At 38.6% G+C, this 264,351-nt stretch overlaps 1 protein-coding gene across 3 annotated transcripts; it reads left to right on the forward strand.

The window, feature by feature from the left end:
• The first annotated feature begins 24,822 nt into the window (after positions 1-24,822).
• Exo84 (exocyst complex component Exo84) lies at positions 24,823-235,575 on the forward strand. Of its 3 annotated transcripts, XM_090373093.1 has the most exons (16): positions 24,823-24,941; positions 27,908-28,063; positions 47,917-48,012; positions 67,491-67,582; positions 75,281-75,423; positions 99,687-99,766; positions 122,758-122,834; positions 135,446-135,533; positions 137,924-138,064; positions 169,469-169,520; positions 171,592-171,736; positions 180,382-180,562; positions 194,221-194,354; positions 203,655-203,883; positions 215,510-215,700; positions 235,302-235,575. In XM_090373093.1, the coding sequence occupies exons 1-16, from the start codon at positions 24,887-24,889 to the stop codon at positions 235,494-235,496; spliced, it is 2,055 nt and encodes a 684-aa protein (XP_090229219.1). In that variant the 5' UTR covers positions 24,823-24,886; the 3' UTR covers positions 235,497-235,575. The 3 variants fall into 3 exon arrangements, with proteins under 3 accessions (XP_090229219.1, XP_090229220.1, XP_090229221.1); XM_090373094.1 differs by lacking the exon at positions 24,823-24,941 and having other exon boundaries at positions 27,973-28,063; positions 47,927-48,012; XM_090373095.1 differs by lacking the exons at positions 24,823-24,941; positions 27,908-28,063 and having other exon boundaries at positions 67,472-67,582.
• The last annotated feature ends 28,776 nt before the right edge of the window (positions 235,576-264,351 follow it).

The raw sequence follows: 264,351 nt of genomic DNA on the forward strand, positions 1-264,351 counted from the left end.
TTTTACCTTTTACCATGTTTATCGCCAGTTTCCTTTGTTCGCCACCATATTGTTTCACTTAGCGAACCTACGTTTTTCAAGTTGGCATTAAGAAGCTTCCTGCTAATTGGCTATAAATTCTAGCTGTTTTGAACAACTTCAAAAAAAAAAAATAATAATAAAAATTAATAATAATAAATAAATGAGTAATAATTATAATACATGGATAAATAATAATAGGTGAATAATAATAAATAAATGATAATAAATAAAAAATAGTAATAATAACAATAAAATTAAATAAAATATGTCAAAAATCGAATCTCAAACGGGAAACAGTACTCCCGTAGTTGTGCTATTGCGCCCTTCATGCAGAGCACGGCACACCTCAAGCAACGAGGAACTACTTGAAAACACCTACCCAAACTCAGCTCAACAAACAACCAGCTAAGTTAGGCACTGATTTTCCTTGCAACGGGATCCAAATAATAGCAATATTATTATTGATGAGGAGATCGCGAATGTGGGCACCAATAGGAATAACTCCAACCCTCCAGCTGAGTGAAAACGGCTAAAACCCAAAAAAAGTCAAGAAATCCACTAAAACCTGTTCTCCTTCAGCTGCTCTCTGGGAGAACCTAGAAGAAGAACTGAACTCCATGCAGTCCTCACTAGATAAGGATTGCTCTCACTTGGAGAAAATTATGATCCTCAGGTCCATGATGGAATGCTGCCTTCCCTTTGAAGGAAGTAGAGTAACCAAGCCAGCTGCCCAAAAAGTTACAGGCTGCTGGGGTACCCTCAAGAAAATGTTACATGACCTAATACTAGAGAATGAACAACTAATTGCAATCAATGAACAACTGAGGGAAACAAATTATACTTTGACAAAGGCCCTCAACAGTCCAGCCATAGCACTCAGAACTCTTTCCTCCCAGATCTGACAGCACAATCAAACCGCCAGACACGACCAGCACTTCTCCCTACAGCGGCCAAAAATTAATGCCCATCCTCCCAATCACACTGACTGCCACCTTATGGACAGTGAACCGAATATCACAGTTAATGATTATCACCAGACCAAGAACCGGGAACCAAGTGAAATGCCACAGCGCCCCCGGTCCTATTCAGATGCGCTGAGGACCCAACCAATGGCAGATAAGCTATTTGCCCCTCCCAACACTAGACAGAATAGAGAACAAAACCTAGTCATCCTTCGTGCAACCCAAGAGGGTTGCTTTACTTCAAGCGAGGCTGTCAAGGAGGTTGTTACTACCAACTTGAAACCACAAATGAAAACCATAAAAATTAAAGGCCTCAGAAAAATCCGTAATTCTGGAATCATCATTGAGACTGCTTCCAAAAAAGATGCAGAAAATATTATTCAAATCCCACAGATAAATGAACTGGGTCTTAGCGCTGAGATACCCAAACTAAAAGGCCCATCTATTGTAATCTTCGATGTCGAAAAAGGAATTTCCAAAGATGACCTCCTTGAGGAAATGTATGACAGGAACCTTGCTGATCATATCACTAGACATGAAATTCAAAGTGAACCTAAAGTCAAGTACTCCACCAAATCCAGATCGGGTACTTGTTGCAACTGGGTAGTCGAACTCTCCCCGAAGATATGGCAAATATTATCCCAACAACAACGAACATTTATTGGCTAGAGCTCTGGCTGGTTCAAGGAGCACATACCTACCATCAAGTGCTTTAAATGTCTCCGATTTGGACACACATCCCATGTCTGTGCCCGACAAGATTTCACCTGTGGCCACTGTGCTGAACGCGAATACACCTACAACAATTGTCCAAACGAACATCGAGCCCCCAAACTGCGCCAACTGCAAAGCAGCAAAAATGGATCCCAATCACTCCGTCCGGGATGTCAAATGTCCAATCTATTTAAGGGTATTGAGAACCATCCATAACAAAACCGACTATGGCTGTACACCATAATCGCCATTCCACCAACGTCCTCGAAATTCTCCAACTGAATGCCCAAAGAGCCAGAAATGTGGTCGAACAAATTAGAATGAAAATGGATGAAGAAGAAATTGATATCCTCTGTGTTTAAGAGCCCTACACCCACAAGGGACGGGTACAGGGCTACCCTCGCGCTTATAGGATCATTGAGACAACCACAGATACTCCATGGGCAGCCATCATTATTAGGAATACTACAATTACAGTCACAAAGATCGACTCCTTATGCACCCCCTTTGGTGTTTGTGCACACATTATCTGCCAACAGGGCTCTCTGCACGTAGTCTCATTGTACTGCCGACCACGAACTGATATCGCACCATATATTGAATATCTCCAGTCAGTCATAACTCTCTTACATTCTAGCAAAATCTTAGTAACGATGGATGCCAATTGTAGATCTCGCTTGAGGCATAGCCGTGTGGATGGCCACATAGTTTCGCAGAATGGACAGCAATTAGAAGATTTCCTTTCGTCTTCTCCATTTGAAGTCCTTAACAAACCACATCACCTTTCTACCTTCAGCAATACCCTGTGGGAAAGCAACATTGACGTTACGCTCGCCACACGATCCATAGCACAAAAGTTCTCATCATGGATGGTTCATGAGGCCTGGACCACCTCAGACCACAGGGCCATCTCCTTCCATCTATCTAGACAACTTGATAGTACTCCTCCCATCTACCACGATATCATCAGATACTCCACCAAAACAGCTGACTGGAATGCCTTCAAGGACAATATAAAATCAAAGCTACAAACGGATACATCCCAACTAAACCATCTTGATCCACAGGAGCACCTCTCCCTCCTAACAAGCACACTCCAACAAGCATGTGAGAGAACTATGAAAAAACGTCAGAAGCACCTAAAAGCTGTCCCTTGGTGGTGCAGGGAACTAGAAAACCTAAGGCGGCAAGTCCACACTGCCCGAAAAGCCTTCCAGAGAGCGAGGCACTCCTGGCCTCCTGCTGAGGTCCAGGCTCTACGGGAAGCATATGTAGACATGTATAGTATTTTATGTAGGACGGCACCTGAACGAAAGTTCATCTCCGTCTTTGTACACTGTGATGGTTACAGAGCACTGTAACAGGCCAGAAATGTGTGTAACGTTATGTTGTTTAGTTGTTTCTGGCCGTTTTGTCACCAGGCAGGCGATCACCTGGAAAGCATATAGAAGATATCGTAACGACTACACAAGCCTCATTCGGCAGAAAAAGAAAGTGTCTTGGCAGAACCTTGTGACAACCACTGGTAACGCAGATCCTTGGGGGGGTCGTTTATTGCATTGTTATGAACAAGCTGCCCAGGGGAGAGATGTTAAATGCAACCCTGATTCCTGATGGCAATCCCACACACACACATGGGCTGAATCCATGACTAATATTCTGAATGCCCTACTTCAGACTGACGAGAGTCCCCTCAATGATGAACAAAAGCAAATTAAACAAGACAACCAGGCCTTCTCCAACAATAAAATAGAACCTCCTTTCACCTCTGAGGAAATGAACAAAGCACTTGACAGAACAAAAATGAATAAATGCCCTGGTCATGATAATATGGAGGTTGAGGTCATCAAGAAAGCAGCAACACATCTCCCAAACCACCTATTAGCACTGTTCAACAAATGCCTTGCGAAAGGAATTTTCCCTGATTCTTGGAAACAGGCAGTGCTTCGACTCATCCTAAAAGGTCCAGATAAAGATCCCACTCTATCCAAATCTTACCGCCCCATTGCTCTTCTCCCGGTCTTGGGAAAGGTAATGGAGCGGCTGCTTCAATCCAGATTATCCACCTACTACCAGACAGCCAACTTAGACTCTCCAAAGCAGTATGGCTTTAAGCCAGGATGCTCCACTGAAGATGCTATAAACAATCTCCTCAACACAGCAAACTCAACCACAGAAAAATATCTACTGGCTATCTCCATTGACTTTGCTGGTGCCTTCGATTCCATCTGGTGGCCCAGCATTGTCAGGAGATTACGTCAAATCAATATTCCACTCAACCTCTACCGCTGTCTCCAGAACTACCTCTTCAACCGCTCAGTAACTGTTCAAACAAATTTTCAGAAAACCTCCCGACCAGTTGTTAGAGGGTGTCCACAGGGCTCGGTTCTTGGGCCCTACTTCTGGAACTTGATACTAGATGAATTTCTTCTTATGGATTTGGGTCCTGTAGACTGCATGGCCTATGCAGATGACCTCATCCTCCTTATCAAAGCTGATTCTAGAACTCAGCTTGAGCAAATTGCCTCCCCTGCCTTAACGACCCTCCAAAATTGGGCAAACAACCACAAGTTAGTCATCTCTGGGGAAAAAACGAAGACTATCCTCCTCAAAGGATCCTTGGACACAAGAAGACCACCCCAAATTAAAATCTCTGGGCAGTCATTGCAACTCAAAACAGAACTAAAATATCTAGGAGTAACCTTCGACTCCCGATTAACATTCTTACCTCATCTTAATTACCTCTCCAATAAAATACGTCGTTATACTGCCATGATCGTAAGAATTAGCAGAGCAGACTCGGGTTTGAAGAGGAGGACTCTCATGCTACTTTATAAAACCATCTTCTTACCAGCTGTGTGCTATGGTGCAGCCATATGGTTCCCTCGTGCCATCATTGCACGTAATAAAGCAAAGCTACATACAATTCAACGCAATATCCTACTCACTGTGACTAGAGCATGCCGCACAGTCAGTAATCCTGCCCTGCAGGTCTTAGCAGGCACTCTTCCTCTGGACCTGGAGGTTATTCGTCGCGGTCTTGCGTACCGCATAAAGAGAGGAATTCCCACCACCATTCTGGATATAACACTCGATCTAGCTAACGATCCAAAAAGCGAAATGAAACAGATTTACTCTAAGCTCTTCCAGCATTGGCAAAGATCTTGGGAGCAAACAACCAAAGGTGAAACAACTAAAAGATTTCTTCCACAAGTTATGATAACTGCACCAAAACCTCCTCCGTGGTACTCACCAGGCCTTCACGTCTCGTTCTTCCTCACTGGTCATGGATCGTTTCGGGCCAAGCTGCATGCCCTGGGTCTCACCGATTCTCCTCTCAGCACATGCGGTGACAATGAAGACTGGATTCACCTCATGTATAATTGCCCTCTTTATGATTTACCCAGAAGTCTCCTAATTACCAAAACTGGAAATATACACAGTGGGCAGGAACACCTCTACATAATTGACGAAACCAACTACAAAGCCTTCATTACTTTTGCCCAGACTGTATTTGAAATGCGTCAAATTCACCTACAGCAAACTGTTCAACGCACCCCCATCTTATAATGAACCCAAAACTCAATTCACAGAACATATCCTGAATAGAATCAAAGAAAACACAAACAGGATATTGATCTTTGTCATGACCTAACAGGAATCTCTCGACGTTCACAATGGAAGCTATCTGACAAACCCACGGACCCAAAAAGGACTTTTCTACAATAGACACAAGAACTCCAAGCAATCCTTGAGCTTCATGAATCCATGTGCCTCCTCTCATCCCCTAAGAGAAGATTATCCAAGTCCCAGTGTGGGACACTGCTCATTGCCTACAAGTCACCCTTGGATGAAGAAGATTAAATCGCTTGACACTGGGCCCCTTGCCCTTTATGGGACCCACTCACTTGCTGGCACCTCTTCTCTTCAAGGTGTATGACAATATCTGATTTTCCTACTTGTGCAGGAACTCATATAAATACTCCTCTGGGAGGGGGACTGGCATTTGACTTATCAAATGCAGGATCATGCTATTAGGCAATCTGACTTTGTGGGTCACTTGACCTCACAACCTTTTCTCTTCTTCCTGAGGTAGGGTGGGCTCCCCCCTGGGGGGAGCCCACCCTACCTCACCCTCTTTCTTCTGCTTACTTCTTCTCCTCAATCTCTCACTCCTTCTCCTATTTCCAAAAAAAAAAAAAAAAAAAATTATTTATTTATTTATTTTTATATATATATATTTTTTATTTATTTATTATTATTTTTTTATTATTAATTTCTTTATTTATTTATTTATTTATTTTATATTATTTATTATTTATTTTTTTAATTATTTATTTATTTTCTTTTTTATTTATTTATTTATTTTATTTTATATTATTATTTTTTTTAATTATTTGTATTTATTTATTTTTATTATTAATTTTTTTATTTATTTATTTATTTTATTTTATTTTATATTATTTATTTATTTATATATTTTTTTATTTTATTTTTTATTTTATTTTTTATTTTATTATTATGATTATTTTATTTTTTTTTTTTTTCGGCCCTCCCTGGGAAGCTCAGTCTAACCCCAGGGTCGGCCAGCCAGAGTTCTCTTTCCACATACCTGGTCCAGCTCCCAGTGCCAGTGACGGTAACTAGCAGTCTGTGGTGTTCCACAGACCCTAGGCTAAGCGGCCAGATGAACAAAATAACCTACACTAAGCAAACATGAACATACACTAACATATGATATCTGGCCTTGACAGTACTGTACTGTCTTACTTCACAAGAGATTCAAATGCGGAGTTGTGCGAAAGCACCAGTGCCGCATGTCAAAAAACACTATGTCCACTGGGAGAGCTATATATCATCTCTCTGTACTGCCGCCCAGGAGCAGACATCCAACCAGCCATCCAATACCTAAATCAAGTACAAACAGAACTTGTGGGTTCTAGGATCCTCGTATCTGCGGACCTAAACTGTCGATCTCCATTGTGGCATAGTGAGACTCCTGAACGTCGAGGAACTAGGAATGGCCAATATATGGAGGAATTCCTGGCTAACAGCAGCTTCGTTGTCCTAAATCGTTGTCCTTGACCTACTTAGGAGAGATATGAACAGGAAAAGACCAAACAAGCTCCCCACATTTAGTTCCACTCTCTGGGTGGTGCAATAGATGCAACAATGGCTACCAGATCCCTTGCTGGGCACCTAAATGATTGGAAGGTACAGGAAGACTGGACCTCCTCAGACCATAGGGCTATCACCTTCACGATGCACAGATCGCTTCACCGGGCTCCAACAAACAGCTACAAACTCAACAGATATGCCGTTGATAAGGCCAACTGGAACAACTTTAAAGAAGCCATAATTAGGAACACAGAGAACCTGTCTTCCAATAACCTCCACAACCAAACCCCCGATCAACACCAGCGTGCTGTCACTAATGCCATCCTTCAAGCAGCGGACCAATCAATTGGGAGAAGGGCCCCCGGCCAGGCGCTGTGCCGTGGTGGTCGCAGGAACTTGACCTACTTAGGAGAGATATGAACAGGAAAAGACGTGCCTTCCAAAGAGCCAGACGATCCTGGCCTCCTCCTGAGGTTGAACCCCTCAGACAACAATACAGGGAAGCCAGGAATAACTACACTGCGTTGATCAGGCAGCGGAAGAAACTGTCCTGGGAGCATCTGGTTTCTACAGTCGGCAATACAGACCCATGGAGCATCATATATAGAATAACCACAAACAAGTTACCAAGGGGAGAGGTCACGCCCTCCACCATGACAAAAAACTGGCACGACACCGTCAACAACATTCTCAATGCCACCTTCAAACCCATCGAAGAGGACAACACACCTCAACAGCATCAGCTGTGCCACGCCAACAAAACCTACCAATCGACCCGAGTGGAACAACCATTCACCCTGCAAGATTTACAAACTGCCATACAAAAAATAAAAAACAAAAGAACCCCAGGACTGGACATGCTTGAACCAGAACTGGTAAAAAAGGTGGCCGAGTATGTCCCGAACTTCCTGTTAGACTTATATAACCACTGTCTTCGTCAAGGCTGGTTCCCCTCGGACTGGAAGGTAGCCAGCATAAAATTAATCATAAAAAACCCATCAAAGCAGCAACATATACCGGAGTCCTACCGACCTATATCCCTCCTGTCTGTACTCAGCAAAGTCCTGGAACAACTTCTTAGATAGAGGCTTGAAGTACATTACACCGCAGCAAATTTAACAACAGACAAACAATTCGGATTCAAAACGGGGAAATCCACTCTGGATGCACTGGAATATATCATGAATGCCGCGTCAAACTGCCAACGAAAGTACCTTCTTCTCATCTCTGTGGACTTTGCAGGGGTGTTCGACGTCCTCTGGTGGCAGAGCATCCTCGCAAGACTAAGAGCTGCCAACCTGCCATCAAACCTATATGGATGCATTCAGAGCTACCTGAACAATAGGAAGGTCCTAGTGGAGGCTGCCTACTGCAAGGTTGAACGTCAGGTACACAGGGGCTACCCTCAGGGCTCTGTACTGGGTCCCCTCCTTTGGAACTACGTGCTGGATGAGTTCCTCTCCCTGGAACTGGGGGGTGTGCAAGCGCTCGCATACGCAGATGACCTCTCCCTAATCCTCTCTGCTGATTCAAGAGCACAACTGGAAACGCTTGCCAACTCAGCACTTTCTACACTAAGAGAGTGGACCGAAACTCATCACCTTAATATCTCTGCCACCAAAACCCAATCTATCCTACTAAAGGGATATCTAACTCCTACCAGACCACCGCAGATAAAAATCTACAACAGAACGATCAAGTTGGCCACAGAACTCAAGTACCTAGGAGTGATCCTGGACCGAAATTTATCATTTACACCCCACTTAAAATACATCCAGAAGAAAATGAAAAACTATGCTGCCATGCTTGCCAGGATTACCCGCCGCGACTGGGGGCTGAAAAGAAGAACCCTTGCAATACTTTACAAAGCAGCCATTATCCCTGCAATTGCATATGCTTCTGGCGTCTGGCACCATAAGGCCTCTACGGCGGTAAATCGTCGGCTACTCAACATCATTCACCGACCGATTTTATTAACCCTCACCAGAGCATGCCGCACTGTATCTACTCATGCGCTGCAAGTACTCACTGGGACCTTCCCTCTTGATCTTGAAGTGATTCGCCTAGGCATGTTACAACAGCTTAGACGCGGAAATCCAACTACCTTCCAGGATCACACCACAGACCCAACTGCAAATCGGACAGTGGAGAAGAAAAGACTCCAGATCTATTTGCGATTGATATGGCAGCAGCGCTGGACGACCTCCACAAAAGGGGAAGTCACGCGGAGGTTCCTCCCCGATCTACAACAAATATACCCACAGTATCCGGTATGGCTTTGCCCTGGATTGTACAGCACGTATCTCCTAACAGGACATGGGGCGATCCGCCACAAATTACACCTTCTCGGACTCGAAAACAACCCAATGTGTGCATGTGGCTCTGTGGAGACCTGGGGACACCAGATGTATGACTGCGAATTTTATGAAGCTCTTCGTGTTGAATTAATCATCCAAGTACGCCTCAATCCCAAAAACCGGGAACACTACTTACTGGAAGATGAAGCCTCATATATAGCGTTCACCAAGTTTGCCCAGAACCTGTATGCTAGACGCTTGACCATTCCTCTGCCTGCAAACTTCGAATAGATGTGTCAAACAAAGCTTCTCAGAGACCCCCCAACCAGATGTCAGGTTTGACTGCTTGATCCTTCATGCAAGACAAAACTGGAACTCTTATGAGAAGTGAGAAAACTCCACTTCCCAGAACATTGACTACCGGACGGGACAACAGTCCCATGAATGACTCCCAACTGTGACATTTTGCACAACCTGTTCAGCCAAGCCAACATTGGATCGTCTCTGCTGGGCCTCAAGTTTTTCTGGATGGTGCGAACCTGACCCTGCAGTCTGGTTTGCTCCCACCCATGCACATAGGCCACATTGGCAACCTGAGCCAGCTCTCTTGTCTGGCTCACTGTCTCACCTCTTCCTGGCAGGTGGGGAGGGGACAGTACACTGTCCCCTCCCGACCCTGCCACCCTATTTCTTCCCTCTGGTGGGACATGGGCATGCCCCACTGTAAACTGGAGTTGCCTTCCCTTTCGGCTGCATATTTCTGTCTATTTGCCCCCAGTCTTCAGCCTTCACCCCGCTCTATCCCCAGGGGCTCACATCTGGTGAGTATGGGCTTGGCACACCCAGGGTCCTGAGCTGGATATCACCATTCTTCTCTTTCTTGGTGATTCCCTTCTACCTCTCTCTCTTTGGGTAATTCAGAATTTTTTTTTTTTTTGCCTGGTGCAGCATAAGCCTCAGGCTTCCTTGCACCATATGGCTAATAATAATAATAATAATAATAATATCAACGTGAACACGCCCCACACAATCTAAAATCACCAATCTATAATAATTTTGCCCAACATTTTGGACTTCTAGTGCTCCCCGCGACGCGTACGCGATTTTTTTTTTTTTTTTTTAAGGTCCTAGCCACTGAAATCTTAGGAAATTAGGTGGCAGGACCTGCCAGAGTGAACTATATACTAGTGAGTACCTGGTCTGCCTCCATGGGGCTAAAGAGGGACAACGTCGGGCCTTAGTAGGGGTCTGGCGGCTAAATGACCAGATGAACAACGGTACAAGGCATCAAATATATACAAAGTCCATACACTTTTAAATCTCTGGCTTTTCCAGTCAACTGGGTCACCCACAATGTAAACTACGCGGAGATGGGGGAAACCCCTGGTGCCGCTTGACCCTAAACACACTTTACACTTTACATATGGTTCTCCCCAGGGCTCCATGCCACCTTACTTCTTGCAGGGCATGGGTCTTTCAAAGCTAAATTGCTTGGGTTTAGGATTGTGGAAGACCCAAACTGCCGTTGTGGCTTCCCAGAGACCTGGAAGCATCTCCTCTACCACTGTGACATTTACGATGACCTTAGGCGCTCTCTTATGACGAGAATTCCCTACATCCCCATGAAAATTGACACAGATGAAGAATACATAGCCTACACTATGTAAGAGATCTGAGAATTGGAATGTATTCTGCCATCGAAATCGACTGGCAGCCACCACTCGTTTGAAGACTGCCCTGGTCATTAACCTATCTCGGACGGAACGTTTGTCCCATGAATGATGCCAAATCGGACCAGATACCCATATTGGACTCTTTACCAACAGTGACAACATGCTCTCTACTGCCAATTCCTGAAGGCGATTTATAGTGTAGAATGTGTTTAGGGTCAAACGGCACGAGGGGTTACCCCATCTTCGCGTAGTATACATTGTGGGTGTGTAATAGAACATTGTCAATGCCAGAGGTTTAAAAGTGTATGGATTTTTCATATGTGTAGTGTCGTGTACCGTTGTTCCTCTGGTCATTTAGCCGCTCGGTCCCTAATGGGACCCAACGTCGGCCACACTCCGTGGAGACAGACCAGGTACCCAATAGTTTAGATATTATTTACTCTGGCAGGTCCTGCCACCTAGGACCTTTAAAAAATAATGATAATAAGAATAAAAATAAAATAAAATAAAAAATAATTAAATAAAATAAAAATGGGGTAAACACTAGAATTGGTAGCCAAAAGTTGTTGTGCGAGGTTCAAATTTGCTTGATTCAATTTTGATGTGTGGGGTGTACTCTGGAGTGGAGGAGGGAGACTGAAAATAGAAGGAAAAGACAGAAGAATAGGGAAGATAGAGAAGATGACCCCAGTGGTCAGTGGGGTCTGCCCAGGCCCCACCAGAGGAAAGGAGGGGTGCCAGAGCTGCACTGTCAGGTCCGGTGGTACCCGTCTAGCTTCCATAGAGGTCCAATCAGGTAGTTGTCATTCACGAGACTCAGGTCCTGTCCATGCTGTCTTGAGTGTAGCCTTTGCAAGTGGGAGTCAGGTCCAGTGTTTGTCACGTTTTCATCACTCTTGTCCTGGAAGTGGAGTTTACTGGCCGAGTCTGTTGGGCATTCAGTAGTCGTGTTTCAGTTAGTCACGTTTCATGATGACTTGTTGGGGAAGTGGAATTCACTCCAGACTTCGTTGCGTTCTGTGGCCGTCGCCTCCGATTCTGAATCACATCCAGCGATGGGTATGTCATAATCTGGTTTGCTCAGATTTTCGTGAGGGCATCATCCTAACCTACTGTGGTCAGATGCCTCCATCCAGGCAACAAGCGGTTGCTGCTTGGGTTTGTTGCACTGTAGTATTGATGGCAGCAGGTTGCTGTCTATTCAGGTGGGTTTGGTGGTTGCAGCAGGGTCAGTCTCCTTGTGAAGAGATTTTGGGCATATTTGGTGAATGCTTTATAGGTGATGTCTCTCTCTAGGATGTGATGCTCTCTGTCTTTAGGGACATTCACTCCCTGGATGAGTTAATGGTCTCAGGCGTAGATAGCAATGTTTTTCCTCCAGAAACTGGATTTTTTTGTCCAGTAAAACAGGCAAATCGACCAGAGAACACATGCAATTTACAGACACGAATACTTGTTAATGTAGTCGTTTACGGGTAACCCTAATATACGTATTAATTTGATTTTTTTGTTTGTTTTTAGGGGTAAACTGTAGCTCAGTGATGAATACACCCCGGAGGTCCTCATAGAGTCGGCAGTCATACATCAGGTGGTCCCAGCTCTCCTGTGAACCACATGCACAAAATGGATTATTGGCTGTTCCCAGTGTTGTTAGCTTGCTGCATATGGCACCGTGCCGTGTCCAGTTAATAAGTAAGTGCAATAGAATCCCAGGGAGAACCACGAAGGCGATTTTGGATACGTTGTTTTTACGGCTGGAATGAACTTGCGAGTTATCCCCCCTCTTTTGGACTTCATCCAACATTGTTGGATGGCGATATATACCGGGTTCCCTTTCCTGATACCTTTTTCTCCCTTTTCCTCGGCGGGAGGGGGAGGAAGCAGTCCGGTCTCCTTCCCTCCCCCCTGCCAACCCTTATCCTTCTCCTGGTGGGACATGGACCTGCGAGACTGAACATCATGGGGTCTCCTTTTCTATCGTCCCCATAATTCAGTCTTCCACCCCCCGACTTTTCCTAATACGCCAACGTATACCCCACACAAACTACAAAAACTTAATTTCTTCCAAATTAAACCGCATAAACCTCATTTGGCTTTTTTAATTCCCGCGCTCATTCTTACGGAGTTTTTTTTTTTTTTTTTAAGGCTCTAGCCACCGAAATCTCAGGAAACTATGTAGCAGGACCTGGCAGATTATATATAATCTGGCAGGTTTATGGTCCGCCTCCACTAAGCGTAAGTGGGACATCGTTGGGCCCCAACTGAGGTTCAGCAGCTAAACGACCAGAAGAACAACGGTACACGACACTAACCGATCCAAGACCCACACACTTTTAAATCTCTGGCATTTACAGCATACCGTAACACACCATAACGTAAACTACGTGGAGATGGGAGAAACCCCTGGTGCCGCTTGACCCCAAATACACTTACACTTACTTGGTTTGCCACTCCTGCTGCAGATGGGCACGGGCGCGATGTTTTTCAGCTGTCTTGCCATTTGCTGGAATAATTGTAAAGTTGAGGAAGGCTTGTGGGTTTCTCTTAGAAAGGTGATACAGTAGACAAGTTCTAATGACCTCGAGGTCGAAAGGTAAGGCACCAGCCAGAACCTGGAGGGCGTGAGTGCTCACTGTGGGGCAGGCACGGGAGGTGACGAGAAGTATGGAGCGTTGGATGGCATTCAGTGTCCTTCTCTTGGTGGCAGTGTTAGCTTTGGTATATCCGATTCCAGACGGATATGTTATTATCCGTGTGAAAGCAGTTTTGAAGAATAAAGAAAAGGTCTCCCGGTTGAGTCCCCAGTCACGATGTGAGACCCTGGCAACCAGGGCTGCCTAATTTCCTACCTTTTTCCTGAGGTATTTCAGATGAGGGAATGAGCATTTTGTGACATAACTAACAGGGATTAATTCTGTTGTAAACTTGACGATTGTTCCATTGAATCTGATCAGCGGGGGTTTTCTGATATCCAGCTTGCCTTTCAGAAGGGGAGAATTGGTTTTAGTTGGGGATAGATGGAGATTGTTATCTGAGGCCCATTCTTGGAGAGTATGGAGGGCTTGGTTTACCATGGCCTCGAAGTATGCTCTGCTGTCAGCAGCCACAGTGATGATGAGATCATCGGCATAAGCTTGGGCATTTACCTCTCCAGGTCCTTGTTGAAGAAACCATCCATGACAAAGTTCCAAAGCAGGGGACCCAACACCGAGCACTGTGGACAGCCCCGGAGAACTGTTCTAGTAACACTCTGATATGGTGCGTTAACTACTACTTTCCTATTTGAGACGTATGTTTTGATAGTTTCATACTGAAAGAGCAACTTGGCTTTAGGTCAGGATTCTGAACTATGGATAACCTTGATAGTGTGACATAGTGACATAGTGTTTTTTGACAAGCGGCACCAGTGCTTTCGCACAACTCCGCATTTGAATCTCTTGTGAAGTAAGACAGTACTGTCAAGGCCAGATATCATATGTTAGTGTGTGTTCATGTTTGCTTAGTGCGGGTTATGTTGTTCATCTGGCCGCTTAGCCTAGGGTCTGTGGAACACCACAGACTGCTAGTTACCGTCACTGGCACTGGGAGCCGGACCAGGTATGTGGAAAGAGAACTCTGGCTGGCCGACCCTGGGGTTAGCCTGAGCTTCCCAGGGAGGGCCGAAAAAAAAAAAAATAAATAAAATAAAATAAATAAATAAATAAAAATAAAATAAAAAAAATAATAATAAATAAATAATTAATAAATAATATAAAATAAATAAAAAAAATAAATAAATAAATAAAAATAAAATAAAAAAAATAATAATAAATAAATAATTAATAAATAATATAAAATACATAAAAAAAAATAAAATAAAATAAATAAATAAATAAATAAATAAATAATTAATAAATAATATAAAAAAATTAATAAATAAAAAATAAATAAATAAATAAATAAATAAAATACAAAAAAAAAATAAATAAATAAATAAATAAAAAAATAAAATAAATAAAAAAAAATATATAAAAAATAAAATAAAAAAATAAATAATAAATAAATAAAAAAAAATTAAAATAAAAAAAATAAATAAATAAAAAATTAATTAATAAATAAATGAAAAAAAATTTTTTTTTTTTTTTGAAATAGGAGAAGGGGTGAGAGATTGAGAAGAAAGAAGGTAAGCAGAAGAGAGAGGGTGAGGTAGGGTGGGCTCCCCCCAGGGGGGAGCCCACCCTGCCTCAGGAAGAAGAGAAAAGGTTGTGAGGTCAAGTGACCCACAAATTCAGATTGCCTAATAGCATGATCCTGCATTTGAAAAGTCAAATGCCAGTCCCACTCCCAGAGGAGTATTTATATGAGTTCCTGCACAAGTAGGAAAATCAGATATTGTCATACACCTTGAAGAGAAGAGGTGCCAGCAAGTGAGTGGGTCCCACAATGGGCAAGGGGCCCAGTGTCAAGCGATTTAATCTTCTTCATCCAAGGGTGACTTGTAGGCAATGAGCAGTGTCCCACACTGGGACTTGGATAATCTTCTCTTAGGGGATGAGAGGAGGAACACGGATTCATGAAGCTCAAGGATTGCTTGGAGTTCTTGGGGCTATTGTAGAAAAGTCCTTTTTGGGTTCGTGGGTTTGTCAGATAGCTACCTTTGTGAACGTCGAGAGATTCCTGTTAGGTCATGACAAAGATCAATATTCTGTTTGTGTTTTCTGTGATTCCATTCAGGATATGTTCTGTGAATTGAGTTTTGTGTTCATTATAAGATGGGGGTGCGTTGAACAGTTTGCTGTAGGTGAATTTGACGCATTTCAAATACAGTCTGGGCAAAAGTAATGAAGGCTTTGTAGTTGGTTTCGTCAATTATGTAGAGGTGTTCCTGCCCACTGGGTATATTTCCAGTTTTGGTGTTTAGGAGACTTCTGGGTAAATCATAAAGAGGGCAATTATACATGAGGTGAATCCAGTCTTCATTGTCACCGCATGTGCAGAGAGGAGAATCAGTGAGACCCAGGGCATGCAGCTTGGCCCGAAACGATCCATGACCAGTGAGAAAGAAGGAGACGTGAAGGCCTGGTGAGTACCATGGAGGAGGTTTTGGTGCAGTTATCATAACTTGTGGAAGAAATCTTTTAGTTGTTTCACCTTTGGTTGTTTGCTCCCAAGATCTTTGCCAATGCTGGAAGAGCTTAGAGTAAATCTGTTTCATTTCTTTTTTTGGATCGTTAGCTAGATCGAGTGTTATATCCAGAATGGTGGTGGGAATTCCTCTCTTTATGCGGTATGCAAGGCCGCGACGAATAACCTCCAGGTCCAGAGGAAGAGTGCCTGCTAAGACCTGCAGGGCAGGATTACTGACTGTGCGGCATGCTCTAGTCACAGTGAGTAGGATATTGCGTTGAATTGTATGTAGCTTTGCTTTATTACGTGCAATGATGGCACGAGGGAACCATATGGCTGCACCATAGCACACAGCTGGTAAGAAGATGGTTTTATAAAGTAGCATGAGAGTCCTCCTCTTCAAACCCGAGTCTGCTCTGCTAATTCTTACGATCATGGCAGTATAACGACGTATTTTATTTGAGAGGTAATTAAGATGAGGTAAGAATGTTAATCGGGAGTCGAAGGTTACTCCTAGATATTTTAGTTCTGTTTTGAGTTGCAATGTCTGCCCAGAGATTTTAATTTGGGGTGGTCTTCTTGTGTCCAAGGATCCTTTGAGGAGGATAGTCGTCGTTTTTTCCCCAGAGATGACTAACTTGTGGTTGTTTGCCCAATTTTGGAGGGTCGTTAAGGCAGGGGAGGCAATTTGCTCAAGCTGAGTTCTAGAATCAGCTTTGATAAGGAGGATGAGGTCATCTGCATAGGCCATGCAGTCCACAGGACCCAAATCCATAAGAAGAAATTCATCTAGTATCAAGTTCCAGAAGTAGGGCCCAAGAACCGAGCCCTGTGGGCACCCTCTAACAACTGGTCGGGAGGTTTTTCTGAAAATTTGTTTGAACAGTGACTGAGCGGTTGAAAAGGTAGTTCTGGAGACAGCGGTAGAGGTTGAGTGGAATATTGATTTGACGTAATCTCCTGACAATGCTGGGCCATCAGATGGAATCGAAGGCACCAGCAAAGTCAATGGAAATAGCCAGTAGATATTTTTCTGTGGTTGAGTTTGCTGTGTTGAGCAGATTGTTCATAGCATATTCAGGAGCATCCTGGCTTAAAGCCATACTGCTTTGAAGAGTCTAAGTTGGCTGTCTGGTAGTAGGTGGATAATCTGGATTGAAGCAGCCGCTCCATTACCTTTCCCAAGACTGGGAGAAGAGCAATGGGGCGGTAAGATTTGGGTAGAGTAGGATCTTTATCTGGAGCTTTTAGGATGAGTCGAAGCACTGCCTGTTTCCAAGAATCAGGGAAAATTCCTTTCGCAAGCATTTGTTGAATAGTGCTAATAGGTGGTTTGGGAGATGTGTTGCTGCTTTCTTGATGACCTCAACCTCAATATTATAATGACCAGGGCATTTATTCATTTTTGTTCTGTCAAGTGCTTTGTTCATTTCCTCAGAGGTGAAAGGAGGTTCTATTTTATTGTTGGAGAAGGCCTGGTTGTCTTGTTTAATTTGCTTTTGTTCATCATTGAGGGGACTCTCATCATTCTGAAGTAGGGCATTCAGAATATTATTCATGGATTCAGCCCATGTGTGTGTTGGATTGCCATCAGGAGTCAGGGTTGCATTTAACATCTCTCCCCTGGGCAGCTTGTTCATAACAATGCGATAAACGACCCCCCAAGGATCTGCGTTACCAGTGGTTGTCACAAGGTTCTGCCAAGACACTTTCTTTTTCTGCCGAATGAGGCTTGTGTAGTCGTTACGATATCTTCTATATGCTTCCCGTAGAGCCTGGACCTCAGCAGGAGGCCAGGAGTGCCTCGCTCTCTGGAAGGCTTTTCGGGCAGTGTGGACTTGCCGCCTTAGGTTTTCTAGTTCCCTGCACCACCAAGGGACAGCTTTTAGGTGCTTCTGACGTTTTTTCATAGTTCTCTCACATGCTTGTTGGAGTGTGCTTGTTAGGAGGGAGAGGTGCTCCTGTGGATCAAGATGGTTTAGTTGGGATGTATCCATTTGTAGCTTTGATTTTATATTGTCCTTGAAGGCATTCCAGTCAGCTGTTTTGGTGGAGTATCTGATGATATCATGGTAGGTGGGAGGAGTACTATCAAGTTGTCTAGATAGATGGAAGGAGATGACCCTGTGGTCTGAGGTGGTCCAGGCCTCATGAACCATCCATGATGAGAACGTTTGTGCTATGGACCGTGTGGCGAGCGTAACGTCAATGTTGCTTTCCCACAGGGTATTGCTGAAGGTAGAAAGGTGATGTGGTTTGTTAAGGACTTCAAATGGGGAAGATGAAAGGAAATCTTCTAATTGCTGTCCATTCTGGGAAACTATGTGGCCATCCACACGGCTATGCCACAAGCGAGATCTACAATTGGCATCCATCGTTACTAGGATTTTGCTGGAAGGTAAGAGGGTTATGACTGACTGGAGATATTCAATATATGGTGCGATATCAGTTCGTGGTCGGCAGTACAACGAGACTACATGCAGAGAGCCTTGTTGGCAGATAATGTGTGCACAAACACCAAAGGGGGTGCATAAGGAGTCGATCTTTGTGACTGTAATTGTAGTATTCCTAATAATGATGGCTGCCCATGGAGTATCTGTGGTTGTCTCAATGATCCTATAAGCGCGAGGGTAGCCCTATACCCGTCCCTTGTGGGTGTAGGGCTCTTGAACGCAAAGGATATCAATTTCTTCCTCATCCATTTTCATTCTAATTTGTTCGACCACATTTCTGGCTCTTTGGGCATTCATTCAGTTGGAGAATTTTGAGGACGTTGGTGGAATGGCGATTATGGTGTACAGCCATAGTCGGTTTTGTTATGGATGGTTCTCAATACCCTTAAATAGATTGGACATTTGACATCCCGGACGGAGTGATTGGGATCCATTTTTGCTGCTTTGCAGTTGGCGCAGTTAGGGGCTCGATGTTTGTTTGGACAATTGTTGTAGGTGTGTCCGCGTTCAGCACAGTGGCCACAGGTGAAGTCTTGTCGGGCACAGACATGGGATGTGTGTCCAAATCGGAGACATTTAAAGCACTTGATGGTAGGTATGTGCTCCTTGAACCGGCAAGAGCTCCAGCCAATAAATATTCGTTGTTGTTGGGATAATATTTGCCATATCTTCGGGGAGAGTTCGACTACCCAGTTGCAACAAGTACCCGATCTGGATTTGGTGGAGTACTTGACTTTAAGTTCACTTTGAATTTCATGTCTAGTGATATGATCAGCAAGGTTCCTGTCATATATTTCCTCAAGGAGGTCATCTTTGGAAATTCCTTTTTCGACATCGAAGATTACAATAGATGGGCCTTTTGGTTTGGGTATCTCAGCGCTAAGAACCAGTTCATTTATCTGTGGGATTTGAATAGTGTTTTCTGCATCTTTTTTGGAAGCAGTCTCAATGATGATTCCAGAATTACGGATTTTTCTGAGGCTTTTAATTTTTATGGTTTTCATTTGAGGTTTCAAGTTGGTAGTAACCACCTCCTTGACAGCCTCGCTTGAAGTAAAGCAACCCTCTTGGGTCGCACGAAGGATGACTAGGTTTTGTTCTCTATTCTGTCTGGTGTTGGGAGGGGCAAATAGCTTATCTGCCATTGGTTGGATCCTCAGTGCATCTGAATAGGACCGGGGGCGCTGTGGCATTTCACTTGGTTTCCGGTTCTTGGTCTGGTGATAATCTTTAACTGTGATATTCAGTTCACTGTCCATAAGGTGGCAGTCAGTGTGATTGGGAGGATGGGCATTAATTTTTGGCCGCTGTACCATAGCAGCATAGGTTGATTTTGGGACAGGTGTAGGGAGAAGTGCTGGTCGTGTCTGGCGGTTTGATTGTGCTGTCAGATCTGGGAGGAAAGAGTTCTGAGTGCTATGGCTGGTCCAAGCTGGACTGCTGAGGGCCTTTGTCAAAGTATAATTTGTTTCCCTCAGTTGTTCATTGATTGCAATTAGTTGTTCATTCTGTAGTATTAGGTCATGTAACATTTTCTCAAGGGTACCCCAGCAGCCTGTAACTTTTTGGGCAGCTGGCTTGGTTACTCTACTTCCTTCAAAGCGAACGGATAACCTTCACGTAATATCACAGCTATTAGAGAAAGCAAATGAATATAAAACGCCATTATGGTGGCATTTGTGGATTATGAAAAGGCCTTTGACGCCATACAGCATAAGGCAATGTTTCGGGCTTTGGAAGGACAAGGCTTAGACATCCCATACAGCATTATTTTGAAGAAAATATATGAGAACGCAACGCCTTTATTAGACTAGACAAAGACAGTAGAAATTTTAAAATTGAGAAAGGAGTTCGACAAGGAGACAAAATATCTCCGAAGTCGTTTACTGCTGCCCTTGAAGAAGTTTTCAGAAACTTGGGCTGGTCGCAGAAAGGGGAAAAAAAAAAGAATGAAAATTGAGAGTACTTAAACCATTTACAATTTACAGATTACATTTTGATCATAAGCCATGATCCCAAAGAGTTAGAGGAAAATTTTAATCAGTTATGCAGAGTTAGTAAGGATTTCGGAATAAAGATGAATATGGTTAAACAAAAGTAATGATGAACAAGTATTCCACGGGAAGAGATATAATCATTGAAGGAGCAGAAATTGAATCGGTGGATTCTTATACTTATCTTGGACATATCATTAGCTGTAATATTGATAAATGGCTGGAAGGCAAGAGAAGAATAAATTTCGGATGGACAGCATTCAGGAAATATAGCCACTGAGGAGCAATATCCCAATTTGTCTGGAACGTAAAATAGTGAACCAATGTATACTGCCCACCGTCACTTATGGAAGTAAAATTTGGGCACTCACCAAAAGAATGGATGAGAAGCTGAAACTACACACGAAAGAATTATATTAGGAATCAGACTATTGGATAAGAAGAGAAACACTTGGAATACGATTGCCGACCGGGCTAGCCAGCTGGGTAAAGTGCCTGTCTGGCAACCCAAAGGTTGCGGGTTCAAATCCCGCTCAGGCTTGGATCAGAGTAAAATGCTAAAACTTTGGGAGGTGCATTATGGCCACAGAAGCTGTTGCGCCAACAACTAACAAAAAAAAAAAAAAAAAAAAACATGGATTAGGGAGCAAACACGAATAAAGGACATTCTTATCAAAACTAAAGAACTAAAATGGACTTGGGCAGGACACAGCCTGGAGACATGATGACAGATGGACTTAGAAAATAATAGAATGGTACCCAAGAGAGTTTCCGTAGCCTAGTGTCCAGGAGCGGGAGTGCAATAGCTTTTGACACTGTTGCGCATGGAAGACTATTGTACAAATTGGAGCAGAATGGTATTAAGGGTAAGTTGCTACAATGGATAACAGGATGGTTAAGTGGGAGAAGACAGAGGGTGGTAATCAATTGGTGCTGCTCTTCGTGGACTAATGTTATTAGTGGAGTCCCACAGGGTTCGATGTTGGGTCCACTGTTTTGTATATTTATCAATGATATTGATGAAGGTATATCAGGCTTAGTGTCGAAGTTTGCAGATGATACAAAGGTTGGCAGGATTGTTATTGACAGTAATGGCAGTGTGCTACTGGAACAGGATCTAGATAATTTGGTCAGATGGGCTAAGAAGTGGCAACTGAAGTTTAACCTTGACAAATGCGAAGTACTGCATATGGGTAGAAGTAACCCGAGAGAAAAGTACCAACTGTGTGGTACTACACTTAAGGTGGTAGAAAATGAAAAATACCTGGGAGTAATTGTGCAGTCAGATATGAAGTTTTCTGAGCAATGCAGACAGGCTGTCAGGGCAGATCATGGGGTTTTGTCAATGATATATGGGAATTTTGCTAGCAGGGAAAAGGAGGTGATTGTCCCTCTGTATAAGGCAATGGTCAGGCTACGCCTTGAGTACTGCGTACAGATCTTTACGCCTCATTTTAGGAAGGATGTAGATTTGCTTGAGGATGTACAGAGAATAGCAACAAGATTGGTGATGGGAATGAAGGGTTCCTCTTACCAAGAGAGGCTTAAGTTCTGCAAATTGCAGTGGCTGGAGACTAGGCACCTGCGAGGTGATCTGATTGAGGTATATAAGGCCTTGAATGGGTTGAGCACGCTGAATTCTGATGGGATCCTTCCACTTGTTCAGATTACGAACCTAAGGGGGCATAAAGTCAAATTAAGAAAAGACAGATGTGGAATAAATGTGCGGTAATTTGCCTTTAGCCAGCGGGTGGTTAATTGCTGGAACAAACTTCCATCTGTCGTTGTAGAAACTGACAGGTTAAATAAATTTAAGGAGGAACTGGACAGGCATTTGGAGGGAATGGTGTGATTTTTTTTTGGCTGATGCTGCATAAGCTCATACACTTGCTTTCTTGCATCACATGCCACTACTACTACTACTACTACTACACGCTCTTTGAATAGACCGGGATTCAAACCCCTGACTACTAAGTGCAGTCAATCTGCCAACTTGCACTGGAGCAGCGTGACAGATTATGTTCCATTTCTCTCAACATGAATCATTGAGAAGGCTTTCATCCTGCTGTGGATTGATAATGGCAGCAATTTTACCCAAGAGGAGCTAAAAGAAAACGTGGAAGACAACAACGAAGATGGACAGGTCGTGGGCAATAAATGGACGTCCATTGCACAAAACAGAAGGTACTGGAAAGTTGCTGGAGATGCCTACATCCTGCAGTGGATTGAACATGACTGATGATGACGATGGACAGGAGATTTTATTTTATTTCATGAAATGAAAATTTTCTATTTCAATTTTTTAAAATTTTTAAGTAAAAATATTTGGAATGGTCAACAAAAAAGGAGGCAGCAAATTTTTTTTTTTTTTTTTTTTGCTTGGAGCGCCATAAGAACTACAGCCGTCGCTGGGACATTAACAAATTCGAGGCATGAACTCTTATAGAAAAAGTCAACATTTTTTTAACAGAATATACTTACGGATTTCAGATATGAGATTTTGAGTAGTTTTCCGTCAAAAGTGACGCAAAATTCTGTTTTTGAACATTAGCATTAGTAGAGGCATATGATGCAAGAAAGCAAGCTTATATATCATCAGTGAAAAAAAAAACTTCCGTTTCACCCATTCATTCACTCCAAACGTTTATCTAGTTCACCCTTCAATTTATTTAAGCCATCAACTTCCACAACATCAGATGGCAGTTTGTTGCAGCAATCAACTACACGCTGGCTAAAGGCAAATTTCCGCACATCTTTTTTACAACTGTATTTCCTCAATTTGAAGTTATGCCCCCTTAGGTGCGGAATCTGAGCAAGAGAACGAATCCTGTTATCATTCAGCTTTCCCAAACCATTCAAGGCCTTATTCCCCTCAATCAGATCACCTCGCACGTGCCTAGTTTCCAGACACTGCAATTTGCAGAAATTAAACCTTTCTTGGGAACAGCATCTCTGTGTTTCACTCACTAATCTCGTTGCCCTTCTCTATGCTCATTCCAGCAGCTTCACATCTTTCCTAAAATGAGGCCTACAGACGTGTATGCAGTACTCAAGGTGTGGCCTGCCCATTGCCTTATATAAAGGGATGATCACCTCCTTATCCCTGCTAGCAAAATTCCTATATATGATTGACAAGACCCCATGAGCTACTGTTGCAAGCTGTATGCGCTTCTCAGAAAACTTCATGATTGTTCATGAAGTTCAAGACTGAACAATTATCCCCAGGTGTTTTTCATTCTCCACTACCCTGAGTGTAGTACCACAGAATCGGTACATTTCTCTGGGGTTGCTGCTATCCATATACAGTTGAATTTGCATTTGTGAATGTTAAATTTCAGTTGCCAACTCTCAGCACATCAGCTCAACTTGTCTAGATCCTGTTGCAGTATCATACCTTCGTTTCTGTCATTAACAACCCTGCCAACCTTCGTATCATCTGCAAACTCAGAAATTAAGCTACTGATATACAGTAAATAACATATAATGGGGTATACAATGATGCACAAAACTGATATACAACGGGCCCAACACCGAAACCTGGGGGACTACACTAATAGCATTAACCCACAAAAAGCAGTGTTCATTGATTACCATTCTTTGTCCTCGACCACTCAACCACCCCTTTAGTCATAGCAGCAACTTTCCTTTAATGCCATACTGCTCCAACTTGTACAATAATCTTCCATGAGCATCAGTATCAAAAGCGTTCCTAAAATCCAATTATATGATATCAAAATTATTTTTCTCGTCCAGCTCCTTTGTGGCCACATAGTGTGCAATCAAATTGGTCAGACAAGACTTCCCCTTAACAGACCCATAACTGCAGCCTTGGCTAGATGATCGTGCAGTGTTCGTTTAACCAGTGACTCCGTTATTTTTTTCCCGGAATAGTAGTTAAACTAACAGGTGTGTAATTAATCGTGTCACCTGTCGATCCTCCTTTGTGAATGGGGATACATTTGCATATCTCCAGTCCGTGAGGACCTCCCCTGAGTCCAAGGATGCTCTCATAATTATGGCTAAGGGTTTGCTTAGTTGCTTTGCCGCCTCCTTTAATATAACTGGATAGATCCCATCCACCCCAGGTGCCTTTCTTATGTTTAACTTCAACAATTTCTCCTCCACTTTGCTCTCAGTTATTACAAAATAATTTAACTCCCTGCTAGAGCTTGATAAGCTTATTGCCTCCACTTCCCTACATTAGTGTATATTTCATAGTTTACTTTTATTTTATCAAATTGATACAGTACTGTCTAGATTTTTGATTTTTGAAATGATAGAAAACAGTTTCAGTCAATGGCCGTGTGATGCGCTGTGTGGTTTTTGTTGATGTCTTATCATATGCTGTATGCGCTGAAGTTTAGAGGCGGATGTGATGTAATCTGGTCTGAAATTTTATTATTAGTTTTTTTATGATATGCATATTTGCAATTGGAAGAAACTACATGAAAAATGTAGATAATTATATGAAATTAAATAATTGAAAATTTAAGTTTAGTCATCAGAAACTACTGCTACTAATATCGCGTGGTTAGTTTTTATACAAGGATGGCAGATGCCTTAGCAAATAAATTGGCATCCTCATCTTTTAATTCCGATAATTGTAAGTGGTTGATATCAATATTGTTTTGGATTTATCCGTTCTGAATTATTTTGCATGAGTACTCATAATTTTAACCATATTTCAATATAATTTCTAATGTTTTTCGTTTGTAGTTAATTTAATAGAAATGAAACGTGATCGACAAGCATGATGCCCCCCTCCCATCCATTATAAGCAACTTTTTTTTTTTTTGCGGAGAAACTTAATTGTCACTAAGCTAACAATTATATAGTTACAATTTTTATACAACACTTCATAAACAGAGCTGTTTTTACTACGTGTGGGGGAAACCCGCCTCGTGCTCCAAGTGTAAATATTTTCCTTAATACGGTATGTTATCATTTTAGTGATCGTCCAAAGGGTATTTGTTTTCAGCAGTCACTTAGCTGGAAAATATACATTTCATTTTAAAGTTTTCAAAATCATAATAAAAAATATTATTTACAAAAAAACGCTAACCTAACATGGCATATCTCTGGGTAAAAATATACTACTTTGCATATGGATTTTTTAAAAGAGAATACTAAATTTATAATTATGGTACTAACACCTAATACTTATCAGTGTGCATTCTCAAATATCTTTTAAAACTGTAGAATTTTTAATAATATTTTATTAACCAAATTAAAGATATGAGTGATATAAAGGCCGACCGGGCTAGCCGGGTGGGCAAAGTGCCTACCTGGCAACCCAAAGGTCGCATGTTCGAATTCCGCCTCGGGCTTGGATCAAAGTACTGTGGAAACTTTGGGAGGTGCTTTATGGCCACAGAAGCCGATGCGCCAATAACTACCAAAAAAAAAAAAAAAAGATATAAAGGTCAAGAACAAGGTTCCAGTTTAATGTGCAATGATTTGTTTAATCAGCAAATCCCTTTTTATTTATATCACATTATTCAGTTTTTCTATTGTTACAAAGCCATTATATTCATTATACCTCTGGTTCAACATTTGTTATGATTCTTATTAATAACCGATTTACAATGTCAGTTAGAAATTGATGCATTACCTAATTTTACTTAATTAAATTTAGTAATTAAGTGAAATTTAGTAATTTGTACATTTTTTTTTTTCAAATGCATCAAATACTTAATTCTGGACTTAAAAATTAACTCATGAAATTCTGGTTAATGTCATAAACTTGATTCATGGTTGAGACTTTTTGACTGATATATGATTTATCTTTCCAGATGCAAAACTTGTGTCCAGTATCATGATCAAACATGTATTCAAGAATAGTTTTGATAATGTATAATACACAATGCTTGTTCTGTTTCCCCTTGGTTCTCTTTCCCCCCTCTCTCCTGGGTGAAATTGTTCAGACGTTTTATTGACACTCTAAAGTCACACATGCATGCCCAAGTTTTAATGTGAAATGATAATAATAATTTATTGGAAATCTTTTAAAAATACATGCATGTTAATATAATAGGGCAGTTAAAAATATTAATTAAAAAAGGGGGGGGGGGTAGCTCTCCCAAATGTTTTAGGTGCTGGAGACCTCCAATGAAATAAAGGAATTATTTATTTTATTATCTTCTTCTGAGACTAACCGAGTTGGTTGGTATCAGGCAAGTATTGCATGGCTTTTCTCTTGGAAACAATATTTTATACAGCAAGATAGTCAAACTGACCATAGAATATACATAATTTACAGATAAAATACACTGATGCCTTACAGTCTTAATTGTTTTGTTGCAAATTCAGAAGAGCCATGAGATTGATATTAGAAGATGTATAAGGCAGAAGAGGAAGCCCATAAATTCATAACTTTGTATGGCATATGTAAAAAAAAAAATATATATTTATATACTTTGATCAATGTGGATTTAAGTAGGAGTGGGTTAGTGGTCCAAGAATTTTCGGAGTAAAGCCAAAATCACTGCTTTTAAGGTACTCTAAATGTATTAAGATTTTCATTAAATTTGTTAAAAAATGCTCATTCAACATTTTTTTTTGTTTGTAATTTTAAATATTTGTATAGTTTGTAAATATTATAGTTAAATATTTTAGTCCTGCTCTTTCGGATGCAACAATATTCCTCATGCATTATGGTACCTGAAGCAAAAGGCCTTTTCCTAAGTGACCTATGTAAACCCAGATAAAAATTACATAGTGACATCTATTCGACCTTGAGAATGCCGCACACAAAAAATGCATCGATAAATAATTATGTAGGCCATTTCCTGATTAGATATCAAGCAGTGCATTTCGATAGGTGTGTCTTTTACGTAGAAAAGATTTGACTTATTCCGTATACCCCTACATTTTATGTAAAAAAGTGTGCGCAGGGGTGGAGGAAGCCCTTAGTAAATATTTTTAAAAAACTGTATGTCATGTACTATTTGTTACTTCTATTTTCAAGTTTATAAAATCATTTAAAGCAAAAATTTCAAAATTTAGAGCAACACCTAGGAAGTTTTGCATAAGAATTGTGAGGAAAAGAGCCGCTTGGAACTTGACTAGTTTACTCAGAATTATACACTTTCTATGTATAATTCTGAGTAAACAGTAACTGTTCATGCCCAAAATTACTCAAGTGAAACTGTGTGTATATCTAGAATGGTTCAGAAAGTTGCACCGTGAATCAACAATTTTTTTTTGGTAGTTGTTGGCGCATCGGCTTCTGTGGCCATAATGCACCTCCCAAGGTTTTTGCAGTACTTTGATCCAAGCCCGAGGCGGGATTCGAACCCGCGACCTTTGGGTTGCCAGGCAGGCACTTTACCCACCCGGCTAGCCCGGTCGGCGAATCAACAATTAATGTTCAATTGAAGTGTGTGTGGGGGGGAGGGACAAGCTGTCAGGTTCTACAAAACCACCACTGGGTTAATAGTATAGATTATAATTTTGTGATAACAATAAACTAATATGTAAGCTAAATACACTACACTGCATGTATTAATGGTGTCCTTCAACTGCTTTATGTTGAATAATAAAATAATTTGTATTTATTTTTTTGAATAGATGTACAAGATCTAACTTTGAAGGCAGTCAAAGTTAATGATCTTTTAGCATCTCGGCAAAGAGTTCAGAGTTTGGCGGAAGAAACTAATGGCTTATTGAAAAAAAATGTATATAAAAATTATGCACAGTTCATTGAGACAGCAAAGGAAATATCTTGTATCCCTTTTTATATTGTTTATATTATGATTAGCATTACTAGTATATAACCTGTTATAAAATGATGAAGAAGATATTATAATTGAAAAATAAATGGAATTTAAAAAAATTTATTTTAGCTTGTATTAAATATGTTGTATATAGGCTGGGCAATATGCCAGTTTACCAAGAGGTAAATTATTGAAAACATTTTGAACAATTCATTTAAATGCAATAAATAATATCATGGAAATGTAAAGTTAATATTTTTAAAGTAATATGAATGTGAAATTGGCTTCAAAATTCAAATTATACAAATTATTTCTTAGTAAGCTGATATATGACCCTTCCTGGATTTTAAATTTTATGTCTGCATTTGTAATATATATATACCATATTACATGTTTTACAAGAATAGCATGATAATTTGATTGGTTACTAGTCTTGCATGCATGTTTATGTGGAAAAGCTTGGTTTGTCTGTATTTAATATGTTATATCTTACATTGTTCTTTTTAAATTGATAGCACTTGTGTCCATATTTTATTCATGAAACAGCAAACAAAAGTATAAGTATTAGAATTAAAATGGAGAGAAAGGTGCAAAGACATGTAGCATTTGCCATAAAATAGTTTTCTACCTAGTTTCATAATTTATCTATTTGTTCTAATAATTTACATAAGTTTTCTGACTGTGCAAGACTAGATGGTAACTTGTTCCAGTAGTTGATTACTCTTTAAATAAAGAAATTTTCTTATATACATTTTAATTATCTTTAATTAATTTAAATTTGTATCATCCTAAAAAGAAAAAATATGTCTCAAACGTTAAGTTTGTACTCTGTACAAATCGCAAATATGCCCTACCATGGAATATTGTTCCCACATCTGGGGCAGTGCCCCGAGAACCTCTCTCAGGATTCTATATTCCATTCAGAAGAGGGCAGTTAGGTTAATTAATGACTCATCTCTAACAGAGTCTCTCCACTCTGTCTCATAGACATACTGTTTCTGCTGCATGCCCCTTCTACAGATACTTCCATGGGCACTGTTCTTCTGAATTGGCTTCTATAATTCCTGCTCTCACTTTCAAAACAGTTCGAACATGTGCCACCACCAGCCGACATCCATTTACTGTCCAACTTCAAACTCACAGGACCAACTTTTCATCTTCCTCGTTTATTCATTCAACTGCCGTTTTCTGGAACAACCTTCCTTCATACATATTTCCTGAAAATTACAGTCTGCAGAAGTTTAAATCTAATGTTAACAAATGTCTTCTTTCATTTTCTCAACTTCCAACCCATGCACGGTACTAAGTACTATAAGTTCTAATACTTCTCGTGTTTGGGGTTTTCATAAAACAAAAACCCTTTTTCGCCCTTGAACATCTTAATCAGATCTTCAAACAGATGCTTAGTTTTCAAATTTGTAGATTACAGAATTGGTGTCTCTTCCTATAAGAAAATCACTTTTCATCCAAGTATATCATAGCATGTATATCGTATTGAATGCTATAGCATGTAACTAGTACTGCAGTGGAATTGAAGCTTTTTAATTTTGAAAAATAAGTAGCTCGAAAGTTCTAATCGCATAGCTTGGCATTTTTTTTTTGTTTTTAGTTCAGAAATTTTACTTTTAGTAAAGATATAACTAGTTTAGAACTTTGCAACCATAATGGTATAGCATAATATATGATTACTTGAACTTGATAGCATAATACATATCATAGCATTTAGGAAGCTATTATTTTAGTTTAGCATTGTGAATTAATTTATTAATTTTCATTGTTAATTGATTAAATTGTATTTAAATGGAAATCACATCCCAGATTAGAGCAGCAAACTAGTGAGAGTGCTATGGCTCAGGGAGAACCGTAAAGGGAGATTCTCCTATAAATTATGTTCTAATGAAATATGCAACTTGTGCAATGTTTGTGGATCTATCTGGAACAGGATATGGCAGCCAAGGGAGATATTTTTGTGTGCATTTCGTGCAGAGAGTGTGAAGAAATTGGGTGCCAACACAGTGTTCTGATGAGCTTGAAGAGTGGGATGGATGCCCTTGAAGGAATTAATCAGGCAACACTGGACAAGCTAGAATGCGCTGGTACCACAGGAGTTGAATATTCTTGGTGACTATCAGGGAAAATGGGAAATATATTGTGCAAAAAGGATAGGGGATGTGTGAGCCAGGGGAAAAATCAGATGATGTTGTAAGGCATAAAAAGTGAAACTGTTGTACATGTTGTGCAACAATAATACCTTTGTTGTACATATTTTAAGGGCACAAAAGGTGATATTTTATATACGTTGTCACTAATGATATTAGAATTAGCATTAGTAGAGACATATGATGCAAGAGAGCATGCTCATACAGCATCAGCCAAAAAAAAAGAAAGAAAAAAAAACCCTTCCCATTTCATCCATCCATTCGCTTCAAAAGTTTGTCTAGTTCTTCTGTGAATTTATTTAAGCTAACAACTTCTACAACAACAGATGACATTTTTTTCCGGGCAATCACCTACCCATTGGCTAAAGGCAAATTTCTGCATTCTGCAATTGTCTTTCCTCAGTTTGAACTTATTTCCCCTCAGGTTCATAATCCGAGTAAGAGGAAGAATCCCATCAGCATTGAGTGTGCTCGAACTATTCAAAGCCTTATACACCTCAATCAGATCACCTTGGGAAATTCAAAGACCAGGCAAAGATCACTTTGCCTAGCCTCCTGCAAGGTGATCTTTGCTGCAATTTGCAGAACTTAAGCGTGGTAAGAGCAACCTCTTGTTCCTCTCAACAATCTCATTGCCCTTCTCTGTACTCATTCCAGCAGTTCTACATCATTCCTAAAATGAGGCCTCCAAACCTGTGTGCAGTACTCAAGATGTGGTATCATCATTGCCTTATAAAAAGGGATAATCACCTCCATATCCCTGCTAGCAAAATTACTGTATATCATTGACAAGACCCCTTGGGCTGTTCAGCAAATTTCATATCTGGTTACACAATAACCTCCAGGTCTTTTTCATTCTCCACTATCCTGAGCGTAGTGGAGAATGTGGTAGGGTAGTGGAGTACCTCCACTACCCTACCACAAGTTGGTATGTTACTCTGGGATTATTGCTGCCCATATGCAGTACTTTTGCATTTGTCAATGTTAAACTTCAGTTTCCTCCTCTCAGCCCATCTGGCCAACATTTCTAGTTCCTGTTGCAATAGCATGCTGTCATTACTGTCATTAACAATGCTGCGAACCTTCAAATTGTCTGCAAACCTTCATATCAAGCCTGATATATCTTCATCAGTATCATTGATAAATACAGAAAACAACAATGGGCCCAACATGAAACCCTGAGGGACTCTACTAATAACATTAATCTACAAAGAGCAGTGTCCATTGATTACCACTCAGTCTTCTCCCACTCAGCCATCCCTTTATCCAGAGCAAGAACTTGCCTTTAATGCCATACTGCTCTAATTTGTACTGCAGTGTTTTATGTGCAACAGTATCAAAAGCTTTCCTGAAATCCAAGTATATGATATCAAAATTATTTTTTGCAACCAGTTCCTTGTATCCAATCCAATTGGTCAGATAAGACTTCCCCTTACCAAGTCCATGCTGTGTCTGAACTATAACTGCAGTATTGTCTACATCAGTGGTTCTCAACTTTTTTTTTGTTTGTCGCCCACTTTTGAGTTTCATTCACCTCTGTGGCCCTACCCCTCATATTGTTTAATTATAATAAATGCATTATTTGTTTATAATATAAGGAATATCTACAATCTTTATTTATAATAAATTAACTACAATCTTTATTTATAATAGAATTTTTACTCATGTAATATTTTGTTTATTCACAATATACAATTATGTTCCTAACAAAAAATATTACAATAATATTATTGTCCCTTAATTTAGTGAGATCCACAAGGATCTCACTAATTTCTTTTTTATATTAGTAATAATTTTATTTTATAAGTGAACTTTTCATGGTCCCTTAGCAGTTTCCATGGCCGCCAATTTTATGACTTTTACCTGTGGACCCTCAGAAATACGGCATGGCCTCTATTGAGAACCACTGGTCTAGATGATCCTGGAATGCTTCATTAACTGAGGACTCCATTATTTCCCCCTGAACAGAAGTTATATTAACAAGTCTATAATTACTTATGTCACCCTTTGAACCCCATTTGTGAATTGTGGATACATTTGCACATCTCCAGTCCATGGGGACCTCCCCCTGAATCCAGGGGTGTTCTCATAATAATGGCTAATGCTTTTCTTACTTCCTTTGTTGCCTCCTTTAATATAACTGGATAGATTCCATCCACCCCAGGTGCCTTTCTTATGTTTAATTTCAACAATTTCTCTTCCACTTTGCTCTCAGTTATTGTAAAGTCCTTTAGCTCCCTGTTAGAGTTTGATAAACATCTGGCATTCTCCTCCCTAAATAACTCATGTGTGAATGTAGATGCAAAATACCCATTCAGTTTGTCAGCTACCTGAATAGGATCATCAACAGTTGAACTATTGATATCAAGTGGATCAATTTTATTCATCCCTTTCATTGTAGAGTTTACTTAAGTATAGAAATCTTTGCTGTTCCTCTTTGCATCCTTTGCCAAAGATTTCTCATAATTTGCCTTCACCTGATTAACCTCCTTTGTGACTTGATTACAGACTAGCTTATATCTACTACCATGAGCTTCTGTGTCACCTGATAATTTATATTTATCCCATGCATTTTTCTTCTCTGCCACACATGCCATTATTTCATCTGCTCATCAGTTCATCTGACATGCATTTAAACCTAAATCTTGAACAGTATTTTTTAGTTGGAACAAAAAGCCTAGTAGCATCCATGATTACTTCCCTGAATGTTTCTCATTTAGAATTTGCTGATGGTAACATCATCAGTTGGTTCCACTGTATAGAATTTAAAAACTGTTTGAGACCACTTTAGTCACTTTTACAAATGCAAAAACCCTTTCCTTTACCCTTGATGGTAATTACATTGTTAAATAAATCCTTTTAAATCCTTTTAATCCATTGTTAAATACTTCATGCATTAAGAATCTACAGATGAAAGACTCACAGTATTGCAGTCTTCACAGTGTAATAATGTGGAATTTAATTAAAGACATAACTACTCTCCAGGGGTGCCTCCATAGCCTGGTGGGCAGGAGCAGCAGTGCGTAGCACACACTTCTTGATTAGACTGGGGTTTGAGTCCATGACTACTAAATACGGAGGATGCGGAAAGGTCAGGGAATGACCACCGCATATCCCCGGAGCAATATGGCCTTAGTTGCTAATGCTCCTAAAAACCAAATAAATAACAAACATAACAAACTCTCAAGAGTAAAGGGAAAGGCTTTTGCTTTCTTAAGGATGGCTACAGTGCTCTTGTCTCAGACAGTTTTTAAATTCTACGCAGTGGGACCAACCGAGGGCATTACTAACAGAAATTCTAAGTGGCAAACGTTCAGGGAAGTAATCATAGAGGCTACTAGGCTTTTCATACCAACTAAGAAATATTGTTAAGGTTTAGACCTAATGGATGTGAGATGAACTGATGAGACTTGTGGAAGAGAAGAAAAATGCATGGAGACATATAAATTATCAGATAATACTGAAGCCTATGGTGTATATATAAAAATTAGCTTGTAATTAAGTCACAAAGTTAGTTAGTGAAGCTAAGACAGTTTATGAGACATCTCTGGCAAAGAATGCAAAGGACAGCAGCAAACACTTCTATGCTTATATTAACAGTAAAAAGAAGGGGTTGAGTCACATTGGGCCACTTGATGTCAATGGGTTCTCTTGATTACCCTGATCAGGTTGCTGATGAACTGAATAGGCATTTTGTAACTACATTCACACTTGAGGAATTCTTTAGGGAAGGGGATTTCAAAAGTTTATCAAACTGTAATGGGGAGATAAATGAATTTGTGATAACTGAAAGGAAAGTGAAAAAGAAATTATTTGAAGCTAAAAATAAAAATAATGCGTGGGATGGATGGAATGTATCCAATTATATTAAGGGAGGCAGCAAAGGAGGTAAGCAGACCGTTAGCCATAATTATGAGGGCATCTTTTGATGCAGGGGTGGTTCCTACGACTGGAGATCTATGAATGTATCTCCAGTTCACAAAGTAGGATCAAATGGTGACATGAGTAATTACAGATCTGTTAGTTTAATATCACTGTTACTGGCATTTCAGCATGCCCCTCCCAAAGAATCAGCCACCAGGAGCAAACTAGACACTGCGCTCAACTTAGTAGGTTTGGTGTGATGTAAACACAAATAGCGATGGACCCAACAAGGCAAAATCAGACACACATCGTAATTTATCACAGCCTTCCAATAATTATAGACATGCCTGTTATTAGCATTAGTGAGGAATACGATGCAAGAAAGCAAGCTTATGCAGCATCAGCCAAACAAAAAAAAAAAAAAAAAAAAACCCCTTCTATTTCACCCCTCCATTCATTCAAAATGCCTGTCCAGCTCTGCCTTAAATTTATTTAAGCTATCAACTTCCACAACAAGAGATGGAAGTCTGTTCCGCTAATCAACTACCCTCTGGCTAAAGGCCAATTTCCACACATCTATTCTACAGTTGTCTTTCCTCAGTTTGAATCTGTGCCCCCTCAGGTTCTTAAACTAAGCAAGAGGAAGAATCCCATGCATTCAGCTTGCTTGACCCATTCAAGGCTTTTTATGCCTCAATCAGATCCCCTTGCATGTGCCTACTCTCCAGGTGCTGCAATTTGCAGAAATTAAGCCTTTCTTGGTAATAGCACCTCTTTGTTCCCCTCACTAATCTTGTTGCCCTTCTTTGTACTCATTCTAGCAACTCTACATCCTTCCTAAAATGAGAAATCCAGACCTGTACACAGTACTCAAGGTGTGCCATGACCATTGCCTTGTACAATGGGATAATCACCTCCCTGTCCCTGCTAGCAAAATTTCTATATGTCATTGACAAGACTCCATGACCTGTCCCGGCATCCCATCTGCACTGCTCAGCGAACTTTATATCTGATGGCACAATTACCCTCAGGTATTTTTTGCTTTCCACTTCCCTGAGTGTATTACCACATGGTTGGTACGTTTCTCTTGTGTTATTGCTACCCATATGCAGTAATTTACATTTGTGAATGTTAAAGTTCATTTGCCACTTCTCAGCCCATTTGTTCAACTTATCTAGATCCAGTTGGAGTAGCATACTGTCTTCACTGTCATTATCAACCATACCAACCTTTGTATCACCTGCAAACTTTGACATTAAGCCTTCATCAATATCATTGATGAATTCACAAAACAACAATGGGCCCAGCACTGAACCCTGGGGAACTCCACTAATAACACTCTTCCAATAAGTGCAGTGTCCATTGATTAACACTCCGTGTCGTCTCCCACTCAATCATCTGTTTATCCATTGTAGCAACTTACCCATAATGCCATACCGCTCCATTTTGTACAGCAGTCTTCCATGTGCAATAGTATCAAAAGCTTTCCTGAAATCCAAATATAAGATATCAAAATTATTTTTTGGATCCAGTTCCTTTGTGACCATATTGTAGTATCCAATCAAATTGTTCAGACAAGACCTCCTTTTAACAAACACATTCTGCCTTAACTATTACTGCAGTCTTGTCTAGATGATCATGCACTGCTTCTTTAACCAGTGACTCCATTATTTTCCCTGAACACAAGTTAAACTAACAGGTCTTTAGCCACTTGTGTCACCTTTTGAACCCCCTTTGTGAACTGGTAACACATTTGCACACCTCCAGTCCATAGGGACCTCCCCTGAGTCCAAGGAAGCTCTCATAATTATGGCTAAGGGTTTGCTTACTTCCTTTGCTGCCTCCTTTAATATAACTGGATAGATCCCCTCCTTCATCCAGTTGCCTTTCTTATGTTTAACTTCAACAATTTCTCCTCCACTTTGCTCTGAGTTATTACAAAATCATTTAACTCCCTGTTTAGATTTTGCTACACATCTGGCCTTCTCGTCCTTGAATAACTCCTCATGTGCGAATGTAGATGCAAAATGCTCATTTAGTTTGGCAGCTATCTGAGAATGATCATCTACAGTCAACCCATTGATATCAAGTGGACCAATCTGATTTATCGCCTTCCTTTGAGTTTATATAAGTAAAGAAGTCTTTGCTGTTTTTCTTTGCATCCTTTGTCAAAGATTTCTCATAATGTGCCTTCACTTGCCTAACCTCCTTTGTAACTAGCTTATACAGACTAGCTGATATCTACCATATACTTCTGTGTCACCTGATAATTTTTATGTGTCCCATACATTTTTCTTCTCTGCCATGAGCCTCATTAATTCATCTGACATCCATTTAGGCCTAAACCTTGAACAGTATTTCTTAGTTGGTATGAAAAGCCTAGTAGCCTCTAATATTAAGTTCCTGAAAGTTTCTTATTTAGAATTCAATGTTGGTAACATCATCAGTTGATCCCACTGTATAGAATTTAAAAACTGTCTGAGACCCCTGTAGTCACCTTTACGAAAGCAAAAGCCTTTCCCATTTCCCTTGTTGGTAGTTACAATTTTAAGTAAATCAGTACATTATGATCACTGTCAGCCAGTGGTTCTTTTATCTACAAATTCTTAATGCTTGAATAATCACTGCTAATTATAAAATCAAGAGTATTATTCCCTCTGGTTGCCTCTCAAACATGCTGCTTTAGAAAACAGTCATCCAATAAATCCAAAAAAGTCTTGCTAGTGTGCGAGTGAACAATCCACAATTTCCAGTCAATATCTGGAAAGTTAAAATCCCCCATTATAACACATTCTGATTTATTGTCCCACTCTATTTCTCTGCACAATTGCTCATTATACTCATCAGATTCATTAGGCCTATAACACACACCTACTTTCATTTTTCCTTTCCCAGTGCTTATGTCACATCAAACTGACTCAACATTGCATTGTCCACCAATGTCAATTGGATGCATTTCCTTAGATTTTGTGTTTCTTAACTAATAGCATAACCCCTCCTCCCTTCTTGTCCTGTCTATCCTTTCTGTACACATTGTACTCCCAAAATTCCAATTCTGCACTGCTTATATCTGTGTCACAACCCCTGTCTGTTATCCCAACGATATCCGCCTTTGATGTCTTGACCAGCACTTCAAACTCATCAAATTTATTAACTATACTCCTAGCTCCTTAAGTCTGTTCCCAATAAAATAATGGACTCACTGGTTAAAAAACTAATGCAGGACCATCTAGATAGGAATGCAGTTATACTGCAATTATTAATGAAATTCAGAATCTGCATAAAACTTGCAATGAAATAAAAATATACAAATAATAATAACCTAACTCGACATTTTATTACAGCACTTTTATTACATTTTAGTGATCATTATTTATTCAAGACTTTTCATCTCTCTCTCTCTCTCTCTCTCTCTCTCTCTCTCTCTCTCTCTCTCTCTGTATTTGGTTTTAAGTTATTTTATCTATGTTGTCACTGAGGAAGGAAGGCTCCATAGCTTATATTGCTGAAATGGTCAGCGGTATGAGCATTAGTTATTAAAGCATTCCAAATTAATATGAAATTACATAAGGAACGAAAAGATCAAAGTACTTGATTCTTTTGTTGCAGAACAGTTTGCAAATTACATACACCCTATCATCTGTATTTGCAAGGGATACCACCAAATATGGAGGATGCGGAAAGGTCAGGGAATGACCACCGCATATTCCTGGAGCAATATGGCCTTAGTTGCTAATGCTCCTAAAAAAAAACCAAACAACAACAACAGCAAGGGATACATTCCTTGGATGATTGCTGACAAGTTCATTGACTCAAATGTATCCTTATAATGAATTACATATACATTGCACAGTGGTGACAAACCTTTAATTAAATGTGTTTTAAAAATAAAATGCAACTTTCAAGACAATCTTTGTTTGCCAGTAATGTATAGCACTCCTACTGATATTTGGGCCTCAGTTGTCCTTCATTAAGTGTGGACTCTAACTTCTTTTCAGTGTCATTGGTTTGTCATCATTGCATTATAATTATTAATACATAATTAAACACATAATTAAATCCATACTTTAAAAAAAAAAAAAAAAAAAAGATTATAACCCAAAAATGAAAATTGAAGTATTATTTAATTTTGAATAATAATGCAGTAAAATCTGATAATGTACATCTAATTTTCAGAAAATTAGTAAACCTATAGTGCTCAAGTTAGTGTTATTTATAAAAGTCGGACAATCTGGTAACCATAAGAACTGTTGGATTATTTATCTCCCCTTCCCCAATTTGAATATTTCTGGCAAGGTTTCACTCAGAGCCATAAATTTTCTTAGTGCTCTATAAAATTAACACATGGTAACCTACAACACAAAAAATAACCCTTGGGGAAGTGAATAGTGCCAAGTACAATGCACTTAAGCCTTGGACCAGAAAAGGGCTTCAATTTCCAACAAATGGCCCTCCTTCTCAATCCAGGCAAACAGAACTCTTTCTTGCTATCCATTTCCTCAATATTAATTCTCATATCATTCCCACTGAGCACCAGGACTACCCTGCAATAACCTACAGTGTAATTATGGCATGGGGAAGAAAGTCATGAGATTCTCTTGCTGTTTATATACAAAATTAGTGATTAATTGATAATTAGCAATAGAAAAAGCGTGTTTTGATGCCCAAAGTTCATAGTGTCAGGCTGACATACAGTTGCAAAACTACCATATTGTCGCACTGCAGGGGGAAGGGGACAAAGAGTCATGGGACTGGGAAACTAGTATTGTACAGATTTTGATGAAATTTTTATAAAAATTCAGTCCCTCCCACAAATTTTAATGAAATTTTTACAGTTTAAGCCCCTCCCACACTAATGAGATTTGCAAACAGGTCCCCTGTTTGTAAATCTCATTAGGGTGGGAGGGGCTTAAACTTTGTAGTTTTACTACTACTGACATTTCCAGAAAAACCAAACTAGTCCTTAGTGAGAGTATATGGTGGTTTTACTTGTCATTTATTTGAAGAGGCCTTGGTTTGATTTTTGTTGACAACTGGAGGAATTTTTAATGTCATCTTCAATTGAGGCAATATTTAGCTGATCTCAGTCAGAGGTAGTATATGTGAGAGTATGTATGGTGTCATTTATTTGAAGAGGCCTTAGTTTGATTTTTGTTCACAACTGGAGGAATTTTTAAATTTTTAATGTCATCTTCAATTGAAGCAATATTTAGCTGATCTCAATCAGAGGTAGTAGGGCTTTCCTTGTGAGTTATTCTGGGTTTTTCTGCCCTGTGAACACATGCATGTATAGATGTAATGCAAAAATGGTGCAACATGGTCTAGATCAATGGTGCGGAAACTGTGGGGCACGACCCCCAGAGGGGTCATGGGATAAATTAAAGAGGTTGCGGCAAATTTTAAATGAATTTATTTTTGGTGTACATAAAAGCTAAAAACCTATTGTTAAAATTACTTTTTCAATACTGTAGGTGTAGAAAACTTACTACTCAAACTAATTCTGAGATACAAATGAACCCTACTGCTTACTGCGTTGGGAATATGCCTTAATTTGCTCACTGGCTATGGACCCGTAGTGTTATAGACCCATGTTATGGACAGTATGGACTCATATTGTTAATACTAGCAGACCCCAGTGCCTGAGGACAGGAATCAATTGACCCAAATCTATCACTGAATTTATACACACTCTGCTTAGATATTGACCATATGAGATACTTGTAATAATTTGAAACATAACGAAGAAATTGTGCTGCAATAGAAGTGTGTTGCACGCACACTTTATTCTGCTTCATAATTCGGTGCTTTCATATAAACTTGGATGTGTTTTTCATTCTTCTGCTACTTTTTATATTGTATGTTTCATTGTTTTTATTGTTGTTTTTAAGAAGGAAAAAACAATATTTTACCATGGGCAATTGGGTAATTGGAACAAAATGGCTGAGGAGTGATGACAGTAATGTTGCCACGGGTAGTTCAGAAGCTAATAAAGTAAGAAATATATCATGTGAAAATTTGGACATTTCAAAGTGCAACCACCAGTTTCTGGTAGAGAGCCATCATCAGAGCCATGGCAACCCGGTGGTGCAAGTGGTGTACTGCACCACGGCGGCAGAGACCAAGAGGCGGTAAAGACCAATGTTCTGTAAACACTAAAAGAGACGGCAAAGACTAAGGAGACTAAAAGTTCAATGTATTGAAGAATGTGTTTTGTGGTATTTTATATTAACAAATAATTATATAATATTGGTGTAAATACACCATAGTTTACCCATAAGTTTAACTACTTACGTGTAACAGCATCGTTTAGATTTTATCTCATATTGTGGCTACGTTCACAACAAGATACCAGGTATTGCACTACTTCAAATAAATAACACTTCTCTAGTAGAGGAGACTACTGTTATATATTCTCTGTGGGCATCACCACTCAGACGCGTTTCGTAGCTTGTTGGCTCACTCATCAGTGGGCAGGCAGGTAATGCAGACATGCCATCACGGTTGCGAAGTTAATTCCGATATTATATAGTTAATTTCAACCCATAACATATTATGTCTTGAGCATTTAGTCTTCAAAATATTATCATTGTCTTTACCATTTGGCATCTCTCATATTGTGGAATTAACTTCACAACAGTGATTGCATGTCTGCATTACCAGCATACCTTCCCGCCCACTGATGAGTGAGCCAACAAGCTCCGAAACGCTTCTGGGTGGTAGTGCCCACAGAGAATAAATAACAGTAGTCTCCTCTACTAGAGAAGTGTTATTTATTGGAAGTAGTGCAATACCTGGTATCTTGTTGTGAAGGTAGCCACAATATGAGATAACATCTAAACTATGCCATAAATTTAACTACTTACACCTATGTAAGTAGTTAAATTTATGGTGTAGTTAAAAACTATGGTGTATTTACACCGATATTATATAGTTAATTTCAACCCATAACATATTATGCCTTGAGCGTATTGTCTTCAAAATATTAACAAATAATGCATTTTAACTTTAAAACTTTTTTTTTTTTTCAATATTTCTCAGATGTCTGATGGAAGGAGACAAGTCTCTGGTTATGAATACAGAAAGGGGAAAAAAAATTAAGTGACTAAATAAAAAAGCAACCAGTTTGATTACTGGGTTTCTGGACATCCAGCCACAGCCAGGTCGATCGACTTCCTCTAGCTTTACTACTATTGATGAAGAAAAGTTCAGTGTATTGAAGAATATTTTGTGGTATTCTATATTAACAAATAATAAATTTTAACTTTAAAACTTTGTTTTTTTTTTTTTTTTTTCAATATTTCTCAGATATTAGCATTAGTAGAGGTATACGATGCAAAAAAGCAAGCTTATGCAGCATCAGCCAAAAAAAAAAACGCTCCCATTTCACCCCTTCATTCGTTTCAAATGCCTGTCCAGCTCAGCCTTAAATTTATTTAGGCTATTAGCTTCCACAACAAAAGATGGAAGCCTGTTCCACCAATCAACTATCCTCTGGCTAAAGGCAAATTTCCGTACATCTATTCTATAACTATCTTTCCTCAATTTGGAACTGTGCCCTCTCAGGTTCTTAGTCTGAGCAAGAGGAAGAATCCCATCAGCATTCAGCTTGCTCAACCCATTCAAGGCCTTATACACGCCAATCAGATCACCTTGCAGGTGCCTACTCTCCAGGTGCTGCAATTTGCAGAACTTAAGCCTTTCTTGGTAAGAGCATCCCTTTCTGATGGAAGGAAACCCATATCTGATGGAAGGAAATGATTCTCCGATTATGAATACAGAAAAAGGGAAAAAAATGAAAAGCGACCAAATAAAAAAACACAAGTTCAATAAAAATAAAACCAAATAAAAAAACACAAGTTCTGGACATCCAGCCACAGCCAGGTCAATCGACTTCCTCTATCTTTACTACTATTGATGAAGGAACTTAAGCATGTGAATTATCACCTGTCCAAGACATTGATATTTCAATTCAGCTTGAGACACTAGGTGCAAGTGAAGCAAATTTGGTTAAAAATATATATTATTTTGGAAATTTTTTTTTTTAAATTCCACCAAAAAAAAATTATATAAGAAAAATTATCATGGGGGCGGCAATAAGAAATTTGCATCAGGGCGGCTGTATAGCCTGGTGCAGTCCTGGCCATCATATTCCAAATCAAGAGGAATAAAAAAGAATAGAAAATATCAAGAGGAATTTATGAAGTATGGCTTCACTTATAGTGTTGTTGATGATGAGCAATGTCCTGTGTGTGTAATACGTTACAAAAAACTGGCTAACAAAAGCATGAAGCCTGTTAAATTAAAAAGACACTTACATATGAAACATCCAGAGCTAATGAAAAAAACTGAATCCTTTTTCAAAAGACACGTCAACACCACACAAGGTCAGAAATGTTTCAGGAAGAAACATACAGCAGTTCCTTGCAAAGCTTTAAGAGCATTGTTGGAAGTTTCATATTTAATAGGAAAAAAATTGATATCACATACTATTGCTGAATCTCTTGTTTTCCCTGCTGCAACAAAAATTATTTAAATTATGCATGGAGAAAAGTACAGCAACATTTAAAAAACATTCCTCTGTCCAGAGACACAGTCTCGTGGTGTATTACAGTTATCGTGGACAACATAAAATTCAATTTATTAAATCGATTGAAAGTCCAATTTTTGTAATACTGTTAGATGAATCCACAGATATTTCCAGCCTTGCTCAAGTTATTGTTTATGTCAGATACTGCTAACAAGGGAGATATTTTGGAGGATTTTTCTATTTTGCAAAGCTTTGGATGGAAGAACAACGGTGAGAAGATTTTTGATGTTATAAATATTTTGTTTCAAACAAATATTGCCCAAAGTGGAACAAATGTGTTGCGATTTGTACTGATGGTGTGGCTGCATTAATGGGAGAAAATAAAGGTTTAAAAGGCAAAAAAAGGTAATTTCTCCAAATAGCTTTTAATCACTGCATTATATATAGGGAAGCATAATAGTGAAGGAAATGCAAACTGATTTGCATGAAGGTTTGAAAGATGCAGTAAGTGCAATCAATTTTGTTAAAAGTGGAAGCTTAAATAGCAGATGAATCTGCTTATGAAACACTTCTTTTATATATGAAAGTAGGATGGTTGTCCATTGGTAAAGTGTTGCAACATCTTTTTGACTTAAAACATGAAGATTTATTAATTTTATTGAATCGAAATCAGAACCATGCTCAATTGTTTATAAATTAAAAATGGCTTGGAAGACTTAGTTACTTTGTTGATATATTTGAAAAACTTAATGATTTAAATTTAAGTCTTCAAGGACAGGGAACTAATAAAATAGAAGCTTTCAAAAAGAAGCTTAATCTTTGGAAAACTGAATTGGAGAGTAATAATATTGACATGTTCCCTTGTTTTTCTGATTTTGTTAATAGCAATAATATTGACATTTTACAATTTAGGATATCATTACCACCCACCTAACAATGCTAATTAAGAATTTTTCCAAACAATTTAATGTATCTCCAGAAAAAAACTTGCACTGGATTCATGATCCCTTTACTTTTGAAATTTCTTCGTGTCCCGAAATTACTATTGAGCAAAAGGAAGATCTTATTGACCCGTCGTCTGATGAATCATTACGTGCTCGTTTCAAGGCTACGACTTGTGAAAAATTTTGGCGTTCTCTTCGAGACGAGTATCCAGAATTATTGAAAATGGTGATACAAACTTGCTATCTTTCTGGTCTACATATTTATGTGAGGTTGGCTTCTCAAAATTAACAGTTATAAAAGCAAAACAACGCTCTAGACTTGATCAGAAGATGACATGAGATTGACAATTTCAAATATTGAGCCAGATATTATCGATTAATCAGGCTCATCCTTCTAATTGTTTTGTTTTGTAATTGTTCATTTTTTATTGTTTTGTAATTTTAATTGAAGAATAAGAATTTGATTTTTTGTCTTTGCTGTATGTATTCAATTAAAATATTAAACAATTATTTTAATGTGTAAATTAAAAAGGAGGCAATTTTTTTATTCCTTTCTCAGTACTCGAATATAATTTTCTACTACATAATTTATAAAATGCCATTTTTGTTCTCTAAAAATCTGGTCATCCTACCTCGGGTTTACATTGAGGAGTTGCGTCCATTTTATATTTAATAAAGGGGGTTGTGAGCGAATTAAGTTTGCACACCACTGGTCTAGGTCGCTGATTTGCCTAAAACTGAACAACTGCCACCTAAAAAAACAACTTTTGCAGTTTTCTCTGTTTGACAGTATTAATTTATCCAGTTATATGCAGGATGGATTTTCTTGTAATTTCATGAGAATTTCATGTACTTTTGTGGGCAGCAGGACTTAAACTGCTTAGTTCATGCAGCGATATTGCAAACAGTAGAACAAACTTGCCCTAGTATATTGCACTGTTTTAAAATAAATGATATTGTGTAAGGGGGTTAGCCCCCATCCCCAGGAACATTTTGTTTTATATTATATAATTGTATTGCCACGAAATCTACCAATGTGGAATATATTAACCCCCCCCCCCCCGATCAAAACAGAATTTTTGGATGTGACTGAAAGAGAATGCCTAATATCCAATAAGGGACCAATAAGTCCTCAAAGAAGCTGTTATGGCATTGTCTCATCTGTTAAAAAAAGGCACATTAATCTTTTGTGCAATGCCATTTGTTTGAAAGTAGTGCAGTATCAGGCAACATTGTGAAGGCAAATTTGTTCTACTGTGAGTGATAATTGCATTAACTAGACAGTTCAAATTCTGCTTGCTACAATAACACATGAAAGGATAAGACAGTCCTCCTGACTTCATATAATTTCAACGAGACTAAATAGCATTAGATATTTTATAATTTTATAATTTCTCTAACTATGTATTAAGTTTCATTCAAATAAAAATCCAAAAATAAAATTTACACTTGTTCATGTAATACTATTACATGTAGTTGGTCCTACTGCATAGAATTTAAAAACTGCTTAAGACCACTGTATTCACCCTTAAAAAAGTAAAAGCCTTTCCCTTCACCCTTGAGAGTAGTTATGTCTTTAATTAAATTCCACATTAGTACACTGTGATCATTGCCACCAGTCGGTCTTTTACTTGCAGATTCTTAATGCTTGAAGAATTGCTGCTGATAACAAGGTCAAGGTATTGCTTCCTCTTGTTACCTCTCTAACATGCTGCTGTAGAAAACAAGTCATCCAATAAATCCACAAAAGTTTTTGCTATACTGTGAGTGACCAACCCACAAGTTCCAGTCAATATCTGGAAAGATAAAATCCCCCATTATAAGATATTCTGATTTACTTTTCCATCCTATTTTTCTGTATAGCTGTTTATTGTACTCACCACAGTTGTTAGACTATTGAACACCCCTACTTTCATTTTTGTTTACACAGTGCTTATGCTATGCTAAACTGACTTAACATTGCACTGATCACCCATGTCAACTGGATTCACTGCCTTAGATTTTATGTGCTTTGTAACTAAGAACATAACTGCTCCACAACTTCCTGTCCTGTCTGTATACATTTGTACTTTCCATATTTAAATTCTCATCACTTATGTCTGAGTGACACCATGTCTCTGCCCTCCTTACAATGTTATTTGATGACTTAATCAGTACTTCACCTTCATCGAATTTATTTACAGTGCTCCTTGCATTAATGTATATGCAAGTAAACACACATTCTTACCCTTAGTTACCCTAAAACAGCCCATGCATTTATTTGTTCCTTGACGACCCACAACAGGGCTTTAAATCCTCACCACCTTGCTTTCCAGGTTTCTGCATGTTCCAATAGAAGCAGTACAAGAATCACTTTCACCTATGTCTGTGGCTCTAGTTTATCTCTTAGTCTGTGTATTCTCCCCAAACTAGCTTTTTTCTGACCCACCTATATTCTTGCATCCCTTGTATTTAAGTGTATCCCATCCCTGTACAAACAGTTTCTCCTGTTAACAAGCACAGACCACACCTGCAAATTCTCTCCAGGGCTGAATTAATTGACATGGCTCTCAACATTTACTCCCTCCCATTGTATCTTGGCAGAATTGCTGACATTTAAATTCAAAAGTGTAGATACCACATTGAGCCTCATGAAAGAGCTGGGCAACCCACTTGATGATATCCACAAAAAAGCACCTGTGTGAGGAAACTGAATATGTGGGCTACAGAACAACTGCCACTCTAGAGGAGACCACATTGAGGTGTATAAGGCTCTGAGAGGGAACATTAAAATGAATGAGGGCCAAATTTTCACTGTTATAAATAATTCCAGAACCAGAAGCCATAAATTCAAATTACAGGAAATGAGATTTATACTAAATTGTAGGAAGGTTTCTTTCAACCAGTGGTTAATTATTGGAATAAGTTACCTCTGTGGGGGAGTTGAGGCTGAAGCTTGAGGAAATTTGAAGGTTAAATGAAAAGTTATATAGGTGGGAGAAATTTTTTAAAACAACATAGGTTATTTATTTTCTTTTCTTATTTTTATATATTAGGTTTCATTAGTTTTGATATATTTATTTTTTTGGTTAGTGTAGTAAAAGCATGTTGCTTGTACTACTACTAATAATAATCATAATGGTAAACAAATGGATTTGTTTGGATTGTTTTTTAATTGGATAAACAAATGACCAAGATGGGGTGTCCAAATACATGGCAATGATGGATTTGTTGTAGCCGTAAGGAACCAAGTCTGTACTGTGCCTGAAATAATGGGTATTTCTTAATAGTGAGAAGTAATTTCAGCAACAGAAATAATGACAGAAGTAACAACAGAAGCAGTTTCAGCAACAGAAATAATAACAGAAGCAATTTCAGCAACAGAAGTAATGACATTAGTAATTTCAGCAAAAGAAGTAATGAAAAAATTTATACAGTGCAGTATTGTCATTGTATATTTGCATTTGGAACATGGTCAGTAAGACAGTTTAATTGTTGTAATTACTAATTTCATTTTTAGATGTGTTCATATGTCAAAAGTAATTACCTTAGGGCTCTGAAACATAAGGTATAGGGCTCTGAAACATAAGGTATTTTTATGTAATTAGCCATTTTCTATTAAATTATCTAAATTGTGCTATGTGCAGTTGTCATTACTAAAGTTCAAGTAGAAGAAAGGATGGAGGGCTGTAAACAACAAGGCTGACAGTGCTCCACTTTGTGGATGGTCCAGACTGACTGTTTTTAATAACAGTGGACAAATTTCAAAAATGCCTGTTGCCCCTCTGTAAAGTGTTGTAGGATTTTTGCACTGGACATCCCTCTCTACTGGTTGCACAGATTTAGATTTTGTGCTTTTTAACTAAGATCTTTTTTGCTCCTTTCTTATCTGTCCTTTCTGTGCAAATTTAACCCCCCCCCCCAATATTCAAATTCTGATTCTGATTCCTTATATCGAATGATGGATTATCGAAGGCAATGATTGGTATACTAATGAATGCTGAAGAACTGGTACAAATATATATGCATTTGATTTAAATGTATTATATAGATAAAAATGTCAATAGGTTAGGAAGAATTAACTAGAATTAGAAATATATGTAACTACTTGTTATTAATCAAATTAATTTTATATTGTAATTCTGATGAAAATTTCAAGATGGCAGCATTCAGAAATTCAGACGTGCATATATGTTTATATTGTACCTGTTATATTGTATTTATATTATTAAATAAAGTTTTTTGGACTGCTGCTGGTCACCATTAAGAATATCTAATCTGTGTTCAAAGTAGATATTGCAAACCAAAAATTTACATAAGGATCTTTAATAAAAGTAGGAATTTGTGTTATGTATTGGTATTAGTTTGCAGTTATTAACTTGACTTTCAGATCTTGAAAGTGAAATGTATCTACTGAGTCACCTGCTTACTGAGCAGCAGAGTGTCTTAAATTCCCTTTTGGAAATTTCTATTGCTGGAGATAAAAGTAAGTATTTTTAATATAAACTACATGTAACTTGTTTCACTGTTTCAGCAAGATCCTTTGATTATTTATAAATTACTTACCAGCAGGATTAAATCATTCTTGAGTTTAATTTGATTTTAGAATTTAAGATATTAGAGATGTTAATGAAGCATAAAGCTTGATATATATTTCATATATTTCAAAATATAAATCTCATGAAATATATGAAAAGGCTTTAAAAATGCTGTCCGGAAAACTGTGCATTAAGCAAAAATCTAGCTATATTAGCATTAGTAGAAGCATATGATGCAAGAAAGCAAGCTTATTTAGCATCATCCAAAAAAAAAAAAAAAAAAAACCCTTCCCTTTTCCCCCAACCATTCACTCCAAAATTTGTCTAGTTCAGCCTTGAATTTATTTAAGCTGTTAACTTCCACAACGACAGATGGAAGTTTGTTCCAGCAGACAACCACCTGCTGGCTAAAGGCAAATCCACTCATCTATTCTATAACCAACTTTCCTCAATTTGAATTTATGCCCCCTCAGGTGCGGAATCTGAGCAGAAGGAAGAATCCCATCAGCATTGAGCTGGCTCAAACCATTCAAGGCCTTATACACCCCAATGAGATCACCTCACAGGTGCCTAGTCTCCAGACATTGCAATTTGATAACTTAAGCCCATCATCATAAGAGTAACCCTTTGTTGCATTCACTAATCTCATTACCCTTCTCTGTACTCATTCTAGTTGCTCAGTGTCTTTCCTAAGTAAGGTCTCCAGACCTTTATGCAGTACTTAAGTTGTGGCCTGATCATTGCCTTATACATGGGGATAATCGCCTCCTTATTCCTGTTGGAAAAATTCATGTATATCATTGACAAAACACCATGAGCTACTCTTGCAGCCTGTGTGCATTATTCAGTAAACTTCATATCTGACTGAACAATTACCTTCAGGTCTTTTTCATTCTCCACTAACCTGAGTGTAGTACTGCACAGTTTTATATAAGCTTTGCATCAGTTAGCATTAGCATTAACATTAGCATTAGTAGAGGCATTTGATGCAAGAAAGCACTTATGCAGCATCAGCCAAAAAAAAAAACCCACTTCCACTTCACCCCTCTGTTCGTTCAAAATACCTGTCCAGCTGAGCCTTAAACTTATTTAGGCTATCAACCTCCACAACAAGAGATGGAAGTCTGTTTTGGAAGTCTCTTTTTTTTTTTTTTTTTTTGGGCTGATGCTGAATAAGCTTGCTTTCTTGCATCGTATGCCTCTACTAATGCTAATGCTAATGCTAACCAACCACCCGCTGGCTAAAGGCAAATTTCCGCACGTCTATCCTACATCTGTCTTTCCTCAATTTGAATTTATGCCCTCTCAGGTGATTATTCTGAGCTAGAGGAAGAATCCCATCAGCATTGAGCATGCTCAAACCATTCAAGGCTTTATACACCTCTATCAGATCACCTCGCTGGTGCCTAGTCTCCAGACACTGTAATTTGCAAAACTTAAGCCTTTCTTCGTAAAAGCACCCCTTTGTTCCATTCACTAATCTTGTTGCCCTTCTCTGTACTCGTTCCAGCAGCTCTACATCCTCCTTGAAATGAGGCCTCCAGACCTGTATACAGTACTCTAGGTGTGGCCTGACCATTGCCTTATACAAGGGAATAATCACCTCCTTATCCCTGCTAGAAAAATTCCTGTATATCATTGACAATACTCCATGAGATACTCTTGCAGCCCGTCTGCACTGCTCAGAGAACTTCATATCTGCCTGCACAACAACCCCCAAGTCCCTTTCATTCTCTACCACTGTCAGTGTAGTACCACAGAGTTGATACGTTGCTCTGGGGTTGCTGTTTCCCATGTGTAGTACTTTACATTTGTCAATGTTAAACTTCATTTGCCACCTCTCAGCCCATCTGCTCATCCTTTCCAGATCCTGTTGCAGCAGCATAGTGTCAGTAGTGTCCTTGACAACCCTGCCAGCCTTTGTATCGTCTGCAAACGTGGACATTAAGCTTGATATACCATCATCAATATCATTTATAAATACAGAAAACAATAATGGACCCAACACTGAGCCCTGAGGGACTCCACTAATAACATTTGTCCACGATGAGCGGTGTCCATTGATTACCACTCTCTGTCTTCTCCCCCTCAACCACCCCTTTATCCATAGCAGCAATTTGCCTCCAATGTCACACTGCTCCAATTTGTGTAGCAGTCTTCCATGTGCAACAGTATCAAAAGCCTTTCTAAGATCCAAGTATATAATATCAAAGCTATTCCCTGCATCCAGTTCTTTTGTGACTGCATCATAATATCCAATCAAATTGGTCAGGCAAGACTTCCCTTAACAAAACCATGCTGTGTCTGAGCTATAACTGAAGTCTTGTCTAAATGATCCTGCAGTGCTTCTTTAACCAGTGCCTCCATTAATTTTCCTGAAATTAATGGAGGCACTGAAATTAATTAAGCTCACAGGTCTATAATTACTTGTGTCAGCCTTTGATCCTCCTTTGTGAATTGGGGTCACATTTGCACATTTCCAGTCTATGGGTACCTCCCCTGAGTCCAAGGAAGCTCTCATAATTATGGCTAAGGGTTTGCTTACTTCCTTTGCTGCCTCCTTTAATATAACTGGATAGATCCCATCCACCCCGGGTGCCTTTCTTGTGTTTATCTTCAACAGTTTCTCCTCCACTTTACTCCCAGTTATTTCAAGATTCTGTAGCTTACTGCTAGAGCTGAATACACCTCTGGCATTCCCCTTGCTGAATAACTCCTCATGTGTGAATGTCGATGCAAAATATTCATTTAGTTTGTTAGCTACCTGAGCAGGGTCAACAACAGTTGACCCATCAATATCAAGTGGACCAATCTGATTCATCCCCTTCCTTCTAGAGTTTACATAAGTAAAGAACTCTTTGCTGTGTTTCTTTGCATCCCTTGCCAAGGATTTCTCGTAATCTGCCTTCGCCTGCCTAACCTCCTTTGTAACTTGGTTGCATATCAACTTGTATCTATCATAGGCTTCTGTGTCATGTGTTAATTTGTAAGTATCCCATGCATTTTTCTTCTCTGCCATATGCCTCATTAGTTCATCTGACATCCATTTTGGCCTAAACCTTGAACAATATTTCTTAGTTGGTATGTAAAGCTTAGGAGCTTCCAAGATTAATTCTTTGAATGCTTCCCATTTTGAATTTGCTGTTGGTAACATCATCAGTTGGTCCCACTGTATAGAATTTAAATACTGTCTCAGTCCATCGTAGTCGCTTTTACGGAAGCAATAATCCTTCCCTTTACCCCTAATGGTAGTTACCTCTTTGAGTAAATCCCACTTCAGCACACTGTGATCACTGCCACCTAGTGGTTCATTTATCTGCAGATTCTTAATGCATGAAGAATCACTGCTGATAATCAAATCAAGAGTGTTACTCACTCTAGTTGCCTCCCGAACATGCTGATGTAGAAAACAATCATCCAATAAATCCACAAAAGCCCTGCTAGTGTGTGAGTGACCAGCCCCCAAATTCCAGTCAATATCTGGGAAATTAAAATCTCCCATTATAAGACTGTCTGATTTACTGGCCCACTCTATTTCCCTGTACAGTTCCTTATTATACTCATCAGAGTCATTAGGCCTATAGCACACTCCTACTCTCAATTTTGATCTCCCAATGTTTATGTCACACCAAACTGACTCCACACTGCACTGTCCAGCGATGTCGACTGGCTTCACTTCCTTGGTTTTTATGTGTTTCTTAACTAATAGCATAACCCCCCCTTCCTATCCTGTCTATCCTTTCTGTAGACGTTGTACTCCCCAAATTCCAGTTCTGCATCCCTTATATCTGTGTGACACCACGTCTCTGATATCCCAACAATATCTGCCTTTGATGTTTTGAGCAATACCTCAAATTCATCAAATTTATTTACTAAACTCCTAGCATTGGTGTGTACATGCAAGTATACCTGCACCTGTAGAAACAGTTCTATTCTTAGCTACCCTAACACAACTCATGTGTTTACTTGTACCGCAATGGCTCCCAGCAGTCTCTGAAATATCATGCATCTTGTTTTTCAGGCTTGTGCTCATTCTAATAGAAGCAGTGCAAGAATCTCTTTCACCTCTGCCAGTGGCTACTGTCAATCTATTGGTCTTTGTCTCCCCCCAAGCTAGCAGTTTTCCGACCCACCTAACACTGCCTCGATAGCATCAGCAAATATTCTTGCACCCTTTCTATTTAAGTGTATCCCATCCCTGTAGAAGCAATCTCTCCTGTTAACAAGTACAGTCCATGCTGAAAAAAATTCTACCCCTTGAGCCTTGCAGAATCTTTCCAGGGCCGAATTGATCGACAAGGCTCTCATCATATACTCCCTCCTGTCGTGTCTGGGCAGAATTGCAGACACTTTCAAATTCAACCCTAATTCTCAGCTTTTGTTCAACAGTGACCTGTACTTGTTAAGTAATTCTGCCGGTCTCCTACTCTTAATATCATTAGTGCCAACGTGTACAACTATATCACCTTTTGTGCCCTTAAAAGATGATATTCGCTCTACAACGTCATCAACCTTTGCCCCTGGCAGACATACCCTGGTCCTGTTCCACCTATTCTTTTTACAAAGCATGTTCCCCGTTTCCCTGACAATAGAGTCGGTATGATACTCTTGGGTTACTGTTACCCATATGCAGTACTTTGCATTTGTCAATGTTAAACTTCAGTTGGTACCTCTCAGCCCATCTGCTCAACTTTTCTAGATCCTGTTACAGTAGTGTACCATTCTTACTGTCATTAACAACCCTATCAACCTTCATATTGTCTGCAAACTTGGACATTAAGCCTGATATACCTTTATCAATTTCATTGATAAATACAGAAAATAACAATGGGCTCAGCATGGACCCCTCGGGACCTCCACTGATAGCATTAGTCCATGAAGAGCAGTGTCCATTGATTACCACTCTGTCTTCTCCCACTCAACCATACTTTTATCCATTTTAGCAACTTGCCCTTAATGCCATACTGTTCAACTTGTACAGCAGTCTTCCATGTGCAACAGTATCAAAAGCTTTCCTAAAATCCAAGTACAGCAGACTCTCGATTAACCGGGACACTTCAAGACTCCAAGTTAAAAAAAAAAAAAATCAACCAGAAATCAAAAATTCAAGTAATACCTAGAATAGGTATAAACAGATATTTTGCAAGTCGTAAATAAGCGACAAGCTGCATTATAAGTCGTCATTGGGAGATTAGTGTACCTATTATCTTGCAATCTCCGCTGTCTTCACACCTGCAGCTCAAAAAAAAGAGGGAGAAGAAATGTTTAGTTTGTTTTAGTGCGTTGTGTCGATTGTTATGTTCCGTTGCAGTGCAAAAGGACAATTTTTGTTTCGTTATTTATGTTCAGGGATGCCGGAATTTTTTTTAAATTTATTTTTTTTTTTGTTTAGAAACCGTGAAAATGATGGGCAAACGCAAAAGAGTTGCGTTTTCAGTTAAACAAAACCTTGAAATTATTCAAAAGTTTGAAAACGGTGCATCTGTTAAATCTCTGAGGAATCATTATAATAAGGATGTATCAAAATGGCGAAACATTAACAGGTATTGCGCAGAACTCAGATTTGTCAATAATAATATAGTAGCAATATGTTATTAGTCATTCCTGAGTTACGTAAAACTCAACAAAGTAAGAAGTTCTGGAACATATCCTTACATATGTCGGGGACTTTTGTATTTTTGTATTAACCGGGAAATCAGTTATCCGGGATTTGTTTTTTACCGTCTATCCTGGAAAATCGAGAGTCTACTGTATATGATATCAAAATTATTTTTTGCATCGAATTTGTTTGTGATGACTACACCATAGTATCCAATCAAATTGGTCAGACAAGACTTCCCCTTAACAAACCCATACTGTTTCTGAACTATAACTGCAGTCTTGTCTAGATGATCCTGCAGTGTTTCTCTAACTGATGACTCCATTATTTTTGCTGTACAGAAGTAACAGGTCTTTAATTACTCGTGTCACCTTTCAACCCCCTTTGTGAAATGGGGAAACATTTGGGCATCTCCGGTCTGTGTGGATCTCCCCTGAGTCCAAGCATGCCCTCATAATCACGTTTAATGTTTCAATATTGAATATTGAAACATTAAACAAAATTATGCAAACCCTAATATGAAGGGATTCATATGAAACATTTTTTGGAGTGATGTGCGTGGTCTACAACAATGAAGAACATATGAGTTTTATACAATTGAATTATTTTAGAGCAATGTAAAGAATCTAAGATATGCCTCAAAATGGTAGAATCAGATCTGAAATGAGGTATATAGCATAGCGCAGTGATTTTTGAGACAAACTAACACACCCTAAACAATTATGAATGAAATAATATCAGACAAATAACATATTTCTGAGTAATGAACATATCTCAGTCCCACAATAACAAAGTTATTCCTGTGAATAAAAAAAATGTAGAACTACCCTATTGAAGTGAAGAAACATGACTGATGCCGAAGGACAAATTCAGGAATTGTTAGTTAGTTAGTTATTTGGTTTTTAGGAGCATTAGCAACTAAGGCCATATTGCTCCAGGATATGCGGTGGTCATTTCCTGACCTTTCCGCATCCTCTGTATTTGGTGGTGACGGGCTCGAACTCCGGTCTAATCAAGAAGCGTGTGCTACACACTGCTGCTTCTTCCCACCTAGCTACGGAGGCGCCCTTCAGGAACTGTAGATACCAAACTTTCTGTAAGGTATGTCACAACGCAGGTACACCATTCTTGTTATTTTATAGAAATCTGCATTAATTCTGATGAAACATATGGGCAAAAGAAATTGAAAAGTTGTCCACCTAAAATGATACCGCATCAAGAATAATGGTAGTGTGAAAAATGTGCAACTCTACATTGAGTATCTGACAAGCAGCAGGTGAACCTGATATATGTACATCTTGATGTGCTGTCCATCAAATAATATAGTTGTGTGGCTAGCTACACCACAAGAAAATGAAGTCTAAACCTCTATTCAACAAGCACTATATGGAATAGAAAATGCAGTGGTACAGTACCACATGGTTTGTACTGGTAAGTAGAAACAGGTTGTATAGAGTGATAAGAAAAAGTTCAACCTTGTTGGGCCAGATGGTTGGAAATGCTACTGTTTCAAACCACCAACAAGAAGGTAGCAGTCTCAAAGCAACAACAAGAAGATAACAGTCTCAAAGCACCGACAAGAATTAAATAGAAGGGAGAATTCTGGAAAATTCTGTAGTAGAGCACAAAGTTTAGCATTTCTGTTCACTTGCATGAATGCATTTGCTTATCAACAGCTTCTCAGTCATCATCTTATGTCGTATTGATTTCTTACAAGTAGCCTCATCAGTTTCAACAAGAAAATACTGGCATCCATAATGCAGCTTCCACTTTGGAATGGTTCCTAGCTAATTGTATACCTGTGACAGACTGGCCACCATGCTCATTCAACTTGATGGAGAACAAGTGAGGAATATTAGCAAGACAGGTTTACAGGGATAACTATTGCCAACCATAGAACATGTGCTACAACTACTGTCAAGCAACACATGGCATGACTATTGTCAATCACATTAGCATAACCTCTTGAATTCATCAATCATTAGAAGATTTCTTTATATTTGCTGATTATACTCTGGGATGGCCACATAGGGGCAGTAGTTCACAAAATAGAGAGAATATGTGAACAACATCACTGTATGTTGCAGTCATGTGGACCTGAACCACATGGAAGCTACTTGGAAGCTACTAGGCTTTACATACCAACTAAGAAATATTGTTCAAGGTTTAGGCCTAAATGGATGTCAGATGAACTGATGAGGCATATGGCAGAGAAGAAACATGCATGGGATACATACAAATTAACACATGACACAGAAGCCTATGATAAATACAAGTTGATCTGTAACCAAGTTACAAAGGAGGTTAGGCAGGCGAAGGCAAAGTACGAGAAATCTTTGGAAAGGGATGCAAAGAAAAACAGCAAAGAGTTCTTTACTTATGTACACTCTAGAAGGAAGGGGATGAATCAGATTGGTCCACTTGATATCGATGGGTCAACTGTTGATGATCCTGCTCAGGTAGCTAACAAACTAAATGAATATTTTGCATCAACATTCATACATGAGGAGTTATTTAGCGAGGGGAAAGCCAGGGGTGTATTCAACTCTAGCAGTAAGCTAGAGAATCTTGTAATAACTGAGAGTAAAGTGGAGGAGAAACTGTTGAAGATAAACACAAGAAAGGAACCTGGGATGGATGGGATCTATCCAGTTATATTAAAGGAGGCAGCAGAGGAAGTAAGCAAACCCTTAGCGATAATTATGAGAGCTTCCTTGGACTCAGGGGAGGTACCCGCAGACTGGAGATGTGCAAATGTGACCCCAATTCACAAAGGAGGATCAAAGGCTGACACAAGCAATTATAGACCTGTGAGTTTAACTTCTGTTCCAGGAAAATTAATGGAGGCACTGGTTAAAGAAGCACTGCAGGATCATTTAGACAAGACTTCAGTTATAGCTCGGACACAGCATGGTTTTGTTAAGGGGAAGTCTTGCCTGACCAATTTGATTGGATACTATGATGCAGTCACAAAGGAACTGGATGCAGGGAATAACTTTGATATTATATACTTGGATCTTAGAAAGGCTTTTGATACTGTTGCACATGGAAGACTGCTGCACAAATTGGAGCAGTGTGACATTGGAAGCAAATTGCTGCTGTGGATAAAGGGGTGGCTGAGGGGGAGAAGACAGAGAGTGGTAATCAATGGACACTGCTCATCGTGGACTAATGTTATTAGTGGAGTCCATCAGGGCTGTGTTGGGTCCATTATTGTTTTCTGTATTCATAAATGATATTGATGATGGTATATCAAGCTTAATCGAAGTTTGTCGAAGTTTTTTTCTTTAGTCGAAGTTTGCAGACGATACAAAGGTAGGCAGGGTTGTCAAGGACACTACTGACACTATGCTGCTTCAACAGGATCTGGAAAGGTTGAGCAGATGGGCTGAGAGGTGGCAAATGAAGTTTAACATTGACAAATGTAAAGTACTACATATGGGAAACAGCAACCCCAGAGCAACGTATCAACTCTGTGGTACTACACTGACAGTGGTAGAGAATGAAAGGGACCTGGGGGTGGTTGTGCAGGCAGATATGAAGTTCTCTGAGCAGTGCAGACGGGCTGCAAGAGTAGCTCATGGAGTATTGTCAATGATATATAGGAATTTTTCTAGCAGGGATAAGGAGGTGATTATTCCCTTGTATAAGGCAATGGTCAGGCCACACCTAGAGTACTGTATACAGGTCTGGAGGCCTCATTTCAAGAAGGATGTAGAGCTGCAGGAACGAGTACAGAGAAGGGCAACAAGATTAGTGAATGGAACAAAGGGGTGCTTTTACGAAGAAAGGCTTAAGTTTTGCAAATTACAGTGTCTGGAGACTAGGCACCAGCGAGGTGATCTGATAGAGGTGTATAAAGCCTTGAATGGTTTGAGCATGCTCAATGCTGATGGGATTCTTCCTCTAGCTCAGAATAATCACCTGAGAGGGCATAAATTCAAATTGAGGAAAGACAGATGTAGGATAGACGTGTGGAAATTTGCCTTTAGCCAGCGAGTGGTTGGTTGGTGGAATAGACTTCCATCCTTTGTCGTGGAAGTTGATAGCCTAAATAAGTTTAAGGCTCAGCTGGTCAGGTATTTTGAACGAACAGAGGGGTGAAGTGGAAGTGGTTTTTTTTTTTTTTTTTTTTGGCTGATGCTGCATAAGCTTGCTTTCTTGCATCAAATGCCTCTACTAATGCTAATGCTAATGAACCATAGTAATGACAACAGTTACAGTTGAATTTTGAATGACAACAGTCACAGTGTTAGTTGCATTTTGGTATCACCTTCTTGCAGTTGTTGCTACAGTGGAGTTTGTATAGATAATACTACTGAATTTTAACATCACTTTTCTAGTCCATGTTCGGGACATGGGCGCAGGGTTGAGCCCATCTCCCAGCAGCAGACTACAACATCTTCTGTAGTTAGAGATCCTTGGTTCCACAGGATGTAGCTGTAGTTGATGACTTGATTGTCAGGAAAAGCAGGAATATATTATGCAAAACAGTCAGGTGGAATAGGACCAGGGTATGTATGCCAGGGACAAAAGTATATGATGTTGAAGAGCAGCTATCACCTTCTAAGGGCACAAAAGGTGATATTGTTGTGCATATTACAGTGCTGTAAACTAGGAGATTTGAGAATTTAATTAACAAGTACAGAGTACAGAGCAGTGTTGAAAAAAGTTGATTTAGGATTGAAATTGAGAGAGTTTATAGTCTGCCTCAGACACGATAGGAGGGAGTACATGATGAGAGCTTTATCAATCAGTTTGACCCTGGTGAGATTGAAGGGTTCATGGGACAGACTTTTTCTTAGTGGTGTGTGCCTGTTAACAGGATAGACTGTTTTTACAGGGATGAGATAGAATTAAATAGAAGGGATGCAAAGTTATTTGTTGATGCTATTGAGTCAGTGTTAAGCGAGTTGGAAAACTGCTGCTACGAGTGGATATACTGTAATAGATTAACAGCAACTACAGACAGAGATCTGATTCTTTTGTTACATTTAGCTTCAACAATTTCTGTTACACTTTCTTCTCAGTTATCACAAAATCATTTGGCTCCCTGTTACAATTTGATACAGTTCTGGTGCTGACCAGGCTAGCTCGGTGGGTAAAGTGCCTGCCTGGCAACCCAAAGGTCGCGGGTTCAAATCTTGCCTCGGGCTTGGATCAGAGTAGAAAATGCAAAAACCTAAAAAAAAAGATACAGTTTTGGCATTCCCTTCTCTAAAAAGTTTCTCATATGTGAATGTAGATGCAAAATACGTATTCTGTTTGTCAGCAACCTGAATGGGATCATCAACAGTTATACCATTCATATCTGGGGGATCAATGTGACTTATCTCTTTCCTTCTAGTCTTAATGTAAGTGAAGAATTCTTTTCTTCTTTCTTTGCATTCTTTGACCTCTAACTTGTAATCTGCTTTATGGTTGGAAATGCTACTGTTTCAAACCACCAACAAGAAGGTAGCAGTCTCAAAGCAACAACAAGAAGATAACAGTCTCAAAGCACCGACAAGAATTAAATAGAAGGGAGAATTCTGGAAAATTCTGTAGTAGAGCACAAAGTTTAGCATTTCTGTTCACTTGCATGAATGCATTTGCTTATCAACAGCTTCTCAGTCATCATCTTATGTCGTATTGATTTCTTACAAGTAGCCTCATCAGTTTCAACAAGAAAATACTGGCATCCATAATGCAGCTTCCACTTTGGAATGGTTCCTAGCTAATTGTATACCTGTGACAGACTGGCCACCATGCTCATTCAACTTGATGGAGAACAAGTGAGGAATATTAGCAAGACAGGTTTACAGGGATAACTATTGCCAACCATAGAACATGTGCTACAACTACTGTCAAGCAACACATGGCATGACTATTGTCAATCACATTAGCATAACCTCTTGAATTCATCAATCATTAGAAGATTTCTTTATATTTGCTGATTATACTCTGGGATGGCCACATAGGGGCAGTAGTTCACAAAATAGAGAGAATATGTGAACAACATCACTGTATGTTGCAGTCATGTGGACCTGAACCACATGGAAGCTACTTGGAAGCTACTAGGCTTTACATACCAACTAAGAAATATTGTTCAAGGTTTAGGCCTAAATGGATGTCAGATGAACTGATGAGGCATATGGCAGAGAAGAAACATGCATGGGATACATACAAATTAACACATGACACAGAAGCCTATGATAAATACAAGTTGATCTGTAACCAAGTTACAAAGGAGGTTAGGCAGGCGAAGGCAAAGTACGAGAAATCTTTGGAAAGGGATGCAAAGAAAAACAGCAAAGAGTTCTTTACTTATGTACACTCTAGAAGGAAGGGGATGAATCAGATTGGTCCACTTGATATCGATGGGTCAACTGTTGATGATCCTGCTCAGGTAGCTAACAAACTAAATGAATATTTTGCATCAACATTCATACATGAGGAGTTATTTAGCGAGGGGAAAGCCAGGGGTGTATTCAACTCTAGCAGTAAGCTAGAGAATCTTGTAATAACTGAGAGTAAAGTGGAGGAGAAACTGTTGAAGATAAACACAAGAAAGGAACCTGGGATGGATGGGATCTATCCAGTTATATTAAAGGAGGCAGCAGAGGAAGTAAGCAAACCCTTAGCGATAATTATGAGAGCTTCCTTGGACTCAGGGGAGGTACCCGCAGACTGGAGATGTGCAAATGTGACCCCAATTCACAAAGGAGGATCAAAGGCTGACACAAGCAATTATAGACCTGTGAGTTTAACTTCTGTTCCAGGAAAATTAATGGAGGCACTGGTTAAAGAAGCACTGCAGGATCATTTAGACAAGACTTCAGTTATAGCTCGGACACAGCATGGTTTTGTTAAGGGGAAGTCTTGCCTGACCAATTTGATTGGATACTATGATGCAGTCACAAAGGAACTGGATGCAGGGAATAACTTTGATATTATATACTTGGATCTTAGAAAGGCTTTTGATACTGTTGCACATGGAAGACTGCTGCACAAATTGGAGCAGTGTGACATTGGAAGCAAATTGCTGCTGTGGATAAAGGGGTGGCTGAGGGGGAGAAGACAGAGAGTGGTAATCAATGGACACTGCTCATCGTGGACTAATGTTATTAGTGGAGTCCATCAGGGCTGTGTTGGGTCCATTATTGTTTTCTGTATTCATAAATGATATTGATGATGGTATATCAAGCTTAATCGAAGTTTGTCGAAGTTTTTTTCTTTAGTCGAAGTTTGCAGACGATACAAAGGTAGGCAGGGTTGTCAAGGACACTACTGACACTATGCTGCTTCAACAGGATCTGGAAAGGTTGAGCAGATGGGCTGAGAGGTGGCAAATGAAGTTTAACATTGACAAATGTAAAGTACTACATATGGGAAACAGCAACCCCAGAGCAACGTATCAACTCTGTGGTACTACACTGACAGTGGTAGAGAATGAAAGGGACCTGGGGGTGGTTGTGCAGGCAGATATGAAGTTCTCTGAGCAGTGCAGACGGGCTGCAAGAGTAGCTCATGGAGTATTGTCAATGATATATAGGAATTTTTCTAGCAGGGATAAGGAGGTGATTATTCCCTTGTATAAGGCAATGGTCAGGCCACACCTAGAGTACTGTATACAGGTCTGGAGGCCTCATTTCAAGAAGGATGTAGAGCTGCAGGAACGAGTACAGAGAAGGGCAACAAGATTAGTGAATGGAACAAAGGGGTGCTTTTACGAAGAAAGGCTTAAGTTTTGCAAATTACAGTGTCTGGAGACTAGGCACCAGCGAGGTGATCTGATAGAGGTGTATAAAGCCTTGAATGGTTTGAGCATGCTCAATGCTGATGGGATTCTTCCTCTAGCTCAGAATAATCACCTGAGAGGGCATAAATTCAAATTGAGGAAAGACAGATGTAGGATAGACGTGTGGAAATTTGCCTTTAGCCAGCGAGTGGTTGGTTGGTGGAATAGACTTCCATCCTTTGTCGTGGAAGTTGATAGCCTAAATAAGTTTAAGGCTCAGCTGGTCAGGTATTTTGAACGAACAGAGGGGTGAAGTGGAAGTGGTTTTTTTTTTTTTTTTTTTTGGCTGATGCTGCATAAGCTTGCTTTCTTGCATCAAATGCCTCTACTAATGCTAATGCTAATGAACCATAGTAATGACAACAGTTACAGTTGAATTTTGAATGACAACAGTCACAGTGTTAGTTGCATTTTGGTATCACCTTCTTGCAGTTGTTGCTACAGTGGAGTTTGTATAGATAATACTACTGAATTTTAACATCACTTTTCTAGTCCATGTTCGGGACATGGGCGCAGGGTTGAGCCCATCTCCCAGCAGCAGACTACAACATCTTCTGTAGTTAGAGATCCTTGGTTCCACAGGATGTAGCTGTAGTTGATGACTTGATTGTCAGGAAAAGCAGGAATATATTATGCAAAACAGTCAGGTGGAATAGGACCAGGGTATGTATGCCAGGGACAAAAGTATATGATGTTGAAGAGCAGCTATCACCTTCTAAGGGCACAAAAGGTGATATTGTTGTGCATATTACAGTGCTGTAAACTAGGAGATTTGAGAATTTAATTAACAAGTACAGAGTACAGAGCAGTGTTGAAAAAAGTTGATTTAGGATTGAAATTGAGAGAGTTTATAGTCTGCCTCAGACACGATAGGAGGGAGTACATGATGAGAGCTTTATCAATCAGTTTGACCCTGGTGAGATTGAAGGGTTCATGGGACAGACTTTTTCTTAGTGGTGTGTGCCTGTTAACAGGATAGACTGTTTTTACAGGGATGAGATAGAATTAAATAGAAGGGATGCAAAGTTATTTGTTGATGCTATTGAGTCAGTGTTAAGCGAGTTGGAAAACTGCTGCTACGAGTGGATATACTGTAATAGATTAACAGCAACTACAGACAGAGATCTGATTCTTTTGTTACATTTAGCTTCAACAATTTCTGTTACACTTTCTTCTCAGTTATCACAAAATCATTTGGCTCCCTGTTACAATTTGATACAGTTCTGGTGCTGACCAGGCTAGCTCGGTGGGTAAAGTGCCTGCCTGGCAACCCAAAGGTCGCGGGTTCAAATCTTGCCTCGGGCTTGGATCAGAGTAGAAAATGCAAAAACCTAAAAAAAAAGATACAGTTTTGGCATTCCCTTCTCTAAAAAGTTTCTCATATGTGAATGTAGATGCAAAATACGTATTCTGTTTGTCAGCAACCTGAATGGGATCATCAACAGTTATACCATTCATATCTGGGGGATCAATGTGACTTATCTCTTTCCTTCTAGTCTTAATGTAAGTGAAGAATTCTTTTCTTCTTTCTTTGCATTCTTTGACCTCTAACTTGTAATCTGCTTTACCACATCTAATCTCCTTTCTTACTTGATCGTATTTTCATTTAAGCCTACTGTAGGTTTCTAGTCTCATCAGGTCATCTGACATCCATTTGGGTTTAACCTTGAACAGTATTTCTTAGTTGGTATAATAGTCTATTAGCTTCTAATGATGCTTCAGTTAGTAATGTGATCAGTTGGTCTCATTGAATGGAATGCAAATACTGGCTGAGAGCAGTGTAGTTACTTTTACAAAAGCAAAACTGCTCTCTTTTACCTTTGACAGTAGTTATATCTCAGTACATCACAATTAATATTTTTCTAGCAGGGATAAGGAAGTGATTGTCCCTTTGTATAAGGCAATGGTCAGGCCACACCATGAGTACTGCATACAGGTCTAGAGGTCTTGGTTTAGGAAAGATGTTGAGCTACTAGAACAAGTACAGAGAAGGGCAATGAGATTAGTGAGTGGAACAAAGGGTTGCTGTTATTTAAGATAGGCTTAAGTTTGCAAATTGCAGCATCTGGAGATTAGGCACCTGCGAGGTGTTCTGATTCAGGTGTATAAGGCCTTGAATGGTTTGAGCAAGCTCAATGCTGATGGGATTCTTCTTCTTGCCCAGATTCTGTACATGAGAGGGTACAAATTCAAATTGAGAAAAGACAGTTGTAAAATAGATGTGCGGAAATTTGCCTTTAACCAGCAGGTGGTTGATTACTGGAACAAACCTCTAAATCTCGCTGTGGAAGTTGACAGCTTAAATAAATTCAAGGCTGAACTTGACAAACTTTAAGAGTGAATGGATGGGTGAAACGGGAAGGGCTTTTTTTTTTTTTTTTTGACTGATGCTATGTAAGCTTGCTTTCTTGCGTCAAATGCCTCTGCTAATACTAATTACGATTAATGTTAGAACCTGCTTAATGCAACCAATTAATATTGAAATTAGCAGGTTCCAACATTGATCATAATTATGGAACCTGCATATACTCTATTATGGAAGCAGTAATTTTGAAATATGATGAGAAATGGTGAGCTAATAGGGTGGCAAACCGGTGTCATTCTATTTCCACAGAATCCATTGGCTGGTGTTTATTTCTTCTTTTCCCTTCCTCCCCTCCTTTCTTCCTTCCTTACCATCCATGATCAGCATTAGTTTGGTTCTAGCACGTTATACATGGACATGTAAAACGGATGCAAGAAAACAGATATCCAAAGGCTATCCTGGAATGGATACCTCCTGGAAGAAGGAGGACATGGATGGATGGAGTACGGGAGTGCATGACAGCCCGAGGCTTAACCGACCAAGACACCTTGAATCGCACTTTATGGCGAAAAAAAATTCCTAACAAGAAATAACTTGTAGGCTGAGAAAACCCATTGTAAATGGAAACACTCCTCTTGAAGAAGAAGATGTTATACATTTGTGGGATTTAAGAATGTGTGTTATACCTTCTTGTCTAAGTTGATCAAGGGCCACACTGCTCCGAAAGCTACTTGGTGTATATTTTTTTTAATGCTCTTAGTCTATATATTTTATTGCTTTTGATATATTTATTTGTTTGTACATACTATTTTAATAGTTTCTATATATTTTCTTCTTTTATTAAATTTTTATTTTATTTCTTAATTCACTATATATTTTTAATAAAGTTTTATTTTAAAGTTTTGTCAGTTGTAGCAAAATTTATTTCTGGTATACTCCTACTATCTCTTTTTTTTTTCTCTCTGCTTATATCGCACCAAACCAATGCCAGATTTCTTTTCTCTTCTTCTTCTTTCAATGCCATCTCTGAGTTCAGAGGTTGACGATCACTTTTTTGAACTCTTTTCTATCTTAAGCCTGTCTGAAAAGTTCATTGAATTCCGGTTCCACCCATCTCTTGATGTTATCCATCCATGTGTTGTTTGTTGGTTAACTCATCTCTTCCTCTTCATCTTTCCCTCCAGGACCACCTGCAACAACTTGTACTGCCTTCCTCTCATGATGTGTCCCAAGTATTTTACCTTCCATCTTTTCACGATATTCATCATTTGCCAATTATGTCCTATAATTTGTTCATTTGTCATCCACTTAGCCCAGGAGATCTCAGCATTCTTCTATACACCCACATCTTGAAGGACTCCTCTCTTCACCGCTGAAGCCCCCGAGTGTCCAAGTTTCAACTCCATATAGAAGTAGTGGCCACACATAGCACCTTACAGACTTCATGCGTGTTGCCAGTGTAAGGCAATGGCACTGGTTTTTTCCCAAAAATGAAGTTTTTGGAAAAAAAAAAAAAATCAATGAAACATATATACACATCTTGTACTAAGTTTCTGCATCTCTGTAGTAACACTTGCATTCAGAAAAGTGCATCCCTAATTTCAAAGCTGTTGCGGAAGCCAAATTGCGTGGCAACAATTATGAATTCACATTTTGTGAATATGCAGTTTCAAATCGCCTTTAGTAATATTTTCAGCATATGAATCAAGACTGATTAGCTAGAAATCACCGCAAACTTAGGATTACTTTTCTTAGGAACTGTCACTAAGGGTGATTTAAGCTAGTCATCTGGAATATGCCCTGTTTGGTACACCTTATTGAATAAGTCAGTCATTTTTTTTTTTCTCATTCAGAGAAGAAAAAAAAAAACAGCTGTTGCTTGTAATGGTAAATTTTAATATTTTAGCTACCATTGTTGGTTTTCTTTATCAGAGAAAAAAAAAAAAAATTAAATAAGAATTCAAATTAAAGAGGTAGCTTGAAAATTAAGAATTTAACCGAGAAAAGTATTTATCTACCCTAATAAAAGAATTAAAGAAAAGCAGAATCTCCAATCTCCCTAACACCAGATGTGCCATCTGTTGCATCTTGTGCAAGTGCCAAAAGGTGTACATTGGGCAAATGGGATACCTTCTCAGATGTTGCTTACAGGCACATGTAGGAGATTCACATTTGGGAAGACTCATGAAAGTGAGCTAGTGGCTCACACCATCAAGGTTGGTTCCCACATACACCCTCCTTAAACCAGATTTTCCATCATTCAAAGATACTGATTTCTTTACTAAAAAATTCAGTCATTTTATTCAGGTCAACAAATCATTTATCCTGAATGAAAATACAGTTTCATAAGCATTATCCACTTTGGCTTAACATCTTTGAAAGATGACTTTCTTGTGCATCCATTTGTAAGAATAGAATTTTTCCTAGACCTGATAGGCAGAACAGATATCTCTCATACAAATTTCACCAATTTTATAGTTCACTACAGATCCTCACCAGCTGGAGTCAATATTCAGCAGGCTCATTTGGAACACAGGCATAAGCATCCTGTATATGTGTGTAGTTTTACTGTTCCTAATTTGATTATTCTTATTATTAATAATAATTTACTTATTTCATTTTAAGGATATTATACCAATTTTATTTTTAATAACTTCAGAATTTTTTAAATAATTTTTTTAAGCTTTAATAAAATATGGATAGGTATAATTAAACCAGTTTGCAATCTTTGTTTTATTAAAGTAATGTTTTACCTTTTGTGTATAAGCTCACCTCAAAATTTAATTTGGTATTTGAATTAATTTAGTTCATTTAAATTAATTGATTAGTACCTTTCTGTAAAAGTTTAACCCAAAATTTAATTGATTTAAGATTTTATTTAACTCAGGAATGTTGATTATTTCCTAGTTGGATTATTATTGTTGTTATAATTATTGTTGTGTATATGTTTGCTCTTTAACTACCATCTTCTTTTGAGTAATTTTAATTTTCAAATTACTATTATTACTCTTTAATATGCTTATTCACATTTAAAGGTATGAAACTTTTATTTTTAATAATTTTATTGTTAAGAACTTATTTTAGATTAATTACATAAGTGCTTCATGATAAAACAAATTTATTCTAGAAGCATAATGTTCCAAACCCTTTACTGGTTCTCCTTTATCATAGGGAAATGATGAATCTCTATTCTAACAAAGTGATTTTCTATTAATCTAAAACCATAAATTTTTTATATTGAATTCTTGGTTCTGTGCCACTTTTTTTTTTGGATACATCAGTGTTTCTCAGATTACTGATATGTAATGATATAAATGCAGGATGACGAGCATGATAATATGAGGTATTGTGCTTGTGATCAAGGAGCCAGTATAGAGTCTGGAACATTTTGCTTTTAGAGTAAATTAGTTTTATCATTTTATTATGGAGTATTCCTGTAATTAAATAACCCATGGAGTTGGTTATTTCCATTAAAAACTGCCTTGAATTGTCCATTAGGATTATAGTATAACCTCAATGAGACCGATTCTTCTATTAGTTTTTTTCCCACCATTTCATTAAAATACTAATTCCTATTAACATCAATTGTGGTTCATATTTTCTAGCATCAAAAAAAGGTTGCCTTCCCAGAATTATTTATCTGAAGCTTGTTTTTAATATTTCACAAAATTTATAATATGCTGTAGTACAAATGCTTTTTTAATCATTTATAACAATTTTCAGTTTTATATGTTCATTAAAGCCTCTGTTGTATGTGAAAGAGAACCAGAAGCCAAAGATGAAGAAATTGGGAAAAATCTTTCTTCGTTACTTGAAAAAGTTGAGGGATGTGCAGTAAGTATCTATTAATGATTCTTATGATGAATTTATCCTTTTTCCATTCAAATGAAAATTCAAGATTTTCTTTTATGTATACTGTTTTTGCCTTATATAAAAGTCTGAATGTTAATAATGGATATAAGTGGAATTTTTCATTTTGTAAGTCAGGTCTTGACAAACCAGGTTGTTGTAAGCCAGGTGGTTCAATAAAGAATCGCTCTCACCTACTTCCACATATCGCAGAGACATAATATTGTGTGTGTGTAGCATCATTCATATCTCTGTACTAAAGGTGTAAAATTTCAGCCCTGTTTCTTAATTTGTTTTTCTCTTACAGAGCTGAATGTGTGATGAAGTAGCATCATGGACAAAGTTGAAGCCAGAGCTGTAATCCAGTATCTGTCCTTGAAGGGGAAATCTTCTAAAGAAATCCACAAGGAGATGACTGCTATGTATAAGGATGAAGCCCCATCCTATGGCATTGTGAAGCACTGGCATAGACAGTTTAGGTGTTGTCCAGACATCGGTAGAATCTGAGCCCATTCCAGGTCATCTCCATTCAGCCATTGATGACAGCACGATCAGAAAAGTGGAGTCGTTAATCATGGAAGATCACCAGATATCTGTGCGTGAATTGTCCCAGGAGGCGAAGATTAGTGTGGGCTCTGTCGAGACAGTCCTTCATGACCAACTCCATTTACGGAAATTGAGTGCAAGATGGATTCCCCAATTATTGACTGGTTTCCAGAAGGCCGATCGACAACAGAAATCACAAGAGTTGTTAGCTCTGCACCAAAAAAATGAGGAAGACTTTTTCTCTCGTCTAATCACTCAAGATAAAAGTTGGATACATCATTTTGACCCTGAAAGTAAAAAGCCGTCCATGGAATGGCAACAACATGGTCCCCCCCCCCCAAGAAGGCAAGGGTCCAAGCATCAGCAAGAAAGGTCTTGCTGACAGTGTTTTGGGATGAGAAACGCATAATAATGACTGATTACCTGCCGAAAGGTAGAACAATTCCAGGTGCCTATTATGCCAACTTACTCACAAAATTATGGGAGAAAATCAAAACATGTAGGCATGGCATGCTGTCCAAAGGTGTGAGAATGCTTCAAGACACTGCCCCAGTTCACACTTCTGAAATTGCAACAACACAAGTGGCCACTTGTGGATATGAAATACTGCCCCATCCAGCCTACTCATCCGATCCTGCACCATCGGACTTCTTCTTGTTTCCTTCCTTCAAATCATTTCTTCAGGGGACGCACTTCCCCGACGACGAGACACTCATTTCTACAACAGAGCCATGGTTCAAAGACCAACCTCACCACTTCTACAAAAACGATATCTGTAGCCTCATCCATCGATGGAAAAAATGTATAAATTCGCACAGTGGCTATGTAGAGAAGGACTAAAACCTGTGCCAAGAATCAACAGGCTAGGTCAGGGCAGTTCTTTATTGAACCTTGTATATGTTGATTAAAACTGTATAATCCTAATTAATATTAGAAGTCAGTTATTGTTTATTATTAATAACCAATGATTGACTTACTTGATTTCAGCAAATCTGGAAGATTAAACTCCATAAAGAAATTTTTTATTTTAAGCAAACTTTATAAGCATCCTGTGGTGACATAAATATGTCCTACATTTAATAAGATCAGTTAGCATTAGCATTAGTAGAGGCATATGATGCAAGAAAGCAAGCTTATGCAGCATCAGCCAAAAAAAAAAAAAACAAAAAAACCCCCTCCCATTTCACCCATCCGTTTGTTCGAAATACTTGTCCAGCTGATCCTTAAATTTAATTAGGCTATCAACTTCCACAACAGGGGATGGAAGTCTGTTCCACCAGCCAACTACCCGCTGGCTAAAGACAAATTTCCGCACATCTATCCTACATCTGTATTTTCTCAATTTGAATTTATGCCCTCTCAGGTGATTATTCTGAGCAAGAGGAAGAATCCCATCGGCATTGAGCATACTCAAACCATTCAAGGCTTTATACACCTCTATCAGATCACCTCGCCGGTGCCTAGTCTCCAGACACTGTAATATGCAAAACTTAAGCCTTTCTACGTAATCGCAACCCTTTGTTCCATTCACTAATACTACTAGTAGTAGTAGTAGTGGCATGTGATGCAAGAAAGCAAATGTATGAGCTTATGCAGCATCAGCCAAAAAAAAAAAAAAAAAAATCACACCATTCCCTCCAAATGCCTGTCCAGTTCCTCCTTAAATTTATTCAACCTATCAACTTCCACAACGACAGATGGAAGTTTGTTCCAGCAATTAACCACCCGCTGGCTAAAGGCAAATTTCCGCACATCTATTCTACATCTGTCTTTTCTTAATTTGAATTTATGCCCCCTTAGGTTCGTAATCTGAACAAGTGGAAGGATCCCATCAGAATTCAGCGTGCTCAATCCATTCAAGGCCTTATATACCTCAATCAGATCACCGCGCAGGTGCCTAGTCTCCAGCCACTGCAATTTGCAGAACTTAAGCCTCTCTTGGTAAGAGGATCCCTTCATTCCCCTCACCAATCTTGTTGCCCTTCTCTGTACCCGCTCAAGTAAATCTACATCCTTCCTAAAATGAGATCTCCAGACCTGTACGCAGTACTCAAGGCGTGGCCTGACCATTGCCTTATACAGAGGGATAATCACCTCCTTTTCCCTGCTAGCAAAATTCCTATATATCATTGACAAAACCCCATGACCTGCCCTGGCAGCCTGTCTGCATTGCTCAGAGAACTTCATATCTGACTGCACAATTATTCCCAGGTCTTTTTCATTTTCTACCACCTTAAATGTAGTACCACACAGTTGGTACGTTTCTCTGGGGTTATTTCTACCCATATGCAGTACTTTGCATTTGTCAAGGTTAAACTTCAGTTGCCACTTCTTAGCCCATCTGTCCAAATTATCTAGATCCTGTTGCAGTAGCAGACTGCCATTACTGTCATTAACAACCCTGCCAACCTTTGTATCATCTGCAAACTTCGACATTAAGCTGGATATACCTTCATCAATATCATTGATAAATATACAAAACAACAGTGGACCTAACACCGAACCCTGTGGGACTCCACTAATAACATTAGTCCAAGAAGAGCAGCACATTGATTACCACCTTCTGTCTTCTTGCACTTAACCATCCTTTTATCCATTGTAGCAACTTACCCTTAATACCATTCTGCTCCAATTTGTACAATAGTCTTCCATGCGCAACAGTGTCAAAAGCTTTCCTGAAATCCAAATATATGATATCAAAATTGTTTTTTGCATCCAGTTCCTTTGTAACCACATCATAATATCCTATCAAATTTGTCAGACAAGACTTTCCCTTAACAAACCCATGCTGTGTCTGAATTATTGCTGCAGTCTTGTCTAGATGATCCTGCAATACATCTTTAACCAGCGACTCCATTATTTTACCCGGAACAGAAGTTAAACTAACTGGTCTTGTTGCCCTTCTCTGTACTCGTTCCAGCAGCTCTACATCCTTCTTTAAATGAGGCCTCCAGACCTGTATACAGTACTCAAGGTGGGGCCTGACCATTGCCTTATACAAGGGAATAATCACCTCCATATCCTTGCTAGAAAAATTCCTGTATATCACTGACAAGACACCATGAGCTACTTTTGCTGCCCGTCTGCACTGCTCAGAAAACTTCATATCTGCCTGCACTGCCCAGAAAACTTCATATCTGCCTGCACAATTATCCCCAGGTCCTTTTCATTATCTACCACTATCAGTGTAGTACCACAGAGTTAATACATTGCTCTGGGGTTACAGTTTCCCACGTGTAGTACTTTACATTTGTCAATGTTAAACTTCATTTGCCACCATTCAGCCCATCTGCTCAACCTTTCCAGATCCTGTTGCAGCAGCATAGCATGAGTAGTGTCCTTAACAACCCTGCCAACTTTTCTATCGTCTGCAAACTTGGAGAATAAGCTTGATACCATCACCAATATCATTTATAAATACAGAAAACAACAATGGACTCAACACTGAACCCTGAGGTACTCCACTAATAACATTAGTCCATGATGAGCAGTGTCCATTGATTACCACTCTCTGGCTTCTCCCCTCAGCCACCCCTTTATCCATAGCAGCAATTTGCCTCCAATGCAACACTGCTCCAATTTGTTCAGCAGTCTTCCATGTGCAACAGTATCAAAAGCCTTTCTAAGATTCAAATATATAATATCCAAGTTATTCACTGCATCCACTTATTTTGTGACTGCATCATAGTATCCAATCAAATTGGTCAGGCAAGACTTTCCCTTAACAAAACCATGCTGTGTCCGAGCTATAACTGAAGTCTTGTCTAGATGATCCTACAGTGCTTCTTTAACCAGTGCCTCCATTAATTTTCCTGGAACAGAAGTTAAACTAACAGGTCTATAATTACTTGTTGCCCTTTGATCCTTCTTTGTGAATTGGAGTCACATTTGCACATCTCCAGTCTATGGGTAGCTCCCCTGAGTCCAAAGAAGCTCTCATAATTATGGCTAAAGGTTTGCTTACTTCCTCTGCTGCCTCCTTTAATATAACTGGATAGATCCCATCCACCCCAGGTGCCTTTCTTGTGTTTATCTTCAACAGTTTCTCCTCCACTTTACTCTCAGTTATTACAAGATTCTCTAGCTTACTGCTAGAGTTGAATACATCCCTGGCTTTCCCCTCGCTAAATAACTCCTCGTGTGTGAATGTCGATGCAAAATATTCATTTAGTTTGTTAGCTACCTGAGCAGGATCATCAACAGTTGACCCATCGATATCAAGTGGACCAATCTGATTCATCCCTTTCCTTCTAAAGTTTACATAGGTAAAGAACTCTTTTCTGTTTTTCTTTGCATCCTTTGCCAAGGATTTCTCATAATCTGCCTTTGTCTGTCTAATCTCCTTTGTGACTTTGTTGCAGACCAGCTTATATCTATTATAGGCTTCCATGTAATCCATTAATTTATATGTATCCCATGCATTTTTATTCTCTGCCATAGGTCTCATTAGTTCATCTGACATCCATTTAGGCCTAAACCGTGAACAGTATTTCTTAGTTGGTATGTAAAGCCTAGTAGCTTCCAAGATAAGTTCTTTGAATGCTTCCCATTTTGAATTTGCTGTTGGTAACATCATCAGTTGGTCCCACACTGTATAGAATTTAAATACTGTCTCAGACCATCGTAGTCGCCTTTACGAAAGCAAAAACCCTTCCCTTTACCCCTGATGGTAGTTACCTCTTTGAGTAAATACCACTTCAGCACACTGGGATCATTGCCATATACTGGTTCCTTTATCTGCAGATTCTTAATGCATGAAGAATCACTACTGATAATCAAATCAAGAGTATTACTCCCTCTAGTTGCCTCCCGAACATGTTGATGTAGAAAACAGTCATCTAGTAAATCCACAAAATCCTTGCTAGTGTGTGAGTGACCAACCCACAAATTCCAGTCAATATCTGGGAAATTAAAATCCCCCATTATAAGACTCTGTGATTTATGGCCCACTCTATTTCCCTGTACAGTTTCTTATTATACCCATCAGAGTCATTAGGCCTATAGCACACTCCTACTCTCAATTTTGATCTCCTAATGCTTATGTCACATCAAACTGACTCGGCACTGCACTGTCCAGTGATGTTGACTGGCTTCACTTCCTTGGATTTTATGTGTTTCTTAACTAATAGCATAACCCCTCCTCCCTTCCTATCCTGTCTATCCTTTCTGTACACATTGTACTCCCCAAATTCCAGTTCTGAATTCCTTATATCTGTGTGACACCATCTCTGATATCCCAACAATATCTGCCTTTGATGTTTTGAGCAATACCTCAAATTCATCAAATTTATTTACCAAACTCCTAGCATTGCTGTACACGCAAGTATACGTGCACCGTCTGCACTGCTCAGAAAACTTCATATCTGACTGCACAATTACCTCCACGTCCTTTTCATTAAGTAGATAAAGGGATGTTATTTTCTTTCGCAGTGTTCATTTTACTTTGTTCCATTATATCAACTCTCATATAAACACAAAAAATAGATTGTAACAAAAGATTCTTTGAACATGGCATAACCATTGCAAGACCTGCAATTGATGTTTTTTACAGAGTATTTATGTTGTAGCTACCACAAAATGGTTTTGTTTACGTAAAAGTAAAAAGTCAGTGCTGTCTTGAGGTAAATGCAGAACTGGAATGGTCATGAGCACACTGGTCATGGGGACAATAACAGAACAAATGTGCCAAGCTTTATATTAATCATACAGAATGGGGAATGATATCTGTTTCATACAGACAAAAATTTTGCACAAACCGAGTTTGTATTAACGAGATTCTACTGTATTTATTATTATTAATTGTTAAGGAATATTCTGGAAGCTTATTTTACAACATACTACAGAAAGGTGGATCCCTATTTAAAATTTTGTGGATGCCAGTATCTTAAAGTTTGTAGGTATATATATATCTATTTTTTAAACTTCTTTTATTATTCACCTTTGCTAACGATGGTGAAAAAACCTTTACTTTACCCCCCCACTATAGCTAACTGAAGACGAGGAATCTCGAAAGTTGCTCGTGCGCGACTATTAGCTTCTATTTTTTCTTTATTTTTTCTTCATTTAATTTAATTAGGCAACCATAGAATGGAAGGTGCACTTTCCTTTCTTAAAAATTTTTGTGGCCCACAACTTAGTTTTAAACCCATAATCCGTGTAAGTTATTAGAATCCTATAACCACTATGTATGTGGTAAATCTCTCCACCAGCTAAGCGGATTACTATAAGGTGAGTGCTGAAAATTAAGCTAAGCTATACATACAATCTAGTTATTACATTACAGCACATAAGTACTCCTTAAAAAATCAAAAATCAAAAGTAATGATGGTGTCTTATTTATTTTTATTCCCATGCTAAATTTTCTAGGAAAAAGCATTCTGATAACACTAATTATTTACTTAAAAAAAATATATGCTGAGAACGAACAGTACTAAGAGCTAACATATTGTTACTCATGATGCTGACCCTCAATATTGTGAGTAACAAAGTGGATATAATCACTGTCCATCCTATATCAGGTAGAAAATGCTTGGGTTCAAATCCAATCAGTGACTTAAGGAATTTTTGTGATTTTTTTTTTTTCCCACAACTTGGCTGAGTTAGCCCCAGGCAAGGCTGCCTGGTTTCCCCTTCCATAAACTTGGGCTTGTTGTCCAGCAAAAAGGCAACTCGACTATAGAATACATGCAATTTACAGACACAATATACTGTCATCTCATAGCCCTAGTTGCTTTGGGGCTTAACACACTCACTGATTGATATTAACAAAGGAAGTTAGAATGAAGTGAAAAAATATCTACATTAGATTCTTCGTGCAGATAGTTCAAATATAAAGATAGCAGTAACCAATGAATCTGGGTTAGGAATTAAGACTTTAAATATATTCTTACTCTAGTACACTGAGGTAAGGAATTTGTTTGGAAACCAAAAATTTCATACACCAAATGCAAATAAATGTCAAAGCTACAAATGCCAGATTGAAGAAAAACAATTCTTCTTTAATAGAAGGAACTTTTTTAAGTTGAAATTTACTATATTATTTGTATTCAATGTTGTTTCTATGTAGGAAAGTAATGTTTTTTTATGTGAAATTTCAGTGATTTTAAGGTTTTGATATTAAAATTTTAATTACTATAGAATATTTTTGAAGTCCGAGGACATACACTGTTACACAGTGGAGAATTAATCGAACTAAGTGCAAGTGATTATAAGCAACGACAGCAAGTATTTCTTGTTCTCCTAAATGATGGTTTGTTACTTGCAACAAAAGTGCTGAACAGGTATTTTCTTTTTAAACATTTTTCATATCTGTGTTTATCTTTCATATCTGTATTAAGCATTGCCAAAAGAAAGATGGTTTGCCTTCTCTCTTTTGGACACTGAAGATATTTTATAGCGTGCATGTAAATGCCATCATAATAACAATAATATATAAATCAGTTAAACCTTTAATAATTTTTAAATACAGCCACTCCCCAACTTACATAAGGGTTGCGTTCCACGGAACTCTACTTAAGTCAAATTTTACATTAGTCAGAATTTCCTTCAACGCTTATACGACACTCGCAACAATGTGCACTGAATTTGATTGAAGCAAAAAAATGTTTGGCGAACATGTAAATAGAATTATTATTAAATTTTTTGATATCATGCGCTGAAAAATTTCAAAAGTGTACAAAATTACAAAAGTGTGCAATTACAAACATTGTACTTTAACGTTGTGGAAACCTGCAAGATGCTTGAACCTATTAAACCCCTGTTGCTTGCCACGAACTTGACTTGGGTTTTGCTGTGCTTATCCTTAATATCTTCATAAATACTTCTTGCTTTTGCTTGAATGGCCATTAGACTCGGGGTAAATAAATAACTTCTGAATCTGATTTTCCATCCATATTATTAATAGCTTTTCCATCTTTGATATAGCACCCGAATGCTTTTCGTGATTGCTGTTGATCTTAAATGCGTTGATCCTTTAACTTGTTCTTTTATACGTGCACTACCCTTTAAAATAGCATTCATTGTTGAAGCAGTGAGACCTAATTCCTGTGCAATAGATAACAAACTTTGTCCTGCTTCTTACTTCTTAATCATTGTCCACTTGCATTTTCCATTGGTTGCTTTCCCTTCATCATTGTAATAAGCAGGAATGAAGAGAAGATCCTGAAAATTTATTTGTTTTTTATATGATTGAAGATTTCAGTGAAAGGGAAACACGTTTGACCATAATAATGTAAAAACTCACACAATTCCAGTTATCGGTATTAGCACAAATGCAATAAGATCGAGTTTACTATCCATTTATAATAGATTTCACTAACAGAAAAGCCCAACAAACGGGAAAGTGCAAATTGTTTTGATTGTTTTATGGTCATAACCTCCAGAAATGTGCTTTATACGTTATTATCACACAAAGGTGTTCAAAATTGATTCTTATAACTGGACTACGACAACGATGACAGTGTAGTGCAGTGGTTTTCAACCGGGGTGCCACGGCACACCGGTTGAAAACATTCCAGGGGTGCCACATAATTTGGGTTTAAGTTACTTAAACTTATTTTTTTTAATAATTTATCTATTTATCTACTTATAACATATTTTTTTAATATTATATATATATATATATATATATATATATATATATGTGTGTGTGTGTGTGTGGTTTGTGGAATAAATAAAGTGTCGGTGAAAATGGAAATGAAATGTACACAAGGTGTCAGAACTAAGAGAAGTTTAAGGGATAGTAGAAAGTGGAAGTGAAGTAGTGGTTAAAACAGGTGAAAGAATTTGAAAAATCTTGTGCAAAAATGAATTGGGACTGAGGGGGAAAAAAAAAGGAATATATATATATATAAGTAAATAAATAACACTATATTCAGATATGGAAGGGCAATTTTAGCAAGACGTTGAATCAGGAGATGGCAAATATGCAAAATCTGAATATAGTAGATGAAAATATGATACATAGCCAGGAAATTCATTAGGGGACTACTCCTGACCATGTATCAGGCACTGCATTTCCAAACTTGTCTGTAATATTAGAAAAAGGGGGAAAATATGCGGCCTTTTATCGTAATACTAGTAGACAAGGTAGTCCCTATGCAGTGTAAAAAATGTAGATTAAAATAAATACCAATTTACAAAAGTGTAATGTGGAATATAATACAAATGTATGTATAGTGCTGAAGGGGTGAAAGGTAATGAAAAAAGTATAGACAAGCAAATGGTATAGGGAATGGTAAATTCTAGGGGAGGGGAAGGGGAGAAAAGATGTTCAAAAGAAGGCAAAAATAGCAATATGATTGAGGATAGATGGAGCATTCGTATCACCCTTGTATTGCACTAATAGTTTAACGAACGGGAAAAAAATAGAAAAAGACAGTATAAAGGAAAAAAGTGTAGAAAAAGTCATTAAAAATACTGCACTTACTGGGTGTGTAAGGCCCAACCATAAAGAAAGGGTTCTGGTTTAAGCAAGCATTAGTAAAAATGTGTGTTAATACCATAGGCTTGTAGAGAAGAAGGGAAATCGAAACCAAAAGTTACCTGGAGTCATTAAGTAGAGCGAAGGAGTGATGTACACAGCCAAGATGCGAAAGGAAGAACAAGAAACAATAGAACAAGAAACAATGACAAGTCACCAAGTTTTTATAGATTTAGAGAAATAGATAGGGATGACCTCTATCGTTGAAAAATTTTGGGAAAGATGGCTTTGTTAGTTTGTTATTTGGTTTTTAGGAGCATTAGCAACTAAGGCCATATTGCTCCGGGAATATGCGGTGGTCATTCCCTGACCTTTCTGCATCCTCCGTATTTGGTGGTGACGGGCTCGAACCCTGGTCTAATCAAGAAGCGTGTGCTATGCACTGCTGCTCCTGCCCACCTGGCTACGGAGGCACCGGGGAAAGATGGCCTAAAAACATGAAGCGTCAGACAGAAGGCCACAGACATACTAAAATGTGAAGGAAAATGCGAAACAGACAATAGAACAAGAATAATTCCGAACTACAGGAGATTAAAATCCGGTAAAATTTAGATGATCAGAAAACAGGGTTTATAGATTACGGCAACAAACTTCCAAGATGACAAACCGTGGTAGAAAGAGAAAAACACAGGCACATCTGTGGTTGATTGGAAGTTTAGTGAATCCATTGAAGAGCTTGACAAAAAATCGGCAGGCTAAAAACTTTTGATGGAAACAGAATTAAAAACATTGAAGAGGAAGAATTTTTGTATCCAATGATAAAATTTAATCACCAAATAAAAGGCCTGGTTAAATGATGCTGGGCTACCATACAGACAGTAGATCGGAGACCGATGTCAGAGAAGCAAAGTGCCAAACCTAGTGGTTGTAATCAGGGAAGAGAGACACTTAATAAGTCCAGGAATAAAAAGCTAAGAGAGTAAAACAACAGTAATCTCATTCCGAAGAGGAACCTTAAATGGAAGTCATGGATATTAGTGCAATATGAGGGTGATACGAATGCTCCCATCTATCCTCAATCCTATCGCTATTTTTGCCTTCTTTTGAACATCTTTTCTCCCCTTCCCCTCCCCTAGAATTTACCATTCCCTATACCATTTGCTTGTCTATACTTTTTCATTACCTTTCACCCCTTCTGCACTTCACATACATTTGTATTACATTCCACATTACACTTTTGTAAATTTGTATTTATTTTAATCTACATTTTTTACACTGCGTAGGGACTACCTTGTCTACTAGTATTACGATAAAAGGCTGCATATTTGCCACCCTTTTTCTAATACTACAGACAAGTTTGGAAACGCAGTGCCTGATACATGGTCAGGAGTAGTCCCCTGATGAATTTCCTGGCTACGTATCATATTTTCATCTACTATATTCAGATTTTGCATATTTGCCATCCCCTAATTCGACCTCTTGGTAAAATTGCCTTCCAATATCTGAATATAGTGATATTTATTTGTTTATTTACTTATATGTTCTTTTTTTTTTTTTCCTCTCAGTCCCAGTTCATTTTTGTACTAGGTTTTTCAAATTCTTTCACCTGTTTTAACTGCTACTTCACTTACACTTTCTACTATCCCTTAAACTTCTCTTAGTTCTGGCACCTTGTGTACATTTCATTTCCATTTTCACCGACACTTTATTTATTCTACACACCACACATTATTTATATCCTTTTGCTTCCTCTACTGCTGCACTGTGCATTTTGCAGCATTAGACATACTATAATTTTTTTATTATTTTCCTTTTTCTGCTTATTTTGCCTCTTATTTAATTTTTAGCCTTCTGCTGCTTTGCGCATTTCTACTCTTAAACAACAGCTCCTCAATAGCCACTCTGCTAAATGGTTCTGATCTTTACACATCGTGCCTTATTTAAATTTTGCCTTTTTGCATTATGAGTACAACAGATTTAAATATGATGAGTCAATACTGTGTCACCTCTAGTTCAACTAGAAAACGTGTTTCGTTCTATCCTACTCCTGAGGATGGTCTGTCAAATTTCACACAGGAGAATCATACTTTTGGCACCAACTCATTCAATTCCATCTTTCTTAAACACAAAAGTAATCTGCATATACTAAATCACACTCCTTCTTTCTCTAAGTGCAAGGATAAACGTCTTACTTGTCCTGCCATGGATAAACCTGAAATCTCCCATTGCCTTAACTCCAACCCTTTTTGTAAAACCAAAAATGTTATATACCTCTTAACATGTAAAATTTGCAACATCAAATATGTAGGACAAACGTCTAATTCCTTAAACATCACAATAAATGGACACAGATCAAAAAGTAAAAATCTTTCTTTAGGCAATAACAATGATACAGACTTTGAACTGCTCCACTTCCATCACCATAATTTTAGCAATGCTATGATTAAAATCTTAGCCATCATGGAAGATAACCACAAACGTGAATACTACGAAAGCATCTTTATGTGTATTCACAAATCACTGTACCCACATAGTTTAAACAAGAAATTCTTCAATGAAATTGTCTGTAGCAATAGATCCTTGAACACCGAGCACTGTATTTACAAATTATTTAACCTTAGTCATATATTAAAAAACAAAATTCACAGACATGCTCTTGGTAGCAAGAAACAAAAACCATATAAAAATATCAAATTCAACTTCTCTAATATCCTAAGTTCATGGGACCATACTACACTTTATTTGCATAATATTTACCAATTCCTTTTTAGCATTAAAAAGTCTGTTCTTAAAACACTTGTCTCATACAGCCAAAAATTCGAGTTTACCAATTTACAGCTTAAACACATTATTATATACATCAGTCTCTTTAGAAATGGAACTATTACTTCTCACTGCATTGAATATTGTAACATTTTATTTCTCCCTAAATGGTTTGACAGTATACCTTGGTCCTCTATTCTTAACAAATAAAATAACCTACTGCCTTTCAACAACTGCTATAAATTTGATATACATCACTGTTTCAATTATGACCCTCCATTAGGTTTAAAAATCTGCAACTAATCTGCAACTAACCTGCAAAAAATCTGCAACTAACAAAGCCTTGAATGGTTTAAGCATGCTCAATGCTGATGGGATTCTTCCTCTAGCTCAGAAAAATCACCTGAGAGGGCATAAATTCAAATTGAGGAAAGACAGATGTAGGATAGACGTGCGGAAATTTGCCTTTAGCCAGCGGGTGGTTGGTTGGTGGAACAGACTTCCATCCCTTGTGGTGGAGGTTGATAGCCTAAATAAGTTTAAGGCTCAGCTGGACAGGTATTTTGAACGAACAGAGGGATGAAGTGGAAGTGGGGTGTTTTTTTTTTTTTTTTTTTTGGCTGATGCTGCATAAGCTTGCTTTCTTGCATCAAATGCCTCTACTAATGCTAATGCTAACTACAAACAACTCGCCACTAATTTAGGTAATATATCACTTACTGATCTCCCATGCCATTGCAGTAATCCTGTTTATGCTCCTTTTGTGGGTCAACATTATGAACATATCATAGCTGGAAATCTAAACATTAATGACAATTATCTAAAAACAGCTATGAGTAAAGGGTTCAAATTCAGACCCATTAATCTTAATTCCATCAATAAAAAGCTATATCTAGACCTTACACATTTTGCCAACGAGCTTGCTTATAAATATACCATTCCACCTGAAGCATTTCAAAACTGGATAACTATTATCTATCAAGACATCAAAAAAGCTATTGCCAAGTCCTACAAACTTGACAATAACCACTACATTCCATTCTGTAATCTGAAAAAACATTTTAGAATTACAGGACAATTTTATTATCAAATTATCAAATTTTATTGACAAAGCATCCAACAACTTTGCTATCTTTTGCAAACAATTCTACTTCACCCAACTAAAATCTGAAACATAGAATAGTTCCACATATATACCATGCAGTCTCAATCCTGCTTCAACAATAAAAAAATTTTATGCTTTACATAAAAAACTGCACATCAAAATACAAAACTCTACCCTTCCCTTCCTTTATATGATAGCCAAATTCCACAAAGCAGGCTTCAGATTCATAACTAGTTTCAAAAATAGTGGATGCTACCTACCCTGCAAGCAATTCTTCAGACAGCTAAAACCATCTTCAGCAATCTTACTACTACCTGGATTATTAATAATAACAATCTTGTTTTAAACAATTTAAACAATGCTGGCTGTGCCCGAGGATATAAATGAAGAAGAAAAGCAGATCTCTGATGCCATCCTGGAATGTGCCAAGCCCCTATGTCCACCTGCCCAACGTCGAACACAACCATGGATATCAGACGAGTGCCTCGACCTCGTGGACAAACGGAAACAGGCAAAGTTGGTCGACTTTGAACAGTACCGGCAGCTAAACCGAGAAGTCCGACAAAGAATGACAGCAGAAAGAGAAGCATACTGGAACCAAGTGGCAGACGATCTTGAAGTGGCGGCATCCAAAAACGAGTACCGCACTCTCTACCGCACCCTCAGATGTCTGAGTGGAAAGACCAAATTGACTAGTGACAACATCAAGAATGCTGATGGGACCTTCGTGCGATCACCATCCGAACGCCTGCAACGGTGGAGTGAATTCTTCAAAGCTTTGTATAATCACGACCCACCTCAGGGACCGCCAGCAACAGCACTCTTGATCGACCCCCCCTGAGGTCTCCATGGTCGATGTTGAGCCTACAGTAGAAGAAGTGAAAGCAGCCATACAATCCCTGAAGAATGGCAGGGCACCAGGAGTGGACCAAGTCACCACAGAAGCGATCAAAGCCGGGGGAGATGTACTGCTTCGCCGACTACACTCACTCCTCAAAACCATCTGGTGCACTGAACAAATTCCGTTAACATGGAGGAAAGCCATTATCGTACCGATCCACAAGAAAGGTGATAACCGGGACTGCAAGAACTACCGTGGCATCAGCCTCCTTTCCATCATCGGAAAGGTCTTTATGAAGATCATCCAGTCAAGACTGCAAAAACATCGCGAGCAAACCAGTCGAGAAGAACAGGCAGGATTTAGACCCGGGCGAGGATGCTGTGATCAAATCTTTGCCATTCGTCAGCTGATGGAGGAGAGGATCCGGTGTGGACAGCGAACCGTCATTGTTTTCATTGACTTTAAGTCTGCTTTCGACTGTGTCCACCGGCCTGCCTTATGGAAACTACTAGAGGTTGAACACGTACCTCGAAAAGTCATCACACTCCTCCAAACTGCATACAACGGTTTAACCAGCCAGGTGCGCATCCAGAACGATTTATCTGAGGAATTTACCATCCAAACTGGAGTCCGCCAAGGGGATGTAGCCTCCCCATTGCTTTTCAACATCGTGGTCGACGCCATTATGAGGCAAGCATTCAGAAACAGACAGGGCATACAATATGACAAGGATCACTATGTGACTGACCTGATGTTTGCTGATGATAGTGCTATCCTTGCCGGTAACGACGCTGAAGCCACGGACATCCTCTACGACATTGCCCGCATTGCCCAGCCATACGGTTTGAAGATCAATGCTGGTAAGACAAAGGCCCTGACAACAGATGGGTCGCAAGCCACCATCTATCTCGAAGGCGTCCAGATCGAGCAAGTGCAGGACTTTAAATACCTTGGGTCGCTGGTCCAGGAGAAGAAAGTTGCATCCACCATGGAAATCCACAGCAGAATTGGACAGGCGGCCACTGCGTTCGCCTCGCTCAAATGGTGTCTATGGAAGAGGACCAACATTTCCACAAAGACTAAAATCCGACTCTTCCGGACTTTGATCCTGCCCATTCTTCTTTACGGATCGGAAACATGGATTTGTCTCAAGTTAGATTTGAACAAACTTGAGGTATTCCAAATGCGATGCCTGCGGCAGATCTTGGGCATCTCTCTTCGCGACCGCATCACTAATGATACCATCCGCGCCAGATGCCAACAGCAACCAACCATTGCCGACCAAATCCAGAAGCGAAGGCTCAGATGGTTTGGCCACGTATGTAGAATGGGCACGAACAGAATACCATCCACACTCCTTTGGAGACAACGACCCACCCAATGGAGCATCCAACGGACCGCGCCTAGGAAAACGTGGGCCAAGCAAGTGGAAGATGACTTGAAGAGCCGACGTCTCAACCTTAACCAGGCCAGGACTGAAGCCATGGATCGTAAGGTATGGAAGAACATCACAGAGCAAGTCTGAAACCCTGCGGCACCTACAGCAGCATACTGGTTGCGTGGCCAACCGCCTCCCCCAGCTGCCAGCTAAGGACCAAAGAAGAAGAAGAAGAAGAAACAATTTTAGATCCAATCTCTCTCTGTTACTAGTATTGAAACTTTTGATTTCACCAACTTGTTCACTTCCATCCCACTCAACCTACTGGTGTTTGTGCTAAAACATGTTGAAATTGTTCAACAAATACCATGGGAAACTTAATATCCACGAGAGTACTTGGGACCAGAGGCGGATTTAACGGCGGGCGCACTGGGCGCGTGCCCTGGGCCCCGACTTCTGAAGGGCCCACGCAAAACCCCAACAAATTAGTTGAACATATTAGTTCAACTAATAGTTAAACTAATATGTTCAACTATTAGTTCAAAACTTTGTGATTATTATTATGCTATTATTAATATTATTATACATATATTATATTCAAATTTTATTGGAAATAAAACATTAATAGCACATACTATTTTTTACTTATTTAAAAAAATGGTTAACATGTATTTTTATTTTCCCTGTCTCTCTCTTTTTTTTAAGGGGCCCAATATTTTCTTCTGCGCCCGGGGCCTCAACCGACCTTAATCCGCTCCTGCTTGGGACAACCTCATCAATCTTTGCATACTCAATAACTTTATTTTCATTTCCATTTTCACAGACACTATTTATTCTACAAACCACACATTATATATATATATATATATATATAATGTATATAAATTCTACTTAATAATTATTATTATTTTTTATTTTTTATTTTTTATTTTATTTTTTATTTTTTATTTTATTTTATTTTATTTATTTATTTATTTTTATTATTTTTTTTTTTTTTTTTATAGGATCTTAACATTCTTTTTCTCTTTTTTTCTTCAACTAGGTTCGGCATTTTGTGTTTAATAACTTCTCCATCTATTTTTATTTTATTTTTTATATTTTATCTTATATATATATATATATATATTGTGTTCTTACTGAAGACAAAAAATGATATTTGGTAAAGTTTACCGTCAGTTGTGCAACATTAATGCTACTGCACATAGGGCAATTAGGCATTATACGTGCATGAAATTATATTTGTCAATTTTATTTAATGGTATCTATCTGTAGGGAATTAGGTGTATAAGGACCAAATTAACAAGTTAGTAAAAGTAAACTAGCTTTAGCCTGGAAGGCCTATGTAAAATCATATTAATGAAAATAAAAATGATGATGAACAATGAAAATAACAATAAAAATGATAATAAACAATGAAAATTATTTACAATTTTCATTGTTTATTATCATTTTTATTGTTATTTTCATTGTTCATCATTATTTTTATTTTCATTTTCATTACTATGATTTTACATAGGCCTTCCAGGCTAAAGCTAGTTTACTTTTATTAACTTGTTAATCTGGTCCTTATGCACCTAATTCCCTACAGATAGATACCATTAAATAAAATTGACAAATATATATATATATATATTTTGCATGTAGTTCAATTAATTAATTATTTGATTGTTCACATAATAACCAAAAGTGAGAGGGTGCTGCCATCTTTCTTCATCATATATAAGGGTAGCAACCTGGGATATAAATCCTTTTAGCTATGTAGTCCACTACAAGAAGGTATAGTTTAATTTCTGTTTTTACAGAAAACTCATTTTTATTAACTAATTGAACTGCTATTTAAGTAAATGCAGATTTATTCTTATAATTTCTCATGGAGCCTCTATATTTTTATCTTATCCATATAATTTCCAATATATCAGGTATTTTCTATTTTACTTTACTTTATTTTATATCTTATTCAAAAGACTTCTACTTTTATTTTTATATTTTATTCATAAAACTTCTAATTTATCAGATAATTTTCTAATCATATTGGATTTATCAAGCATTGGGTATTCTAAAATTTCTTCTAATTTACATCAAATATCACTACATACTATAATACCAGGATCCTTACTAAAAGGTCGGGCAGTTACGCTCCCGGTAAATCTGAAGTATCTATATAATATGCTGTTTCTATACTTTTGCTTTCTGCTTGCTAACTCTAATTTTTTATACCTCAAAATCTATTAGAGCAATTCGAGGGAGATTCAGGTCTATTACTATCCTTATTCCTCTTCCTATTTGTCTTAATTTTAGGCATAAGCCTTCCTTTCACTTCATAAATAAATAGTTGGTACTCACATTTATTATTCATGATTCACTTCCATTATTTTTATTATTAATTTTCACTGCTATCTGTCGGGCTAGCGGTTATTCTGCCAGTTTTCTGCTAAATTTAATGTATATGAAAGTAATTAAACCAATTTGATAATATATTCACAGTAAATTCTCAGTATATTTGAACATAGATAAACTGGCAAACAGAATCAGATAGCCGCAGCTAATTATTGATGGGATATATTGAGTGGAGTTAGCCCTGGTTAACATTCCATTCAATGTATCCATATAACTATAATTAGCTATATCATCATTTTAATTTCACTAATTATTTTATTTTATTTTATTATATTCTATATGTTTTATTTATTTATTTACAACAAAGAAGTTCAGCATAGGTTACCCAAATACTTGGTCCTTTGAACTAATGAGTATAGTTTTCACCACTAATACTTATTCTAAATTCTCCAATTTATCCAGTTGGTATTATAATTAAAACACACACACACACACATCAGATCTAACAGGCAGAAAATTGAGTAGGGATGCCATTATTAAAAAAAGGTTGAAAACCACTGATGTAGGGAATTCTCCAGCGGGACCACATAGCCCTTCCTCTCAGCCAATAGTAGCATTTGTAAACGTGTTGGCCGCGTGTTTTGTTTATGCATCCTTTAGTTAAAAGTGATTTTTGTGTTGTGCTTATTTGACATCAATTTATATAAAACAAATACAATTTTCATTATAAAAATGACCTTTTAGAAATTTAAATAGCTTAGTTATATAGCAAAAATTTCAACTTCTGAGGTCTTGGAACGAATCACCAAAAGAAAAAAAAGTGCTATTTGGTTCAATTACGATATTTTCACAATACCTCCATTTATTCATAGGGGATGCAAAATACGTTTCCATATTTTTTCAGTTTTCACGAGCCGGCATAAACTTATGTAAAGTCAAATTTACATAAGTTGGGGAGTGTCTGTGTTTATTTTTGCTATTTTCACTGTCCAGTCAAAATATTATGGCCACCTATCTAATAGTGGGTATGGCTACCTCATGGTGAGGCATGGACTCTATAAGGCCTCTGAATGTTGCAGGAGGTACGTTGTACCATTTCACCAGGATTGCTTCCTTAGATCTGTGATAGTCTGCGGTGGAGAATTCAAATGCTGGATCTGTCGAGCCACATAATCCTAGAGATGGTCTATGGGATTCATATTCAGCAAATTCCGTGACCAAGGTAGCACCTGGAAGTCACTTTCATGTTCAGTGAATCACTTTTGAGCAATACTGGCAATGTGGCAGGATGCATTATCCTGCTGAAACACACCTTAGCCATCCAGGAAGACAGCCACCATAAAGGAGGTGTACTTGGTTAGCTAAAGTGGATAGGTATAGCTTTAGTATTCATAATGTACACTAGGAGTATGAGGGCTCCAAGAGATTCCCAGGAAAACATCTTCACACCAAGACACTGTCACCACCTGCCTCTTTGTGTTGGACCAGAACATTGGAGTGATTCCTCTCTACAGTTTGTCACCATACCCTCCATGTACAATCACATGGCATAGCAGAAAATGTGATGTGTCAGAAAAGGCAATTTTTTTCTGGTTGTCAGTGGCACAGCAATGGCTTTCAGATGCAAACTTTAGATGTGGTTGGTGATGGGTGGTCATGAATATGAGTACCTTGACCAGGCACCTACTCTGGAGGCACAAAGAGGAGGATTCATTGGAACATCGTCTTCAAAACCGCTAGTTTTCCCCTGGTTAAAGGCCAAAGTCAGCTGATCCATCATTTTCCATCTATCAGCTTGTACAAAGCAGGAGAGCCTATGTTTGTCCCTGACCGTCAATGAATCATGGGGCACCTGCCATTGGTCTGGCAATTTGCTGCCCTGTCCACTCTTGGAATGCATTAACTAGAGCACTCTGCAATTGTCCACAAGATTTGTAGGTTCTGTAATACTGCCACCCTTCAACTGGTTTCTGACAGTCATCCACTTTTTGAACTCCATCAGTTCATGTCCCTTGCCCATGTCAGTCAAAAACTTTGTATGAACCATGTGCCATGAATCAGCAGTATCGCATTTACCGGTTCTCATCGCATGTATGCTACCAGGCAGGAGGAACAGTCAATTTCTAAAACATAGGAGTGGTCATAATGTTTTGACTGGTCAGTATATTTATGCTATGTTTATTTAAGAAGATGGTCTGAAAAGTAATGTTATTTCATATCATTAGCACTAGGTGGTACGATAAATTTTAATTAGGTTTTTTCATATTGAATTAGTTTCCTTTCTATATAAAAAACCTTTTTTATATGAATTTTATATGAATTTTACCATAAAACATCTACATCTCTAAAAAAAAAAAAAAAAAAAAATTCAGAAAGTCAAAACTTGAATAATACTGGCAAAATAGTCAGCATCACTTTTGCATCCAGCAAAAGTGATGCTGACCGTTTTTTTTGGGAAAACGGGTGTTATCCACACCAAATATTTGGAAAGAGTAACCACGATCAATTTAGCTCAATACATGGAGATATTAAATAAATTCAAAAAAAGAATAAAATGAGTAAGACCTAGCAGTATTACTTTAACATGGCAATTCAAGATCTCACTGCAGTTATACAATATTGGCAAGAATTTCATAATTGGATTTAAGGTTGTTCCACATTATTATTATAGCCTGGATTTTGTCCCAAGAGGCTTTATTTTGATCCCATATCTCAGAGTAACATCTCTGAGATAATAGATGTGACCCCAATGAAGAAGTTAAAGCAAATTTTTCTTGAACATCATATAACTGGCCAGTGTATTTATGCTATGTTTATGTATGAAGATGATCTGAAAAGTAATGTTATTTCATATTTTTTTAATAATGAGAGCAGAGTGGAGGAGAAATTGTTGAAGTTAAACATAAGAAAGGCACCTGGGGTGAATGGGATCTATCCAATTATATTAAATGAAGTGGCAAAGGAAGTAAGCAAACCCTTAGCCATATTATGACAGCATCCTTGGACTCAGGATAAGTTCCCACGGACTGGAGATGTGCAAATGTATCCAAAAATTCATAAAGGGGGATCAAATGGTGACATGAGTAATTACAGACCTATTGGTTTAACTTCTATTCCAGGGAAAATAATGGCGTCGCTGGTTAAAGAAACATTGCAGGATCATCTAGACAAGACTGCAGTAATAATTCAGACACAGCATTGGTTTGTTAAAGGAAAGTCTTGTCTGACCAATTTGATTCGATACTATTATGATGTGGTCACAAAGGAGCTGGATGCAAAAAATAATTTTGATATCATATATTTGGATTTCAATAAAGCTTTGGATACTATTGCAAATGGAAGACTACTATACAAATTGGAGCAGTATGGCATTAAGGGCAAGTTGCTACAATGGATAAAAGGGTGATTAAGTGGGAGAAGACAGAGTGGTAATCAATGGACACTGCTCTTCGTGGACTAATGTTATTAGTGGCATCCCCCAGGATTTGGTGTTAGGCCCATTGTTGTTTTGTATATTTATCAGTGATATTGATTTAGATATATTAGGCTTAACGTTCAAGTTTGCAGATGATGCAAAGGTAGGCAGGCAGGCTTGGTAATGACAGTATGCTATTGCAACAGAATCTAGAAAGTTTGGCAGATGGGCTGAGAAATGGTAACTGAAGTTTAATATTGGCAAATGCAAAGTACTGCATATGGGTAGAAGTAACCCCAGGGAGTACCAACTGTGTGGTACTACATTCAGGGTGGTAGAGAATAAAAAAGACCTGGGGGTAAAAAAGTTTGGCAGATGGGCTGAAAAATGGTAACTGAAGCTTAACATTGACAAATGCAAAGTACTGCATACGGGTAGAAGTAACCCCAGGGAAAAGTACCAACTGTGTGGCACTACATTCAGGGTGGTAGAGAATGAAAAAGACTGTGCAGTCAGATATGAAATTTTCTGCACACTGCAGACAGGCTGCTAGAGCAGGTCATGGGGTCTTGTCAATGATATACAGGAATTTTGCTAGTAGGAATAAGGAGATGGTTATCGCTTTGTATAAGGCTGTAGTCAGGCCACACCTTGAATACTGCATACATGTCTGGAGGCTTCATTTTAAGAAGGATATTGAGTTGTTAGAACAAGTATGGAGAAGGGCAACAAGATTGGTGAGGGTAATGAAGGGATCTCTTACTAAGAAGGCTTAATTTCTGTAAATTGCAGTGTCTGGTGACTAGGCACCTATAAAGTGATCTGACTGAGGTGTATAATGGGTTGAGGTGTATAATGGCCTTGAATGGGTTGAGCAGGCTCATTGCTGATGGGATTCTTCCTCTTGCTCAGATTACAAACCTGAGGGGGTTATAAGTTCAAATTGAAGAAAGACAGTTGTAGAAGATATGTGCAGAAATTTGCCTTTAGCCAGTGGGTAGTTGATTGCTGGAACAAACTTCTATCTGTCATTGTGGAAGTTGATAGCCTAAATTAATTCAGGCAAGAACTGGATAAACTTTTAGAGCAAATGGATGTGTGAAATGGGTTGTTTTTTTTGACTGATTCTGTATAAGCTTGCTTTCTTGCATCATATGCCTCTACTAACTAATGCTGGATGAAATGTATTAAGTTAGGTCAGGTGTATATAGAAAAACAATACATCAAATGCAGACATCTTTATCTACAAGTATATTTTTTCTTTTGTTTTATCTCTATTCTGCCAAGAGTTTCAAAATAAGAGGCATTATTTTCAGACCACCTCATATTTTACATTTATTTATCTTAATTCTTTGGTGATGTCAGCACTGTAAACCATTTTTTACATTGTAAACAAATTAGTGGACAGATTAGTGCCTTTGAACCCTGTTTTGTTCGTAGTGAACTGCCAAAGTAGATAATTGGCATCGTTTTAATTGTATCTCATATTGTGAATACTTTCAGAACACGTTACTGTGGTGTTGCATTACCTCGAATAAGTAACGCTTCACCAATGGAGAAGACTAATGTTACTTATTCTCTGTGGATATCACCACCTAGACGGCACCGTTTCGAGGCTTGTTGGCCTCTCCTTGGTGGGTGGGTAGGTACCCTAATGTTGCAATCGTGACAATCCAGTTATAACGTATAACTCCACAATACGAGAGATGCCTGATTGTAGAAACTAAGGTGATTATTTTGCATAAAGCATGAAACTGTGTAAGATTTACTAGTGAACAGGTTAGTGCCTTTGCACCATGTTTTGTTCATAGTGAACTGCCCAAGTAAATAATTGGCATCATTTTAATTGTATCTCATATTGTGAATACCTTCACAACAAGCTGCTGTGATATTGCACTACCTCGAGTAAGTAATGCTTCACCAGTGGAGAGGACTAATGTTGTTTTTTCTCAGTGGATACCACCACCCACCATTTCAAAACCTCTCCCACCAAGGAGAGTCTTGTTAGCCCCTCCTTGGTGGGAGAGGATGGAACGAATGGAGGGGTGAAATGGGAGCGGTTTTTTTTTGGCTGATGCTGCATAAGCTTGCTTTCTTGCATCATATGCCTCTACTAATGCTAATGCTCTCCTCAGTGGGAGTGTAGGTACCCTGGTGTTGCAATCGTGACAATCCAGTTAAAGTCTCATGCATAATCCAAAATAATCACCTTAGTTTATTCTTCTCCATTAGTGAAGCATTACTTATTTGAAGTAGTGCAATACCACGGCAACTTGTAAACGTATTCACAATATGAGATACAATTAAAATGATGCCAGTCATCTACTTTGGCAGTTTACGAACAAAACATGGCCAAAGGCACTAACCCGTTCACTAGTGAATTTTACGCATAGTCTCATGCTTTATGCAAATTAATCACCTTAATTTATATTATTGTAAGCATAACAATGTACTTAATTAGAAGACCAGTGACTGTTCATCTTATGATAAAGAATTAATAAAGCCACACTAGAACATCATGTGATAGATGATCACATTCATGTGAGTTGATTGATGTGTGAAAGGGGTTTTAAATTCACTTGGATGAAAAACGATGTAGTCATTTTCTTCCGATTTGTCAGAAACAAAAGCAGATATTTTTGTTCAACAACCTTTGCCAGAGGCTAATTAATTCAGTCAGTGTGAAGAAAGCCCAAAAATGTTTCTGATGTCCTCAGTCTAGATCAATTTAATCCCATGATTTTGAAATTTGGTGTGTTAAGTTCATAGCCAGCAGCGAATGTGTTAAGTTGTTTTTATTTAAATTTCACAGTTAAATTGTTAGCAACTCATTGCCAGCACTTAAATAATTTGGTAATGTTCTGGAAACTCACTGTATCCCATTGTCAGGCCTTTTGCAGTGGCTGTGGACTGGATCCACAAGAAGTACATGAACAGTTGGCACTAATGATATTAGAGTAGGAGACTGGCAGAATTACTTAACATGTACAGGTCACTGTTGAAAAAAAGCCGTGAATTAGGGTTGAATTTGAAAGTCTCTGCAATTCTGCCCAGACACGATAGGAGGGAGTATATAATGAGTTCAATTCAGCCCTGGAAAGAATGTACAAGGCTTAAGAGCCTGGTCTTGTTAACAGGAGAGACTGCTTCTACAGGGATGGGATATACTTAAATAGAAAGGTGCAATAATATTTACTGATGCTATTGAGGCAGTGTTAGGTGGGTCAGAAAACTGGTAGCTTGGGGGGGGGTGATACAAGGACTAATAGATTAACAGTAGCCACTGGCAGAGGTGAAAGTGATTCTTGCACTGCTTCTATTGGAATGAGCAACAGCCTGGAAAATAAGATGCAGGGTATTTCAGAGACTGCTGTGAGTCATTGTGGTACAAGTAAACACATGGGTTGTGTTAGGGTAGCTAAGAATAGGAACAGGTGCATGTATACTTGCATGTACCCCAATGCTAGGAGTTTGGTAAATGAATTTGAGGTATTGCTCAGAACATCAAAGGCAGATATTGTTGGGATATCAGAGACGTGGTGTCACACAGATATAAGGAATGCAGAACTAGAATTTGGGGAGTACAATGTGTACAGACAGGATAGGAAGGGAAGGGAGGAGGGGTTATGCTATTAGCTAAGAAACACATAAAATCCAAGGAAGTGAAGCCAGTCGACATCACTGGACAGTGCAGTGTCGAGTCAGTTTGGTGGGACATAGCATTGGGAGATCAAAATTGAGAGTAGTGTGTTATAGGCCTAATGACTCTGATGAGTATAATAAGGAACTGTTCAGAGAAATAGAGTGGGTCAGTAAATCAAAGAGTCTTATAATGGGGGATTTTAATTTCCCAGATATTGACTGGAATTTGTGGGTTGCTCGCTCACACCCTAGCAAGGCTTTTGTGGATTTATTGGATGATTGTTTTCTACATCAGCATGTTCGGGAGGCAACTAGAGGGAGTAATACTCTCGATCTGATTATCAGTAGCGATTCTTCATGCATTAAGAATCTGCAGATAAAGGAACCAGTATATGGCAATGATCTCAGTGTGCTGAAGTGGGATTTACTCAAAGAGGTAACTACCATCAGGGGTAAAGGGAAGGGTTTTTGCTTTCATAAAGGCGACTATGGTGGTCTGAGACAGTATTTAAATTCTGTACAGTGGGACCAACTGATGTTACCAACAGCAAATTCAAAATGGGAAGCATACAAAGAATTTATCTTTGAAGCTACTAGGCTTTTCACATCAACTGAGAAATACTGTTCAAGGTTTAGGCCTAAATGGATGTCAGATGAACTAATGAGACATGTGGCAGAGAAGAAAAATGCATGGGATACATATAAATTAATGGGTGACATGGAAGCCTATGATAGATATAAGCTGGTCTGTAACCAAGTCACAAAGGAGATTAGGCAGGCAAAGGCAGATTATGAGAAATCCTTGGCAAAGGATGCAAAGAAAAACAACAAAGAGTTCTTTACCTATGTAAACTCTAAAAGGAAAGGGATGAATTAGATTGGTCCACTGGATATTGATGGTTCAACTGTTGATGATCCTGCTCAGGTGACTAAGAAACTAAATGAGTATTTTGCATCTACATTCACTCACGAGGAGTTATTCAGCAAGGGGAATGCCAGAGGTGTATTCAACTCTGGCAGTAAGCTAGAGAATCTTATAATAACTGAGAGTAAAGTGGAGGAGAAATTGTTGAGGATAAACATAAAAAGGCAACCGGGGTGGATGGGATCTAACCAGTTATATTAAAGGAGGCAGCAAAGGAAGTAAGGAAACACTTATCCATAATTATGAGAGCTTCTTTGGACTCAGGGGAGGTACCCATGGACTGGAGATGTGCAAATGTGACCCCAATTCACAAAGGAGGATCAAAGGGCAACACAAGTAATTATAGACCTGTTAGTTTAACTTCTGTTCCAGGAAAATTAATGGAGGCACTGGTTAAAGAAGCACTGCAGGATCATCTAGATAGGACTTCAGTTATAGCTCAGACACAGCATGGTTTTGTTAAGGGAAAGTCTTGCCTGACCAGTTTGATTGGATACTATGATATGGTCACAAAGGAACTGGATGCAGGGAATAACTTTGATATTATATATTTGGATCTTAGAAAGGCTTTTGATACTGTTGCACTTGGAAGACTGCTGCACAAATTGGAGCAGTGTGGCATTGGAGGCAAATTGCTGCTATGGATAAAGGGATGGTTGAGTGGGAGAAGAAAGAGAGTGGTAATCAATGGACACTGTTCATCGTGGACTAATGTTATTAGTGGAGCCCCTCAGGGTTCAGTATTGGATCCATTGTTGTTTTCTGTATTTATAAATGATATTGGTGATGGTATATCAAGCTTAATGTCCACGTTTGCAGACGATACGAAGGTTGGCAGGGTTGTTAAGGACACTAATGACAGTACGCTGCTTTAACAGGATCCAGAAAAGTTGAGCAGATGGGCTGAGATGTGGAAAATTAAGTTTAACATTGACAAATGTAAAGTACTACATATGAGAAGCAGCAACCCCAGAGTGACGTATCAACTCTGTGGTACTACACTGACAGTGGTAGAGAACGAAAAGGTCCTGGGGGTAATTGTGCAGGCAGATATGAAGTTTTCTGAGCAGTGCAGATGGTATGCAAGGGTAGCTCATAGTATGTTGTCAATGATATACAGGAATTTTTCAAGCAGGGATAAGGAGGTGATTTTTTTTTTTTTTTATGTGACCCCAAATACAAGAGGTATTAGAACTTATAGTACTTAGTACCGTGCTTGGGTTGGAAGTTGAGAAGACGAAAGAAGATATTTGTTGACATTGGACTTGAAATTCTGTAGATTGTAATTTTCAGGAAATACGTATGAAGGAAGTTTGTTCCAGAAAATGGCAGTTGAATGAGGAAGATGAAAAATTGGTTCTGTGGGTTTGAAGTTGGACAGTAAATGGATGTTGGCTGGTGGCGGCACGTGTTCGGACTGTTTTGAAAGAGAGAGCGGGAATTATAAAGCCAATTCAGAAGAACAGTGCCCATGGAAGTATATGTAGAAGAGGCATGCAGCAGAAACTGTACGTCTATGAGAAAGCGAGTGGAGAGACTCTGTTAGAGATGAATCATTAATTAACCTAACTTCCCTCTTCTGAATGGAATCAAGAAGCCTGAGAGAGGTTTTGGGGGCACCACCCCAGATTTGGAAACAATATTCCATGGCAGGGCGGATTTGCGATTTATACAGAGTGAGCAGCTGTTTGGAAGAAAAGTGACCCCGAGAGCGAGGGGGAAACCAAGTTTTTTAGATGCAGAGAAAGCAATATTTGTAATGTGCTTGTACCAAGAGAGATTAGAAGTCAGGGTAATCCCCAAAAGAGATATATCATTTTGCCTAGAAATCTGAGTGTCACTAAAGATAAGCATAGGAGCAGAAGAATCCTTTTTGCGAGATATAGTACAAGACTGAGTTTTAGAAGGGTTGAAATCAACTAAGTTGTCTTTGCCCCACTGGAGAATTACCTGAAGATCGGCATTTAAGGAGTTGGTAGCAGATTTTCGAGAAGTTGAAGCTGATTGAGCAGGACAAGGTTTCTCAAAATGGAAAGTGGAATGCAAAGTGCTATCATCGCCAAAACTATGGATAGGATTTCCATTCAATGGAAGAAGGTCATTAATATACAAGAGGAAAAGAGTGGGGGAAAGAACTGAACCTTGGGGGACACTGGCATTAGTGGAGAAGTTAGAAGACAGGGAGCCATCTGCCATCACCCTCAGTGAGCGATCAGAGAGAAAACTGGGTAACCAATTACTAAAAACAGTTGGCAAACCATAAGATGGAAGCTTGTTTAGAAGACCTTTGAAATTCTGTAGACAAGATCAAAAGCCTTTGAGACGTCAAGAGCAACTACTTGTGTTTCACCGAACCTTTCCATTGAATTAGCCCATAAATGGGTAACATAAGCCAGAATATCACCAGTGGATCGACACTGATGGAATCCATACTGGTGATCGTTGATCAGACGGAAGGTTTCTAGGTAGTTTAAGAGTTGCTGGTTAATTGATTTCTCCATTAATTTAGAAAGAATAGAAGTAATTGCAATGGGACGATAATTGGATGGGAGGGATTTGTCACCCTTTTTAGGAACTGGCTGGATATGGGCAAATTTGCAAGCAGAAGGAAAAACACCTTTGGAATAAGAAAGTGAAAAAAGGTGGCAAAGAATAGGAGTAAGTTCAGGAGCACAGGTTTTCAGAACAAGTGGAGAAAAACCATCAGGACCTGGAGCTTTCTTAGAATCAAGATTAATCAAAATCCTTCTGATATCCTTTTGATGGAAGACCACAGGAGGCATTGAACGGAACGTGTTGGGAATGATGGGAGGTATTTTATGAAGATCATTAATACATGAGCTGGAAGAAAAATGGAATGCTAGCAGGTCAGCTTTATCCTTGGCTGAAGTGACAACAGAACCATCTGGTTTGGACAGAGGTGGGAGCAGAGATGGGCAAAAGTTGTGGCTAATAGCTTTGGCAAGAGACCAGAATGCTCGGCTACCATTAACGCAAGAAGCAAGTTTTCTACTCTTAGCCTGTTCACACGCTAGTTTGGACTGATTAATAACTGCTTTACAATTGTTGCGAGCTTTGGTGTAGGCAGAAAATGAAACTGAAGAATTAGAAACAAGCCAATTATGATATGCAACATTTTTCTCTTGAACAGCCTTAGCACATTTATTGGAAAACCAAGGTTTAGATAAAGGATGAGATTTTAAAGTGTAGTGTGGGATAAAGGATTCCATTCCTGCAAGAATGATTTTACTGACACGATCTGAGCAAACGTTGACATCAGAAGTTTTGAAACAGTAATCCAACCAAGGAAAAGAAGAAAATAAAGTCTTGCAGGTCATCCCATTTTGCATTCTTGTAATGCCAAACAACACGAGGTTGGGAATAGCCATGAGATAAAGGTTCCATTGGAGAAGAGACAATCACCAAGTTGTGATCTGAAGTGCCCAAAGGACCTCTCACTTCCACCGTGTACTTAGAAGGGTTGTTTGTGAGAAAAAGATCAAGCGTATTGGCTATATGATTAGGATTGTCTGGTATTCTTGTTGGTAAATGAACAATCTGTGCTAGGTCATTAGTAATTGCAAAAGCCTCAGCATCCCGACCTGCTGGGTCAGTGTGACTGGAAAACGGAAGCCAGCAGGAGTTGTGAACATTAAAATCACCAAGGAAAATTACCTCAATGTTAGGAAAGTTGGACTGGAGAAAGATAAGTTGCAAAGAGAGGAAGTCAAAGAGCTCCAAGTGATTAGTGGAGTTGGGAGAATGGTAGAGACAACAGATGAATTTGACACAATGAGGTAGAGAGATTTTAAGCCAGAGAAGATCAAAGAGAGGAGATTCCAAATTGCCAAGTCTCTGACAGGGAATATCAGAACGGACGTATGCACAAGTACCACCTTTGAGGCAAAAGGAATCATACAGCGAATAATTTGGGCATCTTAGATGATCAGTAGTTGAATCAACTGTGTGACTGGAAAACTGAGATTCTGTCAGAAAAAAGTACATGGGGTTTGGCAGACTGCAAGTGGAAATAGACATCGTTGAGATTAGAATTGAGACCACATATATTTGTGAAATGAATTAGGAAGCCCTTGGGAGGTTTAGATCTTTTCGCAGATAAGCTTGCTCTATTAGTTTGACAATTCCTGGTGTATTCAATAGTAAGAAAAAGTGGATGGGACATGCTGTATGAAGTAATGAAATTTTTGGATATGGCATACACGTGGTAAGAATATACCCAGATCCTTGATATAACGTGGCCTCGACAATGCTCCCCGCATACAGACTATTCAGACTCCCTCCAGTCACTATCTGGCAGAGTAGAGGTAGCAAGTTTATACACTAGCTGATCCGGAAGCCTCCTAGAGAGTTACCAATAGGTTCGGTCCGGTGTACTAACTAGCGGCCGGCCTGCGAACACCGTTTTAGAGCTGTACCCTCGAAATGTAAGGAATATTGGATCTCGCCATGACGTTCATCATAACCTCAAAAGTCATTAATCATACTGCATGATGGAAGAGATAGGGAACTTAGTTGACCGGAACTTAGCTCTAGAGACTAAACATGGGTCCACCACTTCAAGCCTCCAATAAGCAAAGTGGTGGTATTTCACCAGTTGATGAGAGTCATCTACCACCTAGTACTGGCTGGTACCATAGAGGGGCGGCGTTCCTCCATGTGGTGTGGGTGCCGCACCTTGACACCTGCTTACGTTGGTTCACACCTGGGTGGTCATCCTCCATGTACTTGTGCATGGAGGTTATACCCAGGATTACTAACAGTCCCACCATCGTGAAGGTGCAAGCAGAGGATTTGGCTGTCACAGACCGTCCGGACTTCGCCGAAATTGGGTCCACTTGACTTGAGTGTCACCTGAATATCAGTTCCATCAGTGTTTTAGACTCCCAGGTAGCAAGTACAACTTGTCTGGCATATCTGAGAAAATGTCTGTGACAACCTCAAGGACCTGATTATCCCCTTATATAAGGCAATGGTCAGTCCACACCTTGAGTACTGTGTACAGGTCTGGAGGCCTCATTTTAAGAAGGATGTAGAGCTGTTGGAACGAGAGAAGGGTAACTAGATTAGTGAATGGAACAAAGGGTTGCTTTTACGAAGAAAGGCTTAAATTTTTTAAATTACAGTGTCTGGAGACTAGGCACCTGTGAGGTGATCTGATTGAGGTGTATAAAGCCTTGAATGGTTTGAGCATGCTCAATGCTGATGGAATTTTTCCTCTTGCTCAGAATAATCAGTTGAGAATGCATAAATTCAATTTGAGATATGACAGATATAGGATACATGTGCGGAAGTTTGCCTTTAGCCAGCGGGTGGTTGGTTCATTGGTGGAACAGACTTCCATCCTTTGTTGTGGAAGTTGACAGCCTAAATAAATTTAAGGCTGAGCTGGACAGGTACTTGGAACAAACGGAAGGGTGAAATGGAAGCTTGCTTTCTTGCATCATATGCCTCTATTAATGCTAATGCTAAAACAGTTTGTACTTCTTGCAAATTACATTGTATTCAAGTTTTTACGGTGTTTTGAAGTTTTTGATATTTAATCTTTTGTAATTATATGTAATTATTATTTGCTCTGTTTATTGTTACTTTTTTCTGCAAACTAACTATAAAAAATCTGCTGTGTTTGAATTAGATAGCATTTCAGGATTTCTGTATTGTTTTTCATTAACTTGTTATATTTTATGCATTCTACTAGGCGTGGACCAGTTCAGTATAAATTTAAATCCCTCTATGAATTAGATAATCTTGCTGTTGTTAATATGAAGGAAGATACACGTAAGAATCATCAGTTTATTCTTAATTTTTTGTTAAATATTATATCACATTACTTAATCGCCATGTCATAAAAATTGCTTACATTTTACAGTTTTTTTTTTAGCACTGTTAAAAATAATGATGTTAATGATACTGCTGATAATGGTTATGAAAATATGCTGATTCTGGTAATACTATTTGATTCGTTTTTATTGTTCAGTGATTGCAATATTTATATTTTAATCATTGAAATTATTTAGAATCACCACTGGCAATCATATTCCTCAAAGCCTGCTCAGGGTTATATGGAGGTGCCTGTGACTCCTTGTTAATGTATTTATATTACAAAAGTGGGTAAAAATTTATAGCAGTCACATTACAGATTGAGAGAGAAGCTTAATATCCCTGTTACATGTTAAAGAGAACAAAAAGTAAACAAAACATTTGCACATTCTCACAGAATTACTCATAAGAAAATAAAAAGTCTTTGGCCAGGTTAGATCTTTTTATTGATTATGTTATATTTCCCTATCAAGTATAGTGGTTCAAAGGTCCATTGTTTTATATCTAATAAGTGAATGAGTGAATGATTAAGTGAATAGTTTTGCATGCACGTACACGCACACATGGTGGTGCATAAAAACAGTCATGCTGGTGATTGCTGAGCTAACTAAACCTTGAAAATATATATATTTAAACTCTGTTTATTGTGGTGATAATTTTTTTCATGGTTTGTACAATATTAAGAGGTGATATTAAAAATGAACAGAAAATTTTCAAAATTTAAACGCTAACAATATTATTTTATTCTGTTTAACTGATGATTCTTCTGAGGTTGCTGAAAAACTGAACAGATATTTTATATCTAGATTCATACAAGAAAAATATTTTAGTGATAGGGATGCCAGAAGTGTACCAGAGATTTTTTGGTAACTGAGAAGAAAATGGAAGAGGAAACAGTTGAAACTAATAGTAAACAAGACATCTGGAGCTGATGGAATCTATTGAATTATACATGGGGCAGGGAAATGGACTATTTTAAAAACCAGTTTGCTGAGTACCAGTGTGATGAGGAGGATTGCTTCGCCTCGCCTCGCCTGACACTTCTTATCCACATCATGCCATAACTGGAAGAGTGCAGTGATGCACAGCATGCTTTTGCTGTTTAAGGAGTTTCATAAAAAACAAAAAAAGCAACAGTTATGAGGCCACTTGACATTTATTTTGTGTTCACTTTAAGCATAAGCATCAAGGTCCTGCACTGTCTGCTCATGCCAATTAAAAATTGTTTATAATTTTGAAGAGACTGGTTCTGCTCTCAGAATGAAGCCTCTGGTTGGAATAAGGAGAACCCATATATCAGAAAACATCACAGATGTGAAGACTACTCTCATTGTCCAGTTGGAGTGTGTGATGAATATTGCATCACTACTTAAATTTCCATCCTTACAAGGTACATGTACTGCAAGAATTAAAACCTTGTTATCTCATTACCCATAAAATTTTTGGCAAGGCATGCTAACTAAAATGGATCACAATGAAGAACTTTATTCACGATCTATGGGTTTCTGATAAAGTTCACTTTCATCTAAATGGTTTTGTGAATAAACAAAATTTTCATTATTGGTTATGAGAAAGCCCTTGCCAATTCCACCAGCAACCACTGTACAGTGACTGGATAACTGGTGTGCAGTTTCATCTCATAGCATTACGTCCCATATTCAAAAATGATAATGGAAGGGTAACAGCTGTGACCTTGGGCCACCATACTAACGTGACCACAAGATTTTTGACTGCTGAAGTAGCTACTATTTCCTAACGTTATCGAGGACAGTTTGTTTCAACAAGATGGGCAATGGCTCATAATCCCAGGGTGCCAGTGGATGTCATACAACTGCTTTTTTATAACCAAGAAATGTCCTATAAATAATGACATTTCTTGGCCTCCAAGGTCCCCCGACCAGTCAGATGTGTTTTTTTTTTTATTTTATGGGGGCACACAAAAGCAAAGTATAATCTCATTGCTCGCATTATATTGAAGATCTGAAAGAAAGAATTCATGAAGAAATTTTAGCATTATCATTAGTTGAGGCATATGATGCAAGAAAGCAAGCTAATACAACATCAGCCAAAAAAAAAAAAAAAAACTTTCCCATTTCACCCATCCAGTCACTCCAAATGGTTGTCTAGTTCAGCCTTAAATTTATTTAAACTATCAACTTCCACAACAACAGATGGAAGTCTGTTCCAGCAATCAACTACCCGCTGGCTAGAGGCAAATTTCCGCACATCTATTCTACAACTGTCTATCCTCAGTTTGAATCTATGCCCCCTCAAGTTCTTTATCTGAGTAAGCGGAAGTATCCTGTCAGCATTGAGCTGCTCAAACCATTCAAGGCCTTATACACCTCGACCGGAGCAATATGGCCTTAGTTGCTAATGCTCCTAAAAATCAAAAAATAACAATATACACCTCGATCAGATCACCTCACAGGTGCCTAGTCTGCAACTGCTGCAACTTGCAGAACTTAAGCCTTTCTTCATAAGCACACCTCTTTGTTCCTCTCACCAATCTTGTTGCCCTTCTCTGTACTCGTTCTAGCAACTCTAAAATGAAGCCTCCAGACCTGTATACAGTACTCAACATGTGGCCAGACCATTGTCTTATACAAATGGATAATCACCTCCTTGTTTCTGCTAGCAAAATTCCTATATATCATTGACAAATCTTCATGACTTGCTCTAACAGACCATCTACACTGCTCAGAGAACTTCATATATGACTGCACAATTACCCCCAGGTCTTTTTTCATTCTCTACCTCCCTGAGTGTAGTACCACACGGTTGGTACGTTTCTCTTGGGTTACTGCTACCCATATGGAGCACTTTGCATTTGTCAAAATTAAACTTCAGTTGCCACTTCTCAACCCATCTGCTTAACTTTTCCAGATCCTGTTGCACTAGCATACTGTCTTTACTGTCATTAACAACCCTGCCAACCTTTGTATCATCTGCAAACTTGGACATTAGGTCTGATATACCTTCATCGATATCATTGATAAATACACAAAACAACAACAATGGGCCCCGGCACCAAACCTTGAGGGACTCCGCAAAGAACATTAGTCCACATAGAGCAGTGTCCATTTATTACCACTCTCTGCTGTCTCTCACTCAACCATCCCTTTATCCATTGCAGTAACTTGCCCTTAATGCCATACCGCTCCAATTTGTACAGCAGTCTTCTATGCTCAATAGTTTCAAAAGCTTTCCTTAAATCCAAGTATATGATATCAAAATTATTTTTTGCATCCAGTTCTTTTGTGACCACATCATAGTATCCAATCAAATTGGTCAGACAAGATTTCCCCTTAACAAAACCATGCTGTGTCCCAGCTATAACTGAAATCTTGTCTAGATGATCCTGCAGTGCTTCTTTAACCAGTGCCACCATTAATTTTCCTGGAACAGAAGTTAAACTCACAGGTCTATAATTACTTGTGTCAGCCTTTGATCCTCCTTTGCGAATTGGGGTCACATTTGCACATTTCCAGCCCGTGGGTACCTCCCGGAAGTCCGAGGATGCTCTCATAATTATGGCTAAGGGTTTGCTTAGTTCCTTTGCTGCTTCCTTCATTATAACTGGATAGATTCCATCTGCCCCAGGTGCCTTTTTTTTTTGTTTAACTTCAACAATTTCTCCTCCACTTTCCTCTCAGTTATTACAACATCACTTATCTCCCTCTTAGAGTTTGACAAACTTCTGGCATTCCCCTCATTGAATAACTCCTCATGTGTGAATGCAGATGCAAAATACTCATTCAGTTTATCAGCTACTTGAGCAGGATCATCAGTAGTCGAACCATCTATGTTAAGTGGACCAATCTGATTCATCCCCTTCCTTCTAGAGTGTACATTAGTAAAGAACTCTTTGCTGTTTTTCTTTGTATCTTTTGACAAAGATTTCTCGTAATCTGTCTTTGCTTGCCTAACCTCTTTTGTGACTTGACTTAGGCTTGAACAGTATTTCTTAGTTGGTATGAAAAGCCTTATTATCATCATCATCATCAGCCATTTTCATTCCAATGCAGGATGAAGGCCTCTCCAGCTATTTTCCAGTTCCTTCTGTTTTGTGCAATGGGTATCCATTTGCTACCCACGAACTCATGAATTTCATCTGTCCATCTCTGCCTTTGTCTTGCAGGTTTTCTTCTAGTTCCTCTTGCATACCATTCAGTTAATTTCTTAGTCCATCTGTCATCTTGTCTTCGCACTGTGTCCTGCCCAAGACCATTTTAGTTCTTTAGTTTTGATAAGAAAGTCCTTTACTTGAGTTTGCTGCCTAATCCACATGTTTCTCTTCTTATTTAACAGTCTGATTTACAATATAATTCATTCCATTTTTTGCTGTGTAGTTCTCAACTTATCTCTCATTCTTTTGGTGAGTGCCGAAGTTTCACTTCCATAAGTCATTTTGGGGAGTTTACGTTTGATCATTATTTTACATTTCAGACAAATTGGGATATTGCTCCTTAATATGTGACTATATTTCCTGAACGATATCCATCCACAACTTTTTCTTCTCTTGTCCCAGATAAGTATATGACTCCACCTTTTCGGGCGCCTCCGTAGCCAGGTGGGAAGGAGCAGCAGTGCATAGCACACGCTTCTTGATTAGGCCGGGGTTCGAGCCCATCACCACCAAATACAGAGGATGCGGAAAGGTCAGGGAATGACCACCACATATCCCGGAGCAATATGGCCTTAGTTGCTAATGCTCCTAAAAAACCAAAATAACAATAACAAAAAAAAAAATAAAATAACTCCACCTTTTCAATTACTGCTCCATCAATCATTATATCTGCGGCGTACTTGTTCATCATTACCTTTTGTTTTAGCCATATTCATCTTTAGTCCAAAATGCTTAAACTCTGCATAACTGATTAAGATTTTCGTCTAATTCTTTGGGATCGTGGCTTATGACCAAAATGTCATCTTCAAATCATAAATGGTTTAGGTACTCTCCATTCAAATTGACTCCTTTTTGCAAGCAGTTCTTCTGAAAGCTTCCTCAGCCAGCAGTAAACAACTTCGGAGATATTGTCTCCCCTTGTTGAACTCTTTTTCCAATTTTAAATTTGCTACTGTCTTTGTTTAGTCTAATAAAGGAGGTAGCATTCTCAAATATTTTCTTCAAAATCATAATATATGGGATTCATATATTTTCTTCAAAATCATAATATATATGGGACTTGACTTATGACTTTGTGATTTCCTGTACACTTCTGTGTCACCTGATAATTTATATGCATCCCATGCATTTTTATTCTCTGCCACAAGCTTCATTAATTCATCCGCCATCCATTTAGGCCTGAACTTTGAACAGTATTTCTTAGTTGGTATGAAAAACCTCATCGTCATCATCATCAGCTCTTCCACTGCTTTTCTTTGTCTTTCCAGTGCCTGAAATGTTGCCTTATGCTGTGTGGAGTCAGATGCCTTTTCATAATCCACAAATGCCAGGCATAATGGTGTTTTCTATTCATTTGCTTTCTCCATTAGCTGTGATATTATGTGAAGGTGATCATAGTTGAGAATCCTGTCCTTAAAGCTAGCTTGCTCTTTTGGTTGATTCTCATCAAGTATTCTTTCTAATCTGTTAGTAATGACCCTTGTTAACAACTTGTAGATGTGGGATAACAAGCTAATTGGTCTATAATTTCCAATTTCTGATTTATCTCCTTTCTTATGCAGCAAAATTATGATTGCATTATTCCACTCCTTAGGCGTCACAACTTTCTAGTGCATTTTTTGAAGAGTCTTGCCAGTTTTTGTGTCATTTCTCTTCCTCCCAATTTTAACTACTCTACAGTAACTTCATCTTCCGCGGCGCCTTTCTGATTCTTCATTTTCTTCAACGCCTGTTCCACCTCATCAGGAAGGATATTGGGTATGTTGTATGTGTTACTAATTTGCGATCCTCTTCCCCACTGCTGGCATCATCCCCTTGCTCCTTGTATAATTCTCTATAGTAGTCTTCTGCCCTTTGAATTATGCCTTCTCTGCTATTTATAAGTCATCATCATCATCATCATCATCAGCCATTTTCAATCCACTGCAGGATGAAGGCCTCTCCAGCAACTTTCCAGTTCCTTCTGTTTTGAGCACTGGCCATCCATTTACCACCCACAAACTCATGAATTTCATCTATTCATCTCCGCCTTTGTCTTCCAGGTTTTCTTCTAGCTCCTCTTAGGTACCATTCTGTTATTTTCTTAGTCCATATGTCATCATGTCTTCGAGCTATGTGTCCTGCCCAAGACCATTTTAGTTCTTTAGTTTTGATAAGAATGTCCTTTACTTGAGTTTGCTGCCTAATCCATGTGTTTCTCTTCTTATCTAACAGTCTGATTCCCAAATATAATTCGTTTCATTCTTCGCTGTGTAGTTTTCAGCTTCTCTTGAATTCTTTGGTGAGTGCCTAAGTTTCACTTCCAAAAGTCATGGTGGGGAGTATACATTGGTTCATTATTTTACGTTTCAGACAAACTGGGATATTGCTCTTCAGTATGTGACTATATTTCCTGAATGCTATCCATCCAAAATTTATTCTTCTCTTGACTTCCAGCCATTTATCATTATTACAGCTAATAACTTGTCCCAGATAAGTATATGACTCCACCTTTTCAATTACTGCTCCTTCAATGATTATTTCCATTTCTGTGGCATACTTGTTCATCATTATTTTTGTTTTAGCCATATTCATCTTTAGCCCAAAATCCTTACAAACTGTGCATAACTGATTAAGATTTTCCTCTAATTCTTTGGGATCGTGGCTTATGGCCAAATGTCATCTGCAAATCGTAAATGGTTTAGGTACTCTCCATTCCCATTGACTCCTTTCTGTGACCAGTCTAATCTTCTGAAAGCTTCCTCAAGGGCAGCAGTAAACAGCTTCGGAGATATTATGGCTCCTTGTCGAACTCCTTTCTCGATTTTAAATTTCCTACTGTTTTGGTCTAGTCTAATAAAGGAAGTAGCATTCTCATATATATTCTTCAAAATCATAATATATGGGGTATATGTGCCTTGTCTTTCCAGTGCCCGAAACATTGCCTTATGCTGTATGGAGTCAGATGCTTTTTCATAATCCAAAAATGCCAGGCATAATGGTGTTTTATATTCATTTGCTTTCTCCATTAGCTGCTACATGAAGGTGATCCATAGTTGAGAATCCTGTCCTAAAGCCAGCTTGCTCTTTCGGTTGATTCTCATCAAGTATTCTTTCTAATCTGTTAGTAATGACCCTTGTTAACAACTTGTAGATGTGGGATAACAAGCTAATTGGTCTATAATTTCCAATTTCTGATTTATCTTCTTTCTTATGCAGCAAAACTATGATTGCATTATTCCACTGCTTAGGCATCACATCTTTTCTAATGCACTTTGTGAAGAGTCTTGCCAGTTTTTTGTGTTATGTCTCTTCCTTCCTATAATAATAATCCTATAACACACTCCTACTCTCAATTTTGATCTCCCAATGCTTATGTCACACCAAACTGACTCGACACTGCACTGTCCAGCGATGTCGACTGGCTTCGCTTCCTTGGATTTTATGTGTTTCTTAACTAATAGCATAACCCCTCCTCCCTTCCTATCCTGTCTATCCTTCCTGTACACATTGTACTCCCCAAATTCCAGTTCTACATTCCTTATATCTGTGTGATACCACGTCTCTGATATCCCAACAATATCTGCCTTTGATGTTTTGAGCAATACCTCAAGTCCAAATTTATTTACCAAACTCCTAGCATTGGTGTATACGCAAGTATACATGCACCTGTTCCTATTCTTAGCTACCCTAACACAACCCATGTGTTTACTTGTACCGTAATGACTCCCAGCAGTCTCCGAAATACCCTGCATCTTGTTTTCCAGGCTGCTGCTGCTCATTCCAATAGAAGCAGTGCAAGAATCACTTTCACCTCTGCCAGTGGCTACTGTTAATCTATTAGTCCTTGTATCCGCCTAACAGTGCCTCGATAGCATCGGCAAATATTCTTGAACCTTTCTATTTAAGTGTATCTCATCCCTGTAGAAGCAGTCTCTCCTGTTAACAAGTACAGACTAGGCTGAAAAAAATTCTACCACTTGAGCCTTGCACAATTTTTCCAGGGCCGAATTGATCGACAAGGCTCTCATCATATACTCCCTCCTATCGTGTCTGGGCAGAATTGCAGGCACTTTCAAATTTAACCCTAATTCATGGCTTTTTTTCAACAATGAACTGTACTTTTAAGTAATTCTGCCAGTCTCCTACTCTTAATATCATTAGTGTCAACATGTACAACAATATCACTTTTTGTGCTCTTAAAAGATGATATCCGCTCTACAACGTCATCAATCTTTGCAGGCATTCTTAATTTATTCCATTTTAATTACACTTGACAAGTCAGCAACCGTACTCAATACACTTATCATATACATTTGAATATATTTCATTATGGTTACTGGGTATTTCTGCTAGAACTAGTAGTGTCCTGGATCCATAATCCAATATAATAAGTTAATAATTTTTTCGTTCTATTTTAGACATTCAGTTTTATCACTACATCCTATTATTTTTATTTATATTACAGTAAACCCCCGCTATTCGTGGGGGTTACGTTCCTGAGAAATGCTGGAATACTGAAAACGCGAATACTGAGTTATGGCTCCCATAGTAATAGAGGGGTTCCGTTCCAAAGTATGAAATATATAAGAAAAACTAGTCTAAAATTTTGTCTGTGTATGTATTATATGTACCTTCATAATATGACTATGTTCATAGACAGTACATAGGGAAATGGAAGCATATGGCATCGTTTCGATGCCATATGCTTCCATTATAAGAAAATAAGAAACAATTTAATATTAAATGTAATATTTATTAGAAATTTCAAACCAGCAGCACCTTTGCTAGCTAAAAAACGTATCCCGCCAGTGCTATTACCAGTTTCGCTAAAGTGTTGATAAAGGAGTTTTACCTTTTCACGAATGATGAGTGAACTTAATGGAATTTTATTTTGAGTTCGGTCTTCTATCCACAGATTTAAAGCTTTTTCCATTTTTTCTAATTTAACATCACAAGTTACAGAGCAAATTTTTGAAGCAATTAGAGCGTTTTCACAGACATTATGGCGGATTTTTTTTTTTCCCGATTTCTTGATTGATCGTACCGTTGACTCATTGATTTTATAATGTTTTGCCACTGAGGAGACATTTTCACCATTAGAAATTTTATCTAATAACTCAATTTTATTCGCTAATGTCATCACCTTCTTTGATCTTTTCACATTTCCCTTGTTATTCGTAGCCATATTTTTGTTCCGGTTAGAAAGAACTTGTCCACATTAAAGTCACTTTCTTCCGTTAACACACTCGAAAAAGTCTGTTTTACACTGCAAAACAGTAGATTTATCACTTTTGTAAGCATATAAATTGATAAATTTATTCAATTTATAAGCATATAAATTAAAAACAAACGAAGAAACCTTCCATAACAAGCACATAACACATACTGAACAAGGATTAGCGAGAAACATCCACGCTCGAGATTTTGTCACCCCTCTCCCCCCACCTACTGAGCACTGTTTTGACCGGGAAAGATAATTTTAGCTATGCCCATGTTTTTTTATGGCGGGAAATGTTCACGGCACTTTAAAATTCAAATTTTTAGGTTTCATTTTATATTAAATCAGCGACTGCGAATACAGATACCGCGAATAGCGGGGGTTTACTGTGTTAAGTATATATATATACTTAATTGCTAATTTTATGTTTTATGTGCCATAATGAATAACCTTTCAGTTGTATTGTAGTAGTAGATATGTGGCATTAATGCTATTGTAAAAATTATGAATTGAACATTAGCATTAGTAGAGGCATAAAATGCAAGAAAGCAAGCTTATGTAGCATCAGCCAAAAAAAAAACCAAAAAAAACCACACTTCTCATTTCATACATCCATTCACTCCAAATGTTTGTCTAGTTCTGCATTGAACTTATTTATGTTGTTGACCTCCAGTACAACGGATGGAAGTTTGTTCCAACTATCAACCACCCGCTGCCTAAGGGAGAATTTCCGCACGTCTCTTCTAAAATTGTCTTTCCTCAATTTGAATTTGAGATGAGTAATCCAAGCAAGAGGAAGAATCCCATTAGCATTGAGCTTGCTAATGGGATTTTGTACACCTTTTTGTACATTCACAATGAAGCCTAGTCTCCAAACACTGCAATTCGCAGAACTTACTCCCCTCTTGATAAAAGCAACCCTATGTTCCATTCACCAATCTCATTGCCCTTCTCTGTACTTGTTCCAGCAGCTCTGCATCTGTCCTAAGCCTCCAGACCTGTATACAGCACTCAAGATGGCAACATGCACTCATTGCCTTATACAAGGGAACAATCACCTTCTTATCTCTGCTAGCAAATTTCCTGTATATCATTAACAAGACACCATGAGCTGCTCTTGCAGCCTGTCTGCATTGCTCAGAAAACTTCATATGTGACTGCACAATTATCCCCAGATCTTTTTCATTCTCCACTACCCTGAGTGTAGTACCACCCAGTTGATATGATACTCTTGAGTTACTGCTACTCATATGCAGTACTTTACATTTGTCAATGTTAAACTTCAGTTGCCACCTCTCAGCCCATCTGCTCAACTTTTCCAGATCCTGTTGCAGTAGCGTACTATCATTACTATCATTAACAACCCTGCCAATCTTCATATCGTCTGCAAACTTGAACATTAAGCCTGATACGCCTTCATCAATATCATTGATAAATACTGAAAACAACAATGGGCCCAACATCGAACCCTGGGGGACTCCACTAATAACATTAGTTCATGAAGAGCAGTGCCCATTGATAAGCACTCTCTGTCTTCTCTCACTCAACCATCCTTTTATCCATTGTAGCAACGTGCCCTTAATACCATACTGCTCCAATTTTTACAGTAGTCTTCCTAAATTATTCTTTGCATCCAATTCCTTTGTGACCACATCATAGTATCCAATCAGATTTTTCAGACGACACATTCTTATTCTCATATATGGGAATTCACAATCACAACATGAAGATCGTGCTTCAGAGTTATTAAATGACTTAATATTGTGGGCAGCAGATTCATATAAGTTGAAAATTTCAAAGGCAAAGTCAGTGTAGGTCTTATTAAAGAGACAATTATGCTTGTATGTGCTCAAGGAGTCATTGAAATATGAGACCGTAGTCAAGTACTTGGGAATGAGTGTGGGAGAAAGGATGAGCTTTATTCCGCATGTCAAATACAACAAACCCCCGCGAATAGGGGGGGGGTTACCTTCCTGAGAAATGTCGCGAATACCGAAAACGCGAATACTGAGTTATGGCTCCCATAGTAATAAAGTGGTTCCGTTCCAAAGTATGAAATTTATAAGAAAAACTAGTCTAAAATTTTGTCTATGTATGTATGTATTATATGTACCTTCATAATATATGACTATGTACATAGACAGAACATAGTGAAATGCAAGCATATGGCATCGAAATGAAAATAAGAAACAATTTAATATTAAATGTAATATTTATTAGAAATTTCAAACAAATCTTTTAAACCAGCGCCTTTGCTAGCAAAAAAACTTATCCCGCCAGTGCTATCACCAGTTTCGCTAAAGTGTTGATAAAGGAGTTTTGCTTTTTCATGAATGATGAGTGAACTTAACGGAATTTTATTTTGAGTTCGGTCTTCTATCCACAGATTTAAAGCTTTTTCCATTTTTTCTAATTTAACATCACGAGTTACAGAGCAAATTTTTGAAGCAATTAGCACGTTTTCACGGACACTATGGCGGATTTTTTCTTCCGATTTTTTGATTGATCGTACCGTTGACTCATTGATTTTATAATGTTTTGCCACTGAGGAGACACTTTCACCATTAGAAATTTTATCTAATAACTCAATTTTATTCGCTAATGTCATCACCTTCTTTGATATTTTCACATTTCTCTTGTTATTCTTTGCCATAATTTTGTAGGGGTTAGAAAGAAATTGTCCACAATAAAGTCACTTTCTTCCGTTAACACACTCGAAAAAGTCTGTTTTACACTGCAAAACGGTAGATTTATCATTTTTGTAAGCATATCAATTTATAAATTGATAAATTTATTCAATTTATAAGCATATAAATTAAAAGCAAACGACGAAACCTTCCATGACAAGCGCATAGCACATACTGAACAAGGATTAGCGAGAAACATCCACGCTTGTGATTTTGTCAACCCTCTCCCCCCACCCACTGAGCACTGTTTTGACTGGGAAAGATAATTTTAGCCAGGCCCATGTTTTTTTACGGCGGAAAATATTCACGGGGCTTTAAAATTCACATTTTTTTAGGTTTCATTTTATATTAAATCGGCGATCGCGAATACACGAAGCCGCAAATACAGATACCGCGAATAGCGGGGGTTTACTGTATTTAAGAAGTGAAATTCGTACATTGTATGCCAAGCTCAGAAGAGTTATAAGGGTTGATTGGGGAATTAAGGGCAGAGCACTTAATACCTTATATGATTATCTCTTTACACCCATCATCACTTATACTTCTGTGGCTTGGGGCGCTGCCATGGGCAGGAGCAGCAGTGCATAGCACACGCTTCTTGATTAGACCGGGGTTCGAGCCCGTGACCACGAAATATGGAGGATGCGAAAGGTCAGGGAATGACCACCGCATATCCCCGGAGCAATATGGCCTTAGTTGCTAATGCTCCTAAAAACCAAATACCAACCAACCAACCCTGTGGCTTGGCTGCATAGTATAAATAACACAACTGTTAATAAGTACTTATTATTTTCAAGCACAAAGGTTTGCTCTCCTTTGCATGACCAGGGCTTGTCGAACGGTTTCAACTGAAGCACTGCAAGTGGTTGCAAGAGGGCTTCCAGTGGATTTCAAGAAATACTGAATGCATTAATGTACTGCACTAGAAAAAACCTAAGGAGATCAATCTTGAATATAACTTCATGTCCTGAGATGGGCAAAATCTATACTAGAGCAGATCAGAAATTTGAAAAAAGGAAGAATATTAGATCAGTTGAAAGATATCTGGCAAGAAAGGTGGAAGCTCTCTGAGAAAGATAGAGCAACATTATGTTCCTACCAAATATTAGAATTTTAGATGTAAGAAAGAAATCAGTTCAGTATGAATGCTGCATTTTTATTGGCAGGACAAGGCTTGGCTAGTCGATTATGTCAACTAGGATTGATTGAAAGTGGATTATGCTCATGTGGGAATGAGGAAACTTCTGAGCACAATGTTGAATTGAGATAATTATGTGGACATTCGAATAGATTTAGAAATATCTCTGGACCAAGAATGCAGTAGTCTTTGGATCATGTTCACAGCTAGGAGGCTATTCACTTACTTGGAATAAATTTGTTCCCGATGTATTTAAGATGAGAAACAGGTGGTGGCTAGATAATAGGACCTGCCTCCCAGTGGAAGGGATATCAACCTGGTCCATTGGGATTGATGAGAAGTGTTAATGCTGACTAAAGTCTAATTCTTCTAGAATGGGGCTAAGTGGTCATATTCCTCCTGAGTTGTGTTGTGTTATGAGTTGTATTAATTTTAACTAACAAAATGTTTTATACATGGCATAAATGTCAATAGTAATAGTATTTGCCATATAGATCAAGGAAGCCACAGGCTTTTGCTGCACTGGTGGAAAAAAAAGAAAAAAAAAAAGCATCCAACCAAGTAGATATGAAAACATATTATATGTTTCTTTCCTCACACAGGTAAGTATCCAGCACACCTTTGATTTTTTCAAACTGTCAGCCTCAACTACCCGTGAGGGTTTGTTTGTTTGTTATTTGGTTTTTAGGAGCATTAGCAACTAAGGCCATATTGCTCCGGGGATATGCGGTGGTCATTCCCTGACCTTTCCGCATCCTCCATATTTGGTGGGCATGGGCTTGAAAAACCTGGTCTAATCAAGAAGCATGTGCTACGCACTGCTGCTCCTGCCCACGGAGGTGCCACCTGTGAGGGAAACTTGTTCCAGCTATCAGTGACTCACTGGCTAAAAGAAAACTTCAGAAAATCTAATCTAAACCTCAAACCCTGTAATTTGACCCCTAGTTCTGAAAAAGTTTAGTATAATTTAAGTTGATGTTGCAATCCACATATAAGTTTCGGCTTAGATAGTGCGGCAGCACGAGGCATCTTGAATGAATGTTCTAAACAATTCCAGAATTAGATTATCTGAAGTTTTCTTTTAGCCAGCAAATCACTGATAGCTGGAACAAGTTGCCCTCACAGGCAGTTGAGGCTGACAGTTTGAAAAAATCAAAGGTGTGCTGGATACTTACCTGTGTGAGGAAAGAAGCATATGATATGTGTTTTCATTTCTGCTTGGTTGGGTGGTTTTTTTTTTTTTTTTTCAACAATTCAGCAAAAGCCTGTGGCTTCCTTGAACTATATGGCGAATATTATTACTATTGAAAAAGGCAAATATATTGCATATGGGTAGCAGTAACACCGGAGTAACATACCAACTGTGTGGTTCTACACTCAGGGTAATGGAAAATGAAAAGTTACGATATACAGGAACTTTGCTAGTAGGGATAAGGAGGTAATTATTCCATTGTATAAGGCAATAGTCAGACCACATCTTGAGTAGTGCATACAGGTCTGGAGGCCTCATTTTAGGAAGGTTGTAGAGCTGCTGGAATGAGTACAGAGAAGGGCAATGAGATTGGTAATAGGAACAAAGGGATGCTCTAACCAAGAATGCTTCAGTTTTGCAAATTGCAGTGGCTGGAGACTAGGCACCTGCAAGGCGATCTGATTGAAGTGTTCAAGGCTTTGAATGGAGGGAGCAAGCTCAATGATGATGGGATTCTTCCTCTTGCTCAGACCCCATACACTGAGCAAAAATGCTCAAATTTAACCTGGGGTAGTGTGTAAGAAATCCAATTTCTGGCAGGAGGATATAGCCTTGATATTTTTGTTTTTACATATTTTCTATCAGTATTTTTATATAAAAATAACCTATTTCTAAAACCTGTAAAAATACAACTAAACAAGAGCACCTTCACAAATAGGTTTTTTTTTTTTTTTTATTTGTAAAAAATTCTGATGTGATAGAGCAAATTTCAAGCAACTTTTAAAATTCCGTTAAAAATGTGGTTTCAATTTCTTATTAGCAATGAAACAGACAACTTTTCTTAAAATTCAGACTAGTGTAATTAATATTTTTTGATTTTATTGATATCATTGATCAACTTGTTTAAATGTGTATTATAAGTTGTTTAAGGAAATGATTGTTTAAGAATATTTGAAGTTAATTGTTGTAATAACACTACCATTGATTCTTATTGTGAGGATATTTTAGCTGGGTGAAGAATTTGTGAAATTAGAATGTTATGAAATTTTGAAGCCTTATGCTGCACTGGAGATTTTGAATTTGAAGCAAATTTATAATCTCAGAGTTTAAGTTAGCCCTTTTTACCATATAATTTATAGTGGATATTTCAGAAAAATTGTAGTACTGTGTAAACAAACAACCCTAAGTATGTTATTTGTGATTAGAAATGTTTGTCTTAATTAACAACACTCTGAGGATGAATGCATGAATGAGAATTACTATCTTTGTGCTATTGATATTAACTTTAAATAATCAATATTGATTAATTAAATGATCAATAATCTTGGTGAAACTCAAGCTCCATTAAATTTTGATACTAATAATTATGGAAAAATCTTATTTCATTTACTGTAAAGCTTACCCATTCCAAAAGGTCCTAAATTTAGTGGGAAGATATTGCTTGATAGACATATGTACATATATACATTTGACAAAATCTCCATATAGAAGTGTTCACACTGCTAACAGATCATCAAATTAATAAGCAAAATCACTGAAAACTGGACCGGATTTTATACACAGCTAATGAAAGCTTAAAAACCAATCCACTTGTACTGCTTTTTTGTTTGTTGCAAATTTGATGATTTCTTGGTAGTGTCACACTTCTGAATGGGAATATTGTCAAATATATATATGTATGTCTTTTAGGTAATGTTTTCCCTTTAAATTGAGCATTTTTGGAAGAGGTAAGCTTCATAAATGAAATAAGGGTTTTCTCAGTACGATTATTAGTATATCACCAGTATAGCTATTACTATTTACTAATGTATTGAAGGCATTGTCTTCATCATTGAGTAGGACAGGGGGTGCTCAAACACCATGTCCCATGGGCCACTTGTGGCCTGCTGGACCCTTAATTGTGGCCCGTGAACACAATGAAGTTTCCAAAAAAAATTTTAAAAATATATATATAATAGCACAAAATAGTGTAGCAACTCCTGTGCCACCTATTGGTTAAGCAGGAAAGTTCAGCTTCTCAACGAGCTTGGACAGGTGGCGCTGCTAAATTTTTGTGTACTTTCTAGTTCTAGTCAGAAACGTGGCGCCTCCATAGCCAGGTGGACAGGAGCAGCAGTATGTAGCACATGCTTCTTGATTAGACCGGGGAGAGCATGCAGAAAGGTCAGGGAACCACCACTGCATATAGAGAGAGAGTGGTTCCCTGAAAGGTCAGAGCATGCGGAAAGGTCAGGGAACCACCACTGCATATCCCTGGAGCAATATGGCCTTAGTTGCTAATGCTCCTAAAAACCAAATAAACAAACAACAAACAAACCAGAAATGTATTCTTGAGTCTCTGGACCTTTCTAGAAACTGTCAAGGTATATATATTTTTGCGTTTGCATAGAGTTTAGTCATTCAGTCAGTTAGAATTCGATCTCACGACGCACTCTTTCCGAACTTTCAATTATTAACGACTAATATTAATAATTTTTTAGTATTTATTATGTTGTTTGAGTGCTGTAAAAATAAAGCTAAGTAAATTTAATCATTTAGTGAAGTTTTAATTACCTTTGTTATATAAAAACATAACAACGGTAATAAGAGGCCCTAGTAAATTCAAACTGATGGGTACCAGCAAAAAATGTGTTTACAGCAAAGTTGTTCACAATTTCAATGAAAAATGGACTGATTTTATATTTCTTAGTGGAAACTGATGGAAAGCCTGTTTGTTTAATATGTCAGGAATCAATATCCACTGTCAAGGAATACAATTTGAAAAGGCGTTATACACAAAACATGCAACCAAGTTCGTCAGTCTCCAGGGTTAGGTACACACAGACAAACCGAACCTTTTCAAAAGATCATTAAAATCGCAACAATCAGTTTTTAAGAAAGTATCGGAAGATGCTGAGAGTTACGTCAAAGCTAGTTATATCATTGTTCAAAAAATTGCCAAAAGGTCGAAACCATTTTCTGATTGAGAATTTGTGAAGGAGTGCCTTGTAACAGCAGTTGAAGTTGTGTGCCCAAACAAAGCTGATGCCTTCAAAAAAATAAGCTTGTCTCGAATGACTGTTACTAGGAGAGTAGAATAACTGGCATTGAATGTTGAGGAGACATTGAAAACAAAGTTGCTAGCATGCAAATTCATTGGCATTGGATGAAAGTACGGATTTAACCATTACAGCTCAGTTGGCTGTAAACTTAGTCTTTGAAAAATTGTTGGCTTTATGTCCCTTGAAAGGAACCACGAAGGGAACAGACCTTCTGGAAGCTACGAAAACGGCTCTTGCTAGATATCACCTCAGTTTGAAAAACTTCACAGGGTTGGCAATGGATGGAGCCCCAGCAGTGGTTGGAACAAAAGCAGGATTGGCAGCACTTTTAAAAAAAGAAAAAGAAATAGATTCTAGCAGATTTACCAGCTACCATTGCATCATTCACCAGGAAAATTTGTGTGCCAAATCTCTGGGTTTTGAAAATATCATGAAAGTTATCACAGACGTTGTGAATTTCATCCGAGCTAAGGGTTTGAATCATCGACAGTTTCAAAATTATCTACAGACAGAATGGGATGCTGATCATAGTGATGTTGTCTACTTCTCCAACTTACGATGGTTAAGCTGTTCAAACGTGCACACGAGGATTTTTGAGTTGAAAGATGCCATCCAAGAATTCATGACAGCAAAAGGCAAGCCAGTATCAGAGTTCGACAATCTGAAGTGGTTGGCCGACTTTTCCTTCCTACGGGCATTTCTTCTCATTTGAATGAGTTAAATTTGAAGCTCCAATCAAAAGATCAACTGGTGCATGTCTTGTTTAATCACATCAAAGCTTTTCAGATGAAATTAGAACTCTTTAAATGCCAACTTCAAGACCAGAATTTAACTCATTTTAGTATTAGTAATGGCTGCATGGTGCAAGAAAGCCTATGGCTTATGCTGCACCAGCCAAAAAAAAAAAAAAAAAAACCGAATAAAACAATGATAAAAAAAATAATAGCAAAATAAATAAGTAATAATAATTAATAAAAGAAAAGGAAATTAAACCTATCATCCTATGCGCTTCCTGACCCGAAGGTACTATCCAGATGACCTTTGAATTTCCCCAAACTGTCAGCCTCTACCACCCATGTAGGCAACTTATTCCAGTAATTTATAACTCGCTGGCTAAAATAAAACTTCCTGCAGTCCAATCTAAACATTTCCCCTCCTAACTTGAATTTATGTCCTCTAGTTCTAGCATCATTTATAATCTTGAAAATTTGTCCTCATTCATTTTACTGATGCCTCTCAGAGCCTTAAACACCTCAATCAAATCTCCTCTAAGGTGTCTAGTTTCCAAACTCTGCAGCCCACATATTCGAAGTCTTTCTTCATAAGGACACCCTTTTGTCGATCTCACCAGGCGAGTTACCTGTCTTTGCACCCTTTCAAGAAGCTCAATGTCTTTCTTTAGGTGCGGTCTCCATACTTGAACACAGTATTCCAAGTGTGGTCTAACAAAAGCCTTATATAATGGGATTATCATGTCCCTATCTCTACTTGCAAAAGTTCGATAGATGATTGATAGGACACCATGGGCCATCCTTGCAACCTGTTTACAATGCTCAGAGAATTTCATGTCTGACCGTATCGCAACACCCAAGTCCCTTTCCTCCAGTACTGGGTTTAGTTAAACTCCACCAAGTGAATAAGTTATTTTGGGATTACTGTTTCCCAGGTGTAATACCTTACACTTTGTTGGATTAAAGCATAGCTGCCATTTTTCTGACCATTCCTGAAGTCTATCTAGGTCTCTCTGAAGAAGCTCAGCTTGACAGTGATCATTAACTACTCTACCAATTTTAACATCATCTGCAAATTTAGACATCACGCCCTCTATCCCTTCATCAATGTCGTTTATGAAAATTAAAAACAACAGTGGTCCTAATACTGATCCTTGGGGAACCCCACTTCTTACGTCAACCGAATCTGAGGAATAGCCATTTATCACAACCCTCTGCCTCCTGCCCTGAAGCCATCCTGCTATCCATCTAAGGATTTTCCCAGTGATTCCAACCTGTTCCAGCTTATAAAGCAACCACTCATGTGGGACTGAGTCAAAAGCTTTGCTGAAATCTAAATAAAAAATGTCGAAATTATTCCCTAAATCCAGCTCGTGAGTGACCCTTTCAAAATAGCAAACCAGGTTCGTTAAACATGATTTTCCCTTTACAAAACCATGCTGAGTATCCTTGAGAATTTCAATTCGATCCAAATGATCCTGAATTCCACCCTTGATCATTGCCTCCGTGATTTTCCCTACCACTGAAATCAGACTGACAGGTCGATAATTTCCCACTTCACTCTTAGAGCCACCCTTATGTATGGGAGATACATTTGCACTTTTCCAACCCAAGGGAATCTCCCCAGAGTCTAGTGATGCTCGCATAATTAGCCTCAATGGTTCAATGCACTCACTTGCTGCCTCCCTTAAGGTTATAGGGTATATTCCATCAACTCCAGGAGCCTTACTGGCCTGTAGGCTCGAATGTTTTTTCATTAAATAATCTTGCAAAATTTCAATATCATTAATTACATATTTTTCAACTTTGCTCCCACAATTTCCCATTGCCACAAAAGGTTTTTCATTTGTAAATATCGATGCAACATAACTGTTGAGTTCATCTGCAATGGCAGCTGGTGTATTTAATACTATCCCCTTTCCCTTACGTAAAGATCCAATCTGATTTGTCCCGCTTTTCTTGGCATTTATATAAAATATGTGAAGAATTCCTTATCCCCCTCTGCTCTGTTTGCTATTGATTTTTCATAAACTGCCTTTGCCTGTCGAACCTTTTCTGTGGTTCTATTACAGATCATCTTGTAGCTGTTATAGGCTTCAGTACTTTTTATTGCTCTTTAACCTTTCCATGCCATCTTTTTCTGCTCAAGTAATGTGGCAACTTCACTATTCATCCAACTTGGAACCCTCCTCGTGGAGTATTTTTTTAATGGTAAATACACATTCAAGTCGTCTGTGATTAATGTTTTAAAAGCATACCACAGTTCAAATGTATTCATTCTCTGTGAGATATCTACCCAGTTAATAGAGGCCATGTAGTACCTTAAGGCATCGTAATTTTCTTTTCTGAAATTAAAACCCATTCCTTTGCCTTTTACTGCTGCTACCTCTCATCATCATCCACCGTAGAACTCTGTGATCACTTCCTGCTACTGGTTCCTCTACTGTCAGCCCTGTTATGTCATCTGATTTATGGGTGATGATGAGGTCTAGGATATTCTTTTCTCTAGTACTTTCCCTGACATGTTGATACAAATACTAGTCATCTAGTTGATTTAAAAATTTTGTTCCCCATGTTGAGTTTCCTTCCCATTTACTCCAATCAATTAGAGGCAAATTGAAATCACCCATAATAAGACATTGACGCTTACTTGCCTATTCCATTTGCATGTAGAGGCTTTCGTCGTAATCTTCACAATAACCTGGTCTGTAGATTACTCCTACTTGCATTATACCTTTGTTTCCAACTATCTCACACCATACAGATTCTATACTAGCATGTGAAACATCTGAATCCCGGAAAGCTATCATTGCACTCAGGCTGCTTCTGATAAGAAGCATTACCCCACCACTCCTTCTATCTACCCTATCCTTCCTAAATACATTATGCAAGCCTTACTGAAACTCATCATCCACAATTTCCGGGTGGCACCACATCTCCGTAAGCCCTATTATGTCCGCGTTACTTGTTTTAACCAGCAGTTTGAATTCGCTCATTTTATTGACGACACTTCTAACATTACTATGTAAACAATTAAGACTTACTGTTCTTGTATATTTATCAACCCTAACACAACCCTTGAAGTTTTTTAGGCTCTCTTCCCTATCATTAGCTACCCGCTCACTTGAAACGTTTCTGCCCCCAGAACATCTAGATAATATGTCCAGTTGGGGTTAACAGATAAGAACTCTTAAGGTATATGCAAGAGTTACTTTGACCAATATTATCAGATAAACATGTATCAGTATTACCCACATCCCCACTAACTAGTAGTTTCCCTGAACCTTTAAGGTATCCTCAATAATACTGGCAAAAACTTTTGCACCACCTTTGTTTATGTGTATCCCGTCTCTACAAAACAAATTTCTTCTACCTACAAGTGTGGGCCATGCTGATAGAAATTTCCTCCCTAAAGCCTTGCAGAGTCCTTCAAGTCTTGAGTTAATCTACAAGGTTTTTAACATATAATCCCTCCTATCGTGTCTGGGCAGAATTGCAGACACATAGACATTGTGGCCTAGCTTGCGGCATTTCCTCAGCATGGTCCTGTATTTTTCCAACAAATCGTCAGATCATGTATGTTTAATGTCATTAGTCCCCACATGAATAATAATATTCTCTTTACCCCCCTTAAAATCTGACAATCTTTTGGTGACATCATTAATAGTTGCTCCCGGCAGACATACCCTGGTTCTACTCATATTTCTGAGGAATGTTGATATTGCAGTCTGCAAATATGCTCCGCAATGTGTGGCTTCAATATCTCAGCTCCAAACCGAGTTCCAAGAAAGAGTCCAAGATTTCCACACTCAAGAAAGGACCCTGAATGTGGTAACTAACTTCTTCTCTGTGAATGTGGTGGAGACTCCGGTGGACCTCCAAATGGAAATCATTGACCTTCAATATGACTCTGATCTGAAAATCAAATTTGATACAGTGTCTCTCCTAGAATATTACCAAAAATTTGTAGAAAAGAAAATTTGTCAATTTAAGAATGTATGTGGCAAGAATCTTCTCCCTCTTCAGAAGTACGTACTTATGTGAGCAGATGTTTTCTAGATTGAAGCACTCCAAGTCAAAATCGATAACGAAAATTACTGATTGTCATCTGGAGCACTGCCTCTGATTAGCTACCATAGAAATAGTTCCTGACATTGAATTATTAATAAAAAAATAAACAGGGTCAGTTTTGTCATTAACTGAATCTTTCATTCCTTTCATTGCTGTCATATTGTAATAAAATTTGCTTATAAATGCAGTTGGTTTCATTCTTTTAAAGTTTAAAATTTAAGCGATCGCTAGGTTTACAAAACAAAGTTATTACATGGAGTCGAATTCAGAAACAACTCTCAAGGGCAATATTTTTAAGTCGAAAAATTAAAAGACTCACATAGTAAAGTGCATGGAACAACACTGCAATTGGTTTTAAGTGTTTTTACTCAACAAATTTTCTCTTAGGTGTTGCTTCTGAATTCGAGTCTAAAAGTGGTATATAAGACTTATCTATTGTATGGCCTGCAACGTCTATAAAATTTTCAAATTGGGCTGTGACTTCTGAAAGGTTGAACACCCTTGGAGTAGAACAAGGCCTTAGGGATTCCGTGAATTTGTAAAAATATTTTGCCTCTGTTCTAAACATAATTATTATTTATAAAAAAATTAATTAATCCATACAGTAGTTATCATTGATGTTAACTTTAGTTGCTAATGCTCCTAAAAACCAAATAACAAACAAACAAACATTGATGTTAAAGAGTTTTCTTATATATTTTTAAAAATTGATATTCAAAACATCTTATTTGATAAATCTTAATTGTCTGATTTTTAATAGCACTTCTGAAGAATACATTCAAAATTCTTATGTTTCCTGATAGCCACATATTCCAATGCTTCTCTTCTGCGGCAAAGGTTTGTTATTTTTAGACATATTAACAAATAATATTATTAATAATTAGAAGAATATTATTTTTAGTTCTCAAAAGTGCAACATGTAGTTTGTACAAGTCATCTGAATTTTTTTTTTTTTTTGCTTGTAAATATGTTTTTTTAGATATGTCATATCAACTCATACTATATAAATTTAAGTGGACTCTTCACTGAAAATATTCCCACCATCTCCAGAGTTAGTTTTAATATACAGTGACTTCTTTACATGTGTTCAAATTATGCAAATTTAAAATAACACGCCGCAGTCATATTTAAACCACCCAAAGAAAACCCACAAGAGGCCAGCACGATAGCCCACCATTTTCTCATTTTGTTTGCTGAAGATTGTGGATTGGTCATCTATTGGAAGTGCATAATTTTTTTTCCTTTTGTGCTTATTTTTACTTATTTTGTTTTTATTATTACCCTTATGGCTAATAAGCATCCTTGTAGTTCTAATGGAAGTGATGGTAAGCACTCAAGGAAATCAATTTTGCTTGAAATGAAACAAAGTGCTTAAGTGTTATGAACGAGGTGAGAGCACAGCATGCATTAAACATGCTCTAAGTCTGAGTGAGAGCATGTTTAATGCTTGCTATTAAACATTACATTGCATACTATTCGAGATAGTGCTGATAAAATTAATGAGAGTGTTAAGAGTGGTGTGCCCTTAACTGCACAAAAAATCATTGTATGCTTGGTTAAGTTTCATGGAATGCCTGGAAAAAACGCTTTTTACATGGATGAGTGACCAAAATAAAAAAAAAAAACTTTAACATTAGCCAAGTGCAAGAGAAAGCTCATAGCTTTTGTGATGATTTAAAGGAACGTAAAGATGTGGAAGTTAAGCCCTTTTCAGCAAGTTCGGATTGTTTGCAAATTTTCGTCAACGATATGGTTTTCATAAAGTGAAAATGTGTGGAGAAGCTACATCAGCTGATAAAAATGCTGTAGATGCGGTCCCTGGGAAACTGAAGCCAATCATAAAGGAGGGAAGGGATACATACCCAAACAGATATTCTTTAATGGTTACGTCAGGTTGTACGTGCCTAGATGCAAGAGTTAGGGTGCTTATACGTAGAATGCAGGTAGCAGCTTACCTGGAGCCAGCAGCAACGTGCAGCTTAAGCTTCTCACAGACTATGAAACGCATAGAAAGCTGTTGATCAATGCAAAACTTACCCCGTCACATACCGAGAAGTTGTACTGATCAACTGCTTTCTTGTTCATAGCCAATGAAAAGCTTCAGCTGCATGTTGCTGCTGGTTCCAGATAAGCGGCAACCTGCATTCTACATGTAAGAACCCTTACTCTCATAGGCCTATTATTGCATTTTTGGTGATTATTTACATTACATGTGAATTTAAATTGTGACATTCTGGAAAGTAATCCTCGTGTTAAGAAGTCACTATACATGATACTCTCCGAATAAGTCATTCATTACCTGTATAATTTCTTTTGGCTAATTAAGTGTTATTCTTGTTATATGCAGTGAAGTATTTTCTTTTAAAATGTCATAATATTATACTTGCAAATGAAGAAGCATATGCAAATATTCTAGACCATATTAGAATGAGTATTGTATTTTGGATATTGATTTGTTAATTGCTTAATATTTTTTTGATTAAAATTGTTTCCATATTAGTTGTTTTTTATATGAATGTTAAGGTGCTTTATATAGATTTGCTTCATGTTATTATTATTCTCTATAGCTGTTTCCTTTTAATTCATCAAAATTAGGAGACTCCCACTAGCATCATTTTAATTAAATCAAATCAGTATTATTATTGTATTTTATAAGGCAATGGTTAGACTATACCTTGAGTACTGCATATAGGTCTGGTGGCCTCTTTTTAGGAAGGCTGTGGATATACTGGAATAGGTATAGAGAAGGGCAGTGAGATTGGTGAGGGAAACAAAAGGATGCTCTTACCAAGAACGGCTTCAGTTATGCAAATTGCAGCATCTGAAGACCAGGCACCTGTGAGGTGACTTGATTGAGGTGTTTGCTTTGAATGGATTGAGCAAGATTGATGCAAATGACATTGATCCTTTTGCTCAAACTAAACACATGAAGTGGTATTAATTCAAATTAGCATTAGTAGTGGCATGTGATGCAAGAAAGCAAGCTTATACAGCATCAGACATATGGAGTTGCTAATGCTCCTAAAAAAACACACTTCTCATTCACTATCCATTCACCCAAAAGTTTGTTTAGTTCTTGAATTTATTTAAGTTTTCAACTTCCACGACAACAGATGAAAGTTTATTCCAGCAATCAACATCTGCTGGCTAAAGGAAACCTCCACACATCTATTCTACAACTGTCCGTCCTCAATCTGAATTTGTGCCTCCTCATGTGTGTGTGGTCTGAGAAAAGAAAGAATACCATCAGCATTGAGATGGCTCACACTATTCACGGCCTTATAGTATTAGTAAAGGCCATATCGTGTAAGGAAGCCTAAGGCTCATGCTACTCCAGCCAAAAAATAAAAATAATAATAATAAATTAAAATAAAATAAAAAAATAATAAAATTAAATAAAATAAATAATAAATAATGAGAAGAGAAAGGGAAATAGACAACTTATGCATTTCCCTCCTTCCATAGGTAAACTATCCAGCTGACCTTTGAATTTCTCCAAACTGTAGGCCTCTACCACCCACTAGCTAACTTATTCCAGTAATTTATAACTTGCTGGCTAATATAAAACTTCCTGCAATCCAGTCTAAACATCTCTCACCATAACTTGAATTTATGGCATCTAGTTCTAGAATCATTATAACTATGAAAATTTTATCCTTATTCATTTTACCCTTGCCTCTCAGAGCCTTAAACACGTCAATCAAGTCACCTCTAAGGTACCTAGTTTCCAAGCTGTGCAATCCACATATTCGAGGTCTTTCCTCATAAGGACTTCCTTTTGCCAATCTCACCAGGCAAATTACCCGTCTCTGGACCCTTTCAAGAAGCTTGATGTCTTTTTTTAGGTGCGGTCTCCACACTTGAACACAGTATTTCAAGTGTGGTCTAACAATAGCCTTATATAATGAGTTTGACTTCCTTATCTCCACTAGCAAATTTTGATAAATCATCAAATCAGCAATTTGAAAAATCATTGATAGGACACCATGGGCCTTCCTTGCCACCTGCCTACAATGATTGAAGAATTTCACATCTGACTGTATCGTAACTCCCAAGTCCATTTCTTCCACTACTGACTTTAGTTCAACTCCAACAAGTGTATAAGTTATTTTGGGGTCCTGTTCTCCCAGTGTTCAGTTTGGTTACTGTTCCCCAGGTGTTAGACCTTGCACTTTGTTGGATTAAAGCATAGCTGCCACTTTTCTGACCATCTCTGAAGTCTATCTAGGTCACGCTGGAGGAGCTCAGTTTGGTGGTTATCATTAACTACTATACCAATCTTAACATCATCTGCAAATTTAGACATCACTCCCTGTATCTCTTCATCGATGTCATTTAAGAAAATCAAAAACAACAGTGGTCCCAATACTGATCCTTGGGGAATCCCACTTCTTACATCAGCGACTCCGTAGCCAGGTGGGCAGGAGCAGCAGTGCGTAATCACGCTTCTTGATTAGACCGGTGTTCGAGCCCATGACCACCAAATACGGAGGATGTGGAAAGGTCAGGGAATGACCACTGCATATCCCCGGAGCAATATGGCCTTAGTTGCTAATGCTCCTAAAAACCAAATAACAACAACTTACATTAACTCAATCTGAGGAAGAACCATTTATCACAACCCTCTGCCTCCTGCCCTGAAGCTATTCTGCCAACCATCTAAGGATTTTCCCAGTGATTCCAACCTAGTCCAGCTTATAAAGTAACCACTCACGTGAGATTGAATCAGATGCTTTGCTTTGCTGAAATTCAAATAAACAATGTTGAAATTATTCCCTAAATCCATCTCATGAGTGACCATTCTAAAATAGCTAACCAGACTTGTTAAACAACATCTTCCTCTTACAAAATCATGCTGCATATCCTTCAGAATTCCATTTCTATCTAAATGATCCCGAATTCCACCCTTGATCCTTGCCTCCACGATTTTCTCTACTGCTAAAGTTAGACTGATTGGTTGGTAATTTCCCACTACACTCTTAAACTCGTCATTATGTATTCGAGATACACTGTCACTTTTCCAATCCAAAGGAATCTCTCCTGAGTGATGCTCTCATAATTAGACTTAATGATTTAACGCACTCACTTGCTGCCACCCTTAAAATTATAGGGTTTATGCCATCAATCCCAGGAGCCTTCCTTGCTTGTGGGCTCAAGTTTTTTCATTAAATAATCATGTGAAATTTTAATATATCATTAATAACTTATTTTTAAACTTCATTCCCATAATTTCTCATTGACATAAGGGGTTTTTCTTTTGTAAATATTGATGCAAATTAACTGTTGAGTTCATCTGCAACATTAGCTGGGGTATCTAATACTGTCTGATGTCCATTACATAAGGGTCTGATCTGATTTGTCCTTCTCTTCTTTGCAGGTCGTAAAAATAACCGATAGCTTGTGGGGGGCGGATTCACAGACTAAAAGATTAAGAGTAGCCACAGGCAGAGGTAAAAGTGATTCTTGCACTCCTATTCGATTCAGCAGCAGCCTGAAAATAAAGGTGCTGGGGGATTTCAGGGACTGGTGGGAGTCATCATGGAACAAGTAAATACATGGACTGTGTTAGGGTAACTAAGAGTAAGAACAGGTGCATGTATACTTGCATGTACACCAATGCTAGGAGTATAGTAAATAAATTTGATGAATTTGAAGTGCTGGCCAGGACATCAAATGTGGATATTGTTGGGATATCAGAGAAATGGTGCCACACAGATATAAGCAGTGCAGGATTGGAATATGGAGAGTACAATGTGTACAGAAAGGAAGGAGGTGTCATGCCATTAGTTAAGAAACACACAATCTAAGACAGTGCATCCAGTTGACATGGGTGGACAGTGCAGTGTTGAGTCAATTTGATGTGACATATGCACTGGGAACACAAAATTGAGAGTAGGAGTGTGTTATAGGCCTAATGACTCTCATGAGTACAACAAACAGTTGAACAGAGAAATAGTGGGCCAGGAAATCAGCATGTCTTATAATGGGACATTTTAACTTCCCAGATATTGATTGGAACCTAGGGGTTGGTCGCTCGCATGCTAGCAAGACTTTTGTGAATTTATTGGAGGATTATTATCTACAGCAACATGTTCGAGAGGCAACCAGATTGAGTAATACTCTTGATCTGATTATCAGCAGTGATTATTCGTGCATTAAGAATTTGCAGGTAAAAGAACCACTAGGTGGCAGTGATCACAGTGTACTGATGTGGGATTTACTTGAAGATGTAACTACTATCAGGGGTAAAGGGAAGGGTTTTTGCTTTTCTAAAGGTCACTACAGTGATCTCAGACAGTTTTTAAATAATATACAGTGGGATCAACTGATGATGTTACACAGCAAATTCTAAATGGAAGGCATTCAAAGAATTAATATTGGAAGCTACTATGCTTTTTATACTATGAAATACTGTTCGAGGTTTAGCCTAAGCGGATGTCAGATGAACTAATTAGACTTGTGGCAGAGAAAAAAAATGTATGTGATGCATATGAGCTATCAGGTGACAAAGTAGCCCATGGTAGATATAAGCTGTAATAATTAATGATAAACACCAGCCAAGAAATTAAACTGAAAATTTACTATAAAATAAATAAAATAACATACAGTGAAATGTGATGAAAATAAAATACAATGATTAAATTATAGTTACAATATGGTTAAAATATAGTTAAAAGCAATAAAATTATCTAAAATAAACTTTTATTTTAGTTAAAAGCGATAAAACAATGAAATCTGGAGCTTTCAGAGACTGCCGTCTCTTTCTTCAACCAGATATAAGCTGGTATGTGATCAAGTCACAAAGGAGATTAGAGAGTCAAAGGCAGATTACGAGAAATCTTTGGCAAATAATGCAAAGGGTTCTTTACTTATATAAACTCTAGAAGGAAGGGGATGAATCAGGTCGGACCACTTGATATCGATGGTTTGACTGTTGATGATCTAGCTCAGATAGCTCACAAACCGAATGAGTATTTTGCATCAACATTCACACGTGGTATTCTGTAGGGAAGTGGAGGACAGAAGCTTCATCATCATCAGCCATTTTCAATCCACTGCAAGATGAAGGCCTCTCCAGCAACTTTCCAGTTCCTTCTGTTTTGAGCACTGGCCATCCATTTACTACTCAAAAACTCATGAATTTCATCTATCCATCTCCGCCTTTGTCTTCCAGGTTTTCTTCTAGCTCCTCTTGGGTACCATTCTGTTATTTTCTTAGTCCATCTGTCATCATGTCTTCGAGCTATGTGTCCTGCCCAAGACCATTTTAGTTCTTTAGTTTTGATAAGAATGTCCTTTACTTGAGTTTGCTGCCTAATCCATGTGTTTCTCTTCTTATCTAACAGTCTGATTCCCAATATAATTCGTTCCATTCTTCGCTGTGTAGTTCTTAGCTTCTCTTCCATTCTTTTGGTGAGTGCCCAAGTTTCACTTCCATAAGTCATGGTGGGGAGTATACATTGATTCATTATTTTACGTTTCAGACAAACTGGGATATTGCTCTTCAGTATGTGACTATATTTCCTGAGTGCTATCCATCCAAAATTTATTCTTCTCTTGACTTCCAGCCATTTATCATTATTACAGCTAATAACTTGTCCCAGATAAGTATATGACTCCACCTTCTCAATTACTGCTCCTTCAATCATTATTTCCCTTTCCGTGGCATACTTGTTCATCATTACTTTTGTTTTAGCCATATTCATCTTTAGTCCAAAATCCTTACTAACTGTGCATAACTGATTAAGATTTTCCTCTAATTCTTTGGGATCGTGGCTTATGACCACAATGTCATCTGCAAATCGTAAAGGGTTTAGGTACTCTCCGTTCACATTGACTCCTTTCTGCGACCAGTCTAATCTTCTGAAAGCTTCCTCAAGGGCAGCAGTAAACAGCTTCGGAGATATTGTGTCTCCTTGTCGAACTCCTTTCTCGATTTTAAATTTGCTACTGTCTTTGTCTAGTCTAATAAAGGATGTAGCACTCTCATATATTTTCTTCAAAATCATAATATATGGAGTATCTATGCCTTGTCTTTCCAGTGCCCGAAACATTGCCTTATGCTGTATGGAGTCAAATGCCTTTTCATAATCCACAAATGCCATGCATAATGGTGTTTTATATTCATTTGCTTTCTCCATTAGCTGTGATATTACGTGAAGGTGATCCATAGTTGAGAATCCTGTCCTAAAGCCAGCTTGCTCTTTCGGTTGATTCTCATCAAGTATTCTTTCTAATCTGTTAGTAATGACCCTTGTGAACAATTTGTAGATATGGGATAACAAGCTAATTGGTCTATAATTTCCAATTTCTGATTTATCTCCTTTCTTATGCAGCAAAACTATGATTGCATTATTCCACTGCTTAGGCATCACACCTTTTCTAATGCACTTTGTGAAGAGCCTTGCCAGTTTTTGTGTTATGTCTCTTCCTCCCAATTTTAACAACTCTACAGTAACTTCATCTTCCCCCGGGGCTTTCCGATTCTTCATTTTCTTCAATGCATGTTCTACCTCATCAGGAAGAATATCGGGTATGTCGTATGTGTTGCTACTTTGCAATCCATCTTCCCCACTGCTGGTATCATTCCCTCGCTCCTTGTATAATTCTCTATAGTAGTATTCTGCTATTTGAATTATGCCTTCTCTGCTGTTTATAAGTACACCATCGCTATTCTTCAGTTTCAGTATCATTTGTCTTTCTGTATTACTGCTCATGGCTGCTGATTTAAATCCTTTGTTTTCCCTTAATGCTTGTTCTACTTTTCTTGTGTTAAAACTTCTTATGTCCTCTCTGAGTCTCTTTCTAATGGCTTTGCATAACTCAGTATACTCAATTTTCTCCCTGTCAGTGTTTTTCTTGCTCTTCATTTGTCGTCTTTGGTTCATCATGACAAGTGTTTCTTGACTAATTTTTTCTTCTTTGGATTTCTGTTTCCCTATAGGTTTCTTGGGCTTTATCACTTTCAGAAAGTTGTAATATTCCTCGTCGATATCTTGCTCCTGAGCAGTCTGCAGAAGCTCAAACTTGTTCTTAAGTTCCAGTACATACTGCTTTTTCTCCTCCTCTGTTATTTCAAAGACCTTTGTATTATTTACTCGAGTCAGTTTTCTCCTTTCCTTTCCTACATCTATATCAAGTGTACATCTTACCATTCTGTGATCACTTCCAACATTTACCTTATTCAGGACGGTAACATCATTCACAATATATCTTCTGTTAGTGAGGATGAAGTTAATTTCATTAGTTGTTAATCCATTTGGACTCTTCCATGTCTACTTTCTGTTCACCCTTTTCTTGAAAAAAGTGTTCATTACTGACATTCCTTGAGATTCTGCAAATTCCACAAGTCTTTCACCTCTATTATTTCTTTCACCAATTCCAAAATTTTCTATAGTTCCTCTTTCTGCGCTGTTTTGCCTTTTTCCAACCTTAGCATTGAAGTCCCCCATAATAATAGTGTAGTGGGTTTTCTGCTCATCTAGAAGACTCTCAATTTCAGCGTACATTTCTTCAACCTCTTCATCATCATGGCTCGATGTTGGTGCATAAATCATTATAATCTTTAGCTTGTACCTCTTAGAAATCTTGAGTATTAGTCTTGACACCCTTGGTGATGTACTTTTGAATTCCAAAATGTTGTTTTTTTATATCTTTATCGACCAGAAGGCGAACTCCACCCTCGCTCCTTTCACTGTTTCCATTGGTGTACAGCAGATTTCTACTTGATAAATTTATAAGTGATTCATTTCTTCTTCTTGTTTCAGCCAAACCGATGATATTCCAATTCACATTTTCTAATTCCTTTTCTAGCTCTAATATCCTGTCTTCACTGATGAGTGATCGTACGTTATAACAGGCCAAGTTCAATTTCCGTTCATGGCAGCCTGGTCATACCCAGAGATTCTTAGCACCCTCTGCTTCCACTCTGATCCTCTCGCTGCCGTAAGAGGGAGAGTGAAAGCTGCTGGGGACTGAGGGCCATTTGTATTGTTGTGCTCTCATTGCTGGAGGGTTTGGTCTTTTCCTCTTCACGCTGACCAGGCGTCTTGAAGAGAACCACTCTACACGTTCGTTGCCACCTAAGTGACGTAACAGGGCTTACCATCGAGAAGGTGTGCATGAGTGGATTTTAGGGAGGCAGGCCAACCGGACTTCTCCTAAATCTTCTGTAATAGAGAGATATTGGATCCATCAGTGTTTTAGGCTGAGTGTCTGATAACACACAGGATACCTGTTCCCCTCTAAGCCCCCTTTAATAAGACAGAAGCTTATTAAACTTTAGTAGGGAACATAATGATTTTGTAATAACTGAGAGCAAAGTGGAGGAGAAATTGTTAAAGTTAATAAGAAATAAGAAAGTCAATAAGAAAGGCACCTGGGGTGGATGGTATCAATCCAGTTATATTAAAAAAGGTGGCAAAGAAAGTAAGCAAACCCTTAGCCATAATTATGACTTCGTCCTTGGGCTCAGAGGAGCTCCCCCATGGACTGCAGATGTGCAAATGTATCCCCAATTCACAAAGGGGATCAAAGGGTGCACAAGTAATTACAGACCTGTAAGTTTAACTTCTGTTCCGGGGAAAATAATGGCATCACTGATTAAAGAAGCATTTCGGGATCATCTAGACAAGACTGCAGTTATAGTTCAGACACAGCATGTGTTTGTTAAGGGGAAGTCTTGTCTGACCAATTTGATTGGATACTACTTTGTGGGGGGCGCCCCCGTAGCCAGGTGAGCAGGAGCAGCAGTGCGTAGCATACGCTTCTTGATTAGACCGGGGTTAGAGCCCATGACCACCAAATATGGAGGATGTGGAAAGGTCAGGGAATGACCACCGCATATCATCGGAGCAACATGGCCTTATTTGATAATGCTCCTAAAAAAAAACAAATAATAATAATAAATCAATGCCTCCTGTAGTCTTCTGTCAAAAGGATATCAGAAGGATTTTGATGAATCTTGATGCTAAGAAAGCTCCAGGTCCTGATGGTATTTCTCCCCTTGGCCTCAAAACCTGTGCTCCTGAACTTATTCCTGTTCTAAAAAAGGCGGCAAAGCCTTTTTTTCACTTTTTTATTCCAAAGGTGTTTTTCCTTTTGCTTGGAAATTTGTTCATATCTAGCCAGTTCCTAAAAAGGGTGAGAAATCCCTCCCATCCAATTATTGTCCCATTGCAATTACTTCTACTGTTTCTAAAGTAATGGAGAAATCAATTAACCGCCAACTCCTAAACTACCTAGAAACCTTCCGTCTGATCAAGGATCGCCAGTATGGATTCCATCAATGTCGATCCACTGGTGATATTCTGGCTTATGTTACCCATTTATGGACAAATTCAATGGAAAAGTTCAGTGAAATGCAAGCAGTTGCTCTTGACATCTCAAAGGCTTTCAATTCTGTTTGGCATGGATGTCTTCTAAACAAGCTTCAATCTTATGGTTTGCCAACTGTTTTTAGTAATTGGTTATCCAGTTTTCTCTCTGATTGTTCACTGATGGTAATGGTAGACAGCTCTCTGTCTTCTAACTTCTCCACTAATGCTGGGGTGCCTCCGTAGCCAGGTGGGCAGGAGCCACAGTGCTTAGCACATGCTTCTTGATTAGACTGGGGTTTGAGCCCAATTCCGCATCCTCCATATTTGAGCACCAAATACGGAGGATGCGGAAAGGTCAGGGAATAACCACTGCATATTCCCGGAGCAATATGGCCTTAGTTGCTAATGGTCCTAAAAACCAAATAACTAATGCTGGTTTTCCCCAAGGTTCAGTTCTTTCCCCCACTCTTTTCCTCTCTTATATTAATGACCTTCTTCCATCGACTGGAAATCCTATCTGTAGTTTATTGTTCAATGATAGCACATTGCATTCCACTTTCCATTTTGCGAAACCTTGCCCTGCTCAATCAGCTTCAACTTCTCGAATATCTGCTACCAATTCCTTAAATGCCGATCTTCTGGTAATTCTCCAGTGGGGCAAAGAAAACCTAGTTGATTTCAATCCTTGTAAAACTCTGTCTTGCTTATCTTTGGTGACATTCTGATTTCTAGGCAAGATGATATATCTCTTTTGGGGATTTTCCTGTCTTCTAATCTGTCTTGGCATAAGCATATTACAAATATTGCTTCCTGTGCATCTAAAAACTTGATTTTCTCTTTCGCTCCCGCGTTACTTTTTTCCAAACAGCTGTTCACTCTGTACAAATCGCAAATTTGCCCTACCACGGAATATTTTTCCCACACCTGGGGCGGTGCCCCCAAAACCTCTCTCAGGCTTCTAGATTCCATTCAGAAGAGGGCAGTTAGGTTAATTTATGACTCATCTCTAACGGAGCTTCTCCACTCGCTGTCTCATAGATGTACTGTTTCTGCTGCATGCCTTTTCTACAGATACCTCCATGGGCACTGTTCTTCTGAATTGGCTTTCACTTTCAAAACAGTCCGAACACGTGCTGCAACCAGCCAATGTCCATTTACTGTTCAACTTGAAACTTAGAACCAACTTTTCATCTTCCTTGTTTATTGATTCAACTGCTGTTTTCTAGAACAACCTTCCTTCATACGTGTTTCCTGAAAATTACAGTCTACAGAAGTTCAAGTCTAATGTCAACAAATATCTTCTTTCGTCTTCTCAACCTCGAACCCAAGCATGATACTAAAGTACTATAGATTCTAATACCTCTCGTGTTTGGGATTTTCTTAAAAAAAAAACATCTAGTTGCTGTAAGATTTATTGTCCTTGGACTTGTAGACCAGTGGAATGTTGTGCTTTGGAATGACAAGTCATGCGTGGAGAAAAGCTACCTGCCTGACTATTGTCCTGACAATTAAGTTTGGCAGAGGCAGCATGATGGTCTAGGGCTGTTTTTCATGGTTTGTCCTGGGACCATTGGTTGTTTTGCACAAAACCACGAATACTGAGGTCTATCTAGATGTTCCTGCAATGTGGCAGCATGTTGAAAAGGTCCATACATGTATTAAAAGGTATGGGTGTTTTCCATGTCATACTAATTACTTTTTGACAGAATTTTTGAAGATATGACCCTTGAAAAGTTGAAGTGGCCAGCCCAGAGCTCTGACTGCAATCCTGTAGATAATGTCTGAGATGAATTGGATCATTGGGTGTGTGTGTGTGTGAGAAGAGACTGCCCAAAAAAACAAAGCCGAATTGGTTTCTGTTTTAAAGGCCAATTGCAGACAATATTGGAGGACATTTACAAACAAAACTGGTGGAGCATGTTCCACGGAGAAAAGAGGCTGTAAAAAACACTAAAGATTTCAGTATGCTGTATTAGTTTTCCTGTAAATAAAGGCTGTTTATAGATATGCAGATATTAATGGCAAGGCATTGTATATGCATGAACACATGAATTTTTCTGAAATATTTTAAAACTTTGTATCAGAAATTATACATTTGATAATACACGTTTTGTATACTTTCTTTAACAGAAAGAGTGGTTGTCCCTGATTGAACAGACCAAGAAACTGAAACCTCCATCTTCAAATGTATTTACTGATTCTGAACTTTCTGTTAGCTGTGAGTAATATTTTTCAAATAATATCTAATGAAATGTTCTATTACATATTCTTATATTTTTTCTTATTTTGTATTCATATTTCATGTCATCTGAGCCTATCTTCCAGCCTGTTACATAGTTTTTAAACATGCACTGTGAAGGTCATGAGGCATCAGTGTATCATATCTGTAAATTAGTGTATTCTTTTGTTAGATTTGCTGTTTTGCAGGATGAGAAACCCATTTCTGTGTGGGTAAAATTTATGCAGCTTTTATCCAAGACCACTAACTTGGCCATATTGTGGAGAGGGAACAATTCCGTAACAGTTCCTCACATTCTGACAGAGGAAGTATTTTTGAACTTCAATTAGATTTAGTTGTTGCAAGAACAATCATAATGGGAAGCCAGTATTTACTGGCTTCCCATTAGGACTTTAGAAACCCAATAAGTGATTGAAGGCTTTAGGAACCCAGTATTTAAATGAAACCTTTATTTATAAATAGCATTCAAGATGTTCCACAGTCATGAAGAACAAAAAAATTCCATTTTAGTTCAAAAAAGAAATTAAGAGTAAACTTAAAAAGGAAAAAAAAAAAAAAAACTATCAAATTATGAAACAAATTAAAGAAAAACATTTGAACAGAATTAAAACATCATTGTCATTATCCAGATCTATTATACAGGTCATCGTGGTGGGTACAAATTAGTCCTTCTGGTTAACCTTCACTTTTTTCTTCCATTCTGTCCTGTCAGATTTTTAGCCCTAGCAGAGGTAGATTTCTTTCTTTCTTCTTATGCTTGCCTGACAATCAATCCACCTTCTTCTTCTTGGTTTGCATCTGGATTTATTCCTATTTGTTGTTGCATCAAATAACCGTTTATCTAATCTTCCTTCTTCTATTCTATTTGCACATATCTTCCCAAATTTGCTTTGCTTATCTTTGATTGGATGTTCGTCAATCCAGGGCTTTTTCCTTATTTCTTGACTTGTAATATGGTTGTGCTATTGCCTTCATCTGTTAGTTCCTTTTAATTTTCTTGTTTCTGAAGCTTGATTCTAATTTTGTACATTTCTTCCATTTCTTACTCATAAATTAAAATAGTCCTAAAAACTTTGTTATAAATAGCTAATATTACCTTTTTTGGCTAATTTTAGTTTTGTTACAAATAAATTTGAACTATTTCTTATACTTCATCCTTTACTTATTCTCTTGTTTATTTCCATATGTAACCTTTTCTTCTTCATTAAAGACTGTTCCTAAGTATAACAAATTAATAACTTGTTCTAGTTTTTAGTTATTTAGTCTGTAGTATAAATTTTTCTTGTTTCTCCCAAATTTCATAACTTTTGTTTTTGTGTAGTAATTTTCATGCCAAAGTGTTTCCAATTATCTGCTTAATTCAGAGATTCCTGAAGATCTTGCAAATAACTATTTAACAGCACACTATCATCCACATATAATAATTATCCAGTTTTTATATCTCCCATGCTAAAATTTTTCATTGACTTCCATCGTTATGTTAATTGGTCCATGAAAATTATAAAAAGACCTAGTGATAAGGCAATGCCTTTCCTTATGTCATGTTTTTATAGGAACTTTTTATTCCCCTTAAATAATATCCTTGAATTCCATATTTTTGTAAAATTAAAACTTATTTTTCAAAAACATCTTTCTTCATAGAGATATTAAGAAGTTAATTAATTTACAGTCCGTTATTTTCTGGTTGATTGTCCCTTATATTCAACCATCTGCTCTAACATTTTCAAATCTCTCTCCACATTGAATATCTCTCATGATTTATCGCACTTCATAGGAAATGAAGCAAACATAGAAGAACTTTTGATGTTCCTAAAATATATTGACCTGTACAGGAGCATACAATTTAACATCTATAACATGTTGCCTGTAAATAAACAGGAACAGACACAATTTGGCTTCAGTAGCCCTTGTGTTGTTAAGCTCTATACCAACAACAACCACCACCTTGTGGGTGAAATGCAGTCATGTATTTCTAAGGTTGAAATATTTCCCTCTGGAATTCTACTGTGTGTGTGTGTGCGCGTGTGCGATATTCTGGTCTGAAGTGTACTCCCTCTTTTCTTTTAATGGCTGTGTCTTGATAATACCTTATGTTCAAGCAAAAAATTGTGTGTGATGTACATAAATATGCATATATTTACATATTGGGTCTTTAAGGAGTTTACTCGTTAAGTTATGAAATTTTTTGAAAATAAATATTGCTATTTTAAATACCATAAATTATAATCAAGATTTTATGTTTGTACCTCCTGGCTGCATATCAAATTCATAATCATTAATCTAAAAATGATAATTAAGAATTTAATACCAATAATCCATTTTTATTATTTAAACTTAAAAAATAAATCTATTTTATGTTCATATCATAGCTTTTGAGAGTGAATTTATTGGAAATACAGAAAATGACATTTTATCAGAAAATTCTATGAATCTTATGGAGCTCCCTGAAGATTTAGATGTGTATATTGCTCAGAGGAAATTTGAAGCAGCAGTAAAGCTTATACAAGATGGTAAATATCTTTTGTTCATATCTCTGAAGCTCAGTTTTTATATTTAAATCTCAACTATTCTTGTGTAAACTAGTATTTTGTAACGTGTATCTTGAATCTCATACTTTATATAATACCGTAGCATCTGAAATGGCACTCTTATTTAGTTCCTAACTGTAGTGTGTTATGTAAATAAACATTTATTCCTTGAGTGTATATTACATTTAATTTAATAAGTGTGAATGCAGATTCATGCTCCTAATTTAGTATTAATATTAGTTCTAGAATGGCTAAATAGTGCAAGTGGACTTCTTTTTCTTGCATCTGAAAAAAAAATCCCCAATCACTCATATTTCATATTTTTCCCTGACTTCTAATCCTTATTTCTACCGTGTGTGTGTGTGTGTGTGTGTGTGTGTGTGTGTGTGTGTGTGTGTGTGTGTGTGTGTGTGTGTGTGTTGTCAAAAAGAAAGCATCCAAATCCACTTTGAATTTTACCAACCTCTCTGCCTCAGTCACCTTGACAAATAATTTATCCCACTGATATGCAATGTGCTATTCAGAAGGAAAATTAATAAGATCCAGCCTTCTGTTGTTTCCTATTTTATATTTGTGCCTCCTGATTCTTATTTCTCTTTCTAATGAGAATATACATATCTCATTCTTTTTATTAAATCCCCTCCAGGTACCTGTAACCTCAGTCAGCTTCCACCTAAGGTGTTATTGCTAAACAATGCATAAGTTTATCAACCTCTGGGGTGGGAATAAGATGATGAACAAAGCAATGCTATAAAGAAACTTTATAGGAATTTTTGCACAGAGATATTAAATCTGAATGTGCACACCTCTTTCCAGTCCATGCCTTGTAAATGATTTGTGCTTCTCCCCTATCTGATTACCTTAGAACCCTTTCTAAAAGTTATTTTTTGTGTATGTACCTTTGACCTCTACATACATATCTCATTCATTTTATATATGTACACACACACACACACACACACATGGTGCACATGGCTTATTATGATCGTGGATAATGTTATCACTTTTATGAAATCCTAATCAGATGCATATGATTATGTAGCAAAAATGACATTTATTGTAATCAGTGCTTCAGTTTATATTATCACATTTTTTGCCTTATTGCAATTTATGTATGTCCAGTGTAAGTAATTACATAACATCCCAAATTGTTCTTGAATTCTTGCACGTTGCATGTCTAGTTCCTGCTGTTGTTTGATACAGTTGGTATGTTGGCCAGTGTGTTGTTATTATTTAGTGAAATAAAGTACTATATCTGTACTCCTATCTGCCTGACTGTTTTACAGAAAAGCATTAATCCATTTTTAATTCTTGATTTTACAGAAATTGTATTCAAACGGAAATCATGCCCCAGACTAGAGCAGCAAATCAATGGGCACAAAGTAGCAGGAGTGCTGTAGCTCGGGGATAATCACCTCCTTATCGCTAGTAGTAATAAATAGGTGGTATGGTTATCCCTTAGTATAAGGCAATGGTCAGGCCATGCCTTGAATACCTTCGTGCAGGTCTGAAGGGCTCATTTTAGGAAGGATGTAGAGTTGCTAGAACAAGTACAGAGAAGTGCAACAAGGTTGGTGAGGGGAACGAAGGGGGCCCTCTTACCAAGAAAGGCTCTGCAAATTGCAGCATCTGGAGACCAGGAACTTACAAGGTGTATCTGACTGAGGTGTATAAGGCCTTGATTGGTTTGAGCAGGCTCAGTGCTGATAGGATTCTTCCTCTTGCTCAGATTATAAACCTGAGGGAGCATAAATTCAAATTGAGGAAAGCCAGTTGTAGAATAGATGTGCGGAAATTTGCCTTTAGCCAGAGGGTAGTTGATTGCTGGAACAAACTGCCATCTGTTGTTGTGGAAGTTAAATAAATTGTGTAAAAGTGTGTAGCTTAAATAAATTCAAGGAAGAACTGGACAAACCTTTTTTTTTGGCTGATGCTGTATAAGCTTGCTTTCTTGCATAATATGCTAATTTACCATTCGTGATCTGAAAACAGCTCTCATCCTTATGAAGGCAGGTGCTGCCGGACCACATTACATCCATTATGTTATGATTAAACACCTTTCACCAAAATCTGTGGACCACTTGCTTTTCTTATATAATAGAATCTTCCTTGAAGAGCAGTTTCCAGACACCAGGTGTTTGGAATTTTTGGAATTCTAGAATTGTCTGGAATTCTTGCTTTTGCTAAGCCAGGAAAGGATCCTAAATTCCAGGGTGCAAAAAATAACTTTGCAAGGTATACAGTGGACCACCGCTTTACGGTTGGTTCACTGTATGATCAAATCATTTTACGATGGACTCTCCATAACAAAATACCTTTCATATACAATATGTGGTAAGTGCTGGTCATTGTGATCATGTTTGCAAATTGAATTTCTATTAAACGGCGATTCTAATAAGCAGGCTATAAAAGTAAAGATCACAAATTTACACTTTATTACATTACCAATTAACAAAATTAAATGCTATGTGAAAATTGGAATAATATTTTCTACAGGTTAACAAAATGAAAATAAATTTACATTTGTGTACATCGCTTAATTAATATGTACTGTAATATATACATACTAACTAGTTGATGTTTCTGTTCTCTGACATTTTTTAGGGTTTGTAAAATTTAAAACAGTAAAAAAGATAAGCTTATTTATGTTGTTTACATGATTAAAGAGGAAGGGGAAACATTTCACTATAATAACGTAAAAATCCACAGAATTCCAGTTTTTTTTTTTTTTTTTATGTGACCCCCAAACACGAGAGGTATTAGAACCTATAGTACTTAGTACCATGCTTGGGTTGGAGGTTGAGAAGACGAAAGAAGATATTTGTTGACATTGGACTTGAACTTATGTAGATTGTAATTTTCAGGAAATACGTATGAAGGAAGGTTGTTCCAGAAAACGGCAGTTGAATAAATAAATGAGGAAGATGAAAAGTTGGTTCTGTGGGTTTGAAGTTAGCATTAGTAGAGGCATTTGATGCAAGAAAGCAAGCTTATGCAGCATCAGCCAAAAAAAAAAAATAAATAAATAAAAAATAACCACTTCCACTTCACCCCTCTGTTCATTCGAAATATCTGTCCAGTTGAGCCTTAAACTTATTTAGGCTATTACTTCCACGACAAGGGATGGAAGTCTGTTCCACCAACCAACCACCCGCTGGCTAAAGGCAAATTTCCGCACGTCTATCCTACAGCTGTCTTTCCTCAATTTGAATTTATGCCCTGTCAGGTGATTATTCTGAGCAAGAGGAAGAATCCCATCAATATTGATGAGATCCTTGCATCTTTATACACCAAGAGGCTTTATACACCTCTATCAGATAACCTCACTGGTGCCTAGTCTCCAGACACTGTAATTTGCAGAACTTAAGCCTTTCTTTGTAAAAACACCCTTCTGTTCCATTCACTAATCTTGTTGCCCTTCTCTGTACTCGTTCCAGCATCTCTACATCCTTCTTGAAATGAGGCCTCCAGACCTGTATACAGTACTCTAGGTGTGGTCTGACCATTGCCTTAAACAAGGGAATAATCACCTCCTTATCCCTGCTAGAAAAATTCCTATATATCATTGAAAATACACCATGAGGTACTCTTGCAGCCCGTCTGCACTGCTCAGAGAACTTCATATCTGCCTGCACAACCACCCCCAGGTCCCTTTCATTCTCTACCACCCTCAGTGTAGTACCATAGAGTTGATACGTTGCTCTGGGGGTTGCTGTTTCCCATATGTAGTACTTTACATTTGTCAATGTTGAACTTCATTTGCCACCTCTCAGCCCATCTGCTCAACCTTCCAACCTTTTCGTTGCGCAGCATAGTGTCAGTAGTGTCGTTGGCAACCCTGCCAACCTTTGTATCGTCTGCAAATTTGGACATTAAGCTTGATATACCATCATCAATATCATTTATAAATACAGAAAACAATAATGGACCCAATACTGAACCTTGAGGGACTCCACTAATAACATTAGTCCACGATGAGCAGTGTCCATTGATTACCACTCTCTGTCTTCTCCCCCTCAACCACCCCTTTATCCATAGCAGCAATTTGCCTCCAATGCCACACTGCTCCAACTTGTGCAGCATTCTTCCATGTGCAACAGTATCAAAAGCCTTTCTAAGATCCAAGTATATAATATCAAAGTTATTCCCTTCATCCAGTTCTTTTGTGACTGCATCATAGTATCCAATCAAATTGATCAGGCAAGACTTCTCCTTAACAAAACCATGTTGTGTCCGAGCTATAACTGAAGTTGGACAGTAAATGGATGTTGGTTGGTGGCGGCACGTGTTCGGACTGTTTTGAAAGAGAGAGCGGGAATTATAGAAGCCAATTCAGAAGAACAGTGCCCGTGGAAGTATCTGTAGAAGAGGCATGCAGCAGAAACAGTACGTCTATGAGAAAGCGAGTGGAGAGACTCTGTTAGAGATGAATCATTAATTAACCTAACTGCCCTCTTCTGAATGGAATCAAGAAGCCTGAGAGAGGTTTTGGGAGCACCACCCCAGATGTGGGAACAATATTCCATGGCAGGGCGGATTTGCAATTTATACAGAGTGAGCAGCTTTGGAAGAAAAGTAACGCCTAGAGCGAAAGAGAAAACCAAGTTTTTTAGATGCAGAGAAAGCAATATTTGTAATGTGCTTGTGCCAAGAGAGATTAGTAGTAGTAGTAGTAGTAGTAGTAGTGGCATGTGATGCAAGAAAGCAAGTGTATGAGCTTATGAAGCATCAGCCAAAAAAAAAAAAAAAAAATCACACCATTCCCTCCAAATGCCTGTCCAGTTCTTCCTTAAATTTATTCAACCTATCAACTTCCACGACAGATGGAAGTTTGTTCCAGCAATTAACCACCCGCTGGCTAAAGGCAAATTTCCGCACATCTATTCTACATCTGTCCTTTCTTAATTTGAATTTATGCCCCCTTAGGTTCGTAATCGGAACAAGTGGAAGGATCCCATCAGAATTCAGCGTGCTGAACCCATTCAAGGCCTTATACACCTCAATCAGATCACCGCGCAGGTGCCTAGTCTCCAGCCACTGCAATTTGCAGAACTTAAGCCTCTCTTGGTAAGAGGATCCCTTCATTCCCCTCACCAATCTTGTTGTCTCTGTACATGCTCAAGTAAATCTACATCCTTCCTAAAATGAAGCCCCCAGACCTGTACGCAGTACTCAAGGCGTGGCCTGACCATTGCCTTATACAGAGGGACAATCACCTCCTCCCTGCTAGCAAAATTCCTATATATCATTGGTAAAATCCCATGACCTGCCCTGGCAGCCTGTCTGCATTGCTCAGAAAACTACATATCTGACTGCACAATTACTCCCAGGTCTTTTTCATTTTCTACCACCTTAAGTGTAGTACCACACAGTTGGTACGTTTCTCTGGGGTTACTTCTACCCATATGCAGTACTTTGCATTTGTCAAGGTTAAACTTCAGTTGCCACTTCTTAGCCCATCTGCCCAAATTATCTAGAGGCATATGATGCAAGAAAGCAAGCTTATGCAGCATCAGACAAAAAAACCCGCTCCCATTTCACCCCTCCGTTCGTTCCAAATGCCTGTCCAGCTCAGCCTTAAATTTATTTAGGCTATCAACTTCCACAACAGAGAATGGAAGTCTGTTCCACCAAGCCTGTTTCAAAAGTAAAAAACAAAGATAAAAAAAATTTTAAAAACCAGAAAAGAAAAAAACGAAAACGAAAACAAAAACTCCAAAATAATACGAAAAATAATGCTCAGAAAAATCACAGAAACTCCCATACAGGATCGACCACGCACTCTTGTGCGACCGCCCCCCTTGCTTGTTGATCAACAGCAGAACAATGAGGCCACATATGCTTATCTATAGGCCAGTATGGTTCCTGGGGTTGATGGCATATACCCTATAATCTTAAGGGAGGCGACAAGTGAGTGCATTGAACCATTGAAGCTAACTATGAAAGCATCACGACTTGGGAGTGATTCCGTTGGATTGGAAAAAGTGCCAATCAGTGGTGTATTCGTTCCGGTACTTTTTTCTAAATGTTTTCTGTTTATTAAACTACATGGTCAGTGGCGGATTAAGGACAGTTGGGGCCCCTAGGCAAATTATATTTGGGGCCCCCTAAAAAATAATAATAAAAAATAAAAGTTAGGTGGCAAATAAATGAAATTTTGTACGTTTGAATTTTTCACTTAAATTAATCAAGATTTTTATGATGTTTACTGAAAACATTAATCTATTTTAGAACAATATAGGAAAATGTCTTGGCTTGGGGGCCCCTAGGCACGTACCTCATTGCCTTAATGGGTAATCCGCCACTGTACATGGTCCACCATTAGAATTATGGAATCCAAATTTTTATGTCCTAACTTGGTTGTGGTCTCATTGTTCCGCTTGTTGGCCAACACACAAAAAGGGCAGTCACACAAGAACACGCAATCGACCCTGCATGGGAACCTCCATGATTCCTCCGAACAGCATTCTAAGTTTTAGAGGATAATCCCCAAAAGAGATATATCATTTTGCCTAGAAATCAGAGTGTCACCAAAGATAAGCATAGGAGCAGAAGAATCCTCTTTGCGAGATATAAGACAAGACAGAGTTTTGCAAGGATTGAAATCAACTAAGTTTTCTTTGCCCCACTGGAGAAATACCTGGAGATTGGAATTTAAGTAATTGGTAGCAGATTTTCGAGAAGTTGAAGCTGATTGAGCAGGACAAGGTTTCTCAAAATGGAAAGTGGAATGCAAAGTGCTATCATCAGCAAAACTATGGATAGGATTTCCAGTCAATGGAAGAAGGTCGTTAATATAAGAGAGGAAAAGGGTGGGGGAAAGAACTGAACCTTGGGGGACACCGGCATTAGTTGAGAATTTGAAGACAGGGAGCCATCTACCATCACCCTCAGTAAGCGATCAGAGAGAAAACTGGATAACCAATTACTAAAAACAATTGGCAAACCATAAGATGGAAGCTTGTTTAGAAGACCTTTATGCCAAACACGATCAAAAGCCTTTGAGATGTCAAGAGCAACTACTTGTGTTTCACCGAACCTTTCCATTGAATTAGTCCATAAATGGGTAACAAGCCAGAATATCACCAGTGGATCGACACTGACGGAATCCATACTGGCGATCGTTGATCAGACGGAAGGTTTCTAGGTAGTTTGAGTTGGCGGTTAATTGATTTCTCCATTACTTTAGAAAGAGTAGAAGTAATTGCAATGAGAGGGATTTGTCACCCTTTTTAGGAACTGGCTGGATATGAGCAAATTTCCAAGCAGACGAAAAAAACACCTTTGGAATAAGAAAGTGAAAAAAGGCGGCAAAGAATAGCAATAAGTTCAGGAGCACAGGTTTTGAAAAGAAGTGGAGAAATACCATCAGGACCTGGAGCTTTCTTAGCATCAACATTAATCAAAATCCTTCTGATATCCTTTTGACGGAAGACCACAGGAGGCATTGAATGGAGTATGTTGGGAATGGTTGGAGGTGTTTTACCAAGATCATTAATACATGAGCTGGAAGAAAAATGGGATGCTAGCAGGTCAGCTTTATCCTTGGCTGAAGTGACAACAGAACCACCTGGTTCGAACAGAGGTGGGAGTAGAGATGGGCGAAACTTGCGGCCAATAGCTTTGGCAAGTGACCAGAATGCTCGGCTACCATTAGGGCAAGAAGCAAGTTTTCTAATCTTAGCCTGTTCAAACCCTAGTTTGGACTGATTAATAACTGCTTTACAATTGTTGCGAGCTTTGGTATAGGCAGAAAATGAAACTGAAGAATTAGAATAGAAACAAGCCAATTACGATATGCAACATTCTTCTCTTGAACAGCCTTAGCACATTTATTGGGAAACCAATAAAGGACGAGATTTTAAAGTGGAGTGTGGGATAAAGGATTCCATTCCTGCAAGAATAATTTCACTGACACGATCTGAGCAAACGTTGACATCAGAAGTTTTGAAACAGTAATCCGACCAAGGAAAAGAAGAAAAGAAGTCTTGCAGGTCATCCCATTTTGCATTCTTGTAATGCCGAACAACACGAGTTTGGGAATAGCCATGAGATAAAGGTTCCATTGGAGAAGAGACAATCACCAAGTTGTGATCTGAAGTGCCTAAAGGACCTCTCACTTCGACCGTGTACTTAGAAGGGTTGTTTGTGAGAAAAAGATCAAGCATATTGGCTGTATGATTAGGATTGTCCGGTATTCTTGTAGGTAAATGAACAATCTGTGCTAGGTCATTAGTAATTGCAAAAGCCTCAGCATCTCGACCAGCTGGGTCGGCTAGCTGGAGTTGTGAACATTAAAATCACCAAGGAAAATTACCTCACTGTTAGGAAAGTTGGACTGGAGAAAGTCAAGTTGCAAAGAGAGGAAGTCAAAGAGATCCAAGTGATTAGTGGAGTTGGGAGAACGGTAGAGACAGTAGATGAATTTGACACAATGAGGTAGAGAGATTTTAAGCCAGAGAAGATCAAAGAAAGGAGATTCCAAATTGCCAAGTCTCCGACAGGGAATATCAGAATGGACGTATGCACAAGTACCACCTTTGAGGCAAAAGGAATCATACAGCGAATAATTTGGGCATCTGAGATGAGCAGTAGTTGAATCAACCGATAACTGAGATTCTGTCAGAGAAAGTACATGGGGTTTGGCAGACTGCAAGTGGAAATGGACATCGTTGAGATTAGAATTGAGACCACGTATATTTGTGAAATGAATTAGGAAGTGCATGGGAGGTTTAGATCTTTTCGCAGATAAGCTTGCTCTATTAGTTTGACAATTCATGGTGTATTCAATAGTAAGAAAAAGTGGGTGGGACATGCTGTATGAAGTAATGAAATTTTTGGATATGGCGTACACGTGGTAAGAATATACCCATATCCTTGACATAATGTGGCCTCGACAATGCTCCCCACATACACACTACTCGGACGCCCTCCAGTCACTATCTGGCAGAGTACAGGTAGTAAGATTATACACTAGCTGATCCGGAAGCCTCCTAGAGAGTTACCAATAGGTTCGGTCCTGTGTACTAACTAGCGGCCAGCGTGCGAACACCGTTTTAAAGCTGTACCCTCGAAATGTAGGAATATTGGATCTCATGATCCAATGATGAGGTTATGATGTTCATCGTAACCTCATCATAACCTTTTGGGGTTATGATGTTCATCATAACCCCAAAAGTCATCAGTCACACTGCATGATGGAAGAGATAGGGAAGGGTTGACCAGAACTTAGCTCTAGAGACTAAACATGGGTTCCACCACTTCAAGCCTCCAATAAGCAAAGTGGTGGTATTTCACCGGTTGATGAGAGTCATCTACCACCTAGTAGCTATCAGTATTATTACAAAATGCAATAAGATCGAGTTTACTATCCCATTTATAACAGATTGCCCTAACAGAGAAGCCCTATAAACCGGAAACTGCAAATTGTTTTTATTGTTTTATGGTAGTAACCTTCAGAAATATGCTTTAGAAAAGTGTTCTAAATTGATTCATATCACAAAAGTGTTCTAAATTGATTCTTATAAGAATATATGATAACGGTGAAAATTTAGTAGTGCATTTTAGTGATTTGAATTGGTTTTTTGAAATTAAAGTGGTTGATCCCACTAACCAGTGATCAGGTTAACCGGCACATGCTTGTTTCACTTTACGATGAAACGGGCTTACGATTGTCTCTGACCCAACCACGTGGTCCTTCCTCTCAGCTAATAGCAGCATTTGTAAATGTGCTGTCTGCGTGTTTTGTTTTTGCATCCTTTAGTTGCAAGTGATTTTTTTTTGTGTTGTGCTTTAATCAATATTAATCAATTATTTTATCAATTTTTATAATCAATATGTATAATTTCCATTATAAAAATTGTCTTTTACAGAGATAAAATAGCTTAATTATATAGCAAAAATTTCAACTTCTGTTTCAAATTTCAAATGACCAAAAAACAATGTGTTATTGCGTTCACATTGCGATATTTTCACATGATGGTGTCTCTGGAACAAATTAATATCATAAAGCAGGGATCCACTGTACTTAGATTTCAGGAAAGTTTTTGATACTGTTGCACATGAAAGACTGCTGTGCAAATTGAAGCAGTATGACATTAAGGGCAAGTTCCTGCTATGGATAAAGGGATGGTTGAGTGGGAGAAGACAGAAAGGTAACCAGTGGACACTGCTCTTTGTAGACTAATGTTATTAGTGGAGTAACAAGGTTCAGTATTGGGCCCATTGTTGTTTTCTATATTTATCAGTGATATTGATGAAGGTATATTAGGCTTAATGTCCAAGTTTGCAAATGATACAAAGGTTGGCAGCATTGTTAATGACAGTACACTACTGCAACAGGATCTAAAAAAGTTGGGCAGATGGGCTGAAAGGTGGCAACTGAAGTTTAAATTGACAAATACAAAGTACTGCTTATGGGTAGCAGTAACCCCAGAGTAATGTACCAACTGTGTGGTACTGCACTCAGGGCAGTGGAGAATGAAAGAGACCTGGGGGTAATTATGCAGGCAGATATGTAGTTTTCTGAGTGGTGCAGACAGGCTGCCAGACCAGATCATGGGGTTTTGTTAATGATATAGGAAGGATATAGAGCTGCTGGAACAAGTACAGAGAAGGGCAATGAGATTGATGAGGGGAAGGGTTAGCTCTTACTAAGAAAGGCTAACGTTCTGCAAATTTCTTTGTTTGGAGCACCTGTGAAATGGTCTGAATGAGGTGTTTAATTAAGGCTTTGAATGGTTTGAGCAAGCTCAATGCTGTTGAGATTCTTCCTCTTACACACCTGAGGGTATAAATTCAAATTGTGGAAAGTCAGTTATAGAATATATTTGTGAAAATTTGCTTTTAGCCAGCAGGTGGTTGATTACTGGAACAAACTTCCATTGATTGTTGTGGAAGCTGATAGCTTAAATAAATGCAAGGAAGAACTGTACGAACTTTTGGAGCAAATAGATGTGTGAAATAGGAAGGGTTTTTTTTTGCCTGATACTGTATAAGCTTTGTTTCTTGCATCATTTGTCATGACTAATGCTAAATCACACATCCACCTCATAAGATGGAAGTTAATTTTGAAGGCTTTTATGCTAAACATGATCAAAGTCTTAGAAATGCTAAAATAAATGGTGCTTTCTTTCCCACATTTGTGACTATGGCTGAAATGTAGATCCCACTATTTGGTTGGGAGACCAGTTGTTTCTACCCAGTGGATTCACATTGATTCAAAGCTGATGAAAAATATTTTTGTTGTGGCAAGAGTGCAGAGAAAATGAAGAGTGTATTTTCTAATATTCTGTAAAGTCAGTAGTATCATTCTCAGCAACCCAGGACATTTCAGTTACGTGAAACAACTATGTAGTAAATCCGAAGGAGAAGATATTTCTGAATTTTGCATCAGAAATGGGCACATCTTGTGAACCATCTTTGCTTTCCACTGCAGCAAATTTCTCACCATTATGCTGTTCAGATGCAAGAATTTTCTTATCAATTTGAGCTTATTCTATCTCCACCACAGATACTAAGCTTTGCACGTGTAATTTCTGATTGTTTTTTAAAATTGAAGACGCGCTTCATGGTTGGACATTTTCATGCTGTCAAGAGTATCAGTTGGATCTTTGGAATAGGCATAACTGGTTCAAACAAGTATACTGGGAAAATTTAGAGCACTTCAAAATAGATACATTTTTTGAAAAATTTATCTGTTTTTTTACTTATTTAACTTAGTAAATTATGTTAAGTAAATAATTTAAAAGTCCTAGTTATGTTCATTAATGTACTTTGAACGTGATAATTTTAATTAAATTTATATGAGAATTCTGTCTGAAAAAAGAGCAGAAAAGCATAGCATAAAGCTGCAAGTAGTGAGATGCTTTGATTAAGGAGAGAACTGTCGATGGCTGTTCTCTTCCAAATCACAGCTATTCTCATGCTACTTGTGGTGTTTTGCAGTTATCCATAGCGGGGCATGATGTAACCAAGAAGGATGTCTTACTGTGCATTAATTGTTAGGTGTCAAATCAGCATTCTGATGGATTCATGGGAGGCTTGAGGAATAGGATGGATGCCTCAAAGAAATTAAAATGAAGGGCCCATTAAGCACTTGCACTACGCTGGAGACTACACCCAAGCAACACAAGGCACAACAAAATCCTCCACAGAGGTAACTGTTGTTGGTATCTCAGTTGTCAGAGAAAAATGGGAAATATGCTTTGTAAAAAGGATAGGTGGCATGGGTCAAGGTATGTCTGTCTGGGGCAAAATTTGATGACTTTTTACAGCAAGTCATGTTTTAAGGGCACAAACTATGATACTGTTGTACATGTTAGTTCTAATGATATTAAGAGTAGGAGATCTGAGGATTTACTCAACAAGTACAGAGCAAGCAGCACTGAGATAAAGTTGCAAATTGGGATTGAAAATGAAAATATCTGCAATTCTGCCAAGATGTAACAGGATGGAGTATATGATGAGAGCCTTTTCACTCAGTTCAACCCTGCAGAAATTGTGTAAGGCTCATGGGGTAGAAATTTTTTTCAGCTTGGTCTGTGCTTGTTAACAAAAGAGAAATATTTTTTCAGAGATGGAATACACTTAAGTAATCTTGCACTGCTTCTATTGGAACATGCAGCAGCCTGAAAATCAAGGTGGATATAGAGTTCTGCCGGGAGTCAAGTATTAGTTCTAATGTAACTAATGTAAAGAGCGTAGTAAATAAATTTGATGAATTTGAAGTATTGGTTAAGTCATCAAATGCAGACATTGTAGGGATATCAACGACATGGTGTCACTCAGGCATAAGAGATGCAGAATTTGAATATGGGGAGTACAATGTGTATAGTGTGTTTAGGGTCTAACGGCACCAAGGGGTGTCCCCCTATCTCCATATAATATACATTGTGGTGTTATACAGAACACTGTAGATTCCAGAGGTTTAAAAGCGTATGGATATTGTGCTGATATTGATTCAGCTAAAAGGCCAGATAAACCGTTTTTCATCTGGCCTTTTAGCCATTGGACCCCTAATGGGACCCACCGTTGCCCACACTATACCTCGCGGAGGCAGACTATAAAAATTCTGAGTGTGGGGTTTGTGTAGTTTTGACAAGGGTCAAATGCTAGTCATGAGATAGCTAGAGAGGGGAGACTGAAGACTGGGGGGGGTGAGAGACAGGAGTATGGGGACAATAGGGAAGACAGCCCCAGAGTATCAGTGGTCAGTGGAACAGGCTCATGCCCCACCAGGAAAGGGAGAAGAGTGTATAGTGTGTTCGTGTTTAACGGCACCAGGGGTTTCCCCCATCTCTGCGTTTCTTTCATTGTGGGTGTACAATTTAAATTTCTGGCCTTTACAGTTCACTGTAAAGGCCAGAAATTTAAAAGTGTATGGATTTTGTAAGTGTAGTGTTGTGTATCGTTGTTCTTCTGGCCATTTAGCCGCTAGACCCCTCCTGGGGCCCAATGTTGCCCACACTATGCCTCGTGGAGGCAGACCAGGTACCCAGTAATTTTAAATTTTTACTCTGGCAGGTCTTGCCACCTAATTTCCTGAGATTTCAGTGGCTAGGACTACTAAAAAAATATAAATAAATAAAAAAAAAATAATAATAATAATAATAATAAAAAATAAAATAAATAAATAATAAAATGGGGGGGGGGGGGCAAAAACACTGGAAAAGTAAGGCCGAAAGAGGTTAATATTAATGTGGTTTAATTTTGGACGTTATTGAATTTTGACATTGTGTGGGGTGTACCCTGACGGTTTAGACAGAGTGGGGAGGGGAGACTGAAGACTGGGGGAAAAGACAGAAGTATGGGGACGATAGAGAAGGCAACCCCAAAAAAGTCAGTGGCCCACCAGGAGAAGAAGGGGAGGCAGGGTAGGGGAGGGGAGGAGACAGAAACCCGTATCCTCCCCCAGGCCTAGGGAAGGGGATTTTTAGGGAACTAAGTTAGGCACCTAGTTCGAATCGCCAGATGGCACTTGATGGGGTTTGAGTGCATCAGTTTCCTTATCTTTTGCTGTGCATTAATGGAACTTCTCTCTCGATCAAGGCTCCAGTCAGTGATTCAAAGCTGTGTCGTGAGTGGTAATGTATAGTTTTCAAGTTTGTGTCCGTGGAAGCGCCCTACATCGGTGTGAACAATTCTTGAGCAAAGTGCGTGAAGACAATGTAGTCTTTGGCGTTATCAAGGATGTGCTGTTCCCGGTCTTTTGGAAGATAGTGAATTTTTGGTGAAGAGAGTACATCTTAAGTCTTCATAAAGCTCACAGTCATACATTAAGTTACTCCAGCTTTCCGAGGAACCACAGTGGCATAGGGCTTCATCAATAATGCCTAGTGTTTGTAATTTCCCTTTGATGGGTCCATGGCCAGTTAAGAACTTGGCATGGAGGCCAGGGATGAACCATTTCAGCATTTCCGGATAAACCCTAATAGTGTTGGGAATGAACTTTCTCGTAATCTCTCCTTTAGAAGAGTTGGTCCACCTGGATTGCCAGGTTTGTTGTAGGTAGTGAGCTAGGCGTTTTTTCTCTACTTTAGCTGGGTTTGTTGTGTAATCCATGATTGAGACTGCTTTGCCCTTAGAGAGGTGATATAGCAATCTGCATCTGACAACCTCAAGGTCCAGGGGTAGCACACCGGCCAGCACCTGAATGGCGTGGGTGCTGACCGTGCACACTGCCCTGGTGATGGTCAGTAGTATTGCTTGTATTGTTTCAAGCGTTCTGTAATTGACTGCTGTTTTGGCCTTCGTGTACCAGATTCCTGCTGCATATGTGATTATTGGTATAAAGATGGTTCTGTAGTATATGGAAAGAGTTAGTTTCTTCAATCCCCAGTCGCGGCAAGATACTCTGTTTACTAGTGAGGTCTAATTATGGATATTTTTACATAGATACGTCAGATGAGGGGTAAAGGATAGGTTCTTGTCCAGGATTATGCCTAGATACTTCATTTCGGTGGCAAGCTTGACAGTTCTGCTCTGTATTTTTAGTTGTGGAGGTCTGTGGATGTTCCAACGTTCCTTTAAGAAGTATGGAGTAGGTTTTGTTCGGTGAGATCTGGAGGTTGTGCTCATTAGCCCAGTTCTGTAGGGTAGCAAGTGCTGTTTCCTATTTCTTCAAGCTGTGCTCTGTTGTCGGCTTCCAGAGTAAGGACCAGGTCATCTACATATGCCTGAGTATTGATGTTTGCTAGGTTGGTAGAGAGGAATTCATCTAGGATGATGTTCCAGAAGAGGGGCCCCAGCACAGACCCCCTGTGGGCAGCCCCTGTAGATTGGTTAGGTGATCTGGTTTTGTGGTGTTCTGACAGTTATGCTGCGGTTCGAGAGATAGCTGTGGATGAAAAGATATAGGTTTTGGGGCAGGTTTGTGGCTCGAAGTCTACCCAGAACGCTTGACCACCAGAGTGAGGCAAACGCCCCAAAGAAATCAATTGAGATTGCAAGGAAATATTTTTTGGTAGAGCTTTTGGCAGTTGTGACGATGTTATCCAGAGCGTCCACAGCTGACCGTTCCTTCTTGAAGCCATACTGGTTTTGTGACTGGATATCGGCATTGACATAATGAGTTGTTATTCTGATATGTAGGAGATGTTCAAAAAGTTTGCTAAGGCAGGAGAAAAGAGCAATTGGGCGGTAGGAGTCTGGTCTATCTGGCGGCTTGTTGGGATTTTTTAGGATCAAGCGTACACTTGCTACTTTCCATGTACTTGGGAAATATCCTACTTGGAGACTGGTTTAAGAGGTCCAAGATAGGGTGTGGGATATATTCATTTAGTTTCTTAACAATTTCTGGCTCGAGTTTGTCCAGACCAGGTGACTTACGTGTCCTAATTCTTGCTGTTGCTAAGTTAAGTTCCTCCAAAGTAAATGGTGGTTCCATTGTTTCCGTGCTGTAGTCATTGTTTTCTCTGCATAGCAAGAGCTGCTGTGGGGTTGTTACCATTGCTGGCTGCTTAAAGATTACATCAAGAATATTATTTATCGAGCTTGTCCAGGTGTTTGTGATACTTCCCGTTGGTGTTATGGTTGATGGGATAACTTCTCCTCTGGGGAGTTTGTTGGTGGTAACCTTATATACCACCCCCCAGGGGTTTTGATTTCCAACTGAGGTGACAAGCTCTTCCCATGATTTTTGTTTTCTTTTTCTAATTAGAACAGTGTACTCATTTCGGATGTACCTGTATTGTTGTCTTAATTCTTCAACCTCATTGGCAGGCCAAGATCTCATGGAATGCTGGAAGATTTTCCTCTCCTGGTTCACCTCCCGTCGAAGATTCTGTAACTCTGCGGACCACCAGGGGACAGCACCTGGTCTAGGATTTTTCTTCTTCATTGCTGTGTCACATGCACTGGTAATAAGGTTGATGACAGTTTGCTGATGTAGGTTAGGGTCATTTAGCCTAGGATCATCTGTTGGTAACTGGTGGAAGAGGTCGCACAGGGTCTTTTGAATGAGGGCCCAGTCTGCCTTATCGACCGCATATCTCTGTGTCATCAATCGTTGGATTGGAATGTGGGCACTGGAGTGCTTCATTTCAAAGGTTAATGGCCTGGTGATCAGAGGTGGTCCAAGCCTCCTGGACCACCCAGTTCTGGAGGTAGCCTGCCATTGATCTGGTAGCAAGGGTTACATCTATGGAAGTCTCCCACAGGGTGCTGGAGAATGTAGGAAGATTGTGGGGCAGGTTAAGGACTGTAAGAGTGGAATTAGCCAAGAATTTTTCCAGATGCTGCCCATTCCCTGTTCCCCGTCGGTCTTCAGTGTTTCTATGCCAAAGCATTGAATGGCAATTGACATCTGCACTAATAATTAGTAGTCTTGCCATCGGTAGTTGCGCCAGAGCTGTTTCCAAATATCTAATGGCTGGCAGTACGTCTTCTCCGGGTCTGCAATATAGAGAAATTACATAAAAATCCTCAGGGGGGGGGGGTCAAGAGCTGTGCACGGGCCGCCCAGGTTGAGCAGAGATGTGCGACCTTCATTACTGTGATCTCGGAATTCTGAACAGCAATCGCTGCCCACGGTGTCTCTCCTTCCATTTGAATTATTTTGTTGGAGAGTGGATATCCTCTCACTTTTTTTACTGTTTGTATATGGCTTTTGTAATAGAATTACATCTGTATTAGTTTCATCGGCCCTAATCCGAATTTGGTCTACCACAACATTCTGTGCATTGATTTGAATAAACTTGATTTCTCTAGTATTAAAACGTTTATGCAGGGTACCCATGGTCGGTTCTTATTTGGTAAATACTCTTTTGTTTTAAGTAGACAGGGCACTTACTGTCCCGTATGGAGTGGTTATGATTCATGTTCTGGGCCTTGCAGTTTGCATAGACAGGCTTGGCTGATTTGTTGGGGCATGTATTGTACTCATGTCCCTTCTCTGTGCAGTGCCCACATGTTGATGTTGCCTGGGTGCATGTGTACATGGTATGTCCATACCGGCAGCATTTAAAACATTTGGGAACTGCTACATGCTCTTTAAAGCGGTGGCTTCCCCATTCTATGTAAACTCTGTTTTGCGTGGAGATCTTTTGCCAAGCAGAGGAAGAAAGCTCTACTACCCAATTGATAGCTCCCCCATTTCTTGATTTTGTTTTGTATTTTGGCATGATCATGCTCTCTTTTTCCACGTTTGGGAAGTCAGTCTGGAGATTTCTGTGGTATATTTCTTCTTTTAATATCTCCGGAGTAATATTTTTATCAACGTCAAAAATGATAATCACTGGTCGCTTTCTCTTGGGTTTCTCCGCAACTAGCCCACGCACCTGTGTCCGTTGATTCTCTAGGATTTTGGTAGCTTCTTTTTCGAATGGATTTAATCTTGGTGGTCCTTAAATCTTCCTTCAATTTCATGACTACAGTTGTTTTAATTCCCTCGCTGGTTTTTGGAGCATCTTCAGATGCAGGTTTCACAATCACTATGTTGGGTTGTTGGATTAGTGTTCTTTTCTTTGGTGCAGTTTGTTTGGCGAGGGCTGGCAGCTTGTCAGCTGGCTTCCTCAGCTTGTCGGCATAGGATAGGGCACGCTGTGGAATTTGTTCTGCCCTATCTAGCTCTGCCTCCAAAATCAACGGAACCCAGCTAACCTTCGTAGAACAGACAAAAGTCCTGGGAGTAGTAATAGACAACCGTCTGTCTTTCTTCCCCCATCTACAGCATCTGAGTTCCAAGACCAAAAAGTTCTCCGCCGCAATTATACGGATCTCAAGAAGTGAGTGGGGACTATCAAAACGAACCCTTCTTCTTTATTATAAAGCTGTCTTTCTCCCAATAGTTATCTATGCTGCCGGGGTCTGGTTTCACAGAGTTCCCATCATTAAGATGAAAGAAAAGCTAAACTCTATGCAAAGAGCTATGTTACTAGCGACCCATCGAATCTGCCGTACAGTCTCTACAGCAGCTCTCCAAGTTATAGCAGGCACCCTCCCTCTCGACCTTTACACAATCTACAAGGGGCTCTGCTATCGAATTAAAAAAGGTATTCCGGCAACGATCCTGGATGTAGAACTCTCACTAACTACGGATATAAAGCAGGAGAAATCTCGATGTCTCAATAAACTCTTCAATGTATGGCAGACCAGATGGGATTCTTCTACTGTAGGGGTTGTAACTCGGAGTTTTCTTCCGGAGGTAACCTTTGCAACCACTAAAAATAACGCCCGATGGTTCTCCCTCAGCCTCAAATCTTCCTTTCTCATTACCGGACACGGTTCTCTAAATGAGAAACTGCATACACTGGGACTCATCGACACTCCCTACTGCTTTTGCGGACAAAGTGAAAGTTGGAAACACTTGCTTCTAGAGTGTATACATTACAACGATATCAGAAACCGTCTCCGGAATAAGATCCAGGACTTCCCACCAGCAGATCTGCATCAACTGATATGTACCCAGAACAACCTCGAAGCCTTCCAGACCTTTGCAGCTGAAGTATTTGCCTGGAGGAGGACACTGATCGTCAGTCACCGACGTGGAAATGCCGATCATTAACAATTCCACTGCCAACTGAAAGTCACCCCTTCTACTGACTATTTTTTTTTTTTTTTTTTTTTTTCTAACCTCCGTTCTGCATTGTTTCCGGGTCCTTCCCTGGAACTAGGAGCAGCTTTGGCTCACCTTTTCTTCTTTCCCACTATGTGCAGGATAGATAACCACTCTCCCATTTTTTTTTCTTTTTTCTTTTTCATTCTCTCCCTGCTGGCACCCGATTTACATCTTTCTCTTCACTGTAGCCAGGGTGTGGGATTAAAATTATTTATTTATTCCTTAATTATTTTTATTTTTTATTTATTTTTATTTTATTATTATTATTTTTTTTATTTATTCTTTTTTATTTTTCCTCAAACCTGCGTTCTGCACTGTTTCCGGGTCCTGCCCTGGAACTAGGAGCAGCCTTGGCTCACCTTTTCTTCTTTCTCACTCTGTGCAGGATAGATAACCACTCTCACATTTTTTTTTTTTTTTTTTTTTTTCTCTTACTCTCTCTCTGCTGGCACCCCGACTTACATCTTCCTCTTCACTGTGGGATTAAAATTATTTAATTATTTATTATTTTTTTTATTTATTTTTTTATTATTTTATTTTATTTATTTATTTTTTTTTTTTTCGTTTACTTAGCTTAATTTTTTTTTTTTTTTTTTTTTTTACTCGTGCTCTGTTTTGACAACTGGAATGTGGACTATCATTGGTGCCAGACAGCGCTCCCTTTTTTTTTTTTTTTTTTTCATCACAGAGAATTTATTTTATTTTTCTTATTTTTTTTTATTTTATTTTTTTTTATTATTATTATTTTTTTTTGCACCACGGGAAATACATTTTGTTTCTGTTTTTAGTTTATTTAATTTTTATTTTATTTATTTTTTTCCCCCTCTCTGGAGTGGGCCCCCAGAGAAATCTGGCCCACCTTTTTGGCAACATCAGGTGGTTCAGAGTCTCATATCGAGACAGTACGTGCTCCATTGGGACTGGCCCACCTTCCCGTGGTGTGGACGAGTACCCAGAATCATCTATCCAGGTGATTGATGCTTCTGGGTAGCCAAGAGGTCAGAACAGAACAACAGAACACACACACAATACACACAAACCGACGTCACACACATCTGGCCCATTTGTAGTGATACTGTTCTTCACAGAGATACGAGGCGGAGTTGAACTCGCGTTCTAGGAGCCGCCCTTTACAAAAACACATGTCCACATGTCCACATGTCTGCCTCCAATTTTGCATTTGCCTTTTCCTGCTCAATGTGGGAGTTGTGCAATATGGTTTCCATCTTGGTCCATATATTAACTATTTCGCCACGCAGACCTGTGGTAATTCTATTATTTGATTTTGCCATCAGAGTTTCTAGTTGAGTTCTAAGAGACAAGATTTGCTCTGGCAGGGTCCCCTCTGGAAGAGTGGAATCAAGTATGGGGCTAGCCTCTTGCTGTTTATATTCCTCACCCTGGATATCATTAGGTGTTGGAGCAGTCGTCTGAGCATTCTTAGGCTCACTAGTGCTCCTAGTCTGTCTGGGAAAAGTTGGCTTCTGGTTTTTTTTCTTAGAGGCGGAAGGCCTCGTGTCATCAGTGTCTTCTGTTACCTCATTCTGGTTTGCTTTCATCTTGGGTGTGGAAGGGGCTGGCATGGCCTGCCGATCTTCATTAACAGCAATGACCTCAAATTCTATGTCACTCATGCTGGATGCGGATAATCGGTTCTGGTCGGATTATAGAGATGTTAGATATTCCACTAGATAAAGCAGATCAAAAGCTGAGGAATGACACCCGTCACAAGTCTGTAGCACTATTAGGCGACAATCTGAAAAGTTTGCACTGTTTTGGGCTATCCCTGTTGGTCACGTGTGCTTCTGAGGAGCCCAATTGAAGATATTCAGCTAGAGCAGCGAGACAAAACTTATACAGTGTAGCAGTACGTCAGAAGTGACAAAACAACAGTTGGGACGTGGGTGTGACTAACTACGAAATTGCTAGAGGGCTGCATGACTTTACCCAAAGCAGGAATAATGCCAAGGTCACAAACCAGTCTTATGACAAAGAAAGCACTTCAGGTCAAATGTAAATCAGCGTTATTGTTTGGAGTTACACTAAACAAATGCTCAAAGAGAAACAAACGTTACACACTATCAAAACATTTATGTAAACAAATAGTACTTATCTTTATGAAGATTTCATAAAATCCATCCAGGCTGTAGCTAATCATCTAAGGAACATTGCGGTGCACACATTTTACAAATATGCCATATAAAAACACTTAATTACTATAAAACCAGAGCTAAATCACAGATGTCTAACACCTAGGCCACCTGGCAGGCGAGCTGGGCCCATCTCCTCCCACTGCCGGGGGAAGGGAAGATAGGATTGCACAAGGGAGCATGGTTTGGAGAGCCAAGATGGCCAACAACATAGCTGTGCTGAGCCTTTGTTGTTGTGGTAATCTCATCCAGGATACAGGAAGTCGCCCATGGGAGCAGGGCCCCATCTGGTAAGGTTCACGTCAGAGATATGTGTTTGGTCACACTTGGGATATGTGTCCCAGTCAGTTGTCACTTGACGATCGGTAAGGTCCAAGTTAGTATCTGCGAGGTTATGGCTATATTGGGTCCATGTGGTTGGGATACTGTCCATTAGTCTCTTGGTAGTCAGAGGTATCAGTAAGGTTTTGCAGCTATGTTGGATCCACTTGGTTGTGGTTGGCAGGGTCATACGTCTGGCAAAGAGATTCTGAGCATATTTGGAGAGAGCTCTGTATGATTCTTCATTCTGTAGGAGTACAATGTGTAGAGAAAGGACACACAAGACAGGAAGGAAGGGAGAATTATGCTCTTAGTTAAGAAGCACACAAAATCTAAGACAGTGACATGGGTGGCCAGTGCAATGTTGAGTCATTCTGGTGTTGACATAAGCACTGGGAAAGCAAAAATGAGAGTAGAAGTGTGTTATAGGTCTAATGACTCTGATGAGTACAATGAACAACTGACTGTATGGAGAAATGATTGTGCCATTAAATCAGAATGTCTTACACTGTGGAATTTTAACTTTATAGATATTGACTAGCACTTGTGAGTGGGCTACTCATACAGTAGCAAAATTGCCCTTTAAGGGACAAAAAGTTTGTGGATTTGTTGCAATACTGTTTCATAGACCAGCATGTTATAGAGGCAAGAGAAAGCAGTGCCCTTGATCTGATTATCAGCAGTGACACATCCATTAAGAACCTGCAGATAAAAGACCCCCCCCTCCCTCAGTGGCAGTGGTTACAATATATTGATGTGGGATTTATTTAAGAATTAACTATTTTCAAGGACAAAGGGAAGGGCTTTTGATTTCAGATAGGATAGGTGTGTATACAGTGGTATCACACAGTTTCTAAATTCTATGCAGTGGGACCAACTGATGATGGTACCAACAGCAAATTCTGAAAGGGAAGCATTCTGGCAAGTTATCATAGAAGTTACTAAGTTTTTTATACCTAGAGCTACCCTTTGAAGCTTAGTGTAAATGGATGTCAGATGTGAACTGATGGGATTTGTTGGCAGAGAAAGACATATGCATGGGATGCTTAAAAATTATCAGGCATACAGAATCCTACAGTAGCTATAAACTAGGTGGAACAGGACAAGGGTATGTCTGCCAGGGGCAAAGGTTGATGACGTTGTAGAGCAGATATCATCTTTTAAGGGCACAAAAGGTGATATAGTTGTACATATTAAGAGTAGGAGACCGGCGGAATTACTTAACAAGTACAGGTCACTGTTGAAAAAAAGCCGTCAATTAGGGTTGAATTTGAAAGTGTCTGCAATTCTGCCCAGACATGATAGGAGGCAGTATATGATGAGAGCCCTGTCGATCAATTCGGCCCTGGAAAGATTGTGCAAGGCTCAAGGGGTGGAATTTTTTTCGGCCTGGTCTGTACTTGTTAACAGGAGAGACTGCTTCTACAGGGATGGGATACACTTAAATAGAAAGGGTGCAAGAATGTTTGCTGATGCTATCGAGGCATTGTTAGGTGGGTCGGAAAACTGCTAGATTGGGGGGATACGAGGACTAATAGATTAACAGTAGCCACTGGCAGAGGTGAAAGTGATTCTTGCACTGCTTATATTGGAATGAGCCGCAGTCTGGAAAATAAGATGCAGGATATTTCAGAGACTGCTGGGAATCATTGGGGTACAAATAAACACATAGGTTGTGTTAGGGTAGCTAAGAAAAAGAACAGGTGCATGTATACTTGCGTGTACACCAATGCTAGGAGTTTAGCAAATAAATTTGATGAATTTGTCAAAACATCAAAGGCAGATATTGTTGGGATATCAGAGACATGGTGTCACACAGATATAAGGGATGCAGAACTGGAATTTGGGAGTACAACGTCTACAGAAAGGATAGACAGGATAGGAAGGGGGGGGGGTTATGCTATTAGTTAAGAAACACATAAAAACCAAGGAAGTGAAGCCAGTCGACATCGCTGGACAGTGCAGTGTTGAGTCAGTTTGGTGTGACATAAGCATTGGGAGATCAAAATTGAGAATAGGAGTGTGCTATAGGCCTAATGACTCTGATGAGTATAATAAGAAACTGTACAGGGAAATAGAGTGGGCCAGTAAATCAGACAGTCTTATAATGGGAGATTTTAATTTCCCAGATATTGACTGGAATTTGGGGGCTGGTCACTCACACACTAGCAGGGCTTTTGTGGATTTATTGGATGATTGTTTTCTACATCAGCATGTTCGGGAGGCAACTAGAGTGAGTAACACTCTTGATTTGATTATCAGCAGTGATTCTTCATGCATTAAGAATCTGGAGATAAATGAACCACTAGGTGGCAGTGATCACAGTGTGCTGAAGTGGGATTTACTCAAAGAGGTAACTACCATTAGGGGTAAAGGGAAGGATTATTACTTCCGTAAAAGCGACTACGATGGACTGAGACAGTATTTAAATTCTATACAGTGGGACCCACTGATGATGTTACCAACAGCAAATTCAAAATGGGAAGCATTCAAAGAATTAATCTTGGAAGCTACTAAGCTTTACATACCAACTAAGAAATATTGTTCAAGGTTTAGGCCAAAATGGATGTGTCAGATGAACTAATGAGACATATGGCAGAGAAGAAAAATGCATGGGATACTTACAAATTAACACATGACACAGAAGCCTATGATAGATACAAGTTGATATGCAACCAAGTTACAAAGGAGGTTAGGCAGGCGAAGGCAAATTACGAGAAATCCTTGGCAAGGGATGCAAAGAAAAACAGCAAAGAGTTCTTTACTTATGTAAACTCTAGAAGGAAGGGGATGAATCAGATTGGTCCACTTGATATTGATGGGTCAACTGTTGTTGACCCTGCTCAGGTAGCTAACAAACTAAATGAATATTTTGCATCAACATTCACACATGAGGAGTTATTCAGCGAGGGGAATGCCAGAGGTGTATTCAACTCTAGCAGTAAGCTACAGAATCTTGAAATAACTGGGAGTAAAGTGGAGGAGAAACTGTTGAAGATAAACACAAGAAAGGCACCCGGGGTGGATGGGATCTATCCAGTTATATTAAAGGAGGCAGCAAAGGAAGTAAGCAAACCCTTAGCCATAATTATGAGAGCTTCCTTGGACTCAGGGGAGGTACCCATAGACTGGAAATGTGCAAATGTGACCCCCAATTCACAAAGGAGGATCAAAGGCTGACACAAGTAATTATAGACCTGTGAGCTTAACTTCTGTTCCAGGAAAATTAATGGAGGCACTGGTTAAAGAAGCACTGCAGGATCATCTAGACAAGACTTCAGTCATAGCTCAGACACAGCATGGTTTTGTTAAGGGGAAGTCTTGCCTGACCAATTTGATTGGATACTATGATGCAGCCACAAGAGAACTGGATGCAGGGAATAATTTTGATATTATATACTTGGATCTTAGAAAGGCTTTTGATACTGTTGCACATGGAAGACTGCTGCACAAATTGGAGCAGTGTGGCATTGGAGCAAAATTGCTGCTATGGATAAAGGGGTGGTTGAGGGGGAGAAGACAGAGGGTGGTAATCAATGGACACTGCTCATCGTGGACTAATGTTATTAGTGGAGTCCCTCAGGGTTCAGTATTGGGTCCATTATTGTTTTCTGTATTTATAAATGATATTGATGATGGTATATCAAGCTTAATGTCCAAGTTTGCAAACGATACGAAGGTTGGCAGGGTTGTCAAGGACACTACTGACACTATGCTACTGCAATAGGATGTGGAAAGGTTGAGCAGATGGGCTGAGAGGTGGCAAATGAAGTTTAACATTGACAAATGTAAAGTACTACATATGGGAAACAGCAACCCTAGAGCAACGTATCAACTCTGTGGTACTACACTGACAGTGGTAGTGAAAAGAAAGGGAACTGGGGGTGGTTGTGCAGGCAGATATGAAGTTTTCTGAGCAGTGCAGATGGGCTGCAAGAGTAGCTCATGGTGTATTGTCGATGATATATAGGAATTTTTCTAGCAGGCATAAGGAGGTGATTATTCCCTTGTATAAGGCAATGGTCAGACCACACCTAGAGTACTGTATACAGGTCTGGAGGCCTCATTTCAAGAAGGATGTAGAGATGCTGGAACAAGTACAGAGAAGGCAACAAGATTAGTGAATGGAACAAAGGGGTGCTCTTATGAAGAAAGGCTTAAGTTTTGCAAATTACAGTGTCTGGAGACTAGGCACCGGCGAGGTGATCTGATAGAGGTGTATAAAGCCTTGAATGGTTTGAGCATGCTCAATGCTGATGGGATTCTTCCTCTAGCTCAGAAAAATCACCTGAGAGGGCATAAATTCAAATTGAGGAAAGACAGATGTAGGCTAGACGTGAGGAAATTTGCCTTTAGCCAGCGGATGATTGGTTGGTGGAATAGGCTTCCATCCCTTGTCGTGGAAGTTGATAGCCTAAATAAGTTTAAGGCTCAGCTGGACAGGTATTTCGAACGAACAGAGGGGTAAAGTGGAAGTGGTTATTTTTTATTTATTTATTATTATTTTTTTATTTATTATTTTTTTTTTTTGGCTGATGCTGCATAAGCTTGCTTTCTTGCATCAAATGCCTCTACTAATGCTAATGCTAAAGTCTGAATTCAACTCACAAAGGATTATTAGTAGTACTGGCAAATGATAACGAAAGCTCCCTCCAATAGTTTGTCTAGTTCTTCCTAGAATTTATTCAAACTTCCCACTTCAACAACGATAGATGGAAGTTTGTTCCACCAGTCAACCACCTGCTGGATGAAGGGAAAGTTATGCTCATCTATCTTGCAACCATTCTTTCTCAGTTTGAATTTGTCCTCTTGTGTTTATTGATGGAATTTTTCCTCTTGCTCAGACTACTCACATGAGCTGATCTGATTGAATGTGTCCTTTCAAAATCCATTCAAAGCCTAAAACATCTCAATCAGATCACCTTGCACGTGTCCAGTCTCCAGATGCTGCACTTTGCAGAACTGAGGACTTTTTTGGACAGGCAACCCTTTTGTTTTCCTCACCAGTCTTATTGCACATCTCTGCACCCATTCCAGCAATCTACACTATTCCTAAAATTAGGCCTCCAGACTTTTAGCATTAGCATTAGCATTAGTAGAGGCAGTTGATGCAAGAAAGCAAGCTTATGCAGCATCAGCCAAAAAAAAAAAAAACCCACTTCCACTTCACCCCTCTGTTCGTTCAAAATACCTGTCCAGCTGAGCCTTAAACTTATTTAGGCTATCAACCTCCACCACAAGGGATGGAAGTCTGTTCCACCAACCAACCACCCGCTGGCTAAAGGCAAATTTCCGCACGTCTATCCTACATCTGTCTTTCCGCAATTTGAATTTATGCCCTCTCAGGCGATTTTTCTGAGCTAGAGGAAGAATCCCATCAGCATTGAGCATGCTTAAACCATTCAAGGCTTTATACACCTCTATCAGATCACCTCGCTGGTGCCTAGTCTCCAGACACTGTAATTTGCAAAACTTAAGCCTTTCTTCGTAAGAGCACCCCTTTGTTCCATTCACTAATCTTGTTGCCCTTCTCTGTACTCGTTCCAGCAGCTCTACATCCTTCTTGAAATGAGGCCTCCAGACTTGTATACAGTACTCTAGGTGTGGCCTGACCATTGCCTTATACAATGGAATAATCACCTCCTTTTCCCTGCTGGAAAAATTCCTGTATATCATTGACAATACTCCATGAGCTACTCTTGCAGCCCGTCTGCACTGCTCAGAGAACTTCATATCTGCCTGCACAACCACCCCCAAGTCCCTTTCATTCTCTACCACCCTCAGTGTAGTACCACAGAGTTGATACGTTGCTCTGGGGTTGCTGTTTCCCATGTGTAGTACTTTACATTTGTCAATGTTAAACTTCATTTGCCACCTCTCAGCCCATCTGCTCAACCTTTCCAGATCCTGTTGCAGCAGCATAGTGTCAGTAGTGTCCTTGACAACCCTGCCAACCTTTGTATTGTCTGCAAACTTGGACATTAAGCCCGATATACCATCATCAATATCATTTATAAATACAGAAAACAATAATGGACCCAACACTGAGCCCTGAGGGACTCCACTAATAACATCAGTCCACGATGAGCAGTGTCCATTGATTACCACTCTCTGTCTTCTCCCCCTCAACCACCCCTTTATCCATAGCAGCAATTTGCCTCCAATGTCACACTGCTCCAATTTGCGTAGCAGTCTTCCATGTGCAACAGTATCAAAAGCCTTTCTAAGATCCAAGTATATAATATCAAAGTTATTCCCTGCATCCAGTTCTTTTGTGACTGCATCATAGTATCCAATCAAGTTGGTCAGGCAAGACTTCCCCTTAACAAAACCATGCTGTGTCTGAGCTATAACTGAAGTCTTGTCTAAATGATCCTGCAGTGCTTCTTTAACCAGTGCCTCCATTAATTTTCCTGGGACAGAAGTTAAGCTCACAGGTCTATAATTACTTGTGTCAGCCTTTGATCCTCCTTTGTGAATTGGGGTCACATTTGCACATTTCCAGTCTATGGGTACCTCCCCCAAGTCCAAGGAAGCTCTCATAATTATGGCTAAGGGTTTGCTTACTTCCTTTGCTGCCTCCTTTAATATAACTGGATAGATCCCATCCACCCCAGGTGCCTTTCTTGTGTTTATCTTCAACAGTTTCTCCTCCACTTTACTCCCAGTTATTTCAAGATTCTGTAGCTTACTGCTAGAGTTGAATACACCTCTGGCATTCCCCTCGCTGAATAACTCCTCATGTGTGAATGTCGATGCAAAATATTCATTTAGTTTTTTAGCTACCTGAGCAGGATCATCAACACTTGACCCATCAATATCAAGTGGACCAATCTGATTCATCCCTTTCCTTCTAGAGTTTACATAAGTAAAGAACTCTTTGCTGTTTTTCTTTGCATCCCTTGCCAAGGATTTCTCATAATCTGCCTTCGCCTGCCTAACCTCCTTTGTAACTTGGTTGCATATCAACTTGTATCTATCATAGGCTTCTGTGTCATGTGTTAATTTGTATGTATCCCATGCATTTTTCTTCTCTGCCATATGCCTCATTAGTTCATCTGACATCCATTTTGGCCTAAAACTTGAACAATATTTCTTAGTTGGTATGTAAAGCCTAGTAGCTTCCAAGATAAGTTCTTTGAATGCTTCCCATTTTGAATTTGCTGTTGGTAACATCATCAGTTGGTCCCACTGTATAGAATTTAAATACTGTCTCAGTCCATCGTAGTCGCCTTTACGGAAGCAATAACCCTTCCCTTTACCCCTAATGATAGTTACCTCTTTGAGTAAATCCCACTTCAGCACACTGTGATCACTGCCACCTAGTGGTTCATTTATCTGCAGATTCTTAATGCATGAAGAATCACTGCTGATAATCAAATCAAGAGTTTTACTCCCTCTAGTTGCCTCCCGAACATGCTTGTATGTAATATTCCAGATGTAGCCATTACCTTGTACGATGGGTTAATCACCTCTTTATTCCTGTTTGCAAAGTTCTTGTATATCATTGACAAAACTCCATTAGCTGGCCTGTCTGGTTAGGTTAGAAATCTGTGAGAACTTCATATCTTTTTCATATTCTGCTACGTTGAGTATAGTACCATACAGTTGGTATATTTATCTGGGAATAATGCTTTCCATGTGCATTCAAGTACCTTTCATTTGTAAATGTTAAACTTCAATTGCCATTTCCAGCCCATCTGCCTAATTTTTATAGATCTTGTTGTAGTAGCTTAACTTGATTAGGGAAACTAAGGCAGATTGAGAAATCTCTGGAAAATAATGCATATAAAAGCAGGAAGGACTTCTTTACTTATGCAAACACTAGAAAGAATGAAGGTCTGATATTATTATTATCATCAATTTATTTCTCCGTTGAGGAGACACCCCTGGGACAGCCATTGGCTAGAAGGGTGTGAGTTACATTCTAAGGTGTGAAGTGGACCCCAAGAGCAAAAGGTTACAAAGTCCATGGGACATTCACCCTGAAGGGTTGAAACAAAATTTTGAAATACATTGTGTAATTATGATTTTATATTAGAATATTTCAAATAAATCTCAGGTCGATATTTCGAATAATGAGAAGATATAGTTAAAAGGGGTCAAAATGAAATGCAGTTTTGAGCATTTAGTTGCTGACAAACTGAATAGGTATTTTGCATCTACTTTCACTCATGAGGACTTCTTTAGGAAAGAAGATTCCAGAAGTATATAATAGTCTAACACAGAGCAAAATGATTTTATAACTGAGAGGAAATTGGAAGAGAAATTGTTGAAGCTAAACATAGTCACCTGTGATGGATGGGTTCTATCCAATTATATTAAGGGAGGTAGCAGAGGGGGTAAGCAAATCTTTAGTCATAATTATGGGAGCATCCTTGGATTCAGTGAGATCTCTGTGAACTGAAGCTGTGTGTGCGTGTGCATATTTCCCTAATTCACAAAGAGAGATCAAAGGGTGACATGAGTAGTAGACTGGTTAGCTTTACCTCTGTTTCAGAGAACATAATGGAGTTGCTGTTTAAAGAAGTAATGCAGGACCATCTAGACAGGAATGTACTTATACTGAAGTCACAGCATGAATTTATTAAGGGCAGACTTGTTTGACCATTCTAACTGAATTCTGTGACTTCAGGAAAGCTTTTGATAGTGTTGCACATAAATGACTGCTGTAGAAATTGGAGCAATTTGGCATCAAGAACAGTTACTGCTATGGATAAAGGGATATTTGAATCGGAGAAGATGATAGATAGCGGTTATCAGTGGTTACTGCCCTTCTTAGACTAATTTTATTAGTGGAGTCTGCCATGGTTCAGTGCTGGGCCTACTGTGTTTTTTTTTATATTTAATGATATTGATGAAGGTGTATTGGGCCGAATGTCTATATTTGCAAATGATATGAAAGTCAACAGGGAGTTAATGATGGTACTGGTGCTGCTGTAATATGATCCATAAAATTATGTTGTGAACAGTAAACCTAGAATAACATAATGAATATGTGTACCACACTCAGGGTAGTGGAGAATCAAAAATAACTGGGTGGGGGGGGGAGGTAAGTGTGCAGTCAGATATGGAGTTCTTAACAGGCAACCAGGACAGCACATGAGGTTTTGTTAATGATTCATGGGAATTTTGCCAGCAGGGATAAAGAGGTGATTATCCCATTGTATATGGCAATGGTCCGGTCACATCTTGAGTATTGATACAAGTCTGGAAGCCTCTTTTTAGAATGGATGCAGATCTGTTGGAACAGCTACAAGAAGGGCAGTGAGATAAGTGAGGGTAGCAAAAAGAGTGCTCTTACCAAGAAAGGCTTCGGTTCTCTGAATTGCAGCCTTTGGAGAATAGGTACTTGCAAGGAAATCTGATTAAGATGTTTAAGGTTCTGAATGGAATGAGTAAGCTCAATGCTAATGGCATCCTTTCTCTTGTTCAGACTGTACACACAAGGGGCATAGATTCAAATCGAGGAAGTATTGTTGTGATAGCTGTGCAGAAGTTTGTTTTTAGCTAGCAGATACTTAATTGTTGGAAGAAATTTCTATCTGGCATTGTAGAATTGAGTAGTTTAAATAAATTCAAGAAAGAATTAGACAAATTATTATAGGGGATGGACTGGTGATATGAGAAGTGTTTTATTGTTATTATTATTATTTTTTTGATTGATGCTGCTTTAATAAGCTTGCTTTCTTGCACTGTGTGCCATTACTAATATTATTTTAACCACGCTATATTTATAATTTGCAGGATGTCTAATTTTCAAATTTGTTTAAATTCAAATTAAATTTTCAGCCCTAGACATTTATATAAATGATTACTCTGTATATTGTTAGCAGCTAATATTGCAATTTATTTCAGCGGATGAACAATTCTTGAAATTTCCAGATGATACTACTCTGAAAGAAATTCGGTGAGTTTTTAAATTTTATGTAACGCCTTATTTGATTGCTTTTTTCTTAAAATAACACATTGATCTCTTTGCTGATTTCAAGCTCTTGATATTTGGCAAGATTACCTCATTCCCTTCCTTTTTTTTTTTAGAACAGCTCCTCGTCACATATAGTTAATAAATAGTGTCCAAAAAATTGGTAAAAAATTGATAATGAATAGTTTTCAAAAACTATTTATTACTATATTGGTATTAAAAGAAGTTAATTGATATTCATTAAGGAGTGAGTATAAGACTTACATGGATGAAGAGATTCTTACTAATTTGCATTTTGATAATTAATACATAACTGAATTAAAAAATAATTCCAAATATACATGTAAGATTGCAAGAAAATAAATAACAAATGAGGGAATTGTTTAAGAATTTGAAGAAATACTACATTTTGTGAAATAATTTAAGTTGTATAAACAAATTAAGATCAAATGAAGACAGCAAAATTAAATTGATAGGTGACTTCAATGCAGGAATAAATCTCAATTTGTGTCCATAAAATACAGCAGAATCCCTAGGGTTTGCATTTTCATTTTTCTTTTGCTGTATTTATTTTACTGTAGCACAGCTACAAACTCTTCTGAACTTATGATGGAGAATTCATTTTCTTTGTTCTTTGATCCCTCGCTCCATCTTATTGTTATATTATAGTTGGTGCGAAAGAATTTTTCTGTCTTTTTTTGAAAGAACTCTTTTTTTCTTTTTTTTCTTTTCACAAAAAATCAAAAACTATGTTAAAATTGAAAAAAAAAAAAAAGTGAATATCTGCTTATTTTCTTTAACGAATTGGCTGTCAGGTACTCTAGCTAGTCTACTTTGTGCACCTGAAAATAGAAATGTAGAATAATAGCATTGTTCTCTGTAATGAACAGTATTTAATTGTATTTATTTAGTACGAAGCTTATTAACAGTGTCTTTCAGTAAGGTTTCAGAGAAATATAAACAGAAAATTTATTTATTTATTTCCAACTTATCTTGGAATGAACATTGACCAATGCAAAATACTGCATATGGGTAGCAATAAAGCAAGAGAAACGTACTAACTGTGCGGTTCTACACTCAGGAAAGTGAAAAAGACCTGGGGGTAATTGTGCAGTCAAATATGCAGTTTGCTGAGCAGTGCAGACGGGCTGCCAGGGCAGGTCATGGAGTCTTGTCAACGATATATAGGGATTTTGCTAGCAGGGACAGGGAGGTGATTATCCCGTTGTTCAAGGCAATGGTCAGGCCACACCTAGAGTACTGTGTACAGGTCTGGAGATCTCATTTCAGGAAGGATGTAGAGTTGCTAAAACAAGTACAAAGAAGGGCAACAAGATTGGTGAGGGGAACAAAGGTGGTGCTCTTACCAAGAAAGGCTTAAGTTCTGCAAATTGCAGTGCCTGGAGAGTAGGTATCTGTGAGGTGATCTGATTGAAGTGTATAAGGCCTTGAATGGGTTGAGCAAGCTGAATGCTGATGGGATTCTTCCTCTTGCTCAGATTAAGAACCTGAGGGGGCGTAGATTCAAATTGAGGAAAGATAGTTGTAGAATAGATGTGCGGAAATTTGCCTTTAGCCAGCAGGTGGTTGGAACAGACTTCCATTTTCTGTTGTGGAAGTTGATAGTCTAAATAAATTTAAGGCTGAGCTGGACAGGCATTTGGAACAAACAAATGAAAATGGGAGGGTGTTTTTTTTTTTTTTTTTTTGGCTGATGCTGCATAAGCTTGCCCTCTTGCATTGTATACCTCTACTAATGTTAATGTTTGTGAATCATATGTTATTTCTGAAAGGTTGCCTATCCCTTCTCTAACCCTTTTACACTTTATTATTTTTCATTTACAAATGTCAAAGAAGAAATATGAACTTCATTTAAATGAGTTTTATTTATTCAAAATAAAGATGTTTATCTGAGTGGAAGTTTTAAAGAAACGTTTTTTCCCCATTTAGTTATTAGTACTATTTGTATTACTTTATGCAGATATTTGATTTTGCATAATATATATATATAGTGATTTATTTTGCAGAGGTATGTACTACTTTTATGTTTTTATAGTTCCAGAATTGATAACAGAGTAAAGCACCTGATAAATATCTTGATGAATGAACTTCGTGTTTCTCCTGACCGCTCCTTGCAGGGAGGACCAAGAGCCGCACGAAGAGCTGTTTCTCTTCTAATAAAATTAGGAAAATCATCTGAGGTATTTAAATATATACATACATATACACTCAGTGATCACTGAATTGCGACCATCTTCCTAATACCATGGTGGGCCACCATTTATACAGATAATAGCTGCCATTTGCCTAGTCATTGACTTCACTAGATGTCTGAAGACATCCATAGTTATCTGTCCATGCTGCCTGCAACGCTTTCCACAGTGTTTGGATAGAAGATGGTTGCGTGGCCATATGCCTCATTTCTCATTTTAAAACATATAAATTTGGAGGCCAATCAAGATGGGTGTTTATTTTCACTGTGTTCCTCAAATCACTTGTGCTCAGTGTGGTTCTGATGACACAGCTCATATTGTCTTGGAAGATTCCATTTCTGTCCGGGGAAAAAATGCAAAACAGCAGGGTGCATGTAGTCTCCTGAGAGCTGCTAGTAGATCTTGGCAGTGAAATGTTGGTCCATATGCATCAGGGGTCCTAGTTCTCACCAGCTAAACATGCCCATATTAAACAACCATCACCACCTGCCTAGATAGTGGATACCATGCACTATGGGTCTATAGACATGTTTCTTTTGCTACATATGAAAGTATCTTCCTCTGTGTTGCACCTAGTATTTGGACTCATCTAACCAGCACACTTGTTTCCTGTCATCAGGTGTCCAACTGGCTTGTTGTTGTTGAAACCACACCATTTGCCATCAGTGGTGAGGAGAGGATTTTCTGCTGTGAAACTGCATACATGAGTTTGCAGCACCTTGTCATTTGGGATATTGTTCTTGAATTCCCCATATTGTATTGCAATCTCATGACCTGGTGTTGAGCCTATACACTGCACTGCACCCTTTACTTACCCCGAACATCCATCGTGCATAATCCTTTACAGTTCTGTCAGTGGTAGGTTTGATCCATTTGACATTATTCTTTGTACACTTTAATGACAGAGCTGTGAACAACTAATAAGATGTGCCGTTTCCAATATAGAAGCACCTGATGCATGAGCTCCCACAGTTATGCCCTTTTGAAACTCTGTGATATCTTTAATACGTCCCATAATTTCTACTTTATCACTTGGACTTGCATGACCAGATGCAAATTACCATTGCTCTAGCATACAAAGCTGTTTGACTTATTATACTGTGAGCTATGCGCATAGTCCATTATGGTCACAATTCAGTGATCACTGAATTTGCATATATAAAAATATATATGTGTCCTTACCTTATTTTCCATTTAGCTTTAAATGCAAGATGATTTTTATTCTGTTTGTGAACTTACGATTAGTCGTATAACTATTTTGAACCCACTTTGATTTTCTCCAAATTTTCAGTTTCAAAGTGTTTGGAATGTTAAAATATACAGGGTGATTCACTACCAGTGCGACAAATTTGCAGGAGGTGTAGGGGGCACAAAGACGAATTGGAATCACATAGCATTGCAGGGTCCGAAATGCCTTCGTCATGCGGTAGAGGACGTTGAACGGGAGGTCGCGTGAACAGCAATCCCGCTGGAAGTCAGCATTTGCGAACCGGTTCCCGAGGCAGTAGGATGGACGAGTATTCAAACGTTGAACTGGCCAACATGCACCTCGCGTATGGAGCTGCGGACTGCAACGGGCGCGCCACTCTGCGCTTGTACCAGGAACGTTTCACGCACAGGCGTGCTCCTCATCATATGATTTTCGCATGTGTGCACAGAAGGTTACGTGAGACTGGTTGTTTCATGAGAAGTACCATGAATCGAGAGCGAACAACGAGGACACCAGACAATGAGGAGAATGTCCTACGTCTTGCAGAAGGCAGTACGAGTACTCGAGTGATAGGGCAACGATTGGGTATTTCCCAATCCACTGTATGGAGGATACTGTCAACAAACCAAATGAGTTCATACTATCTGCAACGTGTCCAATCATTGAAGCCTGCGGATTATCCACTCTGGAGGACTTTTGCCACTTGGTTTCTTCAACAGAAACGGTTTGCAAATGCTGACTTCCAGCGGGATCACTGTTCATGCAACCTCCCATTCAACATCCTCTACCGCATGACGAAGGCATTTCTGACCCTGCAATGCTATGTGATTCCGATTCGTCTTTGTGCCCCCTACACCACCTGCAAGTTTGTCGCACTGGCAGTGAATCACCCTGTAATAGTGAAATACAGTATAAAAAAAAATCCTCGACAAGTTAAACAGTCTTGGCTGTAGTAATGTTGAACAGTTTCTGTAATGTCTTTCAATTTTTTAATGTTACATATAAGACCAGTTCGGCTTTTGTTCTTTATGTATTTGTACATTATGCTAATAAATAGTTTTATTGGTTTGGTGTGTTTAACACAAAGTGGAATATGTAAATTAAGAATAAGCTGGCATTCTTAATTTACTTATAATATGCTTACAATAAGATTATACTGTATTCGTTGTAAGGCAACGATGGCTGCAGAATCATTGTAAGATAATGCATAATCCTTTGTGAAATCCAAATAATTCCATTTTGAGACTGAAAATTTGAAGAAAATCAAAGTGGGTTCAAAATAATTATACGACTAATCTTAAGTTCACCAAGAGAATAAAAATCATCTTGCACTTGTGTGTGCGTGTGTGTGAGAGAGAGAGAGAGAGAGAAAGTGGAATATGTAAATTAAGGATAAGCTAGCATTCTTAATTTACTTATGATACGCTTACAATAAGATTATACTGTTTATTTTATTGTAAGGCAACATTGGCTGTGGAATCAGTGCGTCAATGCAAAGATTTGAGTAGCTATGGCTCTTCTACAGTAAGAAATTAAATATGGTCGCTAAGAGCTGCCATATTTAATTTCTCTGTCTAACAAAGAAATATCAGACTGCTACCAACAGAGATTAAAGTTAAATAAGAACACAAAAAAGAATCAAGGCTATAATAGCAGCTCTTTCTTCCAGTGCATTAGTATTTTGGCTCATTACTGTCATCTACATAGCAAATAAAATTTTAATTTAAATGAATAGTAAAGAAAAAAGCTTTGTTCTGTATTATTCATCTAAATTAAAATTTAATTAAAAAATATATATTACAAATACAGGCTATTGAAACATGTTGTATCCTTCTAAAATGTACTGTAAATACACGGTGGACTGTATATCAGCTTACCAATAAATAATTTTTGCAGTTTAAATCTTTAAGCCAACTTTATGCCCATATTACTTTATTAACATTATATTTATTTGGTATTATTTATGAATTAAAATGAATTTTTCAAATTGTTTTTGGTAACTTCTCAGTAAATTGCATCTCTTTTTGGTAAATTAACACATGGCCTGCTCTGTATTTATAATGTTTACACAAATGTAGAATTAGCGATTGGACTAAACAGAACCGAGCATTAGCAAAGAGAAGAGTTAAACAAGGATGACCAAAGAAATGTTAGAAATATAATATTGTCAACTCTTGGTTAAGGTAATTTTGGGAAATGGTGAACATTTTCTGAGTAGCTAGCCAATAAGATATTGTGCTTTGACAGGGAAGGAGATGATTCGAAGACAACCATGATCAGCATCAAAGCAGTAGGGAGAATTTCAGAAGAGAGTGGGGTTATATTATTGGCAAACACTGTCTGGTCATACACACGACATTTTCGGAGAGGAAAGCAGTTCAGTATAATGCGTGATTTCCATATGATTTATAAAATGCTTAGTGACATCTTTCCACGTATCTAATTTTAGGGCTGTTGAATGATTAAAAATTTTAATTTTGATTAATCTTATTTTTAATCTTAAATTTCAAGTCACAGATAATCCTGATGTACAATGAAAACTAAGCATTAAAAACTACTAACAAACAGTAATACACTGTATGAATTATTACCAAAATAAAAGTCTTTCTTTTAAATGTTGTTAGGAACTTTAGTCCTGAGATAATTAAAAATATTATTCAATTCCTCCATTTAGACAAATAATTTGTCTAAGAGTCCATTTAGTCCATAATTTGTCCATTTAGACAAATAATAATTTATTAAGACAAATAATTTGATTTATGTTGGTAGCACTGAGCAAAGCCCATTTTTTATTGAGTACATTTCCAGAAAGTGAAAAAAGTCTCTTGCACAGCACAGTTGCAGGTGATGCAAGATATTTCAATGCAAGGTGCACAACAAGTGGTTGCAATGCATGATGTGTAATCCACTACTTAGTGGAGAAGCATTCTGCTCAGTGTCAAGCTCAGATTTATAAAATTTGATTGTGATGTGTATATCGCTTTCTGCCATTTCAGTCACATCATCATCTGTAACGGATGAAAAATCAAATAGCATCTTGACTTTCGCTGGAATTTCATCATGTACAGCATCACTTACTGGAAATTAAGCAGCTTCAAGATCCTTAAGTTTGTTTTCAATAATTGACCATACACTGTTTCTCCATATCATCACAGAAAGCAGTTTTAAATCATAAAACATAAGCAGGATATCCTCTGATATATTCTCATTTTTTTTTAACAAAAACATAAAAGCATGGAAGAACAACTGAACATGATACATACTTATCTCTGCCTAATACCTCTGTAGCTATTTTGCACGGTTCTAGCAGAGATTTCAAAACACAAGCTTTTCCCATTCACCTTCATTAAGTAATGACAATTTGTGTTTTTGCCTACATAGTACAGCCACCATTGCATCTTTTTGCTTCAAGGGGTGCTCTAGCATGTTAATCGTTGAGTTCCATCTACATTGCTTTATAAAATTAACAGAACATGTAGAAAACTTGGTTGAAACCTGTGCAGCTTGTTATGAAGCTGGACAAAATTTGGTATGGTAGTATACCATAGAATAACAATGGAATAAGGAGACAGCGAGAAACTTCAGAGAGGTATAAGTGACATTTATAGGGGTTGTATAAAAATTACCAAAGAGGTCACATTACAGAAGTTGATACAAGATGCTCAAAAATATGATTACATGACATCAGTACAGTGTATGATCCCTTCTGATAGCTAAGCAGACCTGACAGCAGTGAAACATGCTCAATATAAGGGTTTCTATAAAATTCTGTTGCAACAAATCCCATTCTTCCATCAGTGCAGACTTTAGTTTACCAAGTGACTGAGGAGTTGTCTGTCAGTGTGCAGTACGATCCTCAAGGGCATCTCACACGTGTTTGATCTGATTTAAGTCTGCTGATCGTGCTGGCCATACAGCAGTCATTGGATATCTTCGGCTTCAAGATATTCCTCCACCACTTGAGCTCTATGCAGTGGTGTCTTTGTGCATGAAAAGAAAATCTGGCCCAACTGCACTCCTAAAAAGTTGCACATAGGGTTCAAGGATCTGCTCTCTGTACCCCTATCAAAAACATAAAGAGGTGTGTGGCCATTGATCATTATTCCGCCTCCACTGTAAGTGCCCCCTTCTCTGATGTTGGAGTAACGTTACTGCATTCCTCATCTCCAGATGAAATAATGTCTAGTATCTGTTTGTAGGCTAAAACAGGGCTCATCAGAGAACAGAACTGCGCCCCATTTGTCAGGACTCCAAGACACATATTCGTGGCACCATTTTCAACAAGACCTGCAGTGGTTTGGTATTAATGGGATACAAACTACTGGCTTCCTTGTGTAGAGTCCACTTGACTCGAGCCTTCTTAACACAGTCCAGTTGGAAATGTTTTCACTTGTGGCTACAGCAACCTCTAGAGACTGTTGATGACAGGACATTATAGGGCTCCATCTTGCTGTTAGCACCAGATAGGGGTCTTTTCAGCAGTCATTCAGCAAAAACAGAATGTCCGTTAGACATTCTGTTTGTGCAGAGTGGAGAGACTTTGTTGGAGAAGAGTGGAACAATATTCTATAGTAGGGTGGATTTGTGATTTGTACAGCGTGAACAGCTGTTTGGAAGAAAAATAATGCTGAGAGCGAAAGAGAAAACCTAGTGGAGAGGAAACAATATTTGAGATCTGCTTACATCAAGAGAGATTAGAAGTCAGGGTAATCCCAATAGAGATATATGACCTTGCCTAGAAATCAGAGTGTTATCGAAGAAACCTTCTTGAGAGATATGACATGACTGAATTTTAGGATTGAAATGAACTGTTATCTTTGCCCTACTTGAGAATTACCTGGAGATCAGCATTTAAGGAATGGGTAGTGAATATTGGAGAAGTTGAAGATGTTTGTGCAGGGAAAGGTTTCTCAAGCTAGAAGGTGGAATGCAATGTGCTATCATCAGCAAAACTATGGCATAAGAAAGTGTAAAGAGGCAACACAGAATAGTAGTAAGCTGAAGAGCACAGGTTTTGAGAACAAGTGGAGAAATACCATCAGGATCTGGAGCTTTCTTAGCATCAAGATTGTTCAAAATCCTTCTGACATTCTTTTGATGGAGGACCACATGAGGCATTGAATGAAGTGTACTGGGAATGGTAGGAAATGGTTTACCAAGGTCATTGATACATGAGTTAGGAGAAAAGTAGGATGGTAGCAGGTAAGCTTTATCTTTGGCTTAAGTGGTGCAGAGAAAGCAACCAGATTAACCAACACAAAGGTGATTCTTACCCCAAAGACTTCAGTTCTGCAAATTGCATTGCTTACAAACTAGGCTCCTGCAGGCAGACCAGATTGAATTGTTTAAGGCTTTAAATGGATTGAATGAACTTAATGATGGTGACACCTTACTCTTTCTCAGGTAACCCCGCGGGTTCACATCTGGTGAGTATGGGCTTGGTACACCCACGGTCCCGAGCTGGATATTCTCTTTCTTGGTGATTTCCTTCTACTCTCTCTCTCTCTCTCTCTCTCTCTCTCTCTCTCTCTCTCTCTCTCTCTCTCAGTGTAACTCAGGAACTTTTTTTTTTTTTTCCTGGTGCAGCATAAGCCTCAGGTTTCCTTGAACCATGTGGCTATTAATAATAATAGATAGCTCACACACAAAGGGATGTAAACTTAAATTGAAAAAGGATGGATGCAAGAGGTAAATGTGTACAAATTTGCTTTTAGCCAGAGAATAACTGATTGTTGGAACAAACTGCCATCTGGTTTTGGGGAATTGGGTACTTTGAATAAATTTAAGGTAATATTAGACTATTAGAGGGCAGATTAAGTGGGAAGTGTTCTTTATTTTATTTTAATTTTTTTTGGTTGATGCTGTATAATCTTGGTTTCTCACATCACTTACCACCACCACCACCACCACCACTACTAATAATAATAGCACCTTTCATTTAATTTTTGTTTTAAAAAAATTCTTATACATGAGCTTGAAGAATTTAGAATTGTTCACTTTTCTACAGCGGAGTGAAGGATCTTCTGTTAGCTGCCAGTTGTAGTGCCTTTTATTGTGAATAATTTGAATATTTTTTAAATTTAAAAATTATTGGATTACTGAAGTGAGTCACCTTTTATAATAAGAGTGAAATGAATGCAAGGGATGTATGTTTGAGACTTTTGTTAGACTGCGTTATGTCTCCTATTTTAAATGCCTAAAAGCTCTCGATAGCATAGCTAATACATCATATTTCTGAACTCTAAAGCAATTTTGATCATTTTCGTAAAAAAAAAAAATATTTTATAGAGCATCTGTAGAGAATAATATTTCATCAGACCAAAATTGTAAACTTATTTCGGTTTGTTTGTGTGTGTGTGTGTAAGTAAAAAGAATAATAAAATTTTAATAAGACTGAACAATTTGTTTATTGCATGATTTTAAGACTTGTATGAATTTTATAATTTTCTTAATAAAAATTGTTAATAGTTGTATTTTATTTTTATTTTGTGTAGAATATATGGGGGAGGGGGTTCAAAAAAGATTTATATTCACCTGGAAATAGTTGTAATAAGAAGGTTGAAACAAACACTGTGTATTACACTTTGTCAATATAGTCACCAGACAAAATGACACATTTTTGCTACCTCTCGATACACTTCCACAGGCTATCTTTGTAGAAGTTCTCCCACTGTCATTCAAGCCACAACTCAGAAGCAGAAATCACCTCATCATCAGAGGAAAAGTGTTTTTCACAGAGAAAGGACTTAAGGGCAGGAAAAAAGAAGAAATCCAAGCTTACAAGGTTGGGAGTATAAGCAGGATTGGCAATATTTCAGTTTTTCCGGGCACATCGACATCGTTTCATGTGTATGCCCTTTCCTTCTTCTGGTAAGGGGTCAGAAGTCTGAGAACCCATCTGGCAGGCACTTTACTCATATGCAACTGTTGATGGATGATGACACTAATAAGGTGATCTTCTGTTACAGCAGTTGCTGAATGTCCTGGGATTTCTTCATCATGCACTGAAGTTCTTCCACATTTGAATTGTTTATACCAATGTGCAACAACATTGTAATCTGGGCAGTCTTCTCGATAAACAGAAACCATTTCTTTGTGGTTGTTTTGGGTTTGTTTTCTTGCAGAAAGAGGAACTGAATCACTGATCTCTATTCCACTTTATCCATTGTGACACTTCACTTCATTTAGTGCAGCAAAGAGGAAAAAAAAAAAAAAAAAAAAATCCTTAGATGAAACCAAAATTGGTGTGTGGTTGCTATTGAGATTTCAAGGTATCAAACAAAAAAAAAAAAAATCATCTTTCTATTACAACTGCTTCTGTATGAATACAAATCTTGTTTGAATTCCCCCCCCCCATATAAAATGAAATATTGTTTTTAAGTAAAAACAATAGCCAAATAATTTTTGAAAAACATGGATTTAGGCTTGTGAGCTGTTCTTGAAGCATCGTAGTGCTATTTTGAAGCAACTAACAAGGCAGCAGAAAATGGAAGGTTCGACAGTAGCATATATCAAAAGACAGTGCTCTGTATTTTTTAACAGCATGATTGATACTGGGCGAGAATTTAACCATGCTTTTGTGGCTAGTAATAGATGTGCATCAGGCAAGCTGATTTCTTTCTTTTTCTGTAGTTAGTTTGTTTTATATAGATTTTATTTATTATTCTTTAATGTATATTAATTCATTTCACATAGTCATGCTTCTCATCACTATTTAATTCTATCATTAAACTGACAACTTAAAATAGAATGCTAATTTTGTTTCTGTTGACATTTTGTTTTCAATTACAGTGTAGTATAAAAAAGGTGCAAATACCCAATTTAGACCTTTTACAAATACATGTACATTTCTGTATATTACCACATGTATTTTATATGTACTGAATTATTATTATTGTATCATCATCATCATAAGTTACTATGCATTATTTCCTACATAGTTTCTGTTGCAGTAGTGTCTCAAAGTATGTGCACTTAGAGTATGTGACCCTCTGATTCTACTTATGTTTGTGACTCATAGTTATAGCTTGTCCATTTTATGATGGCAGCCAGCAACACTTGAAGGAGAAGGGAAAGAATGGAAAGGGGAAGATTGATGCCATAGCAGATATTCAGTATTAGCTCTTCATTCGGACCATTCAGAATTCTATACTTGAACTAGATAATAACACATTTTTTATTAAAAGAACAATAACATATGCATACCTCTAATGTACTAAAACTAGTTTTCTAGTTTTAGTACATTAGTTTTCTATGAGGGAACTCCAACTTACTTGGAGGGTATCAGGAACCAAACCCTAGCATAAGGCACCTCCGTAGCCAGGTGGGAAGGAGCAGCAGTGCGTAGCACGCACATCTTGATTAGACCGGGGTTCGAGCCCGTCACCACCAAATATGGAGGATGCGGAAAGGTCAGGGAATGACCACCGCATATCCTGGAGCAATATGGCCTTAGTTGCTAATGCTCCTAAAAACCAAATAACAACAACCCTAGCATATATCAAGATCTTACTGCATTTCTGTAAATTCATCTATATTCATCCTTTTTGAATCCTGTCCTGTGGCTAGGATATTGCATTGCATCTCTTGTAATTTAAATATTTCAGTGCTGCAATAAACACACTACTCTAGACTACTCAAGTGGTGGCTGTACTGTAGGCAGTCAGAGAGATCAGATGTGTTTTAGGTTGGCTCCAGTGGATTAATTGAAAGAATTAAAATCAGGTGTCTAGTACACAGATCTTTTGTTTAAAATTGAAATTTAAATTTTAATTTTTAAATCTTATTTCAGTAATTTTCTGAAATTAATTTCTGTAGTATTTGTAAATTTAATTCCTAACTTTTCTAAGGTATTTCTGTTAAGTTATATTTGTTCCACTAACTTTGATAGTTTAATTTTAACTTTAAAAGTGGTTAAAGTTTTATAAACAGTTTAATTTCTGTAATACTTTTTCTAAAAGAATTACAGAAATGTAATACTTTTAGCAAAATTAAAATTCTTTAAATTCTTTGCTAAATTAAATTCTGTAATATATTAAATTTAAATATTGAAATCTTTCTTAAATTCAAATTTCACCTAACTAGTGGTTGTTACAAGATCTGTTTTCAATACATTGTCCAAAGATATCATGACCTAGACAGAAATACCTGAAGGCATTTCTTGTGTGAGTTTTTTTTATTTTTTATGAAAACCGCAAACATGAAAGATAATAGAAATTATAGTATTTAGTACTGTGTATGTATGTATGTATGTAATTATAGTATTTAGTACTGTGTATGTATTGGCAAAAAAATTGTCATGGGGTCACTAGTATTTAGAGAAAATGCAGTGACAGCACTTCTATCAAACAGAGTGGAGAGAATCTGTAAGAGACTAAGCATTAGTTAATCTAACTGTCCTCTTTTGAATGGAGTCTAGAAGCCCAAGCAAGGTTATGAGAGCACTGCCCTAGATGTGGAAACAATATTCCATGCTAGGGAAGATATGAGATTTGTAGAGTGAGTAGCTGTTTAAAAGAAAAGAAATGCTGAGACCAAAACTGAAAACTCAATTTTTTGGATGCAGGGGGTGTAACATCTGTGACGTGGTTATATACAAAGACAGATTAGAAGTCAGGGTAATCCCTAATAAACATATATGCAATCTTGTCTAGACATCTGAGCATCCTCGAAGATAAGCATAGGAGCAGAAGAATCCTTTTTGCAAGATATAAGACAGGACTGAGTTTTACAAGGATTGAAATTTAACTAAGTTATCTTTGCCCCACTGAAAAATTACCTGAAGATTAGCATTTCAAGAATTGGTAGCGAATATTTGAGAAGTTGAAGCTGTTTGTGCAGGGCAAAGTTTTTCAAACTGGAAGGTGGAATGCAATGTGCTATCGTCAGCAAAACTATAGATAGGATTTCCAGTCAGTGGAAGAAGGTCATTAATATACAAGATGAAAAGAGTGGGAGAAAAGTGAACCTTGGGAAACACCAGCATTAGTTGAGAAGTTAGAAGACAGAGATCCATTACCCACAGTGAGCAGTCAGAGAGAAAACTGGTACCCATTTATAAAAACAGTTGGCAAATCATAAGATGGAAGCTAATTTAGAAGACCTTTATGCCAAACACAATGAAATCCATCGAAATGTCAAGAGCAACTGTTTGAGTTTCACCAAATTTTTCCATTGAATTTGTCCATAGATGGGTAACATAAGCCAGTATATCATCAGTTTATTGACACTGATCGAATCCATATTGGCAGTCATTGATCAAATGGAAAGTTTTTAGATAGTTTATGGTTTGCTTTTTTTCTCCATTATTGTAGTTCTGCATATTGTAGCATCTGGAGACTAGGCACCTGTGAGGTGATCTGATTGGGGTGCTTAAGGCTTTGAATGATTGGAGCAGCAGTGGTGGCTCATGACTCTGTTTGGCGGTGTTGCATCTTAAAGTTACATTAAATTGCTTTGGTTAAAAGACATGTAGACGTACACAGTAATAATAATATGCAAGTTTAAAATACTACAAAACATTAACTAGACATTTACCATTAACAGACTTGAACTTTTATTTAAAAACAAAATCCATTCTTCTGTTTTTATTTCTTGAAAATAGATTAATAACTTTTTCATTCAAGTTTGGTGCACTGTTGACCAAGCTTTTCTCTATTAAAAGCATTGCTTGAGCATTTAGCCTTTCCTGATTCATAGTGTTCCTTAAAAATGTTTTTATATATTTTTTATGTCAAATGTCAGCGTTCAGGCTCTGAAGTAGTCATCAGAATGGTCAAAAGAACTTTTGAGTTTTGTAATTTCACCAAGAACTTCAGCTAGATTATTTTCTGAGATAAATTTTAGCAAGTCAGTTAATTTGCAATAATTGTGTAGTTCAGGAGTGGCCAACTTAATTTGTGATGTGATCTACTTTTTTCCTTCAAAATGTGTCGCGGTCTACCATCTCAAAAATTTTATTGCACAAGGTGCACAAATCGAGGGATGACTGTATATTTAAAATTCGTTGTGATCGACCAAAATTAAATCCACGATTGACTTGTTGGCCGCTCCTGATGTAGATCATGTTTGCTATAGAAAATTTGTAATTCCATAAGAAGTTTTTCTCTTTCAATCATGGGCTATGCCTCAATAATCTCCCATACCTCTTCCATGGGCATTTTCGTATGAAAAATAACAAAGTTTTTCTTGTTAAACAATTTAGCAGCAATTAATTGCTTTGTAAAAGAATATCTCTCACCTATGTCAACACTTATATAGTCGCATACTTCCTTCTCTTCAATCATGAGTGTTTTTGAAGGATTTTCACAGTACATTGAATTCCTGATTTTTAGAATGGCATTCTTAAAGTTTCCTCTATATTCGTGTATTTTAACTGCCTCAATTTCTCAAGATTGCATTTGATTATAAATAACTTCCATGTGAGGCATTATCTGATGGAAAAGTTCTAACCAGGACTCTAATCTAATTTTTCATTACTCAAGATGTGCAAAATTCCAGTTGCTTCTGAAATTGTCTTATCTGTGTTTGCTGTTGCTTGTAGTTCCTCCATGCACTTTTTTAAGGATTCAAAATTTTCATAAATGCTGTTCACAGTGCATATATTGAAATTCCATCTTGTAGGGGAAGGTCGGGCAACACAGCTGTCTATATGCTTTCTGAGAACAGATCACCACAGCGTCTCTCTGTTCTCTCTGAGAACAGAGAGATGCTGTGGTGATCTTGTTTGTTTATGAGCTTTACGGCGCAAGGGCAGCAAGGCCATAATGCACCTGTGGTGATCTTGAGAAAAATGTTGGTATCGACATGAGGTTCGAAAAGAATATTCTTGAATCTTGGGTACTACTTACTGCATTTCTCATCATCAGAATCAGCTGGTGTGCATAGCAGTGAATAAAATGTACACTTCTTTTATTTTAGCCTGAACTCCCCCTTTCTTGCCTTTCATCATGCTTGCGCCATCAAATGTCTGAGCAACCAGTTTTTGAGTATTTCCTTCGAGGATTATGTCTAACTGATCTAGAATGCACTTTGATATTCCATCTGCCGTTTGGTTTTCCAGAGCGAAAAAAAAAACTCCAAAAACGCTCAAAACTGTCTCCATTCAGTTCATATCTCAGAACAATTACCATTTGTATATGTTCTGAAACATCTGTTGTGTCATTAGCCATGACAGCTACGAATAAAGCTTCTTTAATTTCTCTTTTTATTTCATCCCGGCATATTAGCAGCAAACAGTCAAGAATATCATTCTGAATAGTTTTTGAAATGCCTTTAAATGCTGCATTACTTTCTAAATGGTTCTTTAAATTGGAATCTAATGTACAGGCAAAATTTATTAATCCTCCGAATACTCCTGGATTTTTAGAATTGTCTTTTTCATCATGTCCGCGTAAAGGAACTTCAAACTGTCCACAAAATTTAATGCAGTCTATGATTTTAGATAATACTTCACGATTCTTGTTAACTTTTCTGTTATGTTTGCAGATCGAAAGTCTGTAGGCCTCACTAAGCTGTTCTTTAATATTTACGCTTCCTAAAAGCGATAGTGAAATCACATTATCAATATGTTTCTTCGAACTCTCATGTTTTAGAGTTTTTTCTTCCATTCTGTTTATGTTTGTAAAGCCACTTTTTGTCCATGTTAAGTCACCTCCGAATAGTAAACATGGAAAACAAACCAGTGCATTTTTAACTTCATAACGACAAAGCCAACTTTTCCTTTGGTACCGTTCAGTTTTAAAACTGCGAATATATTTCTTATTATTACTTATTCCCTGCAGAGAAATTTGAATCTTGGTGTGGGGTGGCCTTCTTTTTTAATTGCATTTTTTTCTTGGAGAAATAATTGTGAAAAACTAAGTTGCTGAAGTTTATTCACTGTCACGCGATTTACTTCATGGGGAAGCATGGAGCCATGATCAAATCAAATTTCACAAAATCGTTATGTCGTAGAAATAATGTTTTACTTACACATCACCTCATAATATAACTTGAACTTACCAAGTTCAAGCTCAATTCGCAATTAAGCTGTAATCACATAATTACACTGTTGAATGTTGAGTATTGACTTAACACTGATATTATTTAGTTACTTAATTGGAATTCAGGCAAATAACAAAAAGACACCGACATTGTGGCTACATGCCCATCATGGTCAGCGATGAGATCTACACTGCATGCTTTATAGTGACTTTGATTCATTTCACCTAAAAAAAATGTATATTGGCGAGTTGCCAATGGCAACCAACTACCAAATAGTCACTGGAATACAAAATGTGTCACTGCCTAGTGCACAGTGAAGCCTATGGTTAATTAAACTTCAAAGTTGGAAACGATTTTGTGTTTATATTCATTTATTATTGAAATGATTACTGGAAATAGAGGATGCGGGCCCTGTTAATAAAAATATTCATTGCGTTGCATTGTTCTTCACAAAATTTCATAGGCGCCTCTGTAGCCAGGTGGGCAGGAGCAGCAGCACATAGCACATGCTTCTTTATTAGACCGGGGTTCGAGCCCATGACCACCAAATACGGAGGATGCGGAAAGGTCAGGGAATGACCACCGCATATCCCCGGAGCAATATGGCCTTAGTTGCTAATGCTCCTAAAAACCAAATAACAACAACAACAAAATTTCATATAACTCTGTTCACTGTGTATCTAGATTTAAATAGCTGGGTGTGCTGCAGTGCCTATGGACGAGCCGCCCCTGGATTGGAGAAAGCTCAGTGCTGATGGCATTCTTCCTTGCTCAGACTGCACATAATGAGGGATATAAATTTAAATTGAGGAAAGATGGTTGCTGGACAGATGTGAAGAGATTTACTTTCAGCCAGCAGTGGTTGATTGTTGGAACAAACTTCCATCTGTTGTTGTAGAAGTCATTAGACTGAATAAATTCAAGAAATAATTAGACAAATATTTGCTTTACTTCATCATATGTCACTACTACTATTACTATTAATAATAATTAAAATTTTTAGTTTAGATTGGACTGCAGGAAGTTTTATTTTAGCCAGCGAGTTATAAATTACTGGAATAAGTTGCCTTCATGGGTGGTAGAGGCCGACAGTTTGGGGAAATTGAAAGGTCATCTGGATAGTACTTTCGAGTAAGGGTAGCGCATAGGATGATAGGTTTAATTTCCTTTTTTTTTTATTATTATTATTATTAATTATTATTATTTAGTTTTTTATTTTATTTTTTTTGTTTTTATCATTGTTTTGTTCGGATTTTTTTTTTTTTTTTTGGCTGGTGCAGCATAAGTCATAGGCTTTCTTGCACCATGCGGCCATTACTAATACTAATAATAATAAAATGAGTGAATTTTAACTTCAAATTCACTCATTTTATTATTATTATTAATAGTAATAGTAGTAGTGAAAACAACTAATACTGACATAATCAAGCTGAATGAAAGGATTGTATATTTTGCAAGGATTGTAAATAGGAGAAGTCATACTTCTTATCAAAAGCAGCACGAGTGCAAAAAAGAGCGTTTGCTGAGACAGAAGTTACATCTGCCTGCATAGAATCTGTGTGGTGTAAGCTAGTTTGAAGCAAAGTTATAATGAGAGTAGGATTGTAATTTCCAGACACAGAAGATTGTGAAGAGTGTGATTAGTATTTGTACCAGCATCATTCATTACTCGCAAATCGGATAAACATCACAGGGCTTACAGTACAGTCACCATTGATAGGCAGTAATCACACAATCATTGGTTGTAAGATGAAGACATTGGAAGATGCTGCAGTAGTTAATGATGAAGGCACAGGTTTTAATTTCAAAAAAGGGGACTATGACAGTTTAAGGTGACACTTGGCATCTGTGAATTGGGCAGATTACAGAATTAAGGCGAATCTATTAAATTATAAATACCTTTAAAGCAATGCTCACAGAAGCCAAAAATTCATGTATACCATTTAGAAAATATAGTACAAAGAGGATGCTGAGATGTATGAATATGATGCTTGCCAGACTAATAGAGCAGCAAAAGAGGGCTTGGGAAATTACAGTGATGAAAAGCACTGAAGCCTGCAACAGCTACAAGTTGATCTGTAATAGTAAGACAGAAAAGGTTAGGACAGCCAAGGCTTATTATGAGAAAGTACTGGCTAAGAGAGCAAATAATGGGGACAAGGAATTTTTCACGTATGTGAATACAACAAAGAAAATGAATCAGATTAGTCCCTTGTGTACTGTGTGTGTTTATGTGTGTATGTTGGAAAGTCTTGGATTAATCAGTTGATGTTCCTGATAAATTTAATAAATGCTTTGCAGTGATCTTTATTGACAAAAAACTCTTGATGGTGAGGAGTGGCTGCAAAAGTGAAGATGGAAAGCAGAAATTTAGCAATATTGAAATTTCAGAAAATTTTTTATTAGGAAAACTTTCAAGCCTAAAGGCAAGTCAGGTTCCTGGAGTTGAAGGCATATACCTAGTAATTTTGAGGAAGCAGCCAGAGAGTGTATTGAACCATTGAAGTTAATTATTAGGGCATCATTGAACTTGGGAGAAATTCCTATGAATTGGAGAAGTGCTAGTGTATCACCAATACATAAAGGTTCTAAGAGTGAAGTTGTAACTACAAACTGGTTAATCTGACTTCAGTGGTAGGAAAATCTTGGTGGCAATGATTAAGAGGCAATCCAGGGACATTTTGATAGAAATGGAATTCTGAAGGACACTCAAACATGGTTTTGTTCAGAGAAAATAATATTTAACTAACTTGGTAAGCTATTTTAACAGTTATTCATGAGGTGAATGTAAGGAACAGTTTTACGTAGTTTACTTGGATTTTATCAAGGTATTTGAATCAGTCTGTCATGAAAGGTTACTATATAAGGTGGAACATGTTGGAATTGCTGACAATGTTCTAAGATGGATTGCAGGATGGCAGCAGAGTAGAAAACAAGGGTTGTGATTAATGAATATTTTTAAGATTGGTGTAACATTAGAAGTGTAGTCCTCCAATGATTGGTTTTTGGACCACTTTTTTCTGATTTTCATACACGACATTGATAAAGTTATAAAAAGGGCGTTATGTCAAAATTTGCAGATGATGTAAAGTTTCGGTGAACTGTTAATGATCAATGGCAAGCAGCATTCCTTCAGGATGACTTGAACAAGTTTCAGCAATGATTATAAAAGTGGCAGCTGCGTTTTAGTGTAGCAGAATGTAAGGTCTTACATTTGAAGAATAGCAATAACTTATACACTTGGTAGGATTGAGTTAAAAAAAAAAAAAACAAAAAAAAAAACATGAAAGGTGGGGGGGGGATCTGGGTCTTATGAAATGGGTGAATTTGAAGTTTCTGACCAGTGTGAACAGTGGCCAAGGAAGGCCATGGTGTCCTTCTGATTGAACAATAGCCTGTAAAGGTGGTGAGGTCATATCCCACTGTATAAGGCAGTTGTAAGATTGCACTTGGAATCCTCTGTTCAGCTACGAACACCTCATCTAAAAAAGACATTGAGATTCTTGTAGGGTCCAAAGATGGGCAACTGCATGGTGAGATTGCAAAAGACAAGCATACGAGGAAAGACTTCGATTTTGTGGCCTATACAACTTGGCAACCAGCCACCTTAGAGGGAACCTGATTCAGGTTTATAAGTTTCACAGCCTTACAGACCTCTGAGAGGGTTAGTAAAATGAACGAATGTGAAATTTTCCCTTTTATAAAAAGTCCAGAACTAGGGTCAATAAATTATAGGGGGAAGAAGTTTAGACTAGGATGTAGAAAGTTTTCTTTTAGCTTGCAAGTTGTTGATTACTGGAATGTGTTGCCTGAGGTAGCCGAGCCTGACAGTTTGAAGAAATTCAAATGTCTGCTGGATAGTTACCTATGTGAGAAGGGAAGTGTATAATTTGTCTATTTTCTTATGTTTTTTTTTTGAGGGGGGGGGGGGTGAAGCAAAAGCCTGTGGCTTCTTTGCACTATAGGACTAATACTAAAAATAAAAATTATGGCTTGTCCATTTTGTAATGACAGTCAGTGATTCTTGAGAGGAGAAGGGAAGGAATGGAAAGTAGAAGATTGACACTATAGCGGATGTGCAGTATCCACCTTTCATTTGGACACACAAGAATTCTGTGCTTGAACTCGATGATACCTCACGGCCCTAAAAGGATGATAATATGTGTATGCCTTTAGCCAAACATAGTTTCTCCTAAAGGCACATGCTTTATAAAGACCATCTTGTCCTGACTGTGCTGTATACCCATGTACATGGTTAATTTTAGTAGTTTTACTTTAAGTAGTTTTCCATAGGGGAGAATTTTAAATTATATGAGATAGCCTCTTATAATTTAAAATAAAATATAAATTTTAAAAATTTAAAATAAGTGTAAATTATATTATATGAACCTAGCCCTTGCATTTCTATAAATTCAGCTATATTCAGCCATCGCGAATCTACTGGGAGTAAATCCAGTGTTTCCTTCCCATCTTTTGGTAGGAGAGGGAATATTGCAGGGCATCCTTGATTTTAAATATTTTAATGCTGCAATAAAGATTGATTTTTCAAATTAAAAATTATTAAGATTTTGATATTATAATAATAATTAAGAAATTATAAGGCAACCGGTTATGCATGTATTTAAGTATTTAAATATAATTGCTGTTGTGTTATATTTACATATAATTTAAGCTACCATGTGGTAATTGGAATTGTGTTTTTTTTTTTTATTTATTTTTTATTAGTAGAGGCATCTGATGCAAGAAAGCAAGCTTATGCAGCATCAGCCAAAAAAAAAAAAAAAAAAAAAAAACCCACTTCCACTTCACCCCTCTGTTCGTTCAAAATATCTGTCCAGCTGAGCCTTAAACTTATTTAGGCTATCAACCTCCACCACAAGGGATGGCAGTCTGTTCCACCAACCAACCACCCGCTGGCTAAAGGCAAATTTCCGCACGTCTATCCTACATCTGTCTTTCCTCAATTTGAATTTATGCCCTCTCAGGTGATTTTTCTGAGCTAGAGGAAGAATCCCATCAGCATTGAGCCAAGGCTTTATACACCTCTATCAGATCACCTCGCTGGTGCCTAGTCTCCAGACACTGTAAGTTGCAAAACTTAAGCCTTTCTTCGTAAGAGCACCCCTTTGTTCCATTCACTAATCTTGTTGCCCTTCTCTGTACTCGTTCCAGCAGCTCTACATCCTTCTTGAAATGAGGCCTCCAGACCTGTATACAGTACTCTAGGTGTGGCCTGACCATTGCCTTATACAATGGAATAATCACCTCCTTATCCCTGCTGGAAAAATTCCTGTATATCATTGACAATACTCCATGAGCTACTCTTGCAGCCCATCTGCACTGCTCAGAGAACTTCATATCTGCCTGCACAACCACCCCTAAGTCCCTTTCATTCTCTACCACTGTCAGTGTAGTACCACAGAGTTGATACGTTGCTCTGGGGTTGCTGTTTCCCATGTGTAGTACTTTACATTTGTCAATGTTAAACTTCATTTGCCACCTCTCAGCCCATCTGCTCAACCTTTCCAGATCCTGTTGCAGCAGCATAGTGTCTGTAGTGTCCTTGACAACCCTGCCAACCTTTGTATCGTCTGCAAACTTGGACATTAAGCCGGATATACCATCATCAATATCATTTATAAATACAGAAAACAATAATGGACCCAACACTGAGCCCTGAGGGACTCCACTAATAACATCAGTCCACGATGAGCAGTGTCCATTGATTACCACTCTCTGTCTTCTCCCCCTCAACCACCCCTTTATCCATAGCAGCAATTTGCCTCCAATGTCACACTGCTCCAATTTGTGTAGCAGTCTTCCATGTGCAACAGTATCAAAAGCCTTTCTAAGATCCAAGTATATAATATCAAAGTTATTCCCTGCATCCAGTTCTTTTGTGACTGCATCATAGTATCCAATCAAGTTGGTCAGGCAAGACTTCCCCTTAACAAAACCATGCTGTGTCTGAGCTGTAACTGAAGTCTTGTCTAAATGATCCTGCAGTCCTTCTTTTACCAGTGCCTCCATTAATTTTCCTGGAACAGAAGTTAAGCTCACAGGTCTATAATTACTTGTGTCAGCCTTTGATCCTCCTTTGTGAATTGGGGTCACATTTGCACATTTCCAGTCTATGGGTACCTCCCCTGAGTCCAAGGAAGCTCTCATAATTATGGCTAAGGGTTTGCTTACTTCCTTTGCTGCCTCCTTTAATATAACTGGATAGATCCCATCCACCCCGGGTGCCTTTCTTGTGTTTATCTTCAACAGTTTCTCCTCCACTTTACTCCCAGTTATTTCAAGATTCTGTAGCTTACTGCTAGAGTTGAATACACCTCTGGCATTCCCCTCGCTGAATAACTCCTCATGTGTGAATGTCGATGCAAAATATTCATTTAGTTTGTTGGCTACCTGAGCAGGATCATCAACACTTGACCCATCAATATCAAGTGGACCAATCTGATTCATCCCCTTCCTTCTAGAGTTTACATAAATAAAGAACTCTTTGCTGTTTTTCTTTGCATCCCTTGCCAAGGATTTCTCGTAATCTGCCTTCGCCTGCCTAACCTCCTTTGTAACTTGGTTGCATATCAACTTGTATCTATCATAGGCTTCTGTGTCATGTGTTAATTTGTATGTATCCCATGCATTTTTCTTCTCTGCCATATGCCTCATTAGTTCATCTGACATCCATTTTGGCCTAAACCTTGAACAATATTTCTTAGTTGGTATGTAAAGCCTAGTAGCTTCCAAGATAAGTTCTTTGAATGCTTCCCATTTTGAATTTGCTGTTGGTAACATCATCAGTTGGTCCCACTGTATAGAATTTAAATACTGTCTCAGTCCATCGTAGTCGCCTTTACGGAAGCAATAACCCTTCCCTTTACCCCTAATGGTAGTTACCTCTTTGAGTAAATCCCACTTCAGCACACTGTGATCACTGCCACCTAGTGGTTCATTTATCTGCAGATTCTTAATGCATGAAGAATCACTGCTGATAATCAAATCAAGAGTATTACTCCCTCTAGTTGCCTCCCGAACATGCTGATGTAGAAAACAATCATCCAATAAATCCACAAAAGTCCTGCTAGTGTGTGAGTAACCAGCCCCCAAATTCCAGTCAATATCTGGGAAATTAAAATCTCCCATTATAAGACACTCTGATTTACTGGCCCACTCTATTTCCCTGTACAGTTCCTTATTATACTCATCAGAGTCATTAGGCCTATAGCACACTCCTACTCTCAATTTTGATCTCCCAATGTTTATGTCACACCAAACTGACTCCACACTGCACTGTCCAGCGATGTCGACTGGCTTCACTTCCTTGGTTTTTATGTGTTTCTTAACTAATAGCATAACCCCTCCCCCCTTCCTATCCTGTCTATCCTTTCTGTAGACGTTGTACTCCCCAAATTGCAGTTCTGCATCCCTTATATCTGTGTGACACCACGTCTCTGATATCCCAACAATATCTGCCTTCGATGTTTTGAGCAATACCTCAAATTCATCAAATTTATTTACTAAACTCCTAGCATTGGTGTACACGCAAGTATACCTGCACCTGTTTGTATTCTTAGCTACCCTAACACAACCCATGTGTTTACTTGTACCGCAATGGCTCCCAGCAGTCTCTGAAATACCATGCATCTTGTTTTTCAGGCTTCTGCTCATTCTAATAGAAGCAGTGCAAGAATCTCTTTCACCTCTGCCAGTGGCTACTGTCAATCTATTGGTCTTTGTCCCCCCCCAAGCTAGCAGTTTTCCGACCCACCTAACACTGCCTCGATAGCATCAGCAAATATTCTTGCACCCTTTCTATTTAAGTGTATCCCATCCCTGTAGAAGCAATCTCTCCTGTTAACAAGTACAGTCCAGGCTGAAAAAAATTCTACCCCTTGAGCCTTGCACAATCTTTCCAGGGCCGAATTGATCGACAAGGCTCTCATCATATACTCCCTCCTATCGTGTCTGGGCAGAATTGCAGACACTTTCAAATTCAACCCTAATTCTCGGCTTTTGTTCAACAGTGACCTGTACTTGTTAAGTAATTCTGCCGGTCTCCTACTCTTAATATTATTAGTGCCAAAAAAATTTTTAAATTAAAAATGATGATAATATAATAATTTTGTGCCTTTAAAATCTCATTTATGGAAATAGTTTGGACTTCATATTTCCAGAGAAGTTTTCATAGTTTGATTTGTAGGTGTCGAATGTTCTCCTTGTCAAGGCAGTGTTATTATTAATTTTGTCTGTTTGTTAATATTTTTCTTTGCAGCATTTGTAGTCTGGGCTAAATCAGAACTACAGCAATTGTTTTTTCAAAGTTTTTCATGGAATGTTTTTACAACTCAAGTTGCACCAACTGTTGCTGCTGAATGTGTAGCAGTTATTAGAAGCCATTGTGATCAGGTGAGTCACTGTGAACTAAATTCTCAGTTAATTTAATTTTTAATGTTTAAAAATTAATAAATAAAGTTAATGATTTTTTATATTAAAAAATTATTCTCTGCTAGCCAACTACATTTACAATGTTGAGATTTGCTCTCTGTGGCAGCCAAGTAGATGTAATTTAATTTCGTGTTGTGCTTAAGCTATGCAATGGTAAATTGAAGTGGACTTTAGTTATTAAAATAAATAAAGTAACTACACTGAGTGGACAGAAATCATGGGATACCTGCCTATTAATGGGTAGAGCCACCTTTTTCCCAGTTAAAGGCAGTCATATGGCGAGGCATTAAGTTCACTAGTTCAAGAAAGCCTTCCACAGGTATTTCTATCCATGCTTGCTGCACTGCTGTCCGTAATTCTGTCGCATTCCCGGGTGGAGGATCCAAAACTCGAAAGGACCTTTCCACAGCATCCCAAAGATACTCCACAGGGTTCATTTCCAGTGAATGGAGAGGCCATTCCATGGTGGTAAAATCTGCAGAATGCTCTTCAAACTATGTTCTAGTCACCACGGCTCTGTGGGGAGGCACGTTGTCCTGCTGGAAGAGTCCCTTGCCCTGTGGGTGCACAATGACCATGAAGGGATGGATGCAGATAGTCTGCAAGGATGGACATGTAACCTGGACCGTTCAGAGATACGTCTAGATATATCAGATGTCCCAACATGTGCCAGTTGAATACACCCCAGACCATTATCAGCCACCTGCCTGAACAGTTCCTCGTTGACATGACGGATGCATAGCTTTGTGCGGTTTCCGTGAGATATGCACCCTTCCATACTCTCAATATAACTGGAAATGAGGCTCATTGGACCAGAAGACTCATCTCCAATCATCCAAGGGACAGTGCCGATGTTCTTTTGACCAGTTGAGGCATAGAGTCCTGTGTAGTGGTGTTAGCAATAGGACTCTGGTGGGTTGGCAGCTCCCATATCATATTGCAGCTAATGATCGCTTGATGGTCTTGGTGGAAACATTTCTGGCACCTCCCTTGTTGAAGTCTGCGATGATTTGTGCCATTGTCACTCTCCAGTTGCCTGAAACAATGTAAGACAGATGTCAACGGCCACGTTCATCCACCACCTTTCTCTGCTCAAAGCACTGTCCACAGTGAGATGTTATTCCAGAAATTTCTCATACAGCGCAATTTCTGTACTACATCTGCGATAGAGTGACCCATGCATCAGGCACCGACTATCATCCATCTTTCAAAGTCTGTTAATTCATGATGTTTATCCATACTGATATCTAATTACTGAATGTAGTGTATCTATATACCTGCTAAGATGTGGGTTCATCCACTAGCGAGAGTTGTGACAGTGTTATGTTGCTCAGCAACCAGGTATCCCACGAATTCTGTCATTTCAGTGTAATGAAATGTCTATGTAAGTATGTGAATACTTACATAGACAACAGCTACCATTGCAGGGAGAGTTATTTACAGAGAATTTAGTTTAGTATTGGTATAATAGCATTAGTTGAGACATATGATGCAAGAAAGTAAACTTATACAGCATCAGCCAAAAAAAAAAAAAACCTTCCCATTTCACCCGTGCAGTCACTCCAAATGTTTGTCAGCATTAAATTTATTTAAGCTATCAACTTTCACAACAGATGGAAATCTGTTCCAGCAATCAACTACCTGCTGGCTAAAGGCAAACTTCCGCACATCTATTCTACAACTGTCTTTCCTCAGTTTGAACCTATGCCCCCTCAGGTTCTTAATCTGAGCATGCAGAAATATCCCGTCAGCATTGAGCCTGCTCAAACCATTCAAGGCCTTATGCACCTCAATCAGATTACCTTGCAGGTGCCTAGTCTCCAGATGCTGCAACTTGCAGACTTAAGCCTTTCTTCGTAAGCACACTTCTTTGTTCCTCTCACCAATCTTGTTGCCCTTCTCTGTACTCATTGTAGCAACTCTACATCCTTCCTAAAATGAGACCTCCAGACCTGTATACAGTACCCAAGGTGTGGCCTGACCATTGCCTTATACAAGGGGATAATCACCTCCTTGTCTCTGCTAGCAAAATTTCTGTACATCATTGACAATACCCCACAAGTGCATCGTTAGATTCAGGGGAGGATCCCATGGACTGGAATGAGCAAATGTATCCCAAATTCCCAAATAGGGTTCAAAGGGTGATACAAATAATTATGGACCAGTTAGTTTAACTACTATTCTTCATTAAATAATGAAGTCACTGGTTAATGAAGTGTTGCAGAACCATCTACGCAAGACTGCAGTAATAGTTCAGACACAGCATTGGTCTGTTAAGGAGACCCTGAAGTCTTGTCCGACCCCAGGGGCTCACATCTGGTGAGTTTTCACATCACCCAGGGTCCTGAGCTGGATATCATCATTCTTCTCTTTCTTGGTGATTCCCTTCTACTTCTCTCTCTCTCTCTCTCCCCCCCTCCCTCCCTCCCTCCCCGGGTAATTCAGAACTTTATTTTGCTTGGTGTAGCATATGCCTCAGGCTTCCTTGCACCATATGTCTAATAATAATAATAAATAAGTACTGATGACCAGTTTGTTTGAAATCTGCTGGCTGTAAAAACAAATAAATGGACTGAATAGTTCAGGTTATTTTCTATATACAGGCAACCCCCGTATAACATGGTTTCACTCTAACACAGTTAATAAATTGCGGCAATCCTTGCACACACGGTATTTATATAACACGGTTTCGCTCTAACACCGTATTTTTGAGCATTTGTGTGGAGAAAACCCTGTTATTATGTTGAATGTAATTTTTCAATATTTCCATTCTTTTTTTTTTTTAAACCCTGCCGTTGACTCTCTAGTTGTTATGCAAAAAAAAAAAAAAAAATGGGAGAAATCCCTGTGTTAGGTTCTGTGCTATTGAACTTGTGGAAAAATCTAGATGTCAAAAAGTTTTATTACTACTGGATAATGCACCAAGCCATCTAAAAGAATTAGAAGTCATCTAAGCATTGAAGTAATATTCCTACCACTTAATACAGCTTCTTTAATTCAGCCATTTGATCAAGGCATTATATCTACCTTTAAAATGCATCACATTAGAAAATCGTATTGTTAGAATTGATTTTGAATCTATTGAAGTAATGGAGGCGTGGAAACATTTTTCAATTGTGGACTATTGGTTTGTTTGTTTGTTATTTGATTTTTAGGAGCATTAGCAACTAAGGCCATATTGCTCCGGGATATGCGGTGGCCATTCCCTGACCTTTCTGCATCCTCCGTTTTTGGTGGTGACGGGCTCGAACCCCGGTCTAATCAAGAAGCGTGTGCTACGCACTGTTGCTCCTTCCCACCTGGCTATGGAGGCGCCTGGACTATTGGCTTTATTGCTCAATGAACTAAACCGTCAACATTGAATGGGTCTTGGAAAAATGTATGGTCAGAGTCAGTTCAATCAGGAAATATGATTGAACCGGCAGAAAACGGAATCGGTGTGTGATAGTAGAACATGGTAAATTGGTAGGAGGGGAAGGTTTTGGTGATATGACTACTGAAGCCATCCAATTGGTAGAATTGCCGTTCCCCGCACCAGGTGGAAAAGACATGAGTTCGAATCCTGTCCGTGATGGGAGGGATTTTTATGGGTATTTTTCCAACGTGGCTGAGTTAATCAGTCTCAAGCAAGGGTAGCATGGCTTTTTCTCCCAGAAACTCAGGTTTTTCGTCTAGTAAAACAGAAAATTGTCCTCAGAACACAAGCCGTTTATAGACAATATATACAGAGCAACATGGCCTTAGTTGCCAGTGCTCCTAAAAAAAAAAAAAAAAAGTTATGGTCACTGAAGACATTCAAGAATTACTGGTAGAAAAAGAGGCTGGCCAAGCGGATTTAGTGGAAATGGCATCAGAGGTAAACCAAATCAATTCAGAGGATGATAGAGCAGATGAAAATTCTTATTTTATTTATTTTTTTATTTTTTGATCTTATTTTTTGAATGCAGATTCTTCGGCTGAAAGGAGCCCAAAGTTCAAAAGGGAGCTTCAAAAATGCTTAGTTTCATATGAAATTTGCAAAGATCTATCAAGCAAAAGTGAACAAATCCAGATTACTGATTTTTTAAAGAGACCAGAAGATAGACGAATATGGAATGGTGCATTTTTGTTAGCATTTGGAACATAATCCCCTTTTTGCACTGGTTCTTAATCCCATATAATTCGGTTTCGCACTACACGAGATTTTATAGGAACCTAACTACTGTGTTATACGAAGATTACCTGTATTTACTGTGCTGCATGGCTTTTGCTATGTTAAATATTTATAGGAACAAGGCTGTATTGTTTGGCTGTGCATTTCGGAACCTCTTCATAGCAGGTTAGTTTTTGAAATAATTTTGAGTTTTTTTTTAAATTTAATATACTAAACTGTATTTAATATATGGTTTGAATTGCTATAGCCACATAGATTAGTTTATTTTTGTATTTAGATGTGTATTTGAAAATAATAAAGGAATATTAAGCTGCAGCTTAATATTCCTCTTCAGTATTTTGGCGGAAACTTTAATTTCATTCAGCAGCTTAAATGTAACTTCACTAGTGGTTAAAGTTTGTTAACAGTATTAATTTCTGTAATACTTTGTTAATTTAAATTCTGTAATAAATTATAAATTAAAATTTTGTAATATTTCTATAGTTCAAATTTTACCTAAATTATGGTTGTTACAAGATCCACTTACAATACAAAATCCAAGGGCATAGTGACTCAGATGGAAATGTCTATGAGCATTCCTAGCTCATCTGACAATTCTTTGCACCTAATGTAAGGTGTATAATACTGATTTCAAATTAGAACTTGGTGCAATGTGAAAAGAAGTTCAGTCACTTAAGAAACAGGTGCTTGCCCTAGACACAGATGTAACTGGGAGATCGTCAGGGAATTCAGTATCTTGTGACCTGCCAAGTGATGCACCTCCAATTTGGGTTGCAGAAAAGAATAGTCAAGTGTATACTGCTCTGGTTGAAGGTGATTTAGTTATACTGGGAGACTATTGTCATTGAAATGGATAATGATTTTTATAATAAAGGTAGGCAGACCAGAACCAGTATGTGTTTGCTGGGAGCAACAATTAATGTTACCAACAGATTGTCAGATTTTAATGAGAGATAAAGAAAGAATTATTATTTATGTGGGGACTAACAATATTAAATGAATATGACATGACCATTTATTGGTTAAATAGAGGACCATGATGTAAAATTGCACGAGTTGTGTCAGAATGTGTGTGTCTGCAATTCTGCCCAAACATGATAGGTGGGATTATATGCTGTGAAAGCTTTGTGGATTAACTCAAAATGGTATTCATTGGAACAAAGGTGCTGCAACAATTTTTGCCAGTCATTGAGGATACCTTAAGGGTTCAGGGAAACTGCTAGTTAGGAAATAGAAGGGTAGTATAGATCTGCATTTATCCGATGATGATGTGGGTCAAGGTAATGCTTGCACTCACATCAAGAATTCCTGTTTGCTGTCACAATAACAGATGTTGGCAAGATGTTCTATGGGTAGCAATGCCTCAAATGAGCAGAAAAATAAAGCCAGCCAAAGTGACAAGCCTAACTAACTTCAAGGAGTGTGTCAGGGTAGCAAACTGTAGAAGAATACTTAGCCTTAATTGTGTCTACAGTAATGTCAGGTGTGTTGCCAATAAAATGGCTGAATTCGAACTCTTGCTAAGGACAACTTAATGTTGACATAATAGGGCTGGCAGAAACGTGGTGCCACCCAGAAATTGGGGATGACAAGTTGCACTATGGTATGTATAATGTATTTAGGATGGATAGGAGGGCTGCTTTTGATAAGAAGGTCATGCTTCTTATCAAAAGCAGCCTGAGTGCAAAAAGAGCTTTTGCTTAGTTAGAGTTATGTCTACCAGCATAACTGTGTTGTGTGTTAGAAACAATACTTCAATCTACCCCAGATTAATTGTAATAAGTGGGAGGGGAAACTCACCATGGGGAAAATTTTTTTAAAATAAAATAGATGATTATTATATGTACCAGCATGTTAGAGAAAATACTAGTAGCGAGAATATTCCAGATCTCATCATTCATTACGAATCAGATGACATCACAGGGGTTACACAGTACAGGAACTATTGGCAGGTGATCACACATTTATTATTTGGAAGATGAAAGCTATTGCAGTAGTTAAAGGTAAAGGCATGGGTTTTAATTTCAGAAGAAAGGACTGTGACAATTTAAGGCACTATATTGGCATCTATTAATTGTGTGAATTGCAGAGTGAGGGCGAATACATTTGAATCATGGAATACTTCTAATGAAAAATAATGGGATGAATCAGATTGGTCCACTTGATATCGATGGGTCAACTGTTGATGATCCGGCTCAGGTGGCTAACAAACTAAATGAATATTTTGCATCGACATTCACACATGAGGAGTTATTTAGCGAGGGGAAAGCCAGAGGTGTATTCAACTCTAGCAGTAAGCTAGAGAATCTTGTAATAACTGAGAGTAAAGTGGAGGAGAAATTGTTGAAGATAAACACAAGAAAGGCACCCGGGGTGGATGGGATCTATCCAGTTATATTAAAGGAGGCAGCAGAGGAAGTAAGCAAACCCTTAGCCATAATTATGAGAGCTTCCTTGGACTCAGGGGAGGTACCCACAGACTGGAGATGTGCAAATGTGACCCCAATTCACAAAGGAGGATCAAAGGCTGACACAAGTAATTATAGACCTGTGAGTTTAACTTCTGTTCCAGGAAAATTAATGGAGGCACTAGTTAAAGAAGCACTGCAGGATCATTTAGACAAGACTTCAGTTATAGCTCGGACACAGCATGGTTTTGTTAAGGGGAAGCCTTGCCTGACCAATTTGATTGGATACTATGATGCAGTCACAAAGGAACTGGATGCAGGGAATAACTTTGATATTATATACTTGGATCTTAGAAAGGCTTTTGATACTGTTGCATATGGAAGACTGCTGCACAAATTGGAGCAGTGTGACATTGGAGGCAAATTGCTGCTGTGGATAAAGGGGTGGCTGAGGGGGAGAAGACAGAGAGTGGTAATCAATGGACACTGCTCATTGTGGACTAATGTTATTAGTGGAGTCCCTCAGGGCTCAGTGTTGGGTCCATTATTGTTTTCTGTATTTATAAATGATATTGATGATGGTATATCAAGCTTAATGTCAAAGTTTGCAGACGATACAAAGGTTGGCAAGGTTGTCAAGGACACTACTGACACTATGCTGCTGCAACAGGATCTGGAAAGGTTGAGCAGATGGGCTGAAAGGTGGCAAATGAAGTTTAACATTGACAAATGTAAAGTACTACATATGGGAAACAGCAACCCCAGAGCAACGTATCTACTCTGTGGTACTACACTGACAGTGGTAGAGAATGAAAGGGACCTGGGGGTGGTTGTGCAGGCAGATATGAAGTTCTCTGAGCAGTGCAGACGGGTGCAAGAATAGCTCATGGTGTATTGTCAATGATATATAGGAATTTTTCTAGCAGGGATAAGGAGGTGATTATTCCCTTGTATAAGGAAATGGTCAGGCCACACCTAGAGTACTATATACAGGTCTGGAGGCCTCATTTCAAGAAGGATGTAGAGCTGCTGGAATGAGTACAGAGAAGGGCAACAAGATTAGTGAATGGAACAAAGGGGGTGCTCTTACAAAGAAAGGCTTTAGTTTTGCAAATTACAGTGTCTGGAGACTAGGCACCGGCGAGGTGATCTGATAGAGGTGTATAAAGCCCTGAATGGTTTGAGCATGCTCAATGCTGATGGGATTCTTCCTCTCGCTCAGAATAATCACCTGAGAGGGCATAAATTCAAATTGAGGAAAGACAGATGTAGGATAGACGTGCAGAAATTTGCCTTTAGCCAGCGGGTGGTTGGATGGTGGAAGGAATAGACTTCCATCCCTTGTCGTTTAAGTTGATAGCCTAAATAAGTTTAAGGCTCAGCTGGACAGGTATTTTGAACGAACAGAGGGGTGAAGTGGAAGTGGTTTTTTTTTTTTTTTTTTTTTGGCTGATGCTGCATAAGCTTGCTTTCTTGCATCATATGCCTCTGCTAATGCTAATAACAGAAGCCATGAAGATGAAGACATCCATAACATTAAGAAAATATTGCATGAGGAGGATATGGATGATTGCAGAGCTGGCTGGTCTAATAGAGCAGAAAAAGATAGCATGGGATAGTTAGAGCAACAAAAAATGCCCAAGGCCTACAACAGCCAGTTGATCTGTATTAGTACCACACATAAAGTTAGGGAGGCAAAGGCTGCATATGAAAAAGCACTGGCTAAGAGAGAGGACAAGGAAATTATGTTTTTTGAATACACCAAGGAGAAAACGAATCAGATCAAATCTTTGTGCACTGGTATGGAAAAGTTTTAGATACTTCAGCTGACCTTGCTGATGCTTTGAATAGGTACTTTGCATTGAGAAGAGGCTGTGCAAATGAGGCTGAGCCACAACAAATTAGTGATTTTGAAATTGCAGATGAGTATTTATTAGAAATACTTCTGAGTGTGATGTGATCTGCTGGCTGCAAAAGGATATAGAAGGACAAGATAGTCCTGAGAGTACCAAAACTTTTTTTTTGAAATCTTTTCTTTGCTGATGGTTGAACGATGAAGGCTGGCATGGTCCAGGAAAAAATTGTGATTTTCTTCCAATGCATGACGGTGCACTATGACTAAAATAATTGCTATACCAAAGAAATCCCCAATTTATGTCAAGTTAAGAAGGCTCAGATCTGTTTGTTGACTGTGTTGTATATTATGATTCTTGTATGCTTTCATGTGGTTAGGGAAGGCACACCTGATTAAGTGCTCTGCTGTATATGCTCATTATTACATATCTAAAGTCATCCATTCCAGTATCATTAGTGTCATTTCTGTTTCATAATGCTATCATTGTTACCCACATAATACTCTTTCATAATTTTATTAAGTATTATATTCTGTACACATGTATTTATTTAAAGGGATGTTAATACTACTGCTGATTTTGTGCATTCCAGATTATTAATTTGATAAAACTTTTTGATAGAAATATGCACCTATTTAATATATAGAAATAGTGGCATACCAAATAATATTCCAAATATGCATTATTATGCATGCTGCGAGCACACAAACATGCATACCATATATAACACGTGGGTTATATATCTTTTGCTGAGCATTTTATATAATATGATTGTATGTGTATTTGTACATAAATCACTGATATTTTCTCCATACAAATATGAAATTAAATTTTTGCACAATTTCAGCTTTCAGAAATTGGACTGGATTTATCTTTTGCATTGAATAGTTTACTTCAGACAGATGTTGAAAGGATAATCAATGAAACCAAGGACAAATTATTAGAATCTGTGAAACTTCGAGCGGCTGAAGATAAATGGCGACCTCAGAATCACCAGAATAAAGTTGGTCTTAATAAATTTCTAGAAGATATGAAAGAGATTGGGATAACAAACATTCAAGACCAGTATGTTCGTGGTAAGATTAAGATATTATTTTAGAAATGTTTTAACAATTTCATATGATTTAACTAATACTTTAATAAATTTTATTAATTGTCATATACTTCTTAACTCAACAAATGCAAACATCATAGAAATATCAGAAATATGGTGTCATTCTGATATACTGGATGAAGAATTTGAATATGGCAAATAAAAATATGTATAGGAGGGATAGACTTGATGAAGGAGAGGAGGGTGTTTAATGTAATGCTCTAATTGCTAAACATATAGATTCAAGACAAGTATATCCACACTATAATGAACTAATAGAATGGGCAGAAACTAACTAATAGAATGGGCAGAACAAATTAGAATGTCTTATTGTGGAAAACTTTCATTTTCCAGAAAATGACTAGACCTTGTCGATTAATTATTCATCTGGAATTTCTGGATGACTGCTTCTTACCTCAGTATAGCAGAAATACAACAAAGGTAAGCAGTATCTCAGTCTACTTTCTGGAAGGCTATGTTCTTAGACATTATATCATACCTACAAAATTACCCTTTACAACAGAAAAGTATTGTTGAAGTTATAGACTGAAGTGGGTTACAAAAGAACATACAAAACAAAAGATATATGGGATAATTATAAATTATCACAGGCCTTGAATCCTACATTAAATATAAATTAGTCTACCGTGAATTAGGGTTGAATTTGAAAGTGTCTGCAAGTCTACCCAGACACAATAGGAGGGAGTATATGATGAGAGCCTTGTCGATCAATTCGACCCTCGAAAGATTGTGCAAGGCTCAAGGGGTAGAATTTTTTTCAGCCTGGTCTGTACTTGTTAACAGGAGAGACTACTTCTACAGGGATGAGATACACTTAAATACAAAGGGCGCAAGAATATTTGCTGATGCTATCAAGGCAGTGTTAGGTGGGCCGGAAAACCGCTAGCTTGAAGGAGGATACTAGGACTAATAGATTAACAGTAGCCACTGGCAGAAGTGAAAGTGATTCTTGCACTGCTTCTATTAGAATGAGCAGCAGCCTGGAAAACAAGACGCAGGGTATTTCAGATACTGCTGGGAGTCATTGCGGTACAAGTAAATACATGGGTTGTGTTAGGGTAGCTAAGAATAGGAACAGGTGCACGTATACTTCCAGGCGCCTCCGTAGCCAGGTGGGAAGGAGCAGCAGTGCGTAGCACACGCTTCTTGATTAGACCGGGGTTCGAGCCCGTCACCACCAAATACGGAGGATGCGGAAAGGTTAAGGAATGACCACCGCATATCCTGGAGCAATATGGCCTTAGTTGCTAATGCTCCTAAAAAAAAAAAAAAACCAAACAACAACAACGTATACTTCCGTATACACCAATGCTAGGAGTTTGGTAAATAAATTTGATGAATTTGAGGTACTGCTCAAAACATCAAAGGCAGATATTGTTGGGATATCAGAAGTGTGGTGTCACACAGAAATAAGGAATGCAGAACTGGAATTTGGGGAGTACAATGTGTACAGGAAGGATAGACGGGATGGGAAGGAAAGAGGGGTTATGCTATTAGGCCTGGCTTCATTTCCAAGGAAGTGAAGCCAGTCGACATCGCTGGGCAGTGCAGTGTCGAATCAGTTTGGTGTGACAACACATTGGGAGATCAAAATTAAGAGTAGGAGTGTGTTATAGGCCTAATGACTCTGATGAGTAAAGTAAGAAACTGTACAGGGAAATAAAGTGGGCCAGTAAAACCAGTCTTATAATGGAAGATTATAATTTCCCAGATATTGACTGGAATTTGTGGGTTGGTCACTCACACACTAGGAAGGCTTTTGTGGATTTATTGGATGATTATTTTCTACATCAGCATGTTCGGGAGGCAACTAGAGGAAGTAATGCTTTTGATCTGATTATCAGTAGTGATTCTTCATGCATCAAGAATCTGCAGATAAAGGAACCACTAGGTGGCAGTGATCACTGTGTGCTGAAGTGGGATTTACTGAAAGGGTTGCCGACCGGGCTAGCCGAGTGGGTAAAAGTACCTGCCCGGCAACCCAAAAAGGTCGCGGGTTCGATTCCCGCCTCGGGCTTGGATCAAAGTACTGCAAAAACCTTGGGAGGTGCAATATGGCCACAGAAGCCGATGCGCCAACAACTACCAAATCAAAAAAAAAAAAAAAAAAAAAACTGAAAGGGTTAACTACCATTAGGGGTAAATGGAAGGGTTTTTGCTTTTGTAAAGTCGACTACGGTGGTCTGAGACAGTATTTAAATTCTATACGGTGGGACCAACTGATGATGTTACCAACAGCAAATTCAAAATGGGGAGCATTCAAAGAATTTATCTTGGAAGCTACTAGGCTTTACATACCAACTAAGAAATATTGTTCAAGGTTTAGGCTTAAATGGATGTCAGATGAACTAATCAGACGTATGGCAGAGAAGAAAAATGCATGAGATATATATAAAAATTAATGGGTGACATGGAAGCCTATGATAGATATAAGCTGGTCTGTAACCAAGTCACAAAGGAGATTAGGCAGGCAAAGGCAGATTATGAGAAATCTTTGGCAAAGGATGCAAAGAAAAACAGCAAAGAATTCTTTACCTATGTAAATTCTAGAAGGAAAGGGATGAATCAGATTGGTCCACTGGATTTTTATGGTTCAACTGTTGATGATCTTGCTTAGGTGGCTAACAAAGTAAATGAGTACAGTAAACCCCTGCTATTCGCGGGGGTTACGTTCCTGAGAAATGCCGCGAATACCGAAAACGCGAATACTGAGTTATGGCTCCCATAGTAATAAAGGGGTTCCGTTCCAAAGTATATAAGAAAAACTAGTCTAAAATTTTGTCTATTTATGTATTATATGTATCTTCATAATATGACTATGTACATAGACAGTACATAGTGAAATGCAAGCATATGGCATCGAAATGAAAATAAGAAACAGTTTAATATTAAATGTAATATTTATTAGAAATTTCAAACCAGCGTCTTTGCTAGCTAAAAAACCTATCCCGCCAGTGCTATCACCAGTTTCGCTAAAGCGTTGATAAGGAGTTTTGCGTTTTCACGAATGATGAGTGAATTTAACGGAATTTTATTTGGAGTTCGGTCTTCTATCCACAGATTTAAAGCTTTTTCCATTTTTTCTAATTTAACATCACGAGTTACAGAGCAAATTTTTGAAGCAATTAGCGCGTTTTCACGGACACTACGGCGGATTTTTTTCTTCCGATTTTTTGATTGATCGCACCCTTGACTCATTGATTTTATAATGTTTTGCCACTGAGGAGACACTTTCACCATTAGAAATTTTATCTAATAACTCAATTTTATTCGCTAATGGCATCACCTTCTTTGATATTTTCACATTTCTCTTGTTATTCGTAGTCATATTTTTGTAGGGGTTAGAAAGAACTTGTCCACAATAAAGTCACTTTCTTCCGTTAACACACTCGAAAAAAGTCTGTTTTACACTGCAAAACAGTAGATTTATCACTTTTGTAAGCATATCAATTTATAAATTGATAAATTTATTCAATTTATAAGCATATAAATTAAAAGCAAACGACGAAACCTTCCATAACAAGCGCATAACACATATTGAACAAGGATTAACAAGAAATATCCACACTCGCGATTTTGTCACCCCTCTCCCCCCCACCCACTGAGCGCTGTTTTGACCAGGAAAGATAATTTTAGCCACGCCCATGTTTTTTTATGGTGGAAAATATTCACGACACTTTAAAATTCACATTTTTTAGGTTTCATTTTATATTAAATCGGCGATCGCGAATACGCGAAACCGCGAATACAGATACCGCGAATAGCGGGGGTTTACTGTATTTCGCATCTACATTCACACATGAGGAGTTATTCAGGGAGGGGGAATGCCAGAGGTGAATTAAACTCTGGCAGTGAGCTAGATGATTTTGTAATAACTGAGAGGAAAGTGGAGGATAAATTGTTGAAGATAAACATAAAAAAAGCACCCAGGGTGGATAGGATCTATCCAGTTATATTAAATGAGGCAGCAAAGCAAGTAAGCAAACCCTTATCCATAATTATGAGAGCTTCTTTGGACTGAGGGGAGGTACCCATGGACTGGAGATGTGCAAATGTGACCTCAATTCACAAAGGAGGACCAAAGGTGACACAAGTAATTATAGACCTGTTAGTTTAACTTCTGTTCCAGGAAAATTAATGGAGGCACTGGTTAAAAAAGCACCGCAGGACCATCTAGACAAGACTTCAGTTATAGCTCGGACACAGCATGGTTTTCTTAAGGGAAAGTCTTGCGTGACCAATTTGATTGGATACTATGATGTGGTCACAAAGGAACTGGATGCAGGGAATAACTTTGATATCCTATATTTGGATTTTAGAAAGGCTTTTGATACTTTTGCAAATGGAAGACTGCTAAACAAATTGGAGCAGTGTGATATTGGAGGCAAATTGCTGTGTATAAAGGGATGGTTGAGTGGGAGAGAGAGTGATTTGATTTGGTAGTTGTTGGCGCATCGGCTTCTGTGGCCATATTGCACCTCCCAAGGTTTTTGCAGTACTTTGATCCAAGCCCGAGGCGGGAATCGAACCCGCGACCTTTGGGTTACCGGGCAGGTACTTTACCCACTCGGCTAGCCCGGTCAGCAGGAGAGAGAGTGGTAATCAATGGACACTGCTCATCGTAGATTAATGTTATTAGTGGAGTCACTCAGGGTTCAGTGTTGGGTCCATTTTTGTTTTCTGTATTTATAAATAATATTGATGATGGTATATCAAGCTTAATGTCCAAGTTTGCAGGGGATATGAAGGTTGGCAAGGTTGTTAAGGACACTAATGACAGTACGCTGCTGCAACAGGATCTAGAAAAGTTGAGCAGATGGAATGAGATGTGGCAAATGAAGTTTAACATCGACTAATGTAAAGTATTACGTATGGGAAGCAGTAACCCCAGAGTAACGTATCAACTCTTGTACTACACTGGCAGTGGTAGAGAGCAAAAAGGACCTGGGGGTAATTGTGCAGGCAGATATGAAGTTTTCTGAGCAGTGCAGACGGTCTGCAAGAGTAGCTCATGGTGTCTTGTCAGTGATATACAGGAATTTTTATAGCAGGGATAGGGAGGTGATTATCCCCTTATATAAAGCAATGGTCAGGCTCACCTTGAGCACAGGTCTGGAGGCCTCATTTTAGGAAGGATGTAGAGCTGCTGGAACGAGCACAAAGAAGGGCAACAAGATTAGTGAATGGAACAAAGGGTTGCTCTTACAAAAAAAGGCTTAATTAAGTTTTGCAAATTACCGTGTCTGAGACTAGGCACCTGCGAGGTGATCTTATTGAGGTGTGTAAAAGCCTTGAATGGTTTGAGCATGCTCAGTGCTGATGGGATTCTTCTTCTTGCTCAGAATAATCACATTTTGTCATAAATTCAAATTGAGGAAAGACAGATGTAGGATAGATGTGCGGAAATTTGCCTTTAGCCAGCGGTTAGTTGGTTGGTGGAACAGACTTCCATCCCTTGTTGTGGAAGTTGATAGCCTAAATAAATTTAAGGCTGAACTGGATAGGTATTTGGAATGAACGGGGTGGTGAAATGGGTGCATTTTTTTTTTTTGTTTTTTTTTCGGCTGGTGCTGCATAAGCTTGCTTTCTTGCATCATATGCATCTACTAATGCTAATGTTATCAAGTTACTCAAAGGGTTATGCATACTTAGTTAATTTCAAAATTAACTAAGAGGGCAAAGGACAGCAGCAAGGATTTCTTCATTAGCTGTAACAGAAAAAGAATCAACCATATATTATCCACTTGATACCTGTGGTAACAGTATCGAATAAATACTTTGCATCCCCATTCGCACATAAGAAAGTTTTTAAAATTTTACTAATATCAATTGAATGTTGAATGATTGTATGATAACTGAGAAGAGAACAGAAGTGAAGTCTAAGGTAAAAGCTCCTGGTTCTTTGTTCACTTTTAATTTTTAAAAGTGAACAAAGCGTTAGGAGCTGATGGAACAAAAGCAAACCTTTTTTTTTTTTCTGTATAATGAGGGCATCCTTATATTCAGGTGATGTCCTTACAGATTGGAGATGTGTTAATGTCTCTACTATTCATAAAGGTGGCTCAAAGGGTGAAATGAACAACTACAGACCTGTCATTGTGACTTCTGAAGTGCCAGGGAAGGTTATGGAGTCTTTAGTTAAGGATGTAATACGAGATCATCTGGACCGGTATAGATTTATAAGGAAATCACAGCATGGCATTGTTAAAGGTAAATAACATCTCACTAATCTAATGAGCAGGTATGAGGTTGTCAGTAAAGATCTGGATAGAAGGAATAACTTTGACATTGTTTACTTAGATTTCAGCAAAGCTTTTGATACACACCCAAATGAATGATTGTTGTATAAATTTCAGCAGTGTGATATTATGGGCAAGTTACTATTGACAAAATGATGGTTAAATGTAGGAGACAGAAACACAAGGGGTAATAGGAATGCTATAGTAATCCACCACATGGCTACCACCAAACTCAAAGGTTTAGAAAATCAAACGGACTTTAAATATACAATCTGATAATGAAGTTTTCTGAATGGTGTGGACAGGTTAGTAGGACACTTTTAGGGTTTTGCCAATGATGTATAGCAGGAGTGGCCAACTTAATTTGTGATGCAATCTACTTTTTTCCTTCAAAATATGCTGTGATCTACCATCTCAAAAATTTCATTTCACAAGGTGCACAAATCGAGGGATGACTGTATATTTAAAATTCGTCGTGATTGACCAAAATTAAATCCGCGATTGACTTGTTGGCCAACCCTGATGTATAGGAAATTATAGATATACAGTAGAATCTGGTTAATACAACTAAGAGGGCAAAGGACAGCAGCAAGTATTTCTTCATTAACTGTAACAGAAAAAGAATCAACCATATATTATCCTTGATACCTGTTGTAACAGTATTGAATAAATACTTTGCTTCCACATTCGCATATAAGAAAGTTTTTAAAATTTTACTAATATCAATTGAACGTTGAATGTTTGTATGATAACTGAGAAGAGAACAGAAGTGAAGTCTAAGGTAAAAGTTCAAATACAAAGTTCAAGGGACATAAATTTTCAGGTTTTGTAATAACAAGTTTGTTGTAATGAGGTTCGTTTAAAGTGTAAAAATTAAATTATATATACAGGGTGATTCACTACCAGTGCGACAAACTTGCAGGAGGTGTAGGGGGCACAAAGATGAATAGGAATCACATAGCATTGCAGGGTCCGAAATGCCTTCGTCATGCGGTAGAGGACGTTGAACAGGAGGTCGCGTGAACAGCGATCCCGCTGGAAGTCAGCATTTGTGAACCGGTTCCCAAGGCAGTAGGATGGACGAGTATTCAAACGTTGAACTGGCCGACATGCAACTCGCGTATGGAGCTGCGGACTGTAATGGGTGCGCCGCTCTGCACTTGTACCAGGAACATCCCGCTCAGGCGTGCTCGTCATCATATGATTTTAATCGTATGATGAGAAGGTTACGTGAGACTGGTTGTTTCACAAGAGGTACCATGAATCGAGAGCGAACGATGAGGACGCCAGACAATGAGGAGAATGTCCTACATCTTGCAGAAGGCAATCCGAGTAGGAGTACTCGAACGATAGGCCAACGATTGGGTATTTCCCAATCCACTGTATGAAGGATACTGTCAACAAACCAAATGAGTTCATACCATCTGCAACGCATCCAATCATTGGAGCCTGCGGATTATCCACTCTGGAGGACTTTTGCTACTTGGTTTCTTGAACAGAAACGGTTCACAAATGCTGACTTCCAGCAGGATCGCTGTTCACGCGACCTCCTGTTCAACATCCTCTACCGCATGACGAAGGCATATCGGACTCTGCAATGCTATGTGATTCCGATTCATCTTTGTGCCCCCTACACCTCCTGCAAGTTTGTCACACTGGTAGTGAATCACCCTGTATATGCACAGTCAAACTTGGTTATAATGAGCACGGAAATAATGAGATCATGGCTGTAATGAGCAAAAAGCCATAATGATTTTAATTTACACGTATTACCATACAATCACTCACTGTTATAACGAGCATACTACATGAATATACCGAACAAATTTTGGTAACTATGCAAACATTCTTAATTGCTCAGGCAGTCAAAAAACCCCAATTCTTGGAATAGACAAAAATGAAAGGGGCGACTTGGCTTTTATGACCACCCACATCAGATTAGTGGCATGTTTATCACCTAATGTTGTCCTTTCGGGGATTGGGACAATACATTAGTGCATTGCTGTTCCCTTTGTAATTTCTATGGTCGCATTACCTTATTTACAGATTGTCTTGTATCCACAAGACAATCTTGTCTTGTATCCACTTGTTTACAGATTGACTTAAACTTAATTAAAAACCATGTTATAGTGAAACCCATGCTGTTTGACGTGCTAAGCTAGGTATTGCTGTAATCAATTTATGTATGTGAATTGTTTAGAAATTGTAAAACTCTGAAACCTCCCTGCCTTATATCATACAGGATAAGTGGGTTGATACCTGTATCTTGCATATGTGGGTACACAATGAGGCTTACACCAAAATCAAAATTTATTCAGCACTTTGCAACTTCTTCCTCTTCTCTTGAGCATTGACACAGAAAAATATATCTTGAATTTATTCTTAAGGATAAAAAGTTATAATATAACCTACACCTTTTAGTTTGACTTTTTTCTGATAACTCTTCTCGCAGGCATTGATCTCTTTATTTTCTCTCCCAATAAGTTTTTATATTAAAATATATATTACACATTTTCCCACAGAAAGTAAATTGGACAAAAGTGTTCCAAATAATGTGATTTGTCAAAGGTACAGTTCACTCCATGACAGACATGTTCACAATTACAACTAAATATTGCTTCTTTAGCCTTCTGATGATCTAGTCACGAAAACTTGTTTCAAAACTTTGAAGAATGAAAACCCAATGCCTGCTAAATAGAATTGACAGTGGTGTTAAAGATAAATGTGTATGCCTGTTAGGGGGAAAAAAAACGTACATGAGAAAAATTACATATTGTAGTAGTGTAAAGCATTTGTTATGGCCAGTTTTATAAATTTTGATATTTCATTTCCTGTTACCATATATTTTCTGCTAAAAGCTGCTAAACTGTTAGATTAATAATGTTCATTATAGCAAATTTCTTGTAATAATGGAATTTCATTGTATCATTATTAATTTCATGAAATTGTTCAAATAATGTTTTTTTTATATATATATGTTTATGATGTTTTTTTAATGAAAACCACAAAAATTAAAGGAATTAGAACCTATAGTACTTAGTACTGTGTATGGATGGAAGGCTGAGTAGATGACAGAAGATACTTGTTGATATTTGACTTAAATTTCTCTTTATCTTAGTTTTTCTGAAAATATATGTGAAGGAAGATTGTTCTAGAAAACAAGAGAAAAATGAGGAAGGGAAAAAGTTTATTCTATGAATTTTGATTGGATGGTAATTGAATGTTGTATGTTTGTGACACAATGTCAGACTAATTTGGAAGACAGTGAGGGAATTACAGATGCCAGTTCAGAGGAATAGTACCCGTTGAAGTATCTATAGAAAAGGCATACTGCAGAAACAGAACATGTACGAGACAGAGAATGAAGAGACTGTGTAAAAGATTAGTCATTAATTAATCTAGACTGTCCTCTTTTGAATGGAGTCAAGAAGCTTGAGAGAGGTTTTGGTGGCACCACTTCAGATGTGGGAATAATATTCCATGGCAGGATGGATATGACATTTGTACAGAGTAGATAGACAGTTCTATAGAAGAAAACATAATGCTGAGACTGAAAAAGAAAACCCAGTTTTTTGATGCAGAGAAAGCAATGTATGTAATGTGATTATGCCAAGAGAGAGACTACAAGTCAAGGTAATTCCTATTAGAGATATGTGATCTTTTATAGAAATCAATCATTGAAGCATAGGATTAGTAGATTTTTTTTTTTTTTTTTTTTTGCAATAAATAAGACAAGACTGAAGTTAATTTTTCTTTGCCCCTTTTGGGAATTACCTGGAATTGGCATTTAACGAATTGGTGGTGGTTATTCTAGAAGTCAAGGCTGTTTCTACAGGAAAAGGATTTTCAAACTGGAAGATGGAATATAGTGCACTATCATCAGCAAAATTATGGATAGGATTTTGAGTCGGTAGAAAATTGTTAATATGTGTGAGGCTGGTGGCACCACCAACTGTATGCTAGCTAAATTAGTGCGCTATTAAAATTAATTAATAAAGAAGGTTTTCAGGAGTGTTGTTCAAAGAGAAGTTATATTTTAGATAAAATAAGTGTGGGTGAGTGATAGGTTAAGATTTGGGGCCTAAAGGTGGTTTTATTTTTCGGACTGTGAACTTTTTTAAAATTGCTATCATTATTATGTTCGGACATAGGAAAACATGGGAAATTTCAAGGTCATTAAATTTTTAAGGAACTATAATCAGTCACTGGGAATTCTTAGTAGAATAGTTGTGCTACCTGATAGCTTTGGTGTAGAAGTTTTCAGGATACCAAATTGTATTTAAAAATACTCACGTGTTGCTGAGTTATACATTATTGTATTTTCAAGGTCACAGTAATTCTACCAAGTCACCCATTTGGATGTTTCCAGAAGATAAAAGAACTACAGCAGTGCCACCTGCTTGTTCAGTGGTGACTAGAAATTCGGCATAAATTGCGTAAAATTATTAAATTGTGACATCACGAGGAAGCTTTATCACTGAATAAGAGCTACTCCATTTATATGGCTGTGGCAGGTTTAGTAGATCGGCAGCTTAAATCCCAAGCCCGGATAAATGGTGAGGGTTGATGCCAGGAAGGGCATCCGGTCGTAAAAACTGTGCCAAAACCAACAGATGTTTTCCGGTTAAGAAGTTAATCCAACTAGAAGAGAAGAAGAGGATGTAAAGTGTGATTTGGGCACATTGAATGCCGACCCCATATTTTTTTTTTTTTTTTTTTTTTATGAGAACCCCAAACACGAAAGGTATCAAAACCTATAGTACTTAGTACCGTGCATGGGTTGAAGGAGAAGTATGGGGAGAGGGGAGGGGGATGCCGGAAACTTTGCTCTAGAGACTAAACATGGGTTTCACCACTTCAAGCCTCCAATAAGCAAAGTGGTGGTATTTCACCGGTTGATGAAAGTCATCTACCATATAACGTGGGAAAAGGCGAAGACAAAGAAGAAGAAGAAAATCGTTAATATACAAGAGGAAAATAAGTGGGAGAAAGAACTGAATCTTGGAACAAACCAACATTAATGGAGAAGTTAAATACAGAGAGCCACCTACCATCACTCACTGGGTTAAATATCACAAGAAAATACTTGATTGAGTGAATACAGAATTATTTTTAAAAAAATTAAGGTTTTTCAAATTTTATTTCATGAATTAGTCCAAATTTCAAACTAAATTAAGGCTACTTGGTCTTTTAAGGATCTGATAGGTTGCAGTTAAGCTTCACTAAATAAACAGGTATATTTGTTTGAAAATCCATCTATCTATTTATTTATTTTGAAATAAAAGTATGCTTTTTTTTTTTTTTAACAAGGGGTTATCTTTTTTTATAAATTAATTTTTTTTATTTCAGAGGAATGCTGGTTGGACTTAACTGTTAATACCACTTCTTTCAGTAAGACATATCTTAATGCCCTGGATGATTTGTTGAAACTCTACATGCCCTCTGTTCATCAACTTGTTTCTGATGCATTGGCAATTACATTTATTTCTCAACTAAACCACATAAAAGCTTCACTTCAAAATGACCTTTATAAGAATGAGGTAAATGCTATTAGATTCTTAATTTTATGAATTTCTGAAATCATTTTATTTATACATGATAAGTTGTATTCTACACAAAAATAGATTTTGAAATATCTACTTTTTTTAAATATGTATTGTTTGATAAAACAATACATATTTAGTTCCTTGGTCTTTGAATAAACTACAAACACTACAGATTTTATTTATTTATATATTTTTTTTCATAGTCATTGGTCATTTTCTACTACCTCAAGTGTAGTACAACACAGCTAGTATGTTAATCTGGGATTACTGCTACCCATAGCAGTTTTGCAGTACTTTGCATTTGTCAATGTTAAACTTCAATTGCCATTTTTCAGCCTATCAACTTAATTGTTCTAGATCTTGTTGCAGTAGCTCACTCTGATTATTGTCAATAACCTCCCTGCGAACCTTGTATCATCTGCAAAACTTAGACATTAAGCTTGATATACCTACATCATTATCATTAATAAATATTGAAAACAACATTGGGCCCCAAACTGAACCCTGGGGGACACCACATTGGTCCATGAAGAGCAGTACCCATTGATAACAACTCTCTGTCTTCTCCCATTCAACTGTCCCTTTATCCATAGCAGTAACTTGCCCTTATTGCCACATTACTCCAGTTTGTACAGCGGTCTTTATGTTCAACAGTATCAAAAACTTTCTTGAAATCCAAGTATATGATATTAAATTTCGGCCTGAAGTAAAACCAAATTGTCACGAAAATGTGATGCAAACATCAAAAATTAAGCTATTGATTTTTTGCTACTCACGTGCAAACATCAAAAATTAAGCTATTACACTTGGTCGTCGACTTACGACCTATGCGACTTACGACCACAAAAAATTTGATTTTGTAAATTTCATTTGTATTAATTTTTACATTAATTTTAGATTGTATTTTTGTGTTTACAGTACATTATGTACAGTATTATTTTTCAAATTATGACAATACTGTATATGTAATTATAGATCGTAGGTTTGTATTTTTTATAAACAGTATGAATAATAAACCAATTAAAATGTACAGAGCGTTTGAATTTAACCTCCTAGAAAGAGATAGCCTAGGCGTAGAAACGAAGTAAAAGATAAAAGCATTACTGTATTTAAAATGAAAAATAAAAGATGATAAAAATTTAAAAGATTATAAAAATAAATTATAAAGATAATAAAAAGATTAGAAAGGTTAAAAAATACTGTTAATAAATATATGGCCGACATACGACCAGATCGACTTACGACCTGTCAGTCAGAACAGAAGTCGGTCGTAAGTCGACGACCAACTGTATATACAAAGATTATATCTTTGTGTATATATATATATATATATATATATATATATATATATATATAGGCTATGCAGTTCGTCTGCAAATTTTTTCAAATTGTCGCAAATCTCCAAAAAATTTTCCAATATATTTATTGAAAAAAAATCCAGGTATAAGTGGACCCGCGCAGTTCAAATCCGTGTTGTTCAAGGGTCAACTGTACTTCCTTTATTCCATCCAGTTCCTTGGTCACTGCATCATACTAACCAATCAGATAATTAATCAGACAAGATTACCCCTTAACAAATCCATGCTGTGACTGCAGTATAACTCCTGTTGAGATGGTCCCATGTTCATTTTTTTAACCAGTGATTCCATTATTCCTGAGGAGAGATGTTAAGCTAATAGGTCTGTAATTATCATGTCACCTTTTATTTCTCCTTTGTAAAGTAGGAATATGCTTGCATATCTGCAGTCCATAGGGACATCCGCTGAATCCAAGGATGAATAATTATGGCTAAAGGTTTGCTTATTTCCTTTGCTACATCTTTTAATGTAATTGGATAGATTCCATCCACCCCAAGTGCCTTTTTTTATGTTTAGCTTCAGCAATTTCTCTTCCAGTTTCCTTTAATTTATCACAAAATCATTTAGCTCCCTGTTCGAGTTTGATTAACTTTTGGCATCCCCTTCCATAAAGAATTCCTCATGTGCAAATGTAGAAATCTAGAATTCACACATAAGGAAATTGTCAGCAACCTGAGAAGGGTCATCAACAGTTAACCCATTGACATCAGTTAGCCTAATGTGATTCAACCGCTTCATTCCTTCTACTGTTAATATAAGCATAGATGTCTTTGCTGCTGTGCTTTTCATTCTTTGTCAGAGACTTCTCATAATCTATCTTACCTTGCCTAATGTCTTTTGTGACTTTATTACAGACTAATTTATGTATACCATAGACTTCTGTATTATGTCACACGTCATAATTTATATGCATGTCATGCATTTTTCTTCTCTGCCATAAGTCTCATCAATTCGTCTGACATCCAATTAGGTCTGAGCCTGAAACAGTATTTCTTACTTGGTATGAACATAGTAGCTTCTATGATTACTTTCTTGAATGCTTCCCATTTAGAATTTCTAATGGTAACATCATCAGTTGGGGCGCCTCCGTAGCCAGGTGGGCAGGAGCAGCAGTGGTTCGTGGGTTTCCCCTCCTCAGACCACTTTCAGTAGGTACTCACCAAGGCTGACCGTGAACACCCCACCAGCCGTGCTGTTTCAGATATGCTCTGACCCAGTCATATGGCCATTACAATTTGGCCTTTGTCAAACTCGCTTAAGTTTGCTGCCTTTCCCATCTGAAGAACAAGAGTAAAAGTGATTAACGGAGCTCAGTATCGGATGTTTTTTATACCTTGTCCTGATCCACACATGTGCCGTAGTTCACCTGCAGTTGCTTTGATTTGCATAACGACTCACTGGTCATAATGTTTTGGCTGATCGGTGTATTTGAGCCAAAGCTGATTGAAGTGTCTTTGTGGTGAGAGTCCTAATTGGCACAATCTCCTGCTCTGATCTTCCTCTTCAGAACCTTTAGCCACTTGTGCAGCCAGCTCCTCTAAGTCCTGCTTTGAAAGAGGCTCACCATGCTTTGCAGAAACTCACTGACGTTATCAGTGTCAACCTTGTCAAGGCCAACATCCTCTGCCATCCGAGTGACATCATCAACCACTGCTGAAACTGGCTCAAACTCAAGAAAGTAAGACATTGCATCAGGCCACAATTTCCTCCAAACTCCATTCATGCATGATTGTGACACTTCTTTTCAGGTTACAGCAATGTTACTTGTGGCTTTAAGGATGTCGTAGAACCTCTAGTAGTCCCTCACAATCACTGAATTAGATGCTTTCACTGCCTCGACAATCCCTTTGAAGTTCATATGTAGGTCTTGAAGGTTGATAATGCCCTGATCCATTGGCTGCAACAGTAAGGTGGTGTTGGGTTGTAAATATATGACCATCACATTCAGAACGTTATTAGGGATATCTTCAAGATTGGCTGGATGTCCTGGAGTATTGTCGAGGACTAAAACGTTTTTGGGCAAGTTGTTTGCTGCGCAAAATTGGGCCACCTCTGTACAAAAGTATGAAGTGTACCATTCACTAAAAAGGGTCTAGGTCACTTATGCCTTCTTATTATAGTGCCAGAAAACAGGAAGTCAAATCTTCACAATGCTCTTCATAACACGTGGATTCTCTGAATGGTACACCAACATCAGCTTTAATTTAAAAGTGCCTGATGCATTACCACCCAGAAGTAATGTAAGCCAATCTTTTTCATCCTTAAAACCAGAGGCAGACTCTCTTCACAGGCTATGTACGTCCTACCAGGCATCTTTTTCCAGTACAGCCACATTTCGTCAACCAATAAAGACCAAGTCTAGGGTTCTTAGAAAAGTTAATAGAAGAAGGTCTTGCCTTCTTCTATTAATTTTTAGATTATGGGAGAATATTCCAAAATTAGTGAGGCACTAGCCGCCTCACCAGTAATTTTTACATTGTGAATTCTGGTCCAGTTTTTTAACTGAGAAAACCAGCCCAGCTAGCCGAAAATGATTCGATCCCTCCCAATTCCTCATTAATTTTATTGAACAAACTTTTAGCCTTGTCCGTAACTGCTGCCTGTGTTACAGAAATGTTATTTTGGTTCATATCATCTATCCACAGCACTAATAACTTCTCCATTAATTCACTCCTTGATTAAGTTGTTCTAGAAATGCTTGAATTAACAATTCCTGTACGTGACTGCTTGATCTTCTCGGCATTATTGGTTGTAACAGTAGAAGTTTCTAAATGTAAGGTCTTGCATGCCTCTGAACACTGCTCACCAGATTCCATACGACGAATGTCCATTTTCCCTTCAGTCATTAGAGATTTGCAGCTTTTTTTAATTTGTGCAGGCACAGATTCACCCCTATGCTTAGAAGACATAGTTGCGCAATTTATTTAAAATAAGGCACAACTCACAACATATGCACACTGACAGATGAGGAGAAAGCAACTTATGTCGACACTATCACTATCTAGGTACCTATTTCCTTGTGCCATGTTTACACTTATGTTTTCAAATTTTCTTTTTACGTTGTTTTTTTTTTTTTTTTTTTTTCATTATTATTTTAAAAGGGCGTTAATGTGGAATGCTGTAAATTGAAGGTCGTAAAGCAGGGCCTACCTGTATTCCTTATTAGCAATTTTTGATTTCAGCTTTTGTTTCTGCTACTGCTAGTGCTCATTATAACAGTGATGAAAACATAAAATGCCCATAAGAACATGTGTACTGCATTGCTGTACATTGTCAGTTTAAGAAATAAATAGTGGGTGGATTTGCAGAATAGAATATTCTCAGTAAATCGAAAAATTCAATTTTTCATTATCTTTCCGCAATTTTTTTTAGAAATTTTTTCATGCATCAGTTTACTGTCAGGACAGTATGTCTGAACAATATGTTTTAAAATATATTAAAAATAAAGGACAAAGTCATCATTATTAATAAGCTTTCTCAACTCATATGTTATTATAATAAGAAAATCAGAAGGGAAAAAAATTAAAATTGCCCATTCTGAGTACTGGACTGTAATAATCTGATTAACCACCTTAGATAAGAAGTAAAAAATATGGTAGAATGGGCACAAAGGACATTCAGAATTCCTGGGTCACAGGGTTTGTGAGTTGTATCTGTCCACCAATGTTAGATACAAATAAAAACAAAAATAGAGTGGATAGAAGGGCTGTGCCACTAGCTGTATTAGAAATACAAATTCTTTCCCCTGTTTTACAGATCCTGTCATGTTACACTGAATATTCACTTTTAATTTGCACCATTAATTATTTTTTAATTAAAAAAGTAATATCATTATTGTAATAATCATAACGATTTTATGACATTGCAATTTAATTTAACTCCATTTTAATAGTAGTACAACACACTCGATTATTAAATACTTCATGTCAATCTAATAATCCATAACAGATTAAAATGTTTAGAAATATCCACAGATTTACTCTCTCTCTCCTTAATCTCGGAACCATCCTAATCTCTCTCCCCCCCATAATATATCCCTGTACCAAAAATCTGCCAAGATTCCCATTGGCTATACCAAGTCAGCCCCAACCTATATAAGCAGTCAATCCACTCTTCCACCCCAGTCTTCCCCAACTGGATCATGTTGATAGGTGAGCCCTTCCAACTAATTTTGAGTAACTCTAGGAATTTTTCATAAACTATCTTTATTTATTAATTTATGAGTTAACTAAATATAAGCAAAGTTTAATAATTATGCAATTGTACATGTAAAGATTAGAATACATTGTATTGTAAATAATCAAATATCATCATCAAATTGAAAACTTGTAGGACTACTTCTCAGACAATGTTCTATCCCCATAAGCTGAGGTCGGGGAAACAGTGAGTTCTCAAAACATAGCCATAAATAGTGTGTGTCTGGTATTGAAGTGATTCAATTTATTTAAAATTGTATCATTTTGATAATAAATTACTTGATCTAACAATCTAACAATTAATTAAGTAGTGACAAATGGGCCTGGAGTACTGGGGTCCATAGTTTCAAATGCAGATATATACAGTTATACCCAGATATTTATTAACAAATAAAGTACAAATAAAATAAAATATAAGTACAAAAACCAGTAGCTTTCGGAACACGTGTCCCTTTATCAACTGATAAGTTAATATAAAATTTGAATACACTACAAGCAAAGTGTGGCACGTTAATCATGCGTCATTGTTGTAGCACGGACGTGTGCTGCCTTACGCCAGTGATCATCCATCAATAAAACGGTTGTCTCTAGGATGGGATGCAGACGCATGCCTTTCTGGCGATTTAATGCCTTAGGGTTGTTTATTATGTTTAGTGACTCTAGTCATAGGCGGTGGCGAAAGTGTCGCGCGTGGTCCACTATCTCAAAGTCGCGCTTGGGGTCAAGATCGTGGTTGGTAGCCCAAAAATGTTCTGCGAGCACGGACTGGTCAGTTTCGGCAAGCCGGATTGCTCTGTCGTGTTCCGTGAGGCGATCCTGGAGACGTCTCGATGTCTCACCTACGTAGCAACTGTTACAGGCCTTACAGGTGATACGGTACACTACATTGCTGCATAAGACAGGTGTGACAGGGGTCTTCACACTGGAGACAAGTGAACGTAGGTTCCTACCGGGTAATTGTACACCTTTGATGTTGTAACTTCTAAGGATCTTCGAGATACGTCCTGACACTCCTGGATAGTAGGCGGACGATATGCCAACTTGCTTCGGAGGTCTTGGGTTGAATGTAAGTTCTTCTGCTTGTAACAAGCATCTGTTTAGTACATGGGATGGATAACCGCATCTGGTTAGGTCCGCCTTCACACGGGAGATCTCGTTACGTCTAATTGTGTCTGTGCTGGAATGGCTCCAGGCCCTGGAGAATAGGGTGCGGGCAGTGCTATTGAGATGGCTTGGAGCGTGGCCGGACCCGTAGTTGGTGAATTGACCGCACCACATGGGTTTGCGGTATACTGAGGTCTCTAGACGTGGGCCTACGCGATGCACTAGTACGTCCAGAAACGGGAGCGAACCGTTCACCTCTGATTCTACGGTAAACTTGATGAAATTGGATAGGGAGTTGAGGTGTTCTAGTAGTACCGTTTCAGAACCACGTGGTATTATGGTAAAAATTTTTACCATAATACCACGTGGTTCTGAAAAATTATGGTAAAAATTTTTACCATAATACCACGTGGTTCTGAAACGGTACTACTAGAACACCTCAACTCCCTATCCAATTTCATCAAGTTTACCGTAGAATCAGAGGTGAACGGTTCGCTCCCGTTTCTGGACGTACTAGTGCATCACGTAGGCCCATGTCTAGAGACCTCAGTATACCGCAAACCCATGTGGTGCGGTCAATTCACCAACTACGGGTCCGGCCATGCTCCAAGCCATCTCAATAGCACTGCCCGCACCCTATTCTCCAGGGCCTGGAGCCATTCCAGCACCGACACAATTAGACGATACAGTTATACCCAGAATATCTGGGTATAACTGTATATATCTGCAATTAATTAAGTATCTAACAATTCATTAACCTAATAATGGAAAGTCACACAGACTCCCTCTTTTAACTAAAAGTATAGCCATAAAAAAAAAATTCTTTATAGCTCCAGGATTGTGCAAAAAAGGTGTGCCTGTTCTTGTGTTAATTTATAATAATTTTAGGTTCCATTTTTTTTTTCCACTCACATAATGTTGAAGGTTGGCCATAAGGTAGTTGGGAAATAATTTTGTCGAATAACAAGATTGTTGTTACTAAAGTTATTGTTATTATTATCCAATATACTGTCAAAATAAAGAATAAAAAAATTATAAAGTGTATCGATTTTAAACTATTTCTAAATGCCATACAGAATTCTCCATGTGCATTCTTGTATTTCTTTATACTGTGCCTGCAAGAGAATTAAATTGTGGCCAAAAATTTTTTTTTTATTTATTTTTTTGATAAACATTACAGTTTTCTGTGGTAATATTTTTTTAGTATTTTCATTCTTGGAGTTTCTGGCAAAGTCAGGTAACAGATATTCAAAGTTGGATCCAAAACACAGATAAGAATGCAGAATTTAGTACGTTGAACATGCCTTTTAGTAGAAATAGGTTTTAAGTTTTTTGGCCAATTTCCCTTCATGGTCTTAGTAGCCCATTTAAAATTGCATATAAAGGTATGGAATTAAAGTTTTAGAAATAAAATTAAATTGAATTAAATATAATACAATAAAATAAAATTGAACTCTTAAAAATTTCTTAATAAATTGAGATTTTAATTTGATTGTTAGGGCACTTGGTAATCCAGTAACAGAATCACACTTTGTCAAGTATAACTCTAATACCAACTAAGAAATATTGTTCAAGGTTTAGGCCTAAATGGTTGTCAGATGAACTAATGAGGCATATGGCAGAGAAGAAAAATGCATGGGATACATACAAATTAACACGTGACACGGATGCCTATGATAGATACAAGTTGATCTGTAACCAAGTTACAAAGGAGGTTAGGCAGGCGAAGGCAGATTACGAGAGATCCTTGGCAAGGGATGCGAAGAAAAACAGCAAAGAGTTCTTTACTTATGTAAACTCTAGAAGGAAGGGGATGAATCAGATTGGTCCACTTGAGATCGAGGGGTCAACTGTTGATGACCCTGCTCGGGTAGCTAACAAACTAAATGAATATTTTGCATCGACATTCACACATGAGGAGTTATTCAGCGAGGGGAATGCCAGAGGTGTATTCAACTCTAGCAGTAAGCTAGAGAATCTTGTAATAACTGAGAGCAAAGTGGAGGAGAAATTGTTGAAGATAAACACAAGAAAGGCACCTGGGGTGGATGGGATCTATCCAGTTATATTAAAGGAGGCAGCAAAGGAGGTAAGCAAACCCTTAGCCATAATTATGAGAGCTTCCTTGGACTCAGGGGAGGTACCCATTGACTGGAGATGTGCAAATGTGACCCCAATTCACAAAGGGGGATCAAAGGCTGACACAAGTAATTATAGACCTGTGAGTTTAACTTCTGTTCCCGGAAAATTAATGGAGGCACTGGTGAAAGAAGCACTGCAGGATCATCTAGACAAGACTTCAGTTATAGCTAGGACACAGCATGGTTTTGTTAAGGGGAAGTCTTGCCTGACCAATTTGATTGGATACTATGATGCAGTCACAAAAGAACTGGATGCAGGGAATAACTTTGATATTATATACTTGGATCTTAGAAAGGCTTTTGATACTGTTGCACATGGAAGACTGCTGCACAAATTGGAGCAGTGTGGCATTGGAGGCAAGTTGCTGCTATGGATAAAGGGGTGGTTGAGGGGGAGAAGACAGAGAGTGGTAATCAATGGACACTGCTCATCGTGGACTAATGTTATTAGTGGAGTCCCTCAGGGTTCAGTATTGGGGCCTTTATTGTTTTCTGTATTTATAAATGATATTGATGATGGTATATCAGGCTTAATGTCCAAGTTTGCAGACGATACAAAGGTTGGCAGGGTTGTCAAGGACACTACTGACACTATGCTGCTGCAACAGGATTTGGAAAGGTTGAGCAGATGGGCTTCGAGGTGGCAAATGAAGTTTAACATTGACAAATGTAAAGTACTACATATGGGAAACAGCAACCCCAGAGCAACGTATCAACTCTGTGGTACTACACTGACAGTGGTAGAGAATGAAAGGGACCTGGGGGTGGTGGTGCAGGCAGATATGAAGTTCTCTGAGCAGTGCAGACGAGCTGCAAGAGTAGCTCATGGTGTATTGTCAATGATATATAGAAATTTTTCTAGCAGGGATAAGGAGGTGATTATTCCCTTGTATAAGGCAATGGTCAGGCCACACCTAGAGTACTGTATACAGGCCTGGAGGCCTCATTTCAGGAAGGATGTAGAGCTGCTGGAACGAGTACAGAGAAGGGCAACTAGATTGGTGAATGGGACAAAGGGGTTCTCTTACGAAGAAAGGCTTAAGTTTTGCAAATTACAGTGTCTGGAAACTAGGCACCAGCGGGGTGATCTGATAGAGGTGTACAAAGCCTTGAATGGTTTGAGCATGCTCAATGCTGATGGGATTCTTCCTCTAGCTCAGAAAAATCACCTGAGAGGGCATAAATTCAAATTGAGGAAAGACAGATGTAGGATAGATGTGCGGAAATTTGCCTTTAGCCAGCGGGTGGTTGGTGGGTGGAACAGACTTCCATCCCTTGTCGTGGAAGTTGATAGCCTAAATAAGTTTAAGGCTCAGCTGGACAGGTATTTCGAACGAACAGAGGGGTGAAGTGGAAGTGGTTATTTTTATTTATTTATGTTACTTTTTTTTTTTTTTTTTTTTTTTGGCTGATGCTGCATAAGCTTGCTTTCTTGCATCAAATGCCTCTACTAATGCTAATACTAATGCTAATGCTAATTGCTGCATTAGGGCTATACTTGGCAATTAATTTGCTTAATTGGTTTTTGTTTTGTTTTTTTATTATTATAGAAAAAAGAATTATTTTTTGTACAGGTGTTAATTTGTGTATATTAATTATTTTTGAAAGAATTAATAGCATTAGCATTAGTAGAGGCATTTGATGCAAGAAAGCAAGCTTATGCAGCATCAGCAAAAAAAAAAATAAAGTAAAAAAAAAAATAAAAAATAACCACTTCCACTTCACCCCTCTGTTCGTACAAAATACTTGTCCAGCTGAGTCTTAAACTTATTTAGGCTATCAACTTCCACGACAAGGGATGGAAGTCTGTTCCACCTACCAACCACCCGCTGGCTAAAGGCAAATTTCCGCACATCTGTCTTTCCTCAATTTGAATTTATGCCCTCTCAGGTGATTATTCTGAGCAAAAGAAGAATCCCATCAGCATTGAGCATGCTCAAACCATTCAAGGCTTTGTACACCTCTATCAGATCACCTCGCTGGTGCCTAGTCTTCAGACACTGTAATTCGCAAAACTTAAGCCTTTCTATGTAAGAGCACCCCTTTGTTCCATTCACTAATCTTGTTGCCCTTCTCTGTACTCGTTCCAGCAGCTCTACATCCTTCTTGAAATGAGGCCTCCAGGCCTGACCATTGCCTTATACAAGGGAATAATCACCTCCTTATCCCTGCTAGAAAAATTCCTATATATCATTGACAATACACCATGAGCTACTCTTGCCGCCCGTCTGCACTGCTCAGAGAACTTCATATCTGCCTGCACAACCACCCCCAGGTCCCTTTCATTCTCTACCACTGTCAGTGTAGTACCACAGAGTAGATACGTTGCTCTGGGGTTGCTGTTTCCCATATGTAGTACTTTACATTTGTCAATGTTAAACTTCATTTGCCACCTTTCAGCCCATCTGTTCAACCTTTCCAGATCCTGTTGCAGCAGCATAGTGTCAGTAGTGTCCTTGACAACCCTGCCAACCTTTGTATTGTCTGCAAACTTGGACATTAAGCTTGATATACCATCATCAATATCATTTATAAATACAGAAAACAATAATGGACCCAACACTGAGCCCTGAGGGACTCCACTAATAACATTTGTCCACGATGAGTGGTGTCCATTGATTACCACTCTCTGTCTTCTCCCCCTCAACCACCCCTTTATCCATAGCAGCAATTTGCCTCCAATGTCACACTGCTCCAATTTGTGTAGCAGTCTTCCATGTGCAACAGTATCAAAAGCCTTTCTAAGATCCAAGTATATAATATCAAAGCTATTCCCTGCATCCAGTTCTTTTGTGACTGCATCATAGTATCCAATCAAATTGGTCAGGCAAGACTTCCCCTTAACAAAACCATGCTGTGTCTGAGCTATAACTGAAGTCTTGTCTAGATGATCCTGCAGTGCTTCTTTAACCAGTGCCTCCATTAATTTTCTGGGAATAGAAGTTAAACTCACAGGTCTATAATTACTTGTGTCAGCCTTTGATCCTCCTTTGTGAATTGGGGTCACATTTGCACAGCTCTAGTCCATGGGTACCTCCCCTGAGTCCAAGGAAGCTCTCATAATTATGGCTAAGGGTTTGCGTACTTCCTTTGCTGCCTCCTTTAATATAACTGGATAGATCCCATCCACCCCAGGTGCCTTTCTTGTGTTTATCTTCAACAATTTCTCCTCCACTTTACTCTCAGTTATTACAAGATTCTCTAGCTTACTGCCACAGTTGAATACACCTCTGGCATTCCCCTCGCTGAATAACTCCTCATGTGTGAATGTCGATGCAAAATATTCATTTAGTTTGTTAGCTACCTGAGCAGGATCATCAACAGTTGACCCATTGATATCAAGTGGACCAATCTGATTCATCCCCTTCCTTCTAGAGTTTACATAAGTAAGGAACTCTTTGCTGTTTTTCTTCGCATCCCTTGCCAAGGATTTCTCGTAATCTGCCTTCACCTGCCTAACCTCCTTTGTAACTTGGTTACAGATCAACTTGTATCTATCATAGGCTTCTGTGTCACGTGTTAATTTGTATGTATCCCATGCATTTTTCTTCTCTGCCGTATGTCTCATTAGTTCATCTGACATCCATTTAGGCCTAAACCTTAAACAATATTTCTTAGTTGGTATGTAAAGCCTAGTAGCTTCCAAGATAAGTTCTATGAATGCTTCCCATTTTGAATTTGCTGTTGGTAACATCATCAGTTGATCCCACTGTATAGAATTTAAATACTGTCTCAGTCCATCGTAGTCACCTTTACGAAAGCAATACCCCTTCCCTTTACCCCTAATGGTAGTTAGCTCTTTGAGTAAATCCCACTTCAGAACACTGTGATCACTGCCACCTAGAGGTTCATTTATCTGCAGATTCTTAATTCATGAAGAATCACTACTGATAATCAAATCAAGAGTATTACTCCCTCTAGTTGCCTCCCGAACATGCTGATGTAGAAAACAATCATCCAATAAATCCACAAAAGCCTTGCTAGTGTGTGAGTGACCAGCCCCCAAATTCCAGTCAATATCTGGGAAATTAAAATCCCCCATTATAAGACTCTCTGCTTTACTGGTCCACTCTATTTCCCTGTACAGTTTCTTATTATACTCATGAGAGTCATTAGGCCTATAGCACACTCCTATTCTCAATTTTGATCTCCCAATGCGTATGTCACACCAAACTGACTGGACACTGCACTGTCCGGCGATGTCGACTGGCTTCACTTCCTTGGATTTTATGTGTTTCTTAACTAATAGCAAAACCCCTCCTCCCTTCCTATCCTGTCTATCCTTTCTGTAGACATTGTACTCCCCAAATTCCAGTTCTGCATTCCTTATATCTGTGTGACACCATGTCTCTGAAATCCCAACAATATCTTTGATGTTTTGAGCAATACCTCAAATTCATCAAATTTATTTACTAAACTCCTAGCATTGGTGTACATGCAAGTATACATGCACCTGCTCTTCCTCTTAGCCACCCTAACACAACCCATGTGTTTACTTGTACCCCCATGATTCCCAGCAGTCTCTGAAATTCCCTGGATGCAGGGAATAACTTTGATATTATATACTTGGATCTTAGAAAGGCTTTTGATACTGTTGCACATGGAAGACTGCTACACAAATTGGAGCAGTGTGACATTGGAGGCAAATTGCTGCTATGGATAAAGGGGTGGTTGAGGGGGAGAAGACAGAGAGTGGTAATCAATGGACACTGCTCATCGTGGACTGATGTTATTAGTGGAGTCCCTCAGGGCTCAGTGTTGGGTCCATTGTTGTTTTCTGTATATATAAATGATATTGATGATGGTATATCAAGCTTAATGTCCAAGTTTGCAGATGATACAAAGGTTGGCAGGGTTGTCAAGGACACTACTGACACTATGCTGCTGCAACAGGATCTGGAAAGGTTGAGCAGATGGGCTGAGAGGTGGCAAATGAAGTTTAACATTGACAAATGTAAAGTACTACACATGGGGAAACAGCAACCCCAGAGCAACGTATCAACTTTGTGGTACTACACTGACAGTGGTAGAGAATGAAAGGGACTTGGGGGTGATTGTGCAGGCAGATATGAAGTTCTCTGACAGTGCAGACGGGCTGCAAGAGTAGCTCATGGAGTATTGTCAATGATATACAGGAATTTTTCCAGCAGGGATAAGGAGGTGATTATTCCATTGTATAAGGCAATGGTCAGGCCACACCTAGAGTACTGTATACAGGTCTGGAGGCCTCATTTCAAGAAGCATGTAGAGCTGCTGGAACGAGTACAGAGAAGGGCAACAAGATTAGTGAATGGAACAAAGGGGTGCTCTTACGAAGAAAGGCTTAAGTTTTGCAAATTACAGTGTCTGGAGACTAGGCACCAGCGAGGTGATCTGATAGAGGTGTATAAAGCCTTGAATGGTTTAAGCATGCTCAATGCTGATGGGATTCTTCCTCTAGCTCAGAAAAATCACCTGAGAGGGCATAAATTCAAATTGAGGAAAGACAGATGTAGGATAGACGTGCGGAAATTTGCCTTTAGCCAGCGGGTGGTTGGTTGGTTGAACAGACTGCCATCCCTTGTGGTGGAGGTTGATAGCCTAAATAAGTTTAAGGCTCAGCTGGACAGGTATTTTGAACGAACAGAGGGGTGAAGTGGAAGTGGGTTTTTTTTTTTTTTTTTGGCTGATGCTGCATAAGCTTGCTTTCTTGCATCAAATGCCTCTACTAATGCTAATGCTAATGCTAAATATCCTGCATCTTATTTTCCAGGCTGCTGCTCATTCCAATAGAAGCAGTGCAAGAATCACTTTCTCCTCTGCCAGTGGCTACTGTTAATCTATTAGTCCTTGTATCCCCCCAATCTAGCAGTTTTCCGGCCCACCTAACACTGCCTCGATAGCATCAGCAAACATTCTTGCACCCTTTCTATTTAACTGTATCCCATCCCTGTAGAAGCAGTCTCTCCTGTTAACAAGTACAGACCAGGCTGAAAAAAATTCTACCCCTTGAGCCCTGCGCAATCTTTCCAGGGCCGAATTGATCGACAGGGCTCTCATCATATACTCCCTCCTATTGTGTCTGGGCAGAATTGCAGACACTTTCAAATTCAACCCTAATTCACGGCTTTTTTTCATCAGTGACCTGTACTTGTTAAGTAATTCTGCCAGTCTCCTACTCTTAATATCATTAGTGCCAACGTGTACAACTATATCACTTTTTGTGCCCTTAAAAGATGATATCCGCTCTACGTCATCAACCTTTGTCCTTGGCAAACATACCCTGGTCCTGTTCCACCTATCCTTTTTACAAAGCATGTTTCCCATTTCCCTGACAATAGGGTCACCAACAACTACTAGTTTCTTTGGGACCAGCGCATTCTGCCTTGGGGGTTGCTGCTGTGTTGCGCGATGACCAAGTGCAAGCTCTGGCATTGGTGTGGGCAGCTGAGAGCTTGATGGGGCCCTCACTTGTAATCCTTCGAGGGCATCCACCCTGTCCTTCAAGCTCTCATATAGGCCCATAACAACGCTGAGTTGTCGCCTGATTTCCTTACACTCCTTGCATCACGCACATACAAAGACATCCCCCATGGCAGTATCATGTCCCATACCTGACTTCTCCGCAGACATCAAGCAAATAGTGCTTCTTAAAAGGCTGTGATTCAGAGGGCAACTGCCCTCCTCAGTTCTCCCCTGAGCCACAGCATTCCCATTAGCTTGAGCCTTTTGCTTTGCTGCTCTGGTTTGAGTCATGATTTCGATTTACTTTCAATAAAATTTCAATTTCAGTACAAAATTAAATCCTAAACTTGTATCTCAACAAAGTTATAACGTTATATTTATGTTTCAGTAACGAGTGTTATCTACGAAATATTTATGTTTCGGTAACGAGTGTTATCTACGAAATATTTATGTTTCAGTAACGAGTGTTATCTACGAAATCCCTTTATATAACTTCCGTATCAAATTATGTATTAATTATTTATTTTTACTAATTATTTATGTTTCGTAACCTAAATGGTTACATGTATAGTTAAAAGTACAATTTAATTGCCAGTGAAGTTCGACAAGAATAATAGATTTTAACGATTAATTTTCGCGTAACAATGGCGGCTATTTACGAACAGTAAACACGTGGATTTGATACCCTTTCCGATACTAAGTAATACCTACAAAATCTCTATCTAAGTTACTTTAAACTTAAGTACCATAAATAGGAATATAAAGCTACTCTAGAAAATAAGTTAATATGTCAATTTAAACACTAATAAAGCAGAAAATAAATCAGAAAAAACTTTAGCATTAGCATTAGTAGAGGCATTTGATGCAAGAAAGCAAGCTTATGCAGCATCAGCCAAAAAAAAAAAAAAAAACCCACTTCCACTTCACCCCTCTGTTCGTTCAAAATACCTGTCCAGCTGAGCCTTAAACTTATTTAGGCTATCAACCTCCACCACAAGGGATGGAAGTCTGTTCCACCAACCAACCACTCGCTGGCTAAAGGCAAATTTCTGCACGTCTATCCTACATCTGTCTTTCCACAATCTGAATCTATGCCCTCTCAGGTGATTTTTCTGAGCTAGAGGAAGAATCCCATCAGCATTGAGCATGCTTAAACCATTCAAGGCTTTATACACCTCTATCAGATCACCTCGCTGGTGCCTAGTCTCCAGACACTGTAATTTGCAAAACTTAAGCCTTTCTTCGTAAGAGCACCCCTTTGTTCCATTCACTAATCTTGTTGCCCTTCTCTGTACTCGTTCCAGCAGCTCTACATCCTTCTTGAAATGAGGCCTCCAGACCTGTATACAGTACTCTAGGTGTGGCCTGACCATCGCCTTATACAATGGAATAATCACCTCCTTATCCCTTCTGGAAAAATTCCTGTATATCATTGACAATACTCCATGAGCTACTCTTGCAGCCCATCTGCACTGCTCAGAGAACTTCATATCTGCCTGCACAACCACCCCCAAGTCCCTTTCATTCTCTACCACTGTCAGTGTAGTACCACAGAGTTGATACGTTGCTCTGGGGTTGCTGTTTCCCATGTGTAGTACTTTACATTTATCAATGTTAAACTTCATTTGCCACCTCTCAGCCCATCTGCTCAACCTTTCCAGATCCTGTTGCAGCAGCATAGTGTCAGTAGTGTCCTTGACAACCCTGCCAACCTTTGTATCATCTGCAAACTTGGACATTAAGCCCGATATACCATCATCAATATCATTTATAAATACAGAAAACAATAATGGACCCAACACTGAGCCCTGAGGGACTCCACTAATAACATCAGTCCACGATGAGCAGTGTCCATTGATTACCACTCTCTGTCTTCTCCCCCTCAACCACCCCTTTATCCATAGCAGCAATTTGCCTCCAATGTCACACTGCTCCAATTTGTGTAGCAGTCTTCCATGTGCAACAGTATCAAAAGCCTTTCTAAGATCCAAGTATATAATATCAAAGTTATTCCCTGCATCCAGTTCTTTTGTGACTGCATCATAGTATCCAATCAAGTTGGTCAGGCAAGACTTCCCCTTAACAAAACCATGCTGTGTCTGAGCTATAACTGAAGTCTTGTCTAAATGATCCTGCAGTGCTTCTTTAACCAGTGCCTCCATTAATTTTCCTGGAACAGAAGTTAAGCTCACAGGTCTATAATTACTTGTGTCAGCCTTTGATCCTCCTTTGTGAATTGGGGTCACATTTGCACATTTCTAGTCTATGGGTACCTCCCCTGAGTCCAAGGAAGCTCTCATAATTATGGCTAAGGGTTTGCTTACTTCCTTTGCTGCCTCCTTTAATATAACTGGATAGATCCCATCCACCCCGGGTGCCTTTCTTGTGTTTATCTTCAACAGTTTCTCCTCCACTTTACTCCCAGTTATTTCAAGATTCTGTAGCTTACTGCTAGAGTTGAATACACCTCTGGCATTCCCCTCGCTGAATAACTCCTCATGTGTGAATGTCGATGCAAAATATTCATTTAGTTTGTTAGCTACCTGAGCAGGATCATCAACACTTGACCCATCAATATCAAGTGGACCAATCTGATTCATCCCCTTCCTTCTAGAGTTTACATAAGTAAAGAACTCTTCGCTGTTTTTCTTTGCATCCCTTGCCAAGGATTTCTCGTAATCTGCCTTCGCCTGCCTAATCTCCTTTGTAACTTGGTTGCATATCAACTTGTATCTATCATAGGCTTCTGTGTCATGTGTTAATTTGTATGTATCCCATGCATTTTTCTTCTCTGCCATATGCCTCATTAGTTCATCTGACATCCATTTTGGCCTAAACCTTGGACAATATTTCTTAGTTGGTATGTAAAGCCTAGTAGCTTCCGAGATAAGTTCTTTGAATGCTTCCCATTTTGAATATGCTGTTGGTAACATCATCAGTTGGTCCCACTGTATAGAATTTAAATACTGTCTCAGTCCATCGTAGTCGCCTTTACGGAAGCAATAACCCTTCCCTTTACCCCTAATGGTAGTTACCTCTTTGAGTAAATCCCACTTCAGCACACTGTGATCACTGCCACCTAGTGGTTCATTTATCTGAAGATTCTTAATGCATGAAGAATCACTGCTGATAATCAAATCAAGAGTATTACTCCCTCTAGTTGCCTCCCGAACATGCTGATGTAGAAAACAATCATCCAATAAATCCACAAAAGTCCTGCTAGTGTGTGAGTAACCAGCCCCCAAATTCCAGTCAATATCTGGGAAATTAAAATCTCCCATTATAAGACACTCTGATTTACTGGCCCACTCTATTTCCCTGTACAGTTCCTTATTATACTCATCAGAGTCATTAGGCCTATAGCACACTCCTACTCTCAATTTTGATCTCCCAATGTTTATGTCACACCAAACTGACTCCACACTGCACTGTCCAGCGATGTCGACTGGCTTCACTTCCTTGGTTTTTATGTGTTTCTTAACTAATAACATAACCCCTCCTCCCTTCCTATCCTGTCTATCCTTTCTGTAGACGTTGTACTCCCCAAATTGCAGTTCTGCATCCCTTATATCTGTGTGACACCACGTCTCTGATATCCCAACTATATCTGCCTTTGATGTTTTGAGCAATACCTCAAATTCATCAAATTTATTTACTAAACTCCTAGCATTGGTGTACACGCAATTATACCTGCACCTGTTTGTATTCTTAGCTACCCTAACACAACCCATGTGTTTACTTGTACCGCAATGGCTCCCAGCAGTCTCTGAAATACCATGCATCTTGTTTTTCAGGCTTCTGCTCATTCTAATAGAAGCAGTGCAAGAATCTCTTTCACCTCTGCCAGTGGCTACTGTCAATCTATTGGTCTTTGTCTCCCCCCAAGCTAGCAGTTTTCCGACTCACCTAACACTGCCTCGATAGCATCAGCAAATATTCTTGCACCCTTTCTATTTAAGTGTATCCCATCCCTGTAGAAGCAATGTCTCCTGTTAACAAGTACAGTCCAGGCTGAAAAAAATTCTACCCCTTGAGCCTTGCACAATCTTTCCAGGGCCGAATTGATCGACAAGGCTCTCATCATATACTCCCTCCTATCTTGGAACTTCTCTGTTCCAAGAGCGGCAGAAAGGCACATCCGCACAGGCAACTCTAATAACAATAACAATCTAATAACAATAAAATCAATAGTTAGTTCATAAATTTTATTGCAAATAAGTTGCTTGTCAGAGCTGTTGCAAACCTTATGTTTTCTTTATAGTTAATTTTTGTTTGAAGACATTTAGTTTTTTGCAGTGTAAGTATTTTTCATCTCACTAAGAGATGTTTATAATGTACTTTTTTATTTGCAGGAAAAATTCATCAAGAGGAACTCATTTTTCTTACTAGATACAGTGTTAAACTTGGCAGAACATCGATATAGGGAAAAGTTAGGCCATTCTTGTTTAGCTCTTTCTGCTCTGCATACATATCCTTTGTCTAGTGAAAGTGAAGAACCAGCCGCAAAAACATCAATAACAAAATATTCATCTACCACCTATCTTTAACTTATGCAATTTGTGTTGGATATTTTTTCCTGAAATTGTAATTATACCAAATAACTAAATAAATATTTTACCATCTAAACATACCAAGTAACAAAATAAATATTTTACAACCTAAATTTTTTTTGATAGTGTTTATCAGTTTTCATGTTGAGGTGAGCTGAAACAAGCTTATTTGAAATAAATTTTGGAGGAAATTTAGAACTAAATTTGAGACTGGAGGTGGAACAGTTACAACACCAAGTTGCAGCATGTCATCAGAAGATTGTGAAATTTGTTCTAAGAAACCTAAACCATTCATAGATGTCCACATCAGAATTGTAGAACAACCAGGGCAAGATTGCTTTTTTTTTTTTTCTCCTTGCCTGTTGCAGTTGATACTTGAATGCTACCCAGCTAATTGGATGCTTTGCAAGATGGTCAGGAACACTGGTGCTAATTAAATCATCTGAAAATTAAAATTTCTACACTTATATGAACTTTATGTGAGAAGACCTATGATGCGTTCCATTGAGTGTCTGACATTGTAATTGAGCTGATGAGGAATGTCACGGTGCACTTCTCATAGATGACTTCAGGTATAGTCCTTGTACATGCAGGAACAGCCATTTCAATAGAGGTAGATTGCTGTCATGGGAGGGCATTTGTCCCTGCAGTTGTATAGATCCTGTGTCATCAAAAACAGAACGTGTCTGGACTGTTCAGTGACACTTAAACAGCCAGAAACAGCACTTAACAAGAATGGTAATAACTGATTCTGCAATGATTCTTCAGTATCTTGATTTTATTGATTCACTGTAGGGGTGCAAAACATCCATCTCTGGCAGTTGGAGACTATACACCATACTAGTTATCTGTACACTTGCCATCCACAGTAGTAACAAAAAGCGTTCCTACAAGTTTACAAAATAAAGGGATCTACCCGCTCTGGCTCCTTGGGATGAGGGGCCCAGAAGATGCCATCCAGGTGATACAGATTCCTGGCTGCAAAGAGGCCAACACAACATGATACTGTCACAGCGTACATATCTGGCTAAGAAGAGAGCTGATCATCACAGAGACACAATAGGATGGTATGAGGGAATCTATAAGAACCATCTAGAGACACATACACAGTATTTTGTCATCTTATGTTAATTTTATGCGATTCCTGCTATTTGGATGTGGGGATAATGAAATTGTTCCTACTCTACGCTTCCATGGAGGAATGCCAACTTACTGCCCTCCCCCACCCATGGCTTGCCCTATATGCTAACACCCCTCTGGATGTGGAATTACCTTCCCCCACCATTGTGGAAAAAATTTCCTTATACTGTCCCTTCCCCCTTATTCTTGCATCCCTGTCTCTGCCCTTTGCCAAATGCTGTTGCTCGCTTGGTCACTTGCTCACCCACTCACCCAACAAATGTGTTAAGGCTAGTCCCCACTTTCCTTCAACTCTCCCTCCTTAGCCCAGCCTTGACTAGAGTGAGCAGAAATTCTTTGGGGGGTGCTTTTTACAATCTATCCCTACAGTTTCCCTACAGCCTCTACTATTTCCAGCTTCCTTTCTGCATGCTGGGCTGTCCTTTCTTTCATTTCACTGGATGTGCTGAGGCAGGCCAAATAAAGACATTGTTGAGGATGGGGTCGGGAAGTTGCCTTCTCAGTAATAGCAGATTCCTGGCTGCACAGAACTAGAACATAGTACATGTCTCACTAAGTAGAGTTTGCTAACCATCAGAGAAAGACAATGGCAGGGTATGAGGAAATCTTTAGGAACCATCTAGACAAGGGACACACACAGTACTTTGCTACTAGTCCCATGGCAGTTTAACTGGCACAATAATCATTACCTGCTATGTGTTTGAGAAATCTGGGTTCAATTCCTGTTTTTCTGGTACGAATTTTTAGTACTCTTATAACCAAGTTCGACTGACGACTGTATGTATAAAAATAAATATTGCTTGAAACTGTTAAAGTAAACTAGTAGAGGGTGATTCATAAACTGCAAATATTTTGAGCTATAAAAGTATCTTGTTGGTGCAAGTACCAGAAGACTGTCAGGTCATGTAAATGTTTTTTTCTGAAAGCGTGTGAAGAACATTACATGAACAGCAGTTGTATCCATTTCACAAGAATTGTTGCCAGAAGGTATGAATAAATGCAAAAAATTTTGTTGGTGGCACATTTTGCAAATGTATGTTATTTCAATTTATTGGGATTCCCAACTCTTGAAACACTCATACCTGAACCGAATAAAACCCACATACAATTGTCAATGCTCATCATCAACTTAACTTTTTTGTGTTCTTTGGGTTGAGTTAACAGTCTTGTCCTTATTTTTTGCCAGCACACCATATGTATACCTGCATTTTCTGTGGGAACTATTGAAGACATACCCTTGAAAATTGACAGAGGATGTCATTTATGAATGGTGGTGCACCAGCCCACTTTCCTCCATTATGTGTGACTTTTTAAATACAGAGTATAATAGCTGATGGATTGGTTAGAATGATCCTGAACAATGGCCATTATGACTGTCCAACCCTGCAACTCTTAGGTTACTTTGTGTGGTGTTGTGTAAAATCTATTGTTAATTCTATGCATATTACCGTGCAAGACAAACTGAGAAATTGCATTTTGGAAGCTGCTGAAACCATTAAATAGTTCTAAAACAATGAGATGCCAGAAAATTGTGGATCTGCCATGCTGAATGCAGTATAGAACAAAATGGAGGTCACATTTAATCAGCTGCTTTAGACGTTTGCAAATGCAATAAGATCAAGTTTATTGTTTATAAAAGCCCAATAAACCGGGAACTGCAAATTGTTTTTTTTTTTTTATGGTAGTGACCTCCAGAAATGTGCTTTAGAAAAATATCACAGATGCGTTCAAAATTGATTCTTATAGCCGAACATATTATGACAATGAAAGTAGTGCATATTAATGATTTGAATTGGTTTTTTTTTTTTTTAATTAAAGCAGCTTATTCCACTAACCAGTGAACATGTTAACTGGTGCCTACTTGTTTTGCTTTACAATGAGATGGACTTACGATTGTCTCCGACCGGACTACATTGCGCTTTCTCTCAGCCAATAGCAGAGTTTGTAAATGTGTTGGCTGACAACTGGCTTTGTTATGAGTGACGGGAGTGTAGTTGGCCTCACGATGCAGAGAGCAATCGACTGCTTTGCTAATCTTTACACCTGGTTGATCACTGGATGACTGAGGGGAAGAAGGGGACCTGTAGCCCTTATTTTTCATGTGGGCGATTTTCCAGGCTATCCATCTTCTCCACCAGTCACTTTACACTAGGATTTTGAGATTTTGCTCTTTAAGCAGGTTTTCTTCTTGCATGGTGGATATGAGTTTATAGATGGGAAGTAATTGGTCAGAGAAGTTTGAAGAGAGATCTCAGCACCAAACAGCTGTAAGATTGGTTCCATGGACTCGCTGAGCATCTTTGAAAGCTTATTTTTAGCAACTGTAACTAGAGGTGATGTTTCAGCTTGCTGCCTTGTGGGAGACATCAGTATTCCATGCCCGCAATTTTTTGGGCAAGCATCACAACCAAGAATGTCTTGAATTGAGTCTTCGAGTATGGAGCAGTTATTTTGGTTTGCAACCTTGCGGAAAGAGGGGAATTTCCGTTACTTCAGACAAAATTTGCTCTGTAGTTTGTCTTCAACCGCGTTTATCAGAACAGTTGATTCTTTCAAGCTGTCTTGCTGTTTTGCACACCAAAAGCAAATAAATTTTGTTTCCTTTGCTTTGCTAAGCTTTTTAATATTCAAGGAGGTGCAGCAGCCTCCAAAAAACTGGTCACAAATAATACATTTAATTGTAAGAATCTCAGCTTTTAGACATATGCTACAAATTTTTCAATGGGCACGGTGCTAGCTACGGCCATTGTCACTATGCACAATGCTTACTCTTAGCTTTGTTGGAGGTGGGTTGTAAACAGCAACAGACTCCAATTATTGCGTTATTTACAGAAGCTCTTTCTGTTGCCGTGGGCTATCCTAGTGGGCCTTAACAATGGTGGTTCAAGAGCTATATGCAACGAGCCAAAGGTAAGCAATATGCGATACTAAAAATGTAAAAAGGTGATTTACCTGAAAGAGCGAAATGAAAGCGGACATCACCATTGGAGAGGGCTCCCTTCTGGCAATCCAAGAGTATGTTGTTGGGTTACTCATACTTAAACATAAAAACTGAAGGACATAACACGAGCAAATTCTTACACCGCCACTGCACATGACCGTAACCTTGTCAAAATGCAAAGACAAGGAACCACCAGCCTAGGAAAGAGGGCTACAGCAAAAGATAGAAAAGATAAGAATGAAGATTCGCCAATTTACCCAGTGCCAACAAAAGTAAGATGATCAGAAAAGTGAATGTCATCCTCAAGAAACACACGGGACCTATAATCAGAGGATCAAAGAATATCCTTACAGCCTGAAGAAGAAGCTCCTGCCACTTTGCCATTACAGGGAGAGTGCCCAGAGGAAAACAGACAACAGGATATTTGATGAAATTCAGAGAGCCTTCTACAGAAGAATTGGCCAAGTTTAGAAGGAAGGTAATGGACTTCCACCCCCCCCCCCCCCAACCAGAAGCCACTCGAGGAGTTCTGGGGTAACGTGCAGCAGTGAAGTTAGTCATAATGGACATGCACCCTGGACAGCTCTAGAAAGGAAAAAAACCAAGAACGTAGAAGGGACGACAAAATGGAGATTCTGGAAGAAAATGCACAACAGTCAATCAGGAAGTCTCTCAACTGGCAAATCCCAGGAATATATAACATCTTGGAGGATTCCAAGATGTTATATATTCTTGCTTGCTCTTGGAGGATTCCACAGCCAAGCCTAAGGTCGGTACCAGCACTTGTGGCTCACCACAACAGGCTTGTACTCACCGAAAGATTTCTGCCCAAGCAGATGCTCGCTGCCCTCAACCGTGTGGACGCCGACATCGACACCATAATAAGTAAAAAGAAGGACAGACACAAGTTTATCAAAGCTCTTGAAACCTGAATCACTGCCAACTTGTATTTGTTTTTCTTTATTTGTGTTCAGCTCCTTGTTTTTATGATGTATTTGTATTTCTTTTTGCATTTGTAATCTGTATTTTGTAGCCTTTTGTATGTGTTCGCTATATTTTGTAGCCATTTGAATTTGTACTTATGTTATCTATATGTGAACCCCTGGCGCTCGTCGCCGTGATGGGATATTGTGCTGTAAATCTACTTCACAATAAAGATTTATTTATTTATTTATCTACAAGTATTGGTACAAGAGGTTCAGCTGCACAGGCAAGCACATAGGAGACAAAACTATACAAAATATATCACCAAGCATCCCGGAATGTCAGATGATAAGTGTCGACGATGCCACCTGGCCTCAGAAACGATCCAACACATCAGCGCAGGATGCAGGGTGATCAACCAGATGGAGTACACACACACATATGGACAACCAGGATAATACATCAGAAGCTAGGACAAAAATACCAAATGCTCAAAGAAAGTTTACCGGGTTATAAGTATAAACCTCAGGCCATACTAGAGACCTTTACTATCAGACTATTATAGGATTGTGCCATCATAACGGGCAAGACGATCACGCACAAAATATCAGGTATGTACCTCATCGACAAGAAGGAAATGGCTACCTACCTGATCGACAGCGGTGCTCAACACAAGCAACCTCCAGAAAACATGCAAGGAAAAGATCAGAAAATACTCCGTCCTAAGACCAGAAGTCAAAGATATGTGGCATTTGGAACAAGTGATGACCATAACGATCATAGTGTCAACCACCGGCATGGTGCCAAAAAGCCTCCAAAAGAACCTAGAAACAATAGACCTACCAGAGAACACTTGCATGGAACTCCAGAAATCCACGATCCTGAACACTATAGGATATTAAGAGAGTTTCTCGACCAACAGTAACAATAATAATAATAATAATAGTAAGGCGTACGACCAATCACTTCATGCACTGGTACCAGTACATGTCACAGGAAGGAATAAAATGCCACAGAGGAGAAAGGATTTTAATAATAAAACTTGGTCAGGAACAATGCCAAGGTAAACATTTTGACATGTATAGCATATGTTGGGTAGGGTAGGTAGGGCGGCTCCAGAACTTTAGTTTTACTCCACCTTAGAATACCGTGTGGGGGGATGAATATTATATGTAATTAACTTATTATGCAAATCACTTAAATCTCTACTGATGTTTTTAACAACCGCACATATGCAAAACTGACTGCAATTAACAGAAAATTTCTGGATTCTAGGGTGTGTAAAGCGGTGTGTTAGCAGAACATTAAAGACACATTTATTTACAAAATTTACAAACCTTTAATGAGCATTAAAGACAACATAAATACAACATTTACATAAAGGAAACAAATAATTACATACCAGCACGTCAATTTCCATATACATAAGTAAACCATACTAAAGTACACTACACTATCTCTCTCCTTCATCATTTATTCTCAATTTACAAATTATTAACATCAGTTTGTATCAGTTGTATTTTACTTAATTTGAATCCTCGATGATTACTCAATCATTCTTTTACATTACCAATTTTTGTTTTTCTCTTACATGAGTAATATTTACTTTAGCTCTTATTACTCCTTAGAATATTTGTTTCTAGCCTTTAACACATGAAATGAACTTTCAACTGGTATCCTCTTACATCAGTAATATTCACTATTATCCATCCCTCATTCTACCTTAATTACTCTTTAGTTATCAGCTTAGTGATCCCCTTTACCACCCTTACATTAATTCATAATCATCTACATTCATAACAAACTATCTCAACCTTAGTACTAACTTGCCTATTTCAAATTTAACTTCGTTAGAAAGAACTGTCAATCAATTTCTTACAGGAATTCAGATTGTGAGTCCAAGAGTTCGGGGTTCAATAAAAAACAAGCAACAGACTTACGTTCCGATACGACCACTGATCCCATATTCCTTGCGTTCAGGCTTCCTTCTGGCTGACAGGCTTACTTCAGTTATGTGGCACTCTGGGTTTTTCTGTGGCGAATATGCTTACTTCAGTTATGTGGCTCTCTGGGTTTCTCTCATTTCTTAGGCACTCTGCTTTCCTTAGTGGCGGACAGGACGCACCATTTCAGGTAGGCTATATAGGCACATGTGTACACTCTTGGCTCATTCTATATGGGTGGGAGCTCTAACCCCTGAGCGGTTCCTTTGCGAGCTACTCTTCAGACTTTTTTTACAAGTCCTACATTACCAAACTCGCCTGCCTCTACTTCAACCCGCAACTCACGACCTTCTCCCCTTAGACCACACCACACAGAAGTCAGATACCGAATGGCCACCCTCTAAATTTTTCTCCCCCCGAACTTTACTCAAGTTTGGAACGCCTAAGGTCTCCAACCAATTCCCATATTCTGTTTAATTTTCCTTTCCTCTCTATTTGCCAAAGCAACTTCTCCCACCCCCAGCTATCTCCCTAGCGCACAAACCAACCTTTCTCTAGAAATTTCTTATTTTTTCACACAGCAGTATGACCTTTTCATGTCTGCCGGTAATCTCCAAAAACACTCATTTTCGTTTTCACACTTTTCTCTCTAAATATATCGAAACACCCGAATCTCAGTCTTCTTTTGGCGCGAACGCCTTTTTCTTTTGGCCTGACGCCGTTTTCTTTTGGCACGAACCCTGGACGTCCACTAATTTCCTGTTTTGGTTCTAACGGTGGCTTAGATCAAAAGAGATGCTTCGTATAATCCCGTTTCACGTCCTATTGTTCTTTCCCTCAGCAACCCTTTCACACCTGTTCTCAAATGGCACCCCTTCACTCTGCGCTGTCTCTGTTTTTTCTCCTGTATTATTTAAATTACTCGTTTACCTTTTAGCGACTATTTTAATTCCCACGCCTAAAACTATCCATTACTAAATCCAGTGGTCTTCAAACTTTAACCTTATTTGCATTTAAACTAAATATCCAATCCTGACCGCCAGAGGGCTGCCTTACTAGTCGGACGTGCTGATCAACGCTAAAGAAAAATGTGCTTAAATATGCGTTTTAATTATAGTTATTGCCATAAAAAGTGTTCTCAACTAAAGAAGTCAACTAGTGGACTCTCACGGTAAGAAATTTTTTAAATTTCAACTGGGAATTTAGCAGGCTATTTGCGTTTTCATCTATATCCTTTGTTTGCGAGACCGCAGTGGTCACCATGTGGCTGGCAGCAAGGATATAGGCGCCAATATAAAGCGGCGGCCACGTAAATACCCTGCATTTGACTGGGGAGGTGCCCCAACTTGTGCTAAACCCGAGCTGCAAGAGCGTTCCATCATCTGTGCTGAATTACCGTTACTGTGCTAGTGAAACATGTATTTTTTGTCTCCCCCCCCTCTGCAATAGACATACCGTGAACAGAATGGATCTTAGCAAATATACGTGTAGTGCAAAAACTGATGTCACCACTGTTATCGGCGCCAAGAAAAACCCCCAGAGATATTAACCCCGTTTTCCTAGGGCCACTTATATACTAGGCTGTTCCCCCCCCCATACTAGTGGGGGAGAGCCCGAATCTTCGCCTGCAGATCACACGGCAACAAATATACCCACGGACTAGTGGTTTATATCCTCCACTAGCCCTCAAACAAAATAACGAGTCTAGACCTCACTAATCCGGATAACTTCGAAAATCCGAAATGGATACAAACATGATGGGAGAACCACACGAAAAAGATTGTGACTCTGACTGTGAACAAGTTAACCCTGAACACCAATTCCATACTGAAGAAGTTAAACCGACACCTTTGGCTAAAAGAAAAAATAAAAATCAAATAGTCTCTAATTCGGACAGAGCAACTAGAAGCCAGAGCCAACCAAAGGACGCTCATGATGATCCTGGCTCCCTACAACCAGGAAAACAAGTTGAAACCAAGCCGAAGGATTCCCCCCTGGACTCTGCACTCCCAGAGGGATCCCCCTTGGATCAAGCACGCACTCTCAAGACAGCCCTAGAAGACCTATTTAGGGACCAGAGCAACAGAATCTCAGCAGGTCTCAGAGGCCAAATTGCTACTTTATGGAATAAAATGGAGTCCGTTTTATTCCAAACATACTTAGAATCTGAAATAGCCACAGACTATTTCTGCAGGCTTATAAGGAAGGAGAAGCAAAAAATATGCCACAGCGCACTCCCTCCTATGCAGATGCGCTGAGGATACCGGCTCAGTGTGACCACACAGCCACCCAACCAATACAAGCCAAGGAGAAATCCACCACTCGGCGACCTAACATTGTAGTGTTGAAACCCCTTAATAAAGTGGACAAACATTCTAGTGAAGGCATTAAGCAGGCAATAATTAATAAACTCTCCGATGACCTAAGGACCACGAAAATAAAATCGGTACGAAAGACAAGGAATCCAGGTGTAGTCATCGAAACAGAGACCACAGAGGAAATAAACGAAATAATAGCCAACCCCAAGATAGCAACCCTGGGACTCAGAGCGGAACCCCCAAGAAGGAAGGGGCCCTCCATCCTTATATACGACCTTGATAAGGATATCAAACCCGAGGAGGTCGCAAGAGAATTGTTTGATAGAAATCTGTCCAAACATTTGCCAGATCAAAATCTAAATGATCATGTGATACCCAAGCACACCATCAAGACCAAGTCCTCGAGCACAGTCAACTGGTCGGTAGAACTGAGCCCGCTGGCTTGGCAAATACTTATAAATCAGACTAGAGTTTATATATATTGGAGCGCTCACCGATTCCGCGAACATGTGGCTATCATCAAATGCTACAACTGCTGCAAGTTCGGACACACATCGCACACATGCTCCCAGGCTGTGCGAACCTGCGGCCACTGCGCTGGCAAGGGCCACAACTTCACCGACTGCCCAAATAAGAGCACAGACGCCGTTTGTGCAAACAGCAAAAGTCAGAAAATGGATGCCTCCCATTCCCTCAGAGACAGCATGTGTCCCATATACCAAAAATACAAGAGCTTGACCCAATCCAGAACAGATTATGGCACCACACCATAAACAATTCAACACTAAAGTAATCAAATTCTTCCAGCTAAACGCTCATAGAACCAGGGCAGTGGCCGACCAGGTCAGGATGAAAGCCGACGACGAAAATATAGTTATCATCATACTCCAAGAACCATACGCAGCCGCCAATCAAGTAAGGGGATACCCCCTACAATACAAGATCATACAACCTGAAAATGAAATCCCCTCGGCCGCTATTAGCATTAGCATTAGCATTAGCATTAGTAGAGGCATTTGATGCAAGAAAGCAAGCTTATGCAGCATCAGCCAAAAAAAAAAAAAAAAGTAACATAAATAAATAAAAATAACCACTTCCACTTCACCCCTCTGTTCGTTCGAAATACCTGTCCAGCTGAGCCTTAAACTTATTTAGGCTATCAACTTCCACGACAAGGGATGGAAGTCTGTTCCACCCACCAACCACCCGCTGGCTAAAGGCAAATTTCCGCACATCTATCCTACATCTGTCTTTCCTCAATTTGAATTTATGCCCTCTCAGGTGATTTTTCTGAGCTAGAGGAAGAATCCCATCAGCATTGAGCATGCTCAAACCATTCAAGGCTTTGTACACCTCTATCAGATCACCCCGCTGGTGCCTAGTTTCCAGACACTGCAATTTGCAAAACTTAAGCCTTTCTTCGTAAGAGAACCCCTTTGTCCCATTCACCAATCTAGTTGCCCTTCTCTGTACTCGTTCCAACAGCTCTACATCCTTCATGAAATGAGGCCTCCAGGCCTGTATACGGTACTCTAGGTGTGGCCTGACCATTGCCTTATACAAGGGAATAATCACCTCCTTATCCCTGCTAGAAAAATTCCTATATATCATTGACAATACACCATGAGCTACTCTTGCAGCTCGTCTGCACTGCTCAGAGAACTTCATATCTGCCTGCACCACCACCCCCAGGTCCCTTTCATTCTCTACCACTGTCAGTGTAGTACCACAGAGTTGATACGTTGCTCTGGGGTTGCTGTTTCCCATATGTAGTACTTTACATTTGTCAATGTTAAAATTCATTTGCCACCTCGAAGCCCATCTGCTCAACCTTTCCAAATCCTGTTGCAGCAGCATAGTGTCAGTAGTGTCCTTGACAACCCTGCCAACCTTCGTATCGTCTGCAAACTTGGACATTAAGCCTGATATACCATCATCAATATCATTTATAAATACAGAAAACAATAAAGGCCCCAATACTGAACCCTGAGGGACTCCACTAATAACATTAGTCCACGATGAGCAGTGTCCATTGATTACCACTCTCTGTCTTCTCCCCCTCAACCACCCCTTTATCCATAGCAGCAACTTGCCTCCAATGCCACACTGCTCCAATTTGTGCAGCAGTCTTCCATGTGCAACAGTATCAAAAGCCTTTCTAAGATCCAAGTATATAATATCAAAGTTATTCCCTGCATCCAGTTCTTTTGTGACTGCATCATAGTATCCAATCAAATTGGTCAGGCAAGACTTCCCCTTAACAAAACCATGCTGTGTCCTAGCTATAACTGAAGTCTTGTCTAGATGATCCTGCAGTGCTTCTTTCACCAGTGCCTCCATTAATTTTCCGGGAACAGAAGTTAAACTCACAGGTCTATAATTACTTGTGTCAGCCTTTGATCCCCCTTTGTGAATTGGGGTCACATTTGCACATCTCCAGTCAATGGGTACCTCCCCTGAGTCCAAGGAAGCTCTCATAATTATGGCTAAGGGTTTGCTTACCTCCTTTGCTGCCTCCTTTAATATAACTGGATAGATCCCATCCAGCCCAGGTGCCTTTCTTGTGTTTATCTTCAAGAATTTCTCCTCCACTTTGCTCTCAGTTATTACAAGATTCTCTAGCTTACTGCTAGAGTTGAATACACCTCTGACATTCCCCTCGCTGAATAACTCCTCATGTGTGAATGTCGATGCAAAATATTCATTTAGTTTGTTAGCTACCCGAGCAGGGTCATCAACAGTTGACCCATCGATCTCAAGTGGACCAATCTGATTCATCCCCTTCCTTCTAGAGTTTACATAAGTAAAGAACTCTTTGCTGTTTTTCTTCGCATCCCTTGCCAAGGATCTCTCGTAATCTGCCTTCGCCTGCCTAACCTCCTTTGTAACTTGGTTACAGATCAACTTGTATCTATCATAGGCGTCCGTGTCACCCATTAATTTGTATGTATCCCATGCATTTTTCTTCTCTGCCATATGCCTCATTAGTTCATCTGACAACCATTTAGGCCTAAACCTTGAACAATATTTCTTAGTTGGTATGTAAAGCCTAGTAGCTTCCACGATAAGTTCTTTGAATGCTTCCCATTTTGAATTTGCTGTTGGCAATATCATCAGTTGATCCCACTGTATAGAATTTAAATACTGTCTCAGTCCATTGTAGTCGCCTTTACGAAAGCAATACCCCTTCCCTTTACCCCTAATGGTAGTTACCTCTTTGAGTAACTCCCACTTCAGCACACTGTGATCACTGCCACCAAGTGGTTCATTTATCTGCAGATTCTTAATGCATGAAGAATCACTACTGATAATCAAATCAAGAGTATTACTCCCTCTAGTTGCCTCCCGAACATGCTGATGTAGAAAACAATCATCCAATAAATCCACAAAAGCCTTGCTACTGTGTGAGTGACCAGCCCCCAAATTCCAGTCAATATCTGGGAAATTAAAATCCCCCATTATAAGACTCTCTGATTTACTGGCCCACTCTATTTCTCCGAACAGTTTCTTATTATACTCATCAGAGTCATTAGGCCTATAGCACACTCCTACTCTCAATTTTGATCTCCCAATGCTTATGTCACACCAAACTGACTCGACACTGCACTGTCCAGCGATGTCGACTGGCTTCACTTCCTTGGATTTTATGTGTTTTTTAACTAATAGCATAACCCCTCCTCCCTTCCTATCCTGTCTATCCTTTCTGTAGACATTGTACTCCCCAAATTCCAGTTCTGCATTTCTTATATCTGTGTGGTCAGAAACCCAGATATAACAGCTACCAGGATCACTCACCTCTGCACGGCCTGGGCAGTCTGTGCGCATCTTATCTCAGCACTGGGAGCCTTCTACGTCGTAGCCCTTTATTGCCGCCCTGGAGAGGACATAACGATGGCTACAAGGTACCTAGAACATGTAACAAATATCCTCCCTGACCAGAAACTAATAATAGGAGCGGACGTGAACTGCAGGTCACCAGCTTGGTACAGCCATACCCCGGACAGGCAGGGGACAAGGAATGGGCAGCGCCTGGAGGAATTCCTAGCAACATCAACGATAACAGTGCTAAACCAACCTAATCAACTACCGACTTACTGCAACCTACGATGGGAATCAACCATCGATGTCTCCCTAGCCACTAGAAACATTGCTGGCAATATAACAGACTGGACGGTTCAGGATGCCTGGACAACGTCCGACCACAGGGTCCTGACCTTCCAACTCAACAGAGACCATCAGAGACAATATTCTGAGAGAAAAATGCTGCAGAGATATGCGGTGAACACTGCAAACTGGAACCAATTCAGAGACACCCTAATAGCAGAAAAAGATACACAGCAAGCTGCAATTCAAACAATCCAAGACCCTGACCAACTCCAAAAAATAGTCACAGCGATCATTATTAAAGCAGCGAATGCTGCCATAAAACGAAGAAAACCTGCCTCAGGTGCTGTACCATGGTGGAGTCCGGAGCTCCAGAGGCTCCGAAGAGAAGTCCAGGACAAACGAAAAGCATTCCAGGGAGCCAGACGCTCCTGGCCTGCCCCTGAAGTGGATGCACTACGGGAAATCTACAAAGAGGCCAGAAACCAGTACACCTCGCTCATACGCAGAAGTAAACAACTCTCGTGGGAAAATCTGGTCGCAACCACTTGCAACACTGACCCCTGGGGGGTGGTCTACAAAGTAACCACTAATAAACTTCCCAGGGGAGAGGTAATTTCAACCACCATAACACCACAGGGAGATGCTACAAATCCTTGGGAGGCATCTGTTAACAATATTTTGGATGCAACCTTCCACCCTCATGTAGACCCACAGACACCCCAACAAATCAAGATGTGCACAGAGAATGACGACTACCGAACAGAAGACAGGGAACCGGATTTCACAATAGAGGAACTACAAGCGGCTGCGCACCTTATTAAAAGTAAGAAATGTCCGGGTCCGGACCTCTTGGAGCCCGAAATCATCAGGAAGGTGGTGGAGATAGCCCCTGACATGCTACTGAACCTCTTCAATCTATGTCTCCAAACTGGAACCTATCCGAAGAACTGGAAAAAAGCAAATATTAAACCCATAATTAAAAACCCGACAAAACCACCAGACCAACCAACTTCCTACAGACCAATAGCCCTACTAACAGTCTGCAGTAAACTCTTGGAACGACTCCTGTTAACCAGAATACAGGCTCCCTACCTACAGGCAAACCTAATGTCCCCAAACCAGTACGGCTTTAGACCGGGAACGTCGACTGTAGATGCCCTGAAGAACGTCCTTGCACGTGCAGCTGCCACAGAAAACAAATATTTCCTGGCTATCTCTATCGACTTTGCTGGGGCGTTCGACACCCTTTGGTGGCCGAGCATCCTGGCCCGGCTCCGGGGGGGGGGGGGGAGTGGGATGCCAGGCAACCTCTATCGAGTAATCCAAAGCTACCTCTCCAGTAGACTCATCATGGTGAATGCTCCATATAAAATACTCACCAGAAAAATCAACAGAGGCTGTCCACAAGGCTCCGTTTTAGGGCCTACGTTATGGAACATCGTTTTGGATGAATTCCTAAATACCGATATTGGACAGGCGTCTTCACAAGCCTTTGCAGACGACCTCATCCTGATGATAGAGGGAAACAGCAGAATCCAGCTGGAAAGAAAGGCAAATCATGCCCTTAAAATCCTACAAGAATGGACCAATATCCACTTCCTTAGGATCTCAGCAACCAAAACGGACTCCATTCTCCTCAAGTGCCCTAGATTACAGGAGACCCCCACAGATTAAGATTGATGGTATCACATTACGACTGTCCAAGGAACTTAGATACTGGGGAGTAATACTGGACCCCACTCTCTGCTTCCAGGCACACTTGAAATACATCCGTATGAAGATACGGGGCTATACAGCCCTTGTTACCAGAGTCGCAAAAAGGGATTGGGGATTGAAAAAGAAGACCCTCAAGCTGTTTTACAAAGCCGCCTTCCTGCCGATAGCTACCTATGCTTCCGGAGCTTGGTACCCCAAAGTCACCATGGCTGTAAATCGCAGAATCCTCGACTCTATCCATAGAGCCATGCTGCTCGCTATAACCCGGGCCTGCAGAACAGTTAGCACCCACGCGCTGCAGGTGCTGGCGGGAACCCTACCTTTAGACCTCGAAGTAGCTAAATGTGGAGTATTATATGAACTCGTCAAGGGAAGAGCCTGCACCTTCGCCGGCTTCGACGCAGATCCTACCACAAATCGTTTGATTGAGAAAAAGAGACTTGCAAATCATCTCATGCAAACCTGGCAAACCAGATGGGAGAATTCCCCAAAGGGAGAAGTCACCAAACGATTCTTCCCCAACGTTGGAAAACTCTATCCAACGGCTCCAGCATGGTTCACGCCGGGACTCCACGCGACCTTCCTGCTAACAGGACATGGTGCCTTTAAGGCTAAACTTACAGCCCTGGGCATTACAGATGACCCTACTTGCTGCTGTGGAGAGCTGGAGAGCTGGCACCACCTCATGCATGAATGCCAGCTTTATGATGACCTCCGCTGCCAACTCATCACTCGGATCACTTTTTTGCCCAGAGATAGAGAACAACACCTCCTGGATGGGAGACAGGAATATATTGCCTTCTCAAAGTTCGCTGAAGCCCTGTACAGAAGAAGACGGGACCTGAATGCACATTAGCCACATAATGGCTAGAAGCCAAAATGTGCATAACACCAAAGATGGACTACTATGCAACCATGAAGATAGACAAAAAATCTGAATGAAGGACGAATAGCAGCTGTTCTGGCTGCCTGAGCCAAGCACTAGCCTGGCTCTCCTTTAATATCCCTTCCTGGCAGGAGGACGAGATGACCAGTCGCCTCGCCCCCTGCTACCCCACCTTTCCTTCTGGTGAGGCATGGGCATGCCTCACTGACCACCTGGGGGAATCTCTTCTGTGTTCCCCATACTTCTGCCTTTTCCCCCCAACCTTCTTCCTCCCCTCCCCCACTCTATCTATACACAACGCGAGCGCCCTACACACTAAATTTAATCTAGCAAAAAAATAATCTTCGCCCAGTCTCGGCCTAATTATCCTACTCCTGCCATATGAATGCATGCACACGTGCTGTATGCAAACATCCAAAGTAATTACGATTGCATGGATGCGTATATATTATGTATCACTGTTGTGTATATGTGCATATATGTGTATGTGTACATAAGTTTTTTTTTTTTTTTTTTTTTTAGGTCCTAGCTGCCGAAATCTCAGGAAATTAAGCGGCATGACCTGCCAGAGTAAATCTTAGTCTACTGGTGTTTCCTGGTCTGCCTCCACGGGGCGAAGGTGGGGCAACGCTGGGCTCCAGCAGGGGTCCAGCGGCTAAATGACCAGATGAACAACGGTACACGACATTACACAGGTACAATACCCACACACTTTTAAACCTCTGGCATTCCCAGGAAACTGGTACACCCACAAAGAAAGCAACGCGGAGATGGGGGAAACCCCTGGGGCCGCATGACAACAATATACCTTACACCTTACACCTTATCCAATCTTAACAATCAACATCTTACAACCGCTTTGGTACAGGCCAGAAAGGTGTAATGTGTTTGTTCAGTGGTAGTGTTGTTTAGTAGCTTCTGGCCACCTAGTCTCCAGGAAGGCAATCACCTGGAAAGCCTGTCCAGTGTCTGTCTACACTGCGGGGAGGTAGGCCACTACTAAATATGTACCATACCTCACCATAATAATCTCGTACCGAATGTCCGATGCAAGGTTGGGTTCATTAAATAAACAAAAAAAGTAAAAAAAAAGATGTAATCCCGCTCCAAGGACCAGGTCGAATCCGGTCGATGACGCAAGGAATTTTAATGGGTTTTTTTTTCACTCCGTGGCTGAGTTAGTAGCATGGTTTCATCCACCTCCCCCAGAAACTGGGGGTTTTTCATACAGCAAAACAGGCAAATTAATCAAAGAATACACTCAATTTACAAACACATCACATGAATGGACATATAGAAGAAATTCTGGATCACTGTAATAAAATAATTTGAATTTTTTTTTAATATTATTTCAGAAATCAGTATTTGCAAGTCCAAAGCGAAAATGGTTCTGCTCAAAGAGCCGTTGAAAACCACTTTGTCTTCTTTTGTTAAGCAAGAATATCATTTTCTGCAAAAAAAACATTTAGTGCCATGTCCAGATGAGGTGGTATCCTCCATGTGTTTCCCAGAAGTTGATAAGTTCATTCCAACACCGAAGTTTCTCGTACATGTTGGCCTGTAAGTTTATTTTAAAATACAAGTCTTCTGGGGATTTGTCTTTTGATGCGGTAATTAAGGTCCCGGTAAATCAAAAACAAATCAAATGGAAGGGCTCCAGAAAGCACCTGCAGGGCTGCAGTGGAGACAGCACGACAAGCTCTTGAAACAACCAGAAGCATTGTATGCTGTAGTGAATTAAGCTGAGTTTAAAATCTGGCAATTCCTGTCCTGAGGAATCAAGCTCCAGCAACGAAGGATTCAACACTGTTTGGTTCGTATTGACTAACGCATCTGTCATAGTGGCACTGGATTTCTCCACCAAAAAAAAAATAAAATAAAATAAAAAATAATTAAACCTGGAAAACTGCATACTCGCAGGAAGAATGAAGTGGCTTTCATATTTCTGTTAGTATATGGAATGATATGGTGTATTAAGATCAAGGTTATGGATGCTGCTGTCTTGCCCCAAATAGGAGGAACACTACAGGAGGGTTTACGCGGAAAATCGCTGAATGATTTTGTTTTCAGATGTTCTTATTTGATTATTTTATTATTATTTTTTTTTATGCTTGATGAAGCAACCATGATTCTCCCATTCCAGTAATGATGACTCAATCTACTATTACTATTACAGACCAAATGAATTGAATTGTTGTTAGGGTTTGGTAACAACAATTCCTCAATTTGTTCATTGGCTTTGTTCATCGGTGTCAACAATCGCACTTTCTCACTCTCACCGTTCAAGGGAACCAGATAGGGCTGATTTCATTTGAAGATGTATAACATTGAATAGTTTTCAGTTAGTAAGAAACGAAATTGCCAAAGATAAGATAATCTACACCTCTTCTGCAACAAAAAACATAAAAAATGGGAAGAATAAAAAAAAATATTTTTACAGAGTAGCTATTCATATGAATCGAGTTCCCGTATTTAATTTGTTGCTTTAATTAATCGAATTTCTTACTTTAAAAAGAATACTTCTTAGTACTTAAATTTCAGGAGGTTTCATTGATCCAGCTTTCGTTTATTGTTTCAATGCCTCAATTAAAACTGCGGTTTACCAAAGGATTTCTGCCATCGTTGCTTAAAGGGTTTGTCCCCGATTAGTCGAAAGGGACAAATATAATCATCGCAGGCCTATTACATTTAAAAATACAGAGTTGAAGATGGACGTAGTGTTAAATAAATGATTACAGCGCATTCAAAGATGTCATTTATATCAAAGGTGTTTATGGGCGTGCCTGGAAGAACCTCATTTTAAATAATTTAGGTTTTTAATTGATTTAAAGCGGGGTGTATTGAATGGAAAAGGGGTGTGATGTGTCTTTTATGTGAGCGCGATTTGTGAGGGCTTTTTTATTGCGCAGGTTAGGGGTGGGGGGGAGTGATTTCCTCAACGCAGCTATTAAGGCATTACATGTTAAAGCAAATTAAATATAAATTTAAAATAAATATAAAATTAAATATTAAATAAAAATTTGAGGTTTCAAAACTTGTGTAACCGCCGGTATATTTGTATTTTAATTTAGTTTTTAGCAACGATGGGCGAATCTGGTTTTTCATTTTGTTTCCGCGTAATCTATTAATTAATTTAAATTCATTTCTGTGATATTTCACTCTATATTTTATTTTAAACTAAACTTTATGTATTTTTTTTTACCTTTTTTATCATTATTTCATTTTTAATTATTCTTTCTAAATCGTAATTCTGGCTTTTGCCTTTTCTTTCGGATTCCTACGTTTATCTTAATTTTAACTATATATTTTTTTTTAGTTCATTAGCCATCGATGTAGGGTCTTAAGTGAAGAAAGGAGAAAGAAAGAAAATCGACATAAAATATTTTTATATCACATCCTTCCGTATTACACATATATAATACGGAAGGGTGTGATATGATCTCAGTTGCTGATCCACCTAAAATCCAACAACAACAAAAAAAAAAAAAAAAAATCACTGACTGGTTAAATTATTATTATTATTATTATTATTATTATTATTACTAGCCATATGGTGCAAGGAAGCCTGAGGCTTATGCTGCACCAGCCAAAAAAAATTTTCTGAACTACCCCAAGAGAGAGAGAGAGAGAGAGAAATAAAAGGAAATCACCATGGAAGAGAAGAATGATGATATCCAGCCCAGGACCCTGGGTGTGCCAAGACCATACTCACCACATGTGAGCCCCTGGGAGGATGATGCTGTCTTCCCGAAACAAGTCCATCCGTGCTGGTACAGCCCTTGCAGCTATCACAGTGGTTAAGTTTGAAGTCTTCCACATTATCCAGAAAAGGTTTTTGGTTCAACACCCCGTCTCGACTGGAACGTAGACAGTTAATCACAGAAATTGGACCCCTTCCTAGGTGCCAAGAACACCAATTCATCATGGGGGAAGTTTTTTATAAGGATTTCACCAAGTATGCTCAAAACATTTTTGAAATCCACCGAAACTTGCAGAGACAGGCTCTTCAACCAGTCCCTGTACCAAATCAATAGACCAAATATATAACCAGCCCATTTCCCTCTCCATGCACAGTGAAAGACAAAATCTCGACATGACTGAGCATACACCTGAATTGACTCAGAAATTACCGGACTTTAACAGATTTGACACCCTGCCTCTGCGAACCCTTTTGGCTCATTGCCAAAAGACCATAGAGGTAGGAAAATAACTAAATATGACTGATGGAAATAAAGGCAGGCTGATACTGCCCTCATCACAGCATACGTCCAACAAAAACACACCGAGTTCCCAAACATGACAACACTCACGGAAAGGACTTTAAAGAGACTGGTATTGACATGCAGCTATGGTTACCTGTCAGCTGGGAAAAAACTAGTAAGCTACAGATTTCTGAAGTATGAATGACGATTGAATGAATGCGAACTTGAGTGAATGCAAAAGTGAGAGTATGAAAGGAATTGATAGGAAGGGTGAGTGGATGGTAATTTTTGCCTCTGGGGATGAATGTGCGAGAAAGGATGAGCACTGAAAGAGTAAATGTGGAAATTGAGTAAAATTAGTGAATGACTGGGGAGTTTGAGTGTAATGGGCTGTGTAAGGGTGTAAAAGTGTGTGCCTGGATGAGTGAATGAATGCGAGAAATAGTGTGTTGAATGTATAAATGACAGGCAGAAAGTAAATGTATGACAGGAAATTGGTTTAAAAAAAATTAGTATTAGTATAAATGTGTTTTTTTTTTTTTTTTTTTTTGTTCAGTTAGATATGTAGATTAATATTCTCCTAAATTTGATAATTTGTATGTCATTGAAATTGTGTGAGCTTTCTTTAAATTATTTGCTTGTTTAAATTGTTGATTTGTCTTTAAAGCAATGGTTAAACAAGCATTGAATTATTTTAAAAGCAATAATTGAACAGGCAGTCTTGTCAGTTTGGTGTGAATTTTGCTTGTTTAATAAGTCACATTCCCCTTGAAAAAAAAGTATAAAAAAAGTTGTAAAATGTTAAAACTACAAAATGTTTCCTCGAAATATATTGGGGGAACGAGAAACTATAAAATGTAAAAAAAAAAAAAAAAATGGTGCGTGAGCGAATGATATAAATTGCATGTTCTATTCCAGCCTCTCCATTAGATGGTCATGAGAACCTGCTGGACCCCAAGGTCATACATGCTGTTTGCTGTTCCTAGCCGCATGTTGTGGAATGCTGTCCCAGATGGGAAACAACCACCAGCACAACTCAGCTGCTGCCATTAGCCCTTCCTAGCCACGCTCCCTTGCGTGGTCCTTTGCCTCCCCCTCACCATCCCTCTTTCTGCTCTGGTGGGCATGAACCTGTTCCACTGATTTGGGGAGTCATCTTCTCTATGGACCCCTTATCTATGTCTTTTTCCCCAGCCTTCAGCTCCCCCATCTAACTTACAACTACTAGCGTGCGAATCATCGTTAAATTGCTTGAGCCCTACACCCAAAAACTTAATAACATCAAATCACATAACTTTCACTCCTTTTGGCTGACCCCTATCTATCGCGTTGCTTTTTTTTTCAGGTCCTAGCCACTGAAATCTCAGGAAATTAGGTGGCAGGACCTGCCACAGTAAATTAATATCATACTGGTGTACCTGGTCTGCCTCCATGGGGCGGAGTGTGGGCAAAGTGGTCCAGTGGCTAAATGACCAGAAGAACAACGGTGCACGACATAGTGGCATAGCATTTTGGGTCAGCCGCCACTGGTAGTTTCCCACATCTGCCCCGTATGTACTCTGATGGAATGCAGAACAACTGCAAAGGCCAGAAAAAGCGTAATGTCTGGTTTATGAAGTATTGTGTTTTGTTCTGTTGTTATGTCTCTGGCTACAGTACCTTATTATAACAGACAGAGATTCAAAGTAGGAAGCACAGTGGTGATAATCACACGTTAAACCCAAACGGGTGGAAAAGGCTAGGCTTCGAATCTAGTCAAAGAAGCGTTGAACTTTTATGTAATTTTTAGGCTGTGGCTGAGTTAGTCGTCTAAAGCATGGACAGCACGGTTTGCCGCTTCCTGAAAGTTGGGTTTTTCTTCCAACAAAACAATCAGTTCGACCAGAGAACACAGGCAATTTGTGGATATGGGGGGGACTCCTGGTGCCATTTGACACTAAACACACACTACACTCTACTGATGAATGCTGTATTAATTTGCCGAGAGTATGGGGTGTTCATAATAAAAAAAAAAACAAAAAAAACACATATTAGGCTACCCGACAACTCCAAAAATTGCATGTCTTCTGGTCAAACTAAACCAAAAGACCAAAATATTATATTTAGGCCACCTGAATAATTAATACACAACTACGAATTTACGTAAATTTGTTTTCACTCAATTTTTTTTTATTGTTTTTTTTAGGATTGTAAAAGGTAAAACAACAAAAAATATAATATGCAATCAATAACGGCGATCATGGCACGCACAAATTGCACAAGTGAGATCAGAGTAACAAGCAAAAAAATAGAAAAGAAGAGAAGATCTCACAATTATGTACTTGTGGGTTTTTTTTTTTTATATTTTTTTAAATTTGTCCTTGAGGTTGTCACAGACATTCTCTCAGGTATGCTAGACAAGCTTTACTTGCTACCTGGGAGTCTAAAACGCTGATGGAACTGATATTCGGATGACGCTCAAGTCAAGTGGACCCAATTTTGGCGAAGTCCGGACAGTCTGTGACAGTCAAATCCTCCATTTGATGGTGGCACTGTTAGTAATCCTGGGTATAACCCCCCATGCACAATAACGCTGTGGGTGACCACCCAGGTGTGAACCAACATAAGCAGGGTTCGAGGTGTGGCGCCCACAACACATGGAGGAATGCCGCCCCTCTATGTTACCAGGCAGTACTAGGTGGTAGATGACTCTTATCAACCGGTGAAATATCACCACTTTACTTATTGGAGGGTTGAAGTGGTGGAACCCATGTTTAGTCTCCAGAGCTAAGTTCTGGTCAACCCTTCCCAATCTCTTGTATCATGCAGTATGACTGATGACTTTTGAGGTTATGATGAACATCGTGGCAAGATCCAATCTTCCTTACATTTCGAGGGTGCAGCTCAAAAACGGTGTTCGCAGGGCGGCAACTAGATAGTACACCGGACCGAACCTATTGGTAACTCTCTAGGAGGCTTCTGGATCAGCTAGTGTATAATCTTGCTACCTCTACTCTGCCAGATAGTAACTGGAGGGAATGCGAGTAGTGTGTATGCAGGGGGCATTGTCGAGGCCACGTTATGTTAAGGATCTGGGTATATTCTTACCATATGTACGCCATATCCAAAAATTTCATTACTTTATACAGCATGTCCCACCCACTTTTTCTTACTATTGAATACACAATGAATTGTCAAACTAATAGAGTAAGCTTATATGCAAAAGATCTAAACCTCCAAAACACTTACTAATTCATTTCACAAATATACGTGGTCTCAATTCATCTCAACGATGTCCATTTCCACTTGCAGTCTGCCAAACCCCATGTACTTTTTCTGAGAGAATCTCAGTTATCCGTTGATTCAACTACTGCTCATCTCAGTTGCCCAAATTATTCGCTGTGTAATTCCTTTCATCTCTAAGGTGGTATTTGTGCATATGTCCGTTCTGATATTCCCTGTCAGAGACTTGGCAATTTGGAATCTCCTTTCTTTGATCTTCTCTGGCTTAAAATCTCTCTACCTCATTGTGTCAAATTCATCTGTTGTCTCTACCGTTCTCCCAACTCCACTAATTACTTGGAGTTCTTTGACTTCCTCTCTTTTAAACTTGACTTTCTCCAGTCCAACTTTCCTAACAGTGAGGTAATTTTCCTTGGTGATTTTAATGTTCACAACTCCAGCTAGCTTCCGTTTTCTACTCACACCGACTCAGCTGGTCAAGATGCTGAGGCTTTTGCAATTACTAATGACCTAGCACAGATTGTTCATTTACCTACAAGAATACCGGACAATCGAAACCATCCAGCCAACACGCTTGATCTTTTTCTCACAAACAACCCTTCTAAGTATATGGTCGAAGTGAGAGGTCCTTTAGACACTTCGGATCACAACTTGGTGATTGTCTCTTCTCCAATGGAGCCTTTATCTCATGGCTGTTCCCAATCTTGTATTGTTTGGCATTACAAGAATGCAAAATGGGATGACCTGCGAGATTTATTTTCTTCTTTTCCTTGGTCGGATTACTGTTTCAAAAATTCTGATGTCAGCGTTTGCTCAGATCATGTCAGTGAAATTATTCTTGCAGGAATGGAATCCTTAATCCCACATTTCACTTTAAAATCTCGTCTTTTATCTAAACCTTGATTTTCCAATAAATGTGCTAAGGCTGTTCAAGAGAAGAACGTTGCATGTCGTAATTGGCTTGTTTCTAATTCTTCAGTTTTATTTTCTGCTACACCAAACCTCACAACAATTGTAAAGTAATTATTAATCAGTCCAAACTAGAGTTTGAACAGGCTAAGAGTAGAAAACTTGCTTCTTGCCCTAATGGTAGCCGAGCATTCTGGTCTCTTGCCAATGCTATTGACCGCAACTTTAGCCCATCTCTGCTCCCACCTCTGTCCAAACCACATGAGGCTTGGTTCTGTTGTCACTTCAGCCAAGGATAAAGCTGACCTGCTAGCATCCCATTTTTCTTCCAACTCATGTATTAATGATCTTGGTAAAACACCTTCCACCATTCCCAACACGCTCCATTCAATGCCTCCTGTGGTCTTCCGTCAAAAAGAAGTCAGAAGGATTTTTACGAATCTTGATGCTAAGAAAGCTACAGGTCCCGATGGTATTTCTCCACTTATCCTCCAAATCTGTGCTCCTGAACTTACCAGGTGATTTTCCATCTGCTTGGAAATTTGTTCATATCCAGCCAGTTCCTAAAAAGGATGACAAATCCCTCGCATCCAATTATCGGGCAATTGAAATTACTTCTACTGTTTCTAAAGTAATGGAGAAATAAATTAACCGCCAAATCTTAAACAACCTAGAAACCGTCCGTTTGAACAACGAACGCCAATATGGATTCCATCAATATGGATCCACTGGTGATATTCTGGCTTATGTTACCCATTTATGTACTAATTCAATGGAAAAGTTCGGTGAAACACAAGCAGTTGCTCTTGGTATCCCAGTCTTTCGATCATCTTTGGCATAAAGGTCTTCTAAACAAGCTTCCATCTTATGGTTTGCAAGGGGGCACCGCCCCAGATGTGGGAACAATGTTCCATGGTAGGGTGGAATTGGTTATTGTAATTGCTTTTGTAATTGGTTACCCAAATTTTTTCTCCAATCGCTCACTGAGGGTGATGGTAGATGGCTGTCTTCTAATTTCTCCACTAATGCCGGCGTCCCAAGGTTGAGTTTTTTCCCCTCTTTTATATTAAGGACCTTGTTACATTGACTGGAAATCCTATCCATAATTTTGCCGATGATAGCACACTGCTTGTGCACCCTCTTGGCACAAGCACATTACAAATATTGCTTCCTCTGCATCTAAAAAACTTGGTTTTCTCTTTCGCTCTAAGCGTTACTTTTCTTCCAAACATCTGTTCACTCTTTACAAATCGCAAATCCACCCTATCATGGAACATTGTTCCCACATCTGGGGCGGTGCCCCCAAAACCTCTCTCTGGCTTCTGGATTCCGTTCAGAAGGGGGCAGTTAGGTTAATTAATGATTCATCTCTAACATTCTCTCCATTCGCTGTCTCATAGATGTGCTGTTTCTGCTGCTACAGATATTTCCATGGGTACTGTTCTTCTGAATTGGCTTCTATAATTCCCGCTCTCTCTTTCAAACAGTCCGAACACGTGCCACCACCAGCCAACATCCATTTACTGTCCAACTTCATACTCACAGAACCAAATTTTCCTCTTTCTCGTTTATTCATTCAACTGCCATTTTCTGGAACAATCTTCCTTCATGCGTATTTCCTGAAAATTAGTCTACAGAAGTTCAAATCCAATGTCAACAAATATCTTCTTTCGTCTTCTCAACCTCCAACCCAAGCACGGTACTAAGTACTATAGGTTCTAATGCCTCTCGTTTTTGGGGTTTACATAAAAAAAATATATAACTGAGATTTCAGTGAAGGGGACACACACACACTTCACCATAAAAACCAACAGAATTCAAGCTATCATCGCAAATGCAATAAGATCGAGTTTACTACCCGTTTATAATAGATTGCGCTAACCAAAAAGTCCAATAATATGGAAAGTTCAAATTGTTTTTGACCTCCAGAAATGTGCTTTAGTAAAATGTGAGCTCGCGTGGGGTGATAATAGCGAGTTTTCACATTAATCCTGTGAAGTTCTTTTCAGAAAATTTAATTTTAATTGTTATCATGGTTCAGACTAAGAGAATATGTGACAGCACTAGTAAATCTACCAAGAAAAGGAAAGCGATCGAGTTAGATCAGAAAATTCAACTAATAAGAATGTATGAAATTGTCAATTATTAACAAGTATCACATTGAATTAAGGTTTGTCAATAATAATATACTAGCAATATGTTACTAGTCATTTTCGAGTTACGTAAAGCTCGACGAAGTAAAAAATCCTGGAACGCATCTCTTACGTATGTCGGAGACTTCTGTATTTTTGGATTAACTAGGAAATCGATTATCCAGGATGTTTTTTACCATCTATCCTGGAAAATCGACTCTACTGTAATAAAAACTGAAAATAAAAAGAGAAACTATTGCATCTAAAAGTAAACAAAACACCCAGGGAAGTTATAATAATGAAAGCATTCTTGGATTAAATGGATACTCCCTCAGACTCAGATTTGTAAATTTGACTTCCTTCTGTATCAGGAAGAATTATGGAATCCATAGCAAAAGAAGTAATATTTCTCAATATCTCAACCCCAATACATGTAACAAATACCTGCTCTGATTGCCTTATTTCCCTGCATAAGGCAATCACAGATGTATTTGTGGGGGGGAGGATTTCATGTCATAAATCTGATCAGCTAATGTCACAAAAGAATGAATAATTTTATAATCTATTTTGATATATTCACATGAGCAAATGCATAAACTAGAGCAATGTGACATTAGGGACAAATTACTGCTTCTATAGATGATTAAGTGGTAGAAGACAAGGATACTTATAAATTGCTACTGATCTTCATGGAATAATGTTGGATGAGGACCTGTAAGGTTCAGTGCTGGTTCTCTTACACTTTCAAATATGTATTAATGATACTGATGTGAATATTTCAAGTTTGATTATGATAAAAAAAAATGAGTAGGTTAGTTAATAACATTAACCACAGTATTCTACTTCAAGATAGTAGATAAACTAGGCAAGTGGGCTGAAAAATGGCAGACAAGGTATAACATTGATAAAAGCAGATAAAATGTTAACTGAATGTGGTAATAATCATCCCAAGATGACATACCATTTCAGTGGCACTAAACTGAAAGTAGTATATAGTGAAAAGCATCTTTGGGTAATTGTAGTCTGGCAAAGTTCTCTGAGCAATGGAGACAAACTGCTAGGCCAGCTCATAATGTTCTGTCAGTGTTATAGGGGAACTTTACCAGCAAAGAAGTGATTATTCCATTTTATAAAGCAATGGTTAGGGGTATATTGAAATACTGCATACATATTTGGGGAAACTTCATTTTTAGGATTCTAATCTTCCAAAATGTGAAGGGTAAAAAGATTAGATTGGGGATGGGGAACACCAAAGGATATATATATATTTTTTTTTATCAAGAAAGACTTGATTGCATAATCTGGAAACTGGGCATCTTGCATGAAGACCCCCACCACCAAAATGTTTAAGGCTTAAAAGAAATGCAAATTGCACCTATTTTTTCTGAAGCAATACACAATGGAACAAATTTAAATTGAAAACGGAATGTTGCAGAATATATGTAAGATATTTGCCTTCAACCAGAGGGTAACTGAACATTAGAATAAATTCACCTAGTGTTGTCAAGTACGGCAAAGAATGTCTCAGATTTCTATCAAGATAGTTAAGCTTCTTGTTATCCTTTTGTTTGAAAAATTTGTTTTTATATACAGCAGTCCCTTTGTTATAACGCAGTTCGCTTTACGCTGATTTGCTATAATGCTGTTCTTATATTATAACCCGGATCTGGCTATAACAAATCACTATAACGCACTTTTACAGATTGCATTTTTGGAATATTTAACGAAATCGTTTCATTTGATGGAGTCAATAGCTTGAAAATGAATAGCAAAACAGCATTGAAACGTTTCCCAAGCACAGTGAAATTTTCTCGTACGCTAATTTAATTGCAGTACAGTGACTTGTTATAGTTCCGAAATCAACATTTTTAAAAAAGGATTAGGTATATTGCTTTGTAATATCTCACATGCATTTATCCAAAGTCTAGTCATCACTCAGTACAGTATTAGACATTGTGCATAACAGACAGTTTACTTGAACATCATATAATTAATGCAACCAACAGTTACATTTTCGAAGAGTTAATAATGCCGGATAAGAATGAAAAAGCAACATCTGGATGCAGTACGAAGACTACAAATGTAAGAAAAAGACTGAACTTGAAAATTCAATTAGACGTTTTGAAGCGAATCGATTCCAGTCAACAAAAAGCGGATGTGTGCCATAATTTAGGACTGGCAGGTTTAACTGTAAGGAACAATTATAAAAAATAAAGAATTAATTTTAGCAGCGGCAAAGACAGCTGTTCCACTGCAAGCAACTAGGGCTAGGTCGGCTATTAGGATTGAAATGGAGAGACTTTAACTAATTTTATCGAAGATAATATCCAATGCAGAATTCAGTTGTTAAATATTAAAAAAAAAAAAAGAAGGAAAAAAAAAAAAAAAAAGAAAAAAAAAAGGAAAAAAAAA

Source organism: Mastigoproctus giganteus, chromosome 5 (genome assembly GCF_048544385.1).
Source record: "Mastigoproctus giganteus isolate SK-2022 chromosome 5, ASM4854438v1, whole genome shotgun sequence".
Taxonomy (NCBI): Eukaryota; Metazoa; Arthropoda; class Arachnida; order Uropygi; family Thelyphonidae; genus Mastigoproctus; species Mastigoproctus giganteus.

Bases quoted from the DNA above. Each gene is read 5' to 3' on its own strand.
- Exo84 (XM_090373093.1), top strand. From the start codon at position 24,887: ATGGCAGATGCCTTAGCAAATAAATTGGCATCCTCATCTTTTAATTCC. The intron at 169,521-171,591 runs GTGAGTTTTTAA...ATGTTTTTATAG, and splicing joins ACTACTCTGAAAGAAATTCG to TTCCAGAATTGATAACAGAG. The intron at 203,884-215,509 runs GTAAGATTAAGA...TTTTTATTTCAG, and splicing joins TCAAGACCAGTATGTTCGTG to AGGAATGCTGGTTGGACTTA.